The sequence below is a fragment of the Maylandia zebra genome, linkage group LG3, assembly GCF_041146795.1.
Source record: "Maylandia zebra isolate NMK-2024a linkage group LG3, Mzebra_GT3a, whole genome shotgun sequence".
NCBI classification, from domain to species: domain Eukaryota; kingdom Metazoa; phylum Chordata; class Actinopteri; order Cichliformes; family Cichlidae; genus Maylandia; species Maylandia zebra.
The window spans coordinates 34,766,563-34,996,674 of record NC_135169.1 but is presented as its reverse complement, the minus strand read 5'-3'; the positions used below and the strand labels follow the sequence as shown (position 1 = coordinate 34,996,674).

At 42.0% G+C, this 230,112-nt stretch overlaps 16 protein-coding genes and 1 long non-coding RNA gene across 27 annotated transcripts; 7 read left to right on the top strand and 10 right to left on the bottom strand.

Moving 5' to 3' along the window:
* Window positions 1–14,789: 14,789 nt before the first annotated feature.
* Window positions 14,790–16,762, bottom strand: smim20 (small integral membrane protein 20). 2 transcript variants are annotated; one of them, XM_004562680.6, is made up of 4 exons: window positions 16,523–16,762; window positions 15,928–15,984; window positions 15,224–15,311; window positions 14,790–15,069 (listed from the first exon to the last, which is right to left on the bottom strand). In XM_004562680.6, the coding sequence occupies exons 1-3, from the start codon at window positions 16,629–16,631 to the stop codon at window positions 15,268–15,270; spliced, it is 210 nt and encodes a 69-aa protein (XP_004562737.1). In that variant the 5' UTR covers window positions 16,632–16,762; the 3' UTR covers window positions 14,790–15,069; window positions 15,224–15,267. The 2 variants fall into 2 exon arrangements, with proteins under 2 accessions (XP_004562737.1, XP_076737887.1); XM_076881772.1 differs by lacking the exon at window positions 14,790–15,069 and having other exon boundaries at window positions 15,101–15,311.
* Window positions 16,722–23,280, top strand: man2b2 (mannosidase, alpha, class 2B, member 2). Of its 2 annotated transcripts, none has more exons than XM_004562682.5 (19): window positions 16,722–16,995; window positions 17,090–17,236; window positions 17,372–17,477; window positions 17,840–18,012; window positions 18,104–18,219; window positions 18,323–18,500; window positions 19,053–19,251; window positions 19,381–19,571; window positions 19,722–19,893; window positions 20,054–20,190; window positions 20,762–21,015; window positions 21,122–21,313; window positions 21,458–21,701; window positions 21,781–21,891; window positions 21,979–22,171; window positions 22,325–22,471; window positions 22,560–22,672; window positions 22,778–22,895; window positions 22,991–23,280. In XM_004562682.5, exons 1-19 carry the CDS (start codon window positions 16,861–16,863, stop codon window positions 23,089–23,091), a joined length of 3,027 nt encoding a protein of 1,008 aa, XP_004562739.1. In that variant the 5' UTR covers window positions 16,722–16,860; the 3' UTR covers window positions 23,092–23,280. The 2 variants fall into 2 exon arrangements, with proteins under 2 accessions (XP_004562739.1, XP_004562738.1); XM_004562681.5 differs by having other exon boundaries at window positions 16,733–16,995; window positions 20,051–20,190.
* A 421-nt stretch (window positions 23,281–23,701) lies between these two features.
* si:dkey-19b23.7 (uncharacterized) lies at window positions 23,702–28,936 on the top strand. 2 transcript variants are annotated; one of them, XM_014409179.4, is made up of 9 exons: window positions 23,702–23,907; window positions 24,228–24,299; window positions 24,378–24,449; window positions 25,448–25,641; window positions 25,897–25,966; window positions 26,082–26,247; window positions 26,513–26,710; window positions 26,884–26,972; window positions 27,325–28,936. In XM_014409179.4, the coding sequence occupies exons 1-9, from the start codon at window positions 23,893–23,895 to the stop codon at window positions 27,361–27,363; spliced, it is 915 nt and encodes a 304-aa protein (XP_014264665.1). In that variant the 5' UTR covers window positions 23,702–23,892; the 3' UTR covers window positions 27,364–28,936. The 2 variants fall into 2 exon arrangements, with proteins under 2 accessions (XP_014264665.1, XP_014264666.1); XM_014409180.4 differs by having other exon boundaries at window positions 26,884–28,936.
* Window positions 27,753–33,250, bottom strand: si:dkey-19b23.8 (uncharacterized). Its single transcript, XM_012922294.5, has 4 exons — window positions 33,243–33,250; window positions 32,087–32,403; window positions 29,745–30,455; window positions 27,753–29,533 (listed from the first exon to the last, which is right to left on the bottom strand). Exons 1-4 carry the CDS (start codon window positions 33,248–33,250, stop codon window positions 29,448–29,450), a joined length of 1,122 nt encoding a protein of 373 aa, XP_012777748.2. The 3' UTR covers window positions 27,753–29,447.
* A 16,476-nt stretch (window positions 33,251–49,726) lies between these two features.
* On the top strand, window positions 49,727–60,136 carry sat2a.1 (spermidine/spermine N1-acetyltransferase family member 2a, tandem duplicate 1). Its single transcript, XM_004562676.4, has 6 exons — window positions 49,727–50,095; window positions 50,386–50,437; window positions 53,697–53,780; window positions 54,819–54,920; window positions 55,012–55,052; window positions 55,223–60,136. Exons 1-6 carry the CDS (start codon window positions 50,033–50,035, stop codon window positions 55,388–55,390), a joined length of 510 nt encoding a protein of 169 aa, XP_004562733.1. The 5' UTR covers window positions 49,727–50,032; the 3' UTR covers window positions 55,391–60,136.
* Window positions 60,137–62,715: 2,579 nt separating this feature from the next.
* On the top strand, window positions 62,716–71,402 carry tnfsf12 (TNF superfamily member 12). The gene is made up of 6 exons (XM_004562675.5): window positions 62,716–63,507; window positions 64,921–65,002; window positions 67,164–67,223; window positions 67,373–67,396; window positions 67,481–67,608; window positions 70,231–71,402. The coding sequence occupies exons 1-6, from the start codon at window positions 63,256–63,258 to the stop codon at window positions 70,504–70,506; spliced, it is 822 nt and encodes a 273-aa protein (XP_004562732.1). The 5' UTR covers window positions 62,716–63,255; the 3' UTR covers window positions 70,507–71,402.
* Window positions 71,403–72,179: 777 nt separating this feature from the next.
* Window positions 72,180–79,362, bottom strand: LOC143416512 (uncharacterized). 3 transcript variants are annotated; one of them, XR_013096894.1, is made up of 3 exons: window positions 76,033–79,362; window positions 75,614–75,766; window positions 72,180–73,576 (listed from the first exon to the last, which is right to left on the bottom strand). It is a non-coding gene; the product is annotated as an uncharacterized LOC143416512 (long non-coding RNA). The 3 variants fall into 3 exon arrangements; XR_013096895.1 differs by having other exon boundaries at window positions 75,614–76,944; window positions 77,699–79,362; XR_013096896.1 differs by having other exon boundaries at window positions 77,699–79,362.
* Window positions 79,363–80,601: 1,239 nt separating this feature from the next.
* Window positions 80,602–136,984, bottom strand: chd3 (chromodomain helicase DNA binding protein 3). Of its 4 annotated transcripts, XM_004562672.6 has the most exons (41): window positions 136,877–136,984; window positions 136,134–136,320; window positions 133,464–133,591; window positions 133,171–133,359; window positions 132,946–133,073; window positions 131,007–131,245; window positions 129,639–129,778; window positions 129,364–129,493; window positions 127,256–127,425; window positions 125,356–125,625; window positions 125,045–125,248; window positions 123,445–123,668; window positions 123,234–123,365; window positions 122,472–122,571; window positions 121,269–121,460; window positions 120,978–121,178; window positions 120,752–120,889; window positions 120,224–120,345; window positions 119,377–119,550; window positions 118,235–118,376; window positions 117,897–118,028; window positions 117,566–117,683; window positions 113,392–113,516; window positions 113,067–113,298; window positions 112,532–112,716; window positions 112,196–112,373; window positions 111,851–111,937; window positions 111,427–111,512; window positions 110,861–110,994; window positions 109,769–109,913; window positions 107,340–107,502; window positions 107,073–107,230; window positions 105,219–105,429; window positions 104,966–105,082; window positions 104,741–104,875; window positions 103,162–103,270; window positions 101,256–101,388; window positions 98,337–98,532; window positions 97,343–97,506; window positions 96,850–96,976; window positions 85,161–91,671 (listed from the first exon to the last, which is right to left on the bottom strand). In XM_004562672.6, the coding sequence occupies exons 2-41, from the start codon at window positions 136,294–136,296 to the stop codon at window positions 91,403–91,405; spliced, it is 6,390 nt and encodes a 2,129-aa protein (XP_004562729.2). In that variant the 5' UTR covers window positions 136,297–136,320; window positions 136,877–136,984; the 3' UTR covers window positions 85,161–91,402. The 4 variants fall into 4 exon arrangements, with proteins under 4 accessions (XP_012777733.2, XP_004562729.2, XP_012777732.2 ...); XM_012922279.5 differs by lacking the exons at window positions 85,161–91,671; window positions 136,877–136,984 and adding an exon at window positions 80,602–82,879 and having other exon boundaries at window positions 136,134–136,691; XM_012922278.5 differs by lacking the exon at window positions 136,877–136,984 and having other exon boundaries at window positions 104,741–104,872; window positions 136,134–136,797.
* A 4,929-nt stretch (window positions 136,985–141,913) lies between these two features.
* Window positions 141,914–144,760, top strand: naa38 (N-alpha-acetyltransferase 38, NatC auxiliary subunit). The gene is made up of 3 exons (XM_004562671.2): window positions 141,914–142,062; window positions 143,185–143,359; window positions 144,302–144,760. The coding sequence occupies exons 1-3, from the start codon at window positions 142,024–142,026 to the stop codon at window positions 144,424–144,426; spliced, it is 339 nt and encodes a 112-aa protein (XP_004562728.1). The 5' UTR covers window positions 141,914–142,023; the 3' UTR covers window positions 144,427–144,760.
* A 52-nt stretch (window positions 144,761–144,812) lies between these two features.
* dnajc3b (DnaJ (Hsp40) homolog, subfamily C, member 3b) lies at window positions 144,813–152,309 on the bottom strand. Its single transcript, XM_004562669.5, has 12 exons — window positions 151,840–152,309; window positions 150,488–150,598; window positions 150,178–150,302; window positions 149,997–150,071; window positions 149,768–149,911; window positions 149,414–149,595; window positions 149,206–149,325; window positions 147,961–148,066; window positions 147,660–147,780; window positions 147,289–147,421; window positions 147,022–147,170; window positions 144,813–146,356 (listed from the first exon to the last, which is right to left on the bottom strand). Exons 1-12 carry the CDS (start codon window positions 151,922–151,924, stop codon window positions 146,211–146,213), a joined length of 1,497 nt encoding a protein of 498 aa, XP_004562726.1. The 5' UTR covers window positions 151,925–152,309; the 3' UTR covers window positions 144,813–146,210.
* Window positions 152,310–153,977: 1,668 nt separating this feature from the next.
* On the bottom strand, window positions 153,978–161,865 carry cldn15a (claudin 15a). 2 transcript variants are annotated; one of them, XM_076881770.1, is made up of 6 exons: window positions 161,219–161,865; window positions 156,855–157,089; window positions 156,444–156,608; window positions 156,095–156,176; window positions 155,908–156,015; window positions 153,978–154,954 (listed from the first exon to the last, which is right to left on the bottom strand). In XM_076881770.1, the coding sequence occupies exons 1-6, from the start codon at window positions 161,393–161,395 to the stop codon at window positions 154,861–154,863; spliced, it is 861 nt and encodes a 286-aa protein (XP_076737885.1). In that variant the 5' UTR covers window positions 161,396–161,865; the 3' UTR covers window positions 153,978–154,860. The 2 variants fall into 2 exon arrangements, with proteins under 2 accessions (XP_076737885.1, XP_004562727.1); XM_004562670.3 differs by lacking the exon at window positions 161,219–161,865 and having other exon boundaries at window positions 156,855–157,230.
* Window positions 161,866–174,344: 12,479 nt separating this feature from the next.
* Window positions 174,345–179,548, bottom strand: fis1 (fission, mitochondrial 1). The gene is made up of 5 exons (XM_004562668.2): window positions 179,397–179,548; window positions 178,660–178,792; window positions 176,484–176,560; window positions 175,211–175,316; window positions 174,345–175,124 (listed from the first exon to the last, which is right to left on the bottom strand). Exons 1-5 carry the CDS (start codon window positions 179,439–179,441, stop codon window positions 175,021–175,023), a joined length of 465 nt encoding a protein of 154 aa, XP_004562725.1. The 5' UTR covers window positions 179,442–179,548; the 3' UTR covers window positions 174,345–175,020.
* A 105-nt stretch (window positions 179,549–179,653) lies between these two features.
* Window positions 179,654–182,681, bottom strand: zgc:103586. Its single transcript, XM_004562667.2, has 5 exons — window positions 182,490–182,681; window positions 182,285–182,401; window positions 180,968–181,079; window positions 180,836–180,893; window positions 179,654–179,847 (listed from the first exon to the last, which is right to left on the bottom strand). The coding sequence occupies exons 1-5, from the start codon at window positions 182,494–182,496 to the stop codon at window positions 179,734–179,736; spliced, it is 408 nt and encodes a 135-aa protein (XP_004562724.2). The 5' UTR covers window positions 182,497–182,681; the 3' UTR covers window positions 179,654–179,733.
* Window positions 182,682–184,547: 1,866 nt separating this feature from the next.
* Window positions 184,548–192,714, top strand: tm4sf5 (transmembrane 4 L six family member 5). Its single transcript, XM_004562666.6, has 5 exons — window positions 184,548–184,925; window positions 185,943–186,023; window positions 187,684–187,826; window positions 190,177–190,369; window positions 192,341–192,714. Exons 1-5 carry the CDS (start codon window positions 184,752–184,754, stop codon window positions 192,356–192,358), a joined length of 609 nt encoding a protein of 202 aa, XP_004562723.1. The 5' UTR covers window positions 184,548–184,751; the 3' UTR covers window positions 192,359–192,714.
* Window positions 192,715–209,842: 17,128 nt separating this feature from the next.
* Window positions 209,843–215,125, bottom strand: mettl3 (methyltransferase like 3). The gene is made up of 11 exons (XM_004562663.4): window positions 214,883–215,125; window positions 213,532–213,722; window positions 212,975–213,439; window positions 212,687–212,862; window positions 211,864–212,077; window positions 211,562–211,749; window positions 210,751–210,789; window positions 210,560–210,668; window positions 210,329–210,394; window positions 210,134–210,246; window positions 209,843–210,052 (listed from the first exon to the last, which is right to left on the bottom strand). The coding sequence occupies exons 1-11, from the start codon at window positions 214,983–214,985 to the stop codon at window positions 209,932–209,934; spliced, it is 1,785 nt and encodes a 594-aa protein (XP_004562720.1). The 5' UTR covers window positions 214,986–215,125; the 3' UTR covers window positions 209,843–209,931.
* Window positions 215,126–215,345: 220 nt separating this feature from the next.
* Window positions 215,346–222,365, top strand: ttc5 (tetratricopeptide repeat domain 5). Of its 2 annotated transcripts, XM_004562665.3 has the most exons (10): window positions 215,359–215,402; window positions 215,486–215,591; window positions 217,353–217,485; window positions 217,575–217,786; window positions 219,904–220,054; window positions 220,147–220,238; window positions 220,359–220,562; window positions 221,468–221,682; window positions 221,787–221,931; window positions 222,018–222,365. In XM_004562665.3, exons 2-10 carry the CDS (start codon window positions 215,529–215,531, stop codon window positions 222,135–222,137), a joined length of 1,335 nt encoding a protein of 444 aa, XP_004562722.1. In that variant the 5' UTR covers window positions 215,359–215,402; window positions 215,486–215,528; the 3' UTR covers window positions 222,138–222,365. The 2 variants fall into 2 exon arrangements, with proteins under 2 accessions (XP_004562721.1, XP_004562722.1); XM_004562664.4 differs by having other exon boundaries at window positions 215,346–215,591.
* A 1,143-nt stretch (window positions 222,366–223,508) lies between these two features.
* On the bottom strand, window positions 223,509–228,409 carry ccnb1ip1 (cyclin B1 interacting protein 1). The gene is made up of 5 exons (XM_004562662.3): window positions 228,323–228,409; window positions 227,193–227,491; window positions 226,624–226,770; window positions 226,260–226,446; window positions 223,509–223,873 (listed from the first exon to the last, which is right to left on the bottom strand). Exons 2-5 carry the CDS (start codon window positions 227,487–227,489, stop codon window positions 223,707–223,709), a joined length of 798 nt encoding a protein of 265 aa, XP_004562719.1. The 5' UTR covers window positions 227,490–227,491; window positions 228,323–228,409; the 3' UTR covers window positions 223,509–223,706.
* Between the last annotated feature and the right edge of the window lie 1,703 nt (window positions 228,410–230,112).

The following is a 230,112-nucleotide window of genomic DNA, read 5'->3' as shown; positions in this document are numbered from 1 at the left end:
ATGTATAGAAATCATACATATACCAACAAGACTGTACATCACTGTCACAACAGCGTCTGTTTCATTCAAAGGCTTTTCCTATAATACCTGGGGGGCCGGTCTCTAGTCAAAATGCCCAGGCCGATTTTTTGTCCCAGTCCAGCCCTACTGCTGGGGAAAAGAGGATAGTCATTTGATTTATTTCACAGAAAAACTAGCCTGCAGGGGCTTAACGTGTTTAGCAAAACTTATTTACAAACAATGTACACGTAACATACATGTAATGTTAACAACATGCACGTAATGTAGACGTATCGCAGGTGTAACGTTCACAATGTACATATACATGTAAGGTAGGCGCCATGTCAACAAAGTACACTTATAATGCACATAATGTCAACAACATTCGCATACGTAACGTACATAAATCCATTTTCAGATCTGTTTCTACATTAAATTTATAAATATAAAGCCTAAAAGCTATAAAGATGTTAATAATCATTGTACCCTAGGGAGTTTATATACTGAGTTTCATCAAGACTGATTAATGTGTCTAGGAAGAGTTAGGAAACACACATAGAGAATTTCAGCTTACTTAGAAATATTTTGAAATTTTGAGTAAAAATATTTAAGATAACTTGAAATTTGGATTTATTTTTCCAGTGGTGGAACGCTTCCATATTTATCTGCATTTATAATGGCGGATAATTCAAAACAACAAATAACAGTGCTATATGTATAAATAGTAGACCTTAGTCGTGGACCAATTTTAGCTATGTACAAGTCCGTTGGTATTGTATAAATAAACATAAGGCTTTCAGATATAAGTCTGAAAAGTATTGGCCTTACATTTTTTAAATGTCGAGCAGACTCAGTGTGCCCGCAGATTCAGACCAAACAGAAAGAGGCTGATTGAGCTGTTGCATCCATGGATGTTGCAATTCCACTTGAATGAAACACTTTCCTGGGGGATGGGGCATGACTCAAACTGTTTTTGCCCCACAGACTTTACTCTAAAATAATCAAATTCAGAGTTCTTGGCTTGGCAAAAAATGAAATAATAAACATTTATAATCGAAAGTAAAAACTGACTGTGCTCAGAGTTGGAGGTCAACTAGAGAAAAAAAAAATAGAGAAAGAACTTACATCCCTGTTGTTCATGTTTGAATAGATGTTACGCTGAAAACATTTGTACTTTTTCATTCCGGGGTAATATTAACTGTCCATCAGTGTCGTCAGGTGAAATTTTGAGGCTATGGCTATTTAGAAGCTGTCACAGTCTGGCAGAGGCAAACTATAGGGAGTGAAGAAGTTGGACCCAAGTGCGTACACGCAAAATAACAAGACTTACTATTAACTGAAAACGAGCCGTTTATTGAAGGCTGATTTGAGCAATGAAAAACTAAAGCAAAGAAAAAACTAAATCATAACCTAAACTGGGTGAGCTAAACATAACAAAAAACTGACCGAAAACTGACCAAAGCCAGAGCAAAAGAGAACATGGAGCTCACAAAAAAGTCCAAAACAAAAGTCCACAAAAGACACTGGAGCTCAGGGAGCAGTTCATAAACATTTCAGGGGCCGACCCAGAGGCCGACAGCACAGGAGTTCATGACCGAACAGTTCAGGCGGCCAGCCACGGGTCCAGCAAAGGCGATGGAGCAGATCAGGGGGCCGGCCACGTGGAAAGTGGCGGTGGTGAAGCAGGCATGGATGACCAAACTTTGATGACTTGGCTGATGGTCGACGGCGGTGTGGAAGTGGATATGACCCCTTGGGTGGATTGGTGCGTTTCCATGGACAGGCTGTTTTGACAGGCCTTGGAAACAGCCATGCTGGAGCACAGGACGTGGGGAGCGTTGGACATGGCTTGGCGGCGGACGTGGGGAGCGCTGGACGTGGCGCGTCGGCAGGACCAGGCGTCGGCGCTGCAGGCAACTGCGTGGAGGCCACAGGTGGTGGCCCAGGTGGCTGGACGGCCGCTTCAGACCCCCCAGCTGATGAGACATGATGCTGGACGGGTCCCTCGGACCCTCCAGCTGACGCGCCAGGACATTCCAGCACATAAATTTTTTTTTTTTGTGTTTACACTCACTCTTTCAAATAGATGCAAGTAAAACACAGCAGAAAATAAATAAAGTCAAAGACTAGAGGTCCTGTTGCTCTACTTTCACCTGTAAAGCAGGAGTAGAGTAGGCGGAGGTTTACGCTGGTGCAGGTGTGCCGCGGTCAGTTGAAGAATCCGCGAGTTTCTCTGTGAGTTTCCCATTACGTCGTTGCGCACTCAGTGCTTGCTTGGAAGTTTAGGGGGTTTTTTTCGCTGTAAAAAGAAGTTTTCTTCCCACGCATGATGGACACTAATGTTTTTGTCACTTTTTATGGAATCAAACTCAAAATAAGGTCAGTACTTCCACGCTTTAAACGCTGCACACTCATACTCTCTCCCACAGTCGATATATGATGCACTGTTGATCTGCACACAGCTGTTGTCACCAACGGCGCACTCGCTTACGTCACTGTCATGAGACATTCTCGCAAAAAAATCACGGTTTTAGTAACGCAGTAACGCAGCGTTCCTACGGGAAAGTAACGGTAATCTAATTACCGATTTTGCAATAGTAATGCTGTTGCCGCACAGCAAGAAGGTCCTGAGTTCAATTCCAACACCAGGCCGGGGTCTTTCTGTGTGGAGTTTGCATGTTCTCCCCGTGTTTGCGTGGGTTCCCTCCGGGTACTCCGGCTTCCTCCCACCGTCCAAAGACATGCAGCTTGTGGGGATAGGTTAATTGGATAATCCAAATTGTCACTAGGTGTGAATGTGCGAATGAATGTGAGTGTGAATGGTTGTCTGTCCTTGTGTGTTGGCCCTGCGACAGACTGGCGACCTGTCCAGGGTGTACCCTGCCTCTCGCCCTATGACAGCTGGGATAGGCTCCAGCACCCCCCGCGACCCTGAAAAGGATAAGTGGAAGCGAATGGATGGATGGATGGATGGATGCAATAGTAATCCCTTACTTTACTCGTTACTTGAAAAAAGTAATCAGATTACAGTAACGTGTAACGCGTTACTGCCCATCTCTGCTCACCACATGACCCTGGCAGAGTGTCAGACTTTGAATGACTTAGTTCAGGTACATGAAAAATGCCAATAATATCATTGTCTATGGAAGCATTGCCTAGCAGTTCATAATCAAGGCCATTAACACTGGAGCTGGCCACAGGATTAATGTTCATGGATTCAGTCTCAAAAAATACATTATTTGGTTCCACATCCCACAAGGATGTGGGATCTGAAGGCAATTGTCTATGGTGTGAAGATACGAGATGTGCAGCACCTGAAACTACGGATACTGGATGCCTGTGCTGGCATTTCTCCTGCGGTGTTGCTATCAGTGTGTGATGAGTGGAAGAAGAGGGTTGCATTGACAATCCAACACAATGGGCAGCACATTGAACACATTTTATAAGTGGTCAGAAACTTGTAAATAACTCATGAAAGAATAAAGCTATGTTGAAACCAAGCACACCATTGTTTTTCTTGTGACATTACCAATAAGTTTGATGTGTCACATGGCCCTCTTCCTATTAAAAAAACCAAAAGTTGTATCCAAGATGGCCGACTTCTAAATGGCCACCATGGTCACCACCCATCTTGAGGAGTTTGCCCCCTCAGATATACTAATGTGCCACAAACAGGACTTTAATATCACCAACCATTCCCATGTTATTACGGTGTATCCATATAAATAGCCCACCCTGTATTAAGGCCTTAGCTGCACAGGCCTGGTTAGCAACCATCATGGCACCATTGGTCACATGGGAAAAATGTGTATTCCCTAAGTCGTTGTGAGTAATCGCTGGCTGACTCTTGATTAAATTGGTGGCAAAGAGGGTGCTGTACCAAAAACCTTCTTGTGATCGCTTAAGGTGCTAGCAGATTGTTGCGGCCACCCATAGCTTACATGGAAGACGCCGACTTGTCTTCAAACACTCTGCATTTGATCTCTATGCAATAGTCAAACTTGGGGGGGGGGGGGAAGCAAAATGTGTCATGCAAACCAGAAACGTACAACATTCGAGGTCAAAGTACAAGTTTTGCCTTACTGCTGCAACCAACACATTTCAAAAAGTGGAGCTTTTACTTTGAAGGCAAGGAGTCTTGCTTGCGGTCTGAATCTGCAGTTCTTTAGAAATGGGCCATTAAACCTCTGGAATGGTCTTCCCAAAGCCCCAACCTTAAACCTATTAAAGAAATTGTGGATTACGCTTATAATCTATCTGTGCCAGAAAACCAACCAATTAAAATGAACTCTACCAATTCTGCCAAGAAGAGCGGTCAAACATCCAGCCAGAATTATTCCAGAAGCTTGTCGATGACTACCGAAAGTGGAACAAATATTAGTGGGGGTGTATGTATATCCTTGAGACTGTGTGGATTAGAGAAAATCCAGAATATATTCAAATTTGTGCACTCAATTCTTGTTTTTTAAAGTCATTAAAGATGTATGTCGTACAATCATTCCATCCTGGAAAAAGAACAATTCAAAAAATCTTTAAAAGCCCCAAATTACCACCGACGATGGGTGGGTGTAAACTTTTCACCTTAACTGTAACTAACATATGATGGCTAACTGGATAGGAGACGTTCATTTTTCTTAATTAAAAAAGTACTCTACTGAGGTACTTCTCCCAGTAACGCACTATCGCAATAAATTGCCTCTAACATAACAAGTTTCATATAAAGTTAACATTGGCCAACACTGTTAACCATTATACTTGCACAGAAATGCTTTGCATAATTAGTTTCAGTCTTTGCTGTCTGTGGTTTGTGTGATACGTTCCACACGACATGCAGTAGGTAGCGGGAGGCAGACACACATCACTGTGCAGTAGTGCACATTAGGACTCCAGAAGCCACAAGTACAAGTTGGTTTTCCTTCTCTCTTGTCTCCCCCTTTCTCCCCCAGAGCCAAACCACACTTTCTGATACCTCAGCCTCTGTCCAAATGATTCATTCAACCATCCGCCCACTAAAGAAACACTGAAACAAAGAACGAATGCAACATAAAACAGCCTATACTTTTCCAACCGCATGCTTTTGCACACACAGAGTAGCAAAAACACACACACACGCACACAACATGCACACACTTGCGTGCCCGCAATACAGAAAAAGACACACATTCACTCAGATACAGATCAAATACACACATATCAAATTACACAGTCTTGTTCTCCATATTCCACATCATTCCATCTCCATCCACGCAGACAAATGCGGCATCTTTTCCTGCATTGGAGCCCAAAGACAACACCGATCCTGCCGCCGCAGGTCTCAACCCACTTCCAGCCCCGACCTGAGGTGACATCATTCCTCTGTTTCCCCTCTCTGCACCCATCCTGCTCTAATAAAGGGCTGCGTTCCAACACAAATCATCCAGCCTTGTCCTTAATGACAGGGTAGAACTAAGTGATGCCAGGGGGCAGGAGAACTGGAGGTACTTTGGCCTGGGATGCTGCCCGTTGAGGATTCCTCCCTGAAACATGTGGTTTGCTTCTCTCTCTGAATGGAGCTCAGACGGAGGCATGGATGGATGAAGAGAACAGGGAGCAGGGAAATGGGAGACCACAAAGTAAGCTCATAGCCCAAAGGGAGAGATCATTTGTAGCTCAGGTGGGATATGATTCTGCTTTCATGTCAGGGTGGCTTTCTTCTGTGGATGGCATTAAATAGCAGAAGTATACCCTTTGGACAGAATATGAGGATGAGGTTTACACATGCAATTCAATCGTTTTTGCAAATTTCCTACTGACATCAGGACATATGGGTGCTATTTAATCTTGTGGTTGGGTTTAGGGTTATGCACATGACATGACCATGGTTTATTTTTGACCCTCCGTTGCACGTACAGGCGAACAAATGAAGGAAATAATGAAGTTCTTCGGCAGTTGTGGAAAGTGAAGCCTTTCCAAGGCTTTAAAGTGATTTGAAAGGATCCAATAATAGGATTTCCACAGGCTTGAATTAAAATTTATGAACCTGTCCTTGGTGGCTTGACTATTGGGAAAACATAACATGCAGAGTCTCTCTGAAGGTCTCCTCTAATAGCACATCCTAAAAGAACTCTTTATTAAAAAAAAGCCTTCAAGTACTGTCTGGACTCATCTGCGATAAGTCCGAAGTGTCTAGTTTTGTGAAGTCAGTCTTCTACTTAGGACTAAAATTAAAACTAAACTAAAATCAAAGTCCAAGACAAGCCTCAAGTCATATCTATGTTATGAATCACTTCTCTGCAGTCTCAAATTCGTATGAACCGCATCAAGTCATAGGTGGTTGCGGCCAAGAACAAGTCATATTCAATTTAAAAACAATTTGGGACGAGCCAAAGCTAAAGTTACTCATGAAGAGTTTGAGACGAGCGTCAAGCCCAGCAATAATCTTTCTGCTTTTACATCGCGAATCCCCGATGACAAAATCATTCAAGCTGCAGCTCTTGCAACGGCAACACTCAAGTCGAGTCTCAAGGCTTTCAAGTCCCGACAGATACGTTCACATTAAGTCACCGCAATTAAAGACGGGTCCGAGATGAGTCTCATCTTCCCCTTTTCTAGAAAAGCCGTAGCGCTGCAGAATCTGAACGCTGTTAAATGCTTTTCTGCTGAAGACGCCGATGCCAAACCGCCAGCACACGCCGCAAATTTGCTGGAAACTGATGACATCAGTGGCTCCGGGAGGGGCTACGACGAGACAGCCGGAGAGTATTCGCAGATGCAGCCCACAGATTCTGCCCATCATGATTATAATGCACGATATCTTACCAATAACACAGAATCATACTGCGACCAATACGTAACAAACAACTCTCTAAACCTGACAAAAAACTATGCTGGTTCTTAAGGCATGGAGTTCCTGGAAAACACATATTAATACAAGACATAGTCTCCGGCCTTTGGGCTTTAAGGACAACAGAAGGACTTTCACAGCACTCAGCTGAAACGTCCTTAGTTTTGTGACTTCAGTTTGACTTCTCAAATGAACTTTCAGGTCTAAAGCCCTACAAGCACAGATATGAAACTTAAAGTCACACTTTATTTTTAGTTGTCAAGTGAAAGATACAAACGGAGGTGCTACAGAAGTTTCCGTGTCACCACATGGCAGAATGTGCAACAATGACATTTAGAAATTTATTTCATGGCGTGCCAGAATGACAACTGGGCACAAATTAGGACACGCACTCGGTGGATTGACGACTTTAAAACAAGGGCCTAACTGCATTCAGCGATGTACACAGTTTTGACACTTCGGTATCTATCAATAAAGATGTTGGTTGACAAGCATAAGACTATTTTCTAGGTGTTTCCAAGTGTAGCTGCATAGGCAGAGACCACTCTCATTAACTAGTGATGCAAACACATCGACTTTGTTCTGACAGCAGGACTGAAATATGACAGAAACCACTCGTGTCAGAACAGAGATTCAAGAGTTATTCCTAGTAGGCTTTCAAGAGGTAAAGAGTTAAGCCTGAGGTCCCTCGTGGTTTGACTGTTGTCTAATCATTATTAGACTTCAGTTGTGCTTTTATTTTTATATCTTTTCAAATGTTATTTGTATTATGTTGTCTCTTTATGTGAGTCCCATATTTGTAATTGGGTTCTTGGTGACCTGGCTTTACAAATGAGTGTCCCTGTAAACCACTTAAAATGCACCATATAAATAAAATGTGACTTGACTTGGAAAACTGAAGTAGTTAAAAATCTAAATCATGGTTGTTCCAAAATTTAAGAGACTGTGTGAATCCTTAGAGATGGAAGATTGTCTTTTTACGAGGCTTGCAGATTTTTGTGACTAAAGGAAGATAAATGCATTAAACAGACAGAGTAGATCCTGTACCTGGGCAGTAATACAGATCACCGGCCTTTCTAATCATCATCGGGATGATCGACTTGGTTGCGTCAGCGCGTTCCTGCTCTTTGTTTGATATCAGCCACATGTGGGCCTGCTGCTTGGTGCTGTGCTGTAAACCTGTCATTATTCTGGGTCAGCTCCATAAGGATCTCCTTCAGGGCCACCGTATATGTGCACAAGGACGCAAACGCACACTGCAGAAGGATTCCTCCTCTTTCCTCCATCTCCACAAGGGAATGGGCCAAGACCTGTGTGCCTGTGTTCCGTCAAGACGTCCAAAATTCCATGACTTTCACAGAATTCCCATACGAAGCCAAGTCATATATTCTGTTGTCATCCACAAGGCCCTAATAAAAACCCACGGGGAGCACAGGGGCAGGATCTTGTCTGCTCACCCACACGCCATTTACACTAAAATGAAAATACACTCCAAATATGACTCACCGCACGCCCCTGCGGTTATTTAATATCCATTAAAACGATTTAATTCACTTTAATACAGTGACTTGTATGCATAGAAGTTTGACTCCTTGAATTAATTAACATTGTGTGTAAACCACTAATAATAAGACCCAGTTCCTGTAGCTGAATATTAAGAAAAAATAAGAGGGTATTGTGAATATTTTCAGCACTATGAATCACTCGGTCCCGTTGCACGGCATCTCCAACTAAAGACTCAGTGGTTATATTAGATCATAATATTACACATTTTTAATCGAGCTTTATTGCATTACATGCTGTTAAGCGGGCTCTGGGAAACGGCATACCTTCTGTATTGTTCACAATATAATTTTTAAATGCCGTCTCGGGGTTAAGCTGTTTATTTTGATATAGTCCCTCAGATGGAGAGGGAGTAAAGTGCCGTGCCAGGAAATATGAATGAAAACCGGCCTGCCCAGTTAAAAAAAACAACAAAAGTAGTTTCAAAAGAGCTTTCCATGGGTTTTTTTAATGTAAGCGATGGCTTTGATAGGCTGCAGACTTATTTTCACAAATGAGTGTGTCAAATATTGAGGTTCCTAATAAATCACCCTCCCTCTTTTCTCTTTTCCAAACCTTTCCGAGAGGCTTGGAAGAACAGCATGATTGCTCACAGCTCTGACCCTCTTTGTCAGTAACCTTGCCTAAGTCAACAGTGGCCCCGCTGCTTTACTGCATAAGAAATACTGAATATCATATTTGGGACTCAAAGACGGAAACCTGCTATATGCCTTGATTGACGGCCGAGCCTCACACGGGCTCAGACTGCGATGCCGTAATGGTGTGTGTTTAGGATGGGTGACAGTAACGTTTCAAGCGGTGTGTGCGTGTGTGCGGTTTTCTGTTAATCAGACAGTTTGACTGATTTAAATGTAATTGTGGTTTTCAGCGTTTTGCTTCCACATCAACAGAGGGAACATGGGGCTACAAAAGAGGAAAAGATGGCCTGCGATGATGAGGTCTGTCCATAACAAAAATTTTCCTCTCCTCTGCAAAAAAAAGATGTTATAAAAGAAATTTGCGTATTTTTTCCAACCTTAAACGTATAATTAATTGCTTAAACATTTCCTCCACTGATCCATATGTTAACAGGAGCCAAAGCGGCGGGCTTTTGGCACTCTTTGAGCCGCATTTGAGAATTTCCTACTTACCTCATTTCAGAGGTGTTGCTCAATCACATTCACTGCCTGTCTGAATAGCCATGAAGAAAGAAGACCCAAATGAGTTAAACTATGAGGATTATGAAGTTCAACTGGTGTTTCTTTAACCCCCGGAGACCCACAGTAAGTTAGCAATCTTTGCAGGCTTTCGTGTTTTGTCATTTTTACAGTTTTACACATCCAAGAACAAGCAAAACATCAGCTAATTGTATACGACTGGACTTGCATACACTTGCAACAGGGGATATTAGCCAATAAAAGAAAAACGTACATTCACAGTCACTTTATTAAGGACATCTGTTCAACTGCTTGTTTATGCAACTATCTAATCAGCCAATCACATGGCAGGAACTCAGGGCAGGCAGGGAGACACGGTCATGAAAACCTGCCGAAGTTCAAACTGAACATCAGAATGAGGAAGAAGCATAATTTAAGTGAATTTAAACGTAGCATGGTTGTTAGTGTAAGTATTTCAGAAACTGCTGATCTGCAGGGATTTTCCCACGTGTACATGTTTACACAGAATGGTGTGAAAAAGAGAAATATCCAGTGCATGGCAGTTAAAATGCTGATTAAAGGAGGATGGACAGACTAGGAATAGGAAGGCAACAGTAGCAAAATAGCCACTCATTGCAATCAAGGTCTGCAGAAGAGCATCTCTGAACGCACAGCACATTGAACCTTGAAGCAGATGAGCTACAGCAGCAGAGGACCACACTGGGTGCGAGTCCTGTCAGCTCAGAACAGGAAACTAACGCTACAGTTCAAACAGGATCATTAACACTGGACAATAGAAGACTGGAAAAACGTTGCCTGGTCAGATGAGTCTCGATTTCTGCTGCAACATTCAGATGGTAGAGTCAGACTTTGGGATAAACAACATGAAAACTTGGATCCATGCTGCCTTGTATCAACAGTTCAGGCTGCTGGTAGCGCGATGGTGTGGGGGATATTTTCTTGGCACACTTTAGACCTCTTAGTGCCAACTGAGCGTTTAAACAACGCGGCCTCCCTGAGTATCGCTGCTGACCATGTTACATTATGAGAAAATATTTTTTTTGTGATGTTATGTTCTAAGTTGAAGGCGTTGTATACGTTTTTGTTGTTTAAATTTAGATGATGAGGATGTAAACCTGAGGGGGTAGGGCTAAATAAGTATATACTTCTGCCTACTCCTTTTCAAACAACTGCATGGAATGGTTTTATGAAACGTTGGTGAATGTATATGTTTGAAATAAAAAAGAACTGAACTGAACATTAAATTACAGCAGTAAAGCAGCCTTTATTACCACCATATTACCATCTTCTTGAGCTTGTTTAATGTAACATGTGGTATAAAAGTGGCATGAATATAATTCACAGTAATGTCAGTTTATGTTTGCAAATTCTTTGTGAACCCTAAATCTCATAAACAGTTAAGAAAATAAATGGGTGGATGGAGCACAGGTTTATGCAGATTCATACTCTAGGGAGCATTGTTTAGACAAGTTAGCTATCCCCACATGGTGAAAGGTACCCTCGAAGCTTTGCTCCAAAATACTTTTTGAAGTCGTCATTGGTGAATTATTGGATAAGAGATCATCCCAGATATTGAATTAGTGCAGTTTTGCCATTGAAACTGTTATTCATCCAATGATACTGATGCTCAAAGCTGGTCCATCCATCCATCGAGCCAGTTTCTTCCACTTATACAATGGGCGGAGAAGCGGGGTACACCCTGGAGAGGTCACCAGTCTGTTGCAGGACTAACACACAACACATTCACACCTTTTGGCAATTTAAAATCACAAATTAACCTAACCCTACTAAGTGTACTGTGAGAGGAAGCTGGAGTACCCGGAGAAAACCCACACAAACACAGGGAAAATATGCAAACTCCACATAGAAATTACACGTGAAGATAGTGGATTCAAACCTACGACCTTCTTGCTGATTACAGAAAAACAAAAAAAAGTTCTGAAAAAAAACAACAAGATTTCTTGCTTTGGACTGTGACAGTTAAAGTGGATGTAAAATTGATTTGGTTGCAGTTTGTAGCAGAGCTGAGAAACTGTGAGCTCTGAAAATGTCATGCCTCAACACTCATGTACGTTACGAGGCCTCAAAAACTTGCTGGAAACAATAAGACAAATCAAAAGCACCAGATTTCCACCAACCCTTATGTACTTTTCAGGCCTGTCACTGATACAAAGATTAAATTGCGCATGGCTTCATTAAATATATTGAAGTTAAAAATGGTGTCTTTCTAAGGAGGGGTCAGGTTGGAGGCGCACACTGTTTTTAAACATGGCTAAAACTATGTTTAAAAAAAAAGCTCAGGATGACTGAAGTGCATTTAAGTTGAAAGCATGAATTGTGCTAATGACTACTCTGAATAATGTGAAAATTACCATGCCACAAAATGTAACTGTTACTAATTACTACATGAATGTTTGTAATGAGTTCGGCTAATAACAGACTGCAAGTGGCAAAAACCACAGAACATGTTTTCACACGTGCACTGCTGGGTGGCCAAACGGCCATGCAGTCTGTTTATAACCAGTTCCTGTAAGATTGCAGCAGGAAACAAGAAGCACACATGATGCAAAGACAATGCATCTTTGCATCATCTCTATTTTACCATTGGCTCTCTGCGCACAACCCCACCGTCCCCTTTTAACTAAGAACTGACACACCGCAGCAATGAACTGCAATGCCTTCACGACTGGGCAAAGGGGATGCAACCTAAAACAAACCATAATTATCGATTTGTGGTCCTGCTTGGGGCAAAAAAGAACATAATACAAAAGCACACACAAGATGTTTGGAGTTCCAGTAAGTTCCACAACCACAGTTTAGTCTCGGGGGATTCTGGGTTCCTCTTAGCTGAACTTCTTCGCTTTCTTTCTTGAAAGATGCATGCACACACATACATATACACTCCTGCATGCAATAAACGTAACACTAGCTCACAGGTCTTGGTGTCCATGGGACAGTTTGCTCTGCCGGCCTGCTGTGGGCCGGGCCTGCGTCTTTTGTCCTAGACGTTGCTTCAGACTTACTATCTGTTTCCACAGCCGTGCGCCTGCTGACCCAAGAATGCGGACAGCACTCGGGTACATTGTTTTACGAGGCTTAGCGGCATATGCGAGATGTGAAATGTAGATGCTGTTAATTTTTTGCGATAAAGCTAACTGTGGGGGTATTTTTGTACCAGTGTGTGATACATTTATTTTTAAGTGATAATCTGACAAGGAGATTCTTGTCCTTTCACATTTGGCATCATCTTTGGTGAAATTTAGTAACTGCTCAACTGATCTGTATGCACCATTACCATTACCAACATATGGAAAGTTAGCTACGTTGCTAACTAATCAAGTCAAGTTGCAGACAAACTCAGACTGATCGCAATGTGTTGGCAATCTAATTTATGAATTAAAAAGCAATTACTGGCAATCATTTACCAGTCTGTCTGAGAGTGATAACAGTCAGTCCAACTTGGACTCCAATTGTTTGGAGACAGGTTGCCTCCCACCAGTTAACCTCTTCCAAAAATGGTCATCCAGAGGTTGAGGCAGTTGCGTGCTCAACCTTTGGACAGTCAGTTGGGTGCTGCAGCTATTTGCAATTTGCCGAACCTGAACAAATTCAAGCAATCACTGTGCAACCACCGATTTTTCCTAGTTGCAAGGAGGTTCGACTGAGTTGTAAGCGTCTTTTTTTACTCGTGTACTGCATAAACTGCGAAACATTTAACAGGAGTCATCTTCCCAAAATGTCACACTTCCTGAAAGAGAAACAAATACCACAGTTGTGTCGTCATATGTGCCATCGCAACGCTCTGAGAGCTTTCTGATGTTCTCGCTCCGGTTTTCCACACTCGATATAGTACGAGGTGTTCGCTGCTCGTATTTTACATACTTCTCCACCCTTTCCCGAACACTGCTGCTGCCGCTGCAACCCCTTGACCTGTCTGTCGACCCTTGTTCCCATGGCAATTAGTTAGAAACCTTGGCCAATTATCGGCCGCTCTCAAACTCGGGCTTAACAAAGTGCTCAGAGCAGCCGACGGCGTGCCACCACTTTCCTAAACCCCCTCAATAGCTGAGAGAGATTTGTGTGATGGGTTAATAGCGGGATAGTAAAAGCACTGCAGAGGCGACATTGTTGAGTTCATGTTGGTTTATAGTGCGCTGTGACCCTGCTGAACGTTTTATAGAGAAGGGTGTCTATCATGGGATAAGGGCAGCATAAAGAGGACTCCACAACAAGCAGCCATAAAAGCCTGGTACATGCTGCACAACCTGTTACACACTGCCAGGCGAGAAACAGAGATCGAGTGTCTTTCTATCCTGCGTGTAGGTGACGCGTCCCCTCAAGAATGTGGTTCTCTTCCTCTCGCCGTTTGCTTCAATTTCCCCCTCTGCCTGCTTACTTCACTCGCACAGCCGAGGAGCTGTCGCTTGAGGAATCTGGAAAACACCAGTGGGGAATGAGAGGAATTTCTGCTTTTCGTTTTTCCTTAACCACCCCCTCACTCCTTTCGCTCTCTTTACTTTGGACGCCTCTGCACAGCCGGGCTCTTGAGTTTTCTCTTGTTTCTGAATGCAGCCCAACAATAACAACCTCTCATAAACAATGGGGCTTGTTGATTTGGGGGTTGTGAAGGAGAGTGGCCGTTGCTGGCCTGCGCTGTCAGTTTTGCTGGCAGCGGGCCTCGCGAATGGCCCTAAAAGCTCGAAAGTACAGGCTACATCGAGGACTGTGAAAGATTTAAGGGCAACTTTAAATATGCCCCATCTCTGAAGGACCATAAACACATGCTTTAGTTCTTTCTTAATCTATCTTTCTTCCAGAAGGACTTTGATGGACCAAACTCTGAAAGGGGGAAGCTGGTCAATGTCAGGAAACCACAAAAGTACAGGAGGGGGGAAAAAATGGCAGTTTTGGAATTCTCTGCTTTTACAGCACCCGTGGACTCGTAAAGCCAGTCTGGATCACATCGAGTAGGATTTGAACAAGAGGATGGTGGAGCCGTGCCCCGTCCTTTCAGCCTATGGGCAAAACATAGCCGGTCACATGTCATTTAAACAGCAACAGTTAAACCCCGCCTGCGTGACAGGGAAATGATAATACAGCAATGTGTCCTGGAATAACTCTGTCTCTACTGTTTCCATTTTGGAAGATGATACCGCACATTTCTGGACATTGTCCCTCATCTGCTGAACCGATTTAATGACTCTCACATCAACTAAATCAAAATAAAATGTCAAAAGGGATTCCTGTGAATGAGATGGGTAAACAAACCACTGCATTTTATTATAATTTCCTACAGGCTGCATACCAGAGCAAAGCTTTTTTGGAAATACAATGGTTTTTCCAAAATATCTCAGATGCACAAACAAGACATTACACAGTCCACTGCCTTTAGCGGGAACACACAGGAGTGGTGCGCCCTCATGTGGGCAACAGGAGACCAGCAGGTGGCTCTAGGTTGAATTTAGGGTAAAAACAAAACAGCCATTGTTTTGTATCTGTGCTTCTGTGTAGCTAGCCGTCCTCCATCTAAACACAATATAATAAAAAGATATCCACGTTTGGGTTCTTAAGTAGTTGATTATAGTTTATTTAACAGGTAACTTAACACTCAACAGTCATTCACTCACACACACACACACACACACACACACCAAGCACATATCAAAAAGACACTCTGTACTCAGAGTCTGCAGCAGCGTCTCAGTGAAGGGGTCACTGTGGTCATCATTTGCTTGCAGCCTTGAATGGATCAGACCATATCTTCATACCTTCAGACAAAAAAAGAGACACAGAGACAGAGAGCTCTCATTAATAATAATCAGTCTATCAGTCATGGATTGGCCTCTCCAGATGCTGGACCTCAACATCGTTGAAGCAGTGTGAGATCATCTTAACAGACAACAGAACAAAAGGCAGAAACATCCAAAGAAGAGCTTTAAATGTCCTTCAAGAAGCCTGGAGAACTATTCTTGAAGACTACTTAAAGAAACGACAAGAAAGCTAACTTGAGGCAACTGCTGTTGTGATTTAGCGCTATATAAATAAAATTGAATTGCGTAAGAGTGTTCAGGCTGTGATGAAGAATAAAGGTGGTCATACCAAATAGTGACTTTCAAACTCATTAGGATTGTACAAACTCTGTTTTTGCCTTTATATACTGTAATTCCATGTATGTTTGCACAATAACTTACTGAAGCCGTTTCCCATTTTCGTTGCAAAATATAAAGAAATGAGGAGTGTTTTAAGACCGTTGCACAGTACTGTACTAGAGAGAAAATATAACAATAGCGATCCCCTTTACTCTTAAGATATATGTTGTAATTCATGAATTTGTATGTACAGTATGCAAGCTGTACAAACAAGCTGATAACAGCTCACACTTACCCGCAGGCTGCACATCTGCCTGGTTGATCCCTGCCCGGTTCACCTTTTGGACTTCTCCTAGCAAGGACAGAATAACAGAGCAATTTGGGTAAATCTGTTAAAAAAAAACAAAAACAAAACAACAACAACTTGCAGCTAAAGTCACTGATATAAACAATTTCCTTTGTTTTTTTAAACACTACAGCTGGTTATTACCAGTCTTTACTGTCTTCATGTCCCATGTATGTCAGGACGACAGCTCTCCATGTACCTGATAAGGACTATATTTGTCTTAGCTGACATAACTTCCTTTAAAACAGGGAAGAAATGTAGCAGTATTAATGTAGTAGCTGGATTTATTCAAGTCAAATAATGTTCATAATCACCTTTGACTCTTAACGGGCGCTCTAACTGAATGTATGTGTTAGATTACATGAGTTACCTCAATGGCACTCTTTATGCTAGCTAAGCTAAACAAACCTACACGGACTGCTTATCATTTGTGGAGTAAAATGACATTTAGCTCAGCCGTAACTAAGGAGAATTGTAAACGACATTAGGCCAGGCTTTCTAAACTAATTGTGTAACTAAATGAAAGCAAAGAAAGACAACTTACTGTACTCGTCTTTGTGTGTGAGAGGGTAAAAAAATATGGGGTAAAACGCAGCAGCAACGGCCGTCACAAACCCTCCAAACACCAACATTATTTTCGTGTTTTTAGACATTTTCTCTGCTGGGTAGAAAAATATCGCTCTCACCTCCAAATGTGCGCACTGTTTACACTGACTGCTTCCGGTGAAAAGGTCACTGGTGCCTTTAAAAAAAAGGCGACACGACAAGTCGGCGGTTTGGCCTGTCTGGGCTTCCGTCGTCACAGTCACATGCCGTAGTACAACAATAATAAGGAAGTCAGCCAAGTTATCTAAGCCCTCTTCTCTCGTATGGGATTCAAAGATGGGATTTGTAACGGCTGTCGTGTTTGCTGTTTGCTGCTGGTTCTCGCATGGAGTGGCAGGGCAAGAAGAGCCGATTCAGACGTTTGTGATCCCTCACAGTCACATGGATGTTGGCTGGGTGTACACTATCCAGGTAGGTGTCTTTAACCCGGCTAAAAAGTTGAGATGCATATAACGCGCAGATTGGGCTTTAATCTGGGTAAATGTGTTTATAAATGTGAGTGCAGGAGAGTATGCACGCCTATGCAGCTAATGTGTACAGCAGTGTGACTGAGGAGCTGTCAAAGGTTAAAGAGCGCAGGTTCATCGCTGTGGAGCAGGAGTTTTTCCGTCTCTGGTGGGACACCGTGGCCTCGGTCACACAAAAGAAACAGGTGAGGATATATATTCACGGCTACGTGACTATGGAGGGTACACGATAACGCCCCAGAAATTAAACATCCCAGCTGTTTTCTCTTAGATTAACCCTGCTGTGGTTTTTGTGCAAACTCCTCTCTCTTTCTCTCCAGGTACGACAGCTTATCAAAGAAGGTCGTCTTGAGTTCATCATCGGAGGTCAAGTGATGCACGATGAGGCTGTAACTGACCTGGACGATGACATCTTGCAGATGATGGGTAACGCCACACACTTCCTGCTCCTTCAGTCCACAGCTGCAGCAATAACATACAGTGGTTCTAAAGATGTGAACAATTCCTGTTAAAATATCAGGTTTCTGTTGTTAAAATAAAAATAAGACCACAATAAACCATCACAAAAACCTGAGATTTTAACAGGGGTGTGCACAGTTTAGTTTTATTTATTTATATAACACCACAGTCACAACAACAGTCACCTCAAGGTGCCTTATATTGTAAGGTAACAACCCTAGAGTAATAGTGAGAAAACCCCAATGATCAAGTGACAGCATATAAGTAAGCGCTTGGTGACAGCGGGAAGGAAAAATCCACAGTAACTGAGAACCTCCCTGCTGTTTCAGAGGGTCACGGCTTCCTGTATGAGACGTTTGGGGTGCGTCCTCAGTTCTCATGGCATGTGGATCCTTTCGGAGCCTCTGCCACCACCCCTGTACTGTTTGCCCTGGCTGGATTCAATGCACATCTCATCTCTCGCATTGACTATGACCTTAAGGATACCATGCAGAAAAACAAGGTAGCGCAGCATAAAAACAACAGTCACATGGTCGTCTCAATCTGTGCTCCAAATATTTATAGCTAATCTAGTTTTATGTTTTCCAACACAGAAACTGCAGTTTGTATGGCGAGGCTCTCCCTCTTTGAAATCACAGCAAGAGATCTTCACTCACACCATGGACCAGTTCAGCTATTGCACTCCATCCTACCTGCCATTCTCCAACCGGTGCTTCATTTTTAGCTTCTCTGGTGCCTTATGTTACATTTGTGGTCGTCATTAATACGGTATATCTTTAATAACTATTCTTGTTCTTCCTCTTATGTCTCAGGTCTGGTTTCTATTGGAATGGAGTTGCCTTGTTTCCGGACCCACCTAAAGATGGAATTTACCCCAACATGAGCCTACCTGTGACCAAGGAGACAGTCCATGCTTACGCCAAGACTATGGTGGAGAACATCAAGCAGAGAGCAGCGTGGTTTAGAACTCATCATGTGCTTTGGCCATGGGTAAGTCAAAAAGAACTGTAAATCATCCACCCGCCCATCCATCCATCTTGTATCAAATCCAAGTAACAATCTTAAGGGATGAAATGCAGTTCGTCTAAAGCCCCCAAAAAAGGCAAGCTCCAAAAAGTGAGAACCTCTTTGTAGAAATGTTAAACTTTGGGTTAGAAGCATATTTAAAGCTTGCAATACAAAACTAAAGAACTTCTTTTCTTGTTTTTAAAGATGTTATCTGACAAATAATGTTGCTTGGTGTGGGTAACGGCACCAATAAACCATAAAAGAAGCAATCTTTTATTTGTTCAGAGAGACTATGACCCTAATCAAGCTAGATATTGTTAGCTGATGACTTACCACTTCACTCTCTTTTCCAAATATGATCTGTTACAAAGAAAAAATGGGAAACTTCAAAACGAAGTTTCAAAGTGGGACTCTACTGTGGAAGTGTCCATCTTTTATATACAGTCTATGGTAAACGTATCTAAGGTTCGGGACAAAATGTAGGAGTTAGTTTTGTGAAACAGCCTACTCACATGTGCGATCGTCCCGTTTTAGGGCTGTGACAAGCAGTTCTACAACTCATCAGTACAGTTTAACAACATGGACCCTCTGATGAAGTACATCAACCAGAACAGCAAAGAGTTTGGGGTAACAGTCCAGTACGCCACTCTGAGTGAATACTTCCAAGCCATCTACCAATCAAATCTAACCTGGGAGGTGCGTGGGAGTGAAGACTTCCTGCCATATTCAACTGGTAACAAATCGATATCCTAACACGAAACGGTGAAGAGGTCCTCTTCACATAAAGTACTGTGTATTTGAAAACACGACACGCTGTCTCGTACAAACTTCATGTAAATTGGAAATGTGTCGCACTTTTTAGAGCCCTACCAGGCGTGGACGGGGTTTTACGCCTCCAGAAACGTCCTGAAAGGCGTGGCGCGACATGCCAGCTCAAAGCTGTACGCAGCAGAGACCCTCTTCGCCCGCTACCGAATCAGTTTCCCAGATGGACCTGTGGCCAAGGACTGGGCCCTGGACAAACTCGGAGCGCTGCGCTGGGCTGTTTCCGAGGTACTCCTGAAAAATAGTGAAATAACAAATACTGCAAGACTTTGAAGGTCCAATAAATATATACGGATTAGAAGGCAAAGCAATCATCATGCTAAATACTTCTCTGTAATTAAGTTTGAACATTCAGTTTGGAGTGGTTTGGTATTCCAGGTGCAGCATCACGATGGCATCACTGGCACGGAGTCTCCCAAAGTGGCTGACATGTACCAGCAGCATCTCCTGCAGGCCATGATGGGAGCAGAGGAGCTCCTAGCTGCTCTCTTTCTGTTGCCCCACAACCTCATGAGTCCCAGCACCCTTGGCGAGCACTACCCTACAAAAGGTTTCAATAATCTGATATTTCTGCAGTGCTTCCACTTTAAAAAAAAGAAAAAGTTTTTATAGTAATTAACTGAGCTAAACAGAGCACTTTAGCCAGTGCATGTCTTCGCATGTAAAAGTCGAAAAGGAAGTAAACTGCTCATCGATTTGCTCTGTAGCAGATGTTGATCAGGCTTTGGAGCAGCATGTCATCGTTTATAACCCTTTGGCGTGGAACATCACCACAATCGTCAATGTAACCGTGACGCAGCCGAGCGCTGCCGTGTTTGATGATGATGGACAGCCCGTCCCTGCGCAGGTACTGTTGTTTTGATGGTTTCTTTATATGTTGATAGGTGAATGGGAAATATGTGCAGAGATTTACAGAAATGTGCAAACATGCATGAAAATGCAGTATATGATGGGGGGGTATCATCACTTTTACAATAGATGGAGTACATACTGGTCCTGATGCATCTCTCGGGTGCTCTAAAAGGTCTTTACTGGGGTTTTTGCATATTTCTTAAGGATGTAATTTCCAGATACTCTTCATCTTGCTGAAAGCTTTTAAGGCCTTTGTCCTGCATTTATTAGTTTCCTCACATTCTTTAAGATATCAGGTTGAGATGTGCCAAGTTTTCTGCTAATATCTCTTTGAGGAGTCACGCAACACTTTTGCACAGTACCGTATGTTGATAGTAAACAATGCTAAAGCAGAGTGTATCAGTACCTATAGAAGCATCTGCATAGCTAAAGCTGGCAGCATCAGCCATCAAGTCCTCTTTAATTATATCAGACCAACTAAGAGTCAAGTGATTAATTTTTCCTAAATGAGCAGTTTTATCTGCATTTGTATGTATTAATCTCAACTCTTCCCCTCTCTCTTTCAGATCCAGGGGTCAGCACACTCCAATGCGACCTACGACCTTTTCATCGTAGTGGAACTTGGAGGCCTTCAGTACAGGAAATACTTAATTAAATTCCCAGAGAATTCCAAGGCTTTTGAAGCTAAGGCCGCTTCGTTCGAGAGACGCAGCGTGAAGGACCGGGCGAAAGCAGGGAGGCGACTACTTCCTGTTCTCAGCGAATGTTACGAACTCTTGTTCGACCAGGACACCAATCTACTGCACAGCATCACCTATCTGTAAGGGTTTAAGCCTCCATCAGTTCATAACTCTTGTTCAGCTGTCATACTTCAATGAACAGAAGTTGTTTTCACACATTTCTGCAACTCTTTTCATACACGGCAGTGAGGAGAAAAGGAGAGTAATGATCACACAGGATTTCTGGGAATATGATGCCAATGGAGACGTAAAAGCAGGGCCAATTTCTGATAACTACATCTTCAGCGCTAATGGTTCAGCTGTGCGGGCCTACAAGGCTGTGGAAATGGAGATAATCCCAGGGAAGATTGTCACTGAGATCAGGCAGTACTTCTACAGGTGAGCAACAGTGACGAGTAGTTTATCATCTATTTACGTAGGTTATATTTTTTGTTATGGGAGTTACCTTGCTCTTCTCTTACTGCTAAAAGTACCACTAGTTGTTATGATCATGCTCACATTTTGAAATCTTCCGTGTTCTAGAGAGGAGAGCGATAAAGACTACGCCTACTCCATTACCACTCGTGTCCCAGAATGCTTTGGGACCAAGCTGCCGTGCCACAGGCTGGAGCAGACCTACTCTCTGGGCCCACTCAGCCTCAACACAGAGGTCGTACTCAGGACCAGCACCTCAGTGAAGAACAACAGGACTCTGTACTCGGACGACAATGGCTATCAGATGATGAAGAGGACATACAGGAAATTCACAAACAACACTTTAGCACGAGTAGGTGTTTTCAGGAATGCCTTTCTTGAGACATTCTAGCACAACATGTCGAATAATCTATATATGTCACGTTTTGCAGAACTACTTCCCTATGGTGCGCACGGCTTACATTGAGGATGACCTCAGCAGGCTGGTGCTCGTCAGCGACAGAGCTCACGGTGTGTCGAGCCAAACTGACGGACAGCTGGAGGTATAGAAAACAAAAAGACGTGCAAACAAGCTGGCCGTGCAGCCCCTTCACCCAGAAGGCAACCTAACATCTCATCTTCTGCTCCAGGTCATGCTCCATCGGCGGCTTTGGAACAACTTGCAGTGGAACCTCGGGTACAACCTGACTCTAAATGACAGCTCTGTTGTGAGGCCCACGCTGTGGATGATGCTGGGCTCTGTGAGTGCCACCTCAAAGCTGTACCAAAGGGAGGCAGTGCAGCTGCAGCACAGACCTGTCGTCATGCCCATAGACCAGCCTCGTAAGTGCTTACCACATGCAGTGGTGGGCCACTAGTACAACCCTGCGAGTCATCATCCTCATCTGTGGTTTTCATTGTCACGTCAGTAAAATGTCCATACAAGCAGCTTAATTTCAACCTTTCACACCACTTCTCAAACTCTTGTACACTCAGAGAAGCCCTGGCAGGTGAAGGAGCCCAAGCGTGGTTCTCTGTTGCGTTCGGTTGTTCTGCCGCCCAACCTCCACCTGCTCAGCCTCAGCGTCCCCGGGTGGAACTACTGCTCCAATCACAGCGTTCACCTCAGCCACATACAGTCAGGTCAGCTGTGAGAAACTGTGGGCTAGTATTTATTACCGTTTTGCAGATTTCCACTGTTTGATTTAATTTCCGTGTGGCCTGCATCCAGGTAAAGATTTGCACTCGCAGCCAGACTACGATCGGATCCTGTTGAGAATTATGCATCTCTTCGAAGAGGGAGAGGACCCCGAGCTTTCGAAGCCGGTCACCATAAACTTAAAGGTGCAGATAAAAAGAAAATTTAATACTGACAAATGAAAAAAGTTGAGATTTTCATTTTTTTTTTTTTTACTCTTGTTTATTTTGTTTTTTTACAACGGTGAACAGGAAGCTCTGCAAGGCATGGGCGAAGTGAAGGGTGTGGAGGAGCGTTCTCTGACAGGGACCTGGGATGTCACCAGTCTGCAGAGGTGGAAGTGGAAAACTGCAGATAACTTGGAAAACGGTGACAAACAGAATATATCTGAACTGATTCAGTTTTTATAAAAAAACAAAACAAAAATAATCCCTTCACCCATTTTTGCTTTCTCTCTCCTTCAGACAACAAACAGCAGCGGACGCGGGATGACAATTTCACTGTGACCATCTCCCCCAAAGAGATCAGGACCTTCTTTGTTCACTTTGTCTCCAGGAACTTTTAGGCTGAGCTTTCCTTTGTCTTCTGTGAAGATCACCAAGCTTTAGCTAAATCACAGCAGCACAATATAAAGCCTCTTTATCCTTTGCTGCACTGTTCACTAATGCTCTTTTTGCACATGTGTTGATTTGTTGATCAGGTGTGAATTTGCTGTGCCTGTTGAATCAGAATAAAATGATTGTTTTGGTTCAAATGTCTGACTTCACTCTTACATAAGTCCTGTAGCCCATGTGTAGTGCCTTTGTGCGTTTTCCTCTGACTTCTGGCATCAACAAAATATTTCCTTCCAGAGAAAATGTCCAGTGCTTCTGCAGATCAGCAGTTCTGACCAACAACCGTGACTTTTTAGAGTCACTTAAATCCCCTTTAGATTCTCAGTTTGAACTTCAGCAGCTCACCATGACCATAACTGCATGTCTAAACCTATTCTGTTGCTGCCATGTGATTGGCTAATTAGATACTTACATATTAACAATCAGTCGAAAGGGTGTACCTAATGAACTGACCACTGAGTTAAGTTATTTTTGTGTGTTTCAAGCATCAGTTCTATAAAGTTATAGCTTACTTGCAGTACGCAGATACGGCCGCTAGGGGCTTCGTTTCCCCCAAATTGATGCTACTGACAGACCAAGAAAGGCAACACCCGCTGAAAGCCGAGGCTCTTTGTGCAAATCTAAGCGTTCATCCAGAAACGAAGTGGCGTTAAGCAGCAGAATACACGGCTCAATGCTGACATGCAGCAGCTTATAGAAACACAGCGTGCGCGCCTGTGAGGGAGACGACGACGTCCGCAGTTTGGCCTAAGATGAGCAGCTCCGGTGTGAGTATCGTTTACCTCACGATGAGCTGTGAGGGGTTTGTGAATCGGTGCGATTTTAGAGCAGCCCGATCCATTTTTATATCAGCATGCCACTCTTTGTTCTCAGCATGTGTCCGTGCTTTGACTCATTTCACAAACGGAGGGTTTATTGTCACTAATATTGATGGGGGTGCAGGGTGCTCCTGCAGGGTGAGGAGGAGGCGTTGCAAGTGTTGCTATGATACCAGGCAGGGAGAGGGTGCTGATGCCCGCTGGAGTGGTGCCGTCATTTTTATCGTTATGTTCAGATCGCTGTGCTGTCTGTGTGCATGTGTGAACAGAAACGAGAGAGGGAGCAGAAGAGGAAACTGCAGCACTTCCTCGGTGACCTTGCTTTGCTCGGATCCTTGCAGGTTTGGCCACACCAGCATGCGCGTGCACGCTCGGCTCACCTCTCGCAAAATCACAAAATCACATTGCTTCCTTTGCAGGGTTTTAAATACTTCCAGCCTTGGCTCAGGGGGAAAGAGGAGTTGCTGCTGACAGTTGTTAATGAGGATCTGGTGAGTTTCTGTAGAGAAACTGGGTGATTATATAGACTATACTGCCAAAAGGTATTTGCTCATCTGTCTTCACAGGCATATGAGCTTGAGTGTCATCCTGTTCTTAAGCCCTAGCATTTAAAATGATGTCAATCCACCCTTTGCAGCTATAAAAACTTCAACTCTTCTGGGAAGGCTTTCCACAAGGTTCAGGAGTGTTTATGGGAATTTTTGACAGTTCTTCCTGATGCACATTTGTGAGGTCAGACACTGCCTGGCTCACAGTCTCCTCTCTGATTAACCCCAACGGTATTCAGTCGGGTTAAGGTCAGGACTTTGTGCAGGCCAGTCAAGTTCTTCCACACCAAACTCTCTCATCCATGTCTTTATGGACCTTGCTTCATGCACTGGTGTGCAGTCATGTTGGGACAGGAAGGGGCCATCCTCAAACTGTTCCCACAAAGTTGGAAGCATGAAATTGTCCCCTCCACCAAACTTTAAATTTGGCACAGTGCAGTCAGACACCATCGAGTACCATCTCCTGGCAATCACCAGCCCCAGACTCATCCATCAGATTGCCAGACGGAGAAGCGTGAATCGCCACTCCACAGAACGCGTCTTAACTCTGCAGAAAGTTGGTGTGCAGAGGTCATTCGTTGAACCCGCTCTTCCACTTCCACTTTGTTATAATACCACTAACACTTGACTGTGGAATGTTTAGTAGTGTGGAAATATCACAACTGGCCTGGTTGCACAGGTGACATCCTATCACAGTACCAAGCTGGAATTCACTGATCTGAGAGTGACCCATTCTTTCACAGATGTTTGTAGAAGCAATCTGCATGCCTAGGTGCTCGATTTTTACAAAATTCAATGGTTTGGATGGGTGAGTGAATACTTTTGGCAGTACAGTCCAAGTGAAACATTCACACACCTCCCCAGTCTCACTGTCTTATCTAGGGCACATCTATGACTTCTACAGCAGCTTTCTCTCCCTTTCCCTTTATTTTTGTTCGCAGGGTTGGCGTTCCCCAGGCTTTATGGTGTCCAGAGCCTCCTCCTACTCCTCCACCAGCAGCTGTAACAGCAGTGATGTCTCTCCCAGCAGCAGCTCTCCCAGTCTGACCAGCCGTAGCAGCTCCCCCCTGCCCGGGGAGCCTCCGGGCCCACGAGGCTCCCGGTCACATACCAAGACACAGCCACAGACTGCCAGGTGATTGACTGCAAGTTTGTGTGTGCGTGTGGATAGTAACACATATGTGCTTGGGTTCAGAGGGCAGCTTGGGTTGTTTGAGGCATTTTAAGAATTGCAATATTTTTTATTGTGCATCGTGGAAAGTAATCTCCTCCTAACTGGGTAAAAAATGATACATGTAAGAGGATTTAGATGTGGAAGTATGAGTAGAAACTTCCTACTGGCTCTCCAGGTTTGCATGAAACTGATAAATCATTGGAGCTCTTTCTGCAGTCACAGGGAGGCCTGCATCGAGGAGCATCTTCTCCCAGCATCTCCCAGTGAAAGGGAGATAGCAGTACCCGTAAGTACCTGCAAGGAGGCGAAGTGCAGAAGCCAGTATAAGCGTTCTTCTCTTGCCTCTGTTATTTAAATTGCTCACTCAGCCTCGCAGCCCACACTTTGTCCCCCTCTAACAGGAGGTCAACTGCACTCTGTTTCTATTGGCCGGCTACGTCAAATACGGACGCCCCTACGCGTGGATACGCTCCAATCACGAGCGCCTAGTCAACATCGGTGGCACAGATTCGATGGTCAAAGACACGCCCATGAAACTCAAGTCCATTGCAGACTGGCAGACGCGAGGTATGGAAACAATGTGTGGAATCCTAACAGGAGAAAGTTATTGTTTCAGTGAACTGATTCAATAATTACACCATTTTCCATGAGCTAAATCAGATGCAGATGTGTCTGTGCTGCAGCTCGAGCCTCGCGGAGATCAGTATTTACGGTGGATTAGGGCCGTGGAAAAAGGCTCCTAGTGCTTTGGTTAATGCATATATGTTTATGTGCAGTGCATGACATCTCACAATAAAAACATCAAACTTTTCTTTCTTTTGTCCTTCGTCAGCAATTCGTGTGTGGGACGTTGTCAGTGAGCTGGTGTGCCTCTGCACCGTTCCCTCTCCGTCCAACCCGTTCGCCCTGGACATGCGTTACATCAAAAGTCTTCCTCTCGCCGAACGCTTTCTTGTCACGGGAGCTCTCCTTAACTTCCTGGAGATGTACGTGGTTTACGGCAACCGGGACGAGTTGCATTATGATAAAGGTGCGAACCTTTATCACTCTTGGTTTACTATACCAGCAGGTGGTGCTGTTTAGCTATATTTTAAAGGCATGAAACCTGAAGCCTTTCTCCTAACATACTTAGCTTGGATACATAATCATTTAAGAGCATTGCTGAGTGTCCGTGATGATGTTTTGTTTTGTTCTTCCTTTCAGTGGTGGAAGAGGTGAAGCCTCTCAGGCGTCTTCATGTACACTCCCTGCTCGAGTTGCAGCGACTTAGAGAGAGCTCCGGCAGCGCCGCGGTGCACGGCTCTTCTGCAGAAGAGTGATTCTGATTGTTTGCATATACTGTGAGCTACATCAAGCTGGCCTTTTATTAATGTAGGAACAAAAACAAAACAAAACTAAACAAAACAAAAAAACCCAAAAAACTAGTAATCCTTGTGAGCCAAAAGCTCAGAAATCAGAGTGCTCTATGTGCTTGGTGCTTCTGTTTGCAAGGGGCAGCCAATCAAGAGAAAGATGGCTTAAAGGGGGAGGGGCTAAAGTATCTTGTTGGTGCAGAGGATGAGGTGAGGGGCTGCACGAAGCCTAGTATGAGAGAAATAAGGATTATTTTGAACTGTAAATCATGCCATGGTACAAAATAGGAAGGAAGCAGAAGCAGGCTATCGGGGAGCTCCGTATCATTAGGAAAATTAACTCCAAAATATATGGACTTCTTCACTTTTCCTCCAAAGTGAGGCATGAAATTCTCAAACGCTGCAGTAACCCATGCAGATGGAGATGAATCACCTTTGGTTGCAGGTGTCAGATATTAACAATTTTAAAGAACTAGAGGAATAACCCTGGGAAATGAGTCACATGACTAAAATTCTAAATAAATCCCAGGACATCTGAACGTGCTGCCCCGTAACCCCTAAAACCTTCAATCTCTTCCTCTCCACCCACTCCCACATACTTAAATCGGTTTTCTTCAGACCAAATATAGCATTTTAAAACTGGAAGCCTGGAAACAGAATGATTAATCGAGGGTCAGAGTAGTAAGAGTACAAAATGCACAGGCAAACAAATGCTTTATAAAAAAACTTTTAATATTCCATAAAATACATATTTAAATATGTACGACAACATAAAAACAGAACACTCGTTAAATACATCTTAAAAGCGGGCACATCGACGCCTTTTCTGAGATGAGGCTTGTGCCGTTTGTAATTAAAAAGTCAGGTACATCATGTTAAAATTAACCGATAACAACCTGGTTGCACATCAGTCAGGAAAAAAAAAAAAAAAACCTTCCCTGTTTAAAAAGAAAAGACATTTTTAGCTTCGTTTTGGTCAGAAAACAGAAAATGGAGTTAACAGTAACCTCTGGCTTCATCAACAATCCTCCTGTCTCTCATGTTTGTAAACCTAGAGATAAAAAATTACCATCATGGCACAAGTTACGCAACACGGCACACGTGTGTGACCAGAACGGTCACTCTAGATGGACTCCGGCACCTTTTATGGCTTTTATTGATGTGAAGGAGCAATTTAAAAAAAAAAAAAAAAAGCACGGCGTGCTGTTTACCGACAAGGCTGCTCAATATGCAAAGTCACGGGTGGACAAGAAGAATTTGGGGTTTTTCTAGGAAAGAAAGGCGCCGCCACCCTTCATCTCAAGTTTCCCCCCCTATTTGGAATGCAGGTGCATGGCCCGGCATTCCTCACGCAGGTTTCACACAGGAACACAGTGTTCCCAGTGTGGGACACAAACAACCAGCAAGTCACTGCTGAGGCTTCCCCACCCCTCACATAAATGCTAATTATTTATTGCTAAAGACAATTAGGACCTTTTTTTGTTTTGCAGGTTAAGCAGAGACTTTTTAAAATTATTATTATTATTAACACCTCTATTCTGATAATGTCCATTTTCCCTCTGGCATGCATTACACTGAGAACTGACCTCATATCAATAAAAACTTCAATTTCCTGAGTGAGATCATCTTAAAAAGGACTCGAATGTGCTCAGACTAATTATGCATATCACAGACTTGGTGGGGAAAGGAAAAAACAAACTAAACTTTACTTTGGTATGACATGCCCGCATTGTCTTAGTCGTCTTAAATTTGTTCATCCAACTACAAAAGTAGGGAAAAAAAACAAAAACAAAAAAAAGAAATGCTCATTAATGGAACAGGCTGAAAAAGAAAATAACTACTTCATGACTCTGTCACATGTGTCACTTAAATATAAATAAATCTCGAAAAAGAAGAAAAAAAAAGGACTTCCAGGTTCTCGTGGTGCTTTTCCAGTTTTGCCGGGGGACTGTTTGGCCAAGAGCAGGTACTTGGTTGGTTTAACTGTCTCTTTCCAGCAGATCAAAGTCTTTGGTGGCTTCAGCATCAAACAGAACATCAAACAAGCCCAAAAACAAAATTAAAAACCCATGACAGACAGTTTGGGTATGTCCCAGTCTAGTCCTCACACAGCCTTGCGGCCTGTCACAGTTCAGTATCTTGTGCCCGGTTGGACTCTGCGCTTGCAAAAGTCCAAAGGCAACTCTGCCCAGTCAAAAAGAAAAAAAATCTCCTATCTCCAAGTCCTCACTGATTACGGCAGCATCCACCCATGACCAGTTCTTATATCCAAATATGGACCTTTCTCATGTCTCATTAACATCCACTGTGGTCTTCATTGTATTTTTCAATCAGTCGCTTCCCTTCAGCGAGGTTGTCAATAAAGTGGTCCCACATCTGACCACAACAACAAAAAAAAAGAAAAAAGAACAGGTTTCAGTTCAAGCTGTCAGAGGACGATCCTCTCCTGGTGATTGTTCTCATGGGGCTGCGGGATACAGAGCCTCTCTTCCTCCAGCGAACTGTGAAGGAAAAGGACAGAGTCAGGGATGTTGGCTTGGCTGCTGCAGCTGAATTATCAACAGTGAAAGCCAGCCTCTAGACAGGCCTAGGTTGTCATTATCTGAGAGAAGCACACTGTGTGATTGTTTGGGTAAGTTGGCACCAAATAAGGCTAGCTTGAGTTTAAAGTCTTCCTGGTTCAACTTTTATGTGGCAGTGCTGAATTCTCACCTTTTCCCAGACCGGCTGGCAGCGTGGAGCTCTTTGCTTTGACTTGAGAATTGGACGAGTCCTCTGCAAGTTTTCCTTTCACCTCTCCCGACGGCATCGTGGCCACGCCGGTCTGCTGCCAGTCGCTCATCGCCCGCTGGAAGGAGAGTCCCAGACAGGCGGTCATGTCCCGCGCTCGCTCCGCACGGCTGCACCAGAACACCCGACACTGCAGCTGCTGCCCCCGGTGCTTGCAGATGTACAAGAAGACGTTGGGCCGGTTGGTGTCGGCGGCGCAGTACGCAATGTCCTGCAGGTAGGTCTTCGTGAGCTGCCGACCCGTGCTCAGCTCTTTGACCTCGACGTATCTGGGCCGCACGACAAGGGCGTGGTCCTTCCTGAGCTTCTTCCCGTTCGCGATACCCTCCAGCAAGTGAGAAATGGCCTCCTCTGCTTGCTCCCGGTCCAGAGAAAAGATCTTTTCCGTCCCCAGGTAGTGCACTTTGAACAGAGGGTCGCCGTGGGACAAGGACTCCGTCTGGTCGCGGCGGAATCTGCGCCGCAGCTCGGCGGGCGAGTTCTTCAGGGTCTGCATGAGGTGGAAGGTGCTGAGGGACATGATGCGTTTCAGGCTGGGCTTGGAACTTTTAGTCGTAACCGGGTTCTCGTCAGCGCGTCTCCCAATCTTCCACCCTCCTTTAAATGGAGCGTGGCTGCATCCACTGCTTTTATCTGAAATGAGGCAGACGAAGACGGTGACGTTAGCAAATCCAGAGACGACCGATAAGCCGAGCAGGGGATAAATCAGGCAAAATGAGAGGCTATGTACTTTCTAATAAATTAAGTAACAAAAACAAGGTTGCACTTATGATGCAAAAAGAGACAAGTCATCACAACTCGCAAATGGGAAAGAGACAAAGTCACCAAACAGGTTTGGTTACAGAAGTTGCAGTCAGTGAAGTATTCAGTCCCTACAGACAGACAGCACCCATTAAATATTTACAGTTTGCCTTGGGCTTTGCTGTCACTGTACTCTTAAGAAACAAACACAATGATGGAACTGGAAACGTGCCAGAACAAATGGAAGATTACTGTAAAAAGCTAAAGTGACACAGGCAAACACTAGGGCCATGTTCAAAACGAACTGTGCATTGCAAACTCAATTACACCACTTCTGGAGGACTTAAAGGCTTTTGTGATCTTGCAGAGAAATAAAAAATAAAAAAGTCTTATGCAACCACATCTGGCCACCCATTGTCTCTCCTATCCTACATACCGACAGAGCTGCCTGCTCTCCATTGTGTTGCTCCTTATATTTTTTCCTCTCCCTTTTCTTGGCCATTCTTTCAACATCCTAGCTCCCTCCTCAGAAGTGACTCGCACAGAGAACCGCCGACTGTTCTAAGGTGGTGGCCATTGTTGCTCAAACCCCTGCGCAGGAAACAGCTTTGCATCCCCCCCCCCACCCCCCACCTAAGCATTTTTCCCGCAACACAATGACATGCTTATGAAAAGTGTGTCATCTCATGAAAGAGCTGCAGGTTCAGCCTACAGCACAGCAAAGGTAGAGCCCAAACCTGCAGGTTTTGGTACAGTTACATATGACCAGTGCACACATGGACAGGTACAGTTAATTGTGTGGGTCCACACCACCCCCCCCCCACACACACACACACACACACACACACACACACACACACACACACACACACACTTTTGCATTTAACCGAAGTCTCTGACGCACAATCAGAGAAATGTAATCCCAAATTTCCATCCAGGTAACACTTCACGTGCATCAGAATACACTGTCGTTTTCTCGTGCACGCAAATATAAAACTAGCTCATGCAAATATCTACAATCTCTGGAAGTGGAAAGAACATTTTGTTTACATTTACCCCGAGCATGTGAGCCTGTTTATTTCACGCAGAACACGTTCATAGATGCCCGGAATAACCCTCCATCCAAAATAAGTGGCACGTACGCTTTGTGATGCTTTCGTTTGTAGAAAATAAGAACAGAAGACTGTCAGTAAGCAGTTGCTTCAGTTCCTCGCTCAATACATCCAAGCCGAATTGACAACCAAAATCTAAAAGATGATTGAAAATAACTCAAAGTTAGCGTGCGAAGTGAATATTATTAGAAAAAACGAGATAACTCTAAAAGAGCTGATTTTGCTGCGGGGTTCGGCTAGACCCGACGTGTCTCCAAACTTGGGCTTAAAACTTGCTGAGAAAACCCTCCTATATTTGCTCAGCAGATATTCCCAGCAGAGTTTCAACACCTATCAAACTGTTGTTGTTTTCTATACATCGTTTAGAGCGCTACACGACAACCAAATTACTTGTTAGGACGTGAAACTTACCTGGCTTCAGTTTCATGCAAACGACGTTTTGGTGCCGCTCAGGTGAACCGTAGCGTCCCGTGATCTCGGGCAGGTGAAACTCTGCAATCCTGCACAGAACTGTGCGGCTGTCTGTAACCGCAAAGCAACTCCGAAGCTCCTCTCTGTGTGAACTCTGTGCGGTTAGAGAACTGACTGACTGACTGACTCGCACCTCTCTTCTCTGCTCTCTGAAACGTTGGATGAGGCGAGCGCCCGTGGGACCGCCGTTTTTAAACAGCGCAGGCGCGAGCACGTCACACGCGAACGAGCGTTTGCGTCCGAGCAGAGCGGGGGTGCTGTGGTGGGGGCCACAGGGCAGTAGCGATGATTTATAAGAGAGGGATTTACAGGCAAGACGGGGCGGGCAACAATAGACCCGCTTTCACTTACTGGAACTGTTGTCTTAATTTATGACTTATTTACATTTTCACTGTAGTATCAGGGCGGTCAAGTACCCTGGATTTTCTTTTATATTTTTCTCACAACGGGAAGCATTGTCATTTTTACACACACTTCTCCAGAAATAATAATATTTTCACATTATATAGAATATGGGTGACAACAATAAAAAAAAAAAAAAAGCTCTACAGTGCACAGAGTAATCAAAAGCAGCGTTATTTAACCAGGCAACCTGATCCACTGACCCAGTTTGTTATCATGCAAATACAATCCTGCACATTTAGTCGCGAAATGTGGAAATTAATGATCTGATGATCTAAATTTCCCTTTTTTGGTCCAGGTTCTCACTTTTAGAGAGCTCCTTTCGTCCAAGTAAAGGTCAAACATCCATAGATATTCAGTTTGAAATAGGTATTTCACACAGCTTGTTTTTAATTTTAATTTTATTTCTGTCAGTCTTGCCTTTTTCATTTGCTGGAATCTAGAGGAAGTGAATGAGGACACGCAGACGGCTGGTGTGACAGCGGTTGATATGGAGCTAGATGATCCAAGGAGAAGAAGAAGATTAAGACTTGCTATATTTCTTGTCATTCTCCAAAAGTAGGTGAAACTAAAAAAAGAAAAAGTTGTGATATTTTGTGTCACCGTGCTCCTCCAGCAGTTTCACATTTCTTTATTTAACCACATGTGCAATACCACACTGAGCAAACATCTGAAACCCACTAACTTTCGTTACCATCGCATTGCGTCACAGCCTCTCTAATGAGGATCGTTGGCCTTGCTGGTTCAGATCTGCTCTGGGTGTTTATTCTGGGGGCATTTCGAACAGTGGCAGAGGAAAACTTTAAACGGTTCCATGTGTCCGTACATTTGTGCGTGTGTGTGTGCGGCTGGGTGTGCCTGACGCTGTGAAACAGTAGGGCCTCTGTTTCTGCTGGGTTTGGCCCAACAACAGCTAAGTTCTGGACGTCACACTTGCCTCAGTACCTTAGCGGGACACACAGAAACTATTCTTAGGGATCTGGTGACATAATGGATCATCTCAGACATGCACCCACCCACCTACGTATGTTACACCGGGAGGCAAGAACAGACTCAGCATCCATCCAAGACGTCCCGTAGGAAGGGGTGCAGCTGCAGTCCTTGAGCATGTAAAGGCATGTTGCACCATGTTGCATTGGAGAGACTGCTTCTTTGTTCCCCCAGTTGAGAGGATGGGGCAGCACACAAAGCATGACAATCCCCAGCAGTCAAAGACAAATTATTCTTTAGATTTTACAATTAGCCACATAATTACCAGGGGCTCTGGTGGATACAGGCACACCCAGTTCTTCAAAAACCAGTTGGCGCCTCTTATTTCAAATCCCCCGACTCCTGCTTGTGACTGAAACCAATTAGCGAGTCTTTGAAGGAGTAATTATAAGTAATTGTTGGCAAACAAAGGCATCCTCAGGAGAACGGGCAGTCCAAGATACTGCAACACTTCACTAACAAAACAGCTGCTCGAATGGTCAAAGTCAGCACTCTTCACAGCTGAGCCAAGACAGGATTCAGGAATTTGCACTTCCAATAAGACAGTCAAAGGAGCTTGCAAAGAAAAGCGTCTGGACTTCTTTAAGTTGCTTGAAGACGTTTCACCTCTCATCCGAGAAGCTTCTTCAGTTCTAAGGTCAAATGGTGGAGAGTCCCAGATATAAACCTAGTGGGAGTAACCCCCCACAGAGGGACAAAAGGACCCCCTGATGATCCTCTAATCGCCTGAGCCAAGGTGTGGAAGCTATAGAAATGGATAATGAGTGACCCAGACCTGAAGGCCATTCCAGTTCCAGTGAACCTGAAACTTGAAATTAGGCTTTGTTCCAAAGAACAGGTTTCTGTGGTCACTGGGAACAAATTGTTATGAGAGTTGCCCTCTTATTTACAGGATTTTTTGTAACCTCTGTCCTGGTTGTCATGCAGCCTCATAAAAACGATAGATGGACCATCTCTGTAGTTGGAAACTCAGTAAGCAGAAAACTTTTAAGGAAGTAAAATTACACTGTAAACTTGAATCCATTCATGGTAGAGCTGTGTTATGGCCAGTTCTCCTTTTTCCAAGTGCTCTAAATCAAATGCCATTTATTGATGCCTATCTGCAGCGCTCAACAATGAAGGCTGCATTCCAGTTTGCTATCTGTGAGTCCCATTGAAGCGATAGCGGTTCCTCCAGCCTCTACCGCAGCAAGCACTATAAAAAGAACGCTAAAAAGAATGCTGTGAACTTTTACCTTAAAACGATCCTTGTCAGATGCCGAGCATCACATTGGCCTGAAGTAACCTACCTGTTAGTCTGGCGTCAAGGCTGAAACCCTCCAGGTACAAGAAACAGAATAACGTGCTGACGTGACCCAGAGATATGAAAAATGATGCTCAGTGACTCAGTGTTTCAAGTTTTGCTTTAAGAATTCCATAAAGCTGCTGAATAGATTTCTATGAAATTTACTGAGGACAGATTTTTATTTAATACCTTCAAGTTCATGCGGAGGATATGCACAAAATCACTGGGCCACCTGCAAATTACAAATATAAGAACTGCTCAGGCATGAAAACCCATTACAAGAAGCTCCCGGTGGACACCTTTAATGCTGATGTTTGACATGCTAATACTCCTATGAAGGCCCACAGAGCCGTTATTATGGTGGTAGACTCTAAGTCTTTTTAAAAATACTTCACTAAAGCGATCAATAGTAGACTCAGAACATGAAAACAAGCATAGAGCACAGAAGGTACCACTGACGTCTTTTTACTGGGGGAGTAATTCAAAATATGGTTGCAGAGAATTTTAATTAGCCTACCAAATTATTTGTTTATTTATTTATTTGGTTGTTTCAAAAGTCTATATAAGACAAAATGTCAATGCCATTAATACATTTAACTTAGAGCTTCTGTATTTACGTTATACTTACATTTAAGGAAATATATTGTACCTTGTATCTGTTACTTTGTATCACATTTGTCGTTTGCAACTCGTTGCTAAGTCCTTGACCAGGAATCGCATCATATGCTTCCAAAAAACCTTCGAAATCCATTTTATCCAAATGCGAGCATCATGTCAGTGTGACAGCAGTGCCTTTTTCTGCCCGCTTTCTTACTCGAGCGCCACACGCATTGGTAAACTGTGTTCAGTGATAAACAAGTTCACCTGTAAGGGGAAGTTGGTTGAGGCGTGGAGTTATGAAAACAGGAATGGTAACTATAGATTTATGGGTCGTCTGTTGTGTTGCGAAACATCTGCTACAATAGACAACATGATAGGGGTAGATTTTTTGTCCATGTATGGTATGACAAGTGTCCCGTTTGACGAGTGCGATCAAGTAAGGCACAGTGATGTTTTGTAATTGCATCAGAGACGCCTTACATAACTTTGTCATTCTTGAGTTGTTTTGAGAATGGGCTGGGTCATGGCACGGAGAAAAACAACAACTTGTGTTCCTTGATGTTAGAATAGCTGCTCTAAATGATGTGCCTGTGAAGTGGAGGGTTATAGCAAGCACGCTACTACATAATGGACTCAAAAAGGAATCAACACATTCAAATCTTTTAACGCTGCCGACTGTCTTTGGCACTTTACTGCAACCATTTGCATCACTGCCATTCCTGCTGCTGTTGGTCGTTTCCACTACTGTCCATGCAAATGTCTGCTACTGCACTTGCACTACTGCCACTATTGTACATAGATTTGATTTTTATATATTCCCTTAAACATCATTTATCTTTTCTTAAGTCTTCTTTTTATATTAAGGTGAGAGAGAAGCTGAATTTCAATTATCTTGTACTTTCTGTACATGGAGCCAATAACAATAAAACATATCTTTCTAAAAGCAAACAATAACAAAACTAAAGCTAGGTATGGAAAGGTGAGGTGTTGGTTCTAACCTTCGCTCATTTGGTGAGAACTGACTGCAACAAGCATGACTAGACATTAATACTGGCACGTTAAGACATGATCAGCAATTTGTAGACACTGATAAGACTGTGATTATTTCAGATTTCTTCATGCACACCATCACACACACCATTCGTTTACATTGTTATAGGAAGGAGTTTAAGGAAAGGAAATAGAAATGGTAATTTATATATTCTGTGTAAATGTACTGTTAGCTCGGACATATGCTTTGATAGGCTAATACATAAACAGTACGACCAGTTGTCCCCTTATGTTTTGCTACTCTCAGAAGTCCTGGTTGGTATAAAATTAAACCATAAAAGATTCATATAACGTAAAAGATACAAACCTAAAACCTATGTAGGTCACAACGCAATGCAACAACAACAACAAAACCATAAATTAAATACAAATATTAAATAAATTTTTTATTACAAAACTACAGTGATCACATATTTGGAAAGGTAATTAGTATCAGTAACATGGCCTAACTTTACTCATGAAAAATATAAATAACACAGAATTTCTGTGGCGCAATAAAAGTGAAGCAATTAGTCCAACAGTTATTTACATACTTTTATGGGTTTGACACATTTAAGTGACAAGAGGTGGTCTTTCACTCAGAGTGATTTAATCAGGAGGTAAAAAAAATCCTTTATCTGCTTCAGGTCACACCTTCCCGGACAAGTGAAACAGGCCTCTGGTTTCAGAAGGAAGTGACTCTGTTTTTCAAAAGAAGTTACTGGTGGGGCTTTGTTTTACAGTCTGGCTTCACAGTCAGGTTTTACTGTTATTTAACCAAAACTAAAGGAAATGGTTTAAGAAGAAGGAAGAGAAGAAATGAGGTGTTTCAGCATATGACAAGGATTGAAACATCACAAATGTATAGTCTGAGGAGGCTAAAATACTGTATATTTGTTGTATAGCCAGTTGAAAATCTATTTAACCTCACACAAATCCCTTTTCTTTGTTTAGTTCTTTCTTTTTTTTGTGGCCTGAAGCTAACACCCATACTGTAGGTTTTAAGGGAGAGGTAATTTCCTCAGGATGTTACTTAGCTTATGTAAGTCAGTGTGTTTGTAGTTAAGATATGCCTCATGCAAGCTTTAATGGAAATGCAGGATGTTTATGGAGCTGATGTTTACTGTTTGTAGTCTGTGAAAATAGCAGGGTATTTGCTAGGTTAATACCACAATGCAATAAAATATAGTTTTTATGTAGCATAACATCAGAGAAATGTCTAAAGACTCACATGGCATTATAACAGCCAGGAGGAAAAGTCTTCTTAAAATCGTATTTTGGGACAGCGCTAGCAAAGTATGGATCATATTTGACTGGTCAGTCTCTACAAGTTGTTCCATGTCCTACTAACCAATGAAATTTAAATAAGAATTAAAAAGAGCTGCCCAAATAAAATAAAGACATTACCAAGATGGCTACCAATGTGGCTAAAAGGACTTTTATAATATCCAAGTACTGAATAACCTGCAGACATTGTTAAGACAGGTGAACAATAAATTACAATATGTAGAATGGCAAAATAAAGGCACAAATAACAGTTTTTCCATTTCAGAGCAAGATACAATAGAGCTCAAGCAATAGTGTTTACCCCAAATTCCTTAAAGAAGATTTAGCAAACGTAGCAAGGAGAACAAGATTAAGGCATAATTCATTTGGGATCACAAACATTGACTTCTGTTTTCTCTTTATTAAGCAGGAGATAGTTATCAGCCACATAACTTTTAATAGAGTCAAAGCACATCTTGGGACTTAAAAAAGATATACAATCGAATGTCATCTGCACAGCAGTGATAAAAAATGTCTCTAAAAGCACTCCAAATATGCTGAAGAAGGAGCAGATGTAACAGAGAGAGTAGAGGCCCCAAAACAGAAGCTTGTGGCACACCGTAGACGAGGGAAGTGGAAGAGAACTTAGGAGTAGCTACAGGAAAAAATTGTGAGGCAGATATGATTAGAACCACTCAAAAGCTAACGCTGATACACCCAGTACGTCAGTCAATTGAGCACAGTTTAATGATCAAACGCTGGGGTCCAGTCTCAGCAGAGCTGATTGGAAACCATAAGAAGAGCTGTTTCATTGGAGTGAGCTCTATAAAAGCCAGATTGAAATGTATTAACTTATTGCAGCTTGTTTATCCAATAACCAAGTCATATATCTCACATAGTCGTTGATAATAAAGATGTGCAGATGCTTCAAAACCATTAAATCTAGCTGTTTCATTATTAAATCCAAGCTCTAAAATCATCTTATTCTACTACATGCTACTCTGTGATGTAGCACTTGTGCTATTTAGCAAATGTTAGCATGCTAACAAACATAACTAAGATAGTTAGAAACGGTAAACATTATTGCTAAATATCAGTATGTTAACTCTTTCATTGTGAGAACTGTGCCTATATGTAGAACTACACTCTCACCTAAAACACAGTAGTGCTTTGAGACAAATGCTAACACGACATGCTAATTTTAAATGTTAGACCCAGAAGTTCTGTGTAAACATCTTAAAAAGCATCAAGCCTTTTAAAAAAAAAGAGGCTGGGGGCTTACACTATTTCAGGCAAGTGGTTTAAATGCTGTGGCCTGCTATATTTTTATTCGTGGGCATTTTTAGTGCACTGTAAAAGCTGCATAAATTAGCAACAACACACAAATTCAGAGAGTTTGTTGTTTCAAAGTTTTATCAGGTTTACCTTTGTGTGCAAACATGAGAGACTGCTTAACATTTTTGACAGCAGGGCCAGTTTGCATGTTTGCATTAGCAATACATTTTTACGTATGCTGCTGTTGACTGTAAACTTTGTAGACCTCGGTTTTGACTATTAATTAAGAATGAAACGGTGACAGGAAATGTACCTCTTGACAGACCTGGGATCAGAAAGGGAAGCTGGGAGGTTTAAAGAAGAGTTATCACTGGACTAGACATATGAGACTCAGGTCTATAAATAACACTTAGTTGTTTGTGTTGGGACTGAAAGCTGTAATTTATCCCAGACTAACAGCACAGATTTAGGGTTTGCCAGGAGCTTACCATGTGAAACCCGGAGCTATAATTGCATCTTTACCTGGACACTGGCATGGAGGCATGCCAGAGTAATAAATCCCTTTCTTTCTCTGATTTACAGGAAAGCTAGTTGTCTATTTATCATTTCCCGAAAATGAACCTGCAGGGCTATTGTTTAATCTTCTACTGAACATCCCACTAGGCGAGAGTCCCATGGCGAGAAAGTAGCCAAGTCGCCTGACCTTCACAGGAATCACATGACTCAGGGCTGTGTGAGGGATGTTAGGAAAGATAGGCTGACCGAAAAAAAACAAGTGACAACAAAAACCAACATCTGCCAGCTGACCGCTCCGACACAGATGTCCTAATAAGGCATTTTAATGGGCCCGTGTGGAGCAGAAGGAATGACACCATGTCTGCTTTTTACTCACCTAGTAATCTTTTACATGAGGGTTACATCAGTCTGCTGATGATGTCATTTCCTTTTTCTTCCCTGCTCAGTCTGAAAAAACTCGTGCAGATTAAGCCTAACTCCCCTAGGTCAGACAGGAAGATGGGTTTGTCTGGGGGAATTCCTCATATCATGAGGTGTATTTTCAAGACTTTCTTGTGCATTTTGGTCCACCATGAAACTTTATACCAAAAAGAGAGATTGGCCAATTATGTAACATCCCGGAAAAAATTAAACTTGAGACACTTCTCAGTCACCTGTTCATGATAAGCACCACAAAAGACACTGAGCCACTTGAATAGATTTTATCACAATACTTTCCCTGAACTTGGCTTTGCTTTCCTTCTCATGAGCTTATTATTGAGGGCACTTATTTTGAAAACACACACACAAAAAGTCCAAAAATGGAGTTTATGGAAGCTGAAGGAGGCATGTTTAATCTCTGGTTCCTCTTTTGTTTTGTCTTTATTTCAGCCGCATCCGTTGCTTATTTTTCTCTTTTTTAGAACTTGAAGAATATGGTGTTGACTGCTTTGTTATGGAAATGCTCTTAAACTCAGGGACCAATCAGAATTTAGACTAAACAGGAAGAGGAGGTGGCTTCCTGTTCTGGCTACCGTTATTTGTGAGTGGAGTGTAACTGAATTCCAGTGTACTGGGACAATTTGATTTCATCAAGCTATTGTTTGTCTTACTGTTTGAAACATAATCCAGGTCACATGGTTAAGACCCACGTTTGAACTGTTAAAGTAAACATTTTTGAACGAGCTTCACTTCCTTCCTTAGAGCTGAATTAAAAGATCAATTCCAGATCTGAAGTCCCAGATATGAAGATGGGGGAGGACGGGGGAAACAGCTAGTATTGACAGGCAATTATGATGTTTAGTTCATAAGGCCTGTGTGTGTGTGTGATTGGGCTTGATCTTGTGCAGGAAGAACTCTTTGCCCTTTTCTCAAGATCCACCCATCCAAACCACATGAGTGAGCAATGAAGTCATTGGTCACCGGAAACAGGAAACAAAATGTGAGCACATTTATAGAAAAACACGTCCAGCTATCTTTGTGATAACCATTTTGAATTCTAGACCATCAGACCGATTACGTTTTTGCGAAAGTTACCATGTTTATCACAACTCGTTGAGGCTTAAAGCGTTATACGTATACAGTCATGGAAAAAAGAAAGTACAACCTCCTTCAGTTATAAGGTTTTATTTTAAAAAAAAATCGTCTGATCCTGAAATTAGGTCAATATAAAGTCAGTGGAACAAAACGTGACAGAATTTAACCAAAGCTAAACCAAAATGCAGAAGCAGTGCCATAAAATAATTGAACCTCACGAGTCACGGTCTGAAAATTCTCAAAATATCAGTAAGACAGGGATGAAGCTGGTGAGAATGAAGATGGGATTATTACACAATGCCATACTTTTGCCCTTAAAGCCACATCTACACAGCGAACGATTCATTTGTTGCGTTTATCTTTAAAGCTGATGGTTGGACACTAGCGGATATGCAAGTTCCAGTTGCCTAGGCAACCCTAGGAAAGTACTACCATGTCATATGTCAATAACCCTCCTGTATCCTGCACCCTCATTGCTTCAGTCGCTACCTCAAAGCCAAGAATAGTTTCTGTCAAAGCCCACCTGCTTGTAGATTTTTAGCTGTAGCCTGTCCTGGCTACTATCACTGAAAGGTGTTGTTCCACCCTGAACAGGATACTGTCTGAGTTCATGACATCTTTAAACAACTTACAACATATTCAATGTCCCATTAGAAATCATTTTTAATGTTTCCCTTCCTCTTAAAACGGTTGCGTAATGACACTAACAGGACTTGACTGTAAAGCTTTTTCCATATTGACCTTCTGAAGTTGGCATAAAAATGCCATCAATTCTCTTTTTATTCAGGGGTGTGAATAATGCCAGTGTTATGTAAGACGTCTTCTATTCATTATTCTAAACAGAAGACCTTGGGTTCTTCTAGTGCTTGTGACTGCTGGATGACAGCGAGTGACGGTTAACACCATCACTTTGCATCATGTCCTTATTAAAAATGGTACAATTTTACCAGTTAAAAAGAATGAAAGTTTTTAACTGTCTCAAAAGGTGTATTTGCCATAAAAGATGGTACTTTTCCACAGTAATCACTTTGGAGAAGTACATACAGCGCATCAGGAAAGTATAGTATAGTATTCACTTGTTACAGACTTATTCAACAATGGATTAAATTTATTTTTCACCTCAGAATTTTACACACAATACCCCATAGTATGATAAAAGTTGGCATAACATTCTTGTAAATTTATTAAAAGTATAAAACAAGATATAACATGTACATAAGTATTTACACCCTTTGCTATGGCACTCAAAAGTCAGCTCAGGGGCTTCCTGTTTCCCCTCACCATCGGTCAGATGTTTCCACATCTTGATTAGAGTCCACCTGTAATAAATTATAATGTTTGGAAATTATTTAAAAAGGCAAACGTCTGTCTATACAAGGTCTCATAGCTGGCAGTGAATGTTAGAGCACATGAAGTTGAGCCATGAAGTCCAAGGGATTGTCTGTGGATCTCCAAGACAGGATTGTATTGAGGCACAGATCTGTGGAAGGGTAGAGAAAAGTTTCTGCAGCACTGAAGGTGGCCAATTAGCACCGTGGCCTCAGTGGAAGAGTTTGGAAGCACCACTCAGCCAATCTGAGCATCGAGGTAGACGGCTCTTAGTCAGAGAGGTGACTAAGAACCCGATGGTCACTCTGACAGAGCTCCAGCGTTGCTCTGCGGAGAGAGGAGAACCTTCCAGAAGGACAACCATGTCTGCAGCACTCCAACAATCAAGCCTGTATGGTAGAGTGGCCAGACGGATGCTGGATGCACTATAACTATTATAATTACATTGTTCCAATATGAAATTGTACCTCAGCATCACTTGTTTAAAATGAGGTCATAAGAGATCAAAACCCTTATTGTAGCTTGGCGCCAGCTATTATGATAGACATGTTCTGGATATCGCCCAAATTAAACAACTTCCCGGAAATGTGTCTTTGACACTTTATCTAAAAATATCTGCAAAATCAATGCAACCATCTCTATTTATGTCATTGTTTCTAAAGGACTGTTTGGCATAATGTGGCACAATGTAACACAATATGGCAGTAATATGTCAGTAGAAGGATTTCGTTGAAGAGGAAGGAGCTTTCAGTGAGTGCTCATTGTGTTTTGGTGCATTACATCCCTTTGATGATCCATCAGCAGATCAGTTATGAAATTCTGTGCAGCCGCTGTTTTTTTTTTTTTTTTAATTGGTCATTCACTGGTCATAACCAAAAATGTTCCTCTTTTTGTTCCTTTTTTTGATTGACCTTTTCGTATGACATCATTTTTAGATTTGCTTGACTTTAATTTGAGCTTGAAGGAGGTGATGTGAAAATGGAAAATGTTTCAAATGTCTGCACTGACAGCCACAAATTAAAAAAATAGCCTGACTCCTGCAGCGAGGGTATCTTGTGACTGTGTTATGCTGTGGGGTGGTACTTTTAGCAGATCGTTTTCACTTATCTCCTTACAGGGAAGCACGTTACCACATACAGTTGGTCTGAGTGATCATCCTTGTCTTATGATGACAAACGTCATTTCGATGTGAGCAGCCTCTTCAAGGACGACAAAGAGTTAAATGGTTTAATGAGCAGGACAAGCTGTGAGTCACTGTTATGTAAACCTAATGAGGGGATTTTTTTTTGGAAAAATGGTGTTCATGCCACCAGTGGAGTTTAAGAGATGTCACTCAGGCCTAGAGACCAGACAGCAACCATCTAGCATCCTCCTTGCAGTTAGCAAGCGTTCGTGTGATATACATTGCTAAAGCCTCAGTCAACAGGCCTACAAGTGGTCAGGGAGCCCCGACTAAACGCTGGTCACTAGGAAAAAGTGTATATTTCACAACTGTTTGCTGTTGCCTCCATGAAATTAGTTGAAAGGAGGTGCTGCCGCAATCTGCTTTGGTCGCTAGCAGATTGGCACAGCCACATGTAGCTTACATGAAATACACCGATTAGTGTCCAAATGTTCACAAACTATTCAGTAAGCAGTACTGACCCTGTGAAAAGTGCGATATAAACCGTAAATAAAGACTAAAGGCTTTTTCAAGTTTCACTACAGCTCAGTGAGCAAATGGAGAGTTTTTTGCAGGCTAGTCAGGTCGACTGTGGCAGTCTGCTAGCAACCAAAACATTTACAAGAAGATTTTTGGTGGTATGCTCTTTCTGATCAATTTCTCTTGGTGACAGCCAGAAAACTGTAGCGACTAATTGCAGAATACATGTGTTTCTCTTATAACCAGTAGTCGTTAACCAGTCTCTAGGCCTGTGGGTGTGTGTATCCAAAGCCTTATGAAGACACTTCAAGAATTAACTCATGTTCAAAGATATAGATTGACATTTTGGGAAAAATTGTTTGTTTCTTTTTGCTTTTTTCATGAACTATTTGAGAAGAAGATTGTGTTTATCTCTCTAGCCAGTTAGCTTAGCTTAGCATAACAAATGACGATAAGGTGAACAGCTAGCTTGACCGGAGATGGTATAAATGCACGTTATGAGACGTGACACTCGAAGAAACCTGATAAGAAAGAAATCTACAAAGCTAAAGATGGCAGTTGTACTGCTTCTGTCCCCAAAGAGCCAATCCAAGAGCGAAAAAGGTACCAGTTAAAGAATCATGTTCAAATCATGCCTTGATATGTTGATTGAAACCTCTATGCGTTTGTGTCCCAGTGACCTCTGAAATTAAACATTATAGTTTCATATGACTGCCTAAATCTAATCCAAATTGGCTACCAAGTTTCAGGACTTGCCTATAAAAGGATATTGGCCTGACTAGCAAGCAAACATGTAATTTAAATGAGCTTTAGATGTTGTAATAGATAAATATTGTTGCCTTTAGGCAGAGAAAGTATACAAATCTCTCCTAAGATAAGCAGCTCCTGGCCAAAGCTGCAGGGACCAAGCTAAAAAAAATGCTGTGAAGTAAAGACACTGCATACTGCTTTTGTATAATTACTTTCTCTACACCACTAGTAACCTACAGCTAAATAAGTATGACATGAGAGTTGTGTTGTTGCGCACCACCAATGCTTTTTTCAGGGTTTTTGTAGCATTTGTCAGCGACGTAGAGCCCAATCAGTGGCCTCTTTCCCACTCACACTGCACTGACTAATGCAGTGTTATTGCTTCTGACTGCATGTGAGTCCTCAAGTGCGTCTGTAAAAACGGTCAGTGGCGTCTGAAGCACGTCATCAGCAGCTCCAGAGAGGCCGCTGATGAAAACGCTGGCAGCGCTCCGCTTTTCTCCCTGCGTCGTATGAAAGGAGCCGTTAGTCAGCCTTAAAGAGCCACACAGCTATTAATAGACACATAGGCTGCCTTTTTTTTCCAGGAGAACAAATTTGAAGCCAGCCCAACAAAATCCCCCTTTCTCTGCTCATTTCCTCCCCACCCACTACTCCGCATAGAGCCGTGTACTGTGACAAATCACTAACAAAATGTATTTTTAGCCCTCAAGCAAACCACAGTCGCTTTTATTTATACTGTAATGCATGCAAAGAGTTAACATATAGGCTCAGAAAGCCTTAATGTGAGATTATACAGCAGCCTCGCTGAGATGACCTCTGAATCATTCATTAATTATTAGCTCAAACCAGATTTCACACTTGACTAAGCCAGCTGTAGTTTTTGTGTAGTCTGTGTGAAACGCAGGTAAGATAAGCTTAAAAGGAATGTTTTAGCTGTTGTTTTGTCACTCATTACAGAGGCATGCACAAATGATGATTGACAATTAATTAGGCAACTATTATCAAGGATAAGTGTGACACTACTGTAATGGGGTATCTTTATGACAGGTGGTTTTAGCCCGCTGTATCAGGATGGGGCTGCAGAACTAACTGGTGACTGTCTGGGTCCAGTAGGTCAAAGGTTGGGGAGGCAGATCAATGATATGAAGGTTGTTGGTTTGAGGTCACATGCTGGCTTCTCTCCTCTCCCTTGCTTTAATATATAGCAACTGTAATTTTATTAGAGCAGATAATGGGTGGGATTTTCACAAGCAACAAGAAAGCGTGTGGACTCTCAGGAGGGGAGGGGTTTGGTTGCTTCAGAGCTTTGGGCGTTTCGAAATGTGGAAGTGGGTGACTTTACAGGCCTGCAGGAGGCTGCCCACCCAGTATGAAGTTAAAACAGGACTGGCAGCTTTTTCCCTGTGTCGCAACCGGCTGGGAGAAAAGCCACCGCCCACCTGTGTTTGCGTTTTATTTCGGTAAATGTCAGATGCAAAGTAAAAGAGCCGTTAATACATTCTTACGCCATTTCATCCGTTTTGGCTTCTGGTTTAAGTGACACCTTATGAATGAACATGAAAAAAATAAAAGGCTTTGCTGATTTGTGAGCAGGAGAAACTTGACGTGACCACAGCTTTAAAATAAGAGCCTCGCGGCATGTTGTGGAGCGTAAATCAAACAGAATAATTAGGTGTTGTTTGCTTGTGGGTGAGTAAAAAGCCTCTCCTGACATCGACCATCATTACACAATCATATGTTTTCCACAGGAACGCAACAAGCTCCCATGGAAAACATATGATTAATGGAAGATAGACTCCAATCTTTATAAGAATAGCAGCAATATGCACAAATACTTGTTGCCACCTAATTTACTGTGTCAAAATGTCTAAATCCACTACTAAACTAACGCTGTGAAATAAAAAAAATTCATCTTCCTTTGCGCTCCCATAGAGCAGTAGAAATCCAGTGCTCAATACTCAACTGTCAAGTACAACTACCCTGAAACTGCAATTAATTACAGCCCTGAAGTATAATAAATGCACATACTCAGTGTTTGTATCACTGTGAATAATAAGGCTGTTAAATTCCAGTAAAATATCACTCAGAGGGGCTTCAGCAGACTTTGCCCACTGGCTGTGGGTATGCATTTGCTGACATGGCTGTTGAAACTCATCGTTTAGCAGCTGGTGTCAGAGAGTGATCTAACCCATGTGGTATTTTCCCTGAACCACTTCTGTTTTTATGAGCGAATGCCATTGTGAGTTTGACGAAGGGGGATGCTTGAATCGGGGGGAAATGCATTTCACAGCTTTGATTCAATTCTGTCAGCGTTTAACAAAAAACATTCACTTCGTGTAGTGAAATAAACGCAGTACAATAGCAGAGAAAGAACATAACAATGAAATGGTCCCCTGTGAGAATGCACTTGGTGAAAGTGGGAAGGAAGAACATTTAACAGGAAGAAACCTCCAGCAGGGCCGTGTTCAGGGAGGGGGGCCGCCATCTGATTGGTGATTGAAGGGAAAGGGAAGAGGGGGGGGAGTAGCATAGAGAGACCATGAAGCACACACAGGAGAGAGTAGACAAACATTAATAACATGCAGCAGAGGCATAACTGTTATCAAAATGAAAGTTTAAAGCCAAATCTTAAACTACAGAAGGTGTAAGCTCGATTCAACCTGAGAGCCGGTAACACAGGAGAGCAGCCTGACAGCTGAAGACTCGCCTCTCTTTGTACTTTGTACTTTTCAGGAAGCAACTCTTAAACCGATTATTGTCTTAATTGCAGCATGACGATCCTTAATCTACTCCAGACTTTCATAACGCTCCCACTGAGATGTCGAAGGCGTTTTCAGTTCCTCTAACTCTGCTCTCTCTCTTTTTTGTAGGGAACTTTATTCTATTTCTCAACCTTCGTCCTGTGAGAACCAGCATAAAGTCATGAGATCATCATTATTTCTGGAGCTGTGGTTCACAGTTTGATTACATGTCCGCACTCTGCATCATCACATCTGAGCCTAATTTAACCCCGTCTGCCCGCTTCTGTGAATTTTTTTTAGCTGACCTTAAAAAAAATAAAAATCTCATAAGTTTTGTAGACTATGATTTAAAAAAATAAAACGAATCCTCCATCCACACGCTGTCACCCACGCAGAGGCCGCTGTTATGTATCAGCAGTGGGTGTTGAACCACGCAGACTCGCTGCCTGCTGCTTTAATGCGTCTGTGGATGAATCTAGTGTACTTTAGTTTGATTCTGTGAAACTAGAGGAGTCACTGTGACTGCACTGAGAAGAGCAGCACCCACAGAGATGGAGCTACAAGCCAAACTCCAAAGCCTCCTTTTGCCCCCTAGAGGCTAAACGGAAAAAAATTTACTTGCTGATATTTCCGTTGTTTGAGATGGAGCTAAATTACCCTGTTGGTCCTAATGACCCTGAACATGTAAACTTTGATAAGTTAAAAGTTTTTGCCTTGATTCGTTGTAGAGGCCAGGCTGGGTTAGCAGCCAAGGAAAACAGGTAATTGTCCTGGAGCCCAAAACTCTCTGAGCTCCCCCAGGGTCAATGTTTACTTTGCAGCAATTACCTTTTTTAAATCTATATTTTCAGCTTTGATTTGTGGTAAACTTGTGCGAAAACATGGACCTTTAAACTGCTGTACAGTATGCAAGTCTTTGATGGATCAAGCATCCTCCTACATTAACTGAAATTAATAGCAAATCCTGCAGGTGTAGCAGGTTTAATCCAACAAAGAGGGAGGAAAATGCAAGTGATTGAGTGAGGCTGCTGTGCATTTGTAGAGCTAATAAATGTAAAGCTGAAAGGAGACGGAAGGTGTTGAGCCAAAAAAGTGATATCTGATGTTTCTGTGTGTTTTTCATGTGTAAATCTTTGCTTATATTAGTAAATAGATTGTAGTGAACAGGGTTTAGATAATAGGATATATATAAAATAATGACCTGTTTTGCAAGTATCTTTATGGCTCTGCGTTATAGTAAGAGATAAGATACCTTTATTAGTCCCACGAGTGGGAAATTTCATGTTAAGGCTGCCGACCAATTGCCCGCAATGGCGGCGCCATCTTACCCTCCGACCATACATACATTACACAAAACATCACATGGGGAAGACGGGTCAGAGAGGTATAACAATGGAAAATGCACCACATGAGGAAGGATAAGGAGAAAAAAATAACTCCCCCCAGACTGAGCTCCAACAGGGAGATCAGTTTGAGAACAGAAAAAAAAAACACCTCTGCACGAAGCACATGAAAAAACTCTTAATACACCAAAGAAACACATGACAAGCAACAGGGATGGGTAAAGGGTGAGAGACAGCCAGTGTAGACAGTGCATCTGGGCCTGCAGCACATGCGCTGGTCTCCTTGATCCACCGTCAGCATCGGAAGGGAATAAGCGTCGAAGGCGTTTGGAGGGGGGGATGAGTGTATATCTGCATGTGTATATATGCGTCTGTGTGTGTGTGTGTGTGTGTCCAGAGTTCAGCTGAGACAGTGTCCTTCGCCCTGCCGAGCTAAGTAAACAGTCTTCCAGCCAACCCAGGTGGCCTTGCGTAGGACAGGAAGAACAGTCAAAGCACAGTAAATGAGACATTGAGTCTCAAAGGAACTACCTGTACAAAATAAGGTTCAATAAAAAATAAATATTGTTCCTACATGATAATCAACCCAGTGCTTTTTGGCCACTTAAACCATCTGTATTTACCTGCCTTCTTGGAAGATCTCTTTATAAAAAGACACTTTTAATATCGATAAGACTTTTTAGCTGAATAAATAAACATGACTGGTGCTATTGTGTTGTTTGAGGCTCAAAATGATTTGATATGATTGACACGTTTCACAGATTAGTGAAAAGTCATTTACAACAGTTTAAATACGGGAAAACACTTCAAGGGGAACCGGTGTATGCTTTTTACGCTGGGGCCCCCTAGAGGATCCCTCTGGCCCCTGCAGGAGGCAGAGGAACACCAATAAAGCGAAAAGGATGCTGCTCTTGAAAGCATCCGGAAGCAATCTCTTAAACGACTGCAGCTAAAGCCTGTTAATGGACGTCCTCTAATCCTCGGGTGCACTTTCCAGTCCGCAAGAGGAGCTGACTCACTCCCCTGTCACCTCCTACCTGGAGGAGGGCGCTCTTTATTCAGTTTCCATCCTCCGTGGAGAGGCTGTGGCGTGCTGGTCCAGGCTAGACGAAGAGCTGGGTACTTCTCCAAGTGCTCGTCATCCGTGCTCCGACAGGCCGGAGCAGCACTGTGAGCATCACCGCATCACATCCACTCGACATGGACTTCTCCATCCGCGCGGCCAACCTGGACGACTGCAAGGACATCGCGCGGATGATCATGGTGAGCGGACACGTGCACGTGCGCGCGTGCGGTCCAGCTGTGTGTATGACTCCGAGGACATTGTTAAGTAGCCTGTAGTGGCTTACGTCAGCAGGGCTTTTCATAAACACGGTGTTGCTGTTATTATTAGATTAGTGAGATATTATCGGATGAACTGTGCTCGTCCTGCTCGTTAGTTTCAGGCTAATAAACTGCCTGTAAATGACATGTTTACTACCAGCTGAGCAACACTGATGTCTGGGATGTCCTAATAAATGATGGCAGCTGATGCTATTTTTGTTTATGTCCAGGAACTGGCAGAGTATGAGAAACTGGCAGAGCATGTGAAAGTGACCCAGAAAGGTAATGTATGTAGCGATGTCTCAAGTTTTTGCCTTGATTTTATCCGTAATGCTTAATAATGATTAAGAGTGTGTGGTTATTATAATGTAATTTATAAACTTGGACATAAATGTTTGGTCTTGCTTTATAGGCACATATATAATATCTTTAATCACAAATAAATTATTACATCGAGTAAAACCACGTTATTTGTTTTGGTATCATTTAGAAAGTCTGGGTAAATTAATTAAAGTTTTTAAAAGCAGCTTTATACACATACAGATTTGTGAGTGTGTTAATGGAGCTTTTATAACTACTTATGTCAGATTTTAATCCATGTTTAATTCAGGCAGTTGTCATTAGTTCAGTATTTTGTGTCACCACATCTGTTGTGAGGACCATCTATACTTTACAAAGGATTTATAAATGCCTGAAAAGGGGAACTTCAAGACTCAGTCTTTGGGAACTTTACAACACAAAAAGTCAAAAGAACTTTTTATTCAAAAATGGGGCGACTGTGGCTCAAGAAGCAGAGTAGGTCATCTACTAATCGTAAGGTTGCTGGTTCAATCCCCACCTGCTCCAGTCTGCATGCTAATCAGTTGCTCTCTGATGCAGTGTGAATGCTGCAGAAAGCACTTACATAGAAAAGCAGTGCTTGTATGAATGGGTGAATGAGGCAAGTTGTATAAAAGTGCTTTGAGTGTTCAGTTAGAGTAGAAGTAAGAACCAGTCCATTTACCAACATTGCTCATTTAATATTTGCAGAACATCAAAATGTAAGTTGGACCACAGTCTGAGATTGTAGAAGAGAGAAAGAGACTTACTGAGAAGCAAGAGCCACAGGGTATTTTAAACTAAACATGTTGAAGCTTCTTTTCATTTAAAACCAACATCAATAAGGTTATCACAAAGCAATAGTGAATATATCACAGAGCATCACAAACAAGTGTAAACACCATAAACAAAGCATCCATCATATTAATGTGTCAGAGTCCCCGGGCCATGGGCTCAGGGCTTTGTGTTCCTCTAAAGGTTTTTGTGTCTGTATTTAGTCTGGCTCCTTTTGTATATTACTATGATTAGTAGTCTTCCTTGAGTATTTTATTATATCCTTTGTAGTTTGTTTATATTTTAGTTGTCTTCTGGGCTTTGCATTATTGGGTTATCATCATTTGTGGTCCCTGTCTGTTCTCTAGTCATGTCTCCATGTCTGTCTACACTATGTTTGTGCTCCGTCTCTGCGGTTGTCTAGTCTCCCTGTTAGTTGCCTCAAATGAGTCTTGTCTCCTTAGTCGGTCATGTCTCTGTGTTTGTTTGCTTTTCTGCGGCAAGTCATTATGCCTTGAGTCTGGGTTTCTGTCTCTGTGTTTATGTTTCCTGTCTCATTTTGTCAATCTCTCATCCTGTTCAGTTTCACTTCCTTTGGTTCTTTAGATGGATTCTGTTCAGCTGTGTTCCACAGGTGTCTCCACTCCATCACTCTGCCCTTTGTCACCTCGTCCCTCATTCCCTCTTGCTGTATGTCCCGTACGTTCAGTGTCTTCTGGGTAGTTTCCTAGTTAGTAAACTAGCATCCTAGTATCTGCTTAGTTTGAGTTCTTTTGTATTTTTGATCCCTGTGAATCCAGCAATAAACCTAAATTTTGAGTTCAGTGTCACTTCTGAGTCCTAATCTTGCCAGCTACACAGCAACATATGACATAATTTGAGAATGCAGGAAAATGTTTTCTGTCTTTTAGAATTACTTCTGTTCATTCCTCAGGTTCAACTTTCCTCTCGTTTGCAGTTAGTTGTTGTCAGTTAGCTATCTTTAGTCAGAGAAGTGCTCCTGAATTAAACACATAAGTTGTCAGCTGCCGAGCCTGTAGAGGTCTATGTGTCCCCCCTTGGCTATAGCCCCTGAGATGAGCACTGACCACAACCAAACCAAGCCAGTCACACTGAACAATGTTACAGGCAGAAGAACATTCTCCTCAGCTTCAGCAGACTCTTTCACATCTGTCACATGTGCTCAGGGTGAACCTGCTCTCATCTGGGAAAAGCACAAGGTGCGAGTGGTGGACCTGCCAATACTGGTATTCTATGGCCAATGCCAAATAGAGGCCATTGAACCCTCAAGCCTTCCTTGTGAAGTCTGTTTGTGATTGTTTGGTGAGAAACATTCACATCGATTACCTGCTAAAGGTCATTGTGCTGCTCTGGCATCCTGTTCCACTTTGCACAAAGGAGCAGTTCCTGGTCCTACTGATGGGTTAAGGGCCTTCTATGGCCCTCTTTAGCTCTGCTAGAGTAACCGCCTGTCTCTTGGAGTCCATGCTCTTGAGACTGTGTTGGGAGACACAGCAAACCTTCTGGCAATGACATATATTGATGTGCCATCCTGGAGGAGTTGGGACTACTTGTGCCACCTTTGTAGGGACCAGGTATCGCCTCATGCTACCTGTAGTGACACTGACCCTAGCCAAAGGAAAAACTAGTGAAAAAATAGTCAGAAAACATGAGGAGGGAAAAATATCAGTGGTCTCCAGCTGTCAAACCATTCCTGCTTTTTTGGTTAATTGATTGGTTAATCAAATCTCTCAACTCTCTCTGATTGGTTACAAACTTTGACTCTCATTTCTCGCTCTCTTCAAATAGAGGTTCAAATTGTGTTCTTGGCCTTATAAAAGTTAGTTGGACATATCAAGCAGTGTAAATGTTGGAAAAAATCAATGTTATTATTTATTTAAAAAATAGTAAACAATCTTCTTCTGCAGCTGTAAAGTCAACAGTGTAACAAATAAGCCAATAAAAAAAGACATTTTGATTAATGCAGATTTCAGCTGCTTCAGGGGAACTCAGTTGTGGATGTGAAAACTACCAAAGGAAGTGCAATGAGAATAAATACACAGAGTATGTAATGTGGACTTTATCGTCCAGATGAAAAACTCTTCTAACCAAAAAATAAAGTTTCTGTATCAAGTATAGTTTGGTGTTCAGTTATATTTATCTAAGCCCAGTAGATTTTATCACACTATAATAAAGTATTTGTCTGTGAGCCATTTGTTTCTACCACCAGGTAACAGCTTTTCCCAGGAAGCTTCATTCTAAAATTAGGAACTATGGACCTTTGAGGAAAAACCATTGCACTGTATTTTCCAACAAAAGGTCAAGAACTGGTTTTAAAGCTCTCTCTTAGCTAAGATTACATTTTGATAAAAAGCCTCAAACTGTTAAATGCAAACTGAATTTCCCCTTGTGAAAACACCGTGTAACAGTATCTATAATTTCTTTTCAGACTTGGAGCAGGATGGCTTTTCCAAGAACCCGTTCTTTCACGGGATCATCGCTGAGGTGCCAGAACAGCACAAAACCAAAGAAGGTGATCATGTTACGCCCAGTTTTCTCACACACTGTTGCGATCTACTGTCTAACAGCTGTAACCCGGTTACTGACACAAACTTAAAACTGATGGGTGACGACCCGCTAACAGTAACAGAACCTTACCAACGGAGAGAGCGAGCAGGAGAAACAAAAAGGAAAACGCAGGAGTGAACTGTTGAGGTATATCAAGTAAAGCCAAAAGGTCAAAAACCAAGCTAACTGTAGACTCAATAGCAAGACTTCAGCACTATAAGATACAAAAAGCTAAACAAGTTTAACATTTTATATATTTTTGTATAATTACTTGTGTCGCACTAACTGGAAAACGGTAGCTACACTTAACACAAACATTAATTGCCATATAGCGTTCATTTACATCATCCTGCATATTTATTACTCATGTTACCTAATGTAGCAGCACACAGCACATGTACCCTCCCTCCTTAAACACTTCTTACATAACAAAGTTGAAGTGCTTTTCCTAAGAATGCAGTAATTAGAACATTATACGCTCTGCTGCCCAGCTGTGCTTTTTCCTTCCATGACACGGGCCTTTTTCCACACAGTCACCGCTGTCCACTATCTGAAGGCTTCAACTATCAGAGGCTATACTGAGAAGTAGCTACTTATGTCTTGGGTCTCATTAAAGTTGTGCTCCGCTCTCATCAGTGCTGCTTTGAGCTGCCTCCAAGGAACCAAAAACAAAAAAGAGAAGTAATAGTGGTTAAAATGACCTAACCAGCCTCACCACTGGGAAATGTGAGGTTTCATTTATAAAGATTGTTGCACATTAACTGTGAGCAGCACCACGACTCATATCACTTTTTTCACTGATGTGAGGGAAATGATACATATTTATGTGTTTACAGTGTAATGTAAAGCATTATGCTGTTAATAATCACTGTGCTAAATGTTCAGAGTCATTCACTCAGTGGGAAGGAGCACCAAAACGAATACACAAATTTCATGAATACTGAATTTTGCTTCTTCTAAATAACGGTTATTTTTACATGCTCAAACTGTTTTCTTCTTTCAGGGCACACAAAGATCGGCTATGCACTTTACTTCTATTCCTACAGCTCCTGGTCAGGCAGAGCCATTTATATGGAGGACCTGTATGTGATGCCTGAGTTCAGAGGTACAGTACAGCCTCTGAGAAGATGTCTCATCATCACTGTGTCCTTATATTTGCAGGAAATCTCAAGTAATGCACATGATCTGTCTTTCAGGGAAAGGTGTCGGTAAAGCACTAATGAGCAAGGTGGCACAGGTGAGTGAAACGTGAATAATGGAGAAGGTAAACCTTGAGCATTTTCCTGTTTTCAGTATTTGCAGGAAAATATGCTGAACAGTGTCTCAGAGGCAGCATGCAGAAACAGCTTCCATGCTACATCTACAGCAGTCATTCCTGTCTTCCTTCTTGTTTTTGCTCTCCTGTAGCTGGCTCTGGCTGCTGGTTGCCACCAGCTCAATTTCACCGTCCTGGACTGGAACAAACCATCGATGGACTTTTACCTCAGCCAGGGCAGCTTCGATATCACTGCTTCCATGGGCTACCACTGCATGCGCTGCGAGGGGGAGGCGCTGGAGCACCTGGCTCAACCTTAACCCAACCCTCATGACCTTTCGTGACCTTTGCAGCCATGAGGTCAGGCCACACACTGCAGGGATGGAGCACCACTCAGTGGCCTCTTTCCAAAACTTGACAAGCTGATTTTTATTGACTGTTTGCTAATCCCTGCCTTCCTTAACATTCTAACTTTAAAGCCATTTAGCAATGTGTTGCATATTAACTATAACATTTTTCACCATTTTTATGCAGCAAACGTCACCTACATGTTGGTAACTAGCCTTTACTTTACGGATCACTTAAAGTTGGTAGAAACACACCCCTACCACAGTATAATATTTAAGAGATATAACTTTTAAAATACCTGTCATTTTAATGGAGAGAGACAGAATACATATCACATAAGAGTTCTAAACGGAATTGCATATTTTCATTGACTGAAATAAGTATTTGATCCCCTACAACCCAGCCAGAATTCTGGCTCCCACAGATTGGCTGTGTGTGGCACACGGATTACAGTCAACCAATGAATTAATGATTCCACATTTCAGTCTCTCCACCACCATGGACAAGAACAAAGATCTGTCAAAGTCAATGTCAGGAACAAGATTGTAAGCTTGCACAGGAATGGGATGGGCTACAGGACCATCACAGATAGAAGACATAAAAGAACCATCAGTCAGCCTCAGCCTAGATCTCCATGCAAGGTCTTGCCTCATGAGCTGAGGATAATCATGAGACAGGTGGTAGACCAGTGCACTATTAAAGATCTGAAGGCAGTTGGGACCACAGTCACCAAAAACACCATTGCTAACACACTACTCTCTAATGGACTGAAATCTTACAACACTTGTAAAGTTCTTCTTTTCAAGAAGGCCTGACTTAAGTTTGTCAGCTGAATGATTCAGTGAAAGCTTGGGAGAAAGAAAATCAACTCAACCTGCCATGTTTGGAGGAAGAGAAATGCTGAGTATGACCCAAACACCACCATCCCCACAGTCAAGCACGGAGGTGGAAACATGCTACAGCTAAAGGTACAGGACCACTTCACTGTACCATGAAATCTTGGACAAGAACTTTGTTCTCTGAGTCAGAACACTGAAATGAGTCATGGATGGGTCTTCCAGCAAAAAACCCCAAAACCCACAAAGATAAAAGACCAGTGTTTCCCAACCTTTTGGAGCCACAGCACATATTTCACATTAGAAAAAGCACAGCAAACGCTACCAAACAAAAATGTCACGAAGAGCATATTGATCATTTTCCCATGCACACCAGGTATAGTGGAATTGGCTCATTTGTCCCCAGTATACCTCTTTCTTTTTTTTTGACCACTGCAAGGGCCGGAATCTTCTCCAGGACCCAGATCAAACTGACTACTTTTTCTTTTCAGATATTTATCTATTGCTATTGCGCGCTGCGTGGTCTCACAGCATGACTATCCGGTTGTTCAGTCTGACGTCACTAGCCGTGTCTGGGCCTAAACTCCGCTGCAGGTCCATATATCAAACGATCACTATGGCATTACTGAGAGTTGAAAAACTGTCTAAAGTCTTTCATCTTTAATAAAATGATCAGCGTTCTGCTCTACCAGGTGTAACAATTGAGTTTAGCATCCAGGCATCCATGAAAACGGAATGACATTTAACGGAGTTAGAAGTTAGCTTGCTAGCTTCTATCTAAATACAATATAGCATGTCCGGACTGCGGGGTTTTGGAAACAAATTAAAACGTACAGCTCTGCTATCACTTCCAGCATAAATGAAGACAGAAAACTAAACAGCAGTGACGTTTGTAGGGTTACTGAAGTTGGGCTAGCTGGTATATAATGATGTGCTACGTGACCGCTAGCGACACAGCTATGTTAGCATAATATAAACAAGCTAACTTTTTTTCCACTCGATAAAAGTTAACGTGAGTGTTCTCGGTGGTCAGGAACAAATGTAGTCGCATGGCAGGATGCTGTAAAAGGACCAAACTTCAGCCAGGAGAACAACTGAGATAATCCATCCATAATACGAGGTTAGCCATTCATATACTCCTGCATGGGCTGGGCTGTAGTTACATCCTAAGGTTTTAAAAACTGAGCTTAAATAAATGATTAGCGGTAATAAAAGCCGAGGGAGGTCAACAGTGATCACTGACTGTTTTAGGAGCTTTTTGAGATTAAATAGAAGAAAATACAAAACATTAAACATGTTAACAACACAAAAGCCATATTAAACGCAGACTACTTTAGGCCCGGAAGTAGGATTCGTCGTGTCATCACTGAACAACCGGATTATGTAATTTCTTCTTCGTCTTCTTCTGTTTTACTGGCAGTTGGCAACCCATTTAATTAGAGCAGGTAGTTGTACTGCCCTCTAGTGGAAGACAATGTAATTGTTCTGCCTGTTACTCAGGCTGATCGCTTAGAGTACTAATCAGGTGGAACCAGATAATTTTCCACAGCACGCATACCTATGTGCCGCGGCACAGTGGTTGGGAAACACTGGCCTAGACAATCTTCAAGCAGCAGATGGATGTTTGGGTGATATTTTGTCTCTCTCCATTAAAATGAAACTACCATCAAAGAGACTATTAATTTCTTTGGAAGGGAGCAAACTTACAATTCAGCAGGGGATCAAATATTTAGTTCCCCCACCATATATGAATAACATAAAATTAATTGTCTGATTTACACCAATATTACACATACTTCAGATGATGTTTTGCACAGTTAGTGCCTATAGAATAATGACACAATGCCTGAATTTCACTATAAACTTGTGAAACGTGAGGCTCTCTGGTCTTCTCCGGTACCTGTTGACGAGCACTGGAACAACTCTGTCTCTGCACTGTGGAGAAACTGGACAATCACTATGCCGGGCAGGGATTTAGCCAATGGTCATTTACTTTTATGTTGAAAAGAATATGCAGTGTCAAGTGTTGGAATGGGGAAGAAATGCGTGCAATACATTTAAAAAGTACAATACAGAGACACTGAAGCTGTTTTGTGTTTGTGTGACGTGTTAAGAATTGTGTGATAAATGATGAAACATTTAGACAACAGGGTGTGATACATGTGTATGTAGTGACATTTTAGACAACTTGTGACCTAAGGTATAAGATATGATCTGAATTTTGTTGGGGTTTTTTTGCACAAAGATCCTCAAAAATCTTATGCATCGCAACACTAAGACATATGTTCAGTGTACGACTGTTTTAAAGGTTTTTTGTATCGTATCCCTTTAAATTTACTCTAACGACAGCAACCAAAGAGTCAGTCACCTCTGCCTCTCGTCTTCCAGATGAGGAGCGCTGCGAAGCTGTTGTGAAGCACAGCGTTGGTATTTGCACTGTTTTCTTCTTTTTTCTAGCTGTTTATGTGTATTGAGGTCTTGTGATGAGAGTGTACACTAAAGGAATCAGCTGGACTCAGACTAAAACCTCCATCTTTGCAGCCAGACGTGCGGGACTGGTTTCAAAGACCTGGACGAAGCCTCGAGTCAAACAAAAACAATCCATCTGGTCGTATTTGAAAACTAAGAGAAAATCTTGGACTGGGCTCAGTGCACGTCTTTGAACCTGTCTCGCTAAAATGAAAGCGGCGTAATTCTGGTCTGCACTTCTGTTTTATATTCAGTCTCAATTTTTTTTCTCTCAGAGAGGGCTTCTTTCCAGCACTTTAATGAAAACAGGCTGAGCTGGGGGTTATATTTGGTTTGTTTTCTTTCTTTCTAAACAAGTAGAAACCGCTGACCGTTCTTTGTTACTTTTTGCAATTTGCATTTACAAAGTAATTCACTCTGGAATGCATGGTATTTTATTTTATTTAGTTAGTTCGCTATCCATCTTTGGGACATCGAAATATTGCATGTCTAATGTGCAAAATCTGCAGCCTAGCTCAGTTTTGCAAAGTAAATCTTTGTGCTGCTACAAAGTGCATTTCCACAAAAATCCACACAGAGTCCAAGGGATCACGAGGGGATCATTATGTCTTATCTGCAGCTTCCCATCAGAATTTCAGACCAAGTGCTATAAATTATTCGGTCTCAAACTGTTTTCCCAACATGGATTTCCCAAAGCACTTCAAAATCAAAGTTCAGCCCGTGTTCCTGTCAGTCACGACTGCAGTAAATCTCAGAAGAGACGCTTTGTGCATAAAACAGAGAGCAGCAGCTCACCAGTTTAATATTTTTTAAAATGTTTCCTCAGTTTTCAGTGTGTTGAATGTGTGTGTGTGATTACAACACTGTGTAATAGCAGAGGAGGCAATCGTGACGCATTCTCATTTCCACGGCTGTGCGGCCGTGTTATCCAGTGTACCATAAGCGCTCATATCAGTGTTCCCGGTGAGGTCGGTGTCTTTAATGTCCTCATATTTCCAATGTCGTCTGTGAAATTACCGAAAATAAAAGTTGTGTGGAAACCTTGTGAATTAAGGCTTTTCGGGGCATTTTCGACTTCATCCGCTGAGTTTTTAAAAAAGAGCTTCATGAGGTGCATAAATTCCCTCGGCTCACAGAGGAGCAGTAAATTCCTCAGCTGAAGTCAAAACACTGAAAAGAAAATCACCAAAAATGGATCCATAAGTTTTTCATCTGATATTCGAAGCCATGAAATTGCCACAAAAGGTAGATGCTTGAATTTTGGGTCATTTGCTGTGTGTAAAAACAAACAATGAATAAAACACTCAACATGTACGAGAGTCAGTGGTTTCATGCTGTGACTGTCTTGAAAACCAGAAACTGTCCACCTGTTGGTTTGATTAGAGTAATAAAATCTGTCAGAATTCAAGGTGACGTGCATGTGTAGCTGCGCATTTCTTCTTTAGTCTGTTTGTCTTTCTTTTATTAACATCAGACATATAGATTTAATATTACTACAAAGTAGATGAGCTGTGCTATCCAGAGCTAAAACTTTAATGCAGCTCAATTTAGCCAATAGGGGGCGTACTGACATCACCCATTTTTAAAAATCCCAGTTTGGTGTCATTTTTTCTCCAACTATGCTCAATACATACTATGCAAAAGTCTTGATTTAGTCCTGATTTCTTTGTGTTTTACTTCCGAGCAGCCAGGCTTTGCAGACATTCTTTGAAGTGCTCTTGAGGAATAGTTCTCCAGGCTTTTTGAAGCTCTTTCAATGTTCTTCTTTGGCTGCTTTTTCACTCATTTTCAGTCCAGTCCTTGTATTTGGTCATCATCAGAGAAATGTTTGGTTTGTTTGTTAAGCCACAAGACAAACATATAAATCAGTCAAGACTAAAAAAAGGCTCTTTAACTCAGGGACTGAAGGGACGAACCACTGCTGTGTCAACACCAAACAGACAACTTAGCAAAGAACCAATTTTAAATTGTACTTTTAGGCACAAAAACACATAATTTGTTCCCATTTCTTTAGCTGAATCTATGAAAAATATCAAGGATAACAAAGTTCGACAGACACAAAATAACATGCCGATTCCCAAAGAGCCATTAGCCAAAAACTTAGCACATCTCTGCACGGTGTGCAGTGTGGCCTTAAAAACAGCTCATGAAAAAGATACAGTTATGAGGTACATTTAGATTTTTATCCACCATGCAATACTGGAAAGCATCTGAGCATGACCCAAACATACTGCCAAAGCAATAAAACACACAGTGGGACACTATCAGCCATGGATTGGCCTCCCCAGAGCCAGACGTCAACATCATAGAAGCAGTGTGGGATCATCTTGACAGAGAACAGAGTTCAGACTGTGTTGAAGAATAAAGATGTTGTAACAAATGTTGACTTTCAAGATCGCTGCAAGCGACCAAACTCTGTCTTTGACTTTTTACACAGTTTTGAATACTTTAGCCTCCACATAAATATACAGACCTCTGCTATATTTAACAGGACATGCACAGATCAAAGTACAAGTACCTGCTGCTAATAAGCCATGAAAAGCTAAAACAGAAAAGTCCACTGGTAGTTATTCAATTTAACTGCCTCAAGGCGCTGCAGCTCACATTGTTCTATTCGCCATGTGAGGACGAGTCACATTTCTGTGGAGTTTTAACCATGAGTAGTGCTAAGCAGGGGTATTTCTCAGTCCCTGTTTGGTGACTCTCCCACGCATCCCATCCACAGTAGCTGTCATAAGGCGGGGTACACTCTGGACAGTTCATCACATGACTCTGATACATACACTTGTGAAATGGAGACGTTCCATGTTTTTGAATCATATTCAACATTTCATCTTCTTCGATACAGTGCCTGCAAATAAACGTGATATACTAGGATGCAAACAAAAAAATATATATTTATCAATAGATGTAACATTTGCATAATCGTCCACAGCGCTTGGCATCTGCTTGCTGAAATGTTAGACCGTCCTTCCGTGCAGTACATTTAAGGGTTTTCTTCCATTCCTGCAAGTGGGCCTTTGCGGATTTGCTGCGTGCTCCTGATCAACATTCACTCTGAATCAATGACTGCAAACTCACCAAAGTTTGAAGCAAGAAACCCCAAATAAAAACATTTCCACCGCTATACTTTACAGATGGTTCTTCTCCTGAAAAGCCACATTGGGTCCAAACAAGTCTACTGCTCCTGTGGCCAAACAGCTCTGTCTTTCATTGGGCTGCCCAGAGCATGTTATTCCAAAAGTCTCTGTGTTCACCTATATGTTCACTGGAAAACTGTAGATTTATTCTAATCTTTTTGGGCAGGAAGTTATTTTAACCATAACCCTTCATTTTCACACAAATGTGCACAAGGATGCTCATTCTCACATACGTGTGCGTGCGTTAGACGTTCAGATCGGCAGGTGAGGTGCCAGCAGTGCTGTCCAACAAAGGCTGGAAAGAAGAAGAAGACAGTATGTGAGCAATGAAAGGTTTGTTCTTCTTTAAGAAAAGCATCAGCGTGACTCCTCGGGCTACTTTTAAATTCAAGTTTGATTTTAATTTACTGTTTGATATGGTGCCTGCTGTGTGGGGCCTCGTAAAAAGGCACTAGAGCTCTGAAAAGCGCCTCATACCCCTGCTATTTTAATGAACAGCGTCATTTTGTAAATGTGGCTTCAGCAGCGTGCTTGTTTAAAATGATTCAACGCGCTCTCCAGAAAATATTTTAGGAGTTGCAGAGATCTAGTGGTCAGGACACAGTGTCACCACGTGAAATTCTCTGAAGATAAGAACCTCTGTGCTTTGTATAGAAGGAGCTGGTACTCCTGTTTGAACCCACTGTCCTTTTGTTCCCTGGAACGGTTTATCTTTTTTTCCTTTTCTTTTTATAAATTCAATTATGAATGAAAACTTTGCTCTCTGGCTCACCTGTTGATGGCACAGTGGAAACCAAACGTGCAGCGTGCAGATCGTGAGTCTATACAGCCACCGTGTGGTTGCACACGGCACTGTCGCGGACATGAATGGCACATATTTGGAGTTGATGAGAGTGATTTGACAAGCAGCGGAAGCCTCGCGTAAAGCTTTCCGTGCGCTCCCCTCGTCGATTTTCACGGCGGCTGCCAGCTGGTATCAAAAATTCAGGGCGCAGGCAAAGTTCGCCTCCAGCAGAGAGTGTGTGGCTGCGTGTGTGTGCGTCTCTCTCAGCGCGTGTGTGTACATTCATGTGTGCTCGGTCTGTCTGTCTAATAGACTGACCCCCCAGCACGCCGTTTAAAGGGAAGACAAGAGAGCTGAGTCAACGAATCACAAGGAGAAGGATGCAACAGTTGATGTGCGCCAGTTGCACAGTTTTCTTGTATTTGGAGACGGCCTGCACACACGGAGGATGGTGGCCGTGATTTGATCAGATGTTTTTGCTGCTTTGCTTTCAAACTCATCTGTCAGATAAAGCTAAAAGTTAAAGAGCAGATCCTACAGAGCGGTCACAGCCTGTCCTCTTATTGCCAGACTGGACATTTGGACTGAAATGCATTTGGAGGGACTTCATGCTCTGCTGGAATGGAGTTGAAGCGGGGGATTTCGGATGGTCTGCGGCGGTGATTAGCAGCGCAGTCTGCACCAATATGCATCGGATTCTGCAGAGGAGACGAGTACGCAGGCTGCGGGTCGTCTGGGCTTCTCTGGCCCTGGTGGCTCTGTCTCTGGCCGCATGCAGCGCGCTGTTTACGGCGTGGACTTTGCGACAGACGCGGGACCTGTCTCAGTCCTTCAAGATCCTGCAGGACCGACTCGAGCAGGTTTGTGTCATACTTTAGAAAAAGACCTTAATAATTCGAGCGTGCAGACAGCCCCTCTCCGTTTTTGCACCAACAATAATATTTACTCTCCTGCAACTTTTTTTTTTGAAAGACCATCAAGTGTTTCTTATGTAACTTCTTTTGTGGCTGCGGTTACGGGAATCTTGGCTGGGGGCATATGGACAAATCCACACTTCACCCTCCCCCTTTTCTCTCGCCCCTCGCACGTAGACTACTTATTCTCTCGCACCATTTCTCTGCTTGGCACTTTTATTACTCGGCAATAAACGCAGTCAAATTGTGCCGAGTTGTTGCTTGTTTTTGTGTCCGCCTCCCCCTGTTAACCACCTCCACCCCCATTCTCCCCGGGTGGGGGATCATGATTAATTACTCTGGTGCCAGTTGTGCTCCTTTTTTTTTTTAATCTAATTTTACTGGAAAGCCTCAGCTATTTGGCGTATGCCCGCTCACCCCACTGCCTCGAGTCTGCCGGGGACTCGAGGCGTGAAACGGGCTGCACGATAAAGCGTGGCAAGTGTAAATCATTTTCAGCCCGCACAAGCAAACGCTTCTAAATCTCCTGCAAAGTGCAGCTTTCCTAAACTTTTTTCCACTCTCCTTCTTTTTCTGTTTTGCACTTGCAGCAAATATCCGACACTAGATTGCATCACAAGACAAATAAATTTCCTAAAGGAGCCAGAATGGAAATTCTTCTTGTTTTTTTTTTTCTGTTTTTGAGTTCAGTGTATTTCACAAAACCAGATTGCAATGGATTTTATATCAGGAGAAAGAGAGGGGGGGGGGGGGGCAAGAAACCTGCACATAACACAAATACCCCCCAAAATTGGACACGTGGAGTGTTGCTGGAGCCCTCCCCAAGGGGGCCCCTGTTCTGTCCATTTGCCGTTAGCCAACTTCTGATGAGAGCCCAGTGAGTGAACGTCTGGAGGGTGCACTGCAGCTCTCTCGGCCTGCTTTTCCACAGTAGCAGTAAATTTAAACATACTTCTTCCCCCCTCCTCTGGAGCAGCTTCTCCTCTTACTCGATTTAGGCCTCCTTCGGTCACCCAGTGGAGTCTCCCCCCCAGCCACCTTCCAGTTGAGGGTTTAAATCCTGTCTGGCTTGACAAAATCAATTTCTTTTTTGCGGAAAAAAAATGACATGTGAAGAATTCGAAGTGCTGAAAACATGCATTAGGTGTCGCAACCAGTCGCTGAGGAAGTGGTAGATTTACAGCTAGAATGGCAGCAAAGGGGGCAGGATACTGCCAGAGACAGTCTGCTGCTTATGTGGCTGGCAGGAAATAAAGGCTGTCTGTGGCCGTGAGTGGGTTCTGTGCCAGAAAAAAAAAGTTATGAGAAAAATAACTGGCCGTTTGTTAATAGCTTGGTTTTTTCTGTGTGTTTCAACAGGTCAACAAACAGAGGAAGGCCATTGTTCAGCTGATCCTGGAGAAGAGAGAGCTGCTGGTGGGGCATCGAGTGAAGAGAGATGGTACTAGTGCTGTGATATACTGCTAATTTGGTATCGATCCCATACCAAGTAAATTCATGGCCAGTGTTTCAGCAATACTTTTAACCTCTAAAGGCAGCTTATGTAGCAGATTTATGAGATGAATCATCAATTTGCTAATTCCTAACACATTTAAATGGTTAGTGATGAGTAGTTACTAAGAGAAAACACACCTTTCATCTTTTCATGTATTTTGAAAGTGATTTTTTAAGGACCTGGAGTCTAAATGTGTCCATCTCTAAAGCACATTAACTTCTGTTGTTTAAATGTGCCGAAGTCTGTAATTAAAACAGACGTTAGGCCATTTTTCACAGTAGATGTTTGATATTTTTCCTTTTCCAATAAAATTATTTAACACAATTCAGTTGGCTACACACTGAACTTAGTAGGACATTAATGCGATCCTATCGCGCCAATACCAGCATTTGTATCGATACTATCGATATTAGGCCCAATCCGCCCAAATCTAGATGGTACTGCGTCTCAAAAGCCTGCCAAAGCCTGACATTTTTCTTGCACTGCAGCACCACCGGCATGTATAAGACGTCCTGTCCTTTCAGCTCTCCAAATTGCCACAGACACAGTCTCCTTACCAACTGTTGTTTTTTTAGGAAGAACATTTAACGCAGAGCGCTGGCCAGTCTTGGCCCCACATGCCACTTTGGTCAGGTCTCGCGGGCCGCAGGCACTACCCGCTGCTAAAAGTTGACACAGGAAAAAGTAGGCAGCTGGAAGACTGTTTCAGAAATTACAGGTCTGACCAGAGCGGCCTCGAGTCCCAGAAAAAAAGCAGCTGGCGCGGGCGCTGGGGGCCTTGTTGCACGCTTTCGGGCAATGAAATTGATTTTTTTCCCCACCGCCAGAACACACGACTGACACAGCTATGATTTGTTGTGAAAGCGGTGATATTTGATGACCTATCATTGCTGTATTTATAGCCTCTGCTTGCGTCACCATCACGGGACTGCTTGATTGTCCACGTTTTGCCCGAGAGTGAACCCACACGAGGGCTTTTTAAAGGGGATTAGAGTCTAGATTTCACCAGTGTATCTGTATTGATATCCTCTAAGTGCTAGCTTATTGGTTTTAGTAACTAATATCTCATTAAACTGTCAGAAACTCATGGCTGTCAATGGAAAAAAAGAAGAAAAACGAGGGAATAAGAAGAGCAAACAGCTTTTTCCAGTCTTGCCTTTCAGCAGGACACTGCTGTTATGTTCTCCTCTGAAAAGACCGACAGCTTAAGTCGAGGAAATCTGGCCAGCCTGAGGGCTTTACGCTCGGCCATAGCAAATCCAAAGTCCACAGGGTCACCCACGTGTGAGTTATTTTCACAGGGGCTCAATATTCCCGAATGATGACGGTGGGGGGCGTTTGGCCCGTCTCATCCTGAAACATAAAGTGTGTAATTCACAGTTCATACACAGAGTTGTATCAGTGTTTGAAATCGGCTGGATTGTAAGGCAAAAAAACCCTAAAAAAACTTTTAGTGGGGAATAAGAGCAGGCGGTCATCAGTGCTGTGCTTTATTTATTGCAGCTATCTGAGCTTGTTCTTGGATGAAGCTGGCTGTTGCTTCACTCTGTCTTGCTGCAGCCAAAGACCCTCTTTGACTCTCCTGTTCCTGCACTTCATTTTTCTTGCTTAGCCTTTTAGTTCTTCAGCTTTGCCTTTTAATGCCTGTCCTTTTCTGCTTTATCAGTCACTTTCCCCCTGTCCATCTTAGGGGTTTTATTGGTTTTCTAATTTTTTTTCACCCTTCCTTCCAATCAGATCTCTCCAGCCTCCTTCCTTCCATCCAATCTCTGTATTCAGTATTTTCTACATGACTGCGACCAACTGGCTCCAAGATTAGCTGCTAAACGTGTGTGTGCGTGTGGTGGTGAGGAGGCACGCGCTTCTGACCGAAAATAATAGTTTGAGGAAATATTATTGAAGCACGTGAAAGGAAATCCTTTACCCATCTGCTAACCCTGTTAGAGCCAGCCAGGTCTGGATCTGAATGGCACCAAATTAACGCTTCATGTTATTAGACAGATAGAGATGGGGATGATTGCTTTGTCCAAATAAATTTTTCAAGAAAAAACCCCACAGACGTCATTTTTATGTGCATTCAGTCTCCTTTCCTGCCTCCCTTTTACAGAGAGGACGTCGAAAGCAGGGAGGAGTGGAAATGGAAGGAAAGCGGCGTCTCATTTTGAGAGTAAGTGGCTTGGCAGATCTCTCGTAGCTGTCTCGTGTAGCATCTGCTGAAGTGTTTTCAATCATATACCCCTATACGATTGCACTCATAAAATCTTAATTCACTTTCCCTTTTCCTTTTCTTTCAAAATCGCTTTTGCTTTCCGTCAGTAACCAAAGTCTCCTCTCAGCAAGGTAAGAGTGAAGGACAGAGGTTGATCTTTGAATCTTTTGTCTCTGAGAGGAATGACCTGGGATGTGTGTGCGTGTGTCTAACAGTGGGAGAAGGTGGGGTGATCAAGGGCTGGGAAGAGAGGACGCTGAATATGAGTAAAGCGGTGAGGTACAACAAGGAGCAGGGCACCTTCACCGTGGAGAAAGCAGGCGTCTACTTCCTGTTTTGCCAGGTGAGTTTCTGCTGGGAGCGATAGTTTATTTTGAGCTGCAAACTCTGCATACAAGGTGTGGCTATTAAACAAGGAGTCTGGGCTTATCTAAGCTAACCCAGCATTAGTCTGGGACTGTCTGGCAGCCGCACCTCTACCTTAAAGCTGAACCAGTCACAACTTTTCCATTAATAATGCCTCAAATGAATGTGGGCAGTATTAAAGGCAGCTCAGTGGTGTGCTTTGAACCCAGACAGAGCGCCTCTGAGTGGAGTTAGCATGTTTTCTCTTTACACAAAAGAAAAAAACACCAGGTTAGTCCTGCCTGTTTGTGTGTGATAAACTGTACAAAATCAAAATGGTTCCCAGTTGGCAGCTAGCTGATGTACACAGTGATATGCAAGCAAAGATGAAGTAAAGATCCAGATATTTCCCTCAGGTTCTGGTGAACTGTAAATAAAAGATGCCCACATCTTTTTTTTTTTTTTTTTTAAAGTTCAATTTTCCATCAGTGTTAATTTCATTGTCAAGTAATTTCTCTCAACGACCTTTTTCATTGAGAGAAATAATTTTACTGATGCTTACGTCTGCGAATAGGAACGAGATGAAAATATTCTGGAGAGATGAGATCCAAAGACAAATAATTAAGTTGTAGAAAGGCAGAACGTGTTTGGCAGCGATCCAGTGGTTAGATGCTAACAATCGATCAGCCCTCGGGCAACGGTACAGCTTTTTTTTGGAAACAGAACTCAGAAATCTCCCTGTTTCTCATTAAAATGTGACAAAATGTTAGTGCTTTTGACAAAGACAAGAGCAGACATATGGACACATTTCACATTTGATGTCAATAAAAGTAGGACACCAAACTACGCCACACTTTTACGCTTCATATTTTAATCAACTGAATCACCTTTAGATTTAATATTTACTATAATTTTATGAGATTTATTCGATTAAAACTGACTATGACTTTAGACTTATGACTAAAATTAAATCAAAATTTGCACTGGTTGCTGAAGAACATAATTGGACTGGAGCCGATCCGCTTGCGCTAGCTAGCTTAGTTAGCATACCTTGCTAACTAAGCTAGCTATCTAGCTGTTCACTTTTAATATAAACCCTTCAAAGAAAATTTGGTTGCACAGTATTAATGTCCTCTGCTTAAGGTTTTAAAATTCATAATGCTACTGTAAAACAATATTTTTGCAGTAATGTTACAAAACAAAAATCACTGGCTAATGAATTATACCTCACAAGTTGTTAGTCAGCAAGCACACCTTGGCTAATCCTCCTTTCTGGAACTTGGTATGACAAATGTTTACTTAAGTTTTTAATTCAAATGAGTGACTAAGTCCATAAACTCAACAGGAAAGTGTTTAAAGAGGTCAAGAAAGAGACATTTTGCCTTAAATGTATATAGGATTAGAATTATTTTTGTACCTGTATCGCCCCCTGGTGACTATTAAAAAGAACACAAGCTAAGTTACTTCTCCATTGGCTTCACTCTTTAAACCCTGAGGCTTTGTACTGTTTACAGTTACGCATTAGCCAGTATGTAATGCAGCAAACAAAGTCGACATTGTGTAATGTATTTTTAGGGAATTCAGTTTTCGCTGACAGTGAATTATTTCCTGGAACGGGCAGCTCTGTTTAATTCCTTTTATGACAAAATGATTAAGAAACCCATATTCGCAGTAAGAGGAGTACACTCTTACAGGAAACAAATCAAAAAAATCAAAGTCTTTGTCATCTGCTGGTGACTGATGACATAAATTCATCTTTTTTTAACTTTTTTTTTTTACAAAGTCATATAATGAAGTACTTCATTATATGACTTCCCTTTAACCTGACTTCTTCTGAAACCACATACTGTGTCATACTTCGTGTTTGCGATGGGCACATCCATCTTTTATATACAGTCTATGTAAAAGACCAAAACAGAGTCAAAATGAAAATGTTTTGTCCCAAAGGTATAAATGCAGCTTTAAAGTTGATTAGGTATCTTTATATTATTTCACAAAATTCTATATTTTTATCCTGCCAACTTAATTTCAAAAAACAATTTCAGACTATGGTTGGGTAATAATTTAAAGTGAAATTAAAGTAAACTGAAACGGGTTCATGGGATGGTTAAGACAAAGTTCAAACACTGACGATTCTGAGAAAGATGAATCCAGCTGAAAACATCTTAAATAAAACAGAGATCCAGGTTAAAGCATCACACCTATAAAAATACATTTCTTACTTTTAGTCTGGTGAATTAGGCTCCAGCCCCCCTGTGACTCTGAATTGGATAGGTGGAAGAAAATGCATGGATGGTTGGATAGTAGGGTGAATTAAAAAAGTCTGCATGCAAAGCTAGAAGCAAGCTTTATTTAGCTCGAGCAGTCATAGTGTAGATGTATGAATCATGTTTTTGGAGAGCTGGGTATCAGGTTTTGGGTAATCTCAAGTATCCAGGCCTTCCTCCTTGTCAGGCTGACAGAAGTCTGGAGAAAATCTAAGCAAAAGGAAAAAAAAAAAAGAGAAAGAAAAAGTCATGAAATCCCGAGACAGTGTGCTTGGGTTTCACATGAATACTCCAGAAACAAGTTCTCCCTCTGCTGACCTGTTCATGAGAGATCATCTTCTCTGTCCATTCAGGTGTTGTTCAACGAGCAGCAGTCTCAGTACGTGAAGCTGGACGTGGTGACCCTTGGCTTGAGGGCTCAGAAGCTGCAATGCATGGAAGGCTACGGGACAACCCCCTCTGCCGGGCCGCACCCTTTCCACTTCCTGAAGCCCTGCCAGGTGTCCGGCCTCCTGCGACTGGACAAAGGCACGGAGCTGCAGGCCATTACGGGCCCGTCCTTCAGACTCCACAGCGTAGGCAATCCCTCCGCCTCGCCTCACGTCTTTAGCATCTTTAAAGTTAACTGAAGCGCACTGTGGAAACTTTTTGTTTGTTTTTGTTTGTTTGTTTTAACGAGTAAACAGACTCATCAGAGAACTAACTTGTTTTTGTGCGGACAAGATTGTTTTATAAATGGTGAAGCTGTCATAAGCGGTCGAGGCATCGCTTAATGCTACGGCTTCTTCCCAAAGACGTTAATTTGAAAGACAAACCCTGACATTTGGGGAAGCTGTTGTGGATTTTTTTTCCCTCTGGACTGCAGAGCTGTTTTGGAACGCAGATTTTTGGAATAAAACCAAGGCCCGCAGTGAATGTCTGCCGAGGGAACAGATGTGATGGGAGCTGTTCTGTAGATAAAGGGCTTCATATAAAAAAGAAGAAGCAGAAGAAAACTCCTTGGATGTTCATCTTAGCCTGTGTATTACGCTATAAATTGTGCTTAAACTCTTTATAAGACTATGAGTAAAGCTGTGCATGCACCTTCCACTTCCACAGCTGAGAGCACATCTGCAAGCGGCCTACACGAGTTGTCATATATTTTATACAATGTAGCGTCAGTGTGTATGAAATCTTACAAATCAATTTTGTTTCTGTTTATACTGATTTTATAATATCAATGCAAGCATTTTCTTTAAATACTTTGGATATATTTTACACACATTTTACATTTTATCAAGGAGATGGTTTGGGCGGTGTTTTAAATGCCATGGATGTGAATTTGTTATCTTTTTGTAAGGTTAAAATGATTGTTTGTATACTTTGTTGTGCAAGTTATACCGAGCGAAGCATAGAGCTTTAAATATAGCTTGTCCTTACTCCCTCTTCTTCACCTGATTGATGACCATTTTTCAAGAAATAACCTGATAAAACTGTTAATTATTCAGCCAAAATACAGATAAAGCTGTATTATAAATGAAGTTAATACATTTTCCTTTTTTTTTCATCACGTTGGCAAAGTATAGATGCTTATGTAAGTTATTCACAAAGAACTAACAGAAAGAACATCACAAAAATGAAATGCACTGCCATGAAATTGGTACACGCTTTCATTCACCCCTGAGCGAATTCATATAAAAACAGCCGTTTCCTGTCAGCCTCAGCTGGATGTTTTTGTTTTGCAGTCATTGTTGTGGCTGATGATGGGTCTTTAATGGTCGACTGCGCATGTAGGCACAATCGGTTCACGTACAGCAAACTCAGTGTTATCTTATTTGGCAGAAATCTATGCATTTTCTGTTCTTTGTGACCATTTGAAAAGCTTTCATTAATCCAATTCAGGGTCACAGCAGTGCTGGAGCCAATCCCAGTTGCCATAGGGCGAGGGGTGAGATAAGTGGCCCCGAAAAAACTAACAAAGAAACTGTATATGCATGACTAAAACCCAAATTTTCAACAGATAATCTTATTACACTTAGTGATTTCCTTTAAATCTGACTGAAACCTCTTAGAAGGAGATCCAAATACTTTCATGCCTGAGAAATCCTCTGTCATGGATATTCACACCTCTCAAATGAACCTGCTCATGTTAGTAAAACATTTTCTACTTTTATTGAAGATGCTACCCTGCACCTGAACACATGGAGCTTCACAAAGTCATCTCCAAGTTACAAAATAGATTATTAAACCCTTCTGCTAATCAGCCCTCTCAATGCGGTAAACAGTGTGCAACATTAGCACTACTGATTGCAGACCAGTGACGTCCAACCAGAGATTCTTGTACACCAGGATATAACTCTGCAGTTTCAGAGAGGTAACAGAAAGCCATTTTCTTACAAAGTGTGGCATTGTAGGAGCGCTGTGAGAGGACGTGCACACCTTCGACACCTCTCTCTACACAGAAAAGCCCCATGCACAGTCTGATATCCTCGTGTCAGTGTTGTTCCTACATCATCATAATAACGCTGGCCCAGGATCAGCATTGCACCCGACCAGTGACGTTGTCTGAGTTAGTTAGCATTCAGTTAGCATTAGCCAAAAAGTTAGCTAAGTTAGCAAACCAAGATAAATAAACTAAATTTGGCTAACAGCAAAACTAACCCGATAATATGTTTGTTATATTTTATAAATGAACAAAGAAAACACTTGAAATGCTGGCCATTTGTTTTAGAAGAGAGGTTTATTTTAACAAAGGTATGGTTTTACTTTTTTCTCCATATTTTAAAGTTATGCGATCACAACAACGTGCTTCGTCAGTTGCAATTTTGATACTGGACTGACATCATTATGATAATGCAGTGAGAACACCAACACAGGGATATCAGACACGTCAGCCTCCTGGCAGATTCAAACCCAGACGCTTCTTGTTGTAAGGTAACAGTGCTAACCTTTGCACCACCATGCAAGCCCTAACTAATCTACTACATAAGTTAAATGCTAATAGGTTCAAAAAGTTAGCTGGTACTGAAATGAAGAGCCAATGAAAGTTTATATCAAAAGGAAAGAAGCATCGGGACAAAGTTAAAACATGAAAGAGCAGCGATGAGGCTGCTGCTAAGGGCTAAGCTAAAGGACCCACGACAGCAAAAGCAACCACATATGTTACTTCACATTTATCATTTTTGTATTTTAACCAGTTAGTAAATGGTTAAAACAGATACCTAAAAGTAAGAAATAGTGAACTGAAAGTTATGGATTAACAGTAGAGGGTAAATACCAATGGGCTATATTGTGAGTGTTAAACAGCTAAAATTAAGTATAAATTAAGAAAAGGAAATGAATGTCATCTATCCATTTATGCAATATGGATAAATGACTTCATCACCCACAGTATGCGTTAATATTGTAGTATCAGGGTCAGAATTTAACAAACTGGCCCTAAAAACGGACCCTTTATTGTATAAAATTATTTATAACAAAGGCAACCAGTGAAAGGGTTACCAGAGCTCATCTGGGCACTGTGGGTATGCATGGGTCTGACAAAAACGACTGAGAGTCATTGCTGTAGTCTGTCCTTTTACCCTTTTGTGGCTTCATTTTTATTACAGTGAATTTATAAAAGCCAGATATTAAATCAGTTGTGTGACACCAAAAGCAGAACTCTGCAGAAACATGGAAAAGATCCAACATCAATTTTCAAGGGAGTCGTTCCAGGTTAACCTCGGAAAAAAAGAAAAAAAAAGAGAGTTCTGGTTATTTGGTGTCTGACTGCAAAAGAGAGGTGAATGGTGTCAAACTGAAAGTTACATTTAAGAGTTCAGTTTAATATCTAAAAGCTTTTAGTATTGGGTTTGTTTTACTTTTATATCCTTCTGGAAATATAACTTCCATTCTCTCATACGCTGCTGGTTTCCGTAATATTCCTTGCTACAATGCAAACAGTGTGTATTTCTAGCCGTGGGTTTCTGCACTCCCACTCTTGTTTATAAGTAGTTTTTGTGGATGGACCACATTGGTTTCTCCTCAGCACTTTACTGCAGCGATCGCAGCGTTTTTAATTGGAACCAAACATTTATGTTTTCAAATGGAAAAAAAACGTCCGATTCTGCAGTGCAGACGATATATCCTGTTTGATTTCCTCATCATTTTCCTCTTTCCTCTTTATGTCTCAGTCATCCCCCCCTCCACATCCCTGTGCACCTCATACTTCCCTGTCAGCACCAATCAGACTACACACACACACCAACAACCCTCTAAATTTTCACTTCCTGAATCTGAACCTGAACCACATAGCTTAAAGTCTTTTGAGGAAAAACATGCCTCATCCCACCCCCGCCACCACAAACACACACACAACACACACATGAACACTTCCCTGCCCCAATTCCTTTTTCTCTAAATGTCAAAGTTTATCGCCATTTCGGAAAATTCTGTAATGTTGTGAAGACGTTCTCTGTAAAATGATGATGTATGCATTGCCTAAACATTGTTACACTTTGAAATAAACCTTCCTTACTGTTTTTGAAAAGCTCAATTTCTTTTAAGAAAGAGACTCAAAAATAGGTTAATGGGAAGCATAAAACAGCTAACAAAGCATAAGCCAATTTAGAACCATTATCCTGCTCAGCCTTGAATATTGGAGAGGAGAATGACTCCATACATGATGGAAAATGGATATGTGAACACCTTGATCCAAAAGAGAGGCATTCCATGCTTCACGGGATGCCTGGAACACAGAGGAGTCCTAGGCCAGATGACACATGAAGCCAGGTCAAAGAAAAGCAATCTGACAGTAGTCTGGCTGGACTTTGTAGACATTCCTCACAATCTTGTCAGAATAGCCATAAAGTATTACCACGTCCCAGACCGCATCAAGGGAATGATCTGTAGCTACCTGCGAGGGATCAAGCTCCGCTTCAAGACCACAAACTGCATCACCCAGTGGCAGCACCACGAGAAAACGATTGTCACTGGTTGTGCAGTCTCCCCCAGCCTATCATCCTGTTATGAACCTCATGAAAAATGTAACCAGAGACTCGGCGAAGAACTGAAGCATCTGATAACAGTGATAAAGGACTTCGTGGATGACCTTATAATCACAACATCTTCCCATGTGCAGGCAAAATTGGTCCTAACCAAGCTTGATGAGGTGGCAACACAGACTACGATGACTAAGGGACAGCAGCAGCATCCACAATACTGAAGAGAAAGCATAGGGGTGGTTGAAGACTACTGATAAATCTGGGCTCCTGGGGAAGTTTCAGACATGGCTGTATCAACAACGCTTGCTTCCAAGGTTGATGTGGTTTCTGATAGTGTATAAAGTCCAGCTTACAGCAGTGGAAGGAGTGGAACGAAAGATCATTGAGCACCTAAGAAGCTGGCTCTAAGTTTTACTCCAGTCGGGCTCTACATCTGGGCAACTACAACTACTCTGTCATCTCTCATTGCAGAGTTCAAAGTGGCAAATGCAGGTTTGCCTTCATCTTCAGAGATTCAAGAGACAACAAGGTCAGAGAAGTAGGTTAAAAACCACATCAGGACAAGAGTGGAAGGACTCTAAATCACTGGTCCAAGAGAAAGGAATCTTTAAAATCCAACTTTATTCGAGCACCCTGTGCAGGATGACAAAGTCTGGGCATCACATGCTTCCAAAAATCTGGAAAAGTTTAACTTAACAAAGAGAAAAACCATGATCCAGGCAGAAATGAGAAATATGGAGGAGTACCAGAGGAAGTTAAGAGCAGTCAAGCTTACCTCCCAGGGCTCAGGGGCAACGTGGGTCAATCAACCCCAAGAGGAAGGTGACTTGGTGTCATGGTCCAGGAGAGTGGCTGTGTTTTTCCACGTTTCCACTGAGTCCCACCTCTGGGCGGAGCCCTCATCCACACGCCTGTCATGCTCATCTGTCTGTGATCCAGGATAATCAGCCATCAGTATTTAAGACCAGCGCATTCAACTTTTCTTCACCAGTTCGTCTCATGATCTACGTTAGTATTAGGCCTCCTTTGCATCTTGTGATTTCTCTTGTTCATGCTAACTTATCCTGTTCTCCTTGTGTTTCTAGTAGCTTCTCGGATTCACCATACTCCTCATTCGCACTTCTTTTCACTCACCTGGACGCTGGTCATCTCTGGAAATGCTAACCACTCCCTCTCATCTGTCTGGACACTCACCTGCCCAGTATTGCTTTTTCCTAGTCACCCTCCACTTGCTAGCAAAAGACCCTTGTTCAAGTTCCATGCCACACACGATTCCTGACCCTCGTTCGAGTTCCACGTGCCACCCACAATTCCTGTGTGTACTGTTTTCACTTGAGTTTAGTAAATAAAGTCCAGGTTGATCCCATTGCCCTTTTCTGAGTCTGCATTTGGGCTCTTTGACACTTGGGTTGACTTATGGAGGTTGGAGCCATCCAAATCTGCACAGCAGGGGCACGAGAGATGACCTAATGTGCAAGTTCTACAGGAACCCTGGCACATATTGTAACGTCGGGTTGCGTTTAGTGGTTGAGAGGAGGCGGCAAAACACTTAGCAGGGTAGCCAAAAGAATACACACTCACGCTGGCGTTGGGAATTCCACAGTGTGTTCTTTAATATACCTTCTCTTCATCAACCATATAAGCCCGGTTGAACGGCTGCAGCTTAACAAACATAGCGCACAGTGTTCGTACAACCCATAACGTTGCAAACAAAGGTGTCTGGAGAGGTAAAACATAAAATCCGTCCCTCCTCATGCACTAGCGTGTAAGCACATGTTCACACCATCACAGAGAGAGAGAGCAGAGCAGTGGCACAAACTGATGACACCATCAACCCTCGACTTGGGTGTCTTAAAGGGACACCACACCATAGTGGCTGTTACAATATCTTATTAGTGTACATGTCTGCTCTTAACCAAGGCAGATACAAGTGGTGCCATGACAAGGTACTGGCTGCACTCGCAAACGTCCTAGAGCAAGAGCCCATCCATACTTCTGTCCATCCAGCCATCTTCTTTTGCTTATCTGAAGTTGAGTCACAGTGGCAACAAGCTAGGCACAGAATTCCAGTCATCCTTTTCCTCAGCAGTGTTTTTGTAGTTCCTCCTGGGGGGGTCCAAAGACACCCAAAATTATATATATTGTGGATCTACCCCAGATGCCTGAAAAAAAATATAGGATGGTTGCGTATCCATGACTTTGCCTCTTTGGTCACTTACTCAAAGCTCATAACTGTAAATTGACCAGTAAAGTTTGACCTTCTGACTTGGCTCTGAAACAATTTTTCAAAAATTCTTATGTTACTCCTTGTCTGCTTGATGGGACCAGCAGTTTTTACAGTTTGTTGCACCTCACCAATAAATAGTAAAATATGTCAGTCTTTTTGGTTATGGACACCTTGTCATATAAAGTAAGTGAGCTTGTTGCTGGCGTTACCTGTGAGTAGTTCAGCTCAGGATTAATTTTTATTAGAAGTTTGTATTTCACCAGTATGTCTCATTTTATTGTTTATTATTATTGTGTAGATGTGATATTGTATTGTGGCATACTTTCACTTTTGTTGCATATGTCATATTTATATTAATGGAAACAAATAACCAATTGTTAATAGCAGGAAAGCAGATATTAAATTATTTGGGCAATTAATAAATATATTAATACATTTTGGGCTTTCAAGATACTGATTACAAAGTAATGTACAGAAGAAAACTAAATACGTTAGACATCAGTACATCGACATCAAATGTAAAAAGATGGGTTCTGACTCGATTGACCACACTGATGAGCGTTAAAAACAAAAACATCTACAAGCCCAAGATATAAATGTAAAAATACACGAACAGTACAGAAGAGTATTCACCTGAGATGTAGAGCTATCTGCAGAGGGCTTCCCAGTGTGTACCTCATGGGAGCTGAAATCATCTCCAGACTCTCCTATTAGGGAGTACAAAGCTCCTATAACAGTGAACGCTCGTCTGTGAGCGGCAGCAGTCTGTTCTGAATAGCAGAGCAGGGTGACTCTTCACCTTTTAGTCATTGTGAATCACCAGTCATCTGCTCCTCAAGGTTGCTGTGCATGTGTGCGTGTGGGAGGCAGAGGGGCCTGCGAAGGGGAGACACTGAATCAGCGCGGCGTCCTCAGAGCTTCCAGACTCTTGCAGCATCCACCATCAGAGCAGAGCGACTAAGACAATTGGGTGTTAGGTGGTGTTCACACAAATTAAGTGATCGTGACTGTGGTATTTAAAAACTGAGAAGAAATAACATTTAAGAGCTTTAAAATGCAACTTGCTCACTTCACTGCCTTCCACATGAAACTTAATATAGCTAATGTTTGCACATTTAGATACTGACTCCTCTTTTATTTTTTCTACTCGATGAAAAAATAAGACTCAGTGATTTGTTTTCACTGATTCCATTCAAAATACTGCATCAACGAAAATATTGTGATGCTATTTCATATTTTAGTATCTCTCTTTCTCTAAAATGTACCAATGTAATAAAGCCAATTATTTTGACTAAAATAGTTTTGCTTGCTGTGTGAAAAGACTGAAGGTTTACAGCTCCGTGAGGCTGAATACGGTAGATAAATGGCTTACTGCACTATCAAGCTAGGTCCCTGTTGGAGTGGCATGGAGTTTGTAGTCTAGCAGAAAGAAGCCAACTTCATCATCTTAGACTGCAGACAGCAAAAGTCTTTTTTCTGCTTTTTAAAGTAAAGTGTGCGTGTTAGTCCCCATAGGGAAATAGTTCCTCTGCATTTAACCCATTCACCCAGTGGGCAGCCACCAGTGCAGTGCCCGGGGAGCAGTGTGTAGGGACGGTACCTTGCTCAGGGGTACCTCAGGGTAGCCGTTCAGTGGAGTCGAACCCCCGACCTTCTGATCATGGGGCCACCACTCTACCTACTGAGCTATCCCTGCCCTGAAATAATTTCTGTGAGATGGAAGCCACTCCAGTCAAAAGTAGCATTGCAGAAACTGGTACTGGTCCACATAATAGTACTCAAAGCTCACTGATGCCACAGGGCAGAACAAAGAGTACAATTATGAGACAACAATAGTCTGAGTTCGCCCATGAGAGCAGAGGACCACTGGAGAGGCTGAATTGTATTAAGAGGATCAAAATTCACTGATCTGAAACACAAGATGGGACAGGACAATTGCAACACCTTCACATTCTGTTGTAGATTTGTTGATGTGCTGTTGCACAACCAGTTTCTGCCAAGTTTTAGCTGTCAGTCAGATAGGCTTACATGTCCTCACATATACTTTGGTCTCCGGAGGAGTTCATGATTGACTTGGTGATTGCAAGGTGCCCAGGGACTGTGTCTGCAGAGAAAGGCCAGACTGTCACCTCTCTACCACCGTGCTGACAGTTGCTTTGTGCTGCTATGTTGTGTTTGATTTTCTCCAAGCACTGTGCATTAAGCCAAACATCTGTACTTTGTTCTTGTCTGCTCATTGTTCACAATGTCCCAGAAGTTCAGATGTAACTTCATTACGAAAAGAGTATTAGGGCCACATTTAGCCCCCCCCCCCAAAAAAAGATTGTTTTCAGAATAAAATGAAAATTTCAAGAAAGAGATATTGAGACATTGTGGTCATAGTTTGAAAACAGGTTGAAAACATGGTGCAGAAAGCTGCATCTGGTCAGAACGACCTCCCCCCCCCCAACTTGAAAGAGTTGGCCGGATTTGTACAAACTGAAATATCCGGCAGTGTACAGATGCAAGGATGTTGATGGTTACACCCTTGTGCAATAAAGAGGATGATGAATCACAAGACACGATACGACAGACGATCATTTGTTTCACAAATTTATCTAAACAAAGCATTTTGTAGAGCGGGCCCCAACCCCTAAGCCACACACTGGTACTGGTCCGTGAGTCGTTTGGCGCCGGGCCGCGAGAGTTGAGGCTCGGGTGTGAAATTCATGTTTTTTATCGTGTTTTAGCATTATTTTTTAATCATTTTTATCTTTAACTCGGTTTCCCTGAGTCTTTTCCCGTATCTTTTTTTTTTTAGTACCGGTACAGGTTTTATTTTGTTGTATTTATCCGCAACACCTTAAAGGCCGGTTCGTGAAAATATTGTCGGACATAAACCGGTCTGTGGTGCGAAAAAGGTTGGGGACCGCTGTTGTAGAGGGTATAGGAGCCGTGGTAGTTGTTTGGCTTGAAACGACAACTGTAATCTCCACATTTTGGCTTTTTTCTCATTTGTTTTAGTTAACATGGAGCTAATACTCTGTCGTACTTCACAAACATAAGCTTCTTTTTTGAAGAGGCTCCTGAAAGTCCTTCAAACAAGCCATAACTGTTCAGTCTTTTCCTAATTGTGTTGTCTTGAATCTTAACATTTCGCATGCTAACTGAGGCCTGTAGAGTCTGAGATGGAGCTCCTGGGTTGTTTTTACAGTTTCTTTGAGCACTGCACTGTCTGAGATTAAGGTGAACTTACTGGGATGGTCACTCCTGTAAGACTGTGGCATTTATTTATTGATTTTTTTGACACAGCTGAATGTTTCAGACCAGTAAACTGTGAAAACTTCAGCTTTTACATCACAACTATTCAACTGCATTTAATTATCAACACCTGGCTGCTATGTACTGGCTTAGTTCCTTCGTTTTTCACAGAACTCTAAATGCACGTGTTGTGTTTAATCATCCTTTCAATTCAATTCAGTTTTATTCATATCGAGCCAAATCACAACAACAGTTGCCTCAAAGCGCTTTTTACTCAATGAAGTCCACAGAGAGAATTTTTTTAATCATTTCATTCAGTTTTATTACAAACAAAACAAAAAAGGAAAGAAAGAAAGAAAGAAAAAACGAGGAGATGCGTCATCATTGAAATGTTTTCACTGCCATTCATCATTTAATCGGCACCAACTACATACACAGTGACACAAAATACCCAGAAATCAACACAACGTTTTGGAAAGAGGACAAAGTAAAACCAGAAAAAATGAACTAAGTGATTGATTTGATGTAACATTTTAGTTCAGGGGTTGTAAAACATTTGTAAAATGGACTCTGACTACTTCCTGGGAAGAGTTAAATGTATGGGATAAATGAACTCCTGTCTACCATGATTTTTTTTTTGTTTGTTTTTTAGGCTTTTTAACGTAAAAGAGAGGATGTTGTAGGATTAACAGGTTGACATCAGGTTCTTAATTCATTTTAATGACTTTACATTTCTTTATTAAGGCTTTTTATTAAATGATGCGGTATATTAAGTGGAATTTTTCAGCATGACTGTATTTTTCCTAGAGTTAGATAGTATGCATTTTCATTTTGCTCATAGAAGCATTTAGGGTTACACATGTCCCGTTTTCTATACACGTACGTCATTTGCAAGCCCCAAATCTAAAATGGAAGCGAGGGGGGAGGAAAAAAAAAGTTTTCATGTAATATATCTACTTCTGAAGTTAGCTCAACTTCTTCGTTTACAGTCTTTCGTAATCATCGGACGAACATGGCGAAGAGGTGCACCGTGTGTCGCACATACTGTGTTGTTTTTCATAGTTTCTTGTTACAAAAAATGTCTTTTGGTAGAAGCTCTTTCTCAAATAGCAACGGCGAGAACAACAGCAACATCGACAACGACAATACTCATAATCGCGAGAGTGAAAACACAAGAGAACACGAATGAGCTGTTTAAATATGTAAATTACTGTATATCACAGGATTTTGTAGAACGAAAAAAGAAACTTGGAAATGAAAAAAATACAGAAAAAAAGGGTTGATTGAAGGGGGCACGGGGAGGGAAGGAAAGGAGGGAGGAGTGCTGAGGGTGGTCGATAGGATTTAATAACACTGACTTGCTTATGAAAGGTTATAAACATTCATAGGAGGTTTCTGAAAAACCTTTTTCTGGAACAAACCCCCCAAATACCTCAAAGCTCTGTACATAAACTAGGAACGAGGGGAAGCGGGAAATACTTTGTGGTCAGACGAGTCCTGAATATATGCATCATACCTTTCTGCGTGTGTTTTATCGGAACATGTACCATCAAAACAAAGTGAAGGTTAAAAAAAACAAAACAAAAAATGAAAGAAGAAGAAGAAGCCGGAGCTGTGCTTGGAGCTGCTTGGACTGAGACATCGGAGATTCAGCCTTTCTCTGAGAGTTAGAAACAGTATTAAAACGACTGTAGGCACAGCTTGACGTATATATATATTTTTCTTCCTTTCTCACGAGACAGCATTATTGTGATTAGAGCATGCTTCAGGAGGGGGGTGGGGGGTGGGGGGCAGATGGAGTGCAATGGCAGAAATGAGTTTAGTTTTACATGCAGCTTCCTGTCGTGGGTTATAGGAGCAGAAGGGGAGGAGGAGGAGGAAGAAGAAGGTTACATGGTCTACTTGAGAAATCTAAAAAGGTTTCTAGGGTTGAGGTGGGTTTAGCGTTGTGTTTGCGTGCGTGCGTGTGTGTGTGTGTTTATGCTTGCATTTGTGTGAGGTTAGAAGCATCCCTAAAGGAGGAGGAGGAGGAGGCCGCTGCGAGGAGGCCGTTTATGAGGAGTATAATGGTTTGAGGCAGACAAGAAAAGGTCACAGGAAGTTTTTTGAGACAAGTTGGACTGCGTGTACTGTCGGTGTGTGTCCGTGGACAGTAAGTGCACATGTGCGTGAGTGCTAATGTCCTCTGCATGTGTGTGTCTGTGTGTGACTTGAGCTTTTTAGGGAGTACCAGCCAGCAGAGTAACATTTTCGAGGACTTCTGCGTGTATGCATGCGTATGTGTCAAAGAAAGGAACTACAATCACTAGCGGGTCAACAAGTTCACCCTCAGTCAGTCAATTACTTTGTGATGTGGAGCTCAGCGACGCTGGTTTCACCGCCAGAACTTTCTAGGAGAGAAATCAAAGGTGTCTTTGCAGCAGACGGATTTCAGTGTGTGAGTGTGAGCGTGTATGCGTGTCTGTGTGGTTTAGTCGTCGATACAGATGACCTCTCCGCTGCGCTGCTCCCGCCGGTTGACTAGCAGCTCTGCTTCCCGCTCCTTCTTTACAGACATGGGAGGCCCGTTCAGCACTGCCGGATGGTGACGGTGGGGGGAGAAAGAGACACGAGTTCAGTTTAAGCAATTCGGCATGAAAAGTCTTTTCTGTGACGGATACATCTGACTTGAAGCCTTGTGCTCGTTCCTAACTCGATGCAGAAAAAGAAAAGCAGATTCTTGTGTTATTGAAAGTGTCGACAGGTTTTACCTTCAATAAATCACTGTGATTTGGGTTAAAAGTGCATTCTGGATGCGGGGCTGTTGGAGAAAGAGAGCGATATGTCTTTTCGACACAAAAACAGTAAGAGGGCACTGCTCTTCCAAATCAATAAGAGGGGAGTTGTGGTGGGTGCCTCCGAGCCAAGGGAGAAGCTTCCACATTATAAACGAAGCGTGCAACGGCGACACCAAAGTGCCAAAAACTGCAGTTCCTGGACTTTCTACGGACAAACTCAACACCATTATAAAGGATGTTTTGGGACTGGCACAGTGCAATGCAATCCACAGTTTTGCTCTCTATGGATGGTTCCCTCTTTATGCCAACTGTGAAGTTGGTTTAGGTTTTTATAACTCGTACAAGGCTTTTTAAGGTAAGCTAAAGACCCTGCAATAATACAGGGAAAACCCCCAGGTAGGTGCTTTCTATCCGGTTGTTCAGTGATGACACGACGAATCCTACTTCCAGGCCTAAAGTAGTCTGCGTTTAATATGGCTTTTGTGTTGTTAACATGTTTAATGTTATGTATTTTCTTCTATTTGATCTCAAAAAGCTCCTAAAACAGTCAGTGATCACTGTTGACCTTCCTCGGCTTTTATTACCACTAATCATTTATTTAAGCTCAGTTTTTAAAACCTTAGGATGTAACTACAGCCCAGCCCATGCAGCAGTATATGAATGGCTAACCTCGTATTGTGGATGGATTATCTCAGTTGTTGTCCTGGCTGAAGTTTGGTCCTTTTACAGCATCCTGCCATGCGATTACATTTGTTCCTGACCACCGAGAACACTCACGTTAACTTTTATTGAGTGGAAAAAAAGTTAGCTTGTTTATATTATGCTAACATAGCTGTGTCGCTAGCGGTCACGTAGCACATCATTATATAGCAGCTAGCCCAACTTCAGTAACCCTACAAACATCACTGCTGTTTAGTTTTCTGTCTTCATTTATGCTGGAAGTGATAACAGAGCTGTACGTTTTAATTTGTTTCCAAAACCCCGCAGTCAGGACATGCTATATTGTATTTAGATAGAAGCTAGCGAGCTAACTCCCTGCTAACTTCTAACTCCGTTAAATGTTATAAATTCCGTTTTCATGGATGCCTGGATGTTAAACTCAAATGTTACACCTGGTAGAGCAGAACACTGATCATTTTATTAAAGATGAAAGACTTTAGACAGTTTTTCAACTCTCAGTAATGCCATAGTGATCGTTTGATATATGGACCTGCAGCGGAGTTTAGGCCCAGACACGGCTAGTGACGTCAGACTGAACAACCGGATAGTTCTCTGGTTGAAAATATCTTGTTGATGTCAGAGTTCAGAGGAGAATGGCCAGACTGCTTTGAGCTGATAGGAAGGCAACCTAACTCAAATGACCACTTGATACAACGAAGGTACAGAGAAGGACAAATCTAATGCAACTCCTCTCTACTAAGAACAGGAAACTGAGTCTCAATTTCTGCTGCAACATTGAATCAGCCTTGAATCAGTGGTCCAGATCGGTCCCCTAGTACCAACTGAGCATCATTTAAACACCAAAATCTGGACCAAAATCTCTGACGGATGTTTCCAGCACCGTGTTGAAACTGTGCCACAAATAATTAAAGCAGCTCTGAAGGCTAAAGGGGATCCAGCCCATTAGGTAAGCTGTACCTAATGATGTGTGGTGAGTGTGTATAAGTCAATGTTTTGCAACATGGTGCAATTCAAAATCTTACAAACAGCAATTTTCATTCTATTGCGGGGCGATCGTGGCTCAAGAGTTGGGAGTTCGCCTTGTAATTGGAAGGTTGCCGGTTCGAGCCCCGGCTTGGACAGTCTCGGTCGTTGTGTCCTTGGGCAAGACACTTCACCCGTTGCCTACTGGTGGTGGTCAGAGGGCCCGGTGGCGCCAGTGTCCGGCAGCCTCGCCTCTGTCAGTGCACCCCAGGGTGGCTGTGGCTATAATGTAGCTTGCCATCACCAGTGTGTGAATGGGTGGATGACTGGATATGTAAAGCGCTTTGGGGTCCTTAGGGACTAGTAAAGCGCTATATAAATACAGGCCATTTTTTACCATTTCTATTTTTTGGCGAATAAGTCCCACCCAAGTGTGATTTTTAATACTTTTAATGAGAAAACTTGCATAATACAGTACATCAATATATCATTTTACATATCCAGTATCAAGTTTGTTTACAATATTGACCAAACCTCAGAATGCATAACTATTAACCTGGACAGAGTGAGGGCAGCAATGAGTAAACACACACTTTATCCACAAGCACGCACACGGTCACACAAGGACACAGATGCACACACACACAAGCACACATAAAAATTAAGTTCTTTGCACAGCTGGCCAGCAAAAGGATCTGTGCTTCCCACATTTGCGCACCATCATGAATCTGCTCAGGGAGTACAACGGGGAGTTTAGCGCTCCTTTCGAAACAAGGCCAAGAATGGACCAAAAGAGGTCTGACTTGCGCCACAGGGAAAGAAGTGCCATAACACCCCTGTGCAGATCAAAGATGTCATACGAAGTGTATTGAAGTGAAGACGTTTGGTGGGGGTGGAGAGGTGTTGAAGCCGTGTGCGTCTGTCTGAAACCAGAGGGGGGGACCGCTTATGGGGAAACGTATGGCATTTCGCCAGTGGAGGCCAACAGAGGAGATCAAGAGAATGAGCCAGTAGAGAGTTAGTGTGTGGGGCAAGCAAAATCTGATAAGAACCAAAACAAATCGAGGTAAAGACTGGGTGAAAGAGCAGGAGAAATGAGGAGTTGCATAAAAAAAAGAAAAGCTGCAGAAGACAGAAGACTGTTCAAATAATGAGAAAACACTCTCTCTTTAATGTTCTTACAGCAAATCACAGTACGCCTTAAAAATCTTCAATTCATAATCTTTAATGAAGGAGTCATCAAATCAGAACAACAACTCTGGTTATTGTGTTTTTTAGAAATCGGTACTTAATGAGTGCACCTCGTGGCAGAGTTGCGCCATGTTTGGACACCAGGGACTCACAGGAATGGACCAATGCTTGTTGTTTCTGATTTTATCTCAGTGAGAACAGCCTCACTGCTGGCTGTTTACTCTTCGCTTCCTGCTGGCGCTCTTTCACTTTAAAAGCACTGCTATGGCAAAAAAGCAGGGAAATCTTTACTATTAATTAGTCACATAAACCCAAAACACGTGGATGTCCCAAAGTCCTTTTTTTGTTGTTGCTGTTTTTGATTTTGAGCTTTGCTGGTAAATGCTGAATGCTGCGCCTGGTCGCACTGGTGGAATTTGTCCGATTTTATAAGTGTGAAAACAATCACCGTGAGATAATGCTGCCAAAAAAAGCCAAAGGAAAGTCATTAAATATAACCATTAAAGGTAATTAAATGCTCGACATCTGAATCTTTAATTTGAAAAAAGGTCTACCCAACAACAACATTTCAGGTTTCACCTGCTGAAAAATGGGACTCAGTTCTAAAGATTAAGGACTCTGAACCCTCACAAACCCACAGCACCTCTTCAGCAGGGCCCAAAAAAGGCATTCAAGGTAAAGAAGGAGTGGAGATAAAACAGGAGGAGAAATTCAATGAAGCACTTGTACTATACCAGATAAAGATTCCCTCAGCGATGTCTGCAACAGTGTACATGTCTTTCTGCTGCCAAAGTAACTCTGCAATACTTCAGCTCTATCTACTCAAGCTCCTCCCCTTCCCAGCCCCCCCAGCGTTGTGTGCAAGCTCTCAGAAAAGCCATCTTCTCCTCAGCCTGAAACTCTGGACTGAGCTGGATGGTGCATCTGAAATCTAAAAGGCAGTAAAAATGATTCCTGGCCAACATGTCAGTCTGTGTCTCTCCCTTGTAGGTCCTGCCTACTCTTTGATAGAAGTGAATGCTGCCAGGTTGGCAAGAAAAGCAGCATTTTTTTCCCCTCGCTGAAAAGCTTTGCGTGAGTGCATCAATACAAAAACCTCTCAACAAGAACAACCCTGTGTCTCTAAACTGTCAACTTTTCAGGAAGTAAAAAAAGAAGAAAAACAAAACAAAACACAAAAACGCAGGCTTGTTTTTTAGAAATCTATAGAGCCCAACTGAGAGAGAGAAAGAGAGGAAAAGTAAGACGTGCATGTAGCAGGAGGTTCACATACAACTGAGAACGAAGAATATGCTTCTGGAGGTACAAATCGTAAAATCGAGCTCTGAAACTGTGAGTGGTTTTATTTATAGGCTAGAGAAAGGACATCCCCACTCCAGAAAATTGTCAGGAAATAAAGATTATCCCCCAAAAAACATATTGGTAAATTATTCTTTACGTATCCTTCGTGACCCTGAATCTTTTTCTATTCTCAGTCTTACTAATACCTGAAGCCTCACAAATAATTTCTAAACCTCCCTCAGGTGGCTGTGACAAGGAGGTAGAGCAGATCATCTACTAATGGGAAAGCTGTTGGTTCGATTCCTCGGGCAAAATACTGAACCTCAAGTTGCTCCTGATGTAGTCATCAGAATGTAAATATGTTGGCTACAAAGCGCTTAGATGTACAAAAAAGAGGTTGTGTGAATACAAGTAGAGCAGAAAAGTGCTATATAAGAATCAGTCCATTCAAATGAATGTGACTGCCATGTTATCTGACTACTAATACAAACAGCAGCCTAATGTCTCCAAACACATATTTGTGTTAAGATGTAGACTCTTTCCAAGGTAGAAGATATTTGATACTGGAAGCTTTCTGGCCTTCATTTGTAGTTTGCTTGTCCAGAGTTTAATGATTAACCACATGTGAGCAGGCTTCAGCTGCTCACGGGCGCAATCTGTGTTAAGATATCATCAGCCGATATTAGCTAATTGACAATCGAACGATATCGACATTTATAACGGCTGATAAATTTTAAAAAAGAAATGGAAGAACCATCATTAGCCATCACTGACGTTGCATAGTTTTCCCACCAGAGGGCCTTCTGCAACATCCCTTTTGGCAATCCGGTCGTTAAGTGATGACGTGACGAATCCTACTTCCGGGCCTAAAGTAGTCTGCGTTTAATATGGCTTTTGTGTTGTTAACATGTTTAATGTTATGTATTTTCTTCTATTTGATCTCAAAAAGCTCCTAAAACAGTCAGTGATCCCTGTTGACCTCCCTCGGCTTTTATTACCGCTAATCATTTATTTAAGCTCAGTTTTTAAAAACTTAGGATGTAACTACAGCCCAGCCCAGTATATGAATGACTAACCTCGTATTGTGGATGGATTATCTCAGTTGTTCTCCTGGCTGAAGTTTGGTCCTTTTACAGCATCCTGCCATGCGATTACATTTGTTCCTGACCACCGAGAACACTCACGTTAACTTTTATCGAGTGGAAAAAAAAGCTAGCTTGTTTATATTATGCTAACATAGCTGTGTCGCTAGCGGTCACGTAGCACATCATTATATACCAGCTAGCCCAACTTCAGTAACCCTACAAACGTCACTGCTGTTTAGTTTTCTGTCTTCATTTATGTTGGAAGTGATAACAGAGCTGTACGTTTTAATTTGTTTCCAAAACCCCGCAGTCAGGACATGCTATATTGTATTTAGATAGAAGCTAGCGAGCTAACTTCCTGCTAACTTCTAACTCCGTTAAATGTCATAAATTCCATTTTCATGGATGCCTGGATGTTAAACTCAATTGTTACACCTGGTAGAGCAGAACGCTGATCGTTTTATTAAAGATGAAAGACTTTAGACAGTTTTTCAACTCTCAGTAATGCCATAGTGATCGTTTGATATATGGACCTGCAGCGGAGTTTAGGCCCAGACACGGCTAGTGACGTCAGACTCAACGACCGGATAGGTTTTCAGAACGCTACAAACAACAACCAGCGGATCTGAGCAGACTTCGGGCAGAGCGTAAATGAATAACTAGTGCGAGTGAAACCTGTTCATGTTTCGTGTGTCTGAAAATAAATAAATAAATCAGCCGATATATCGGATTTTTACATCACAGACATTAGTATCGGTGTTGATCCTATATATCAGTCAGGCACCCGGAGGAACATGTTTCCTAAAATGCAGTCTCATAAAAATCAGCTCATGACTAACGATAGCTTAGCTGTTTTATTAGCTTTAAAATGCATCCACTCCTGTAAACATGAAGTCTTGAGCTACAAAGTTGTGAAATTATGGAAAATGTCCCTCAGTGGTGAAGACACTGTAAGTGCACTATTCTGTCATTTTAGCTCTGTTCCACCACGATCACTCGCTGCTCCCGGGGATGGGCAGGATGCATATATTGTATTTATTTTCTCTGAAAACAGCTGCCTGCAGCTGGAAACAGTCTTGAGAGCAGTCACTGAACCAAAACAGAGCTAAACCGAAAGGTGCTAAAATACTCCCGACTGCTGAGCCGGACGATATGTGTGCACTTCACACGTACAACATATTAATGCCATCTTTTCTTTAGATAGAAAATACCAACGAGAGCTTCAAGTCATAGTTTTGCTTATTTTAGACTGAATTGCAATCAGGATAACAGACTTTAAGGTATATACTGACTGATCTAAGATGTTTAGCTTATTTTCTAAGAGCAGAAAAACATATTTGAACAAAATACTTTAATATTTCTAGTAAGCTATCCAAAGTCGTACTGACATCAAACAGGCATGTCAAACAGTTGGCACAAATCACACACATTCACACTCATTTCTTAACCTACAGACATGCACGACATTCTCATTGCAGGCCGCACTGCTACCACACTTCTCTGGTCATTAAGTCCTTTAAACTCAAAGGGAAATACCACTCAGTTTTAGCTGAAAGCAATCCAAATTCATTGCTTTTTCCCTTTAGATACGAGGCAGAATGGTTCATCTCTAGGACGCCACACAGCGCGCACACCAAGCTGGAAAAACGATGACACGGTCCAGAATGTTTTATTTTCTCGGGGTTCAGGGGACATTTTCCAGCGTGGAATCCATCACGCTGTCACAGCGAGGAAACTCAAAGAACAAAAAAAGAAAAAAACGCCTTCAAAGAGAGTCTCCCTTTTTTCTTCGATGACAGATTACAGTCTTCATCTTTTGGGAAGAGCCGCTCATAAATTATGATCTTTTGTATTTTTCAGTGATTAGGCTTAAAAACAGGAAATGTAAGTACTTCATTAGAGTGATATTCCCCTTCAAGTGACCCCCCCACTCCCCCCCAAAGAAAACGGGTGCAACAGTAAGTATGCTTTCTAATACAGTACATGTCTTTGCTGTCCATCAGTTTGAGTTAGAGCTGCCAACCGCTGGACAAAGGCATCGTCTCAGTTTTTACATCTATGCTTCTTGTTTGGACTCAGGAATGCGAGAGAGGGCAAGAGAGTCCATGGGAAGTCGTGTTTTATACTTAGAAAACTTTTTTCTTCTTCTTTTTTTAAACTTTCGCCCCTCGATTTTGTTGTTTTTTCTTTGCAAGATAATCTCGGTCCACTTTATCTCGCTCGCTCTATTTTGAGTTTGGGTTTCATCTGCCTATACTCAGCAGATAAATTCACTTGTTTGCAGGTTTTACAGGTTGTGTGCGAGTTCCAGAGCTTGTAATATATATGCATATCTGAGCGTGTTCGACTGAGAAAGAGAGACGGAGGAGTTGAAGACTGCGGAGGAATGAGGGAGTACGGGGTCAGATCGAGGGGACAGCCTTGTTCAGCCAGCCGGCGAATGAAAAATTGATCCGGAGGGAAATCTTTTTCTTGTCTCAGAGGGAGAAATAGAAGAGCTAAAGAAGTCTGTATAGGGAGGAATTAAACGAAAAAAAGATCCTCTTTTGTTGCATTGTTTTTTCTTTTTATTCGGCGTCTAATTTAGAGTTTTTGAAATCCTGTGATTGCATTAAGCAGCTTTCCCAATCCCACCCCCATTCTTTTTGGCCAAGGCCTTCAAAGTAAGGTTCGTTTGTTCCAGATAAGTACTCTCTCTTTTTGTCTCTGCCCCCACCACCCCCACCACCCCCCGGGCATCATTAGTGCTTGATCTCAAGGCCAGATTTTCACCTCTCCCTTGTTATTTTGGACTCACTCCTTATGCAGTTGATTGCTTGTTTTCTTTAGTGGATCAAAGTGCCGCCGCTACTTTTCTTTTCACATTTCATGTCCGCTTGTTTTGTGTTTTTTTCCTTCCTGCCTCCCATCCTTATTCAATCCATCCAGCGATCTTTTCTTCTCCCTTTATATCCCTCACATTCCAGCTGTGTCAAAGTGCTCTATCCTTGGATCCTTTTTGGAAACGCTCTCATGCATTCGCCTTCTCGTCTCATTTTTGTTACATTCCACGATTGTTTTTCCATCCAAACGTCGCCCTGTTTTTATTGTTTTAGTGTTCACCTCCCCGCTTTTGCCCCTCAGGGTTTCTTTGGTCGCCCGTTGCGCGGCAGGTTCTCCACTGTGTTGCTGAGGCGGTACTTGACGATGATGCTGTGCACCGTGGATTTAGGCATCCTCAGCTCCTGCCCGATGGCCCCCTCTGACTTTCCGTCCTTCCAAAGGTCCACCACACGCTGCCGCTGCACCACATCGTGCTCCTTGGTCTTCTGGCAAACGCTGGCAGCGGTTGGCCCTCCGGTGGCTCCACCAGCAGCTCCCCCGGTGGCCCCAGCAGCGGCGGCGGCTTCTGTGGGGGCAGACAAGCGGCAGACTGTAGTGGAGGCTTGGAGAGGGGAGAAGGATAATGTGACACTTAACTGGTCCCTGTAGGGATTTGCTCTTTTAGTTTGCCTCCCTCCTCTCTGTGGGGGGGGAGGTCGGAGGTCAGGGGAGAGCTACCGAAGCTGGAGTGGTGGAGGGGTGGGGGGAGCTGAGGTTCAGTGTCCTGCTCAAGGACACTTTAGCAGGATGGGTACTTGCAGACACGCGTGCTCCACTCCATCTGTTTAATGTTTACGCCTCTAAAGGATGAAGTCTGGTCTAATGTGTGGGACTCCTTCTAGCACAGATGTGTAGCGTCCTGATGGCAGAAACAGGCTCTCCAGAATGCAACTCGAGTTATTGTGCAAATGCTGACAGACTGCCACGTGTGAGACATCACCAAACAATCCTTCGTCAGAGCATTGTTACGTTTTGTTGCGCGGTTCACAGAGTGCAGCTAAAGTAGTAGATGTGCACTTAAAGTGCCACAGCCCGAGTATTTTTGGACATGTTTTGTGTACTCAAGTGTGGGAGCTTCTCTTGGGGAAGTGCGCTGTTAATGGAGGGGGGGGGTCGCAGAATCAGAGAATTGTTATTTTAACTCCGTCCATTTCTCCAGCTCACTTTTTTTCCCTCCCCCCCTCCCCCTTTCGGGCTCAATCTAAAAAGGTCACGACGCAGCGCAACCCCAATCAAGACCGTAAATGTGGTCTCATTTGCTGCATGCTTGTGCCCCGCTGCGGTGCTCGAGACTGCAGCCCCCAGGCCCACGCTCAGCTTCAGCTGCAGTCTCGCCACGAAAAGGCCCCCGGTGAGCAAAAAAAAAAAACCCCACGAAGCAACACAGCACGCGTGTGACTATTTCTGAAGCAGCCGGTGCTCGGCCCAGCCCTCTGCCAGTTCACAAGTCACAACACGAGGTTTAAACAACCAAACTCGTGCGGCTTTGGTCCCTCTCAAAATACCTTGGTAGAAAGTCCGAATGTTTTCTTGGCACGGGCCGAACCCAGACAGCCTGAGCATAATGACATTTTCAGAGATAGGCCCTGGCTCTCGAAAAAGCAATGCTTTTGACAGATGTCTCAGTCTGCAATTACAAAAAAAAAAAAAAAATATCAAGATACACCGAGCGAGAGGGACAGGAGAAGCACTTGGAGAGAGAGAGAGAGAAAGCTGGCTATTGCGGTTTTTAGAGCTAAAGCTATTGGGGAATATCAGGTTTTACCAGTTATCTCTGCCACATCGCCGCTATCTAAACATCTCCAAACACGAATGCACATGCAGAGCAGAGAGCGCGTCTGGAGAGCACATGCTGTTACCAAACTAATTACGAGAAAATACATTCTGGAAAAACTGCCAGCGAGCCCTGACAGACTGCAGACGAGGAGAGCTGGACAAGAAGTCAAAATAAAATAGATTTTTCTTTTTCTCTGCTTTTTTAACTCTTAAGCCCTTAACTCAATAAGTAATTAGAGCCACGGCAGGACCCAAGAAGAGAAAATAAACAGGCTCCTTGGGGCAGGTTTGATAGCGCTCCGGCTGTGCTTTATCGTTGCACAATGTGTCATTAGATCCCATAAGTGCTGAGCTGAGTATTGAAGTTTCGAGGCCGGACATGTTAAGAGATGAGAACGCCTTAATATAGCAGCGCAGCACGCTCGTGTTTGATTTGGGTAATGTCTATTTCAGGTGTCTATCTGGCAGCCACATCAGAAAGCTCTGCTGCAGATGGTTTTTTCCGATACGGACTCCTTTCTGGATTTTTAAGGTTTCACAACTAAACCTGCTTAGGGGTGAGGGGGGAGATAAAGTGACTGTTCAGAGTGCCTAAAAGGGCGCTGCTTTAGAAGCCATCAGGTAGCTCTTTCAGTCACACGACACGGCATTAAAATGAAACCCAAGACTCGAGCAATGATCCGAAATCTACGCGTAATGCAAAGACATCCTGAAATACCCGATTCCCCAGGCACGCTCATTTCAGCGAGGCCTCTGCAATATTTTTCCATTTTCTTTTGCCTAATCTTTTTCCACAACAACATAACCATATATAGCTGGAATTCCTTAAATGACATCTTTAAAAATAGGAGCAGCACTTTGGACCGGTTTTGTCCATCAACGGCGCACGTTGCCAAGTAATCAAGTTCTGATCTCTGCGGCCAGATCTGGGCTTCTCCGTCGGGGTGTCTTGGAGGCTGGAGTTGGCGCGCACCCTTTCAAATATGAAACTATAAAAAGTGTGACCGGTGGGATTTGTCTGCTTCTGTTTTCTCACAGGTTTCTTTTGCCAGAGCAGATGGTATAAAAACAAGGAGGACATTAAACAGTGAAAATGAATGGCTCAGTCACGCTAGAGAAAAAAATATGACAGCAACCTCCTTGAGCCTAGGAAAAGTCAGCGGTTGCCCGGTGATTGGATTTTATTTTTTTTTTCACATCTGGAAACTCGTTAGAAGTAGAAGCAACTACCAACAGACTAACCTCAGGGCAACAACTTTCAGTTTGAAGTCGATTGCACAGGATGCCTGGTTGGAGGCAACCTGTCTCCAAACAATTGCAGCCTGACTCAAACAGATTGGAGGTTAGCCAGCAAGACATCAACCTGAGTCAGTCTGCACTGATAAGCTCAACTCGTGTGCAATGCATCTCTTTGCAATAGGGGACTTGACTCAATGCATCTGCATAGTACTTATATTCCTATATAAAAGAAAGCCTTTCTGAGCACCTGTGATATTTTACAGTTAAACTGCTGTTCTGCAGTAACTATGTCACTATCTGTGGAGAAATGTCTGAATTTCTCTTTGGATGTCTGTAGTTAATGTGAATTTCTGAGTATGCAGACTGCAACAGATTTGCAATGTTCACTGTTTCCACCGTTAATGATCATATTATCACAAACAGGTTGAATGTAACTGTCAACTTAATCCAATTTAATCACAAACCAATGCAAACTGATTTGGTTTTCTTTCTGTTTTATTGCTGCCCGACTCACTAAAGTTTCTCTGAGGATAGCAACTGACTGCAAGTAGCAAAAGCCCAGGTTCCCATCTTTGAAGCAGCTATTTGAAAGGCAACAAGACTGAAAGCAATTACAACCATTCATTCCTCAGTGTGACTGTAGCGTAAGGACTAAACCCAGTTAGTGATGCAGTTTAGCAAAAATAAGAACGCTAAAAACTGTTGCAGCAGATTCTGAGATTTAGCCACTAGTAATCAGTAGCATGGGTGAAGCACTTCCCATAATGCAACACAGTACCATCTTTTCATTATACCCTTCATGCCTGGTTAATTACTATAGCTTTCAAGAACTCTTGAAAGCACTTTCTCTTTGCTTTCTATTTTGAAGCGAGCTGAGACTAAAAGATAGTTGTCTGTCACGCTGATCGCTGTGTCAGATTACACAGAGGCATAAAATCCTGCCACTTTATGACTGACAGACATGACAGACTGCACCCGCTGAGTCACGCTTGTCATCCATCAAAACATGTGTGTAACGAGGTGCTAGCTTGTAATTTCCAGGATAGCAAGGAAAGGAAAAGGAACAGAAGATGGCAGCTGAAGCAGTCATTATAATATTGAGTTCTGACCACACAGGCAACATAATTCCTCTTTTGCATTGTCATGATTACAGCTGTACAGAGCTCAGCGGTAGAAAAAAAGATCTCGACAGCTGGAAAAAGCAATCTGAACCGAAGGGAACCGTCGTGGATGACACCAACACATTTTTAACATGCTAGAGCGACACTACAGGAGGCTGTCAGGCATGGAGCCTCGGTTTTAGTCCGTAGGCGAACAGACGGCCCACATCGTCTGGATCGGCCCACGATCGCAGCGTTATCATGTAGTCTGAACCTGGCATTAAATCAGCTCTCCTCAGGCCAAGAGCAGCTGGTGTATAAAAGTGCACTAAAGTTTTCAGTGAATGTTTGGCATGACTGAGTAACTAGACGCCGTAAAGTGTGTGCGCTCAATACAGCTCGTTGGCACGTTTTTACAAATCTGTAGATTTTGCAAACGGTGCCTGCTCCGAGCCTGAAAACAAAAGCAGAACTTTGGCCACATCGTGAACAGAATTTAGAATTTGAAACCAAGGTGGAGTCTTGAGAAATATCAGCGTGCGACTGCTGATAACAAGAAAATTATGAGTAAGTAAGGTAAAAAACACAAAAGGAGCCACCAGAGCGAACAGATCTGTTTACAAATGACACTGGTTAACAGATTTGTTTTGAGTTCTGCTTCATGAGACGTGGAAAAAACTGCACGGTGGTTGTTTTTCTTGGCTTTTAAAAGATGACTGTCTGTGATTGTAAGGCAGCATTTGCAGTCATTCATTCAGACAATGACTCGGAGCAGCTCGGAGCGGCAGGAAGAGATTTGACTGAAAATGATAAACTGAGAGAAGCTCAACAGCAATGAGCGACCATAAACTCTGAGCTCATTTTAAACCTGTGCGAAGTGTGAATTTGCACAACCCCGACCACAATGATCCCTTTGACATCACCAGAGTAATTTTCTCAGACTGGATCCAGACCCAGAAATAAAAAAATTAAAAACAGCACCATGGCTTCCCACAGGTTGATGAGAGCTCCTCCCGATGAGCAGACTGAATTTTTATGTGGAAAAATCGATGGGAAATTACTAAGACAAACTGAATGTTGCGCCTGAGCCAGCAAAACCATCTCCACCGCTGTCAATTATCAGCACGTTAACGAAAAACAAAAACAAACATGACTACGGCCACTTCAGATACAGATTTAACGCACAAAATGACTCTAAAGAACCCTTAAACTGACGCTGCGGCGCTGCTTTGTCCTTAAACATCCTTAAATCACGTGCTGTGATAAGAATCAGTTCCTGAGCCAGAGGCAGAGCTGCACTGACACAGCAACAACACCTCCGCAGAGAAGCATAAATCTGAGTAAAAGTCATCAGCTTGCCAAGTGTCAGACAGATCAAACAAGCTTCTTCTTCTGTGCTATAATTACTGAAGCCCTAATGCCTCGAGATGTTCGATTATCACTCAGTAACTCACCTGTTTGTCTCTCATACGTCCACAAACTGCATTTTCTGCTGACAAAGCTTTTTTTTTTCTTTCTTACTGTCATATTAAGTACACACTTTGGTGCTTTACAGCTGCTACAGTGTCAGCGGCGCCTCAAACACTGACCTGATATGAATGATCCGGGTGGCATCTGACTGTAATTGGCCCCTCCCATGTGTAGGGCGCTCGGGGGCGCGGGTGTGAAGGGGGCTCCGTAGTTCTGAGGGGTTGCGTAGGGTCCTGGAGGTATGGGCTGTGGAGAGAGACCGTGGGAAAGACAAAAAAAAAGGTTTTCTTTAGAAATTCTGCACGTGGTGATTTTAGGAAAATCATAAAATAAAACGAACCCCCTTTTGAGTCGTGCAAGGTGACCAAAATAAAAAGTGCCGAGTAAGCAGCTGGGGAGTTAAAAAGTGCAGGTGGGTGAGGATAATGGGCTCTATGTTTTCATTGGATGTCTTCCATCTATTATTTTTCCACTGAGGGCTGGCAAAGCTCGAGCAGGTTTCAACCTGTCAGCGTTTGTTTGTGTGTGTGTGTGTGTGTGTGTGTGTGTGTGTGTGTGTGTGTGTGTGTGTGTGTGTGTGTGCTGTATTTAGAGGCAGCCTGATGTGCTGACCGGGGATGTGTGCGTCTCTGTGCCCTTGCTGGCCAGTCGGCTGAGGATGCTCCTCTCTGACATCTGCAGGCGGGCGGCGATGGGTGGGACTCTGGACAGCGTGGCCGGTAGCCGAGTCACGTCGGCCTTCATGTCGCTCAGCAGCTCCTCCAACTGGTTCAACACTGCAATGACAACAACAATAAGAAGACCACAATAAGAAGAGCCACCGACCAGGTGCTTCAGCTTCTCATTTTTATTTCGTTTGCTCAAAATCTTCAATTAATATGAAGAAATGTGCTTTTTTTGGAAGGTGGCAGTTCAGGTGTTTCACATCCGAGGCTGCTTCTGTGCTATGAAGGTCAAGACTATAAATAGTCTGCTTAAGCAGCTTTATTTCAACAAGCTGTTGCTTTTCTTTCCTCAAATGCTGAGAATAAATGTTTAAATAGCACATTGTTGATGCTGTTTTTGTAAGAGATTACAGTTCCCATCCTCCGGTATCTGCCTCGCACCCTAACAAGTAATTAATCACCGTCCGCAGCGGTGCTGATAAAAAAAAAAAAAAAAAGGTTTTCGCCTTCATTGCGTTCGGGTCTGTTAAGACGTACGAGACGAGAACAAGACCAGCAGTGTGCTGAGCGTGTTATTCTGTCGACAGCGCGATATAAACATGGACGGGCTTGCAAAGGAGCCAGCGAGGAAATGTTTGGAGCTATCACTTATCATTGTGTAAGCTTATCTGCCTGCCGTTTTTTTGAAGTCAGCTCCAGGCAGAGCGATACGGTCAACTCAGCAGGAAAAGATTGCACAACAGCTGCTGCGAGATACGCCGATCTTTTATCCCCCTCTGATTATCTGCCTGACAATCTTCCCTGCTTTCTCTGAATCCGTCTGCGTGCCTCTGCGCAGATCTGCTTCCCCGACGCAAACGTTTGTGTTAGATTTTGTTCGCTGAACAACACGAAACAATTTCCTCGCAACTCTCGGTGCCTTTCATCCGATCGCTCCTGACCTTTGTGCAGGACAGCGTTGGCTGGCTTGTTTCCCGCCAGGGACTCCTTGCTGAGGTGCTGGTGTGACTCCGCCAGGCACTCCACCTCTGCAAAGCGTGCATTGAGCGCCATGGCCGGGTGGCTGGGATCCTGGGTCATGTTTAGATAAGCTGCCCGCCGCAACTGCTCCTCTATCACCAGCGCCTGCTCCAACAGCTGGAGGATGATGGATCGGGAGGAGGTCAATGGAGAAAGAGCAGAGAAAGGACTGTTTATGAATCCGAGGTCACTGAAACCGCAACATGTATATGTGCTTTGCTATGATTAAAAAAAAACATGTAATTTTAAAAAAAAAAGTGATTTAAGAGTTGTACTGATTGTGGTTTGCACTGTATTCTGGGCCTTCCTGCACACTCTAGGCTCCAAAATGACAGCGCGGTGATGAAGTGCACTTCAACACAGATATCAAGTTACAAAAACATTACAGAGCGCTAAAATTTGCCACTTCAGTTGGTCTGCAAAGCCTCCAGGGCTCTCTTGTTGCGTAACTTACACAATAGTTCCACTCCCAGTCTGGATTTTAATAATGTACCACAGCTACAATTTAGATACCGTCACTGTATTCAGTTAAAGTTAGTAACTTCTATACTCTTGTTCCATATGTGCATTTTATTACATTTATCGTATGTTTATCTTAAATGGAGCTTTAAATAATTTAAAAAATCATATAAAAAGTTTTTAAAATCTAAAGTTTGGTTATAAAATCAACACAACAGGCCGTAAAAGTACGGCTGAAGCAGATCTAGTACCTGAGGAAAAACTGCTTGTTTAAGTTTTTGTTTGTGTATAAAAAAAATGTAAAGATTTGCTTCCATTATTTATTTATAAATCACAATCTTAATTTAATGTAAGTAATTTTGAGGGTTGGACTGTTGTTGGGTCAAACTGGCACTGTCGAGATCGCAGCTGGACCAGTTTATCAGCAGGCTGATATTATCTGCATTTATAATGGCAAATAAATGCACATTTAAAAAGGAGAGAATAGATAATGGATTGCATTTATATAGCGCTTTTCTAGGCACCCAAAGCGCTTTACAATTCCACTATTCATTCACTCTCACATTCACACACTGGTAGAGGCAGCTACAGTTGTAGCCACAGCTGCCCTGGGGCAGACTGACAGAAGCGAGCCTGCCATATCGCGCCATCGGCCCCTCTGGCCAACACCAGTAGGCAGCAGGTGAAGTGTCTTGCCCAAGGACACAACGACCGAGACTGTCCGAGCCGGGGCTCGAACCGGCAACCTTCCGATTACAAGATGAACTCCCAACTCTTTGAGCTTTGAGCTAGATGATACAAAGACTACGAGTGTTGGTGTTGCATAGCTTTTCCTTTAGAGAGCACTTTGCAGCTTCACTACTGGCAACCCATGTATCTGTTAAGCTGCAATCAATGAGCAACTGAGCCAAACAGAAACTGGCAGTGAATCAGTAAATAAGTAACTATACATAACAAATATTTGGGAAATCTGTTTATATTTTTCAACTCTAAAAGGAAAAAAAAAAATCAGCAGATATATATTGGAATATCAGACTTTTAACTCACCAAATATCGGTACCAATATCGGTCGGGCTCTAAGGAAGGTCCCACATGGGTAATTGAGAGGGACTTTTTTCACATTTTTAAACCAATCAACCAATTTATTAATGGAAAACTTAATCAGGGTGAACACACTGCATCCTGTCCTAATGGTGGAAATGCTGCGATTAACAATGTGCCATCAACACTCAACAAAATATGTTTCTAAACATAAAAAATACATAAAAATACATTTATTTGTAATTTAAAACACCATGTTTGTTTTAAAGGTATGATATAAATATCCTTAAACAAAAGTTATCTATAATCACACAAAGTGTGTCCAGATCAAACGAGAAAAGTCTATCAAGACTGATAATGATGAGAAAACACTGAATGAATCAGCACATTATACTTACTGGCGTAATTTGACAGTAAGTATATAACCACACACCTGATTGAAAAAATACTGCTAATAATAAGATGTGACACAAAGTCCTTATTACATTCTTAATAATGCAGCGTAATTAATAATTCAGACAGTGGTTAATTAAAAACAGTGAATTAATAAACCAGCGTCACACTTAGCCAATAAGAAAACTGACAAAACAGATGACCTTGGCTCTATTTATACTGAAATCTACAAATCTTCTCAATTTTCGTACAAATTTCTTATGTTTTTTTTTTTAACAATGTCTTAGTTGGCATACTAATAATAAAGGCCTCTCATGATTAATCCAGCTTCGTGAGTAAATGCACTTTATGTGTGTATGGGTATCTGTGTGTGGGTCCTGGTAAAGGGAGTTATTTGTAGTAAATGCATTGCAAAAGCTGTCGTGTTACACAACCAATTACAATTAAGACAGCGTGATCAGAAATCGTTTTATTTTCTGCTGTCCTGTGCATTCTCGATGGCAGGTTTACCCCCCATGAAAGCCTACAATAATTTAGCGAGAAAATAAATGAGAAACGACGAGGCTGAGGCAGAAAAAGCGATGCGATGCAGTAAATGAGGATGTTGAGTGCAGGATCTGAAACATGTGCGCCGCTCAAAAACAGGATGAGAGCTCTTCCAGAAATGCAGCGGTCAGCAATACCATTCAGCTAATATGTGGGTCTAGGGGCATCTGTCATCCGACCATCAACCGAGTCAAGTGATCGAAGACACTGGACCGCAAGGCTTTTTATAGCGACTGAAACCATCCGCTGTCGTGTTCACGGCACACCACGTTCCCGCATACGTGGTATGAATTTGTATTCAACATGTGAGACCTTTGAGAGCTTGGAGGAAACTGACATTTATAAAATGTGCGAGTCTAATGTTGAACGCAAGAAGTGAAGGTTTTCGTGACACATCTTACCTTGAAGCGCCGAGCCAGGAACTTGTTCTTCATTTCCAGGAAGTTGCCTTTATTCGCCTGCGTCTTGAAAGGCTCGTTGATGATGGCGAACTGGGGATCATTCTGGATGTCCTGCCACCGAGCGTAGCCGTGACTGGCGCTGAGGTCAAGGGTCATGTTAACAACACTTTGGGAATAAGACCATAGAAAGTATCTAACTAAGCACACAACATCACCCTGAAGCTCAACAAGGAGCACTTTTAGACATTTGGTGCATTGGGGAGAAGTATTAACAACATGGGACAGATTTGGAAAATGTGAAGGAGGGCATTAATCTTTGTATTTATGTATTTTAATTATTTAATCATTTTAATTGTATTCTCATAGATTTTGAGATTTTCTTTTTCCTATATCAAGACATCTCAGGGAATAAATGTTTAGTTAAATGTCTTTACAAGGACAGAAAGTGGAGTTTGTTGGTCCGGCGTGGTAAAGATCAAAGTAGTCTGTGTGTGGCCCTCAGTGTAAAATGAGTTTGACATCCCTGGCTTAAAATAAAAACTAGAAAAAGAGAAAAAACTTAATTGCAAACATCTGTAGTTTCATCAGAGGTTATAGGATCATTTGTGCTGCTTTCTTATAGCTATCCTATGCTAACCTAATACTGAGTTGTATGAAAAGGAGGAAAGGTGGCCCCTGTAGCCTGCAACACACATGCAGTTAATGGATTGCCTTCATTCCATCTCTAACCATGTTTTTCGGTGGCTATGGCTCAGGAGGTAGAGTGGGCTCTATGCTAACTTTAAAGTTGGTGTTTTGCATGTCAAAGCATCCTTGCAGATGATGCAGAATCCCCTGATGCCTCTATTGGAGTGTGAATGTTAAACAAGGTGCTTAATTAGATAAGCATAGTGGTATATAAGTACCTGCTAAGCACTAACTTTGCCATTTTGGAAGCTTAACGTAATTGCCTTTAAAGCCCAAATCAGATAATGATGTTTAATGGCTGCAGCTGATCGGTTTAGCTTTAAAGCATGAAGGCCAGAAACAAAGAAAAAGCAAGTCTTACTCTGTCTAGAGTTATAAAAAAAATCCACCTTTCTTTACTTTAGTTAGTTTAAAGTTAATGAAGAAGAAACAGTAAATTATTTTCTTAATATCTTCAGCACCACACAGAAAAAATTGACCACTTTTGACCTTTACTGCAAGCAGCGAAACTTGATGCTTAAAAAAGAAGCAAAAGCAGAAGTGCTAAAAACTTAAGATCTCACTTAGGACTGACTCCAAAAGTGAGTCAATTCCTTTAAATTCCTATAGACGTCACGCATCGGCTGGTATCTGTCCATGTGATGCAACCACACCATTGGGATGCAGCTTACTTGGAAGCAAGCGAGCCTCATTTGATGACTTTGCACAGGAGCCTCTTGCTCAAGTTCGGCCACTTCTGGCTCCAAAACCAACATGGCAACAGCCCAAATGCCACACTCGGGCTTTAAAATAGAAGTCCACAAAACAATGGCATTGCACAAAGATAAGTAGCATCTTCTAATCTTACTCTCACACAGAATGAAAACAAAGGCGAGTTTCCTTCCAAAATGGAGCTATTCTTCTAAGCGTGTTTTTTTACATTTTAATTTCACCTCTAAGCAGACTTCAGGCAGACTTCTATTTCAGTCTATACAGGCCTCAGCATCAGCTTGTAGAATAATGAAACCTGAGTTTAATGTGAATACTCCACAGCCTTAATGACCATAATAGAGAGAGCAACATGAACTAAATGACCCTCCACATCAGTGTCCAGCAGACACACAGCTTGCTGTTTACTGAGGTCTGGCCGGCTTGTTGACTTATTACGCTGGGCTTCTGCCGGCCGATAGAAAAATAAACCCGCCAGGGTCATCGCCCGAGCAACTGCCATCAAGGATACATCACGATTCCTGCCAACAGCCAGAAGTCGTGCCGGCGGTGCCAGATCTCGTTCATCTTCCCCGAAGAGATGGCAGCCCGCTCCTCGTTCTGCCAGAGAGTGTGCAGCTCTGCGGAGAGAAGCGAGCACAAGGTAAAGAACACGAGGCGGGTTTACACGGTGCGCCCAGAGCTTTTCTGGGGCCGCGATCAAGGAGGAGATAATTCTGGCTCAGTGCTGCTTTTGTACTGAAGCTCTGGAACACAAGGGGAATGTTTTGCTCGTTCGTTTAATGTTGTTTGGACTGCTTGGCAACGTTTTTGGACAAACTGGATATTTTCACCCTCACACCTTTTTCACTTGATTAGCAGGGGGGGTGTTTCAAACACAAAGCCAGTATTCAGACAGAGAAAGTGAACTGAGAGTCGTAGGACAAAATGCAACAGATGTAGAGAAGTCTTATTATCTGACAATGTTTTTTAAATATCTTGTTCTAGTTTTGGGGAAGTTCATAAAAGAAGTATCATAGAAATATGAGCGGAAGCATGACGCTTGAACAAGCTTTATGGAAATTCCTATGAAATTTAGCAGAACACTTGTTCACACATGTTTCCTTGATTGTTTCTTCTGATTACCACTGAAACACTTCCAAAAAAAAATAAAAAATTTACACAGGAGAATAAAGCTGCTAATGAAGGAAATGTTGATGCATGACATCATATACAGTAGTGTGAAACAGCCTTGACCCCCCCCCCCCCTCATTTCTTTAGATTTTGCTAGGAAAATGGGAAATACCTGCAGCAGTTTGTTAAAACGTGCAAATCTACATGAAATACGGTGTATAAAGCAAAAACGAGAGTTTGTGCGGCTTCTTGAAGGACATTCAAAGCTCAAAAATGATACATTTCACTCCATCAGACCTGTTTCACTGATTTTTCAGTCCAGTTCTTGTGTAATTTGGCATGTCCCTGCTTTTTCTCGCTGCTTCTCTTTCCACCCTTCCACTGAGACCATTTCTGATAAAGTTTCAGTGAACAACAGAGCCAAGTCAACTGAAGGGCCAGATGTATCTCTGAGGTCCTGTGTCAGGGCTCTGCTGGATTTTTTCCTATTTCTTAAAGACGCTCTGGGAAAGAATCTAATTGGTGCTAAAAAACTTTTTTTTTTATATCTGTCAAACTATGTTTATAGATTCAACTAAAGAAACAAACTGTGTTTTTGTGACAAAGTGTGCAAAGACATACTTTAAAATTGGCTCTGTGCTACGTTTTCTGAATCACAAAATTGGTTCATCACTTGATTTAGGGGCCTTTTTGTGCTCTGGGCTAATGACTTATATGTCAGTGTCAAGGAGCTTAAGGGTCAAACAAAAAAAAAACATTCCTCTGAAAATGGCAAGGTAGAAGAACTGTTTTAAAAATGAGTGAAAAAGCAGCCAATGTCCAAAGATAAACTTTGAAACACCTTCAGAAAGCTCAGAAAACTATCGCGCAGCACCACTTTAAAAAAATTAAAGAAACTCCGGCTCCCTGGAGGCAAAAAAAAAATAAAGAAATGAGGGTTGAATCAGGATCTGTATTCCAGATCTGCTGTAACTAACCAGTGAAGCCACCGTCTGCGATGTTGAACATGAAGCGAGGTCGCTCAGTCGGGGGCTTCCCGTTACCCTTCGGCGCCTCCTCCTTCGCTGCTTTGACTTCTTTTCCAGCATCCTTTTCACCTTTGACCTCCTCTGCTATCAACGACAGCAGTAAAAATGTTAATTAGTTTGTTATTGCAGCATACCGTTACACGTCTAACCACCAGGAACTGAACAGACACGCACCTTTCTTCACATCAGACACTTCAGTCTTATCCTTGGCATCTGTTGTTTCCGTTGTGGTAGGTGTTCCCTCCTGCTTTTCTTTTTCTTTCTCTTTCTCCTCCCCAACCCTTTCTCCTTCTGCAAAAACAAAAGGACCTGAGTCACATAAACCTGTTTTATGTGTTTGTGCATGTCAAACTTGAACTCACAATACAACAAAAAGTCTTATAATGTTTGGGCTTATCAAGTTTCCTTTTCTTTTTTTTGGGTTCACCTGATTTCTCCTCTTTAACTTCTGAATCCTGCTTAGATGTGTGTTTAGTCTCGTCTTTAGTCTCCTCCTGTGCTTTCTTCTCCTCTGTAGAGGCAGCTGGGTTATCGGTCGTGTCTTTCTTCTCGTCCTCTTTCGTGTTGCTGTCGTCTTTGCTTTCAGTTTTTTGAACGGAAGACACATGTTGCGATGTTTCTTTTGTGGAGTAGGAAAGCTGCGGAGAATAAAACAATGCAATATCACATAATCTTGTTTGCAGTCATGTGCCAAAATCTTCACGCCAGAAGTAAATACTGTATATAAAGACAGCCAGTTTGATGTCACCAAAGTCACGAGAGTGAATCTGAGTAGTGCAACTTCTCAATCACAAGGCAGGACAATCCTAAAACACACCCTGCTTTATTATCTTTTTCACTCTAATGCTGATCATCCTTCTAGCCATTTTCTCCCGCTTATCCAATTCAGTGTCATGGTTCGGCCTATTCTAGCAGCCATAAGGTGAGAAGCGGGTCACACTATGGACAGATTACAGGTCGCCGGTCTCTTGCACGGCTAACACAGAGGGGGTTTCAAGAGTATTCACAGTCACATCCAAACCTATGGAAATTTCACAGTCACCAGTAAACCGAACCCCACTACCCGTAGTTCTTTGGACTCTTGGAGGAAGCCGGATTACCCCGAGAGGGCCCACGCAGACATGAGGAGAAAATGCAAATTCCACACAGAAAAGAACCGGCCAGGCGGCCCAGGACATCGTAACAGTCAAGTAAACAAGACCCCAGTCACACAGGCCTAGAGACATGTTGGCAACTACCAGTCATTAAGGAGAAACGTGCTTTCCCCAAACACGGTGGTAAAAACTGTCAATGGAAGTGATGGACTTGTCTGCAAACACTGGTAAACTGCTCTAAGAAACTGAGCGTGACACAAACTCGACAGGTTGAGTTCAATTCAATTCAGTTTTATTTATTTGTCACTAAATCAGAACAACAGTTGCCTCAAGGTGCTTTATTTTGTAAGGTAAGGAAGGACTCTATATTAACAGAGAGACAGCCCCAACAATCAAACAACTCATTTGCTAACAGTTGGAAGGAAAAAGTCCCTACAAGCAACCATGGCAATCTGCTAGCAACCAAAGCAGTCACCGGGAACCACTCCCAACCAGTCAGGGGATACGTTTCCCTAGCAACCAGAAGTTGTCACATCCCATATGGCCAACAACTCTCGAGCATATTTGCAGAACGTCCCGTGAGAAAGCCCCACATTTGCAACCAGAAGAGTCGCCCTCTGCTGGCTGTTAAACAGAACGCAGGTTAAGATGCACCATAACTGGCTTTTCAGTCCTATATCCATCTTTTATATACAGTCTACGGTCACACAGGGAGAAATCTCTTCGATGGCCACAATAAATCTTCTAATTAGCTTAATAAATTTATACAAAAAAATTGCACAATTTGTTGTGGAAACATGCTACATCAGAGAAATAATAAGGTAATAAACAGACCACCTGTTCATTTGCCACTATGGCCTTAATAGTCTTAAAATTTGAGTGGTGGAATATTTTTTTTGTGTTTTTCTGTCTTTTAAGCTTTAAACTGAGTACCATACTGCATGAAACTGCTGATACCGTGAAACTGATTGCATAGATAATTTTAAGACTGCAATGCCTGCATGTAAAATATAATTTTTAATTAAAGTGAAAGGAGGATATGTGCAACAAATAAGAGATTTGTGAAATAAGTCAGAGGTTTTACTGACAAAACAGAAATATGCATAAATATTAAGATTATTGGAATAATTGAGAAGACACTGTACTGCATGCAGGTTTTGATTTGCATTTTGAGGACCAAGTCCCACCTCTGTAGGGTCTGCAGTTTTGTTGCCATCCACCTCTTTCCTTTCGTCCTTCTCCTTCAGTTTCTCTTTTTCCACAAGGGCCTCAACGTCCTCCTTGTCCTCCTCCTTTTCTCCCTCCTTCCCATTCTTTTCCATCTTCTCTGCAGGAGCAGGGGTCGCTGCATTTGTTCATACACGTAAAATCATTTGCACATTACACATCAACCATGCTTTTATTTACGTGGAGCGCCCTCTGCTGGCCGCTGTTATTGGATGTTTTTGGGTTACCTGGCTTTGAGGTGCACGGTGTGTTGTTATAGCTGGCATCTGGGGTGGGCGTGGCGGTTTTCACCGCAGGAGAAGAGGCCCTGGAGGAGGATTTGTCTATGCTAACCTCAGACTTGAGCTCTGGAAGACTCCACCGACCGTTGATGTGCTCAAACTCCTGGATCTGAACACAAAACATGAAACACTCAGTAAAAAAAAAAAATAAAAAACTTGGCACCCACGCACTTTACCTAATACCACCTCCTTTAAACACACCACCTACATGCCCTGTTTGCCTGGCAGTATATCACACAATCCCTCTGGCACAGATAGCAGATCAGGATGTGTACACGTTTAAACAAGTTGGACTGAAAACTGGAAAGAAGATGTTTCGATAAACTAAGATAAACTGAGAAAGTGGAAGCAGCAAAGAAATCAAAGGGTATTTAGAGATGTAATGATTGATCGTTTCACATGAAAGAGGTCTATTTCTTCTTTTCTTCAAAAACACCTATAAACAAAAAAATCTGGATGTGCTTTATCATCATTATATTTATCCAAACTTTCTTACATACGATTTGTAGTTGCAATTATTCTACGTTAGTCTTTCAGCGTATTTACATTCAGTAATTTACTCTCCGTGCAGTAGTTTTCAGCAGTTACCTGCACAGTCCAGCGTTCCCACTTTGCATTTAACTGCACAAGATATTTTTGCACAAGATATTCACAATATTACTGTTAATTCTCCACAGCTGAATGAGAGCTGAGTTCATGATATGCTTGAGTAAACTGGACATTTTCTGTTATGGCAAGAATTGCAAGGGCAATCTCTTTGCTGAGGTGTTTATTTACCCCTGATTATCATGGTTTTCATATTTTGGATAGAGAAACACATAAATCTGACAAGCATGGTCAAGTGCAAGCTGCACAGACAGAAAGAAACTTGGATAAACAACACTAAAATTTTGTAAATGGAAAAATACTAGATGATGTTCTGGCCCCAATATAGACCAGTAAGTAGGGAAGAGATCCAGGAAGCATTTATGCACACAACAGTCTGATCTCTCTAATGCCCAATGAGAGGTACAAGATCCACATATCACACACCAGCAGACTAGTGAACACATTTTTCCCCCTATAACCGTAAAACTATTAAATAAATAACAGATACACTCAACAAATGAGCAATGCATACTGCAAAAGTGCATGTCTCTGTAGTGTTGTAGTAGTAGTGTTGTTCATATAAATCTTTACTTGCACTGGTACAAAACACACTGGAGTCTTAGTTAGCACACTTAATGTTTTTCACATTTCACAAGACCCTATTTACACAATCAGAGCAACAATAAACACCTTAAACTCTGAATCTTTATCTGAGCTATAAAAGCTACTAATGCAGTTTTAAGAAGTACTTTTTGTTTCTGCTGCTGTTCGATGTTCCAAGCATTTATTTAACTCAAAGGAAAGACTCTGACACAGAGCCAGCAGGGAGCAACAAACACAACTGCTGGGTTTCTCCTGCTTCCATTTATTATCGAACTGTTCTCTACTGACACATAATATAAACTGTCACCTAATGAATCAGCGAGAGACACAGTTTGACTTTTTTATAGGATAAAGATGGCATCTGAGCCTACACGCACACGTAGTTAGTCAGAAATAACAAAGCCAATCCTTTTAGAAATAGTGTGGTGACACTCAGATTAGGAAAAACGCAAACTGCTCCCTTTACTTCAAACTGATTTTTAATTTTTGATCCAAATTATTTCCAGTAACAGTTCAGTAGTTATTGCATATTATAATAAGCCCCTTTTTTCTCTACTAAATTCTACACCCTTGTCAGAAATTCAAGTATTGACATCTCACTGCTGACAAATTTAAAATTTTGCAGGGTGAAAGAGAATAAGAAGGTGCAGCTGCATACTTCCAACTCTTTAGCCATGCAACCAAATGGTGACTATCCTGCTGTTGTGTGGAAATCTGCAGGATGTAAAGTCTGCTTTGCAGCACTGTATACCTGTTTGCCATCACAGTCACAGTTTGCCCATTTTACAGAAGTGGCTGGTGGTTATGAGGGAGTTACTAACCTGTGTGACTAGGGCTTAGCAGTGAATGTCAAGACAAATGAATCTCCAGCAAACACTTGCCAACCAGTTGGGGAATACACATTATCCCCTTGTGACCGGTGGCTGACAGATGGTTGCCGCCTGATCTTTAGGTTTGTGTGACGGGGCCTTATTAAAAGAGCACGAGTTTGTTTGATTGTACTCCAAACAGACACACCAGTCGTATTTTTTCCATACCAAATTGCGTTTCCTGGAATATTAAACCACACATCTTGTTATTAAAGTGATTCCCCCAGAGAATACTCTTGAGGATGAGAGCTGTCATAACTTGCATCATTCACCTCATCTGTCTGCAACTAGGAAAGGCAACAGGTTTCGTCTAACCTTCTTCTTGAGGAGTGACATGACGCCAATACGTGTGAGAACTGGCTGTCGACACAGTCCTTCTCTTGGGACGCCATCGGCGAACGTCTCGGCTCCATCGGCGACGGGCTCGCACAAGTGGCGCATGAAGAGAGACACGTAAGCTCTGGGAAAGAAGAAGGCAGAGATAGATGAACATACTGGACTTAGAGGAAGTTTAAAAGCTTGACCTTGATAGTGTGGAGGACCAAGACCACCATAATAAAAAACAAAAGCATATTTGAATATTATATCTTAATAACATTTTGTATTTTCTCCTAGTTATTTTCACAGCACTGTTCACTTTTGTGTTTAATTCCTTTATGCAGCATGTGATGTGTATATTATGTATGTATGGAAATAGTGTCTGTTAATAAAGTATGCTGCAAAGCATGAACGTGTGGTCGGGTCTGCTGTGGATTTATTACAAGCATCATGCCAGGATCTAACTTGTGAATGATGGTAAGGATAGGGCTGATGCTTTCATTCAGGTTTATGTCTGGTTCTCTTTATCAGCTCATCACAGCTGTTTCACCATCTGCTGCAAAGCCAACAAATTACATATGCATCATTTCTTTAAAAACACCCTTTATAACTGCAGGATGTTATAGTCGCCCCCTAACCCTGGTGCATAACTGCCATTATCAAGTTCAAAGAAAAAGCTACACAACTTTTTAGTGGGAATTCTGATGTTAACAATCAGAATTTAGACAAAATTGTACACAAAGTAAGAATATTTTTAAGATTTTTTTGTGAGTCGCCCGAAGCTTCGAATCCAGTTCATTGCTCTTTTATTACTGGCAGCTTCACAATGAAACAGACTGTTTAATGGCATGATGCAATGTTGGAACAGAATGAATTGGATTATCACCCACTGAGCCGTGACATCTCTGTCACTGGATAGCGAGCGCGAAAAGTAGAAGTCAGTTTCTGATATGATTGTTCTTTGCACTGCAGAGTGTTTTAAGATGTGCATTTCGTGCATTTAATTCCTTGTGAATCTACAAAATGATGTGTAATAATTTTAATTTTGTGGGTTTTGGTCCTCCGTGTAATAAACTGTCTGTTACTTACTTGAATTCTTTCTCAGTCTTGCCTTTAAGGTCTCTTACAAGCCACTGAGAAGAGAAAGCATCCTGAGATGGCATCCCCCAGCGCATTACAGCATTCAGGAAAGCTTTGCGCTGGCGTGTGTTAAAGCCCAGAACCTATTGAAAGAACAGTTTATATATGTGAACTACTATTATCCTAGAGCTTGATTGAAAATGCCAGAATGAAAAACTTTTTCATAATCTTGCAGACACTTTTGTGTTTTTAAAACCTCCCAGGGCCTTTTCTGTTTAAGTCTGACTCTTTGATAATGCTAAAATAAACTCTAAGTCCAATCTTTAACAGTGCAGGAGATCATTATCACGTCCACCATAATCAGGATGATGAATGAGCTTAGAAGGTTCAGAGCTATTGAAGAAGTAATTGCTTTGCCGCCATCTCCAATAAAGGATCATTCGGTTTTTAAAGATCGCTGAAAAAATAACCGTGAATGCTAGTTCGCTTTAAAAAAAAAAAGCCTGACAGATTTCAGAAATATCACAATTTAAAATAAAACAAATGAGTAAGACTAGTTCCAGAGCTGTACAAACCTCAAGGTTGCCTCCCACCCTGGCCAGAAGAGGAGGCAGAGGTTTATCTTTGTCATTCCTCAACTGCCGACGTGATTGCCGTCGTCCTGTGCAAAAAATTAGGCAACAAAAATGACGCACGTAAGAATATTTGCTACAAAAAAGACAGATGCGCTCAATAAAACATGTTCTTTATTTATTTCTACATTTTGCAACCCGGCAGTTATTCGTGTCAACCAAGAGTTAAAAACTTCTGATAAGCCTGAAGCATTTTGGTTTGAATTTTTGGCAAGCCAACTTGTTCTGCTCTGCCAGGGAACTGTAACAACTAAATCAAATTCAAGCTGTAATTCAACACAGGCCTGAGAGCGTGTCCTACAAAATATATATTTCGACTTTCACAAGCAGCTCTGCTCGATCTGATGCCTCCGATTCTTTTCCTTACCTTCTGGCCGATCATCAAAGTCCTCGTCCTCCTCCTCAGAACCCACCGAGTACTCGGACTGGTTATCTGAAATGTCAGCATGCCACTCTGAAACAGCACACGGTGGTCTGTCAATAGGCCAGGCCCATTCACTTCCACTGTGCAAGTCATAACTCAAAAAGCACACACACATAATCTGAGACCTCATTATTTTTCTACTTCGATCCTCAGATTAACATAATAAATCTTACATCCATTCTTAGGTCCACGTGAACGAGGACCCATGTTCACATCCAGGGCTTCCTACTCCTAAGCATCATTCTGTTATGTGGAGTTTCTTCATCTTACACGAGACTCGCCCCCTACCTTGGTCTTCCTGTGCAGCATCATTGTAGTTGACAGGCTTGCGGTTCCTCTTTCCTTTACCAAGTTTGCTTGCCAGATCCTCTTGTTGCTGTTCGTAGTGATGCCGCAAAAGCTTCTCCCAATAATCTGGGTCCACGTTCTCCTCCTGTTTGATTATCTCCCGCTCAATCTCCTCGATCTGCAGCATTAAACATGTATGTGCAAAGAAATGCTACACTTCATCTCTATTTTTCATCCATGTGAGGAGAAAACGATGTCTCCACTCCAGACCTTTGCACAAGTTGCACATTTTTGCAAGCAAAGATACAATAAATGGGTATTCAAGTAAGTCCTCACCTTATCTTCTTCTCGCACCATGTACTGGGCCACTTTGAAGGAGCTGAGGTACTCGTTCATGTTCTGGACATCCGAGTCGTCTGTGTCGTCTTGGCTTCGGTCCAGCAGCCTCTCGATGGCGGTGCTGTCATAGTGAATGACGTTGCCCTCGTCCTCAACTTTATCCCCTGAACTGTTCTTCATGCCTGCCAAATGTGGAGTTAAAAAGCGAGCAATTGTTTCTATGGTTCTTCCAACACATTTTAACAAGTAAAAATGCTCTTGTCAGTTATTTTAATCAATAACACCAGAACATGCCAGGAATGCCCTGTGGCGAAACCTGTCAGAATGAAAGGCATTAAACTGAGTGTATTTGACAAAATAATTGAATTCAGCAGAATAAGCCTATCAAAACATGCCCTATTAGAATCTATCCCAATCCAAGCCAAACCCCTACTTGATTACATTTAACAGACAATCCTAGTTTTATTTGACTAACAGATCCAGCTCAGCTCGTGGACGTGTTATTTTTAGATTCAACAGTAACTGCCGTCACCTTCCCCCTCGTCCTTGAAGAGCTCCTCCGTCCCAAACTTGAGGATGTCATCCAGCTCCTGCTTGGTCATGGAGCCTGCCTTGGATCCCAAACCCGGGCGCACCACTAGGTGGGTCAGCATCATCTTCCTCTTGGCCACCTGGGTGATACGCTCCTCCACGCTGGCTCGCGTTACGAAACGATAAATCATGACCTTGTTGGCCTGTCCGATGCGGTGAGCTCGACTGAAGGCCTGCGAAGGAAGCGATGAGGTAATTCTTTAAAGAGGCAAAGTTTTATGAAGTAGAGATCACTTCGCTTACACGAAAAGCCGACCGAACGGCACCTGAATGTCATTATGAGGATTCCAGTCCGAGTCGAAGATGATGACAGTGTCCGCTGTGGCCAGGTTGATGCCTAAACCTCCGGCTCTGGTGGAGAGCAAGAAGCAAAACTGGCAAGCACCCGGAGCTGGAAACAGAGAGGGCGGAGAGCGTATGTGTGAGAGGGAAATAAACAGGAACACTTGTAGGACAGTGTGTAAAAGAATCACGCAAACATGCTTTACTAAAGTCTGCAGCAAGCAATTTATCAAAGACTGCACTGATATTATCACCTTAAAAAGGGGCTCTATTTTGAACCTTATGTGGCTGTGATAGCTGTAGCTGGAAGTGTTCATGTGTTTGGAAGCAGAAGGGGTGATGCTGTCAGAATGAGCTCATAATTGGAGCGGGTGGATGCGCTCAAAGCTGTGAGCACGGGGCCAAAACATTCGTTCTGTCCTGGAGCTCTTCAGCCTGAATGTTTAGAGCTGAGCCCCAAATAGTTCTACTGTTCAATAACACCGATATAATAATCAAACAGAGCAGAACTCAACTAACTTAGCTGGACTACAGGGAGGAAAGGTGAAAATCCCCATTTTCCAAATTGTATGCGTAACACATACAAGGATACATCTTGTTTTACAGGCTACAAGTTGCTTCTTTTTACAGTGACAAAGTCTGAGCATTTACAGAGTGCAGAAAGCTCATTCCTCCAATACAGCGATTTTATCTACGCTTAAATGCTTTGTGATCTTTGCACACACTCCGATGCACCGGGGCTGAGATCGATCCACCAACCTTCCACCTGAGCTACAGCTGCCATAAACGAATCGCTGATGCAGGACGATCTTACAGCACGTAACAGTGACTTTGATGAATCTCGGCAGCGTCGCGAGGCATTCATAAAAGACATTCGCACCTGCCTTCACACCTGTGGGCAATTTAGTGTTACCAATTAACCTATCATGACTACCTGCATGCCTTTGGACTGTGGGAAGCGGAGAGAACCCACGCAAACATGGGGAGAACATGCAAGAAAGACCCCGGCATGATGGTGGAATTGAACACAGGACCTTCTACTGTGAGGCGACAGTGCTAACCACCGTTCATTACTGCATACATGGATCAGGTTCTGACAGTAAAACAATGTTGTCTTCTACAAATCACTCAGATCAGCTGTTACACATACGATTCATGTTTATCTGGCGGGATAGATGCAAGAATTTAAGTCCTGCACCCCTCCTGAGCGGTCAGATTTATCCCAAGCATGGCTGTCTCTACCTCCGAACCCACACGGTCCCCAGCAATTTCTATAAATATATATATATTTTTTTTAATCATACAGATTCTTCTTCTGCTGCCTCTCTGTGATTTAAATTGTCACTGTGTTTCCAGAGAGAAAAACATGAAGAAGACAAGGTGCCAATTTTGCTCATTGGGTGTCACAAGGCTTCTAGTCTAACACCAGGCGCTTTGTTGCTTAATTTCCCCCTTCTTCCCATCCACTCTCCACTATCCAATAAAGGTCACCCCACACCACCACAAAAAATAAAATAAAATATCTCAACAAAAAAGGCTTTGACATCATGGGTTTCACTTTGTGTGTGTGGGTGTGTAAATGGTGCTTTTCTACTATATTTGACTGCTTTATACAACATACTTCATTCACTCAGTCACACCCGTTGACACAAGCACTTTTCCACAGCTGCGTGCTTTGTACAGGGAGTGCAGAATTATTAGGCAAATGAGTATTTTGTCCACATCATCCTCTTCATGCATGTTGTCTTACTCCAAGCTGTATAGGCTCGAACGCCTACTACCAATTAAGCATATTAGGTGATGTGCATCTCTGTAATGAGAAGGGGTGTGGTCTAATGACATCAACACCCTATATCAGGTGTGCATAATTATTAGGCAACGTCCTTTCCTTTGGCAAAATGGGTCAAAAGAAGGACTTGACAGGCTCAGAAAAGTCAAAAATAGTGAGATATCTTGCAGAGGGATGCAGCAGTCTCAAAATTGCAAAGCTTCTGAAGCGTGATCATCGAACAATCAAGCGTTTCATTCAAAATAGTCAACAGGGTCGCAAGAAGCGTGTGGAAAAACCAAGGCGCAAAATAACTGCCCATGAACTGAGAAAAGTCAAGCGTGCTGCTGCCAAGATGCCACTTGCCACCAGTTTGGCCATATTTCAGAGCTGCAACATCACTGGAGTGCCCAAAAGCACAAGGTGTGCAATACTCAGAGACACGGCCAAGGTAAGAAAGGCTGAAAGACGACCACCACTGAACAAGACACACAAGCTGAAACGTCAAGACTGGGCCAAGAAATATCTCAAGACTGGTTTTTCTAAGGTTTTATGGACTGATGAAATGAGAGTGAGTCTTGATGGGCCAGATGGATGGGCCCGTGGCTGGATTGGTAAAGGGCAGAGAGCTCCAGTCCGACTCAGACGCCAGCAAGGTGGAGGTGGAGTACTGGTTTGGGCTGGTATCATCAAAGATGAGCTTGTGGGGCCTTTTCGGGTTGAGGATGGAGTCAAGCTCAACTCCCAGTCCTACTGCCAGTTTCTGGAAGACACCTTCTTCAAGCAGTGGTACAGGAAGAAGTCTGCATCCTTCAAGAAAAACATGATTTTCATGCAGGACAATGCTCCATCACACACGTCCAAGTACTCCACAGCGTGGCTGGCAAGAAAGGGTATAAAAGAAGAAAAACTAATGACATGGCCACCTTGTTCACCTGATCTGAACCCCATTGAGAACCTGTGGTCCATCATCAAATGTGAGATTTACAAGGAGGGAAAACAGTACACCTCTCTGAACAGTGTCTGGGAGGCTGTGGTTGCTGCTGCACGCAATGTTGATGGTGAACAGATCAAAACACTGACAGAATCCATGGATGGCAGGCTTTTGAGTGTCCTTGCAAAGAAAGGTGGCTATATTGGTCGCTGATTTGTTTTTGTTTTGTTTTTGAATGTCAGAAATGTATATTTGTGAATGTGGAGATGTTATATTGGTTTCACTGGTAAAAATAAATAATTGAAATGGGTATATATTTGTTTTTTGTTAAGTTGCCTAATAATTATGCACAGTAATAGTCACCTGCACACACAGATATCCCCCTAAAATAGCTAAAACTAAAAACTACTTCCAAAAACATTCAGCTTTGATATTAATGAGTTTTTTGGGTTCATTGAGAACATGGTTGTTGTTCAATAATAAAATTATTCCTCAAAAATACAACTTGCCTAATAATTCTGCACTCCCTGTAGGTAACGAAGTACAAATACTTCCTTAATGTACTTAAGTGCAATTTACAGTTGTTTATACTTTACTTTTTTTTTCGGACTACTTTTTACTTTTACTCCCTGAATTAAAAAAAAATTTATGTACTTTTTACTCCTTACATTTTCAAAACAGACTTGTTGCTTTTGCTTTACCGCATTTGGGAGGTATTATTTCTATGATCATCATGCTAAATCTTGCCCTCAGATTCTTCATTTTCTTAAACATTGAATCCCAAAAGTCAAATGAGGAGTTGAGCGTTACCAACAGAATGTTTTTGAAAGTGTTTTCCATATTTCTTCTTGTTATTGTGCAATCAAAGCAACATCATCATCATATGACCCTCGACCTAAATGTAGAGAACCATCTGAATCCTGACGACGAATAAATAAATAAGCACTTTAATGACACGCTTTGTACATCACATTTAAATTAAATTTGACTTAACAGTAGTTTTATTAATAATGTGTAAATTGCATCATTTTAAAATGCAGTATATTGCCTGCACTGTAAAAAGGTTCTGTAAAACCATTATGGCCCCATTAGTGCTGAAGGAGAAGCTACCGAGGGCACACTCCCTTTAAGAGTGCAGTGGTCCCAGCTTCCACAGGCATGCTTGTTACGGTTGGTTTCAACAAGCTAAAATAAATGTGGCAGAAACACATGACTTCACTGACTACTGCCTGTGTCAGTCTTGTACATACAGCCTATTGGTATAACTGTCTCGTATCGTTTTAAAACATTTTAACTTATATTTTAATCAGCAAACTTTCTCGGTTAGTCTGTCGCAGCATTTTTGTTATTTCTGTCAATTTAATGAGTCTTTCTAGAGTACTGCAAGGCAGCGTGACACCTACTCATCCTTAGCTGAGCTCACGGTCAGCTTACCGCACTTGATCCTGTGTCTCACCGTTAAAGCGGTCGATGGCTTCTTGCCTCAGCGCTCCCGTGATGCCTCCATCAATTCGCTCGTACTTGTAACCTTCATAATCCAGAAAATCTTCAAGTAAGTCGAGCATTTTAGTCATCTGAAAACGGAGGAGACAGAGAGGTAGAGAGAGACACCGGCATGTGTTTTCATGAATACTTGATTACCCGTGCAGCCGCACAGCTGGAATCACAGCCTGCCGCTGAGCCTTCTGGAGATGTCACGAGACCAATTTAACATCTGCGCAGGGAGATACCCATCTGGTGTTTGCGTGTGTGAATGCGCGCTCGTTTGTGTCTGTGTGAAGACGTACCTGTGAGAAGACCAGCACTCGGTGTCCCTGCTCTTTCAGCTTCCTCAGCATCTTCTGCAACAGGGTCAGTTTCCCAGAGGCCTTAGTGAGGGCTGACCCTTCATAAGCACCGCTGGGTGTTTTCGGGGATTCCTACAAACACAAAGAAGATACAGTATGACACAGGAGCTCTTCCACACATTACCACAGGGTGTCCCTGTTAAGCAATTTGCTATTCATTTAAAGCAAATCTTGGAGTAAATGCTGAAATAATACAGGAAACTTAAGCAGCATTAAATCTACTCTTTCTGTGGATCAAGAATCCCCAAAGACAAAAGTGTCCTTTTGTTTCTTCTCACCATTGAGGCAACGGGGAAGAGGTAGGGATGATTGCAGCACTTCTTTAGGTCCATCATGATGTTGAGCAGCGAGACCTGATTTCCTCCGCCTTTCGAGTTTAGAGCTTCAAAGTTTTTGGTCAGAATTAGCTTGTAGTATTTCCTGCATTTAAGAAAATCCAAGAAAAACACAAAATCGTGAAATGATTAGGAGTGTGTCAACACGACGTCAACAACATTAGATGGATCTATTAAATCTTTGAATTCTCGCATTTCACTGAGTCCCACTGACACTGGTGGAGGAATTCCAGGAGCCAGCTGTTCAGTTTTAAGATGCACAGCTGGTTCATTTTTCGCTTTAATGTGGTTGATTGGTGCAGATGTGAACAAAGTAATCGCACATGAGTGAGGACCGAAATAACAACAAAAAGGCCATTGGATGAGCGAGCAACTGGTTTATGGTGAAAACGTGATCCAATCTCTAGCCGATCTTGTTGCAGTCAGGTATATTGAATACAAATGTTAGGAATAACTGCTCCATGTTATTCACTAGTCCAGAACAATGTTGCTCCTGCTCTGAACACATCCGGCCAATAAGAGGACTGAATGTTCTCATGTGGTTTGTAGTGTCACATTTTGGTCTCCAAGAAAAGAAACCAAAAGAAAGGAAATCATGAGAAAAATCTAAGAGTTTACAAACTCTTCAGTTCTTCAATTCTGTATTTCCAGCTTTGTGGGAACACCTCAACTCTACCGAACACCTTTGGGATGAACTAGAAAGAGTCAGCCCGTCTGATCTGACATCAGTGTCTGACCGCCCAAATGCTTTTCTGCATTAACGGACAACAATCCCACAGACAGGCTCCAACATGTACAAAAGCTTCCCAGGAGAGTGCAGAGGGGTACCAACTCCAGATTAATGCCTGGCTCCTGTTGTTTATACAATGTTTATATAATGTGTAGATCAAGATGAAGTCTTTTTAAAACCTTTTTCTCCCCTCCAACAAACACTTACAAACAACAGAGGATGTATAGACTAACTGTCGCACTTGTACACACAAACACACCCTTTCAGTTGAATCTGACCTTGGTTTTAGGCTACGGAAGATGCTCGTCTAAGTGCTACAAACGTAGATTTGTATCTACATTTGTCAGTGTCATACTTCTGCATAGGGCTCAGCTCCACTCTGACAATCAGCTCGGTCTTGGCGGGCATGTTCTTGAAGACGTCGGCCTTCAGTCTGCGCAACATGTGAGGCCCCAGCAGGTCATGGAGCTTCTTGATCTGGTCCTCCTTGGAAATGTCAGCGAACTCTTCTAGGAAGCCCTCGAGGTTACTGCAAAGAGAGAGAGAAGAAAATCTATCATAGACAATTCTACTGCAACTAGAAATAAGAACAGATGAATTAGTAGAGCTACAAGTACTGGGCACATTACTGTTTACAGGTAATGAGATACGTGTACATAATAGTAACCCCTGTAAACCTAAGCATTAGGCTTTAGACTACTCCAAACACTCAGTTACTATCTTTTCTACTTTTGTGCTGAACAGATATCAGCTTCATTTGCTTCTATGGACGCAACGCTTACAAGCTTTTGTTTGAGGGAGCCAGACGAGGGGCAGCCAATCAGAAGAAAGTGGCCTTTCAAGAGTGTGGCCTCAACTCTTTATAATTGCTAGAAAATTGTCAGTGTTTGTTCAAACACCTGACCATTTTATAATTAGTTAAATATTAATTTGCATACATGAGATTTATTTGTATTATACTTCTACACTCTCACAAACACATAAAAACTCATGTGTTAAATATGACACACTTAACAGAGAGTAGGTAAAACAGCTTTTTCTAACAGGGGATGAAGTGAATGGGCTGCACCAAAAGCTAGAACAGATTCATTATTTTTTAAATTAATGACGACTCATGCAAAGCTACTCTTGTAGGACCCCCTTTTAAAATTAGGTGTTCATGTAGTGTGAAGGTGTGTGCTTTACAAAGAAAGAAGTCCTACTTGAAGCGGTTAGGTGTGAGGAAGTTGAGCAGGTGAAACAGCTCCTCCAGGTTGTTCTGTAACGGAGTTCCTGTGAGCAGAAGCTTGTAGTCGATCTTGTAGTCGTTCAGACGCCTGAAGAACTGGAAACACAAATAAGGAAGCTCAGCGTTATTTAACTCTCAGTGGATTTTTCTAAACTCTTCCACATCATTAAAAAACAAACATATTTGACTTAATTTCACATCAGTTTTATTTCTATAGTGCAAACTCACAACAATAGTCGCCTTAAGGTGTTTTATACTGTAAGTAAATATCTTATATTGCATAGATCTTATAATTAGTTGTAATTAAGTCATTATGGCATGGACCCCAACTTCCTGAAGAAGTACAGCTAATACTTAATCTATTACTCTCATGATAAAGTACATTAAACGACCTATGAAAGTAGTTAAGTACTGTGGGACTAAAGTGTTGCCATTGCATAGTTTGGCCACCAGAGAGAGGTGAAGTGCGTTAATGTGGACTCATATGCAGTAGCTGCTGTACCTTGGACTGGTTGTTCTTAAGGCGGTGAGCTTCATCCACCACCAGACAGGCCCAGTCAATAGACTTCAGCGCCGTTTGGTCGATGGTCACCAGCTCGTAGGAGGTCAGCAGCACGTGGAATTTAATAGGAGCTTCTCGCTGCAGGAGGACAAACAAGGGAGGAAGGATGAGTGGACGCCACTGTCGATATCGTGTTTTCCCGCTACTGCTAACGATCCCTCCTTACCCTCAGTTTGAAGGTCTTCTTTCCTCCCTTGACGGCCGTGTCATCAAAGGAGAACTCGTTCTCTCTGATGATGGCTCGGCTGTCCTTGTCTCCCGTGTACGTCACCACGTAGAAATCGGGGGCCCACATCTCAAACTCCCTCTCCCAGTTGATGATGGTGGAGAGTGGAGCGCTGACTAGAAATGGACCCTTAGTGTGACCCTGAAGCGAGCAGAGAGGGAAATCAGTACCGTGTTACACAGCGAGACTTTAAACAACGTTAAAGGAAAAAAGCAGAGATAAGATCAGCACCTCTTTGAAAAGTGAATAGAGGAAGACGATGGTTTGGATGGTCTTTCCCAGCCCCATCTCGTCCGCCAGGATGGTGTCAGTGCCCTGAGCCCAGGAAAACCGAAGCCAGTTCAGGCCCTCCAGTTGGTACAGATGTAGCGTGCCGCCCGTTGACGTGACAAAGTCTGGCTGCTCCTCGTATTTTATTGTAGGCTGAAGGGAAGAAATGAGAAAACGGTGAGGAGATACGATTGGGTTAACTGGAAACTCTAAATTGCCATAGGTGTGAATGTGGGAGTGAATGGCTGTCTCTGTCTGTGTGTTAGCCCTGCAACAGACTGGCGACCTGTCCAGCGTGTACCCCGCCTCTCGCCCTAAGACAGCTGGGATAGGCTCCAGCTCCCCCGTGACCCCGATAAAGGATAAGCGGAAGCGAATGGATGGATGGAAATTCCTTTACATTTCCTGAAAACATCTGGATTACCAAGAAAAAACTAATTTCATTCATCAGTCTTTATTTTCTGTAAAGGTTTTGACTGAAAGGTCAAATTGTGTCTGTTTGTTTGTATTTTGACTTATTGTGGTTTAATGCGCACAGATTTGTACATGATAAAAAAAAAATACTGGCGGTCGCCAATGCTACCACTCAGCCTCCTCGTAGTGTTTCCTGTGACTGCGGTATAAATTTGAAAAATCCCAGGCAATCACTGGGATTTGAACTCGTCCGAGATTTTTAGCAGATGCACTTATGGTACAGATTTTAAACTCCTATGTAACCTACTGAGTTGTCAGATTTACAAACCTCTCCACGCTGAACAATTATGAGGTTATGAATCAGAAACTGTTCAATAATCTACATTTTCAAAGATAGTTTTGAGCAATATTACCAAGAGAGAGGCTTAGATATGCAAAATGAGAAATATTGGAAAGTGTGGTTATTCTCCCATGCTGCATCGGACAGCTTTAGTAAAACTATTAGTAAAAATAATCGAAGTCGGTTCACCAGTGGTGTGCTTTTATACAATAAAGATCCTTAAATGTGTACAATTTAACACAAAAATAAAGGGAACACATTGTAAGGGAATCCTTACACTATAGCATATAAAAAATGTAAATCTGAATTGCAGTATGTGATTGTTCTTATAAGAAACATTTAATAACTTTATAACAAAAAAGAGTGACTGGCTAACAGCAGACAGCAGCTGCACACTTTACAATACTCACATCAGTGAGTGGTGAGCCTGGAGACTCATCTTCACCCTCATCTGAGTTCTTGTTCCTTATCTTCCTGGGTTTGTCTGGGTCCTCCTTCATTATGGCGTCCCTGTTAAACAGCAGCAGAATTATTGCCACGTCGCTGACACTAAGCTGTTCACTCTAGCAGGGATCCGATTCATCAAAGGGAGATGAGACTGCACGTATACGTAGGCAGGTCTCTGTGAAGCGGCTGAAAAACACTAGCGGACTTGCTTTAACCTCCTAAGACCCGAACGTTTTCATTGCACGAAATTTTAATTTCTCTTTGGGCTGATTGAGACCTGATGAATGTAAAAACAACGAATGATCTTTTTACCTGATGTAGTTTCTGAGAAAAGTTATATCCACATATGAGGAGATTTGCATTAAATTTCGATAGAACATTATAAAGTCACAATTGATGTGCAAAACTTTTTATTTGGTGTCTGAACACAGCAGCATTTTTCCTGAGTACAAAAACAAAATGAGAAACAGCAGTTGTGCCGCTATGAGCAATATGGTTGCAGGAAGACGTATGCCTGTAACAAAGTCAAAAAAGTAAAAGATTTCAGAGCATGAAACACGAAACATTTCAGCTGGCAGTGTAATGTCCTCGTAACTGCATATCAGGCCTTTGTAGAGCAAAATTTAGTATTGTGGTCTGGACAACCCAAAATGTGATGCCCACATATGTGGACGGCAGGTTTTAGGAGGTTAATAAATGAGAAATACAGCTTTAAAAACAAATACCTGTGTTTCCAGTAGCTGGCCTTGTAAATTGCAAAGTCGGGGATATCCATGTCGTCTCTCTCCCATGTACACTGGTCGTAGGCGAGGTCTCGCCACTTGACCAGGTAGTGGTATATCCCCTTCTTATCCACACTAGCAGGGAGACACATGATCACAGTTAGTGGTCCTTCACAAACCTGACCTCTGCGTGCTTGTGTGCACGGCTCTTTACCTGTGATTGATGATCCGGTGAATCATCATCCACTCGGGCTTGATGCCATATCTGTAGTATTTGTCCTCCATGATGGCATACTGGGGGTCTTTGGCCCTCCTCTTCTCGCTCTTTCCTACTCCGTTCTCATCCTCTCCCCCCGAGCCGTAGTCCAAGCTGGGAGGCTCGTCCATGTCCGTCTTCCTCTGGTAGTTTCTATACATGACCGAGTGGAAGATCTCCAGCTGATGAGACAAAGACATTAGTTGCTCAGATGATCATTTTTCAGGTGAGGACGTCCTAGATTTGTGGTTTTCAAAACCATTTTTTTTTCATTGTTTAGACTTGGAAAAACGTGACCCTCGTCATATATTTTATATTTCAGCCACGGTTTGATTTCCATTGTTAGATCTTTTAAATCTGAAGCATTAGAGACTCAACACAGGAGAACAATCTAAAAAAATGTAGAAAGCAGTTTTTGCTGTTTTGTTTCATAAATCTGGTGAATACAAAAATGCTGAGTAAACACTGCAAATGACATGCTGAGTGCAGTTTTTAAAGTAGAAAGGAAATTTAAGGGAATAATAATCTTTAGTGATGGTGATGATGTACGTTCATTTACAAATACCATCTATGGCTGTAAAAACAGTCGCTAAAATATGTGTAAACAGTAGGACCGCCCTGTGAATAAAGCTTCCAAGGATCAGTTTAAGATTCTTGGGGTCGAGCATTTGCTTATGCAGATAATCGAATGCGCTGCACTCGTGGTTCGCCTGATAGCGCCCATTCTGTCCCCTTTAAGACGCCTGTGTGTGAAGTAGGTCCCTTGTTGAGGGAAGAGTGTGCGAGAAGCGGCTGCAGCCACAGAGATGATTAAGCAACAGTTACACGTGATATACATAGTTTCAGTGTAACAACAATCCAAACAAGGTCCTATAAAGGGCCGTTTGTGGGTGGTCTGGTGTGGGCTTTCTCTTTCATACTTCTCCTCCAGGGTGGGCAAGCAAAAGTTATTTTTTGTGGTTATTAGCTAATGAGCCAGGCTAGAGTCAAAACACAACTGCATTTTAACCTCTGAAGGACACGTAACAAGTAAAACTCTAACTCTGTAAGTTTAAATATGTCTTTTAACAACAACAAACCAGGCTGACTACCTGAGACGGCTACTTCATTGGTTACACCTTGCTGGGCTGGACCCAGTTTAGCCTTCAGAACGACTTTAATTCTTCACGGCACAGATTCCACAAGGTGCTGGAAGTCCACATCGTGTCTACGTGTCTAAAGGCATAGAGTTGCTGCCATGTGTTGACTTTTTAGATATTTTTGTACTGGTATACCTGATGGCCAGTGTGTGTATAAGAAATATCAGTTATTTTATAGGGAGCAATACTGTGAATTTAATTTAATTACTTTATTTATATTTTTGCTACGGCATGTTGTCAAAGGGATGTACATTAGGCTGCAGGAGCTTGATTAAAAAGACAGATGTGTGCTGTCTGGTTCATTACTCTGACACGTGTGTGGCTAAAAAAAAAGAAGAAGAAGAAATATTTGGACTGAGGAGGGGGAATCCCTAGAAAACAGACTTGCCATTATTTGTGGTTGTGACTTTCAGACTCACCTGCAGCTCAGTGATCCAGGTGCAGTGCCAGTAGGACTGTCCGGTCAGCTTTACAAAGAACTCCCTCTCTGCCCTGCCTTTCATTGGTGGCGGTGGCGGGGCGTCGGGTGGAGCGTCGGGAGCGGGTGGAACAGGAATGGGAGGTGGAGGCTCACCCCATCGCCAGTGGAGGATCTTTTGGACACGTCCCTTGATTGGCGGACACTGGAGCAAAAATGCATTTTTAAAATCACATCAGTTTATTTAAGCGAGAAGATGGAAATCTGTGAGGTATAGATTAAAAAAACACTGTGACAAGAGCATCAACTGACCGTGCATCGTGGACACAGCCACTCTCCGTTGGGAATCTCCGGCAACGGCGGGTTCAGACAGTGGATGTGGTAGGAAGACGTACAGGTGTCGCAGCACAACAGCTCACCTCCGTCTTTACACACCCGACAGAACTCCATGTGGTCGTCATCTTCCTCCTCCGCCCCAGTGGCGACCCTCACGCCGACCTCTGATATCACTCTGTCCTCGCTGTCCTCCTCAAAATCCTCAAAGTCTTCGTCTTTTGCTTCCCACTGGATTCCCTCTTTTTCCTGAAAGAAAGCGAGAGAAAACAAAACTGTTAAACTGAGGAACATCCTGAACACATGAAGTAAAAGGAGCTTTCAACAACCACAAGATGCTTATTGAGAATTTTGTGGTTACATATTAATGACTCACAGAAAAAAATTAAGCTGCTAATGTTGCCAGCTGTTCATTGCACTGAGAGTCCTGGCTCCCATTGACTCTTTTAGCCTTAAGTGGGAATGTGGTTGTGAGACATAAGATAAGCGGGAGAAGGACCTTTGCTGGAGCTGCTCAGGTGCTGTTTTAAGTAGGCCTCCGTGACTGTGAAGGATGGAGTTTGTGAAAAATAGACCACTGCTCCAAGTGAGCCTATTCTGGGTGAATAAAGGTTAAAAAAAGAAATACCTGATTTATGTAACAGCTGCAGTATGTAACCCATATTTGGGGTCTACTATCCCTGTGCAACACTGACAGTTAAAGTAAATGTCTGCTATCTCAGTCACTACAGACCCAAGCTTATATAAAACACAGTTTTGGCAACTACTGTACGATATTAAAACCGGCATTTGCCAATTTGTAAATGTAGCCTGGTGACATATAGGGAGCTCACACTCCGGAGGAAAGCAAGCAGCTTTTCGTCTTGCTGTGCAGAATAAAATGAGAATGTGAAATCGTTTATTTGCAAGAACCAGTGACTTTCAAACTGCAGAATGGTTACACAGCATTACAAATCATTGCTTTTTGAATAATGCATACATATTTACAACATGGCATTTGATTGTTGAAATGTTCACGATTAATGAAGTGGAAATTTTGACTGTGCTATAGCACCTACTCGGGGGAGTCGAAATTTTCCAAAAAAAAAAGGACCAGAAAAAATCCCCAACCCTTTCAAAGTGTAAGTATCTCACTAGCACGTCAACAAACACCTTGAGTGTGACAGTTATACTGCTCTGATACAGCTCTCCTTCAAATTCAATGCCAGTCTACCACTTCTTGGTATTCAGGGATGCTTGACTCAGATAAACCTGACACTTGCGCTGAATAAACAGCAGGTAAAAAGCTTCTTTTCAGCTTCCTGTTTGTCACCAGTGCATGCCCTTTCCCTCTTTTTCTCCGCTCCTCCAGTCAGTTAGCTAAATGACATTTAAGCGCAAGTATCGCTCACTTTGTTCACACTTTCGATATCAATACCAGGTCGTCCCTACAGATAAAAACACGTGACTCATAAAGAAACTAAAAAGCTAAACCAGTCGAAACAATCACATAAAATTCTACACAGTGGATTTAATGCAGCAATTTAGTGAGCAGTTTCACAGCACCTTAACTGACTAATCTCAGAGATCTGATACCAAGACTTCGCAGCATCTAGAAATGAGCACTGAGCAATATTTGTGCCATTGCTGAATAGATTACACCCACATTTGGCGACAGTTTTTTGTTGAGGCAGGATGTCTGCACGTAGCCGCTTCCCCGCTCAGATTTCTGATAAGCTTAAAGGGTTTCTACTCATCTGATCCTCCAAGAAAACAAGCTTTAACTAACAGTAACAGGTGTTTTTGCTGCTCAGGTAGCCACACAGCTCGGAGATAAGTTGTGGAATAAAAACGATGCAAAGGAGACGGGAAAATAAAAAACAGGAGCAGTTGTACTTACACAATGGGGACAGCTCCACTTGCCCTCGGGGGCCTTGTCCAGCTCAGGCTCAAGGCAGACGAGGTGGTACGCTCGAGGACAGGTGTCGCACAGGATGATCTCCCCGCCCTGCTGACACACCTCACAGTAGTCCTGGTGATCGGTCTCGTAGCCATCCCCTTCCTCTTCACCTGGGAAGGGAGATAGCAAGCACAGGGCGAGTTGACAAGCACTGACAAAAGGTCACAAACCATTTCTGTGTTTTTCACCCCAAATAACTGAACTGCTCATTTTTCACTTCCAACTATAACCATGCAGTTTCATGTGTAACTTAAAACAAGTGCAGTCAAATATGAGAGATGTGCGTGACGTTTTCAGGAACACGGGGTGAAGTTTTAGGTACGTGCTGCATGTTTGAACTTTTTCAGAACTAAAAGAAAAACTGAAAAACGCAAGTGAAACACTTGAAGCTGCTCGGATTTGCAGCACATCTGCACGCTTGTAATGCAGAAGGTTTGCAAATGATCAAGTTTTGGCCTTCTTGGCAAAATGAAATCACGCTACCAGACGTGACAATAGTCAGATTTAGCCTATGGATGCATGAGTTTGGATTAAGTGCAGAGTCTCAGTTTGCATTTGAGGAGTTGAACAAAATAGTGCATTCATCACTGAGAAACTGAAGTCATTTTTGTACACAGTGCCTTCTTTCCATGGCCTCAGTGTAATTCACACACACAAAACACACCTGTCTATGAAAAAGGCATGTGTTATATTTTTACGTTATTTCTTCACTAATTCAAAATGTAAAAGGTCTTTCTTTATTCCAATAGTTGCATTTGTAAGCTGTTGATGTGAACTCACAGCATGTGATCAGCGCAAGTGAAACAAGTTCAACTTCAAGATTAGAGTCAAACTTATATCAATTTTGGCAATTTAAGAAACTACTAAATGGGAGGTAATAATACTGTAAACTAACATATGAGGGACTGATAAATACAATAGATGGTTGCCTAAGCAACATAAGGAGGCCTGGACGTCCAGGAAAGACAACAGTTGTGGATGATCATAGGATCCTTTCTATGGTAAAGAAATCATATCAGGAAGTAAGCATATCTTAACTTGAGAACAGATTTAATGAAAAACAAACAAACAATAAAACATAAGCTATCCCAGAATATGCAAAGGACCAAATTATGTCTAAAAACCCCTTTCGAGCAGCTCAGGAACAGCATTTTTGGACACACTAATCTGCCCCAGAATAACAGAAGAAAGAATTGTGAAGGCTGCTCCTTCTGCTCATAATCAACATAATCTGTGAAACGCGGTAAAGGCAGTGTGACGAATGGTTACCCGCAGCTTCCAGTGACACTGGGCACTATTGTTTATTGATGATGGGACAGAAAACAGAAGCAGACACATTAATTCTGAAGTGAACAGAGCTTATTGAAGGTTAACAAGTGGAATCATCTGGAATGGCAGAGCCAATCACCTGATCGCAACCCGATCGAGCACGCATTTCTCATCCTGAACACGCAACTGAAGACAGAGAGACACATTAACAAGTAACTAAAGACAGCTGCATGGGGATGTCCATGCACTCCAGACTACTGAAAATCAACATTTGATTTTTGATATTTTTTTATGTTTTATGTTTATGCATCTCCAGTTTTGTGTTATAAATAGGAGACTATAAAAAGTCGAATTATTCACTTTGTGCAGTATTTTTGTTCAATCTGCACGCTGTCTCCATTTTAACCAAGCTCCAGTAATATGAATGTTTTGTTAAATAGCTGCTAAAAATATACTCCAAGAGTATACAGACTGTAACTGTATTCATCTGCAGCTGGAAGCACCTTCATCCTCTGCCTATCTCATCCCTCACACAGTTCAGTCATCGCTCCACTGCTGTTAATACTGTTTCCCAGCTCAGGTTCATCCTTTTAAATACACTTTTATCAGCAAAGAGAGAAGATTATTGTCTGAACCAGAAGAGTTGAGCTGCATTATTCCTTTGGATTCCAATAAGCCAAAGTAAACTTAACAGTGGAGCTGTAAGATGGATGTGGACAGGGAGGCTGTACATCATTTATAATTATGTGCTGTACGTATAACAAGCAGGCTGCGCTTACTTTTCTTCTTCTTCTTGGCAGGCCGTCCGCGCTTGTTCTTCTTCACTCGGCCAGAGCTGTCAGAGCGAACCGAGGAGCTGTGAACGCTGGAGTCCTCCTGCTCAGACTCGTCCTCATCCATATCCTCGCTCTAGCAGAGCACGAGAAAGCACGGGGGCAGTGAGTGAAGGGAGGAGAGACAGGTAACAAGAAACAGAGGAAAACAACAGGGAGCGACGCTGTTTTTAACTTCCACCGATTCAGTGTTTCACGAATACTCTAAACTTCACACTCACCGAGCAGCTCTTCTTCCTCTTGGCACTGATAGGTGATAATTTAATACGGATGGGTGCCATCTTTTTAGCTTTGGCTACGGCTGAAGCCTTTTTCTTGTCTGGAACTCGAGGACTTTTACTGCGCTTCTTGTAACCCGGACCTGGACAGACAGCATAACAAAGAAGCTGTATCAGTGAGCTGTATCAGAAAAGGGATAGAGGTAAATGAGAGGTTAGCATTAGTTTACTGCTCTCCATTAGCATGTACAGCACATGTGCAAAAGTCTCGAGCCACCCCTCATACCCTTAGATTTTGCCAGGAAAAGGGGAAACAGGTGCAGCAGTTAGTTGAAACGCGCAAACATACATGGAAATATATTTCTATTCAGTTTGAAAGTCAATATTTGGTTTGACCACCTTTATTCTTAAACTCTCTTAGTCAGCTTTCCTGTAATTTCTTTAAGTAGTCTTCAGGAATAGCTCTCCAGGCTTCTTGAAGGACTTTCAAAGCTCTTCTTTGGATGTTTCTGCCTTTTGTTCTGTTCTCTGTCAAAATGATCCCACACTGCTTCAATAATGTTGAGGTCTGAGCTCAGAGGAGGCCAATCCATCACTGATAGAGTTCCACTGTGTCTTTTTCTATCCAGGTATGTTTTACAGCATTGGCAGCGTTTTTTGGATCATTGTCATGCTGAAAAATGAAGCTGCTGCCAATCAGATGCTTTGCAGGTATTGCATGATCTAATGGATCATCTACGTTCATAATTCCACTCATTTTGACAAGATCTCTGACACCACTGGGTGAAATGCAGCTTTAAACCATGACAGTGCCTCCACCCTGTTTATAAAGATGGCTGTAGACACTCACTGGTATACCTCTCTCCTGACCTCCTCTCTGTATATCAACGATGATTTGACTCAATATTTTCAAATTTGGATTCATCACTCCATTAGACCTGTTTCACAGTCCAGTTCTTGTGTAATTTGACATACCCCAGTCTTTTGTCCCTGCTTCCCTTCCTTAAAAATGGCTTCTTGTGCAGACAGCTGACACTGGTTAGGTGTTAGGTGCCTTTTTTAAGCATGATGATCAACAACTCAGTGTTAAGTAGTTTAAACAAACAAATAAAACCATTTCTCTGAAAGTGATCAGGAACTAGGATTGAAGTAAAAATTAGTTTCCAAAGAAAGATTTTGAAATACTTTCAGAAAGTACATTTACATAAAAGTCTGGCTCCTTGGAAACAAAATCTAAAGAAATGAGGGGTGGTTCAACATTTTTGCGCAGTTCTGTAAACCTAACATCGGTCAACATCTGCTGTGTTCATCGTGTGCCTCTAAAACATCTCGTTGCCCTGGTCCTAGTACAGGAATGGGAAGACGACAGACCTTTGCCCTCTTTTGTCTTGGCTTTTCTAACAGGTGGAGGCTGAGGTGGCGGTTCAGGTGAGGCGGTCGCTGCAGAGACCTGCTCGGCAACAGCGATGGCAGCGGCCGCAGCCGCCGCCGCCACAGCTGCAGCGTTGCCCTTGAAGGGGTTGTTAGAGCTAAACTCCCTCCACTTGACCCCCAGGATGGTCATCATCTTTGACATGGGGATCTTAGGGTTCTTCTTGGCGATCATCGGCCTAAGAGAGAGCGTTGTGAGAGTGAAACCACATAACCAAAATGAATAAACTTTCACCTCCATCAAGAGAGCCAATCACCAGGTTCATTTGTCAATTAGCTTTCCTACCAGCTGCAGACAAGTTGGCTGAACAGGCGCTGGGCATTACACATTACTTATGAGAGTCAAAGCAGGTATGAGTCAGCCCCAGAGACCGAGGCTCAGGCTGCTGCTGACACAGTGTTACATGTAACACGGGGGCTGCTGTCTCATTTATACAAAGCTGGGATGATAAAGACACGGCTGCCACAGGGGGACAGAAACAAGTAATAGTAGTCAACCCAGGCTACTGGCGTCTGTGCTAACAGACACTTAACAGGAGCTCTTCTTCATTAAGGAGGAAGCAGTGTCACCAAAAAGCATCAAATCGTTTTGACATTATTATTATTATTAAGGTTCGTTTGGTATTAATAGGTTCAAGTCCTGTCAATGAAACAGTTTCATTTCCATGTGTTGTAGAATCAACCATATATGGACGTTTATTGATGTTTCTATTGTATCTAACCATCTGTTCTACTGCTTATTTGGGTCCTTGTCCCAGGGGGCAAAAGTCAAACAGAGTTGACTAGATCTCCCCTCTCTCTGTCTCTAGCCACCGCCTACAGATTAGGGACCATAATGAAGCAATTCAGTCATAACATACAATGTCTTCAAGACATCTTGGATCAGGCCTGAGGTCACCAAGCCCAAAATACACCTCACCACGAAAGCCATGAGGCACCTTAACTCAGAGCATCTCCAAGATGAACAAGCTTCTCCTCGAGTTTAGAAATATTTCACAGACAGCTCCTTTCTGTCTGTCAGCTAGACGCCAGGTAGGAACTTTGCCTAGAGGCTCAGCTCTGTCATCACCACAACAGACCAGGTGGGCACCCGTATCACCACAGCTGCTCGGGATCAAGACCCTCAAGCACCTGAACTCTGTAAAAGTTAGCCAGCCAAGCCGAGGACTCCTCACTCTCCTAACCAGCCTCGTCACATGAGCTGAGCAGTTACAGTAAGCTTACCAGCAGATGTAGACACTGTGGGGGAGTAAAGAATAAAAACAACAAGCCATAAGTCTGTGAAGGTTCTCAGTCATCCAGGTCATCGTAGTCAAAGGAGCTTGCAAAGAAAAGCGTCTGGACTTCTTTAAGTTGCTTGAAGATGCTTCTCGGATAAGAGGTGAAACGTCTTCAAGCAACTTAAAGAAGTCCAGACGCTTTTCTTTGCAAGCTCCTTTGACAACAAGCCATAAGCACATTGTCAACATCCACATAGTTAGCAGCAGCACTTCCACTCCCATCAGATCAGCTAACGGGAATCTGACTCCACTCTGCAACTCAAACAGAAGTTAGAATCAAAAGATTTCCAAACTGCACCCCTGCAGTGCAAAGTCACAGCGAGTGTGCGGAGCTAATGTCTTTTGAATACAGGCGTAATGACACGACATTTCCAGACAAACGTTCCCACAGGACGTCAGCACTCTTACTCGTCTTTTACCCTGAAAAGCGAGAGAAATTCGAATGTCGAGCACCTTTTTTCCACCTGACGACAGCTCATCAGAAGTGAGTTGTCTGAACCTATTTAACCATCCAGTAAACCTAATCTGTGGAGCCTATTGGGGAAGGTTTAGCTGTCTTGATGTCACCCACCCACGTGAGAACAGAGAGCAGGCCGTACCTCATGAACTGGCTGAAGGCTTTGTAGTTGGTGAGCTCCCTGTAGTCCTCCTCTGTGAAGATGTGATCGACATCCTCCAGGCCCCACTCCCTCGCCAGCTGCGCCGAGGTCTTCTGTTCTAACGGTTGCTGAGAAGAAAGCAGAGCATCAGACCGTGAACAAGGGTGGACTCGTCACCGTTGATCACTGTTGGGGTTTTTGGGAGTCAAGCGAAAACGTCTTTACCTTCGTTGTTTCCTCCTGACTGCTGTCTCGATCCCCATCATCTTTTTTCTTTTTCTTGGTTTTCTTCTCTTTCCTTTCTTTATGTTTCTTCTTTTTCTTTTTCTCACCAGATCCATAGTCGCTGGCAATGCTGTCCGAGTTCTCGCCGTAGTCTCTTTCTCTGTCCGAGTCTCTCTCTACATCACTGTCCTGTGCATGCAGCGAGAGATGAAAAACAAAAAAGGAAGAAGAGCAGTTAAGACGCTGTAATGTGGACGTCAAACTTCCAAAATCCACAGGCCGAGGAAACTCACGATCTTCTTGCGTTTTTTTGCTTTGACAGGTTTCCCTTCCTTGTCTTTCTTTTTTGTGTCCTTCTTCTTCTTCGGCCGGCCTTTCTTCCTCAACGGGACCTCTCTGTCTGATAGCTCTGCCTCTTCCTCTGAGGAGGAAGAGAGAGAGAGAGAGAGGGTTAAGAAAGCGTGGAAGAAAAGACAGCTATCAGAATCAGCTGAACATTAATCTTCTCAAAACGCTCCCCGACAAGCCCGCTAATCCCAGCTGACCATAATTACACATGACAAAGGCTGCACGATAGCCACACAGTGGCATCGCTGACCTCTGACCTTGTCTGAATTGTGACACATGCTAAATTAGATAGTTTGTCAGAGCGCTCTAAGTAGATTTGACAGCCGGTTGCTGCAGCCTGGGGATGTAATTGGTTTATGGCAATGCAAAGGGTGATCATTACCTTTGTTAAAAAGAAGAAAAAAAAGAAAAACAGAGCCCTAGGGGAGGAAGTGGTGGTGGTGGGGTTGTTGCTGATAATCAATGGATACATCCTGATGAGTTGAGGGAGGATTTAAATTTATAAAACTTTTATTTCAGGGAAGAAATAGTCTGAAAACCTCAGACAGCTCAGAGGGGACTGAGCCACTGTGCAGCAACTGAAACCAGCTGACATTATGTGGCATAAGACCTGAAAATGTCAGGCCAGTTATTCCCGATTTTACGTGGGAATCATCGCAGCCACGGGGGGAGAAAGGAATTTAACCTGCAGGCCGACCTGGCTTGCAAATGACAAGAGAAACACAGGAAGACGAGGGCAGATAGCAGCCCGGGCTTCGCGGAGAAAGCAGCAAAGCGTTGAAGCATAACCAAGATATGGGCTGCGGTCTCCGCCAGCCGCTCGTCCCGTTTCACAGGCTGCGATTTGTCGGTTTTTATTGTCTGCCTGCCTTTGTTGGTGCGCGCTCCCCCCACCACCACCAGCAACAGCAGCAGCAACAGCCATCCCCTCACCTCCTCCTCACTCCCACCCCGTCCACCAGCCAACCCCACTTCCCGCGTCTGCGTGCAGCGTTCAGCCGCCGAACGCACGCCGGGGGCGGCAGCGGCACGCACGCGGGGCTCGGTGATTCAGAGGCCGCCGGAGCGGTGAACTGGAACGACTTCTCTCCCGCTCAGGCCCCCTGACCACCGCTGTAACCGATGCTGGAAACAAGGTCGCGATGGGGCTAAGGTCCTCCCGCCGGGAGGCCTCGACACTAATTTATCTGTCTCGCACTGCGTGACAGCAGGTCCACGGAGCCCTCGAGATAATTAAGTACAAAAAAGAGCGCAGTGGGATGATTTGTGCAGGCTGCCGTCCTGACACTCGGAGCTCCGAGCTGACTTTTAACTCTGTGCTTCAGTCACATCCAAACCAGAGCTCACAGTACAGCCCACGACGGCAGCTTTCAGCCGTGCATCTGATCTCCACTGTTGCTGTGTGGTTAACCAGCCTCCACTCTCTGCACCCTTCACTTTCACTGCCCCCCCGTGCAAGTTCACTGCCACAGAAACTTCCAGAATGTCATTTAGTCAATCATCGCCTGACGCGATCGATATTTGTATGTTGCTGCTGCTGCGAAAGGGGGGCGGTTAAGAATCAGAATGGGACACAGACACACTAACACCCAGCTCCGAGGCGCCAAACATGCCCGATAATAGACGTTTAATACGGGTAACGACCGAGCAGGTCCTCCGGAGCTGAACGCAGTATGGGTACCTTTTACAAGAAAACGAGCAGCATGCGGGCAGTGCTGTCCTGTCCTGACCTATCACAGAGACAACCAGGCAGTTTGTGCCTCTCGTCGCGATTTCACACACTCGCCCGGCTCTGTGACTGCATCGTCTCCCCAGACTGCTATCAGATTTATACATAGCCTCCGGCCAAGAGGAGAGTCCATGCTAGCGTGTGTGCCAGTCCTTCAGGGCGACCTCATTACCCCCGCAGACCTCTGCTTTTTAAAAACAATTTGCAAGTCCTGCACGTCCAAGAACCCCACCAATAAAAAAAAGCAAGGGACTATTTTTTTTTCTTTTCAACAACTTTTCACGACTGTGAAGTGAGATCGCGACGAAGTGAGGGGGGGAGGCAAAGCCACAACAGCGGTGCCAAGTTCAGTTTAAACTTTTGCTGGGGATGCTAGACGCAAAGAGGAAGTGGAGTGAGGACAAAGTGCAAAACACAGCAGAAACACATCAGTAGGTTGTGTGTGTGAGTTTGTGGCGTTTTTGTTGCAAACTGGACTTGTGTTTGCACAGCGCGCTCTCGCAGCTGCAAATATGGCACCTACAGCAACGTATAGCTGCCATAACAGGACAGCAGCCTGAGTGCGGCTGTCTTTTTTTAAGAGGAAGGAAAAAGTGTTAAAGGAGGCTTTCTTTCTTTCTTTTTTGTTGTTGTTGTTGTCTGCGCGCACTCGAGATCTCGCTGCTTTCTACTGTACCGATGTGGACCTGGATGGGATGTGTTGGAGGAGGGGGGGGGGGATTAAAAGAAAGAAGATCTGCGGGTTTCGGACACTTCCATCACGCGCTTTTCTATCTTATATTTGTGCCTCTAAGAAAAGCAGCAAAAAGCGCGCGTGAGTGTGTGTATTTCTTATTTCGTGTGCGCGCTCCCGACCTGTCCGCCAGTTTCCCGTTTTTTACTGTACCTGGCGCGGCTGGTGTTGCAGTTTCCCGAGGCGCCGCCGGCGAGTTTATGTCGCTTGCGTTCTCGTCCAGGTCCCCGTCGTCGTCTTCTTCATCAAAATCTCCTCCCTCGGAATTAACCACCATGCCCTCGTCTTCCTCACAGGACCGGAGAGGAGAGGACATTATATCCCTGTCATTGGATCCGTCCTTGTATTTAAAAAAAAAAAAAAAAAGAAGGAGGGAGAAAGAAGAAGGAGAAGAAGAAGAAAGGGGGAGAAAAAGCGCGTTCTTGTCCGATTATATGATATTTATTTAATATTCAAATCGGCTCAGGAAAAAGTGGGGGGCGTTTTGGAATATTTTACACCAAGGCAGAGCAACAAAGATGGCCGCCCTCTTATATTTATTTTTTAACAACCCCCCCAATAAGAAAAAAAAATCCCCTTACATAAAAAATGGCTGACTATATTATTTCAGAACGCACCCCCCTCCTCCTTTCTCTCTCTCTCTCCTTCTCTCTTTCTCCCTCCGCGCGCCCCCTCCCTCCTCAAAAACGTACACATTGTTACAAGGAGCAAAAAAAAAAAAAAGGGGTGTGTGACTGCATGTAAGTTACATTGTTACTTGTTTGTTTCTTTTCTCTCTCTGACCCCCCACCTCCCCTCCTCTCTTTTTTCCCCTCTCTCTCGCTCTCTCTTTCTCTATCCCCCTCACCCTCCCCAGCCCCTCAAGTCCGGATCAGTCACGAATCCGACAGACTTGCCTGGTGTCACTGTCACTTGCCAGATCACACGCAACAACTCTCGCTTTCTGCATTGCAGACCCCGACACAAATCTATCAAATATGGCCACCTTATATTCTCCGGAGCCCCCACCGTTGTGCTTCAAAAAAAAAAAAAGAAATTATTTTGGAGCAGCAGCAGTAGGGTTGGGCACGCGCTTGTATATATACGTGTGTGTGTGTGAGCGTGTGCGTGTGTATGAGTGCTGGGGAGGGATTGAGAGAGAGAGAGAGTGAGTGAGAGAGGGGGGTTGGGAAAATCTGCCGCAGCCATGCCCAGACTTACATCAGATTGTATTGCTTAAAAAATTAACTACTTGTGGTGGGGATGGAAACAGGTCGGGGTACGCAAAACCGCGTTTCCACCTCTAGAAAGCACCGCGAGAAACGGCTCCAAGTGCGCACGCCGTCTCTCGCACCGGCGTTTAAAACGGCCACGAGAGATTTTCCGAGCTCTCGCTGTAAAGTCGCGCTCTCGCTACCGCCGAGCTGTGACAACTGGATGGCAGTAAGGCCATGGGAATGCCTAGACCCCGGCCAGCCCTCGGGGCACTTTTGTTTTGACAAAAGGAATTTTGATTTGCTTTTTTTTTTTTTTTTTTCCCGCATTCAAGCCTCACATAGAAAATCAGGGTCAGGCAGGAAACTGTGACTTCACTAAAGATTCAAATATATGGTTTAAAAAAGAATTTACATAATATCTTTTTAAAAGGCGCATTATGTTTTAAAATACATGATTCCTATTTCATTTAAAAGAGATATTGAATAAATAATGAACAAATTACACATTTCTTGCAATCTCTTGTTTCCCAGTGAGCCGATATCTAGTAGCAGTAGACCCTTGGTCCCTTTAATATCTCAGCACCTGTGTTCCAATAAGCTGCTCATGTCTTTACTGTTTAATTCGCTTCAGCAAACTGTAGTCAGCCCTAGAGTGTGTGAACATTTGTTCAGAGTTAGAGGGAAGAGTGTGAAATTTTATTTATAAAGTGCTAAATCACAACAACAGTAGACTCATATAAAGGTAAAGGGTCTTTATCTTTATATGAGGTAAAGGCCCTACAATAATACAGAAAAAACCTCAACAATCACACTACCCCCATGAGTAAGCACTTGGTGAGAGTGGGAAGGAAAAACTCCCTTTTAACAGGAAGAAACCTCTACCATAACCGGGCTCAGGGAGGGGCAGCCATCTGCTGCGACCACTTGGGGGTGAGGGGAGGAAGACAGGACCAAAGACGCACCGTGGAAGGGTTTTATATGTAGTAACATTTGCTTTTTGTATTTTCAGCCTTTATTTTGAAAGGATAGTGCAGAGACAAGGCAGGGCAAGAGTGGAGGAAATGGCCAGGGGGCAGACTCAGACTGTGCAGCTGCAGCAGCCTTTGGCATACGGGTCACCTGCTCAACCAGCCCACAGTTAAAGGGCCACCCGCCCAGTATTGCCTGAGGTTTGAGCTACCTGAGGAGGCCTTGGGGGGTCAGGCCACACCAAAGTCAAAAGGCCTTTTACACTCCATTCAGTTTGCATGCTGAGCACATGCAAATAAAGAAATGCAAGCATTGTGAATCCAGGCTCACTGTTACCTCAGTGAACCACCTTTCCAGTCTTACTGACCACACATTGTGGTTTACACCATAAGCCACATGTACACACATTGACACACACACACAGATATGTCATCCACTGTTAAACAACCTAAGGAAGTTTTATATGAAGATAACTGAAATGTTGCAGTGCAAGCACGCCTAAATCTCCCTGAACCTCACCACGATACAACCTTCTCTAACCCTCCTGTTGTCCCAACAGATCTGTAAGTGAACGCAGGAGGGGGGAAATGTGGAATTATAAAAGTGTCCGAAGCTGAAAGACATCCCGACCACACGGCCGACAACTCAGGCAGCCTAGCCGTTGTGACATCTCATAAAGCCTCCGCGTCTCCAAGTTCAGCGCTCCGTCTATGCTATCTGTCACTCTGTCAGCTGTGGCTCCCACACCAATAACTGGGTATCGTGTAAACAAGCATTTCAGTTACGCCTCGCCTGCTGAGCACGCTCCTCCTCCTCCTCCTCCTCTCTCTGCTGCTGCTGCAACAGGTGCTCGAGCTGCTTCGGCTCAGCTCGCCCCGCGCCCACAAATGAGAGGAGAGGAATTTAATTAGTGTCTGATCCAAAGGCCACATCTGCCAAGAGAGAGACGGCGCAACGCAAGACAACATGGGCAGAGGAGACATGTCTGTGTGTGTCAGTGCAGGGAAAGTGTATCACAGTGTGTGTGTGTGTGTGACTGGAGTCCCCCCATCCACCCACCCACTAAGCCTCTGGCCACTGAGGTGTCTGCGGTTGCCAGATTGAGAGGCTGGTGATGTGGAAGCTGTGTGTGTGTGTAGCTTACATACCCTAACCCACACTACCTATGTGTGTGAGTGAAGTATCTGTACTCATAACCGTGCATGTTTCTCACTATGCTATTGCAAAAGAAAAAAAAGGGTGAAAGCAGCCAGGGCTCTCATGTGCCGTAGGCCCTGACATACTGCGCTACTCTGCTGTGACTACCCGCCTTCCCCCTCCCCGCCCACCCGCCCGCCGCTACCAACACTCCCCGTGTCCGTTTGGCAGGGAGACATGTCGAGGATGAGAGAGAAAAGCCTCCCCTGGGTGCTGCGCTCCAGCTAACCCAGATTTTATGCAGTGTGACACACAGAGGAAGACACCGGCTCCTGAGCTCCATTCAGAGCTGAGCTGTCTGAACTGAGGCGACCCGGGGAGCAGATAATGCTTAAATAAGAGGCGTGCAGCGGGGGCCAATCCAGCAGGCGCTGGTGTGGGATTGAATTAGCAGCAGAAGAAGTGCTGATCAGTTGAGTTTTGGCTCAGCGTATTCCCTGACCAGTGAAACACTTGTACCGGTAATAAAGTGATAAAAAGTAAAGGTGGGACACAGTGCTTTTTGGGGTTTAATTGTGCCAGTTAATGGGCTCCAGTTGTGGCCGTCTACATTGAGAGATGATGATTTATGGGAAAGTTTTATCAGAGACATAAGAGGGAGAGGGTGATGAAAAACTCCTGAACTATCTAACTACATCAAGACTGTAAAGGACATAATCAGCAACATCCACATCCACCAGATAAAGTGTGACACATCGAGGTTTAGGGTTAAGGCTTCTTTGGACAGTAAAAGAAAGTAAATCCTCACAGGTTTACTTTTAACTCATGGGGCATAGGTCATCATCTGTGATTATCATTCTAACCTAAACTATTAAAATGTGCCATTTTAAGTGTCCCAAGAAGCTGGGACGGGCTCCAACTACAACGCTGAATCTGATAAGCAGAAGGAGCTAGATGGATGGGTGTGTGGATAGGATGTGGTTCTCTCCAAAACACAGCACTAGGGTTAGGGATGCCATTGATAATGACTTTAACCTCACATATTAAAAGCTTTTTAATGTGGGTGCTCCTACACTTCTCTGCAGATGGGTCAAAAACACAAAATAGCCTTCTTTTGCATGCTATGCGTGGAGTTTTGAAGGATAAAGAGGATACAAACCTTTAGTTACGACTATGATGCCAGTCATCCCTCTTCTAAGGATTCAAGATACTATCAGCACAGTCAGCAGCAAGGCCAGCACTCACTGCCACTACAAGAAGATCTGTGGATTATGACTTTAGTTCAGATTTAAAAAAAAAAACTATGCACACCACCTAGCTGAGGCTCTATTTTCACTCTCATTCATTTCATTCACATAGAGATGCGTCGATATACAGTGAATATATGATGAAATGCTGCTGCACAAGAGTATATCTTCTACAAAATCATGCTTTTTTAAACATCAGTAGTTACATCTGTTCCGGGTCGTTTGCTGAACAGTGTTTGTCTGATCTTATGATATTGTATCTTAACTTGATCTTTCCTTTCTCGGGAATGACTCACATAAATCTTGACTCTAAATTCTTTTTAAAGTCTTTTAAAATATTTCACGGCGATAATAATAAAAAAAAAAACGCAGGAAAACGTAGGAACTAAATAGAAAAGAAACTATTAGCCCCTCCTTCAAACTCTACTTTGAGAGAAAAGTGCAAACCAGATATTTATATTCACATGCCAACATTCCAGTTTTACATCATCTGTCTTATCCAGTGTGTAACATTTAATCTATGCGGTCATTTAGATTTAGATTTTTGGCACTTGAGAAAAAGAGGTTTACTATCATAGTGTTTCTTCTTCTCTCACGCAGCTTCTCTGTTCTCTTTTTCCTGTAAGTAATTGGGTTTCATGGTTCTGTTAGATGTTTGGCACCGTGGATCTTTTGCTTATTGGTTCCTCTACAGTGTGTGTTACAGTTCATTTCATTTGCAGTTATGCTGACAGCCTCTCTCTTTACTTTTATTTTGAGTCAAATTAACTTGACTGCTTTTATTTGTTCTGCAGATATTGCGACTTTGTTGTTATTGTGTTGCCATAATAGTGCAGTGAAAATGATATTTTTGCGACAATCATAACCACTGTAATGACTTTAGCAGTTTCCCCCCAGGTTTTAAATGTGGTACTTTAGAAAGGATTTTTAAGTAACACTTGGTAAGTTATACAAGTCATCTTTTCAGTGAAGCTCGTGGGTTAAGCAACGCGTACAAATCAGATAGAAATCTCAGTGATTTTATCAGTGTTTTTAAAGCGATGTGTCAGGAAATGAAGGGAAAATGATCCTGTAGCGGCCACCTGTGGCGACGGTGGGAACATACAGGCGAGCTTTAAAATGCCACACTCCAAATTCTCCAGACTTACCCGACAATAAAACTCTGAACACGTAATAGTTTTCGTTTTTGAAAAGTATGGGTATATGAGTTTTTAAAAGGCTTTAGCAAACAGTGCTAAAACGAGGCTAATGGCGTCTTTGATCAGTGCCAGCTGGTAGTTCCTCTTAAAATTAATAAATTTACAGACTTAAATGTTAACTTATTATTATTAATATTTATCATTTAAATAATGTAAACTTTAAAAAATTCTAGCAGCATCCTAACGGACCTCCCCTTTAAGAAAAAAAAAAAAACTGGATCGTTTCCGGTTTCGCTGGTCCGTCGATGAAATTGCTCCGTAAGCAAATGCCGGAGGAGAAGAAGAGGTGCAGGTTATGGCCACAATGATTGAGGAAAACGGCCCTTCGACTCACGTATGTGTTTCTCGTTTTAATTTTTCAGTTTGTCTCGGGGTTTTTGGTGCTGTTTAACATGTCAAAACTGAGATTAAAAAATAGTTAAACTGAAAAGTATTTCAACATTGTCATTGCTTCAGTTGTAGCCAATTCGTTAGTCGGTGGCTAACAAATTAGCTTGTACATCTGACCTGGTAACCTGCGTTTATTTAACTGTTTATATGAACGACAGACTAGAGATTCACTATGTGTTGAGTTCTCCTCACCAAAATGCAAAGTTTGGTCATTCTGTCTCAAATCATTATTTTTTCCTCGACCGTCTCAGATTTACCTAAACATTTTATAGTCCAGAGTTTGGATATATATAGTGATTGTTTTAAAATGTTAGCTTCATATATCATTTTTTTTCAATATATATGTTTTAAGTCCCATCCACCTACTTTCAGGCCTTTTTATAGCTCAAAACTATTAAAAATAAAATCCTTACATTTCCACAGGCCTTCCTTTCTGTAATTTGTAAAATGCAGTAGTGACAGTTTCCAAATGGTATATTGATTCATTTCACAGTACTGTAACATAAAACAAGTAGAAAGCTTTTAAACATGAAATTCTTGGTCACAGAAATTAAGAAAATGTCATTTTCATTCAACTTTTATTCTGTGTTTAGCAAACATGACAAGTTGTACCAGGAAAAAAAGATATCAGTATGTATTAAGAGATATGAGATTTAACAGGAGTGCATGGAATTTATTTTCTCACATTTTATCTAGCTAATCCTTTTTTTGGTTTATGTGTCCCAAAAAAGATCCCGATTCCCTTTCATGGTACGAAACACCAGTGCAAATTTCACACATTTTTCTTTAATAGTTTTTGAGATATTCACATTCAAACACTGTCGGATTTCAAAATTTGGGGTCAAAAAACATTATGAAAGTGGGTCAATGGAGAAAAATGTATACTAAGAAGTGTTTGATATATGAAGCTAAAATTTCACAGCGGTCATTACATGTGTCTAAACAGGGCTTCTTTCAAAAAATATATAATAATGGATTAATAATGTGCCAAGTAGTCTGTTAAATAATAATTTAGCCCTCAGCTTAGGTTTTATTTTGCTCACTTTCCCTTATTGTCCTCACCCAGGAGCAGTCTGAAGTGTCCTCATCATCTCAGGCACGGCAGAAGCTGGAGGGGCTCCTGAACAAGAACATGAGGATCCGCATGACAGACGGACGGACTCTGGTGGGCCTTTTCCTCTGCACTGACCGGGACTGCAACGTCATCCTCGGCTCAGCTCAGGAATTCCTTAAATCCACAGGTACGCAGAGGCGACCTGAGCACAGCGTCCACTGATGCCTTAGACTCCGTATAAAAAGGCTGTTCTGCTCTTTTTCACACCTCGCACTTTTTATGGTGTTGTATTATCAAAGCATCTTTGAAGTGTCTTTCCAGGAAAGATTTAAACACACAGGTGTGCTATCAAACTGTGACTTTACTCAATGCCAAACCATCTTAAAGGTTATCAATAAAGCTAAAAATAATACTGATCAGAACCAGCAGCTGTGGGAAACTCATACACGATGCTTTTGTCATTCAACATGCTCTGTTGGAGGAGATGTGGTTACTGTGGAGGCCATTCGAGTACAATGAGTTCATTCTCATGTTCAAGAAACCAGTTTGAGATAATCTGAGCTTCATGGCATGATGGTTAGACTGGGGTTATAAAGGGGTGGGCATAGTCAAATACCCCAGTTAGGCTGCAGGTATTTAGACTATGCTATGTTGGTAGCCAGTGGTACATTGCGGGGTAGCTCTTTAAACAAACGTCTGAATGTCACAGTATAAATTGAGACTCATCAGACCAGACAACGTCCTGCTTTAATGTTTCTTTTGTTGTCATTGGGCAAAGCCCTGCTGTTCTTTCTGTATGTGCTGTTCATTCAAAGGTGCTCTTCTGCGTACGTTGCTTGTAATGAGTTATTGTTGCCTTCCTATCAGCTTGGATATTTTCACTTTTTCAGAAATTTCTCTATGAACCACACAGATGGTCGTGTGGGAAAATTTCAGAAATATTCAGACTAGTAGAGCCCCTTAAATCACCTTTCTTCCTCATTCTGATGTTTACATAACTACATGTCTAAATGCACTGATTTGCTGCCATGTGATTGGCCGACTTGGTATTTACATTAACGTGCAGGTGTGCTTAATAAGGTATCACACAGTAAGTGTAGTCTGACCTGTTGTCTCGTTTTCTTTTCAGACACATTCTCCCAGAGCGAACCCAGAGTCCTGGGCCTGGCCATGATTCCCGGCCACCACGTGGTGTCCATCGAGGTGGAGGCAGACAGCCTGGACGACACACAGGGATTCGGAGCTAACCACTGACGGAGCTCCGTCTGTTTGGACAGCATTCATGTGACTGAGACCTGCCGAGCCAGACTCTAGGCCGTGGTCGATCCCAGGAGAACGGACGACGTCAGTCTCTCGGACTCTTTGGACGCAGACCTTCTGTGTCGATGTCGTGGATTCAGTCAGTCCCTCGGCGACTGATGAAAGAGTGCGTTTGCGTCAACTGCTGCACAATGCAGCGAGTGCAGAAATGGTGTGGGCGTGCATGAGGTGTGAGTAAACGAGAGCTTACTTGTATGTGTCTCAGTGTCTGCAGTGCCCGTCTTTATTACAGTGTGTTTTAAAATAAATCGCCCTATTTGACACTTTGTGTTGCCGTCCTCGCCTCGCTTTAAAACACAGCAAAACAAAATGAGCAAAAATGCGTTTGTTTCAATATTTTAATACACTTGAGCTTGTCAGCTGACTCAGTTTGGCAACAGGAAAAAAAAAGCCTCCAACAAAAGAAACCCAGAAACAAAACCGTCCCACTCAGAGTTAAATACAAAGAGAGCCTGTCACATTTTGTTCACACAATCAAGCAGTAGAAGCTGGTTACAGTCAGTGTGTCCTCAAGTTATTAAAGACAAAATAACTTAATTTGTGCTAAAAAATAAAGTCTTTAAAAACATCATCTCGGTTCACCTGTGTGGCCCGTGTGGCTGCAAGAACCTCATTTATAAACTGTATGAAGTTCGTATGTGTCAGTGCGACCCATTAGATAAATATTATCCAAACATGCTGCTCGTGAAGTAGATATGGTGTACCTCGGGAAAAATAAAGCAGCAGCTCAGACACGCTTCAGTAACACCTATTTATAAATGAGGTTCTCGGATAGCCACTGAAGACACACGGGAGTGTGTGGAAGGCTTTTCAAAGGCCTACAGTAACATTTCAGGAGTGAAGTGGCCTTTTCAAACAAAGTAAAAGTGCAAGCTTTCGAAACGTTTCCTTGAAAGGAGGAGGGAAGGAACAGAAATACTCTAAATGTCAATGCAGTCATTTGCGGCTGTTTTTCTAAACTTTTTTTTTTCCACTTATTTTGTGCACTTACATCCATAATGTCTGCCCCTGGATATAAATGAACATCTCCAAACCAAAATTCACACAGAATTATTCCAATTAGCTATCAGGAGGCGCTGATTTAAATTTAAAAATATACACGTATACATCACAGAGCACCTACGCTGACTTCAGATCCATAGGATATTGAAATTCTTACACCTACAGGTTTCCTGTAGCGGTGCTCGAGTTTCACCATAAATATAGCTCAACAGCCACAGGTCTAATGATAAATATAAAAATCCTGCTTCTCTAGTGTAGAGACGTCTCGACGTGGTAAAAAATAGAGACTGAAATCAGTAGACCTTTAAAGAATACTGCAAGCAAACGGACAGACGTACAGATTTCCAAGCAAAGAGTCACGGCACTAAAAATAAAAAGGAGGCGCCGAGTAGCGCTTCAAAGAATGGCACAAAGAAAGAATAAGAGCGGACACTGCTTCCAGCCGTCACACATTTCCTACGGAGCTCGTCTGTAGACTTCATTTTCTTCAAGCACAACGTAATTTATGAGTAACCACAGGTAGGTCCTTTGATTTTGTGGTAAAAAGTCCAAAATAACAAAAAAAAAGTTTGCGAAAACCTGCGTCCAGGCTGACGCAGAGCTTTTGAGGAAGACTCGTCCTCCAAAATCCCCCGAAGGTTTTTTCCAAAGTATCCAATCCACCTAAAACGACACTACCCCCCCTCCCCGCCCGTGTGTTCGTCAAGTCCTGCTCTCTAGTTGTACTGGAACTTGAAGTGGAAGCTGCCGCCAGATTCAAAGGGGTTGAAGTGAAAAGGCCAGCCCTGCTGACCTCCGCCGCCTCCTTGCTGGCTTTCTGGGTCCAGCGGATCCTCGCCCGCATCAAACTTCTGTCTCATTTCTAGGAAAAAAAAAAAGTAATAGAGAACAGGATCGTTAACATTTTAGTAAACGATCAACATCAACTAGTTTGGACTTGGTTTGACAAACATCCATTTTCTTCTGCTTTTACAATTCTATTCAATTTTTTACAGGACCTGTGATGATGGTGAACTTGAACTTAGGTGCCACTGTGCTGCCCCCTACTGTCACAATACCAAAATGACATCAGTCTATTCATCAGACAAAACCTGACAGTCAGTAAATGTTTGTTCTTTGACTGCAGAGCTGCAGTTTTAACGTCTGCTGAGCAACATTTTTTGGTCTGTTTTGTGAAAAGAAGAACGAAGCCGCTCGTTTCTTTCACATGAATGTTCTCATAGCTCAGCTTAACTTCATTTCTGAGAAAGCCAAACTTTCTAAATGAGCCCAACTAATTTTAATGCTTGTGTTCTGGACTGTAATACATGCTGCTCACCATGCATTGCTATTGGAGTTTTCGGAGACTTTTCAAGTCTATAAGTGGAAGAAAATGAATAGATGGATGTTTATGGAGACTGTTGGAATTTGTGACTTTCCCTCTGGGATGAGTAAAGTATGTCTAAAATCCTGGAAATTCTTTAAAATCAGATATTGGTGGTGTGGAAATGTGGCTGTAAAGACTAAATAACAAGGCTGGCTGCTGACCTGGATCAGTAAGGACCTCTTTGGCCGATGCGATGTCGATAAACTTCTTTTCTGCTTCTTTCTTCTCGGCCTCAGACTGGAAGTTGTCGGGGTGCCACTGCTGTGCCAGCTTCCTGTACGCCTTGGTGATCTCCTGCTTGTTGGCACTCCTGAGGAAGTTTCTGAGCGTTAGCGGGCCCTCTTATAATATTGACGGGCGTTGACTTTGGCATCAGAAAAATAAAGTAAACGTGTAGTGTTTATGTTGAAGCTGGCTGGACTGGTTACCTGCTGACACCGAGGATTTTATAGTAGTCCCTCTTACGAGACTGCTTGAGCAGCCTCTGGGCTCGGTCCAGCCCCTCTTTGATATCGTTGCTGTCGCCATCGAACTCTCTCGCCTCCTGGTAGTCCTCCACAGCTGCATGACACACAAGGGATTTACAGATTACTCCTATATATTATTTGTACCACATATCTGAGGCTAATTATGTAATATTGTTTTACTTTAATCATCAATTATCAATAAAAATCTTCTGATACTGCGTGTGCAGTTCTGAGATGGAAGCTGTGTCTATGGTTACGATAGGCTCATGACATCATAACAGGACATAAGCATGGGATGAGTTGAGTTGCATTCATTGAGAAGACTGTGTCACCTTTCTCGTAGTCCTGGTTGAGGATATAGGCCTCTGCTCTGTCTCTGAGGACGTTGGCGTTGCGGGGGTCTCTCTGGTGGGCCTCCGAACACACGTCTATCGCCTCGGTCGCTGATTTAATCTGGAAATGATATGAAGCAAAAGGTGAATGATTACAAACTAAGACTGAACTCTATTGAGAACTAGGACAGTGCGTTTGCAAGGAAATGATGATTTATTTAGAGGTTCCACATCTTCTGGGGGATGTGAGAGGAGAAAAATGAGCATCGCTTCGTGAGAAAAGCTGCCGTCACTCTCCCACCTTCACAAGACAGAAGCAGATCCTCTCTTTGGCCAGGTTGGTGTAGTACGGGACATTAGGCTCCGTCTGCATTACTGATTCATACTTTTCTATGGCTTCTTGATGCCTAATGGGGAGAGAGAAACACAGTTAAAGGTCAAAGCACTTAACATGCTGTGGCACTGAAGCAGTTCACAGCTTACAAGCTGCAAATGTACAGACAAGTTAGTTATTATCCCACCTATGAAAATAAAATAAGTGCCGTTAAAGAGAGCCAGGACTTTCAAACACAGCATTTCCAAACATGCTTGTTTTATTTTGGATGCTTACATTATTTTACTTTGGGCACAGAAACACAAATATGTCATAAAAACTACCTGCATCGACATTATTAGCCCCCCTGCTGCTAATACTCGGTTTTGTGTTCTCTTTGCTGGTTAACAGCCTGCAACTGTTTCTTCTAGTTCTCAATAAGGCTCTCACGCGTGTCCTGAGGAATCACAACTCACTTTTCTTTGATGAATCTCCAGCGCCTCCAGATTTTTTAAGTCAGGGCTTTTGCCCAGGCCAGTCAGGGACATTCACTCTAGTCTTCTGAAGCTTGTTCTTAACCCTGAGTTTTAGGTCGTTGTCATGTTGTTCTGGGGTCTTCTTAGTTTCCTTTCTCTTCCAGGCTTGTTCTGCACTGTGTGGCTCTCTTTGAATTTTGCAATGATGCTTCTCGCTCCAGTTTTTAACACTTGGAAAACGCTGTGATATGTTTGCATATCGCCTCCTGCAACGTGAGCATCGGCCATTCTTTTTCTCAAGTCTAAACTGTCTTCTTTTGTCTTTGACCAGCTGTCTTCTCATTGACAGCTCAAACTCTTGCTGAAGTTTTTTGCTGTGTGCAAGTTGGACGATAACCCTCAGTTTTAACTTTAACTTACAAGCTGAGCATTACAAGTTACAGCAAATCATTGCACAGCAGTGGTTTGTGGTTTTTTTAGGGGGCTAATAACACTGACTCTGGTATTTTTTCTTCTTTTATGAAATTATTCTGTTACTGTGTGAAAATATTTATAATTTATGCTTTCTAAAGAAAATGCTGTGTTGAAAATCCCTTGCTCTGTTAAAAGCAAAGGGAAAATTTTCATAGCTGTGCTAATAATTCTGCCCTCATTTGTATATGTTCCACTTTCAGAGGCTGAGACTATAGCTGCCCTCTGAAACTCTCATTTGCATGCAGGTGGAAGCGAAGTGCCTCAGCCCAACAGAAATACCCACCTGCCCTCCTCAATCAGTTCTTCGGCCGAGTCCAGCTGCTTGCTGAGCTTCTTCACCTGCTTGTAGTGGCTGAAGCACTCCTTGTCGTCCTGGTCGAGTTTCAGACACTCTCTGACGTTGCTGCGTGTGAATAGATGGAAAAAGTGAGACTTCATTTGCGTGGCTGAGCAAGCCAGACCTATTTGTTTATTCCAGGAACGACGCTCACTTGAGTGACTCGTGGTGGTCGCCGAGGCTGTAGTGCAGCTTGCCGAGCTTCAGAAAGGCGGCGCGGTTGTCGTTGCGAAGCCGCGTCGTCGGCGTGAGATCCTGGATGGCTTTCTGTGGATCTCCCATCCGGATGTAGCACTCTGCGCGGAGCTCCCGAGACTCCGGATCCCAAGGAGAGATCTAGAGGAAGACGGAAACTTTTTATAAATGAGCAATCAGCTCAAAGATCATAGTGATTCCTTTAATAACTAAAATGCTGAGGCATTAAAATCAGATTTGAAATCACACTTTGAAGCAGCTGGTATTGGTAAGATTGTAAATGAAAAATAAAATTAACCAACAAGACCCCTACCTCTATAACTCTCTCCAGCACAGTGATCGTTGTGCTGTAGTCCCCTTGGTGGTACGCGGCCTGGGCCTCCTCCTGCAGCTCCTCCAGCTCGTTCGCCTTCATCAGCTGGTTCTGAGCTTCCTCGTTGTCTGAGGACCGCTGCAGCTGGAACAGCAGGTACATATTATTGTGGCAAACATACGTGGGAGAGTGATTTAGGACTGCAAAAGCAGCACGTTATAAAACCTACCACTGCCTCAAAGTCCTCCCGTGCCTCCTGCGTGCTGCCCTGCTTCAACAGGATGTTCCCTCTCTGCAAGCGGGCCTGAAAAATACAAACAGATGAAAAGATAGGATGACGAAGACTCTGAAGAGGGCAGAAGAAATGGAATATGATAGAAGACATTAAGAAAGGCTAGCGAGTGACCTACAGCCAAGAAATCGGGCTTGAGTTGGATAGCCTTGGTCAGATCTGGCAGGGCAGATTTGGACTTTCCCATGGCCAGAAACACTGCAGCTCGCTTGTAGAAGGTCAGGTAATTCTTAGAGTCACCCTCTGGAAAATGCATCATCACAATTTATTCATTTTTATTTTAACAAAAGCAACAAACACAAGCTTTGAACCTCTAAACTCTTTTACCGCACAATAACACACCTTTCTCGACTGTACAGACAAGCACCGACTGTGTAGACTGAAAATGTCAGCCAGTGGCAAGAACGTGTCTGTGTGTGTAACCTTACCCACAGCAGAGTGGTAGTGGGACAGGGCTTCAGCCAGCTGACCAGCTGCCAAAAGTTTGCGGCCCATCTCCAAGTGGTGCTCAATCTCAGCCTGAGTTTCCCCAAAGACGCCTGTAACATAAAACTGGGTGTGAGCCTCGCTGGAAACACTGAAGAGGGACAACTTTATAGAAGGAAACCACAGTGTAGCCCAGTGTTCTTTGTGTGTTTGTCTTTTGTTCACACTTGCACCTCTCTTCTGATGACAGAGGCTGCACAAGCTCAGAAAAAGATTCAAAACGCACAATCGAGCTACGGCATCCGACCAACAACCTAACTTGTCTCCGAACTGCTCAGCCTGACCTTTCCCTCTGATGTACTCATTTCCACTCTTTTCCATCCTCCCATGAAACTCTTAACATCTTCACCTCAGTCTCCTGTCTTTATACCAGAGCGATCATCTCAGCAGGTCTCCCTACTATCTTCTAAACCATCTCTTTCACCGCTTTCCTTTTTCACTCATCTTCACCCACTCCCTCTCCCTTATTCACCTCTTATGCACTTTTATGCTAAATATTGCACAAGTCACATTATCAAAATATATTTTAACTACCTAAAGTGAAAGTACTCATTACACAGAATGGCACTTTTCAGAATCATACACATTATATTAGTGGATCATTGCAGTTGAGGACTGTTTTACATCCTTCTACATTGCTTATAGGCATTGATCTATAATAATGCAGTTAATCTTCAAATGAATAAGCGACTAAAGTCTTAAAATCTCCATCTGCATCCAAAATATAGTGGAATAGAAGCAGAAGGTAGAGAAATACTTAAATACAGTACAATTACTGTGTATTAAACCTCACCTTTAGTAGTAAAGTACGCAGTTAAGTGTAGAGCTGAAAGTAATTTAGCGCTGGCGCGGAACGAGGGAGGGGTGAAACTAAAGAAAACCGATGTAATGAAAAGTGAAAGTGGAGTATTACTGCAAGACGAAACCTTATACAATCAGTGTTTTTAAAATAACATATAAATGTAACTGAACTATAAATATTACTAAGGGCAGAGGCCTGACACAGGTAAAAGCAGGTGGTGCTGGGACTGTAAGTCCTCACTACGCCCCTGGTTGTAAGGATGCTGCCCTTGGAAACATCTTTTAAAGCCTTCATGTTTAACTTTTACAGATTAATAGCCGGTATCTTTAAATCAGAGCAACGATATAGTAATTACTTTTTTGTATTAGTATTTTAAGAGCAGTTTCGGGGTCAGTAATTAAGCCGGCTTGATGAATTTTTAGCACTAAAGACGACAAACAAGTGAGTAAGCAGGCTGTTTTTTGTTTTCTTTTAACGTGAAGTGGGTCTTACCGTCCAGCTGGATGTCCAGGATGACACACAGCAGTGACAGGGAGCACAGGACCCCGCTGAGTCCGGCCCGCCGACACGGCTCCATCTCTTCCCGGATTCACGCTTTAACACCGGAACCAGCCAACTTCACAGCTCTGCGTCCGCTTCGACTGAAAGCGCCTGTCTGTTTCATTGAAATCTGCCTGTTATTTATTACACCCTCATGGGTCTCCCCTCTCTACAGAACAGCTACGACGGTGTATTTACGGTCCCAATCGGACAGTATTCCGTGTAGAAATGAGTCGTATCGCTGAAAGGTTCCTCCCCTCACAAAAGAACTAGCAGCTTAAATTCACTACCCCGCCTGAATTAATTATTTTCTAGACTCGTTTTAAAGTTAAAACGACTAGTCTGTTGCTGAAGCCGAACAGCTGACCGTCCTTACACTTTGTAAACGAAACCTTGCCCCTCTGCCAGAGCCGTCCCCGCCCTATCTGCTCTACTTTTCCATGGTTGGTCCGCGAGGTGCACATCCGTGTTCGCCCGGAAACGTGGGCTGCTCTCATTGGATAAGCTATTTTAACAGTGACGCTCCCACCATGTCCCTGCATGGGCCCGGCAGCCTGCACACTGCGGCCAAACGTCACCACGGGGTATGTAATTGACAGTGGTAACACATGACGACGTGTTATGCAACGTAAAACAACCTGCTGAACAGGCCCAGTCTGTGTTTTTACCTCAAAGAATGCGAAATGCAAAGAATGCGAAAACCGTAATCATCCTGTCCTAATGATAATAATAATAATAATAATAATAATAATAATAATAATCGATCATGATAAATCATCATTTCTTTTAGTTCTCTGCAGGTCTATAAAGTTTTGTCATTTAATAACTTAATTTAAAAGAATCCTGAATCTTCATTTTTGAAGTGATTTACACTCACTGGCTCACTCACTTCATAGTTATACCGTGTGGTACAAGGTCGGACATCTTTTTGCCTTTTAAGAGTAAGATCGACCTTAATTCATCATAGTACGGATTGAACAAGGCGCAGGAAGCATTCCTAAGAGATTTTGCTTCATACTGACATCACGCATGATGTGCATCTTCTGTTCCATCCCAAAGGTGCTCTATTAGTTTGAGATGGGGTGACTGTGGAGGCCATTTCAGTAAAGTGAACTCATTGTCATGTTTAAGATGATTTGAGCTGTGTGACATGACACGCTATTGTTGTCAGCAACAATAATCAGGTAGCCTGTGCCATACAAATGAAGCTCAGGTGTCTAAATGGCCTAAAGCATGCCAAGAAAATATCACACACCATTACATCACCAGCAGCAGGACAAACGCTGATACAAAGCAGGATGGGTCAATGCTTTCCTCTTGTGTACTCCTAATCCCTACCACTGTAGCAGTTGAAGCAAATTGAGACTCATCAGTACAATCATCTGTTGTCAAGTTTTGTTGTCCATGCGTAGCCTCAACATCATGTTAGCTGACATGAGTGTCACCCATTGAGGTCCTCTGCTGCTGCAGCCCATCTGCTTCAGTGCTCGATATGTTGGGCATTCAGAGACTTGGTTGTAACGAGTGGTTATTTGAGTAACTGTTGCCTTCCTATCATCTGAAAACAGTCTGGACATTCTAATCTGACCTTTGACATCAGCAAGACATTTTCTTGCGTCTGGATATTTTCTCTTTTTCAGACTGTTTCACTGTAAACCCTACAAAGGGTTGTGATCTGTCGCAGTAGATCAGCATTTTTCAGCCCGTCTGGCACTCAAAGTCACTTAAATCAAATTTTTTCCCCATTCTGACACTGAGGTTAAGCTTCAGCAGATAATTGCACTATCGAGCATTTTAACAGTCGTAATAAGAAGCTGGGCAGCCATGTTTCACCAAAACAGCTTGAGTTCACCTTGAACCGGTGGACACACACACACACCAACTCACATAAGATGTGTTCTCCTCTTGTGTTTTGTTAACAAACTGAACAAGAAGTTGCTGAGCTGAGACCTGGTGCTATTAAAGGCACACAAGTCACAGGATTTTCAATCATTCGGTGGTTGATGTGTCCTCTAAACGGAGTCACTGTCATCCTGGTTAAGACCGCTTCCACCTGCATACATTTACCACGGGTTAAGGTGACCACCCAGTGACTCTTCCCTATCTTCTTTATTATTATTAAATAAGTTGTACAAAATACAGTCTTTATTTGACACATAAAGACATTTGAATTTGCTGCTTTTAGCACCAAATTTAAATAGTAAAAATGTGGAATTTGATGAAAATATAACATTTGCAATCAGTCTTTACTCTGAACACAGACACCGAACAGGTTGTTGATGATTTCCCACAATATTTTACCCAAATCATGTCCTGATGACCTGTAATCATGCGCCTGGCTGATGGTTTTTTAATTTTAATTTAATTTTTTATTTAAAAAAGGAAGAATACAGCCACCACTGTTTTTGTCTGTGGTAAGCAAAACTGGAATGTTCAATGTAAAACATTTAAATTTGTACATTTGCTTACCCCCCCCCCCCCCCCCCCCAAAAAAAAACAACAACAACAACAAAACCCCAAAAACAAACAAACAGGCAAAATACAATCAAAACAAAGACAACCTGCCCTCCAGCGCCTCAGGTGTCGCCTACAAAACTGTACAAAACAACATATCCCAACAATCATCACACTTTTGACCTTCCCCTTACAAATGTGATTGAATTCATTGGAAAATAAGTGACAATATCAGAGAAATATAAATATTAATCATTGAGAGCGCACAGTGAGTTTGTGCAGTGACGCTGATGTTTTGTCAAGCTTTTTGCAATCATTTTATCCATGTTATTTCTACAGAACATGCATTTTGAAACTGCGGTTATTTGTATATAACATATACAGCTGAAATACTCCCAACAGTGAACATCTGATGCACTGCAAGTGTTTCCACAGTGATGAAATGGCACAATGTGTTAGTTAGACCAGCCAAAAGTGAAGGGATGAATAAGTCCACAAAGCTCAGTTTCCAAATCCTGCTCAGACGTAAGCGTTTCTCCCGTAAGTACTGGCGGCCAGGCTTCTGGTTGGTGCTGGTCCAGAATACACAGTTCCCCTTGCATGAGGTAGAGGGCTGCAGAGAAAGAAAACGTCAGGATCAGATGGTGGAAATACAAATCACCCCAAGCATGCTGCACATCATATACTCAGAGTCTCAGCAAGGAAATTAAAAGTTTTAGAATAGTGTTAGAATAAGTTATCCTTATAGTGGCAGTGCACCTATCAGAAGTGAATATAAACAGGCTATGGTCAGTGTAAAGTGAGTAAAATTCTTGTGAATAATCTAGTTACTACTTTTTTTGACCACTGGGGGGAGCCAACTTTCTAATCAGGGACATGAGCACTTGCCACTAGGCAGCCATCTTGGTAACGTGTTTGCATTGTTTCTTTTTAAAGCACAGTTTAGATCTACTTTAATTCTAATGATTACCTGGATAGAAATCTAAATCACTAATCTGATTTAAAAAGTTTACAATTTTACCGACTTTCTAATAAAATAAGGTTTTAATAAATACGTGTGTGGGTTTTTGTTTCTGTTTCTGCCAAAGATTTTCATTCTTTTTCAAATCTTTGATTGCTACGTCTCCGTTATTCACTTTGAGCAGTCTGAGACCTGCTCAGGAGCTTCCATCTCCAAACAGAGATCTCTCCACAGAGAAATTTAAAATCTTTTCTATGCTGTGTTTTATGATGTCCCTGTAATGAAGGTGGGTCAAAAAATTTTCATACAATTTTTATTTGTTCTTTTGCCCATGTTTACCATTGAGACAGGTAATTACCAAATAAACTATAAACCTACTATAAGCCCCTTAAACCTGCCACTTAGCACAGTCGAGACAAAGACACCTGGATGGGTGGGAGAGCCACGGCATCCGTCTCCCTTTGTATCAAATTAATAACAGAACATTCAGCACATTCGTGTTTTCTTTAATTTAACCAGAACATTTTTCATGGCGGGGCCAGACTGCACCTGTAGACTCTGAGAATTACCTCCAGCTCTGTACATCAAAAAGAGATCAAACTCACTATTTTTCCTCTGTGCCCAATTTGCAGGAGCAGGTGAGAACGGCTCCTCCAGCGATGGCGAGCACAGCAGAGCACCAGCCGATGTAAAGCCCTTCTCCTATCTCATACCTGTGACACATAGCAAAATTATGGGCTGCTGGCACTGCACTTTAGGCCTGTTTATCTCACACCACTAACAGCAACTTACTTTGTGCCAGGGTAGTAGGGATCAAAGAAATTCTGAGTGATATTGAAAGCATACCAGGACACTGCAACCATAGTGCACAAACCTTTTGATAGAAAAAAACAGACAACAACAACAGGGAGTCTTTAGTGAGCAATAAAACAGTGACGGGTCAGAGTTTAACTCTGATCCAAAGTATTGAAGTAAACAAAAATAGGTAGGACTGATCTAAAAAGGCGGTAGGGCATTATCATGATTCATCAGCATGCTGGGGAGGTTTCTTTATCTTCTTTAAGGGGTAGTGTAATAGGAGGTCAATATTGTTATCTGAATAGCCAGGAAGAACAGACTGTATTTTCTATGCTTTTGTTACCTTGAAGCATAAAAAGTACTCCAGCAGTGCCTGCGATCCTCCCTTTGAGAACATAGTTTTCTCCTCCTGCTTTAGAGCATTGTATCCCGATCAGCGAGCCCAGCAGTCCAAATGTGCCAAACACTATCGAGGCAATCATCAAGGCACGAGACGCTTGGATGTAACCTGGAAACAGTGCATAGATACACAAAACCACATAATTCTAGCAGATTTTTCAAAGATGGATTGATGTTTTAATGTGTACCCACAGTACAACAAAAGATAGGACATCTAAGCTCTTCAAGTTGTCCTTTTAATACATTTCTTATGACAGAAACCCTCCTCCAGACAAAGCAACATAAACATTTGATGGCATCCAACTTTCCCGAACCTCATGATATTATTAAGAAGTCAATTTTTTTGTCAGCATACCATTCAAAGCGAGCATCGAAGGGAAGTCCCTGCAGTTACTGACCCCGGTTGAATCTGTCGCGCAGGACATCCACAGGTTTTCATAGATTGTAGAGGTGGTGATGACATTTCCGTCAACAGTGGAGGTCCTCCAGTAACGGTTTGGAATCGCAACCCCCACCATTATCCATCCGATGAACCCCAAAATCACAGCCACCACTTCCACGATTGGATCCATGACTTCTCCTCGGCCCAACTGTCAGTGACGACAGACTGAAGTTTTTGAATTTAATAAAAGTTGTTTTTTTATGAAGATAAAAACATCGGATTTGGGTGAATGTGTGTGTGTGATGTGTGTCCGCTCCGCCACTGAGAGATGTGTCCAGTTCAACAGATAAGTATAATCAGTTATATGACTCACTTGCAGTCTCTCCTCCCCCTACACTCTCTCTCTCTCACACGCACACACGTGTACTCTATCCTCTTTTTTTTTTTTTTTTTTTTGCATTTTACACCCCTGAAACTGAACAGGTGTTTATCGGCTCACTTTCAGGGTCCAATGGTCATCTGCTACTCTTAATGACGCCGTGACTCTGTATGCATTTCTGGTTATGTTTATGAAAAATACTCAAACATATAAAATTCTCCCATCTCTCATAATAAATGATTACACTATTTGTCATTTAATAACTTTTAAAGGATATCATTGCTTAAAAAAAACAACTAGTTTTTTTGTAATCACTATTCACTATAACACTTCAAAACTCATATCGAAACATATACGAATATATTTCTCTAAATTATGCTCCACCGCATAGGTTTTATTGTTTCGGTTTGCATATCTCAAGGCCAGAAGACTCGAGTTAACAATTTCTTTGTCACACCCTGTGCTTGGGAACCATCAATATTTAACAGGTTCAATTTAATGTCACAAACACCAACCAGAGACCAAGGTCTAACGCTGCCCAGTTCATCCCGTAGTTTCTCAGTTTGTTTCATGCCATTAATAATCCTCCTGATAGCTTTTAGGTCAGCGTTGACAAATCCAGGGCACTCTGAGTTTACCTCACTGATAATTTGAAGATAAATCTTAACCTGCATTTCACACCAAGTCGGTAGAGGTGGGGAGATTTATAAACCAGCGAATGTGTTTGTTTAAAGGTCAGCCTCCAGGAATAGCCCCATTCACCAACAATAAGCCAGACTCTAGCTGCTGGTGAGCCGAGTGTTTGGAAGGGAAAGTTCGACTTGTGGAAATGAAAAAGACACAAAGGTTGTTAATTGTAACAAAAATTCAAATGTTTTGCATTTATTTTACGAAATGACAAAGAAACTAATAACTAAAAACTCACAAAATGCTTAAATAAACCGATTAAATATAATGAGCACATTTTCAGTGATATAATCAAAGAGGGTTATGCTCTTTATGTTTCATCAGATAGGTTATTAAACTGCTCAAATGGCATGTAACAACTGAAGGTAAGTAACATAGTTTGGCAACATTACTGAGTGAACTGGGAGACCATGAAACATTTTGTGCTGATAAAAAAAACTACAAATGTTCAAAGGCTCCTTTTGAAAATGACTTCTTATTATCATTACTGTTTCAAATTGATTGTGTTTTGTTAGTCACCACAACTGCAACTGTAATTCGTGTTCTTTGCAAATGTGAACAAGCTGAAGAACATGGTTAACACGGCTGCCTGATAAACATTAGCATACTAGCATCGTCATTGTGGTCATTGCGCGCACTTAGCTAAAAGTGCTACTAGCAAAAGTCAACACTTTAACTTAACATTTTTCTGTTTTCATGAAACAAATTTCCATCAGACCTGAAATATTTCAGCCCACTTTTCCAACAAGTGTTGCTCAACTGCCATAAAATTTATATATTTTTCTTTTTTTAATGGAACCATTAAGCAGGAATTTGATTACTGGTTTTAGCAACAGTACTGCCAAATGTAAGGTCGTCATAATGATGCATTACTTTGGAACAACTTAGCTCTAACAGTCTTATGAAGAAACTGTTACTGTTTTTTTTAACACCATTTACACTTTAATGATTTACCCATCACACACTTTCCAGAGTCTCCAGCTATTTGTGAAAAATGTTCTGGGTTGTTTTTGGTGATGAGGCTGCTGCTAGCAGGTCTCAAATCACTCTTCCTGCTCATGATCAAAATTCCTTTGCTGGTTTTAGACCAATCTCTAAACTCCCTTTTTGGTCTATGGTGGTGGATAAAATTGTCCTTCAGCTCTAGACTTTTCTGGAAATAAATGGCGTCACTGAAACATTTCAGTCAGGTTTCAAAATAACATCACAGCACAGAAACTGTACTTTTAAACATTTTTGATGATCTTTTATTAATTGCAGACTCAGGTAATCCTGCCTTTTTAGTGCTTTTAGACCTGAGTGTTTGATAGAGTGGATCATGGTGTCCTAGTCTTTATGGAGAGCTGTGAGCACTAAAAGGAACTCGCCTTGAATTGTTTTTACGTCATGTTCAGCGGCTTACATGGGGCATCCCTCAAGGATCGATCCTTGGCCCGGCACTCTTTTCACTTTCATGTTATGGTGATGTTTACTTTATCTTAAAAAGAATACTATATATATATATATATATATATATATATATATATTAGGGGTGCAACGATACTCGTATCGATATTGAACCGTTCGATACAGTGCTTTCGGTTCGGTACGCATATGTATCGAACAATACAAAATTTGTAATTTATTTTATCAACTTTCCTTCTGACGATGCTGTCTGTGTTGAGCGCTCAGTAAATCTGCGTTCGACTACTCAGCCTAGGCTGCACTGTCGAGCGCAGATCCACTGAGCGCTCAACACAGACAGCATAGTCAGGAGGAAGAGCGCAGGGCAAGCTAGCGAGACAGAAGTTAAGCTCTCCTTGCAACATGGCAAATTGAACCTTCCCCACCCTCATTCAGATCTGGCGTTTGGAATTATTTTGGTTTTCATGTGAGGTATGACCCTGAAGGTAAGCGTGTCATGGACTAAAGTAAAACAGTATGTTGGATGTGCCACGCAATGCTCAATTACATGGGTGGGAACTAGTGTGTTAGCGAGCAGTTAGCTCGTTAACGTGTTAGCCGTCTAGCCCCACGCAGGGGTAGCTCGATAACGGAGCACTAGTGGGAACACAACGAATATGACTGCACATTTACGCCGACATCATCCTAGTGCAAAGACAAGTGGAAGCAGACAAAAACAACAAGCATGCATGTTACAAACTTTACCCGAGTCATTTAGACAGCCGTTAGCACATGATTCTCCTTATGGGGACCTGATATGTTTAATATTGTGGCGAGCTCAGACAAGGAGGAGAGGGAGGTGTCGTTTGGTCTTGCTTCCCGTGAGCTAGCCAGGGAGCACAGCCGTTTATTGACATCTGCAGAAGAACACTGCCACTAGCTAACTGCTCAGCGCGGCAACCGCACAGCAACAACACACAGAGCGCCCTCTGACCCCGGAAGGACACACCGTCGCATCGAGAAGGCGTCACCCGTCACTATGGCAACATAAACAAAACATAACTGTACAAACAGAACCCTGAACAGCCCTGACCCGCTACATAGCCCCCGCCTAAGGGGTCAGTCGTCCCCGACGACCCCATTGCCCCACACAAAGTCCTGCAAATGTCCAGGTGCCTTCTTTTGGCGCACCGGCCGGTCACGACCGGCGGGGGAAAAGTCACTCGGGTCAGAACATGGGGTGCCACCATCATCCCACTTCTGACACTAATGTGGCGAGCTCAGACAACGAGGAGACGGAGGTGTCGTTTGGTCTTGCTTCCCGTGAGCTAGCCAGGGAGCACAGCCGTTTATTGACATCTGCAGAAGAACACTGCCGCTAGCTAACTGCTCAGCGCGGCAACCGCACAGCCACAACAACAACACACAGGGCGCCCTCTGACCCCGGAAGGACACACCGTCGCAGCGAGAGGGCGTCACCCGTCACTATGGCAACATAAACAAAACATAACTGTACAAACAGAACCCCGAACAGCCCTGACCCGCTACAATATGCTGCTGAGAATATAGCCCAGAAGAAGCGTATAGTATAGCTTTTATTTTGGAAAGAGACATTTCTCTGTAATAAACTCTCTTTTCCAAAGATGAGTGACTCCTCAATCAGATACAGGTGTTACCGCGCCAGATCCGCGGCCCCGAACCGTAGTAAGGAAACCTCTGGCAGTTACTTGAAGGTTCCGTAACTGACTCGTAGCCGGCAACAGCTTACTATACAGGTCAACTCCGCTAGCAAAAAGATCGAAGGAGGCGTAGGAAACTGCTTCACCGAACTTTATTTCTTCTCTAAGGCACGAACACAGCGTACAGTGGGCTGAAACAGTTTACTCACAGCGAGCATCGCCGACACAACTCTGGCTGTCGAGGGAGTTATTATATTCCTTTTATTTATTTTCTTTCCGTCTCTTCTGTAGCTAACCGTTACTTTTTCCCCTTCTCCGCTCTCTCTCTTCACACACACACACACACCAGGCAGTCCCGCTACACACATCCCGAATACATTTCCCATCAGGCTTCATCCTTAAAGGGCCATGCCTGTAACACAGGGCTTGCAAAATCGGGCTAGCGATTTTTCCAGTCGGGCTACCAAAATCTATCTCTGCCCTGCCCGTCGGGCTATTGTAGGAAGGAAAAATATATGTCAATGCTTTTGCATTCTTTCGGAAATGTAGCTGGGTAATTATGTCATTGGCATCGGTGAGCCACTGTCAATATGTGACATATTGAAATCGCGTTTGAATTTGCGCTTGTTTTTTGCTTTCACTTTGCAAATATCCAGGTGCCTTCTTTTGGCGCACCGCCGGTCACGACAGGCGGGGGAAAAGTCACTCGGGTCAGAACATGGGGTGCCACCATCATCCCACTTCTGACACCAATGTGGCGAGCTCAGACAACGAGGAGACGGAGGTGTCGTTTGGTCTTGCTTCCCGTGAGCTAGCCAGGGAGCACAGCCGTTTATTGACATCTGCAGAAGAACACTGCCGCTAGCTAACTGCTCAGCGCGGCAACCGCACAGCAACAACAACAACAACAACAACACACAGGGCGCCCTCTGACCCCGGAAGGACACACCGTCGCAGCAAGAGGGCGTCACCCGTCACTATGGCAACATAAACAAAACATAACTGTACAAACAGAACCCCGAACAGCCCTGACCCGCTACAATATGCTGCTGAGAATATAGCCCAGAAGAAGCGTATAGTATAGCTTTTATTTTGGAAAGAGCCATTTCTCTGTAATAAACTCTCTTTTCCAAAGATGAGTGACTCCTCAATCAGATATATTTATTTTTTTAATTATTTTTGTTTCAGCAACATTAAATTTAAAAACTGTACTTTTGAGTTAAAATATATATTTATAATTTTAATAAATGACAAATTAAAAAGGCATGAACATTTTTTTTGTATCGAAAAAATATCGAACCGTGACACCAAAGTATCGAACCGAACCGAACCGTGAATTTTGTGTATCGTTGCACCCCTAATATATATATATGCGGTGACTCCCAAGCTAGGCGAGTGGCTCCAGCAGATCCCGGGAATAACATCGGAGATCTCTGTCCAGAAGAGCGCAGTCCTGGGAACAGCTAAGATACTGTGCAGGACCCTCAAGCTCCCAGGCCTCTGGTAGAGGACCCGAGCTTGAAGGATAAACCGCCCGCAGGGGCCAGCACGCCCCTGCGGGATCTGCTGGAGCCACTCGTCTAGCTTGGGAGTCACCGCATATATATATATATATATATATATATATATATATATATATATATATATATATATATATATTGTAAAAGGCCTTGCTGGACTGTATTGCAGACGAAAAAACATGATCAGTGATAGACCTTTCCAACATGAATGGACAAAGAAACAGAGGTGGTACTATTCGAACCTCCTGACACACATTGCTCTTTTAAGGGGGAACTTTTTCATTTGGAAAATTGCAAAACACCGTTTGCAAAAAAGAAAAAACTAAACAAAACAGGAGTGACCTTTTTGTATGGCAGTTTTATATTTAATAACTAAATTCTGTTGTTAAATTGCCTCTTCCAGCTGAGGGCCCTTACAAAGATTACAAATATTCCCTCATCTGCTGATTTAATTAAGTAATTCATGCTTTAATTTAATCCAGGCCTCAATATTGGAATCGCCTTTATTTTGGAGTCATGCAGGCTTTGCAGGCGGCAGCTCGACTCCTGACAGCCACATATAAGCGAGACCATATTTCTTCTTTACACTGGCTTCCAGTATGCTTTACAGTTCATTTAAAGATTTTATTGTTTGTTTTTTAAAGCCACTAAATGGATTAGCACCCTATAACCTTTCTGAACTTTTATCTTGGCGTAGTCATCAGATGCTTGTGTTTGTTCATACAAGCAGACTGAAGCCGAGGCTGCACCTAAGCTTTACCAATCTACCTCTTCAAATTAGGACCTCACCAGCACTCGACATCTTTAAAACCAGCTCGAAGACACGTCTTTACTCCCTAGCGTTTAAATATAAACAAGATTTTGACACTTCACTTTTGTTTTGTTTATTTTTCATCTTATTTTTTTCTGTATTTGATGTAAACCCTTATTTTTTATAAATGTGCCGATAACCCCCCCCACCCCCCCACCCAATTGACTGTTGAGAAGAGGAGGATATTGTCAAAATGCTTCTCCATCACAAATGGCTTTTTGAATCTCTCCACAGTGATAGGAGTGCATGATTAGCCAGAACACAGAGTAATTTAATGCTCCAACAAACCTTCCAGGAAACAAAGACATTCTTGGGAAAGGGGCACCCAGATATTTGTGCTGATGTTTTTAATGATTACCTGATGGCTTCTTTTAACTAGTTCGTTTTTTTAAAGCATTACATTTTACATTTTCAGTACGTTTTACACACATTTCTTTTCCTGTGATTTAATTAATGTCTTAGATTTAGTTATGTACAAAAGAAAATTTGGAACATTATTAATGGTCCATATAAAAAAGATATCGTACCTCAGAATAGAAACAATATATGGTTATATTAAAACAGTGTAGTAACAAAAATATTGCACTTCAGGATATCCACAGTCAATATTATTTATTTTATCTTTATTTAACTGATCCAATCTCTTTCACAATGACAGCCATGTGAACTCAAAATATATAAAAAGCACAGCAAACCAATAATCTAATATTAATTATAGCTTAATTGTGATAATTTAAAAGGAACCCTTTTAGATACTTGAAGTTTTACATCCCATCTGACTATTAAGAATATCATGTACAATAGGATAAATACTGTTAGTACATGCATACTACATACACCAATGTAAGTGTTTCAAACTAAATATCTGCCATTATTATTTCCTTTTACTGCTCTGACCAACATTTTATCAAGAAAGACAGAAATCCAAACCACAGTTACATCTAAACACATTAGCCACGTTCTGCGACATTTTCAACTGAGAAATCAGTCCAGCCCTAAGTGTCTCAGTTTACGAGTGAGGTGTTTGCAAAGCTTTTTTGTTAAACCCAATTTCTTTGCCCACTTGGCTACATATAACTTTGTGCTATTGTATTGAAACTTTCACCCAGGCTCTGCCTTTTAAAATAAACTTTATATGACATTTATAAACTAATTCCTGGAACGAAGTTTATAAGTTTTTCATGTGCTTTCCCAGAACAGGTCATTAAAAGCCGGCGAGATGAGCATGCGATGAGTGGACACAACTAGAGAGATGAGATCGAGCAGGTAAGTGCTTAGTAAGTTTTTTGTGTCCACTTGTTTATTTAAAACGTCAGTATGTCTGTAAATAATCATTGACTCTAATTGTTAAAAGATTCACAATTATTGTGTGTGTGTGTGTGTGTGTGTGTGTGTGTGTGTGTGTGTGTGTGTGTGTGTGTGTGTGTGTGTGTGTGTGTGTGTGTGTGTGTGTAGGGGGGTGGACTTTAAATAAAAAAACTAAACAAAAAAGGTGACCTCACATCTCCTACACCAATCAGGATTTAGTAACATTTGTATCAAAATAAAACAATAGTTGTTGGACTGTTGCTCACGTTGCCAGGCCACAGTCAAATATTTTTGACCACGCCCATAAAGCCATAATGAAACCAATCAGTTGCTTTAAATGGTTTAACGTATTACACAACCTTTAAGTGTCATATCGAAACATGCATATCAATGCTAAGAGGAAATTGCTAAAACTGGAGAGCAATATTCACCGCTTTTTACCAGCGCAAAATACCCACAGGGAATGGCAGGTATAAGTCTGTCACATAGGTCCAGACAGTGTGGATTTATTGGTACACAAAGAATAAATTTGGATTTGGTGCCACCATAATATCTTTAAAACCTGAACTCATCTTGCTGAGGAATCTCTCAAGTACAGACTGTACCCATCTGTGAAAGTGTCAGCAAAACTTGTGAAATGTCATGACCGCATCTTATACTATTGCAGTGCTGCTCCATGGACAGAAAACACATGCCAAAGTATTCAGTTTCACCGCTGTGTTAATTTTCTGCCACAATAGGTGTCTTCAGAATCACTTTTCCCATTATGACACACAGAGGTACGCACAAACAGACTTACAAGGTGAAATTTCCACACAGAAATCTTGATTTTATTACTAGAGTCTAGTGCCATTTAGCAAATGTTGGTATGCTTGGGTAAACATTAACATTGTCCTGATGAGCAACAGGTCGAAACTTCAAAGAGCAACTATGATTTTCCACTTTCCACTCACTTTCCAGAAAGTTACAGATTTGGCATCTTTCATTTTAAATCATTTGTATCCAAGTATAATGAAAAATGATCAAAAGCTGCATTGCAGATGGTGCAAAATCCACAAGGCTTATAAGGAAATGAAGGTTGGGTAACACAGATGGGAGATGTATATATATATATATGTATATATATATATATATATACACGTGTGTGTGTGTGTGTGTGTGTGTGTGTGTGTGTGTATTAAGATATTTGACCATAGCCTTTTTCTGTATTATTATATAATGTCTTCTTCTCCTTCTTATAATACTATTAATACATACATTTAACACTGAAGCCATAATTTCAGTTTGCAATTAAGTGATGCTATGAGTTATAATAATAACAGTTAATTGTTCATATTCATTATTCACTTAAATAACGGCCTCGTGAACTTGGTCTGAATGCACTGGTGTTGTCTCAAGAGCTGTGCAGCATGGCTGTGTCACCAGATTCCAGGTGTGTACAGTTGGCTGCTGACTACAAACAGAGGTCATCTCTGTTGTCTGTCTTTTCAAAGTTTACCAATAAGCCTCTCCCTTTCTTTATTAGTACTTTATATTTATGGAACTGCACATTTACTTATTTATGCATTTATTTTGTTCTTCTTCTGTTGTAGGTTTGGATACCCCCCCCAAATAGAAGAAATAATCCTTTAAAAACTATATTTTGTATTTACACATTATGTAATTGAGACAGATACACTAAAAATAAGAAATCTTTCTACTACGACTTTTCAGAAAACACCTTTTCATGGTACTATATATACATCATGATGATGGGGAGAATACAGTTAACCACGTGACCCCCTTTCTATCCTGTTTGTTTAAGCTCGTCCTCTTTTCTGTGTTGTTTGTCCATTTCCTGTGCTATTGTTGTTTTAATTTTAGAAAAAAGTTTAAAAAACACTCTTGTGCTTTGAAAAAAAAAAAAACAGTAGAAGAAACTTGTCTTGTGATTGTGCAGCACCCACATGGTGTCATTTATGTTAATGCCAGATTAAAAAGAAACGGCAACAACACATCATCAGTTAAAGAAATTAAAAATGCAATGCAAAGGACAAGGGTTAAGAGTTTTTCCATAATTCCGACACCCTTCATTTTGACGTCTGCTTCGCTCCTGTAAAGTGTTGTGAGCGCTCTGTGATCGGTTGCGACACAAACAGCCTTTGTTCCCGCAGATGCCTCTGGCCTCTGTTTCACGACACAGCCCACATACAAAGACAGACTCACTTTCACATTATGATGAATATGAAATGTGAACAGCACAATAAAAGAGAGACAAAAAGTAACATGTACCGCCTTTCCTTGTGTCTGCCCGCAATCAGCTGTTTAACTGGATTATACAACAACCTTAATTTCCAGTGTAGTTACACCTGCACAGCGGGGGGTAAGCGAGCCTCTACACTGTGCTCATTCGCGGTGATTAAACATTAGTATCTGTGTTAAACCCGCTGGGTACTTGACGGACGTTGGCCCTCAGACGCACTGAAGCTGAGCTGAATTACACCAGCTCTGATGAATCATTGATGTTTAAGTGTGTTTAAACTGCGCGTGGGAAGAGGCTGGAGACAGCTCGGGGGTCAGTTAGACATTATGTCTATTTTCTGCTCCTCTGTTTGGATATTTGTTTCTTCAGATATGGTTTTATCTAATTGTTTACCTAAATGATCATCTATTTTACACCAGAGAAAATGATTGTTTTCTCAGGCCGATCCGAGTTTCGGTCCTTTCACCCGGGTTAATAAGTAACATCCCACCGCGCTGATAACGCGGCACATAAACCATAGCCTCCATAAACCTCCCCGTTGTAAAAAGATGTTGACTGTTTGAATCTCTCCGAGGGTCAAGATATGAGGATGATCGAGAGTGAGCGAACTCGTGCGTGGGTTAAACTCTCAGAGATGACAATCACAATACAAGCTGTCACATTGTGTGCACCAAATCCCTCATTGTAAATCTAACAGTTAATAAATGACATTGATAAGAATGGGGTTTCATATTGGACTTTGATTTATCGATTGGTCTTTATGGATATGGTAGGAAAAATGCTACAGTGTTACAGAATCCTGGCTCCTGTTTCCTTGTAGAAACGCTTACACCGTGTGTTTTAAAGCCATTCAGTTCTTCTTTATCCCAAACCATGTCTAGATTATAAGCTGTCTTGTGTTGGAGTGATGCTGGACCTTAATAAAACAGTATCTGCATCAGTTACAAGGACCCACTTTTTATGAAATCAGTGAAACAATGACAGGAGCGTGGGTGGTGCCTTGAAGAAAGGGAGGTGCTCTTCATTATAGGAAATGTTCCCAGTTGTACTTACAGGCGTACCTAGAAACTCCAGGATTTTGTACTATTTGCTCGATCCTTCATGAAAATAGCATTTTCTTCATTTTTGTGACTAATAAATCGATGTTTAAAAGCATTCTATCTTTTGTTTTAGCATCATAGTGCAGTGAACTATTTACTATTCAGAAATTGTGCGCACAAATATGCAGGACTACATATTTTAATAAGCCAATACGCAGACATTGTTGATGCACGAGTCCCACATTAAAGACCCCGTTTTATTTTGATGGTGAGAAAATTCAACATTTCAGGCTTTCATCTGTAATAGTTTATCTTTTGAAATAAGCATTTTCAATTACTGCCTCTGATTTTAATGTGCAAGAAAAACGATATAAACATTGTATGTCATAAAAACAAAAAACACGCCTTTAATTCTAATACATATATGACGCTAAATTGAACGGCAATTATTATGTAGCCTACTGTACATTCAAACTATGGACCATCACATGTTTTTTGCAAAGAGCAGAGCAGAAAATAAGAAAGGTGAATAAAAGTTTTCTTCATTTTTGTGACTAAAAATGTAATGTTAAAAAAATTGTCTAATTTTACAGTATTGAGTAATTCAAGTGTTTATCATTTAAATTTGTCACAAGTTGTCTTTTGCAACTTTGAAGGTTTTTTGTTTTGTTTGTTTGTTTTTTTAAATTAATGTGTTCTTGAATATGGGACTTTGCAGGAGTGCCGGTCTTCTTTCATATTTTCAATATATTATCGGTTGATTGATTCGGTAATTTAAAAAAAAAATCAGCTGGAAAAGTATTTAATATGTGAAGCTAAAATTTCACAGCAATTTTCATTTTAATGCAAATCAGAGTTTGGTTGATTTAAGACGGTGTTGTGACTTAAATGCTGTAGCCTACTGAAAATCTCTTGCCGTGTTAAACAAAAGAGCTCTTGGAAATGGAATTTTTTTGACACCTATGCAACACCAGTCCCATAAATCTATAAAATAGAATGACATCTTGCTCTCATCTCAATAAAGCCCTGACAGTTTTGATGGAGCACAAACAGGTCCTTTATATAACCCCGCGAGCAGCTTGGGTGCAGAAGAACACCGAGCTTTACATAGATTCTGTTGACTGATGCGCCAAAGGGTGAAGCAGGAAGGAAAATCTGACACGGAGCCTGTTGTGGACTTCAGGTGTTAATACTGAGGGACGTGTGAACATAAATATGCCTTGTGGTAATAAGGAGTTCGGGAGCTAAATGCGTTCAAGTTCATTTGGTGTGTGAGGAAGCTTGCGTGCGCGCGCTCCCGCTCTTTAACAAACCAGTCTGGTGGAGCAGAGTGAAGCTGACCCCCCACCCACTTGAAACGTAAAGGCAAATAGGCGGAGCGGTTAGTGCTACGTTTGTGCTGGTTTGTGCAGGTAAAATCAGCGTTTGTGCTGCTACGGTTTCCGAGATATTAAACTTTATTTTATAGGTCATTCAAAGGTCACCATCCCCCCAGACTGCTCCAAAACGGGCCAAAATGGTCTACTTTTTTAGTGCTACGTTTGTGCTGATTTGTGCAGGTAAAATTAGCGTTTGTGCTGCTACGGTTTCCGAGATATTAAACTTTATTTTATAGGTCATTCAAAGGTCACCATCCCCCCAGACTGCTCCAAAACGGGCCAAAATGGTCTACTTTTTTAGTGCTACGTTTGTGCTGGTTTGTGCAGGTAAAATTAGCGTTTGTGCTGCTTCTGTTTTAAAGATATTAATGAAAATGTAAAGGTCAACCAGCCCCCCCACATTACCCAAATCCAACAAAAGTGGTATCAAACGTTTGTGCTACGTTTGTGCTGCAAAGATTTTCGTTTGTGCTGCTATCATTTTAAAGATATTAATAACAATTTCTAGAGGTCATCAGAGGTCAACCAGCCCCCCCACATTAATTAAATCAAACAAAATGGGTGTCAATCAACTGTGCTACGTTTGTGCTGGTTTGTGCTGCTAAAATTTTCGTTTGTGCTGCTTCTGTTTTAAAGATATTAACGAAAATGTAAAGGTCAAAAGGTCAACCAGCCCCCCCACATTACCCAAATCCAACAAAAGTGGTATCAAACGTTTGTGCTGGTTTGTGCTGGTTTGTGCTGCAGAAATTTTTGTTTGTGCCGTTATTATTTTAAAGATATTAACAAAAATTTCTAGAGGTCAACCAGCCCCCCCATATTAATGGAATCAAACAAAATGGATGTCAAACGTTTGTGCTGGTTTGTGCTGCAAAAATGTTTGTTTGTGCTGCTAACATTTTAAAATGTTTAATAAAATAACGTCTTGATGCGTGCTTAATCATCCAGGTAAGTAAATCCCAAAAGGTTGATTCTGTTCATCTGGACATTTTCAGTTGGAGAAACGTTTCGTCACTCATCCAAGTGACTTCTTCAGTCTCAGCTGACTGCAGGTTTCCCCAACCTTATAAACAGTACATTTGCATAGTGAAGGAAACTAGCGCCACTGAATGAACAATGTGCCGGGGGGTTAATTCCATGATTGTTAGTATGCAAATTCTTATGACCATTGATCAATGACAACTAATCAAAGCCTATTGATCAATGGCAGTGAGTACCATTCACAGAAAGTGGGGAATGGCTACAATCACAGCATTGTAGGATGGCGAAAGATGTACCCTTGGGCCCCCCTTCTCGATCCAGAGATGGTCAGCATCCTGACAGCCCGATGGACGAAGCTGTCTCTCAGTCTGCTGGTTCTGCCCCGGAGGCTCTTCAGTATCCTTCCTGATGGCAGCAAACTGAAGACGCTGTTGAAGGGATGAGTGGAGTCACCTGTAATGGAGAGGACCTTCCAGATGAGGCAGGTGCAGTAGATCTCCTGGGGAGGGAGGCAAGAGAGGTCCCCACAATGCTCTCGGCTGCTCTCACTACCCGTTGTCATTTTTTCCTGCAGAACCCAGTGCAGGAGTCATACCACACAGTGATGCAGCTGGTGAGGATACTCTCAACTGTGCCTCTGTAAAAGGTGCTCATAATGGGGGTTGAATCTCTTGTGCTTCTCAGTTTGCAGAGGAAGTAGAGTCACTGTTGGTCTTCTCCACATTCAGGGACAGGTTGTTGTTGCTGTACCACTCTGGCAGATGGTTAACTTCACCCCTGTAGTAGATCTCGTCGTGGGTCAGCAGAGTGAAGAGAAGGGAGCTCAACACACATCCTTGGGGAGCCCCCGTATTCCGTGTTCTTGGGCTGGAGGTGTTGCTGTTGACCCGTACTGTCTGCTGTCTTCCTGTCAAGAAATCTAGCAGCCCGTTATACAGCAAGGTGCTGATCCCCAGCAGATCCAGTTTGTGAATGAGTTGCTGGGGAATGATGGTGTTGAATGCTGAACTGAAGTCTATGAACAGCACTCTGACATATGAGTCTCTAGTGTTCAGATGTGTGAGGGCTGAGTGAGGGGCAGTTGAAATTCCATCATCGGTTGAGCGTTTTGACCGGTATGCGAACTGAAATGGATCCAGGTTGGGGGAAAGCAATAATTTGATTTGATGCATGACTAACCGTTCAAAGCACTTAACTTAATAATGATGGAGGTGAGTTTGACAGGACGGTAGTCCTTAAAGCAGGAGATAGATGACTTCTTGGGTTCAGTAATGATGGTGGAGGGATCTCCACACACTGTCTGGGGATTGTGTCACCACGGTCTGTAGAGTGGGCTTGTAGTCTGTGATGGTTTGTATTCCTTGCCACTGCCTCCATGTATCTCTGCTGTCGCTGAAGCTTTGCTGTAGCTGATGCCACGTGACAGGTTTGCCCTTGCTGTTCTTAGACTCACCTAATTCCCGGCTCTGAAGGCTTGCATTTTTCAACTTTAGGAGCATTTAAACCTGACCTGTGAGCCATGGTTTCTGATTGGCCCAGACAGTGATAGTCCTGGTCTCTGTGACATCATCGATGCATTTTGGGATGTAGGCAGTGACAGTTTCTGTATATTCCTGAAAGTCTGTGGTGTTGTCGTGTGTGGCGGCCTGTGGTGGAAAAGCAGTGCCTCTGAGGACCCTTCTGGCCACACCTGTACCTGCTTACGAACTGGTTTGGTGACTTTGACCAGGGGCCTGTGGGAACCCATGGCACACCTAGATTTCTGCCTGTACTGACCCTTATGCAAAATAGGTGGAATTAAGACAGTTCCAAAAGCAAACACAACTGATCAGTGCTGAGAGTGGTCCTGTTGCTGAGGTTGGGATGATCCTGTAATCTCTTAAGAACGACCTCCAACGCTTCTATGACTGGGATGCAAGTGAAGACAGATGTAACATCTCTCTCTCACTGTACATGTACTGTTTATAAAATTAGGGAAACATAACCTGCACAAACAAAATAATTTGCAGGACAAATGTTTGACATCAATTTTGTTCGATTTGAAGAAGGTAGGGGGGGCAACTTCACTCACGGGTGTTTATAAGGTTGGGGAAACCTGCAGTCAGCTGAGACTGAAGAAGTCACTTGGATGAGTGACGAAACGTTTCTCCAACTGAAAATGTCCAGATGAACAGAATCAACCTTTTGGGATTTACTTACCTGGATGATTAAGCACGCATCAAGACGTTATTTTATTAAACATTTTAAAATGTTAGCAGCACAAACAAGCATTTTTGCAGCACAAACCAGCACAAACGTTTGACATCAATTTTGTTTGATTCCATTAATATGGGGGGGCTGGTTGACCTCTAGAAATTTTTGTTAATATCTTTAAAATAATAACGGCACAAACAAAAATTTCTGCAGCACAAACCAGCACAAACGTAGCACAAACGTTTGATACCACTTTTGTTGGATTTGGGTAATGTGGGGGGGCTGGTTGACCTTTTGACCTTTACATTTTCATTAATATCTTTAAAACAGAAGCAGCACAAACGAAAATTTTAGCAGCACAAACCAGCACAAACGTAGCACAGTTGATTGACACCCATTTTGTTTGATTTAATTAATGTGGGGGGGCTGGTTGACCTCTGATGACCTCTAGAAATTGTTATTAATATCTTTAAAATGATAGCAGCACAAACGAAAATCTTTGCAGCACAAACCAGCACAAACGTAGCACAAACGTTTGATACCACTTTTGTTGGATTTGGGTAATGTGGGGGGGCTGGTTGACCTTTACATTTTCATTAATATCTTTAAAACAGAAGCAGCACAAACGCTAATTTTACCTGCACAAACCAGCACAAACGTAGCACTAACCGCTCCGCCTATTTGCCTTTACGTTTCAAGTGGGTGGGGGGTCAGCTTCACTCTGCTGTCAGGTGGACCGGGAATCGTCAGGGGAGCGAGCCGGTGACTCGTCGGGACCTACAGCTTTGACACCGCGCTCACAGCTGCTGTGTTCACCGTGTTTGTTGATCTGATGTGTGTTATGCGTGGCAGTGATGGGAACACCACTGCGCAATATCGCATATGTCAGATTATCGGTTCATTATCAAATAGCAAACGAATAAAAAGATTATACATACATATTAAACAGGTTCTAAAGTAAATATGAAAATAGCTTCAAAAGTATATAACATGTTTTTAAAGTTGCGTTCAATTTTATAAAAGGATTTTAAACAATTTTGAGTCATTTGTAGATTAATTTAATTATTTGATTCAAGTACTTTGATTCATTTACTCTATTTAATTTGTAAAATATGTGTACACACACACACACACACACACGTAGAAAAATATTTAGTATACACTTCCAGAAATGCATATACTATTATATATTGTACATATATTTATTAGTTTCAGATGTAGCCATTCTTGTATTTTGCTTGTTTACATTATTGTATTTTGCACAACTCTGTTGCTTGTGAAGCTCGCACACAAGAATTTCACTCAAATGTGCTGTACCAATGTACCTGCACATGTGATGTGACAATAAAAGTGATTTGATTTGATTTGAAAAAAAGTATTATTATTTTCTTTTTTAAAGCACAGCAGTGCAGTCACTGCTTGAGGTTCTTGGTCTAAATGCCGTTTAGATCCTTTCTGCGTGGATTTCTCTGCGAGGGCAATCCAGCTTCTTCCCACAGACATAGGTGTTAGATAACTGGTGATTGTGTGCTGTTTGTGGATGTCAGGTGAATAAAAGGCTTCAACGTACAATTAAAATGTGACTTGTGAATACATATCCCAAACAACATAGGCTAATTATGCTAACTATGTAAAATTCAGATTTTGACTTTTCTTAATTTCATTTCATTACAATGTATTTATCCATATAAATACATTGCTCAATGTTTTAATATCTTCTTATTATAATGAGGACTCCATGTAATCAAATGCTTATTTGTGCTACTTGTGCTGCAAAAGAATTTAAAGTATAGCTTTTACTCCACAGTAGTGTGTGTGTGTGTGTGTTACTCTGAGATATCAAAAGCATACAACACAAATCTCTCATTTGAAAATCATTTTATTAATAGAGATGGAAAACAACCCATTAATATTAATGTTAGGAAATGCTTTTTACACAACATAAAACAGTTTAATTTCCATTATAAGAGCTGCATCCCTTTAAGAAACTGCATGTCCAGAGTAAATGCAAACATCTGCTCACTGCCTCCTCAGCAGCAGCAGCAGAAGTATGGCAGAGTCACCGAGACGTCACCATCAAACAAATGATTCTCTTCCCTCATTACAGGATTACAAGCTTCACTTTCCGCTTCATCAGTAACACTTTCTGTAACGCTTCAAAAATCAATGCAACGAACAACAACTGAAGCAAAATCATGCATCTGGACAAATTTTCTTTTTACAAGCTGTAAATATTTGGGCTGAAGTGCACAGTATAAAAATTATATAAGGGTTAAACAACACGTCTCCTATTCTAGTTTGTTTAAACGACAAATGAGGAAGTGACAGGTTATTAGTGTGTCAACAAATGGTATGTACGACGATTTTCACCCCTGTTACAGCTGGCAATATTCAAATCTTTTAAATAACGCAGTTTAATTTCACCCTCAAATCAGAATTCTACGTCTTCCAAGCTTTTAGTACAAAAGCTTTATTTTTATGCAGGCTGGTCAGTGTGTGAGTCCAGAAAAACATCCACGTTCCCACTCACACCCAAGTTAGGATTTGGCAGCTCCTTTTGACACGGCCAAGCCGATGAGGCCCGCTAAGCCGGCCACGCCAAGGCCGATTCCCCCGACAATCGCCATGCCGACAAGGCCATCTAGATATCAAGAGGTAAAAGGTCAGGATGTAGTTTTCAAAACACAAGCGCTTTTATTATGAAACCATTTAGTGCCTCTTTCTTACCTTTCTTTAAAGCCTTGTCGATGAGCTTCTCCATCTCCAGAGCCTGCTTGTTCCCCGGCTCGTTCTTTAGGAGAATGCGGATATACTTGAGAGCTTTTTCATATTCCTGGAGGGAGAAGAGAAAGTCTAGTTTATGGAAGTCCTTCCAAAAGCAGCTCTCATCACTCGACAGCCACCCCTGTAACACCTCCAAGCGGCTATCTAAATTAATGGGGAGATAGAGCCATGGCAGTAATTGCTGTGGTCAGTGGGACTTTGCTCCATAATAAAGGGTCTAAAAAGGTTTTTTTTTTCTCCGCCTGCTATCCACATCCAGGTTACACAACGCTCCTCCATTGAATGTGCCGCTATGTGCATATAAGTATTGTACAGCACTTTGGTCTACCAGGTGTGTTTTTAAAGTGCTATATAAATAAATAAATGATGATGATGATGATCGACGTCATCCCTCCAGATCACTCGAAACAAATGCTGATTCATGTAACGGATATGGCAAACCAAGGATACCAATAAGTGTGCTTATCTGCGTCTTTTTATGTCCACCACACAGTTCAAACGGTCATGAAGCTCTCACTGCATGCCTGTGATTGGTTCGTTTGTTTACCGCTTCAGCTGCTGATTGGCTCGTTGGGAATGCGGGCAGGGTAACCGCCAGCTTCAGTGGCAAAACTTTTCCACAGATTCATTAAATGGCATGTCTCTCTGGCATCATTAAAAAGGACATTTTTATTCACGCAGGAAAGCATGAAAGAAATCCATCATGTGTTGAAGATCGTCAGGTAAAAGGCGTTCATGTACACTCATTGTGCAAAAGGTAACACGGAAGAGACCGAGTTCATTGTGACCTGCAGACTTTGAAGGTCTGATTAGTTATCTTCCAAGTACGGTGAGTGGGAGGTCAGAGAGGAGCACATTATGGTACTGAAATACAAGTGAGGACATTTCTTTTACAGAGAACTGGGTGTGTTAAGGAAACATTTTCCTATTAGTGTATGTAACCATGCCTCAGCAGTACTTATAGATTAGACCAATTAGAAAAACCCTCGGTAAATGCGAACCAATGAGTAAGATGACATGCTTTTAGGGAGGAGCAGGAAGTAAGAGGTAAAGTCAGAGAGAGAAATATTTTGCGCTGTCTGTCAGATTTGACCTTTGCCCTCTCTCTTATCTGAAGCTCAAAAGCAGCGTGATACAAAAGCAGAGATTTCTGCAGGTCTGTTTCTTCATTTTGTCTCCCATAAACCTGAACTGAGAAGAAACAGGTGCCACTCACTTTGAGTCTGTAGTTGGCCACTGCAAGGTAGAACAAAAAGTCCCGGGAGTCGTCCTTTGATGCTTTCTGAACCAGTTCTACGAGAAAAACAAACAAACAAACAAACAAACAAACAAACAAACAAACGATTCAAACCAGGAAAGCTGAAAACACACTGAAGCCACAAAGTCACAAGTTACAAGAATAATCACTGTGCAGGTAATGGAGCTGGCTGTGCTGAGCTTTTCCAGTGACGCAGCGCCAGTGCCTAATCCAAAACCAGTTCCACCCATTTATACAGAAAGAAAAAGACCACAAAATTGCTGGTTCCAAAGTTGGAGACGCTGACCTCAGCGACCGCAGGAGGAGCTGCCGCAATGACTCACTGATGACACTCATCATTATCATTATTATTATTTTTTTATAAGAAAGGAGAGGAAAAAAACAACAACAACAACCAAAAAAAGAAAAAGAAAAATCAAACAAAAAGACAGTAGGAAACCACAGCAACAACCAACATGAGCATCAGTAACAGTAAATAAAAATATTGAATGTTACTGAGCAGCATACAGTGCTAATAATGCATAAAATGTTAAGAGGCAACAGCCGAGAGTGAGCCAGTACACACCCGAGCACCGAGAACCATCAGTGCACCAGCAGGCGGGGGCACCAGCAGGCGGGGGCACCAGCAGGCTGGGGCCCCAGCCACTGGCAGGGAGTGTGGGGGGGAGATGTTCTGAGAGAGGTGGAGTCTAAGACCCGACACAAACATGCATTCCCACCCTCAAAGACACATATGAAAATACTCACACACTCACCCAACATGGAGACACACAGACCTGTACGCACACACACTCACCCAGCTCCGGGCTCCAGGACCCCGCAGGGGCAATCCAGCAGCAACTTAGACTCTGATGGTCACCGCAGCTTAGACTGTACAATCCTTTTATTTGCATTGCTTGTCATTTCAATACCTTATCGTTAACAGCTGAAACAACACTTAAATCAATAGACTCATTACTTACAAAAAAAAGAAAAAACCTCCACAAAAATTCTTGATTAAAAGTTATTCCCATTTGAAGATTGGAATATTTTTGCTGTGTTGATGACAAATCCCTGAGTTTTAATAAAGTTAAAAATTGACTGTTTTATGTATAAGATTTTACATGGACATGCCAACCTCCTTTATTTATTAGTGCAAGCACAGACTGTGGGTTTAGCACTAGGGCCACCACTAGAGGGGACTGTGAAGTAATTTATAGGTTCACTAAATTTGGACAAAATGTGCTGTTACTACTCAAAATACTAACCAATTAAGAGTCTATCAATGGGAATAACAGAGCGCTCAACTTATCACACATTTAAGGCTCAGCTTAAACAACGGCTGAAACTAAACCAGCTCTGTTCCCACTTTTAACTTATCAAGTCTTTGTTTACTGTAAAGTTTTGAAGTGACCTGCCTGGGCTCACAGTTTCCATCTCACACTTTTTGTATACCGATGTCCATTAACAATGTAGTTAAATAACTACTTAAAAACAAAAACAACGACAAAAACCAAACAAAAGATTAAACTATTAGTTTGAAACAGTCCATAGCGTACCAACTTTATTCATAAAGCACTTTAAAAACAGTCGTAGAAGACACCGAGTGCTGTACATAAAAATGAAATTAAAATGAAGTGAAGACAGTACCACTAAAAAAAGCAATATACATGCTCATGTTGAACTGTGGGCTGGTTCTCAAAAAAGTCCAAACTGAATAAGTACAGCACCAGCACTGCGTCAGCGGAAAAGAGTCATCAGGAAACCTATAACAAGTCTACAATCCAAGGACATTTCTATAATTTTAGTTACTACAGTTACATTATTTTGTGGTGCAAGGGAAAGCTCTGGTTAATTTTACGAGTTGATAACCAGCTTCCTGTAACCGTTTATCCTGCTTCCCAAAGTTAGGATAAGTGAATCCTGATAGCTGAAAGAAATCCTAGCTATGTTGAACTCGCTTTGTAGTACAGGGCCCAGGTTATGTGTTCAGCATCAGTTGCGATGGTGATTTAACGAGGTAAAAAGGAAGCTACTTTGATGACTCAAGCTATCTGGATTTTCAGTACACCGCAAGGGGCACTTGCAACAATCCTGTTAGCCAACAGAAAAGTAATAACATTATAAGTACATAAGGCACAGTGGGTGGACTTACCCTCCAAAAGTACAATCCCCTTCTTGATATCCTGTGAGTATTTACTCCTGATCAAACACCAAGCATACTCAAACTTTGTTTCTTTGGAGACAGCACCCTTCGCCAGCTCGCTGTTATATTTCTTCTCAAATTTCTGGAATTATAAAAATAGGCAAAAATGACCGGTTTCATAGTCGAAGGAGCTTGCAAAGAAAAGCGTCTGGACTTCTTTAAGTTGCTTGAAGACGTTTCACCTCTCATCCGAGAAGCTTCTTCAGTTCTAAGGTCAAATGGTGGGGAGTCCCAGATTTATACCTAAAATTTATACCTGGTTTCATATTTTATTATTATTTATTCATTTACAGAAAAAGTCACTTCGATTGTGTTTATATTAGCAGATGCCCTGACCCTTCCTCAGTATTGTTTGTTGTGTATCCACGAGGAACAATTACAATGTTCAGCTATTGAGCAGGTTAGTTCACAAAGTAAAGTCTAACATCACTGCCAAACTACATTAGCCATAAACTGTTTTATTAGTCGAAACTACGATAACACAGTGTCCGGATGTTCACTCATAAACATGATGATTAGCACGAGCTAGCTACGTGACGCGACTAAGTGCGTGTCGACATGTCACATTTCTCCCGAGTACCAACGGTTATCGACTGACAGACGCCGTGGGGCGACAGGAAAAGTCGCTCATATGCTAAATGTGTGTTTTAATCCCAAGGAAGAAGTTTAATAACGTGAAAACTTACTAGAAGGTCTTCAGGAGCCACCACATCACTCAGTACAGCCTCCATGTTTCCGGAAACGAATTTAAGACACGCCCAGCGTGGTCACATGACAGACACATAAACGTCATCGTGAGATCTCTCTGGTAACGCCTCGCTTGCGTAACAAAAAAACATCAGACGTTTAAACAATAAGCTTTATTGTTTATGGGTAGCTTGGCATCACATTTATATTTATTTATCGTAAAATAACTTCAAAGATGATAGAAGTCTACAGGCTGTTTTATTTTTATTTATTTAATTATTTGATTTTGCTATGTCACTGTAAGATCAGCCGAAGAAGGATCTCACTGAGGTTTCATCAGTTCTTAGCTAGATGTGATGGGGAAAAGGCTAAAGGCAACAGTTCACTGAGGCTGGTTTCTTTGTAAGAGCCGTCTGGCTTGGTCAAGTATACAGTCCAGTCTGATCCAAACTGTGAAACACACAGAGAGAAAGCAAAAAAGATATAAAAATATCAGCAAGCAAGGTTTAAAATGGGTCATTTCCAAAATTATAATTTATTCCTAACATAAGGTATTTCAAAGCCCAGGCAAGACTCAACTGGAATAAAATATCATTGGACTGGATTAAATGGCGAGTCTAACAATAATGGGTCATCTTTAACAAAATAAAGTTCATGCATTATATTTCTAAAAGCTACATGTATGTAAAGCATGAGGTTTAGAGTGGTTTGTGTTTTTAATTTTGATTAAAATGGTCTATTGGATTACAGAAAACATCCCTTCTAATCACACTGTAAACATCAGCAGGAAGATCACAAGTCAGCAACAACAAAGTATAACCCAACATTGAGAATCACAAGTGGTGGGAAAGGGGCGAGACATGCTCAGTGATGTATCATTGGTGAATGCGCCTTACTAACATCGGGCTGGAGCTACAGGGTGCCACGTTTATGAATGTCGCGTGTCCAGAGGTCTTTTATACCTTGCAGTATAACTCTGCTGAACAAATCCAGGTGACACATGATATGATGTGGTATGATATGGGTGTCACTCGCACATATTCGTACATATTTGATCTTCATCAATTTTACTGCAGCACTTTCTTGTTGTTACTGTCTTTGATGTCTGTAAGTGTGACGCCTCCAGTTCCCCAAAGGTACAATTTTAATTTCTGAAAGGACACATAATAAATCTAATCTAATCTTAAATGTTTATGACAATATTTTAGGAGGAGAAAATATGCTTTTTTTTGCTGATACAAAGTGCCCTTCACTGTAGCAAAGCTATAACACTTTACTGTTCTAGTTTAACAAGCCTGTAAAATGCAGCTTCTCCTGCTGGAAGACACACAGCTACTTATCACTGTAGATGTGTTTTACAGGGAAGGATGAATATGGGTTCCTGGATTCCTGGGTTACTTTCCTAGATGGGAAAAAATCTTTAGAGACACCTCCTCACCTCCATGAGGACCTGTCGGCACGCTCCGCATGGTCCAACAAAGCGGTCTTTGATGTCACTGCATAGAGGAGAGGACAGGATGAGCGCTCGGGAATATGTTGCAACGTGCTTTGTTGAGACTGAGTGTCTTACCATGTCATGGCGATGGCGCTGAACTGTGTGTGGCCCTCCACCACAGCTCTCTGGATGGCAGTCCGCTCGGCACACACCGTCAGTCCATAAGATGCATTCTCCACATTGCAGCCTGGAACCCTAACAATACTTAGACCCTGGGCTCTTTTACAGTGCTCTACTGGGAGGCATCGTAAAATCACATTTGATATCTCCGGCTTTTGAAAAGCAATCATACTTTGTGAGGTGTACATTTGGGTCTGACTGTTTTACTGCCTTCTCTTGGTAAGTCAAAATCTGTGATTCGTAAATTGTTTTATAAATAAAGTCTGCCGAAACTATTAAAATATATAAAAAGAATTACGAGAGGAAATTGCCTCTGTCAGTTTTATTTACTTTCTATAGAGATCACATTATTGTATTATAACTTCTGCATGCCGTTTTTACTACTGAACCAAGTTACAGACAATAGAGTAGAATAGAATAGAATAGAATAGCAATATCCTTTATTGTCTCTCATTGGGGAAATTCACAGCCAAGTTAAGCTCAGTGCCAGATGAGATCAAAGCGGATTGGATAAATTAAAGTTTGTAGGTTTATTCCACGAAATGAAAGTTTCACTGCAGCAGCACATGAGCACATCTGCATTATGAGGAGCTACAAAATCCTGCGCAACAAACAAACGATAACATTTACTGCAGTGCAATATACACGAGCATGTATATTAATTGTGAGTATGAGGTTATAGATAAACACAAATTCACATATTAGAAGAACAGTCAAATAAAAGTGAAAATTGAATAATGTTATATAGTGAGTAGTATCGGTGGAAGAGTACTTGGGTTCATTTACTGTCGTTAAGAACATAGACCATTGAGTGCACACTAGAAATAAAATTCAGTGCACTGACTTGCAATCGAATCAGCCTAAGTAAACAAATCTAAATATCAAAACCTAAAATGTATACATGTGAGCATATAAGAAAAATGCTTATATACATGTGATAATTAAGAAAAGCACAGGATCTTAGAAATGAATAAATATTGTATCTGGTTTTTGTTGCTTGATTATAAAAACCAGTGCATTAGTACACGAGAAGCATAAGAGTACTATAACTGCTGTTGCTGTTGTGCTGTGGTTTTATCACAACATTTAATCTGCAGATAAACTAATAAGCACATAAAAAGCATACTGGCCCCTGAAATGAAGCCACCGTTAATTGCACTTAAGGACAGTAGCCTGCTTGCTTAATTGCACTTTCAGCCATTACTTAATATTACGGTATCTATGACAACCACACTTTATGAGCTTGCAAAACACACTCCTGTCTGTTATTACCTGTGATTATGGCGCCATCTGCTGTCAGCACGGCCGCACCGACAGGGAAGCGGCTGTATGGACAGTAAGCCTTGTCCCGAGCCTGCAGGCACTTTGAAACGAGCTCCTTTACTTGATCTGCGCATGACAGGCAACAAACCTGTGTGAGCTGTGATTAAACAAATGACCCCCGAGGCTGCTGAGACTCCGTGAGGGGTGCACTTGCCTGTCATTGTAGCTGAAGACGCTTCTGGATTATGTCACCTTATCCAACTACGCTGTTCCGTGACAAAGAAATAAACTATGGTAATGCAAGTGGCTTTTAATTCAGGTCTGCCGACGGCTGCCAGGGGGTCGCGAAACTACGAGGTTTTGTGACAGCTGTTTACCGTTCACGTTATTGGCTGGCAGGGGTGCAGCGTCATCGACCAGACTGGGACCGTTATATCAGGACTGCAGAGGACCTGGCTTTTGGCAACTTTCTCGCGAGAAAAGTGGGATGAGAATCATTTAAATTTTTAATCAGACAAAGTAAAACACTCGGAGGTTCTACATCACCAGAAAGTGTGAATAAAGCTGCTGTGGTGTAAGGCAGAGCGGGGCATGTTTACTGGTTTTAATGCTCGGACATATTTAAGGCATCCAAACTGAACAGATGGAAGAAGAGGCAAAGATTTGTTGTTTCCGCTATTGTTCATCTGTGTTTCCTACATACTTAGAAATAAAGTCATCAAGAAATTTCCTAAATTCCATGAGTGGGTTAAACCATCACAATGATTTGAACAAGCATCTCTATATTCAAAGCTCTCCGTGCCAGAGGCTATCATTGTAGTGCAGAGCTGTTCAGTGAACCACACCGCTGCACTGGCTCACACGTTTGTTCATTAAAAAGAACACAGTCACTTGCTAAAAGTACAAATTCTGCTTCCGTGGGTCTCTTATACACGTTGCTCCTGTGCGAATTACATATGCTATGCAGTCCAGTGTTTTCTAAAGAGATGTGGTGGCGGTTTAATGCACAGTCATAGTTGCTGGCAGGTACTCAACGCTTCACATTATTATAATTTGTTTTATTATTATTTTTTAATTCCAAAACAAGTTCTTCTGCTCTAGACTAATATCTAAATATTAAAGCTTCCAGTTTGGATTTAGAAGACAGACACTCTTTCTACTTTCTTTTTTGATACAGCTTATAGTTACTGCTGGATTAGGTGACCCTGAATGCTGCTGGAGGTTTCTTTCTGTTAAAAGGGATTTTTAACAGGAATATAAATAAAACTGCACTGAAATTGAATAGATTGCTTTTAGTGAAAAATTATTTGCTCATTTTGAATGAGACACGTTTGTGGCATGAACTCACAAATATTTATGCCCACGTTAAGCAATTTGATTACATGAAAAAAAAATGTCCCTGTAAATTTTGTTATTTAAGTACAATGGAAAGATTTAAATGGAAATTTACGTCATTGGTACACAGTGAATTTACAACGAGCACTTTTCATTAATGATTAATTATTGCAAAAATAAATCAAGCTTTGATTTGTATTTGTCAGCTGCATTTTATTCAGAATTATTGCTCATGTTTATGAGGGCAAATAGTCTTTTTATAGCGACATGTTTATCAGTGTGGTGGATCGTCGTCATGCAGCACAGTGCGTAGAGGTGATTCAGTGCTTTCTTGAGAGACAGAGAATTGTAAATGTGTCAGCAGTTCCTGGGCTCCTCTGTCATACATGCTGCATTTTGAAATTCACAAAATATTTTCGGTGGGTGGCAGGTCTGAGATGGATTCAGGCCTTTTTGGCATCATCCTTCCCCGAGAACCCCCTAGGTACCATCACAGGTGATGGAGTTTGACCTGATACTTTCATAGTTGAGAGTCCACGCAGTCATTTCTAGTAAACATTTTTGTCTTCTCTCTTTTTTTATATGCTGTCCACTTTTTTTTATCAGCACACCCTTCAATCATGGGTGGACTGATATGTATGCAGCAATGACCTCAGATCTTCAGCAGGTATCAAAGGGCATTTAAGACAAGGATGAAGCTCTCTAAACAAACACAATTACACTCACAATTACACACACATACACAGGCCCCCCCCCCCACCTTTCCATGTAGTCTATCAGTGGTTCACTTTTTTTTCTGGTTAACTTTACATTACAAATATAAGTCTCTACCTCAAGACTTTTCATCTTTATCTAAGACGTGTGAGGAGACGCCCAGCTCTGACATCAGAGATCGGGAGCACCCACGCCAACATCTGGCCTTTGTTCCCTCTCTGTTCCCCGCTGTAACGGTCACTGCTTGTATTTGAGTTTCGTGGCGTGAGCCGCCACAGGTGATCTCCTCTCTCTCGCTCTCTTTCGCTCTCTCTTTCTCTCTCGTTCAACTCCTCTTTTTGGTTTCCTGCACTTTTCACCGACTTCCTCTTGAGAGGGGAGTCAGATCCACAGAGCAGCCAAGTGAAAGAAAAAAGAAGCTTAAGCCATGTGTTGTACAGGAAAGTGCGCCCGCCTGGTGGGCCTGATCCTGCTGCCTTCAGCCTTCATCTGCATCATCTCCAACCTGCTGCTCTTCTTCCCCGACGGGAAGCAACTGAAGACCAGCGAGATCTCCACCGAGGTCTGGCTCATGGGGGGGCTCCTCGGAGGAGGCCTGATTGTGAGTAAACCAGTTCCACGCAGAGAGTCTGGTGAAATGTTTTATTGCTCATTTTTATTGGGTTTTTCAGCCATTACGTTTCGTAGTGTAAACTAGTAAAGTTAAACTGCTTACGTTTATTGAGTTTTATTGAGAATTACTACTGCATGATCCTTTTTAGATTAGCATAGAGTTTTGTTAGAGCATTTTTATTAACAGTACACGCCTCTTTGTCTCTATCAGCCTATTAGTGGTTTGGGGTTCAGCGTGATGTTATTATTTGACTTGTCATATGTAAAACCTGTAAAAGCAGCACCTTTAACAATGGTTAAGGATTATTTTATAGAGGGGTTATGACTCACTGAGTAAACATTTTTAATTCTAGCTCAGCTTATGTGTACATAGAACATGCTTTAGATACCAAAACATTGAAGAAGAATGTAAATGTAAGTCATTCTGAAAATAAATAATGAATGTAACCAAATCACACCACTCATATAAAAGATCTTTAATAATAAAATAAATAAATTCACTTAAATTACTAAAGTATTTATGTTGCTATAATAGAGATAGAAATGTTGTAGCGTTTACATTAATTTGCCAGCTTTCATTACTTTAGTTTCCTTAATGCTATTAAAGAAGCTAAAGTAGTTAAATTGTATTACACTTCCCTTATTAAAGGGGACTATCTTGACATTGTGTGAGCTATCACTATCAATAAATAATTCATAAATATTTAATCTTTTGTGCTTCAGTATAACATTTCAGTTCAGACCAGGAAGTCTGATCCCTTTCGTCTAACTTTGGGATGTCGCTGCCTGCTGGGTAAACCTTGATGCAGGATTTACAAATATTTGGTTTGATAGATAAGCGAACATACACACACACACAATTGTGCACATGCGCACACACAAATAAGTATGTAACCTGTGGGTGGACCCAAAGAAATAGAAAAAAAAAAGTTTTTTGAGAGAATTCATCAACAACAAAAACTGTTTTTTGATAGCAGATGTAATGTTTCGTCTCTGCACCTGTCAGATGCTGTGTCCGAGCTGTTCAGCTATCAGGGCCGGGGGCAAGGGTTGCTGTGGACAAGGTTGCTGTGGCAACCGCTGCCGGGTGAGTGAAATCATTTGAAAGATTTATTGCATTTCCATGTTACACAATACTGTGGTGTGTGGGGGACTGCACTGATAATGATGTGTAATAAAAGGTATATAAAAGTCCAAAGGACAAACTTTAGTGCATGATCATTAATGTGCCCACATGCTCTGTTTGAGGTGTGCCCGACAAAGACAATCATTAGTACTTCAAACAATAAGTATTTAAAGTTTTGCTGAAGATGTTTTGCAGAAGTACAGCTCTTTATCTGAATTCCAGATCCTCACTTCTCTTTGATTATTAGGAACTACGTCGCTAATTACAGAAGTGAGGAGCCATTAAGTCTGAATAACCAGACAGCAATTTTTAAAAATATGCACTGCTTCGACTTTTAGCATCTTAGGTCATTGACACTTAGAAAGAAAAAGGGAAATAAAAAAATTATGTTTGCATTGAAAGGCTGCTAACGTTGAAGGCAGTACGATCCTCTGGGTTAATTATATGCACTGAGACCATAAATGGCTAACTTTGAGTAAGCGTAGGCAGAAAGCCACTGTGTGTATGAGCTGTCCATGTGATCGCTGTCCAGTAACACATCACAGACGTGCATTTTGCCATTCCTTTTTATTTTGGGTAGATAACCTTGCAGTGATATCAACAACAGTACATAAAGGGGTTAGTAAATTCATCAGATCACCTGTCATAAAAACAAGAAAACACAAATATTGATTTTTAATGCAAAAAACTTGATTAAAGCTACAAATGATATTTTTATTTATCGGGGAAATACGCATTAGATTTTTATATTAGCAAGTAATCAAAACTGGCTGTTTAAAATTCCTGGATAACAAAATTACTTATATTTTAGCATTAAAAATGTTGTTTTCATTAAAGAGCTTCTTCATACTGGTGGATTAACCGTTACAGGCACTATAACAGAAACTTTTTTTAATGTTATTACCAACACTGTTAATTTAGGGCAACTGCAGCCTAAACCTTACACTGGTTGGCAGTTTAATACATTTTTAAGCACTGTTTATATTTTACATATTGGATAAAAGCCATAAAACATGATATCAGTTAATTAGTAACCTAATAATGATTCTACAGGGGATAAAATAAACTTTTGTGTTTAGCTTTACTCTATGTCGACCTGCTTATTTATTATTAAGAGAAAGCTCCATGATGCTTGAGTTGATAATGTTTTAGTTTTAGGGCCTGATTATTTATATTTTTGCATGTTTTCAGAAAAAAAAGTTAAAAAAACAAAAAAGGAAATCACTTTTCTCTTTGAAATAGAAGTTAAGCAACACAAGTTCTCTCTTTTCCAAGCCCTGTTCATGGACTTTTATAAAAACCCCAATATGGAAACCAAAACCCTTAACAGTAAATATTTAGGTTATATATATATATGTACGTATATTGTATACTTCATATAACTTCTGTCTCCTACAGTGATTCATGGCTCCTTCCATTTGTTTTCCACATTAAGTTTGAGTAAAATTAACATGAACTTGTCCCAGAAAAATGAAAAAAAGAAAGAAAGAAATGATGAATGACAGCAAAGAGATCACCTAAAAAAATCTCTCTAAAGAACAAACATACTTGTACAGTTACAATAATTCGTAATCTCTTGCACGAGTGAAAAAACACCTAAATGTTCTCATCTTTCTTTTAGATGTTCAGCTCGGTCATATCCTCCGCCGTCGGCGTTCTTGGAGGGATTTACTGCACCAGTGTCGCCTCAGCTGGGTTGGCTGTTGGACCCAAGTGCCAGGTGGAAAGTGACGAATGGGAGTACCCCTTTAAAGACACGGGCACGTGAGTGTCCCACCTTCATCATTATATTTTTAAATGTACTTTTTGATAAGCACTGAAACAGCAGATTGAGCCAGTAATTATAGTCTTGACTGATACCCTTCAGGCAGATAAAATATATACATTTCCTTTTTCAGTTATTCTTCTTTTCTCTTAAGTTATATTTAACTGCTTTAGCTTTCTTTGAGAAGCACCAAAATATATAATCATTACTGTATTAGTTTTCTTCCTTTGGTTGGTTTTGTTAGAGTTTGGCACAGAGTATCACCCTATCCCTAACATCCCCCTCTGTCACACCAACCCTCTAACATGTCCTCTGAGGTCTTCCTCTTTTCCTCCTGCCTGATGACTGCATCTTCATCTTCCTTTGTGCAGTATATCCACTATCCCTCCAATGTACAGCTCAGCTTCCTGTCTTTTTATCAGTGCCACCTTCTCTACGTCACCTTCCCCTTTCAGCCCTATCCTGCAATACTCTTAAAGTCCAGTAGGTGGCACAGCGAGCCAGTATGTTCCATCAGTGTTTCTTGACCCTTTTAAACATTTGCAATATTCATCGATACTCAGACGGAATTAAAAGGGTTACATAAGCATCCACCCAAAGCAGGTGATAAAGGCCCATCATGCAATCGGGACAACTGTTAATAAATATGAGCTTGTTGTTAATATTCAGGCTCGTCTGTTATGACAGCAGTTTAAAGGGCAAACCAAGAAAAACAAGTCTGATTACACAATACATGTTGGGTTATTAACATGTGACCTGGGCTTGTCCTTCCTCCAGAAAACTTTAAGTTCCTCTTTCTCGTTTCTGTTCTGTCAACTGTTGATTTTTAGCCCAAACTATTTTGCTGTTTAATATTTCTAACGGTGCTGAAAGGATGATATGAAAAACAAGAAGTGATTCTCTCAGATCATAAGACGCGCTCTATATCTGCTGCGAGGAAGGAGGCTGGGAAAGATGCCTTTGTGTTTGCTGTCTGTGTCACTATGAATAGGCTGCGATAAGATATCAAATTGAGGAAACAAAATTTTCAGAATTCTAGATTGCAAAAAGGGAAATGATTCATTTACGATCAGTGTATTTTGGTTTACTTCGTTGTCTTGTAATGTACTCTGTACTTCTGTGATGCTGTTTAGAGGAAAGGAAAGCTTTAACCTTCAACAGCCTTTAAATAAAGTTTGAAGATGTCACATATAAATATTTACTGCCTGCAGAGTAAACGCTGATCAAGTACTGTCCTGCAGTGATAGTGTTTAATGTGAAAGGGAATTTCAAGAAAAGACACTGCAGGATGTTGATCAATGAAAAACTTTAACTAATATAAATTCGCCCCATGAGCAGCTGTCACAAAGAGAGAAATCAGGGACATAACCTTACTTTTGCATGTTCAGACTGTGCAAGTTGGACATTGTGACTCATTTTCAGTTTACTGAACAGCTGTTTACTGCTGTTCTTGGTAATCTGTATTGGCTTATTTTTTTTTTTAACCTGTTTTTTTTTAGCTGTTGAGCCTGTAACAAAATGCAGTCCTGTGAAAAACCCAAGCTCAAAGCCTCTTCCCGTAAAAAGAGCATCCCAGCACTACTTAGGGTTGCAAAGCTGCATCTGAACAAGCCACAAGACTTCTGGAACAATGTCCTTCAGACAGATGAGACCAAATTTGCGATGTTTGGACATAATGCACCATGTTACATTTGGCAAAAACCAAACACAGCATATAAACAGAAACACCTCATACCAGCTGTCGGCTGGTCACTGGACCTGAGCAGCTTACATTTGTTGATCCAGCCAGGTCCTATTAGGCCCTGTGAAATATTTTTTTTACATGATTGTAGCAATAATGAAATAATGTTCTAAAATATCAAATGATATCATATCTAATCTTCGATTTTTCAAACAAACAAGATGTTCGTGAGATGTTGAGCTGCGGCACAGACTTGTTTTTTCTTGCCTGGACTGGATTAACCTGTTTCCAGACTTTGTGTTGATTTAAGGAGATGTGAGAGCATATCAGCAAGAAAGAAAATATATATTATTTCTCGAAGAAGCTTGAAGAAGCTTCTCGGATGAGAGGTGAAACGTCTTCAAGTAACCTAAAGAAGTCCAGACGCTTTTCTTCGCAAGCTCCTTTGACTATATTATTTCTCAGAAGTATTCCTTTAATATTTATGTAAATAAGTAAGGTTGAAAAGTTTTACAACTCGCTTGCTTTCTCCACCTCACACTTTTTTCTCCTTCTCTTCCACCATCACCGCCTTTTCTTCACTTCCCCATCTCCATCCATATTTTCATTAATGCTGTTAGTATGAGCTCTGGTCACTGCTTATGCTCCACTGCTCCTCTCCTTCACAGGGGCAATGGGAGCTACCTTGTAAACCAGGATATGTGGACTACATGTGTGCACCCTAAAAACATAGTGCTGTGGAACATCGTTCTGTTCTCCATCCTGCTGGCCATGGGCTTGCTGCAGATTGTGCTCTGCGGCCTCCAGGCCATCAACGGCTGTTTGGGATGCATCTGCGGAGACTGTCGGGACAGCAAAGACGTAAGTGAACGAATCCTAAACCTCTGCCTGAGCTGGGCGAGGGTAGAGGAATTCCTTCGAATCACTTGAGTGTATTTGCGAGTCTCAGAGGTCAGACGTTCGAGGCAGTAAAATTGTAAACAGTTTATTCAAACATGAGCGTCGTAGTGACGACTCACTAATGTGCTGTAGCTGGTTTGGTTGCTGGAACTGAGCCGGCTCTTCTCGGCAACTCCATTTATGGCCGTTGGCCATTTTGTACTTCCAGACTGAATTTCTTTAGAGCTGTTGGATTGCGGGTCATGACTTCCATCCAGCCTGTCAGTGATTACAAAAACAAGTTTTGCAGTTTGGATCCTGTGTTGATAGGAAAAGGGCTCCCAGTGGGGACGGAAACAGCACTAATTTAAAGGAATTTTTAAGCATTTTGGGAAACAAGGTCTAAAAAAATCTATGCTTTGTATTATTAAACTAATTTAGACTGCAGACTGTATAAAAGCTCTAGGAAAAGAAAAAGTGAAGCCAGTGTATATGTGCCCTAACCCTTAATACCTCTAACAACCAGCAGGGGGCGACTCCTCTGGTTGCACAAAGAAATCATATTATAAAGAAAATGTACCTTTTTTATGCTTGTTTTATTTTTTTCAATTAATAATAAATTTTTATAAACGATGTTCCTGTGTAGGGTAAAATAGCTGATAAAGCAGGTTGTGATTCAGAGCACGAGCGTCAGATATTCAGGAAAGAAAACAAAATTGTAAATTAACAAAAACTTTCTGGTTTATAATTACAAGTCAGTCTGTACAATGAGATTACAGAATTTTTTCTTCACTGTAAGCTGGGTTTGACACAGAGAATAGGTGCTCAAGCTCCTACCATGTGGGAACAGCAGGCACCACGGGCCCTCTGGTTCTCAGTCACACCCGCCTCTCGCTTGTTTAGTGCTATGTCGTTCTAAAAGATACTTCAAGGAGTGAGCACATTATACACTTTGTTTCAGGGCTGTGTTCAGCAGACAAATTAATTTCACAGTAGTGCACATTGCATTATTTCACGAACGTAAACCATCCTCACATCCAATTGTAATTACAAATGATTTCAAAAACAGCCAAAATGCAAAACTCGAGTGCAAAAATGGTCGTCTAACTATCTGGTAACCTTTTCAATGTATCTTTTTACAGAGCAGTTTATGGCTGATGTACAAATTGAATGACTGATCGATTGATATGAGACATAATGTGCCATTTGTAGTTTTCAGTTGCTGTGAACAGGATCTTCATACTTTTGCGCAGAGCCGAGCTAATTTTATCTCTTGTTTGTCTTTAGTCGTTATGCAATCTGAAACCTCTGCTTGTTTGTGTTTGTAGTGCAAATTCACAAATAAGCACATTTTTCCAAAAGTGCAATGAGTGCATGTAACATAAAAATCCAAACTTGCACAAAGAAATCTAAAGCTAAAACACCAAACTCAACAATAAAAGGTTAGTTTAAACAAAAACCTTTAAGGTCATAAAAACATTCCCATGTCTCAGATATTTCAGATAACATTTTCCAATACCTTCCTCTTGATGCAGCAGCTAAAAGAATTACTAAAAATATACATGATGTAAAAGCAGTGACAGATTTCTTTCCATGAAGGTGCAATAAGTAAACCAGCAGCTTGACAGAAAACAAGGTCAAAATTCATAAACACCAACATGAACTGTACGAACGACAAGACAAATCCACACGCTAAAGATTAAGCTCACATTTAGCGCATGGTTAAACATCTACTGATGACCTGTGTCCTTCTACTTATCTTTAGACATTATATCCAAAGTATGCAGCAATGTGGAAACTTGTCCACAACGTCCACATTCACATGTGAACTGTATCATCAGATGTCTACATATTAACACGGTTCTCCAGTTTATTAACACCCCTGTTAGTCATTTGAGAGCCGGCGTCCTGTCCGATATGTCAACTGAACATGTGATGTTTGTCCTGCTGCAGGATGAAAGCGGACTGTAAGGGCGAAGAAGACAATCCTGCTGTGACCGGCCTCCAAAAGGGCCCCCACGCTTTTCTCCATTGGTGCCACTTCTGTGAAGAAGCTCATCGACTCGCTTTTCTTTCCTCTTTCCTGAATGTGTCAGAACCGAACTCCATTATTTTGTGAATTGCAATCTTCTTGTTTGTATCTCCCAACTTAATTCCTTTAACTGAAATAATTTATGAAATAAGGAGTAATTCCTGTGCTGAGGACTCAACGCAGGACGGATATGAATAAATAGTAAATAACTGTTTGATGTGGGCTTACACTGTATACCAGGCAAATGTGAAAATGTGATCAAAGCTTTAAAAAATAAAGGCAGCATATTTTTAAATTACGCTGGATTTGCTCTTCGTTACGCAGCAGCGCTCAACACTTCATCTAGAGGAGTGCTGCTTTACTAAGCCTCATTATCAGTAAGAGATTGTTTCAGAAAGGTGTCAGACCCCATGGTTGAGTACTTTTAAACCACGCCATCGCTATTACAAAGACTTTAAGACATTTCGTCTAACAACAACTTGTGCACGAGCCTATGGCACTACATTTATCACCAATCTGGTGGCTGTTGCCAATCTGAACTGTAATAATGGTTCCCTGCTATGATTATAACCCACAACCAAATTATGAGCTATTACACAGAACATACACAAGCCTTTAGACACCCTGTGTGTTGCTACAGCAGATACAGCTCTCACAGCAGCATTAACACATATTTCAGGACGCAAACATCTATATACGCACAGTAATATAAAGATGTTACTTGGACGTGCTGGTTGTGAATTCTGTGCCTGAGATGACCGTATCAGTAACATCCATCATCTGCAACATCATGCGGATCCAAATGAAGAATAAAAGGTGGATCAACCTCAACCTCAACCATCAACCTGTGTGTGAAATGGGCATCCACAGCAGCATCACATATAGATCACAGATCCACTGTAACCTGTTACTCATCATCTGACTCCAGCTCTGTGTCCATGACCGTGTGTTTGTTTTTTACACAAGTGTCAGTGGAAGTGTTGCTGTACCTGCATGTCCAACACCACAGCAGCTGTTGCCTTTGCCTGTCTCTACTGTATCCTCTGCACTTTTGTTACTATGAGCTATTTGTGCCAGATGTTTTCTTTAATCTCTTTGGCCTTTAAAATGTGCATCTAACCCCTACCCCCCCCCCCCCCCCCCCCCAAAAAAAAAACCAACAACAACTACCGTACTTAAATGTGTTAAAGGTGCATATGTTTTTTCCCTCCAGAGTCAAATTCAGAGGGTAGTTATTTTATAAAACTGGAGAGTATTAGTTATGTGGCATCCTTCCCACACAGTGGCATCTCCCTCGCTTTACAGGGCTGAACTGTGACTCTGTCGAACATAAGAATCAGTTGCCAAAGACTCAAGTCTGGTCCAAAGAATAACTTTGGAAAATGTGAACAAAGGATAAATTTTAACTGTATTTTCACAGGTTTTACAGCACTTCTACCTTCCCCCGATGGCCATTCATACCTCACCAAAATAAAATTAACAGATAAACATTTAGAAGAAAGTTTCTCCTATTTATGATTTTTACAGGGTTCCCCATAAAAAACAAAAACAAAAAGAGGAAATGCTTTTAACTATCAAACATTTCCTGTTGTCTAATTTCAGGACAGTCAGAGTTCTGAGCTAACATGACTTTTACACATTTATTTCTTACAGCTTAAGCCCAAAGCAGCAATCTTTACGCTGACAGAGGATTTTCACTGGTCTGACCTGCTTAAGATCAAACTTGGCTGCATGTGGCCAATAATGAAAAATGAATCTTAACCTGCAGCCGATTTTACCCCAGTATTAAACCCTACTATTTGCTACAGACTTCTTTCTTATCTCCAAAAACTCAGTCATGCCCTCACAATGTGACTGCGCAGTAAACACACACACAGAGCTGTAACAGAAGTCTCTGCACTGTGTCACCAGTTAACTCTGATTATCCAGAAGAACTTGAACACATCAGAGTTAGCAACTCTGTAAATTACTCATCCTGTTCCTGTGTAGTGAGAGAGCCAGTTGTAACGAGATTATTTTGATTAGACACAAGGCCAAAGGTCAGAACGCCCCCTGTGGACACTGGGAACACTGCAGATGTACACAGTCTGCAGAAGGAGCGCCTGTTAGTGTAGGTGCAGGTTAAGCTCGTAATCTTTTGCTGCCTGGAGCAGCTTCGCGGTAATTGTTACCTAACTTTCAAGGTAAAAGCCTGTTGGGAGACTGCACCCAGGTAAATATAGACACGCTCTCTTAGGACATGCCAAATAACCCAAAGCTGTATCTGTAAGGTAGGCTGAGCCCCTTTGGCAGCAGAGATAAATGAATTTAAACTGCTTTAGTGGCCTGGTTTCCTCAGTAATGATGTCTCTTTTCTTAGTTCCATCTCTGGGGAGATTTAGGTCCATGTGTGCCACAGATTGAATCATGACCCTGCTCCTTTGTTGCAAAACTCAAGCACAAAATTATTCTCAACGTGTTTTTGTCTTCACAAACCCCCCAGGACACGGAGGAGGAGTTACGTTGATCTGGCCAACGCTTTGAGCCAAATCTTAGCCGACTGAGTGTCCGGTGCTGTGCTGCTCTCTTGCATAATGTCAGCGCACAAAGTGTGACCGATTTTGGGATAAAAGAATGAGGGGAAGGGGAGAAGAGAGGAAGGGGCCCCTGCTCTCTGCCAGTTTTCATACAAATCGGAGCCCCAGTGAAAGAATCCAGAGAAGCAAAGAAAGATCCATTTAATGGCGTACGTGCACACATCTCTGAGGGGAAAAGAGGCAGGCTGGTCATTTGAGCATAAAATTCTTTTGTTTTGTTTGCCTCAGCTTGAGCCAGGAGGGAAACGGGACATCGAGGCAGATCTGGCCGTTCCCAGAAACATTGAATTAACCTGCTGTTTGTGCAGCTGTGTACTCTTCTCTCCTGCTTCTCCCGCTTGTTTCTTGGTGGAGAGCTCTTCAACACACCCACACACCGCAGCCTAATCTGAAAGTAGCACTCATCCTGCAGTCACTGGCCAAACACAAATTTCAGCTCAGACGCACGTACCTGATAACTCAGCGCTGTCCACCACCCGGTCATTATGGCAACCACTAATAGCAGAAGCAGAGCCACAAAGCAGACAGTGAGGCACATTCAGCGGCTCGCTCAGCATCTCCAAAATCAACACATCTTAAAATCCAAATTTGAACTGTTTATTAATCAGAACAAACTCACTTTGTCAAGAACAATCACAATAAAAACTCACCCGTCAGGTATCCACACACGAAGACTTTTTGTCTGAGTCATGTTAGTTTCAAAGTGTCTGCAGATGCTGACACCCGTGTTAGTGGGAAGTGTGTTATTATGAGATGTGATAATGTGCATTAGCAACAAGACACAGTGTCACTTTGCCTGTTTGCACCATTGCTTCAAGGCAAACCTGACAGTCTGTGCTCCACTCTGCATGGAGGAGCTGTGATATTAACACTTTCAGTGCCAGATTATTATTTTCGATCTACCTGTGACTCATGAATCTCCAATCACTCAACATATCCCACAATACTTTTGCTCTATGAAAATATACAGTGAAGTTCAAAAGTATTGAGTCGCCCCCTCATTTCTTAATATTTTCTTCCCAGGAGCCAGACTTTCTTGTAATTCTTAACGTGCTCTTGAGCAATACGTCTCCAGGTTTCTGAAGGACTGTCACAGATTTCCTTTGGCTACTTTTTCACTCATTTTCAGTCCAGTCCTTGAACCAGACCAGAGGAATGTTTGTTTGTTTGTTTAAACCACTTCACATTAACTTTTGAGTCACTCGGGCATTCAAACAGCACTTAACTCATGTGTCTACACACAACACAATGAAAAATACCAAAGATAACACAAAGTAGGATTTCTATCACCATCGAGGTGATTCTCAGAGAGTTATTAGCTGAATATAATACTGAATATCTCTGCACGGTGTTCGCTGTAACCCTAAAAAGGAAGGAAGAGGCAGCAAATGCAAGTCTTACAAATCAGGAACATTTGAATGTCTTTAAAGAAGCCTGGAGAACTATTCCTGAAGATTACATAAAAAAATGACACGAATGTTTGGCTCTGAGTTCAGACTGTGTTGGAGAATAAAGGTCATCTCTGACTTTTAAACTCATTATAATTGTACAAACTCAGTTTTGCCTTATTTACTGTGTTTCCACGTCTGTTTGCTCTTGTTTCAATAAATCATTGCACCTATTTCTCATTTTCCTAACAAAATATAAGTAACCTGTGGCTTGACACAGAGCAGATTTTTTAATGCTGTCGCATGCTGTGAGAACACTGATTGCTGGATTTCTCCATCACTGCTGGGACGGTGTTAAATCAGCACTGACCCGTTCGATGAAGTGTCTGCAATTCATTTAGTTAATGAAATGTGTCGGCTGAGAAATAATCAGCCCGGAAAACCCATCAAATCATTTCAGTTGCCGTTCATCCCATTTGGTGCAGTTTCGTATGCTCTCATCACATCTTTTATAAATGCTCTACAGAATTAATTAACAGTTGCGATCCCATAAAGTTGGTTCTGTTCAACTGGACGTTTTGTTTTCAGTGGGAGAAAAGTTATGTCAGCCTTCCAGACTGAACAAATGCTTCCGGCATGTCACTGCCTGGACGACTGAGCGTGGATCACGACGTAACAACTGTGATCTGTGTTGAATCTAACCCATGAGAGCCCAAACCCATTTTTACTGTCAGGAAAACTATGGGAGAGTCAATGTTGAAACTTTAACAGGAACTTTTTCTAAATGTGTAAAAGGGCGTAGGTTCTTATGGGCTAAAGTACAAAATCAAAACAAACCAGTTGAAAAGGAAAAAGGAAAGTTCCAGGAGCATGCTTGGAGCAGTAAATGTTAGCTGACTTTTAATGTGTTTTGTTTTTATAGCAAACTGGGAATAAAACAATTCCCTTATCTAGAACATACAGCCCTGGGAGGAACCTCCCTATCTGTTCTGCAGTTTCCCAAATAGACCCCTTTTTTTAATCACAGCTTTTTTTCTATCTTCCTTTGCTTTTGTAATCATGTTGAACAGGGAATCATCAGCTTTCAGACCCTTTAAACCTATTTAATATCAAAGTACACGCTCTTTAAGAGGCTGCAGAAGACAGCATGGTGCTCTTTGCCCTGCAGGAGAATTATCTACTCATTTGCATGCTGTGCAGGATACGCCTCCTTTACGACGTGAATGAGCTCACTATGTGAAACATGTGTACGTCTTGTTTACGTAGAAACAACAGCAGGAGATAAATAACTCAATGTACAGACCACAGAGAGGGGAGGGTGGGGGCAGGAACCAGCCGTGAGGGACCTCAGCTAGTCAGCACCGGTTCCACAGACACACACACCAAAATGCTAGAAAATTAAACTGTGGGTGTGTGTGTCTGAGGGAGGGGACAACAAGAGGGGGTGAGGGGTAAGGGGAGGGAAGAGACGACTAGACTGGTTTAAACCTGCGATGACAGCGTTTTAGTTAGTGTTCAAAATTCTCACAACAATCAGTGATGAAAACAAACACAGTGGCTTTGCACATCTTATCTGCCCTGGATTTGTCTGCAGAAAGACATTATCCTAGATGCTAATGTCATTATACACACACTGACACACACAGCCTGTCCTCCTCCTCCAACAACTCTATTAAACCCCCATTCTCTGCTCCATGACCTCCTCTAACAGCATAATAGAAGGAGAAGTAGGGTAATACAAATCAACAACACAACCTGAAGTGAGGCTTTTCTGCACAAGGGTCAAGAGTAACTGACGTATAAGTACATTTATAGGTAATTTTGCAGCGCTTGTCCATAGATTGCAGTGACTAATGACATAGATATTGATCCTTCTATTATAAGCATGAAATTAAAAAAATATCTGCTTGTATTTTAAAGTTTTTGCTTTTTCCATTTGATACTTTGAACAGTACCTTTGAGACAAGACAACGCTCTCTAAGCCTTTTAAATTAAATACTTATCCAGTCATGCACAATTATGTGAAAAACTCTGTGCAGTTCTGTAAAAAACTAAGTGCACCCTACGACTCAGTAGTTTCCCTTGAACCACCTTTAGCACCCATGACTTGCAATAATCATTTTCTGTGTCACTTTATCACATTAAATGTCCCGCTTTTCTTTGCAGCATTGCTTCAGTTCACTGAGCTTATCAAGCATTTATACACGCACAACTCTCTTAAGTTCCCACCGCAGCATTTGAGTCTGGACTTTGAGGCCTTGCAGCACCTCGATTCTTTTCTTTTTCAGTCATTCTGTTCCGTTGTCCTTGTGATCATTCACCTGTTGCATGAGCCAATTTAGGTCGAGGCTTAGCTGTCGACCTCACGTTTGACTCTAGTGTCGATTCAATGACTCCTTGTGTTCGGATTTTACCAAACATGGTGCTGTGCATTATGCTCCAACATCTCCACTTTGGTCCCATCTGTCCAAAGGACATTGCTGCAGCAGTCTGGTGATTTTTCAGACGCCTTTCTTTCCAAGCTCCTTAGACTACGATGACCTGGATGACTGAAAAGCTTCACAGACATAGAGAGAAGACGCTTTCTTCTGACGGCGTATCCAAACAAACCATCGTTGTTCAGTACTTTTCTAATTGCACTGTCACAAACATGTAACATGCTAACTGAGGGCTGTAGAGTTCTTTTGCAGTTTCTCAGAGGACTGCATGCTTTGACTTTGAGATGTAATTGCTGGGACTTTTGCGCTTTTGCATTAACGCAAAATGCTTCAAACAAGAAAACTCTCCAAACTTTAGCTTTTATGGAAATAGTCAAACTTCCTGATGATAAATAGCAACACCTAGCTTACAAGTACCGTCTTGATTCCTTTGGAAGCAGGTTGGACTTAGTTTTTCACCAAACTGCGCTGATTCATGTGAAAACTTTGGTCTTCACACGACTTTACACTCTGGGGCAAAAAAAAAGGATAAAAAAAAAACAGGACATAACTGTATAATTCAAGCAAGCATGAATGTTTTTCTTATATTTTCACTCAACTAGAGAAAATACTGAATGACACTCATTGTTTTCCAGTAACAACAGCTTTATGTTTGCCTACTGGTGGTGGTCAGAGGGCCCGGTGGCGCCTGTGTCCGGCAGCCTCGCCTCTGTCAGTGCGCCCCAGGGCAGCTGTGGCTAGAATGTAGCTTGCCATCGCCAGTGTGTGAATGTGTGTGTGAATGGGTGAATGACTGAATGTAGTGTAAAGCGCTTTGGGGTCCTATGGACTAGAAAAGCGCTATACAAATGCAGGCCATTTACCATTTACCATTTACCGACACTAGGGGTGCAAAATTAGGTTGACCAATGACACTTCTTTCTGTGAATAAGCTTCTTGTCAGTCATATGGTGAGGCATAATCTTATTTATCCTTCTTTTTGACTCTAAGGAGATCACCATTTACAAAATCAACATCCTGTTGTATACAGTAACACTTGAAATGACCCATTTAGCCCAGGAAAAAGGTTGTGCATCAAGAGAGCTGAAGTGCTGTTTTCCATAGTCGCCTGCACAACAGGATGCATCTCTGCAGCGTGAGGACTTTCCCCTTTGCTGATTAGAAGGCTTTTACGCACACTTCTGTCGCCGCCCTTTCCATTCAAGTCCTCCTTTCAGCCACTGGTTGTGTCAATAGTACGACAGTGCTTCGTCTTGCTCCTCAGGTAACCCCCCCCTCTCAGCTGACAGGGCCTGATATCATAAATGTACTTGAGGCCAGTGGGACAGTGGGTGTGGTTTAGCTCCTGACATCTGAAGCTGCTCGTGGACTCACAGGAAGCGACACACTGTTGCCTCGTAATCATATTCAGGCCACCAGCAGACTGGCAGGGACACTTGTCACCTTACAAGGATAGGAAAGAGTGTGTGAATGCACAGAGGTGACATTGCAGAGGGATCACTTCGGTGCAAGTTTAGAATCTGCTGAACAAAAAAAGAAAATGGAGTTTTTAAGCTATTAAAATGTCATTAACTCCACTAAGAACAGCAAATCAGAGCAAATACTTGCCTGGCTGATACATCTGTTTAAGCATGTCTGATTTAACATGATAGTTCTGGTCTGCTGACCTGCTGTTAATCATTCACAGCGCAGATTTAAAATTAGAGAGAATGTCCCACTGAGGCACGTCTGTCCTTCACCCACATCCACAGGTGTAAATCTGTAAGCGTGAGTGTGCAGCTGCCATTAAGACCACAACGCAGACTTTAACTCATGGAGACAGACTGTTAAAGAGCAGCTTCACTGTCAGCCCAAAATACAGATTTGGCTCATTTAAGTCTTCAATCCATTCCAGGTGTTTTTGACAATCAGTGCTCTAAAATAAGAGTAAGAAGACAATTGGAAAGTGTTGAAAACACTCAGATACTCAGAATCAATCAGCAAACGTCACCCACTTAACCATTAGAAACCTCTGGTGCTTTGAGCTCAATGTAGCAGATGATGTTAAGGTTGAAGTCCCACTAAGGTGACTGGTTTTATAAACCCTAAAGGTTTATATGAAAATAGAAATGCTCTTCAAAATAACTGCATGATTTCCAGTAAAAAACAACGTCATTTATAGTCCTCTAATGAACTATTAAGGCATTGTACTGAACAAAGTTGAATTATGTGTAATTCCTCATTCACAGTGGAAGAACAAGTTTTAGAAAGCATGCCTCTTGTTTCACTAACTACTTCCTGGGTGATTTCTGGGCAGCGGGCTCAGACTCACTCTAAGAACTCATCTGGGTAAATTTCCAAATCACTGCAGCCAGAGCACTGCCTTTGATAAGCCTTAAATAGAAGCCAGGGAAAAAAGCATGTAGCGAGATTCACGCTGTCCATTTGTTCCTACCTGATATACAGCTGGTCATTCTTGTTCAGGAGTGACAACAAAACTGTTTGCAAAGTTATATAAAAATCATTTTTAGCTGCTTGTGCTGGCACAGACTTTAAATGTGTGCAACAAAATCTGAGCTGGCTGCAACTGTTTCCACGTGACTCATTTGGACTGGTGACGAGGTATAAACATCTGGCCAAGCCTTTATTCCCTGAAATCACTATTTACCTGTATCTAAAGGGCAAAATCCACGGTCTTTATTACTGTGCAGACTCTCGGGAAGACCTTAACAATATATATTGTGAATGTTTTGGGGGCATGAACAAAGAGACGTGATTCCTGCCATTAGATTACAGATTGTAGAAGGTACAGAAAGAAAAACCGACTGTAGGCGTGTGAAAAATGAGCCAATAGCAAAATGTGTTCTGAAGCTGAAGCTGACGTTTTGTTTTGGCATAAATAATCAGTTTCATCTTGAGTAGGAAACTAAGTGTGACTTAAGGTGAATCAATTTTTTTATGGTTTGCAATGATTTTAAGCCTTCTGGAGCCAGGTACCCCTTACACAAGGACCCCGACATAAGTGATTTCTCACTATCTGTTGGAAATTTTAGTTTTTCAATGATAACGCTGGTGCAAGCGATCGACATCATTTGTTGGCAATGTAAATATGCACAGAAGTCAACTAACGGTCCAGGACTTTTAGGATCCCCAGCCCCAATCAGAGAACCATAAATCTCATGCCTTGTTTACAGACCTAATATTAAAGGAAATGTCATTTTGTGCAACAACATGGGTTGGCTACAGTATGGTGATGGTAACAAAACATAACCGTACAAAATATAAATAAAGAAAGAAAAGCGGTGATGCTCTCTCTATGGATCAGTATAGAATAAATAGAAAAACCTGACTCCCGGATGTCAAACGATATCAAGGATCACATCATGATCATAGCTTGAGAGAGTCAAAATCATCTTAACTCACTTGTCATTTTGCATCTGTTATTTCGTTTTTCCTACACAAGCGGCTATTTATGCTTTATCCACATCAACACGTGCAGATGGAGGCACAACAAGCAGGAAGCACTGCACAAGCCTACAGTACGTGCATTAAGGAGGGGTTAGCCGGGAGGGAGAGTGTACAGGAGGAACGCACAAGAAAGGAGGGAGGGTGAGAGAAAGCAGGCGTGTCCATTCAGCATGCTCCGGGGATTAGCTATTTAAAGTGCGGCGACTGCGCGCCACTGAAACCATTCCACGGTGCCAATAAGGACGCGGATCTCAGGACGTGCAGGACGAGGCAGCGCAGCAAGGACACAGAGTGAAGCACATTTTAATGAGGGGACGCAGATAAAGAGTGAACAGACGCGTAGACAGCGAGAAGAAAATCAGCAGTATCCAGTATTTCATCGGGTAAGTAATCAAACTAACCCTCAATTCAACCATGACTGAAAGGTTGTATCAAGTTGTATTGTAAAAACTTGCTTGAGTGCATCTCGGGTTTTTTTTTTAAATGTTCTGTTAAAGCTTCACGTAGGTCATGATTTATTGTTCGAATAAATAGATAACCTCGTATGTGATCTTCTCTTATCAAACAGCTTAAGTGTGAGAAGAGGAGGTGTGTGTTTGTGGGAGGGTGCCTGATTATGACACTGTCTGGCAACGCATGGAAGACACTATTACTGACAACAGCCTGCCACACTCGATTATTTACGCGTGAATAAGCCACCGATTCTTCTTCTTATCTTTCTTCTGCGTTAATTAGCAGCAAGATTTATGGTCCAATAATGCGATTTATAAGCATGTTTAACCTCATGCTACCAACTTTAACACATTTCAATAGCCTAGACAAGGAGGAAACGCCACCGCCCCTTTCGCACAGCTTAAAGTTGTTCAAGGAGACAGAGACACGAGTGATGCGCGCAGTGCTCCAGATGAAAGCTCAGATTAGCCCGTCTGGCGTAGTCCGAGCATTTCATTCAAACTTCCACCTGTACGCGCGCACAGGACTCCACCTCACACACTCTGTACCTGTAGCATAGGCGCAAGGAGATTTAACAATCCGGTTAGGGAACTTCTTTAAATAACAAGTTCAGGCATGGGAAAGCGTTAAGTGTCGTGAAAGTTGTTTATGATTCATAAAAAGCAGAAACCAGTAATGAAAAGACGTTTCTCGTTGTACAAGTGCTAGCATGTAAGAGGAAGATTGTTTACAACACTGGATTTCTTACAAATTTCAACTTAACTTAGAGTACCAAGTTATTATCTTTATTTTTTTTGTTATTTTCTTAGAAGTTTGAGTTACTAAGTCCAAAAAATTGAGATAACAATCCAACATTTTGGCTATTTTATTTATTTATTTATTTATTTATTGTAGTGGCAAAAATAAACAGCCATAAAACATGTTAGAGGAAATTAAAAACAGAAATCATCAAAGATTTCTTTTTTTTTTTTTGTAAGAAAAAACCTCTTATTTGAAATATAGTTCAACAGTTACATAAATGTTACATCAAAAAGAGGACTTGTTTCATAAAGGTGCAGCATCAGCGTCTCATAGACACTGAAATAAAACATGTTGAGTTATTAGCTGGCTAGCATGTTGACGTGACATGAGATTTTCCATCTATTTGGTGTAATCATGCAAGTTAATTTTATGAAAAATATATTTTGCAGTGTTTAAGAATTAGTTCAAATATGACATTTAGATCGAGTACTAGGCCCACTGCACTTTTCAACAGGAGCCGCTCGGGCATAGAAACCCATGAAGCTCCCAGCTGATAGTTTAGTGCTGATGTTAATGCCAGAGAAAGTTTTGGAAGTTTATTGACCCCACTTTGTAACTTTACGTGGTTTGACACTCCCTGGCTGAGTTGCTGTGGCTCTAAAATGCTTCCACTTTGCAAAAACACAACATATGTTTTTAAATGTGGAATATCTAGAATGGAAGAAATTTCACAAATTGATATTTTATAGTGGTAACACCCATGCTCAAATCCATCTGGATGAGATTAATTTGAGCATCTTTACATTCCTTTGTTTGATTTATGAGCAGCTGAATAGCTGACAGATTTCTGTGGAGTTAAAAACAACTTGTCTCGTGAATACAGAGAGAAGTAGAGGTTTAAAATGAGCGGGCCTATCACTGCCTGATCCGTCTTTTCTTTGAATATTCAAGGGAAGATGTTCTAAAAGCTGTTTTATCCTCCATCTCTGATGAATATGAATAAAAGCTGACTGCATGCTGCTACGAATGCACACAGAGACATCTGCAGGTAGACGTGCACAGAGTGTGCGTCATCCAGTCTGGAAAGTCTGTATGGAGCTTTGTGGCAGGCAGACTGGCCTTTTTAACTTTTATTTTTATTTTTTTTAAATAAAACTCCTGGGACTGACTGGAAAAGGTCAGGCCCAGTCCCAGCTGAGTGGAAGTGTGGGAAGATCGTTATCATGTTCCTGCATGAAAATGTGCTTTGAAGAGTGCAGACAGAGAGGATCGGTGGCATTTGTGGAGGGTACAAAATATATGAAGGGATCAGATTTAATTTAGCTTAAGTTTCATAATTATTCTGTTATGTTTCGTCAACGACACACACTCACACGCACATGCACAGACATGTGCTTTAAATGATGTGACACAATACTGGCATAGATTGTGAGCCAGAAGCCGCTCGCTAATGTTTCTCGGAGGGATTGCGCAACCTTCAGCTTCACCAGCAAAGCGGCGCTAATTGAACAAGTAAAACTGCATTATTTAGGAGCGGCATGTTAACCACATAAGCTGCCTGCAGGCTGAACTCTCCGCTGTGACAAACAGGCATGGGATCCTAACAGTCACAAACCCTTTCCCCACTTTTCCTCATCACTCCTATCCTCCTTTTGTGACTGTAAGCCTTTTTTTAAAATAATTTATGATGATGTTTTTCTTAGTCGCCTTCCTTTTCTGCTCTTTCTCATCCCATCCTCAGCCTTCTTTATTTTGTCCTTTTCCTTAAGTGCTTTTCCTCTTGCCCCCTCCCTTCTTTGTGTGTGTGTCTGTGTGTGCCATCTGAGGTTGTTTTTCTTTTTCATGCTCCCAGGCCTACTGTGTGCTGCCAGACCCCCACAGCCAACCAAGATCTGTGCCCAAAATTCCTCACTACTGACCAGCCCTTCATATTGTGTGCGTATTTGTGTGTGTGTATGAAACTGGTTCAAACTCTGTACTGTCCCTGTTCCCGTGCTATACTGTGATTTCCCAGAACCTCTAAATTGACCTAAACATAATGGAGTCACTGTGCGTGTAGATGGCATAAGGTTTCAGAGCCACACCTGACTGAAATGCAGATGGGAGGAGTATCGGATGGTTGGAAATAGAGGAGGAAAAAACGCTTGTACTGTGAGAATTTGTCAAGAAACAGGGTGGCTGTGAAATTAGTGTCAGAGTTTCACACTTAGTGGACACATACCTCCCCCATTGGCTTGTCTGTGACGGGGTGTAGCAGCTCTGAGACCGTGGGTATGTGCGAGCTGTCACGTCTGCCTCACTGAGTCAGGCAGCACGACCAGTCAGCAGTAAATAGTTGTCGGGGCGGGGGTTTTGGGGGGTTGTATATTTACCCAGGATTGCCTTTCTTTATGTTGCAATCACAGTTTACAGTTTGCGATCAGATATCTAAACGTGCCTCTGGGATGAATAAACGGTGAATTATCAAACTAAAAGAGGTTTCCCCATCAGAGTTACGAGGTTTACTTCAGACAGAGGTGGGAGGATTAGGATCAAACCTGCTCTGATCATAAATATTGTGACTAACTGGCTGAAGGTTTAATTCCAATAAAAAAAAAAAAAACACACCCAAATGCAAATAAGGAGCTGATTATTACTGTATCCCTTTAAACGAATTGTGGGGTTGGGCACTCATGTCATAATGAGGATGTCAATGTACACTTTAAGCCCTGCATGACTGTTTAAAAAGGTGTACATCATATAAGAGATATCATATATAACCATATTTAATGAAAAAAAAGCTCAGCATTTAAAAAATAATATTGATAAATTCAGCTTTTCATCTTTAGCCAACCATGACAAAACAATTATACTGCAGGTCTCTGGACACTGAAGTCTGAAGCTCCCTGTCCATCCATCATCGATCCTACAAAGACATCACACCCGGAGAAAATCGTGCCTGCTTTGTGTCACATCTTGCATCCTTTTTGCTTCGCTTTGTGGGTTTTTGTGTGCAAATATTTGCAGTTGTGCAACCCTTAAACATCAATTTTTCCCTTCTTCTGCTTTTGTCAATTTGTAAAGACCCCAAAGGGAAGTAAAACATCTACCAGTGCAGATGCCAGTTATTCATTCCATACTTCACTGTTGCCCTTCAATTGTACCTCAAAAGAATTACTGTAATCATTACTGATAGGAAATCTTGCTAAGTGGTTAGATGGTATTATTCCTTTATGTATTTTATCTGAAAGTGCAGTAAATATCTCCTCAGTTTCCAGTTTGTCTGGTAACAGTTAAATGTGAACATTTATTAGACTGGCATGTGAGGAATGAGCGCTTGCACTTCTCTGCACAGCTACAATAGAAACTGTCAACGTCCATCAGCTCCTTCTGCTCCATTTCACCTGACCTATTTCTTAACCTGATTAGCCTAAAATAAATACCTTTTTTCTTTCTAAGCAGCTACAGCTCTGTGCCGTCATGTGACCCTTTATCTCCCCACTGCAGAAAGGCGGACAGTCCGCAGGGAAATCATGAATTTGACAGACATGTCTGGGTCGAGCTCTGCAGATAGGTCGAGGTTGAGCAGCTGTTTTTTTTTTTTTTTTTTAAAGTTTGATTTTTGCTCTTCAATATCAGTTAAAACAACAGATTTAGAGGCAAATTTGAGAAACTGAAGTTTTTGCTGATATGAGATATGAGGCTGTCAGCTGTGACGTGCCTACATCAGACGACCTCTGTGTAAAATGTCTTTGCTTGTCAAAAGAGAGCTTATCATTCGCCCTGGCTGCTGTAGTGCACTGACGTCCTGTTCCAGGATTAGACGGCGTGGAGGGTGGTGGTGATGGAGTGGTAAATAGTGACTGAGTGGTTGGTTGCTGGGCCGCCGTGCCATTCGGTGATACTGTCAGCTTACATTAAGCGGTCGCGCTGGTGAAGCGCAGCATCATAATTCCATTAAACGGTGACCTGGTGAGGAGACGATGAACTGTCAGCAGAGCTGCTGTGGCTGTGATGAGGCGGCTTAAGTGCGAGCTGTGGAAGAAGTGTTGTCACGATGGTTTAACTCGGCTTACTTCATATTTGAGAGAAAGCTCGTGGAAGATTTGCGTACTTTCCAATCAGCTCACTTATATTTATGTCTTTCTTCACTTCTTTCTCTCCTCAGGCATCTCTATCATGGGTGTGAAGATGTTACAGTGCTTTCCCTTCTACAGACGCTGCAAAGAGCGCTGCAAGAGCAGGCAGTGCCCGCCCCCTCCAGGTGAGCACCACCTCCTGTATATTCCAACTGTATGAGAAAATCAAATGCAGAACAAACCGCTTGACTCTCTATCTGCCACCCATACAGTGCCTGTGGAGGAGATGAAGCCACGTCTGTCCTCTACGACATCCTGGGGCAGTGACAGCGAAGGAACAGGAAGCATCAATCGGGGTTCCCAGATCTATTTCTCCACCAAGGCCCGGCTTTCTTTCAGACACCAGCTGGACAGCAACATCAATGCAGTGGATGCCACCTACTGAGGAAGACCCAGGGCTTCATAGGACTTGAATGGACTCAGTTTTCCATCGCCGGTTTATGCTTGGAGCCCGATAGTAGAGCAAACACATTTTGACGCCACCTTTAAATGGGAATGGCGGTAGAGTTGCGGAACCACAGTTTGTCTTTTAACTGCTTGTTCCTCGCTGCTCGCACACAACTGCTAATGATTCGTCAGATTCAAAGGACAGAGGGAAAAGGACTGGGATGAGACGGCGCTCAGAAGTCAGACGAGTAGATCCGCTGCCCAATCGGGCATACTGATGAGGGCGAGGACAATGTAGAGAGTTGTTTACAGCGTTCACTACCAATAAGTGCATTACTTTGTCTTCTGTTTGGAAGGTGTTTTTTTTTTTTACTGTGTTTCTTTTATATTTCTTTTTTTTTTTGACTACCTTTGTAGAAAAAGATCAATTTGTTGATTAGATCATGGCTGGAGTTGATTAAGGCTGTTTCACAAAGCAAGAGGAGGAAGATAGCATTGAGTGTGATGAAGTGTGTGACTATCTAAACCTCATCATTAAGTCATCATCGTGAAGTAACTTTCTAATCCTGCTCTGTGACACAGAACCCTGCTAGTTTAAAGTGAGATAATAAAACAGAAAATGGTTTGCTGTTTTATAAAAGACATTAACTGTAAAAACATGAGGTGGGACTGTGTGCAACATCTGCTGACCAGGTCTGAGCCTGTTTAACAGCAGTGTTGTTAATAGTTAATATTCATCTGTGAGATCTACGGTGGCCCTGATACTTCAGAAAGGCTTGCTGAAATCCAGTTGTGTTGTGCACCACAGGGCAACCGTATGAAATAAGCAGAGCTACACAGCAGCTTATTTCTGATAGGTATTTTCTTAGTCTTGCTTGATTCTGATCAATATTTTTAATTAGAAAAAAAGACGCTCTGGCTGTGTTTTTAAATTGCACGTTTTTTGTTTGTTTTTTTTTTTGTAAGAAAACCTTTCTGTATTTGCCCAAATTGAAAAACTATGACTGTTAAATGCTGATCAAAAAAAAAAAAAGACTAATGATCACTTGTTCAAATCCAGAGTATGTCAAAAATATCTTCATTCTAAACTAAGCAAATATAAAATAAGTTGTAACAAAATGTCTCCGGTGTGTTTTTTTTTTTGGGCTGGGGGATATATTGCTTGACAATGTTGTGAAGACACAAGGATACCAAATATTGGCATTTTCTAAAAACTAAATTCAAATACTCCAGGAATGCTACAAACAAGAGGGCTCCTCTCGCGCACGACCATCTGCAAAAAACATCACCCAAGAAAACTCGCGGTTCAACACTGGACACTGACCTTAACAAAGCTGCTTCCTAACTCAGAATAAGCTCAGGCACATGAGCTCAACTCGACTGGCTGCCTATTGTTTGTTTTCTGGTTATATTACTATGGAACAGGAAGTTTACTGAGTGCAAGTCTAATAGTTAAATGTGAATTTCTGTTTGTGTAGACAGCAGCAGATGTGATTTTTGATGATTTATCACAGTTAATTGGAGTGTTATCAGAAACAAATTGCAAATAACTTCCAACTTGTGGACTGATATCAGACGTGCTCGCTCTTATAGCAACATTTATGGCAGGTTTTAGTGACGGTCTGCTTGACAGTCTCATTTTGCAGGAAAAAAAATAAAGTGAGATAACTTTATGTTACTGGATGAAACAGATGACAAACTTTTAGCTTTGAGGACACAATTTGTTGTTGAAAAAATGTGATAAGTTGCATGTTTTATCGCAAAATACTAAAAATAGCAATAATATGGTATCGTGTGGAGGCCCGGCGATGCGATCATTATGGATAATGTGCAGAGAAGCCGTGAAAAGTACACAGGCAAGATGGAGACGGGGCATCTAGTGGACAATATTTATTAAAAAAATGTTTACAGGTATAAAAAAAATAAAACAGTTTGAAAACAAACTTCTTCAGAGTTGTGAGCAGTTATGATGACTGGATGTTTTTGGGTTTGGAGATGACGCCGTCTGGATAACGTTTCTTAAACCGAGCCACGACCTCGGGATCCAACAGATGAATGCCGTCCAGCTGGTTCCCGAGAGTTATCCTGGACAGGAAATGACACAGACATTGTGAGGTGTGTAGAGCAGCTCGCTGGTCTCTAAATTAAAGCATGATGGTATGTTACCAGTTAGGCTGGACATTGTGGGGTCGACCAAAGAGCTCAATCTTCCTGGTGCCGGGTGAGAGTCTCTCTATCATGCCGTAGATCTCGTCTGGCTTGTGACTCGTGGAGCGGACCTGAGAGCGCACAGACATGACTCAGGCTGAAGGAATTATGGGTAATGACACCACGTATAACAGAGGATTTACAGCTGTTTACCTCTGCCACGATGACATCACAGTCCAAACCCCTGTTGAACCCCTGCGGGTTTCCTTTTACACCAACCTGAAGGCAAACACGTTTAGAATGAGACAACACAGGTTCAGCTATTTCAGCTACTGGACGGTTAAGAACGACAAAAGCAAAAAGTTGCTGAAGGTTAAATTCCTCAAGCCCGAACCCCAACGGGACCGTCCTCACAGTATAACACTGAGATTGGTTCAAACCTACCAGGCAGTGCTCCTTCCCGTGGTTCAGCCAATGACCCGTCCTGCCGGTGCGGATGATTCTCTGGAGCTGGTTGGTTTTCACCCAAATGATTTCATCCACACGCTCATAACTGAGAGAGGAGGATAAAGGCTGAATGATTAAAAAATAAGGGGAAAAATATGACACGATGTTGACAGAAAGGCAAAACTTACCCCCAAAGGCTGAGGCACTCTCTGCCCAGCTCCATAGCCCTGAAACAGGAAGAGAACGTTGAGTCTGAATACCATTTCTAAGAATAATGTTTAGGATTGGGGGAAATATCAGTTGTCAGACATGTAGTTACCTTCTTTGGGTAAATAATTAACCTGAATAGCAGCACAAAGTAGTGCCAGCTTCCTGTCGTGCTGAAGCTGAGTGAAGAGCTGTACGCAAACACTGACCGGGCTTCTCATCATTTATGACGAGTGAATGTAAAACTGTAGAGATCTGGCACCGTGCGGCCGATGTCATATTAACGAGAACAGAGAAGCATTGTGCAAGTTCCCTGTTCGATAGATTTATTTGCTAAGCCAATGCAAACTAGGCCACCAGGTTTTCCCCATCACCGCCACATGTTAATGTTGGGCATATGTGCACTGCTCACTTAAACACCTTGTTCCCAGCTAAAAGTCTACTTCTTTAGAGCCTTGCTGAATGACGACATGCCCCATTTCTTTACCCAGTCTTTCATTCTGTCAATGACTGTCTGTTGCCCAAGCTTCTATCTATCTATCGATCTATTTATCTAATCTAGACTTTAAAACGTTTATATTAAATTGTAGTGAACTAGGTGAAGTCTCATCTTAAGGGAAAGCGTTTCATAGGAAAAAAAGCAGCCATTATTCTCTAGAAGTTTAACTTAAACAGGCTGAGGGGCGTTAATTTGTAGATCAAATGAAACATTCAGCTATGAGTTAAATGTTGACATAAAGTGGTCAGCTGTCCTGCTAACTGAGCCAGATTTCTGGACTTCTTTTTAGTTACCTGCCAGTGACCCAGAGGAAGAGGAACCCGTCATCCTGCAGGATGGGGATGTTCAGTTTTCTCATCTCGTCATCAGTCAGAGTACCGTAGGGCAGCTCCATGTGGATGTCCCAGGGAGGGTCAGCCATCACTACGGCGAACTTACCCAGGATGGACACGTCCAGGTAGCGGATATCACAGCAGATCCACTGAGTACCAAAGCACATAAATCACACTATTTTACGATTTTAAAAGACATTATGACACACGAATGCGTCCAGTCTCATAGGCTTCTTTTAAATCATCCCCATCCTCCTCCTCACCTGTGAAGGGAAGAGTTTGCCCACATTGCTGTCGGCGTCCCCTGCGTGGAGACCAAGCTCTGTGGTCCCCGCCTGGGGCCCCAGCAGGTTCCCCTCGGTCTCCGGGGGGCTGTCGATCTCATAGTGGACGTACTTACAGGTGTCCATGTGGAAACAGGTGTTGAGGAAGGAGCAGTCGCCGAGGCTCTCGTCTGTGTGCTTGTTGATGATGCGACTGTATGACAAAACATAAAGTTAACATCACAAAGTAAAAAAAAATTGACACCTAAACTGCATTTAGGTGTCAGACCTTGTGAAGCAAATACAGACCGAAAGTGTAACTTGGTGCATGGCTGGTTAATGCAAGGTTTAAGCTGTTAAATGCTCACATGAACATAATAGTGGGCAGAGAATCCCTTTTTATGTAGGACAGTTTTCCAAACTTTATGCATTAGAAAACTTAAAATGATGCAAAATAAAACTTCTGGTGCAGCACATTAGACACATGTATGAGCAGGACACTCTCAAAACGTGGTGTGTCTCATATTTATATCAAACAGTATTTAGCATAATCACAGTGCCACCTGGAGGCCAAAGAGAGTATTACTCAAACACTTATGGATGTTTGCTATACTTGAAAAACAAAGCAATTAATGGGTAAATGTACTTAGCAGGTCAGCTAGAATTTCCCATATTTATGATACGCTCTTTTCTAGCTGTAGCACAGCAGCCTGTATTCTCGTGATTTGGACAATCCAGGACTGTCAGGGAAATAAACTTTCAGTCTTGTTAGTTACAGTTACTTGTCTGTAACAGTGTCAGACTTTGTGAAGCAAATACAGACCGAAAGTGTAACTTGGTGCATGGCTGAGGCGTGTCTCCAGCGCGAACACATTCTTCTTTGGTCCCGTGATCGCAGAACTCTTGGACCTGAGCTCGGCCGCGGGATCTGAACTTTTCCACGATGGACTGCTCCTTGGCTGTGCTGGCGTTCAGCAGCTCCAGAATCTCTCGGCTTAACTGGATGCGAAAGAGAGTCACGTGATAACTGCAGCAGTAACGAAACGCCGATTTTTAATCAGTTACAAAAGAAACAAAAACAGCAACAACAACAATAAAAACTCTCTGTTACCTTCTTGCTCTGCTGCTCCTTGGTGGACTGTTGGTTCAGGAGGCTTTCGATCTCCATGTCCAAATGAGACGACTGGCTTTTACTGCTCCTGCCCTTCTTCTCCGTCCCGCTCCCTGACGCCGAAGGCCCCGGCTCTGAGGAGGAGGCTGGCGTCAGCGATGTGGTTGACGAGTGAGGAGGAGAAGCAGAGCTCTGAAGCAAGGGCGAGAAGCCTGCAGCCCTTTTGCTGTGCATTTGGTCTTCTGCTTTTCTCTTGACTCCAGTTCTCTGGGCTCCAGCTACAGATCCAATCATAGCCCAAAGTTTTGTGTGGTCCACAGCTATGACCACCGTGGGGGTTGATGTGGAGGAGGAAGTTGTAGAAGAAGAAGGAGCCGAGGTGGGCTCTCGGACCTCGATGAGCTCCTGAGCAGAGAATTTAAGCAGCAGGCTCTGGATGCAGCCGTGACTAACGGCTGTTTCTGACTGTGACGAGAAGCAAACAAAACAGAGATGTCAAAAATAAACCCACATCACTGAGTTCAAGGATAACACGAGCACCGGAGACAAAAACTCACACTGTTGAGTTCATTTGTGATGGAAAGGGAGTCTGTTGGCAGTGTGAGACTCAGATCAGACAGATATCCCAGCAGCCTCTTCTCCAGTTCAGGGTCTGGTGGTTTTTCTGTTTCCTCCTGCGAGGTGGACGGAGCTGCTGGGGCAGGGCTGTCACTCCTGACTGTGGTACCGTCTGTGCTGCCACCACCATCTGAGGGGACAACAAAGGATGAAGCATCAAGTTCAGAGAAAATTGTCAATATTTCCCATTTTAAATTCCTGAAACGTTTCATAACTTTCAGATAAAAAGGTTAAGTAATTATAAAAATAGTTGTTTAATTTAATGGTACAAGAATCATCCTTTGTTGTTGTTTGTTACTCCTTTTTGTTTTGAGGAATTAGGGAAATCTTCATAGTGAAACAGCAGAACTGCTTTAAAGTTTTTCAGCTTATATCAATTACTGCCATCGGTAAATGTCCAGCGCTTGTACTGTTGATATACACTGCTACATCCCCAGCATGGCATCAAAGCAAATGAGCTTAGGCAGCTTTATAGCAAATTACTACAACTGCTGGATACTCTGAGCTAAATTTACTGGTTATCTGTAACAGAATACCTGACTGATCAATAATATAGATAGTAATGTCTTTGTTGCATCACATTTAGCAAGAATGAACACAGTATTTTGTTAGTGTCCAACAACAACCGAGTAAAACCCCACCTTCATTTGATAAAACTCAGGTCCCCTTTTGCCAGCGAAGGCAAATTCGCTCAATTAAATCAGCTACTAAATGAATGGACTGGAGCGCATTTCTGTGCTTTTCAAGATTTACCGAACACTTCAATCACATCTAAACACAATCATTTTATCCTATACACGTTAAGCGCTTCGAATCCGATTTAAAACCCCCAATTAACTTAATACACCATCAAAGCAAAAGACAAGAGACAAGAGTGCAGACAGGATGGAGAAGCTGGCGTGTGTGCAGTGAACTAATTTTGATCTCAGCTGAGAGGGGACCCACTGATGTTTATTTACATCTTGCCACACCGTCAGTGACACCAGTGATATGGTTGAAAGGTGTAGTTCAGACATAGTAATAACTATATTACGTTCTTTAATTAAACCAATCACAGAATTAACCCCCCCCCCCCCCCCCTTCTTTCCTTGTTTCTAGTAAGCTTTTCTAATTGTAATTTGGCGCTTAGAGCACCAGAGGGAAACGATATCGCCATAACACGGCAGCTTACACAGTCTAGATGGAGCGCTGCAGACCTGAGTTAAGATACGTAAAGTTAAATATATGGGGGGAACTACCCCTTTGGTATCAATACCAGCGTTAGCTTGGCACTGCCCGGCCTGAACCTACCGGCGGACATCTGAGCCGGGTCTTTCCGCCGTCGCTGCAGCCTCTCCCGCAGAGAGTCCAGCTGCTTCTTGTGCGCCTGGATGTTGCTCCATGTGTCCGACATGACGAGCTGGACTCAGCTGCAGGAAAAACACCAATACTGGCCTCACCGAGCACCGAGTGTCCGGGAAACTAAACAAAAGTTGAATCCAGTCCACCCTTGGAGGGAAGCGGGTACGGTGCAACACAAAAACGTGTGTCGGGTAGCACACGGGTTGATTGGGATTAAACGTTCCGCTTTCGTAGTGATTTGTCGTGGTTTTAGGATTGAGGGTATATGATGTAAAATATAATACATATATATCTCAGTCTACGAAAGTGGCATGTTGGTAGCTAAATCAGTCATCACGTTAAACTTCATCTGTTAATTTTCCAGGCGGATTCGTTTTCAGTACGGACTACTTCAATTTCCGGCGTCGCCGAAATTAAAAGCCCGTTTCCTCTGTGCTGAAACAGACTACACTCGCGATGCTTCCTTAAAGTAATTACCTTTCTGTGGCAGCAGACATACCGTATAGACTAATATCTAATAGTTATTAAGTAACTTGGCGCATTTTGTTCCAGCTCGCTGTCAGATTTTGCTGCTGTTCCATGGTCTAACGCAAAGATGGCGGAAGAGGAGAAGAGTGGTGAGGCTGTGGAAAACAAAGACGAGCTGCAGATTATGAAGGTAACTCTTCTCAGCGGAATCACACATTTATTCAAATGCTCCGACTGTCTCCAGCCTTTGTGCCCGGCTAGCTTCCCGTGAGGACGGTGTCATGTGTTGCTTCCTTGGAGTCTCCAGAAACAACAGCTGGCTGCAGCTGTCACGCCGAAGAACAGATTTTTTTTGTAGTAGCTTTAAGGTTTTCTGCTATGTCAGGTGCAGGAGTGCCACACTTACCCTTCTGTAGCTAGATTGGCCACAGATGTTTCACACCACAGCTTTAAACCACCAGATAACGGGCTGATATTCGCGCTTTGCTTTGATCTGTGCGCTTCTTGCTGAGTCACCACATTGTCAGGGTGCCTCTGGTTTAGTGCACCAAGGATGAGGAGTGCAGCTGTACTGATTTGTTCTCTGCAGGCCCTTCGATGGTTCGTGCCTTTATAATGTTACAAAAACGAACTATTTCAATACCAATATTTCACTCTGGGAGTACTGTGTAGCAGACGTTCACTTAGGAGCGAAGTATGGTTAACTTAGAAAACGAGAAAAAACTAACAGTGAACATGCAGTAACACAATACCGCACAAAAGTCTTGTACTAATATTTTCAGTGGTCTTGAGCAATAGTTTTCCAGGTTTTATGGAGGTCTTTTGATATTGGCTCCTTTTTCACCCCTTTCCAGTCCAGATCTTATACCTGACCATTTTCATAGGAATGCTTTTGTTTGTTTGTTTAAATGACTCCAAAGTGAAATGTGAATCATCCAAGCCTGAAAATGCTGTCATGTCTACACATAACAAACATGTTGACAAAGAACCAATTTTTAATTGTATCTTTAGGGACTTTTTTTATCAGCAGCTTGTCACAAAAATGCATAATTTCTTCCAACTTCTTTAGTCGTATCTATGGAAAACGCGAAAGATAACAGCTTGACAGACAGAAAACGGTATTTTTGCACAAATGGGCGATTCCCAAAGAGGTATTAGCGTAAAACTATGCTATATCTCATGCATGGTGTGCAGTGTGTCCTTAAGAAAAATAAGGAAACTGAACAAGTGGTGGACGTATAGTAGATGGAACAGTAACTGAAAGTCATGTACTTAAGAAATAGGAAAAATGCGGTATGCCCACATACGTAACAACTGGACTGAAAATCAGTGGCAAAAGGTCTGATGGAGTGATGAACCCAAATTTTACATATGACAGTGTTTTTTTGGTCCAAATCATTGTTAGTATGTACTGATGAGAGCCAGTGATGTTGACGATCTTATCAAAATTAGTGAAATTCTGAACACTGATAATACCGTCATATTTTGATCCATGTGGAAAAAGTCTGATGGGCAGTGGCTCCATTGTTTTTCTTCAGGGGTTTAGGATCATCTTCACAGAGAACAGAACAAAAGGCAGCCAGCATCCAAAGAAGAGCTTTGAATGTCATTAAAGAAGCCACAAGAACTATTCCCAAAGACTCCTTTTTTTTTGCCTTTGTATACTGTATTTCCATATATGTTTATTAATTTTAATAAATCGCTGTACACCTGTTTTCTAACGTGGTGTAAAGAAATCTGCAGTGGCTACAGACTTTTGCACAGAACATTCGCAAGTGTAGTATAAACTGTTAGTACTAGTTAAATTATTAGTTACTCGGGTAGTTTCACTCCTCAGCAGTATTTGTTGATGTGTTGTTGTGTCTCAGTGTTGTACTACAGGCAGATGTGGTTAAGAGAAATGTGTTTTTGATCTATTTTTATGTCTGTTTCTTGTCTTCTCTCCCGACAGGAGCTGGTGGATGAGCTGTATAAGTTCAGAGATTGTTATTTTGAGACTCACAGTGTGGAGGATGCAGGACGGAAACACAGCGACGTAGCAGAGGAGATGGCACAAACGCTGAAGAAGCTGGAGGAAAAAGAAGGTAAGGGTCTCTTTAAATTAAAAAAAAAAAAAAAGTGAGTTAATTTGCAGGCTTTCATTCACAACTGCTCCGTTTACAACTTCCAACAGACGCCTTTAAACACAAAGCCGAGTTCTTGCTGCAAAAGGGACGATGTCTGAACGTGGCTCCAGACTTCAGTGCTGCAGCAGAGGAGTGTCTGTCCCGCGCGGTGAAGCTGCAGCCTGGCCTGGTGGAGGGCTGGAACACGTTAGGGGAGCAGTACTGGAAAAAAGGAGACCTGATCGGTGCCAAAAACTGCTTCACTGGTGCCTTACAGCAGGTAATGATGGAGAAAGGAAGGTTTGTCCTCTTTGGTTTATTGTCTTCTCACATTCCATACCTGCAAACACTCCTGCTTTTACCAGGTTACTCCATTTTTTTTTTTTTCCCCCACAATTTATCCCAGGAATCTCTTGTAATTCAAACTTTATTATGAATAATTGTTATACACATATTAATACATTTTCAGTTTATGTGATGTGACCCAAGTTTCCAGTTACTGGTGAAACAATCTCCACATTTCTAATCATTGAACCCAAACCAGGAAACACAAAATCCACTTCAAATTGGTTTGTGTGCAGCTGATCTCTGCTCAGGCAGACAGATCTGTTAGATTATTATATTATATTAGCTCATTATCTCCATAGTTGTTGGTCTGACGCTTTAATCGCAACCATAGTTAGTTATCTGAACAATCTGTTCAGCTCTTTGGACGTGTGTGATGGGTAGTTGTTGACTTTGGTAAAGCTGGAAAGTTTTCAGACTCGTCCATTCACACCACAAGAATCAGTAATACAAAAAAAGACCTTTATATACTTTAGTAAGCAAAGAAAATATTCAATAACTTCACTTTTGTGTTCTGTTTAATACTGTATAAAAACATAATGCTGTTTGCTAAAAACATGTAGCCACATTGTCAAAAACAAATCTACCACATTTTTAAAATGCCAAACTGTCGTTCAGTTCAGTTTTATTTATATAGTGCCAAATCACTCAAGGCGCTTTATATTAAAGACCCTGCAATAATACAGAGAAAACTCCCAGTCAGACGCTCCCCCTTTGAGCAAGCACTTGGTGACTGAAGGAAACTGTTTCCAGGGCCTAATCCGTGGATCGACTTCCTTCGAGGCGTGGACGTCTATCAGCAGAGAATGTCCCTTAGTCTGTAACACAGTCAAATATATTCTCAAGCAATATTCAAGCATGCCATTCAGCGTGTTAGTACGAGCTCGGGAGCAGCTTGGGAGAACAAGAAAACAGAGACTGCTTCAGATTGTCTTCCCAAATTGACTCAACTTTATTCACAAGTACAACAGTTTATATAGAGGGTAAAATTCATGAGACAGCAGATTATCAGTTTAAACCAGTACAGACCAAGATAAGGCAGCGTCTTCCTGCCCTTGGGTGAAGAAGCATCCTTTGTGTAGTTTATCAGTTCAGCTACAATTGTGATTATCTCAGCGACATATTTTCAAGGCACAAAACGAAGAGTTCTTACATTAGTGAAATCTGAAACAAACCATTTGGCCTTCAACAGGCGTCTAAAGGATTAAGAAACTAATGTAGCTGAGGGAGTGATCTCTGTGGTATTTCAACCTTGTACCAGCCTGTGATTCTCACACATCAATTCTTGGGTCAAAGAGAAAAATAACTAAAACAAAGGGGCCTTATTGAATGACAGAGTTTTCCTGTATAATGTCACTATAAAACAATATCCAGTAAATGCTACCATGGTACTAAAATACCTAACAGTGACAGTGGGAAGAAAACTCCCTTTTAACAGGAAGAAACCCCTGGCAGGTCCAGACTGAGGCAGGAGCAGCCATCTGCTGTGACCTGTGGGGGATGAGGGGAGGGAAACTGGATAAAAGTGACACAGTGGAAGAGAGCCAGAGATTAATAATGAAAATTGACTGATACAATAGTGGTGTATAAGCACATTGTGAGTGAAAAGCAGGGATTGAAGAAGAAATGCTCAGTGAATCATGGGAAGTTTAAGCCTAAGCTTATTTCAGCATAACTAAGGGATTGTTCAGGGTCACCTGATCCAGCTATGCTTAACTATAAGCTAATAAACAACAAGTAAGCCAGCAGTCTGTGAGCAAAGAGCTCTAACGGGGCGATGCTGTACTATGAGGTCTTTAAGACGAGAGCCTGATTATTCAAGACTTTGTTTGTGAGGAGCAGGATTTTTAATTCAATTCTGGATAAAACAGACAGCCAATGTGGGAGAAATATGCCTGCTTTCCCAATCCCTATCAGTACTTCCACTGAAGTATTCTGCAACAACATCTGGTGAATTTAAAAGCTATTTCTGAGCATTAATCCAGATAACCTCTCCTATCCTTTCTGTTAGGATTCATTCATGTTAGTATGTTTTGTTTTCCACCTCTGTAGAGCAAGAACAAAGTGTCTCTTCGTAACTTGTCCATGGTGCTGAGGCAGCTGCCCGCGGCTGACAACGACGCTCACGGCAAGCAGGTGCTGGAAAGCGTGGACATGGCCCGGCAGGCCGTGCAGCTGGACGTGAAGGATGGGACGTCCTGGTGTGAGTAGAGTGAAGACAGACTGTGCTCTTTGTTAGAGATGCTAAAGACTGTTGGGGCATTAATTCATGTCGTTCTGCCTTTGTTTTTACAGATATCCTGGGAAATGCCTACGTGTCGCTGTTTTTCACTTGTGGACAGAATCCCCAGCTATCTCAACAAGCTCTAAGTGCCTACACACAATCTGTGAGTACAGACTTAAACGGATACACACCAGAGGGAATACCGATAAATAATAAAATGAATACTGTAAATAAATAATCAACATGCGCATCTGTATTTTATTCCCGTTTTCCTCCTGTGTAGGAGACGGTGGATCGAGCTGCCTCTTGTTACCCAGAGCTGCATTTCAACAGATCCACACTGTTCCAGTACGAGGAGATGTACGGGTCTGCGCTCGCCGGCTACAGTCGAGCCGCCGAGCTCGACCCCGGCTGGAAGGAGCCACCAGAGAGAGAGAAGCAGCTGCTGGAATATTTGGAGAAAGTGACCGAACTCCTACAGAACAAGGTAGGAGACTCTTTACAAAAGTACCGGCATACTGTTTATGTCCTGTTACAAAAACGTACAGAAAAGAAGTCGGTGAAAATCATGCTGTGATTTGGTCGTGCTAAGAGTCTCCAAGGTGGTTTATCAGCCACCACCAGATTTAATATTATCAATGACTAATATTATATAATAATATTTATATTTATAACAAGGTGCAATAATAATTAATGTGCAATAATAACAGTGTGCAATACACATACACTTATTCTTCTTTTTTATACTAAGTTAATATACTGTGTTGTGTTGTTTGTTACGTTGTGATGTGTCATATCGTGTCGTGTTGTGTTATATGTAGTGCCGACGTAGGACAGTTTTTCCAATTTCATTGTACTACTGTACTATGTATGACTGTGCAATGACAATAAAGAGTTATCTTATCTTATCTTATCTTAAGTATGCTCTGACATGCTGATGCTGTAAAATACTCGGTAATACTCCAAAATGTTAATGATTGACATGTAATCAGTGGCAGCAAAGCGATATCTGTCTAGAGTAAAAGGGTAATCTAAATGATGTAGCTCTCTACTCCTGACACAAAATAATGGCTACAGAAATCATGTCATTGAGTCAAGTATGGATTTAAAAAAAGAAAAGAAGAGTAGAGTTAACTGAAGTGGTTAAACGTAATTCAAGTATTTTAAGATCACATAATTTCTTTAATGTCATCTTTGTATTACACACGTTGTCTTTATTGTTAGTCGTAGTTATGTGTATGAGTAGCACATGACCTTTGAGCCTGTTTGCTTCCACTGTTATAAATGCTTATCAGAGTGACATACAAGTCAGTTTTTTACCACATGATGGCAGCAAAGAGCACATTTGACTCTAGTTTTTCCCTTAAGCTTCAGTCTGCCTTGTGTGTTCAGGGGAAGGTGAAAGCCCGCCGGTTACGGACGATGCTGTCGAACCTCAACACGTCTGCTTTGGGCCCCTGCTCGTCTCCTCAGTTTCGCTCCCCGGCAGGCCGTGTGGGCAGCCTGGAACCCCGGACACTTTCCTCCCTGACACATGGCCACAATGCTGGGGTGGCCGCTCTGGGGAAGGTGGTGTTCAGCCTGGCCTCTGAGGGTCGCATGGCCTTGTAAGAGAATCTTATTTAACAGTAATGGTCCTTTAATGCACGTGCAGCTTGACTCTGGCTGTAAATGTAAAATCTTACAATCTTCTTTTTTATTTTTCCTCCAGTACGTTTGGCATGGTGGACAGTGAGGAGACTTGTATAGTGGTGATGGTTTACAACACAGCAGATAGCTGGGGCGTCCTAATAGGAGATTCTGTAGTCATTCCTGAACCTCAAGTTAAACGACACAGTATAACCCATAAAGATAAGGTAAGTGTTGCATTAATGAATGCTGTTTACAATCAACGCAATAATGTCTGACTGAGTATGTGACCTTCTCCTGTCCTCTCTACCAGTCACTTGATTTTAGAAGTATACGAGTGGACTCTCCTCTGCTGCTCATCGTCAACGGCAAGAAGCAAAACGTTAAAAGTCAGATCGCTGCCTCCGTCAGCTACAAGCCTCAGAGCGAGTGAAGCAGACTGAAAGCCCAAGGACCAAGCTTTCTCGTTTTCTCTCTTTGCTGGATTTTGAAGCATTTGTAGCAGTTTTATGCAGATCTGTAAATAGGACACCGTGTTACATTTCTTTGTATTTATAAACCTTTTTTATACTCTGTGGGTGTGGGGCCGAACGTGGGTTATCTGTAAAGGAAAGAACCTGTGACGTGACAGTTGTGACCTCAGTTTAAAAAAAAATAAAAAGGGAGAGAGAAAAAATATGTATCATGTTTTAAGTGTATTTTTTTTTTTCTTGTATGTTAAAACTAAAGTTCTCAAAAACAAGACATTTTGAGTTGTCCCATAAGTAGTACTTTTTTTTTTTTTTTTTTTTTTTTTGTTAAAAGTAGTAATGTAACAAAGCCCTTGGTGAAACTGATGCAACTGAATTAAATTCAGCTGTCATTATGATTTTTAACTTTTTTTTTTTTTTTTTTTTTTTTTTTTTTTAATTTAAAGTTGTGACATGGCCTGATGATCAACTTTCAGCATGCTGTCTATCCACTGTAACTCATGTCTCCACAAACCAGTTTTTATGGCCTGGCTTGCACTGCTTTGGTTTTGCAGTGAAAAACTCATTCACATCACATCTTGGATCCCAATAAAGAACTGATCACAGCTCAGGTTTAAGGCTTCCTGCTTTGTATAACAGGATGCATACAGTGATGTGAAAATGAAGGTTTTCTACAGGACTACACGATTATGCAGTGACCCAGTCAAAGTCCAGACCTCAATGAACTGAAGCATGGCTATAAAGAAGAGTGGGCCAAAATTCCTCTACTACAACAGGAAAGGCTGATAAAGTCATACAGGAAATGATTACTTCAGATTATTGCTATTAAATTTCCACAGCACTGCATGAAGTGTTTCCAGAAGCAAATCTTTTGTAGCATTATGTAAATTAATAGATACATTTAAATGGTCATGCTGCATGTAGTGGAAAACAGCAGAATCTGATAAACCTGAAAAATCCCATAAAATCTTTGTTCCAAAATAAAGTTTTAAAAATCTCTTCCCCTAAAGTTTTTCTTCTCCCTCATCTCTGATGTTATGAAACTTTGAGGATCCAGTGGTGTTGTGCCTCTTTCTCTAATAAATCCTCCGACTGGCCACCTATACTGTTTCTTAATGATTATTGCAAATCATCAATATTCATTATGTGAATCTGATGACACAGAAATGTGAAATGATCCATTTGTACTTTCTCTTTTAAAGCTTTACAACTCTTCATTACTTTATAATCCTATATTTAAATACAGAAATGAGGAAAAAGTGATTGCACCTGAAAGCTTTTTGTTAAGCGACAGATAAGTGTTAGGTGTAAGACATAACTCTGTGAAAATATGCTTGAGATTTTTATTATTTACTTAGGAATAACATGTAACAAAATATAAAATGAAATCCCATATTTGTTAATACTGTTAAATACATATTTATGGTTTGAACAGGAAATAAACAGTGCACAAAATAAGAGCAAACGTCTCCTGCTAAAGTGAGTACAGCAGAACAGAGGAGAGTAACATGGATAACTGCAGACTGCTGCTCTCAGTGCCTCCTGATGAAGGGCCGGCATTTATCCCTGCCAGGGGAGCTGAACTGGAAGAAGGTCTTTCCTCCATCAGCCTCCAGGACGGACAAGAATCGACTGTCCCCTTCAGGGCCGAGGGACAGGAACGGAGGGCTCCTCTGAGGAGTCGCATGCCGAGCCACCCCTGAGTGACACACAGGAGGTTGATGGATGTCTTTCATTGTTATTCTCACTAAAAATTCCCTTACATAGACATTCAGCTCATTACTCCTGCTGTTCTTTCCTGATGACAAAGTCTTTTTGATAAAAGCCCTGTCTTCTTTCGTTGCCATTAAGCATTATTCTTTTACCCTGATTCCTTCCTCTTCTCATTCATCAACGTGAGCACAATGTGAAAGCTGATTTTATGAAAGCAGAGTCCTTATTTATCTTTGTTTTCTGAACATAAGTGATATTTTACTATGGACTTTAGTAGTTTTTCTGCCAAAAAGCAAACAGCTTTAGTTAAGTGCAGGTAATAGAGGCCATAATGACATCTTCACATTGTTTGTGTACTCAGCCAACAACAAAAACTTACTGCTTCTTACCTAACAACATTTACTAATAATGCCTTTAACATTTAGGCATCATTAGTAAATGTTGTTAGGTAACACTTTTAAAAGGCATATATTATATATATTATTATATCATTATTGTAACTGTCCCTGAGACAGTTAAAATAATGTTGGTTATTTCATGTTTCTGTGATAGATTCATGCTTAATTTAGTTCATTTATTTACAAGATAAGATGATAAAAGTGTAACATTAATTAAAAAAATATGTGATTACAAAATATGGGTTTGTTAAATATGTAAAGTGCTGTAAAGTTTGTATGAGGCAAAGTTTGTAATTGTCACATGACCAGAGTTTGGTTGAGAGCACAACCATGGCATTGTGTAGCTAGCATGGATACATGGCTACAGATGCATCTACAGCCTCAGCGTTAATGTTATTCTGCATGTGGTCCAAGAGGCGCACACGGTATGGTTTCATGTATATTGTTTGTATAATGTTGCATACGTGTTCTACACTGGTAATGAGAGGACATTTTTGTGATATCCATTATTGTGCATTTTTCTGTTCTGCTTGCACAAGACTGTTTATGGACACTGATATGAGAGACTGATAAGCTCAAAACATTTATGTTGTAAACTTTGTGTTTCTTCAGTTTTCACGGTGTCTGAAGACAATAAGAGTGAGAGAGAGAGAGAAATAAATTTCCGAAGACATCAGTATGATGCGTGGCCATTCTTTGTTGGACCCCTGTAGTTACAATTATTATTAACAGAAGTTATGTATTGTATCATATATTATTAGCCTCGTGAAAAACTGACCTTTGATTGCACAGACCACTACTGTGCAATGATGTGTTTTAACTTGTTATGGTCAAAGTCTGTAAAATCAAGTTAAAACTGAGGGTTATCTTCCAATTTACACACAGTTTAACACTTCAGCAAGGGTTTGGAGATGGATATACAAAGCTACTGCAGTGTTTCCGAACCAGAGTGAGAAACACATCAAGAAATTCAAAGAGAGCCACACAGAGCAAGCCTGGCAGAGATAGGAAACAAAATGTTTAATATAAGTCTCTGGAAAGAAAACTGGTACGAGATGTGGCTAAAGACCTCAGAACAACTCTGAAGACACAAGGGAATGACTTTGCTAAGTCTGGAAATTGAATTTGTTAGTTTAGTTTAGTGCCTGCACAGGAACGGACTGCAAGGTTGCAGACCAAGAAAAACTGAATTTTTGCAGAAGAGACACTTTCAAGACAGAATGAAGTGAGGACAACCTGGAGAATAATTATGGAGACTGGAGGCACTTTCTTTAGCCACAGAGATGCTGCTTATGTTTGGAGAAAGCAGGGAGAGGCATATAACCCAAAGAACACGGTCTACACAATGAAATACGGTTTAGGAAGCATTATGCTTTATGCACGCTTTAGTACGTCCGGAACTGGGAATCTCATCAATGTGGTAGGAAGCATGAAGAAAGGACACGTGACGATTCTGAAAGAAAACCTGAAGCAATCAGCAGCAAAACTGGATCTGTATCGCCGATTTGTCTTACAACACGACAACGACCCAAAACATAGTTTGCTCCTGGTCAAGAACGACCCCCAGATAACCAAAGTGAACGTCACTGACTTGCCTGCGCAAAGCATAAGACCAAGGTTCATGCCAGAAGACCAGCAAATCTGGAGAGGTTTTTGAGATGTACCAAAGAAGAATGGGCTGGGACAGCTCAGGACACGTGTGCGAGACTTAATAAAACTAGCACGGTTGGAAAAGCTGTGTTAAAAATTCCCTGCCCTTGGTTAATACTGATAGGGGGGCTAAAATTCTGTCATTTGTGATTAAGTATAAATGCTGCTGTTCATATTTGAAAACAATATTATGGTTTGACCTTTAAAAGTGAAAATAACTAGTCATGTCTGTGTCCATTATCATAAACTAGTTGCCAAGCCTTCATCTCTGTCCAACAATGCACCTTTAAAAACTACAAATGAACAACAATGTGCTGACATTACCGGCATTATTATCAGCGTTGTAGTCTTGATGTCCCATTTGTTGCTCTGTATGTCTTTCTCCAGCACCCACCACCATGCTACGCATCCTCAGAGAGTCGTACAGCCCCTGTAGTTTCTGGTACTGCCGGTTTCTCTGCATCAGCTTCTCAGACACCTCGCTGTAATTCCTCTTGTACTCGTCCATCATCTGGCCATCAGGATACAGAGAAATCTAGTTTTACTCTATGTATGTCTTCAAGATTCACAGTTAAGACGACCACGTGCTCCTTGTAATTTTACATCTTAGCCTTTGAAGCTATTTTACACCAGGTTACAAGTTTAGTGTATTAATGTCTTGTGTGGTGATGAGAGTTGTGTCATTTACTTTCTTCAGGGAGGCGATTTCTCCTTTCAAGGCGGTAAGCTCCAGTTCTCTGCTCTGGTTCTGCTGAGTAAGCACCTTCTCCATCTGCTTCAGCTGTGATTCGGCCTGTGACAGACTGTACTCTTGATAGATACGCTCTTGATGCACCTGCACACACCAACACTTACACGCTACACAAGATCTGACTGACATAAACGGACCATCAGGGTTTATATACGAGGAAGTACACGGCCAGCTGAGCACCTCGGAATCAGCTGATTGTTTACCAACTCACCTTTTTCATCATTTTAATTCTTTAAATAAACAGAATCTCAAATTTAGCATTTAGCATGAGTTAAAAAATAATTAAAAAAGGGGAGGGATCACAGCTAGAAAATTATCCTGGTTTCAAGCGTAGATAAAAAGAGACAACTTACATTCTGTAACTTGTTTTGATCAGATGGGCATGGCATCATTACATATGCTAATGCTACTTTACGAATAAAAAATTAGATTTTTCTGGGATGATGTGGGAGCTTCTCTCACACTTGTCTGCTTTTGTATTGATTGTTCACATGGAGATACTTGACCTGATAGCTCCAGAAGGCCAGAGCACGGGAACTGATGTCCAGCACTATGTCTGGTCGCAGACCTGTCAGCACCATCGCTTTATACTCCTCAGAGGGCGACAGCTCCATCCTCACAATGTCCAGCTTTCCAGACAGTGCAGACGAGCATGCAGGGCAGATGACTGGAGAACAGCTGAACTTCTCAGATCCGTGCTGATCACAGAAAACATGTGAGCACGCTGTGACCCAAGCGAAGGCGCTCAGCTTAGCGCGACACTTTGGGAAATTACACAGGAGGGTGTCATCGCAGATGGACATGCCTTTGTAAAGGACAGTAAAAAGTCATTCAGAGAAAAAAACTACAAAGCAAAAACATGATGTCCAAAGACTAACAATCAAATTTCCATAACACAAGGCCCAATGCGATGCAGGAGTAATTTGGTCTTTGTTTGAACTATTTTAATCACAATCAGACATTATTTTAGAGGTCTACATTTTACTTTAATCTGAAACCTTTGTATTAAAAACAAGGTGGACAATAGTTTTTATTAATACAGCTGCAGCTGGCCTTAACCTACAACATTTTGGTAATTTATAGGAGCTTATTTATTACATGTTTAAATAATTTTGTTCACATATTCCCACAAATTGTTTTTATCAAGTTTTTTGTAGGTACATATTTCATGTACCTACAAAATGTTCATCAAAAGCTAAGCTACAGTAACTGTATGGGGGCTAAAATAACTCTATAGATCCCACGTTGGATAAATGTACTTTTTACAATGGAATAAAGCAAAGGTTATTATTTGTAAACACTGAAACCCTTTTTTATTTAATTTGTAGTGGCTTATAATATATATTTATGAAAAAATAAAACTGTTAAAATACAGTTTTGTTGTATAAAACGTAAAAGCTCCGCTACCCAAAATTGAGCAGCATTATCGACATTAGATGCTAGCACTAGAAGGTTAGCTAGTGAAAGCCTGAGGCACTCTGCACTTGCTAATAACAAGCTCGTTAAAGTGTCATTTCAACCTTTTTTTTCCTTTAGCAGACTATTAAAAAATATATACTTTCGACATTATACACACGGACCTTAACACAACCCTAAAACACTGGTAAAATGGCTAATTTCAAAGACCAAAACCTACCGTTAACTCTTTACTCTGAAGATGACCCCGCAAGTGACATCACTGCTGAAATCTGATTGGCTGATACAGCTCAAGCTCTACCAATCACGATGGCAAAACCTTTAGAATAACTCACAAAGTTAGGGCCAAACTCTTAATGTAAATCTCAAGCAAGATTTGTGTTATTATTATTATTATTATTATTATTATTATTATTATTATTATTATTATTATTATTATTATTATAACATAAATCCAGTGAAGCCCTACAAACTGTGGTGTGGAAAAATAAACAACAAAATAAATAAAAATTAGGTCTACATGACCACTGGTAGCTACCACACTAAGCTACAGTAAGTTCAATTCTGAATTTGCAGAAGAAGAGGATGACCCCACTCTACTTTCCGGATTCAAATTGTGTGCAGCAAGAATGTTGGAAGTGCCATCTACTTTGCTGTTGTGTGCTTGGAAGGCAGCATCAGTCCCAGAGATGGCAGCAGGATATACAAACTGATTCAGAAGGCAGGAACCATCGTTGGCAACAGGTGGTCACTGAATAAACTGCTCTCCATAGTGGCAAACCCATCTCACCCACTCCACTCCACAGTAGTGAGCTAGCAAAACTCATTCTCTCTCAGACTTGCTCAATCCGCCTGCCGTAAAGAACACTTCAAAGAATTCCTACCTCATTCCTGCCATTCTCTGTAAAACTGTACAAAAAACTGTAGAAAAACTCTTCTTTCTGAGACAGGTGAGCACACCTGTCAGGCATAAGATTCCACACACATAATACATATTATGTATTATACCGTCTTGCAGGTGTCTCTATGTAATAAAGCAGTAATGGAAATAAATATAATATTTCAGTTACTGTACTTCACTGTCTAACGTTATGAAGCCACATAGCACATATATTGGCAAAAACGTATATGTTGTCTTTTTGAATTCATGTTTTTTTTTTGTAGCTGCTTTTGCTGGCACAAGTATTTATGCTTCCAGGCTTCCTTACAAAAGGGACATAAATAAAACAACAACAACAATGATAATGAGAATGTGATCTGGATATCAGTGAGGGAACCATTAATGCCAGAGATGATATATTATGTGCCATCTGTTGCTATCCTGGATTTCAGGAAGGACCATGCTTGTTTCAGCATAATAATAATAATAATAATAATAATAATAATAATAATAATAATAATGGTTTTACATGTTATAGTGTCCTAACTTTTCTTTCTTTCTTTCTTTTTCTTTCTTTTCGAAATAGTGCCGTATTTCAAAGTGACGTGAAAAAGCTTGACTAAAGTCCATCATTGTGAGCTTAAACTGTTAAACTCTGAATGGCAGGCATTTCCTCAAAATCAAATACTGCCCATTTTCCCTACACAGCCTCTGAGCGGCCAGTCTATATGCTTTATGTGAGACACCTACTTAAATATGGCCCCCTTCCTCCTCCGCCACCACTTTTTTTCTCCCCCTCTCCTGCTTTTATCCATTTCTCCACGTGGTACAGGAGTAAAGGCAGGGGGTGAAAGAGGGGCATTGTGTTGTGCAGCAGCGGGTCCGGGGGTTCATAGTGAGAGAGGGGAGATGCTCACTCAACTGTGTCCAGCACGCCATTGTCAAAGATTCCCATCTATTCTCTGCCTTTTAAATAGAGCTCCAGTGTAAGATGCTTTTTTTGGGTGGTGGTGGTGCTGGGGGTGGGTATTATGCGCTCGGTGATAACACACACGAATTACATGCATGCATGTGGAATGGATGTGTGGCCCCACTTGCAAACATTAGCCGCTCGCTGCACTGTTGTTGAT

What these genes read in the sequence shown, in the direction of transcription:
- ttc5 (XM_004562664.4), top strand. Translation starts at nt 215,529, where the DNA reads ATGGCGGAAGAGGAGAAGAGTGGTGAGGCTGTGGAAAACAAAGACGAG. An exon ending in GAAGCTGGAGGAAAAAGAAG is followed by an intron (nt 217,486 to 217,574) that starts GTAAGGGTCTCT and finishes AACTTCCAACAG; the next exon opens with ACGCCTTTAAACACAAAGCC. An exon ending in GAAGGATGGGACGTCCTGGT is followed by an intron (nt 220,055 to 220,146) that starts GTGAGTAGAGTG and finishes TTGTTTTTACAG; the next exon opens with ATATCCTGGGAAATGCCTAC.
- tnfsf12 (XM_004562675.5), top strand. Translation starts at nt 63,256, where the DNA reads ATGCTCTGCTGGAATGGAGTTGAAGCGGGGGATTTCGGATGGTCTGCG. An exon ending in TGCAGGACCGACTCGAGCAG is followed by an intron (nt 63,508 to 64,920) that starts GTTTGTGTCATA and finishes GTGTTTCAACAG; the next exon opens with GTCAACAAACAGAGGAAGGC. An exon ending in CAAAGTCTCCTCTCAGCAAG is followed by an intron (nt 67,397 to 67,480) that starts GTAAGAGTGAAG and finishes TGTGTCTAACAG; the next exon opens with TGGGAGAAGGTGGGGTGATC.
- sat2a.1 (XM_004562676.4), top strand. Translation starts at nt 50,033, where the DNA reads ATGGACTTCTCCATCCGCGCGGCCAACCTGGACGACTGCAAGGACATC. An exon ending in ACATCGCGCGGATGATCATG is followed by an intron (nt 50,096 to 50,385) that starts GTGAGCGGACAC and finishes GTTTATGTCCAG; the next exon opens with GAACTGGCAGAGTATGAGAA. An exon ending in ACAGCACAAAACCAAAGAAG is followed by an intron (nt 53,781 to 54,818) that starts GTGATCATGTTA and finishes TTCTTCTTTCAG; the next exon opens with GGCACACAAAGATCGGCTAT.
- dnajc3b (XM_004562669.5), bottom strand. Translation starts at nt 151,924, where the DNA reads ATGGAGCCGTGTCGGCGGGCCGGACTCAGCGGGGTCCTGTGCTCCCTG. An exon ending in CAACCAGGACTACGAGAAAG is followed by an intron (nt 147,422 to 147,659) that starts GTGACACAGTCT and finishes TGTGTCATGCAG; the next exon opens with CTGTGGAGGACTACCAGGAG. An exon ending in AGAGGTCCTTACTGATCCAG is followed by an intron (nt 146,357 to 147,021) that starts GTCAGCAGCCAG and finishes TTTTTTTCCTAG; the next exon opens with AAATGAGACAGAAGTTTGAT.
- zgc:103586 (XM_004562667.2), bottom strand. An exon ending in AGATGGCGCCATAATCACAG is followed by an intron (nt 181,080 to 182,284) that starts GTAATAACAGAC and finishes TTAGGGTTCCAG; the next exon opens with GCTGCAATGTGGAGAATGCA. An exon ending in AGCGCCATCGCCATGACATG is followed by an intron (nt 180,894 to 180,967) that starts GTAAGACACTCA and finishes TCCTCTATGCAG; the next exon opens with TGACATCAAAGACCGCTTTG.
- si:dkey-19b23.8 (XM_012922294.5), bottom strand. An exon ending in TTGCATGAAACTGAAGCCAG is followed by an intron (nt 30,456 to 32,086) that starts GTAAGTTTCACG and finishes GCCTCATTTCAG; the next exon opens with ATAAAAGCAGTGGATGCAGC. An exon ending in GCCAGCCGGTCTGGGAAAAG is followed by an intron (nt 29,534 to 29,744) that starts GTGAGAATTCAG and finishes TTTCCTTCACAG; the next exon opens with TTCGCTGGAGGAAGAGAGGC.
- man2b2 (XM_004562681.5), top strand. Translation starts at nt 16,861, where the DNA reads ATGGGATTTGTAACGGCTGTCGTGTTTGCTGTTTGCTGCTGGTTCTCG. An exon ending in GCTGGGTGTACACTATCCAG is followed by an intron (nt 16,996 to 17,089) that starts GTAGGTGTCTTT and finishes ATGTGAGTGCAG; the next exon opens with GAGAGTATGCACGCCTATGC. An exon ending in TACCTGCCATTCTCCAACCG is followed by an intron (nt 18,220 to 18,322) that starts GTGCTTCATTTT and finishes CTTATGTCTCAG; the next exon opens with GTCTGGTTTCTATTGGAATG.
- naa38 (XM_004562671.2), top strand. Translation starts at nt 142,024, where the DNA reads ATGGCCACAATGATTGAGGAAAACGGCCCTTCGACTCAC. An exon ending in AAAACGGCCCTTCGACTCAC is followed by an intron (nt 142,063 to 143,184) that starts GTATGTGTTTCT and finishes GTCCTCACCCAG; the next exon opens with GAGCAGTCTGAAGTGTCCTC. An exon ending in GGAATTCCTTAAATCCACAG is followed by an intron (nt 143,360 to 144,301) that starts GTACGCAGAGGC and finishes TTTTCTTTTCAG; the next exon opens with ACACATTCTCCCAGAGCGAA.
- cldn15a (XM_076881770.1), bottom strand. Translation starts at nt 161,395, where the DNA reads ATGGGAAATGTATTCGGGATGTGTGTAGCGGGACTGCCTGGTGTGTGT. An exon ending in TTGTGTCGGCGATGCTCGCT is followed by an intron (nt 157,090 to 161,218) that starts GTGAGTAAACTG and finishes CGTCACTGACAG; the next exon opens with TTGGGCCGAGGAGAAGTCAT. An exon ending in CCCTACTACCCTGGCACAAA is followed by an intron (nt 156,016 to 156,094) that starts GTAAGTTGCTGT and finishes TATGTGTCACAG; the next exon opens with GTATGAGATAGGAGAAGGGC.
- si:dkey-19b23.7 (XM_014409179.4), top strand. An exon ending in CTTTGCTCGGATCCTTGCAG is followed by an intron (nt 24,300 to 24,377) that starts GTTTGGCCACAC and finishes CTTCCTTTGCAG; the next exon opens with GGTTTTAAATACTTCCAGCC. An exon ending in CGAGTTGCATTATGATAAAG is followed by an intron (nt 26,711 to 26,883) that starts GTGCGAACCTTT and finishes TCTTCCTTTCAG; the next exon opens with TGGTGGAAGAGGTGAAGCCT.
- fis1 (XM_004562668.2), bottom strand. Translation starts at nt 179,441, where the DNA reads ATGGAGGCTGTACTGAGTGATGTGGTGGCTCCTGAAGACCTTCTA. An exon ending in TGGCCAACTACAGACTCAAA is followed by an intron (nt 175,317 to 176,483) that starts GTGAGTGGCACC and finishes TTCTCCCTCCAG; the next exon opens with GAATATGAAAAAGCTCTCAA. An exon ending in CGACAAGGCTTTAAAGAAAG is followed by an intron (nt 175,125 to 175,210) that starts GTAAGAAAGAGG and finishes CTTGATATCTAG; the next exon opens with ATGGCCTTGTCGGCATGGCG.
- chd3 (XM_004562672.6), bottom strand. Translation starts at nt 136,296, where the DNA reads ATGTCCTCTCCTCTCCGGTCCTGTGAGGAAGACGAGGGCATGGTGGTT. An exon ending in TGCTGCACAGGAAGACCAAG is followed by an intron (nt 111,938 to 112,195) that starts GTAGGGGGCGAG and finishes GTGCTGTTTCAG; the next exon opens with AGTGGCATGCTGACATTTCA. An exon ending in CTTTGATGATCGGCCAGAAG is followed by an intron (nt 111,513 to 111,850) that starts GTAAGGAAAAGA and finishes TTTTTTGCACAG; the next exon opens with GACGACGGCAATCACGTCGG.
- mettl3 (XM_004562663.4), bottom strand. Translation starts at nt 214,985, where the DNA reads ATGTCGGACACATGGAGCAACATCCAGGCGCACAAGAAGCAGCTGGAC. An exon ending in ACGGGAAGGAGCACTGCCTG is followed by an intron (nt 210,395 to 210,559) that starts GTAGGTTTGAAC and finishes GTTTGCCTTCAG; the next exon opens with GTTGGTGTAAAAGGAAACCC. An exon ending in CACAATGTCCAGCCTAACTG is followed by an intron (nt 210,053 to 210,133) that starts GTAACATACCAT and finishes TTTCCTGTCCAG; the next exon opens with GATAACTCTCGGGAACCAGC.
- smim20 (XM_004562680.6), bottom strand. Translation starts at nt 16,631, where the DNA reads ATGTCTAAAAACACGAAAATAATGTTGGTGTTTGGAGGGTTTGTGACG. An exon ending in CACACACAAAGACGAGTACA is followed by an intron (nt 15,985 to 16,522) that starts GTAAGTTGTCTT and finishes TGTCCTTGCTAG; the next exon opens with GAGAAGTCCAAAAGGTGAAC. An exon ending in GGCAGATGTGCAGCCTGCGG is followed by an intron (nt 15,312 to 15,927) that starts GTAAGTGTGAGC and finishes TTTTGTCTGAAG; the next exon opens with GTATGAAGATATGGTCTGAT.
- ccnb1ip1 (XM_004562662.3), bottom strand. Translation starts at nt 227,489, where the DNA reads ATGTCCATCTGCGATGACACCCTCCTGTGTAATTTCCCAAAGTGTCGC. An exon ending in TGGCCTTCTGGAGCTATCAG is followed by an intron (nt 226,771 to 227,192) that starts GTCAAGTATCTC and finishes TGGTGTGTGCAG; the next exon opens with GTGCATCAAGAGCGTATCTA. An exon ending in AAATCGCCTCCCTGAAGAAA is followed by an intron (nt 226,447 to 226,623) that starts GTAAATGACACA and finishes CCTGATGGCCAG; the next exon opens with ATGATGGACGAGTACAAGAG.
- tm4sf5 (XM_004562666.6), top strand. Translation starts at nt 184,752, where the DNA reads ATGTGTTGTACAGGAAAGTGCGCCCGCCTGGTGGGCCTGATCCTGCTG. An exon ending in GCTGTGGCAACCGCTGCCGG is followed by an intron (nt 186,024 to 187,683) that starts GTGAGTGAAATC and finishes TCTTTCTTTTAG; the next exon opens with ATGTTCAGCTCGGTCATATC. An exon ending in CCCTTTAAAGACACGGGCAC is followed by an intron (nt 187,827 to 190,176) that starts GTGAGTGTCCCA and finishes TCTCCTTCACAG; the next exon opens with GGGCAATGGGAGCTACCTTG.